The 230000-nt window shown below is 45.2% G+C and overlaps 3 protein-coding genes across 16 annotated transcripts; 1 reads left to right on the top strand and 2 right to left on the bottom strand.

Annotated features, from left to right (window-relative positions):
* Nucleotides 1–34886: 34886 nt before the first annotated feature.
* Nucleotides 34887–57390, bottom strand: LOC110526731 (mitochondrial inner membrane protease subunit 1). Its single transcript, XM_036981321.1, has 6 exons — nucleotides 56924–57390; nucleotides 43332–43444; nucleotides 43161–43249; nucleotides 42879–43005; nucleotides 36867–36977; nucleotides 34887–35024 (listed from the first exon to the last, which is right to left on the bottom strand). The coding sequence occupies exons 2-6, from the start codon at nucleotides 43434–43436 to the stop codon at nucleotides 34953–34955; spliced, it is 504 nt and encodes a 167-aa protein (XP_036837216.1). The 5' UTR covers nucleotides 43437–43444; nucleotides 56924–57390; the 3' UTR covers nucleotides 34887–34952.
* On the top strand, nucleotides 57061–179968 carry elp4 (elongator acetyltransferase complex subunit 4). The gene is made up of 10 exons (XM_036981322.1): nucleotides 57061–57247; nucleotides 57968–58003; nucleotides 65091–65212; nucleotides 70532–70663; nucleotides 71902–72056; nucleotides 74337–74421; nucleotides 82763–82951; nucleotides 97198–97315; nucleotides 100457–100554; nucleotides 177763–179968. Exons 1-10 carry the CDS (start codon nucleotides 57070–57072, stop codon nucleotides 177892–177894), a joined length of 1245 nt encoding a protein of 414 aa, XP_036837217.1. The 5' UTR covers nucleotides 57061–57069; the 3' UTR covers nucleotides 177895–179968.
* Nucleotides 179969–185903: 5935 nt separating this feature from the next.
* LOC110526726 (paired box protein Pax-6) lies at nucleotides 185904–210277 on the bottom strand. Of its 14 annotated transcripts, XM_036981315.1 has the most exons (15): nucleotides 210112–210276; nucleotides 203976–204134; nucleotides 201112–201166; nucleotides 200770–200823; nucleotides 199823–199846; nucleotides 197078–197208; nucleotides 196697–196738; nucleotides 196376–196606; nucleotides 195663–195828; nucleotides 191379–191537; nucleotides 191147–191229; nucleotides 190865–191015; nucleotides 190358–190470; nucleotides 189844–189979; nucleotides 185904–188601 (listed from the first exon to the last, which is right to left on the bottom strand). In XM_036981315.1, the coding sequence occupies exons 4-15, from the start codon at nucleotides 200780–200782 to the stop codon at nucleotides 188516–188518; spliced, it is 1335 nt and encodes a 444-aa protein (XP_036837210.1). In that variant the 5' UTR covers nucleotides 200783–200823; nucleotides 201112–201166; nucleotides 203976–204134; nucleotides 210112–210276; the 3' UTR covers nucleotides 185904–188515. The 14 variants fall into 14 exon arrangements, with proteins under 14 accessions (XP_036837210.1, XP_036837213.1, XP_036837203.1 ...); XM_036981318.1 differs by lacking the exon at nucleotides 199823–199846; XM_036981308.1 differs by lacking the exon at nucleotides 201112–201166.
* Nucleotides 210278–230000: the final 19723 nt, after the last annotated feature.

Raw genomic sequence — 230000 nt, 5'->3', positions numbered from 1 at the left:
TTGGGTAAACTCCCTCTTTACCTCTGTAGTCTGGTCTCCTTCCCCACCAGCAGGTAAACTCCCTCTTTACCTCTGTAGTCTGGTCTCCTTCACCACCAGCAGGTAAACTCCCTCTTTACCTCTGTAGTCTGGTCTCCTTCACCACCAACAGGTAAACTCCCTCTTTACCTCTGTAGTCTGGTCTCCTTCACCACCAACAGGTAAACTCCCTCTGTAGTCTGGTCTCCTTCCCCACCAGCAGGTAAACTCACTATTTACCTCTGTAGTCTGGTCTCCTTCCCCACCAGCAGGTAAACTCCCTCTTTACCTCTGTAGTCTGGTCTCCTTCCCCACCAGCAGGTAAACTCCCTCTTTACCTCTGTAGTCTGGTCTCCTTCCCCACCAGCAGGTAAACTCCCTCTTTACCTCTGTAGTCTGGTCTCCTTCACCACCAGCAGGTAAACTCCCTCTTTACCTCTGTAGTCTGGTCTCCTTCCCCACCAGCAGGTAAACTCCCTCTGTAGTCTGGTCTCCTTCCCCACCAGCAGGTAAACTCCCTCTGTAGTCTGGTCTCCTTCCCCACCAGCAGGTAAACTCCCTCTTTACCTCTGTAGTCTGGTCTCCTTCCCCACCAGCAGGTAAACTCACTATTTACCTCTGTAGTCTGGTATCCTTCACCACCAACAGGTAAACTCCCTCTTTACCTCTGTAGTCTGGTCTCCTTCACCACCAGCAGTTACCATACCCAGTCTGCTAGGTGTTACTACTTAAAGTCCCCAGGACATTCACAGTATTAGGCAAGACTGCCTTCTCTTCTTGTGCCCCAGACACATGGAATCATCTACAATCCATGCTTCATCTAGATATGTTAGTGCGTCTGCATTGTAGTGTCCTGGTCTGCCTCATTATAGTGCCCTGGTCTGCCTCATTATAGTGACCTGGTCTGTCTCATTATAGTATCCTGGTCTGCCTCATTATAGTGACCTGGTCTGCCTCATTATAGTGACCTGGTCTGCCTCATTATAGTGCCCTGGTCTGCCTCATTATAGTGCCCTGGTCTGCCTCAGTATAGTGCCCTGGTCTGCCTCATTATAGTGACCTGGTCTGCCTCATTATAGTGACCTGGTCTGCCTCATTATAGTGACCTGGTCTGCCTCATTATAGTGACCTGGTCTGCCTCATTATAGTGACCTGGTCTGGCTCATTATAGTGACCTGGTCTGCCTCATTATAGTGTCCTGGTCTGTCTCATTATAGTGTCCTGGTCTGCCTCATTGTAGTGTCCTGGTCTGTCCCATTGTAGTGTCCTGGTCTGTCCCATTGTAGTGTCCTGGTCTGTCCCATTGTAGTGTCCTGGTCTGTCCCATTGTAGTGCCCTGGTCTGTCCCATTGTAGTGTCCTCCTTCTGTCTCCATCTCCTCCCAGCCTCCTTCTGTCTCCCTCTCCTCCCAGCCTCCTCCTGTCTCCATCTCCTCCCAGCCTCCTTCTGTTTCCCTCTCCTCTCAGCCTCCTCCTGTCTCCCTCTCCTCCCAGCCTCCTTCTGTGTCCCTCTCCTCCCAGCTTCCTTCTGTCTCCCTCTCCTCCCAGCCTCATCCTGTCTCACTCTCCTCCCAGCCTCTTTCTGTCTCCCTCTCCTCCCAGCCTCCTTCTGTCTCCCTCTCCTCCCGGCCTCCGCCTGTCCCGCTCTCCTCCCAGCCTCCTTCTGTCTCCCTCTCCTCCCAGCCTCCTTCTGTCTCCATCTCCTCCCAGCCTCCTTCTGTTTCCCTCTCCTCCCAGCCTCCTTCTGTTTCCCTCTCCTCCCAGCCTCCTCCTGTCTCCCTCTCCTCCCAGCCTCCTTCTGTCTCCCTCTCCTCCCAGCCTCCTTCTGTCTCCATCTCCTCCCAGCCTCCTTCTGTTTCCCTCTCCTCCCAGCCTCCTTCTGTTTCCCTCTCCTCCCAGCCTCCTCCTGTCTCCCTCTCCTCCCAGCCTCCGCCTGTCTCCCTCTCCTCCCTGCCTCCACCTGTCTCTCTCCTCCCAGCCTCCTCCTGTCTCCCTCTCCTTCTGTCTCCCTCTCCTCCCAGCCTCCTTCTGTCTCCCTCTCCTCCCAGCCTCCGCCTGTCCCTCTCTCCTCCCAGCCTCCTTCTGTCTCCCTCTCCTCCCAGCCTCCACCTGTCTCCATCTCCTCCCAGCCTCCTTCTGTTTCCCTCTCCTCCCAGCCTCCTCCTGTCTCCCTCTCCTCCCAGCCTCCGCCTGTCCCTCTCTCCTCCTAGCCTCCTCCTGTCTCCCTCTCCTCCCGGCCTCCTTCTGTCTCCCTCTCCTCCCAGCCTCCGCCTGTCCCTCTCTCCTCCTAGCCTCCTTCTGTCTCCCTCTCCTCCCAGCCTCCTTCTGTCTCCATCTCCTCCCAGCCTCCTTCTGTTTCCCTCTCCTCCCAGCCTCCTCCTGTCTCCCTCTCCTCCCAGCCTCCGCCTGTCTCCCTCTCCTCCCTGCCTCCTCCTGTCTCCCTCTCCTCCCAGCCTTCTCCTGTCTCCCTCTCCTCCCAGCCTCTGCCTGTCTCTCTCTCCTCCCAGCTTCCGTCTGTCTCCCTCTCCTCCCAGCCTCCTCCTGGCTCCCTCTCCTCACAGCCTCCTTCTGTCTCCCTCTCCTCCTAGCCTTCTCCTGTCTCTCTCTCCTCCCAGCCTCCTCCTGTCTCCCTCTCCTCCCAGCCTCATTCTGTCTCCCTCTCCTCCCAGCCTTCTCCTGTCTCTCTCTCCTCCCAGCCTCCGCCTGTCTCCCTCTCCTCCCAGCCTCCGCCTGTCTCCCTCTGCTCCCAGCCTCCTCCTGGCTCCCTCTCCTCCCAGCCTCCTCCTGTCTCCCTTTCCTCCCAGCCTCCTCCGGTCTCCCTCTCCTCCCAGCCTCCGGTCTCCCTCTCCTCCCAGCCTCCCTGTGTGAAGGACTAGTGGGAGTGCCTGTATTACACTCCCCATAGAGCTCTACACTGGTAGCTAACAGTTCACTGTATCATCATGGTGTGTACTGATCGGCTTATCCTCTCATTTATCCCAGTTGAATTGGAACCAGCCTTGCTGGATTCAGCCAAGCGCGTAGACAGACACATCATTCTGCTGTTATTGAGCCTTCAGGAACAAGTTTGTGAAAACAGACAAGTACAAAGATTGTTGAAATCAAAGCTCAGTGTGAAATTGCCCATATCAGTTCACTAAAGCCCCACTGTAAGTTCAGTAACAGGATTGCATTGTACTGATGGTCGTCTGGGGTAACGGTGCAAGAGTCAAGAAGCAATTACAGGATTCAGGTATGTTTTGGCTGCACATAAAATTACACTATTTAGCTGACCTCAGACAATGCCAGCACATAAAACGACAGTATTTACACTGTAACTACATTCAGACAATGCCAACACAGGTGGTAGTTTGGTGACCATCACATTTCTACAATACATGCCCAAAGCCTAATGCCCATATCCAGGCTGGTTCCACCTGATTGGCTAAGCATTGCGCATGCCTTCACCAGATTGGCTAAGCATTGCACGTTCCCTCAGATCATCCAGACTATTAAGTATGGCTGTTTCCATACCATTAGATTTGTTTCTGAATTGCCTCTAATGCCTTTGGTGCTGTAAATGCTTTAAATTGCACTGACCACCAGTATGAATGGAGTGGTGTATACTGTAAATCTGTCTGTCCAGGCTGGTTTATAGTGTAAAGCTGTCTGTCCAGGCTGGTTTGTAGTGTAAAGCTGTCTGTCCAGGTTGGTATATAGTGTAAAGCTGTCTGTCCAGGCTGGTTTGTAGTGTAAATCTGTCTGTCCAGGCTGGTTTATAGTGTAAAGCTGTCTGTCCAGGCTGGTTTGTAGTGTAAAGCTGTCTGTCCAGGTTGGTATATAGTGTAAATCTGTCTGTCCAGGCTGGTTTGTAGTGTAAATCTGTCTGTCCAGGCTGGTTTGTAGTGTAAAGCTGTCTGTCCAGGCTGGTTTGTAGTGTAAATATGTCTGTCCAGGCTGGTTTGTAGTGTAAAGCTGTCTGTCCAGGCTGGTTTGTAGTGTAAAGCTGTCTGTCCAGGCAGGTTTGTAGTGTAAATCTGTCTGTCCAGGCTGGTTTGTAGTGTAAAGCTGTCTGTCCAGGCTGGTTTGTAGTGTAAAGCTGTTTGTAGTGTAAAGCTGTCTGTCCAGGTTGGTTTGTAGTGTAAATCTGTCTGTCCAGGCTGGTTTGTAGTGTAAAGCTGTTTGTAGTGTAAAGCTGTCTGTCCAGGCTGGTTTGTAGTGTAAAGCTGTCTGTCCAGGTTGGTATGTAGTGTAAAGCTGTCTGTCCATGTTGGTTTGTAGTGTAAATCTGTCTGTCCAGGCTGTTTTGTAGTGTAAAGCTGTCTGTCCAGGCTGGTTTGTAGTGTAAAGCTGTCTGTCCATGTTGGTTTGTAGTGTAAAGCTGTCTGTCCAGGCTGGTTTGTAGTGTAAAGCTGTCTGTCCAGGTTGGTTTGTAGTGTAAAGCTGTCTGTCCAGGCTGGTTTGTACACAACCCAGTACTGCTGTCCCCTGTCAAAGCTCATTTAGGTAAACAATGACTTCTGCCTGGCAGAGCAGAGTGACAGGCACATGACTGAGGTACTTAGAAGCAGCCCTTCTCAGCCACTCTCCCTTTCTGTCTCCCAATGATATTGTTGCTCCATACTGATATATTCTCTCTCTCTCTCTCTCTCTCTCTCTCTCTCTCTCTCTCTCTCTCTCTCTCTCTCTCTCTCTCTCTCTCTCTCTCTCTCTCTCTCTCTCTCTCTCTCTCTCTCTCTCTCTCTCTCTCTCTCTCTCTCTCTCTCTCTCTCTCTCTCTCTCTCTCTCTCTCTCTCTCTCTCTCTCTCTCTCTCCTCAATACTTGTGTACTGTATGCATGATGTGTGCATATTCTGTCTATCTCTCTCATAACCTACTCCAGCGGACAGAGCAACCCTTTGGTCATCAAAGAGTATGGGAGCCTCTTTTTAAAGCTGTGTCTCTCTCTCTTCTCCTCTTGAAGACTGCAGGACAGCACCAAAGCCTCTTTAAAGTGAGCGGTAAAAGACATGAAATATGCGTCCTCGTCATCTGCTCGGGCGAGTGGACTGAATCCGTATGAATGGCTAATGTGTTGCAGTGACAGCAAGCGCGCCAGATTGATCACTCATGATGATATCTGCTCCATTGGCCATTAACACCCGGGAGGAGCATATCCCCGGCCCCATCACACACCAGGAATCAATTGAGGGTGAAGAAGAAGTGTGGCTGAGAGAACGAGAGTGTGTGTTTCCAGGATCCACTTACAGTACAGCAACGATACATGGTCAGAAGAAGGGTATAGGGAGAGAAGAGAGCAAGAGAGAGATGCAGAGAGAGAGAGAGAGAGAGAGATTCAGCGAGAGAGAGAAAAATGTCCTCCTGTGTGCTACCTATATCCCCCCACTAGAATCCCCATACTTTAATGAAGACAGCTTCTCCATCCTAGAGGGGGAAATCAATCATTTCCAGGCCCAGGGACATGTACTAGTCTGTGGCGACCTAAATGCCAGAACTGGACAAGAACCCGACACCCTCAGCACACAGAGGGACAAACACCTGCCTGCAGGTGACAGTATTCCCTCCCCCATATGCCCCCCTAGGGCACAGCTATGACAACATAACATAATAACAACAAAGTGACAACAACATACAACAACAACAACAACATAACATAATGACAACAAAAACGGGTCACAATTCTTGCAGCTCTGTCGCACGTTGGGTATGTACATAGTCAATGGTAGGCTTCGAGGGGACTCCTATGGTAGGCACACCTATAGCTTATCTCTTGGCAGTAGTACTGTAGACTACTTTATCACTGACCTCAACCCAGCGTCTCTCAGAGCGTTCACAGTCAGCCCACTGACAACCCTATCAGATCACAGCAAAATCACAGTGTACTTGAACAGAGCAATACTTAATCACGAGGCATCAAAGCCAAAGGAACTGAGTAACATTAAGAAATGCTATAGATGGAAGAAATGCAGTTTGGAAACCTACCAAAAAACAATTAGGCAACAACAAATTCAATCTCTTTTAGACAATTACCTGGGTAAAATGTTCCACTGTAATAGTGAAGGTGTAAACTTGGCAGTAGAAAATCTTAACAGTATATTTGACCTCCCAGCTTCCTTATCAAATCTAAAAATCTCAAATAGAAAACTGAAGAAAATTAACAACAATGACAAATGGTTTGATGAAGAATGCAAAAATCTAAGAAAGAAATTGAGAAAACTGTCCACCCAAAAACATAGAGACACAGAAAATCTGAGTCTACGCCTTCACTATGGTGAATCACTAAAACAATACAGAAATACACTACGGAAAAAGAAGGAACAGCACATCAAGAATCCATAGACTCTAACCACTTCTGGGAAAATTGGAAAACACTAAACAAACAACAACACGAAGAATTATCTATCCAAAATGGAGATGTATGGATAAACCACTTCTCCAATCTTTTTGGCTCTATAACAAAGAGCAAAAACATATACATGATCAAATAGAAATCTTAGAATCAGCTATTAAAGACTACCAGAACCCACCGGATTCTCCAATTACATTGAATGAGTTACAGGACAAAATCTAAACCCTCCAACCCAAAAAGGCCTGTGGTGTTGATGGAATTCTCAATGAAATGATCAAATATACAGACAACCAATTCCAATTGGCTATACTAAAACTCTTCAACATCATCCTTAGCTCTGGCATCTTCCCCAATATTTGGAACCAAGGACTGATCACCCCAATCCACAAAAGTGGAGACAAATTTGACCCCAATAACAAACGTGGGATAACTAACGTGGGATATGCATCAACAGCAACCTTGGGAAAATCCTCTGCATTATCATTAACAGCAGACTTGTACATTTACTCAGTGAAAACAATGTACTGAGCAAATGTCAAATTGGCTTTTTACCAAATTACCGCACAACAGACCATGTATTCACCCTGCACACCCTAATTGACAAACAAACAAACCAAAACATAGGCAAAGTCTTGCTGTAGCGATCGTTGTTGGAAGGATGGTCGGACCAAGATGCAGCGTGGGGTAGGTTAATCCTTTTTATTTCTGATAACCAGCACAAAACAAGAAAGAGTAACAAACGAAACGTACAGCATTGTAGGGCTAAAAGCGACAATACAAAATCAAGATCCCACAAACAACAGGTGGGAAAAGGCTGCCTAAATATGATCCCCAATCAGAGACAACGATAGACTGTAGATGCCTCTGATTGGGAACCATACCAGGCCAACATAGAAAATAAAAACTAGACTACCCACCCTAGTCACACCCTGACCTAACCAAAATAGAGAAATAAAAGGTTCTCTAAGGTCAGGGCGTGACACTTGCTTTGTTGATTTCAAAAAAGCCTTCGACTCAATTTGGCATGAGGGTCTGCTACACAAATTGATGGAAAGTGGTGTTGGGGGTAAAACATACAACATTATAAAATCCATGTACACAAACAACAAGTGTGCGGTTAAAATAGGCAAAAGACACACAAATGTCTTCCCACAGGGCCGTGGGGTGAGACAGGGATGCAGCTTAAGCCCCACCCTCTTCAACATATATATCAACAAATTGGCGAGGGCACTAGAAGAGTCTGCAGCACCCGGCCTCACCTTACTAGAATCCGAAGTCAAATGTCTACTGTTAGCTGATGATCTGGTGCTTCTGTCACCAACCAAGGAGGGCCTACAGCAGCACCTAGACCTTCTGCACAGATTCTGTCATACCTGGGCCCTGACAGTAAATCTCAGTGAGACAAAATGAATGGTGTTCCAAAAAAGGTCCAGTCGCCAGGACCACAAATACAAACTCCATCTAGACACTTTTGCCCTAGAGCACACAAAAAACTATATATACCTTGGCCTAAACATCAGCACCACAGGTAACTTCCACAAAGCTGTGAACGGTCTGAGAGACAAGGCAAGAAGGGCATTCTATGCCATCAAAAGGAACATAAATTTCAACATACCAATTAAGATCTGGCTAAAAATACTTGAATCAGTCATAGAGCCCATTGCTCTTTATGGTTGTGAGGTCTGGGGTCCGCTCACCAACTAAGAATTCACAAAATGGGACAAACACCAAATTGAGACTCTGCATGCAGAATTCTGCAAAAAATATCCTCAGTGTACAACGTAGAACACCAAATAATGCATGCAGAACAGAATTAGGCCGATACCCACTAATTATCAAAATCCAGAAAAGAGACGTTAAATTCTACAACCACCTAAAAGGAAGTGATTCCCAAACCTTCCATAACAAAGCCATCACCTACAGAGAGATGAACCTGGAGAAGAGTCCCCTAAGCAAGCTGGTCCTGGGGCTCTGTTCGCAAACACAAACACACCCCACAGAGCCCCAGGACAACAGCACAATTAGACCCAACCAAATCATGAGAAAACAAAAAGATAATTACTTGACACAAGTAGCAAACTAGAATGCTATTTGGCCCTAAACAGAGAGTACACAGTGGCAGAATACCTGTCCACTGTGACTGACCCAAACTTAAGGAAAGCTTTGACTGTGTACAGACTTAGTGAGCATAGCGTTGCTATTGAGAAAGGCCGCCGTAGGCAGACATGGCTCTCAAGAGAAGACAGGCTATGTGCTCACTGCCCACAAAATGAGGTGGAAACTGAGCTGCACTTCCTAACCTCCTGTCCAACGTATGACCATATTAGAGACACATATTTCCCTCAGATTACACAGACCAACAAAGAAGTCGAAAACAAATCCAATTTTGATAAACTCCCATATCTACTGGGGGAAATTCCACAGTGTGCCATCACAGCAGCAAGATGTGACCTGTTGCCACAAGAAAAGGGCAACCAGTGAAGAACAAACACCATTGTAAATACTTTTTCCCTTGTGTACTTTAACTATTTGTACATTGTTACAACACTGTATGTATGTATATACAGTGCCTTGCGAAAGTATTCGGCCCCCTTGAACTTTGCGACCTGTTGCCACATTTCAGGCTTCAAACATAAAGATATAAAACTGTATTTTTTTGTGAAGAATCAACAACAAGTGGGACACAATCATGAAGTGGAACGACATTTATTGGATATTTCAAACTTTAACAAATCAAAAACTGAAAAATTGGGGGTGCAAAATTATTCAGCCCCCTTAAGTTAATACTTTGTAGCGCCACCTTTTGCTGCGATTACAGCTGTAAGTCGCTTGGGGTATGTCTCTATCAGTTTTGCACATCGAGAGACTGACATTTTTTCCCATTCCTCCTTGCAAAACAGCTCGAGCTCAGTGAGGTTGGATGGAGAGCATTTGTGAACAGCAGTTTTCAGTTCTTTCCACAGATTCTCGATTGGATTCAGGTCTGGACTTTGACTTGGCCATTCTAACACCTGGATATGTTTATTTTTGAACCATTCCATTGTAGATTTTGCTTTATGTTTTGGATCATTGTCTTGTTGGAAGACAAATCTCCGTCCCAGTCTCAGGTCTTTTGCAGACTCCATCAGGTTTTCTTCCAGAATGGTCCTGTATTTGGCTCCATCCATCTTCCCATCAATTTTAACCATCTTCCCTGTCCCTGCTGAAGAAAAGCAGGCCCAAACCATGATGCTGCCACCACCATGTTTGACAGTGGGGATGGTGTGTTCAGGCTGATGAGCTGTGTTGCTTTTACGCCAAACATAACATTTTGCATTGTTGCCAAAAAGTTCAATTTTGGTTTCATCTGACCAGAGCACCTTCTTCCACATGTTTGGTGTGTCTCCCAGGTGGCTTGTGGCAAACTTTAAACAACACTTTTTATGGATATCTTTAAGAAATGGCTTTCTTCTTGCCACTCTTCCATAAAGGCCAGATTTGTGCAATATACGACTGATTGTTGTCCTATGGACAGAGTCTCCCACCTCAGCTGTAGATCTCTGCAGTTCATCCAGAGTGATCATGGGCCTCTTGGCTGCATCTCTGATCAGTCTTCTCCTTGTATGAGCTGAAAGTTTAGAGGGACGGCCAGGTCTTGGTAGATTTGCAGTGGTCTGATACTCCTTCCATTTCAAGGTTATCGCTTGCACAGTGCTCCTTGGGATGTTTAAAGCTTGGGAAATCTTTTTGTATCCAAATCCGGCTTTAAACTTCTTCACAACAGTATCTCGGACCTGCCTGGTGTGTTCCTTGTTCTTCATGATGCTCTCTGCGCTTTTGACGGACCTCTGAGACCATCACAGTGCAGGTGCATTTATACGGAGACTTGATTACACACAGGTGGATTGTATTTATCATCATTAGTCATTTAGGTCAACATTGGATCATTCAGAGATCCTCACTGAACTTCTGGAGAGAGTTTGCTGCACTGAAAGTAAAGGGGCTGAATAATTTTGCACGCCCAATTTTTCAGTTTTTGATTTGTTAAAAAAGTTTGAAATATCCAATAATTGTCGTTCCACTTCATGATTGTGTCCCACTTGTTGTTGATTCTTCACAAAAAAATACAGTTTTATATCTTTATGTTTGAAGCCTGAAATGTGGCAAAAGGTCGCAAAGTTCAAGGGGGCCGAATACTTTCGCAAGGCACTGTATATATCTATATAATATGACATTTGTAATATCTTTATTGTTTTGAAACTTCTGTATGTGTAATGTTTACTGTTAATTTTTATTGTTTATTTCACTTTTGTATAATATCTACCTCACTTGCTTTGACAATGTTAACACGTTTCCCATGCCAATAAAGCCCCTTGAATTGAATTGAATTGAGAGAGAGAGAGAGAGATGCAGAGAGAGAGATGCTGAGAGAGATGCAGAGAGAGAAAGAGAGAGAGAGAGAGAGAGAGAGAGAGAGAGAGAGAGAGAGATAGAGAGAAAGAGAGAGCATGTTAAAGGTCCAGGTGTCTTGTATGTATGTAACCAGGTGAGAGCATCAGGGATACAGAGTCCTGCATTTATCACAGTGACTAAACACACAAAGACACAGTATGTCAGAACAGATCAAAGCCTCATTAACACAGATGGTTGTTGAATAGATGAAAGTGATATTATTAGATTTAGCCTGGTTTCTGGATGTTTTGACCAAACCAATGTTTAATGGATGGTCATAGTTCTGAGTTGGATCATCTCCCGCCCTGGATGCCCCGGCTCACAGCTGATCCACGGAGTGAATGAGACAAATGTAAACCCAAGAGCAAGTTAGGAGGTGTTTCTCTTCAAACGACAAACGCCTCAGGGCTTTTGAGGAGAGAGCAGAATTTAATAACCTGGCTTTGACACCTGACACACACACACACACACACACACACACACACACACACACACACACACATTCTCACATACTCACCCTTATTTACGCACACAGACACACGCAAGTGCACGCGAGCACATACACACCTGCCTCATGTGAGGGATTGATTGCCATTACCTACAGTCCATTAGACCTGTCAATCATCCGACAGTGCAGCTGTCTGTTTTTTGTGTGACCCGTCTGCATTCCTACAGAGATTAACTGTGGACCTCTCAGACAAAATGTTTTAAAACAAAGACAAAAGTCTGCAAATATGTTGTATTGTCACATACACCAGATAGGTGCAGTGAAATGTGTTGTTCTGCAGGGTCAGCCATAGTAGTACGGCACCCCTGGAGCAAATTAGGGTTAAGTGCCTTGCTCAAGGGCACATCAACAGATTTTTGACCTTGTCGGCTCAGGTATTCGAACCAGCGCCCTTTCTGTTACTGGCCCAACTCTCTAACTGCTAGGCTACCTGTTGCCCACTCCTGCCTAGGGCCATGGGCCTAAAGTTTTCCTGATGCTATGACCTGACGAGGAAAACCTCTGGGCCCTAGTCATTCCACATACAGCGATCAAAACTATTTTTAGGAGATGTACTAAACCAAAAGGTCAAAGGTCATAGCTAGCACCATGTTATAACCTCTGAGAGAGAGGAGAGCTCTTGAATTAATGAATTAATGAGGGGGGGGCTCACATTAACCAGCTCCATGCTCATAACGAAGCTCAAACCACTGCTGTCATACATGATGGGACTGCAATGAATGATGGGAATGTCTGTGCTTCCATTGCCGGTGTCTGTCTGGCTAATAGAGAAACACAACAGGATACAGGAGTTTCTCAACTGTCAGGGATAGAAAGAGCGATTAGAGACATGAACAGACATGTACACACATTCACAAATACATACAGCACACACACGTATGGGACACATTCAGACACACACACACTCACAGACAAGAAATCCAGAGTACTATTGTCCCACACCCTCTAGTCAGCGCTTCGATCACACACTGTCAGAACGTGTTAGCTCAGAGGTCATACACTGGAAAACTCAGAGTGACAGGTGACTCTCTCACAAATGCACGCGTGCGCGCACACACCACACACCACACCACACCACACACCACACCACACACCACACACCACACACCACACCACACCACACCACACACCACACACCACACACACCACACCACACACACCACACCACACACACCACACACACCACACACACCACACACCACACACCACCACACACCACACACACCACACCACACACCACACACACCCCACCACACACCACACCACACACCACACACATCATCACACCACACACCATCACACCACACCACACCACACCACACCACCATCACACCACACCACACCACACCACACACACCACATACACCACACCACACACCATCACACCACACCACACCACACCACACCACACCACACCACACACCATCACACCACGCCACACCACACCACACACACCACACACCATCACACCACACACACCACACCACACACCATCACACCACACCACACACCATCACACCACACCACACACACCACACCACACCACACCACACACCACCACACACCACACCACCTGGAGGATTTTTCAGCACCAGATTTCTCCAGGTTAAGCATGCTGATCTGGCAAAGTGTACTAGAGGGGACCGGTGGAGGTGCAGCCAACTTCCCCAGAGGACTGTAGCGTGGCAGTGCCCAAAGACCGGCCATGCGTGTTATCATGGAAACCAGGCCTCGTCGGTAGTAGTTCAAGTGGTCTGAGGAGAGAGTTGGAGCTCGGTGACAAAGGTCCTTAAATAACCATGAGGGCAGGATGGTACTACTGTAGGCCAAGGACCAAGACAAAAACACACACACACACACACACACACACAGACACACACACACACACACACACACACAGACACACACACACACACACACACACACACACACACACACACACACACACACACACACACACACACACACACACACACACACACACACAGACACACATATCACTCACATGCACTAACTAGATTAGACACTGAACTTTAAAAGACTTCTATGTTCGCGCTAGAATGAACTGTGTCTGAAAAAGAAGAAGAGGTGATCCTGCTTTTCCAGATTAGTAAAGGCTGTGAAGTGTCGTCTTTGTGGTGATGTCAGAGTTGACATGAGTCCTGTTTACTCTTCTCTGCTCTCTCCATGGTCTCTGTTTACACACACAGGCCTCATACAGGGCGAGGGGACCCCTATTCAACCCATCCCAAAGACCACTCTGATGGGATAGCCTCTTCCAGGGGAGAGAGGGGGCATAGTGTCTGCCAAGGTTGTGTGGAAGTCCTTGTGTAGATAATAGCAGTCGGCAGGGGAACAAAGTAACATTGGCACCATGCCAGACTGCTGTCACTCAGTCAGATCCTCTACTCTCCCCTGCATCCGTCTTCTCTCTTTTCTCTTACAACAGTTTCCTCTCCTCTTCGCTCTACTCCCTCTCTCTCTCTTCTTTCCAGTGCTGACCCTCTGCTCTCTCTCTCCCTCTATCCACAAATCTTATTTCCTAATTTCATGTCTTCTATCCACTCTTCCACTTCTAACCTCTGAACCCAGAATGGACCAGAATGGACTTGAATGGACCAGAATGGACTTGAATGGTGCAAATGGATTTGAGTGGACCAGAATGGACTTGAATGGTGCAAATGGATTTAAGGGGACCAGAATGGACTTGCGGTGACATTGTGTCTCCTCACAGTGGATTATGGCTCCAGTCATTATCTATGAGGGCGTATCTGTCTCTCTATAAACTTCAGCTGCATTCTGGAGTGAAAGACGACTAATGTGCAGTAAACGTGCTGGGGCACGAAACTCCAACAGGCATCGATTAAACCACAGTTGAAGATAAACATTAATTACAGCTCATTAGCGAAAAAATCTGTTTAAACGGGTCAACAGTCTCCTACTTGTAGGGTCATCTGGGATGAAATAATCAAATAAAACTAGGGTCAGAATGTTCCACCACATTCTACTCTCTCGTCTGTCCTCTCCACCTCTCCCCTTCCCACAATCCCACAACAAACAACTATTAACGATTGTTCATCTCTAATATCTAGTTAGTAATCACCAGAATGATAATTAAACCGCCGTGCAGTGGCATGAAACAAATGCCAGGAGGATAAACAACCACTTCCTCATCAGTTACATTTGTTCCCTTCAATCCGAATCATCCCTTTTAAAAAACAAAAACAAAAACAGATCACTTGGAAACAAGAACAGGAAGGAGATGAACGGGGTGACGTTTGATGGAAGGGTTGCGTCTTGTGCCAGCGTTGTGTCATCAGCATGCTCAACGTTCCTCAAACATTCAAAGAATTCCACGAGACTTTGAGGTTGAAACCTTTCGTTAGTATTGAAGGAACTTGAGTTATGAGGTTAAGAAGGTGACAAGTATTGAGTAGGAAGATGACAGGTATGGCATATTAAGGTGACAGGTATGGCATACGGATGACTGGAATGGATGGCACCAAGGAGAGTGTGTGCCAGTATGTTTCAGTCTATAATCGGATTACAACAAGGTCAACTGTTTTAAGAGAGAAGACTATGTACTGAATGTTTCTGGTTTGTAACACACATACAGTACCAGGTGTTACCATGAGGAAAGAGAGGCATTAGCAAGCAAAGACCCTTACATTATAATAATAATAATAATAATAATAATTTATCCAATTTGTATAGCACTTTTCATTACAGAAAATAATCTCAACACAAATAAAAATCAAAACAAACCAACAACCAATAGAAATTGAGATGGTTGAGATGGAGATTGAATGTCTATTTTTATATTTATTGATGTTTATATTTCATTGACCCTATAGTGACCATTATCAAACACCAACACATTTCACTATAATCTCTTTCATTACTTATCATAAAGTGAAAAGGGACTTAGCTGAACTTTAGACTGGATACCCAGAGCTCACTTTGGGAGACAGACAAACAGAACTCACTTTGGGAGACAGACAAACAGAGCTCACTTTGGGAGACAGACAAACTGAGCTCACTTTGGGAGACAGACAAACAGAGCTCACTTTGGGAGACAGACGAACAGAGCTCACTTTGGGAGACAGACAAACTCTCAGCTCTAAAACATCTGAGAGAAGCACCTCATTTCCTGTTCAACATTCCCTTCCAGCATCCTGGGCTGTTGAAACCCAGAGCTCACATTGGGAGACAGACAAACAGTCATCTCTGTAAATGCCAGCCAAGTTTAGATGGCGAGGCGCATTTGCTTGGGAGATGTCACCGTATCCCTGAGAGACTGGAGAGTAACACCACACATGTCCTTTAGACTAGCACTCTCCCATCACCACCGCCTGGTATGACAGCTACCAGGAGGCACCGTCTGTGTGTGAGCGTGTGGGTGTGCGCGTGTGTGTGTGCGCGCGTGTGTGTGTGTGTGTGTGTGTGTGTGTGCGTGTGCGTGTGCGTGTGCGTGTGCGTGTGCGTGCGTGCGTGCGTGCGTGCGTGCGTGCGTGCGTGCGTGTGCGTGTGTGTGTGTGTGCGTGCGTATAGAACCACTCATAGCTTTCAGCAAACTGTGAATAATGGACATTTCCAAGAAACACTCTTTAAATCATTCTAAATGTGTGATGGCTACTAAGCATCCAATTCCAGGAAAGAGACATGAAACACATTGACAGTATGATGGCTGAGAACAGCTAATGGGGCGGCAGGGTAGCCTAGTGGTTAGAGCGTTGGACTAGTAACCGGAAGGTTGCAAGTTCAAACCCCCGAGCTGACAAGGTACAAATCTGTCGTTCTGCCCCTGAACAGGCAATAATAACAATAATTTGTTCTTAACTGACTTGCCTAGTCAAATAAAGGTAAAATAAAAAATTAATTGATTTCACAAGAGAATGTAGCCTAGGTTAAGTAACAAAAGATGGTGGATAAATGAAGATAATTCATTCAGGCCGTTACCATATTTAAAAAAAAAAAATGTTTATGGTCAGTTCTGTTCTGCTCAACAGGGTGGTTCTCCCATAGACACCAGTGCAATAGCAGCTGGGTCTGGTCTACTTAGTTCATTTACATATATATGAACCAGAAAACACAGAGTGGGAAGCTTCCTCTTCCGTCTCTGAAGTAACTACACAAATATAAATATAAAGTTGCATGAGTCACCATGACAACCGTGGAATGTATTATGGGATGGATCAGTCCAATCAAAGGAGAACGTCACTGCTTTACATTACTTTGAAGTTTGTGTACACTGAGTGTACCTTTGGGCCCAGAACAGCCTGAATTCATTGGGGCATGCTCTACAAGGTGTCAAAAGCGTTCCACAGGGATGTTGGGCCATTGTTACCCCCTTTTCCCAGCAGTCTAGGGGGGAGGGAAACGAGACCCGTAACATATCTCATGCAAAACACAACAGTGAAAAGGAACAGTGAGAACAAAAAAAATCTTATTTTACCTTATTCATTCTCTGACACGTACACCACAGACAACCTAAACCTACTGTGAAACACGTTAGGTTTATTGTCAAACACACGGTAATGGGGTGTGGGGAAAAGGGGCTGAGCTGGACTCAAGGAAAGAAATGATAAATATCCAAAAACCCTAAGCCAGTCTTACTGGTTAAAGAACTAACCAATAAAATACAGTGGGTGGTCCGCCCAGTTCTAACCAGGGTATTTAGACTAAGTTTTCCTATGGGTAATGTATGCCCAAGGTCGACTTGGCTGGTGATCTCCTTTTCCCACCAACCAAACAATAATACACCACAGCAGTACACACTCACATGATAACAGACAATGTGAGATGGATCCGCACAAACACACTAAACTGTGGGGTATGAAAGATTATGTGGTTTTCAGCAAATCTAAAGAAAGAAAGAAAGAAAGAAAGAAAGAAAGAAAGAGAGAGAGAGTGTCTGGGAAATCAACTGACTGGGTTTGTTAAACCAAGGGAAAGGGGATGTGATTGGGTAAAGGAAACAGGAGGAGGTGTGTCTTCAGATTGATGCGACTGATGACTGCCACCTGTTACTAGGACAGAGGAGAAATAGAAATACCCCCAGGATACCTGTATCCGTAACACTCCCACCCTTAAAAAAAGAGCTAACCAATAAGGATTGCGATCAAAGTATTTACAACGAATACTAACAAGTTCAACAAGCAAAGGCAACCTAACGAGACATACAAAAATCATACATTTTTAAACACGAGACAAAACATCTGCCAATACATTTTCAGAACCCTTTTTGTTTCGCATCTCCAAATTATAATTCTGCACAATAAGCGGACAACGCATAAGGCGCTGGTTCTGGTTGTACATCCGGTGGCGAAACACTAAGGGGTTATGGTCAGTATAGACGATCACTGGTAGGACACTGGAACCAATATATACTTCAAAGTATTGCAGAGATAACAACAAAGCTAGAGCTTCTTGTTCGATGGTTGCATAGTTAGCCTGACATTTGTTAAGCTTTCGAGAAAAATAACAAACAGGATGATCCACTCCACTCTTGTCCTGCTGCAGTAGAACAGCACCAGCACCTCTGGCACTAGCATCTACCTCCAGTTTAAACGGTCGTTCAAAGTCCGGAACAGCAAATACAGGGGTATTACATAAGAGTGCTTTAGCAGTATCAAAAGGGACCACTCAAACGATCTAGCCAGACCGAGCAAATCGATCAATGGAGCAACTACCGCAGAGAAGTTTACAGGAACTAGGGTAGTAGCCAACCATCCCTAAAAAGCGGCGTAGCTCTCGTCTGGCGGTAGGTGCAGGGAATGCAGATATAGCCAAGACCTCGGCATCAACAGGGCGCACCTGTCCATGGCCGACCTCTTTGCTGAGATAGGAAACAGTGGCCTTCACAAACTCGCATAATGCCAAGTTCAGGGTTGACTCCAATGCTTCCCAAAGTTGTATCAAGTTGGCTGGATGTCCTTTTGGTGGTGGACCATTCTTGATACACGGGAAACTGTTGAGCGTGAAAAACCCAGAAGAGTTGCAGTTCTTGACACACTCAAACCAGTGCGCCTGGCACCTACGCTGTTCAAAGACACTTAAATGTTTTGTCTTGCCCATCCACCCTCTGAATGGCACACATACACATCCACGTCTCAATTGTCTCAAGGCTTAACAATCCTTCTTGTTAACTGGTCTCCTCCCCTCATCTACACTGATTGAAGTGGATTTAACAAGTGACATCAATAAGGGATCCTAGCTTCCACCTGGATGTACCTGGTCAGTCTGTCATGGAAAGAGCAGGTGTTGTTAATGTGTTGTACACTCAGTGTTATCCTCTGTGGCACTATATGTGAATACAGCAGCGTGTACGTGTCAGAGAGTGAATAAGGTAAAAGAACAAACCGCCAGACTCATGACATATACCACACACACACACACACACACACACACACACACACACACGTGTAGAGGTTAATGTCCACCTGTATAGGAGTTTCAGATTGGATGGGGTTTTTGTGCCTGAAATATGATGTGTGAAGAAACCTCTCAGGCCTTCCTTCGTTAATGAATTTCCCCATATTAGAGTGCATTGCAGGGAAGTTAGTATTTCTTTCTCTCTCTCTGTTTCATCCCTTCTCCTCTGTTGTCTTCCACTGTTTTTATTTCATATCATGTGGTGTGTACTATACTGGACCAGACTATACTGGACAAGACAATACTGGACCAGACTATACTGGACAAGACAATAGTGGACCAGACTATACTGGACAAGACAATACTGGACCAGACAATACTGGACCAGACTATACTGGACCAGACTATACTGGACCAGACTATACTGGACCAGACAATACTGGACAAGACAATACTGGACCAGACTATACTGGACAAGACAATACTGGACCAGACTATACTGGACAAGACTATACTGGACCAGACAATACTGGACCAGACTATACTGGACCAGACAATACTGGACCAGACTATACTGGACCAGACAATACTGGACAAGACAATACTGGACCAGACTATACTGGACAAGACTATACTGGACCAGACTATACTGGACAAGACAATACTGGACCAGACTATACTGGACCAGACTATACTGGACAAGACAATACTGGACCAGACTATACTGGACCAGACTATACTGGACCAGACTATACTGGACAAGACAATAGTGGACAAGACAATACTGGACCAGACTATACTGGACCAGACTATACTGGACCAGACTATACTGGACCAGACTATACTGGACAAGACAATACTGGACCAGACTATACTGGACCAGACAATACTGGACCAGACTATACTGGACCAGACTATACTGGACCAGACTATACTGGACCAGACAATACTGGACAAGACAATACTGGACAAGACAATACTGGACAAGACTATACTGGACCAGACTATACTGGACAAGACAATACTGGACAAGACTATACTGGACAAGACAATACTGGACCAGACTATACTGGACCAGACTATACTGGACAAGACAATACTGGACCAGACTATACTGGACCAGACAATACTGGACCAGACTATACTGGACCAGACTATACTGGACCAGATTATACTGGACCAGACTATACTGGACAAGACAATACTGGACCAGACTATACTGGACCAGACTATACTGGACCAGACAATACTGGACAAGACAATACTGGACAAGACAATACTGGACCAGACTATACTGGACCAGACTATACTGGACAAGACAATACTGGACCAGACTATACTGGACCAGACTATACTGGACAAGACAATACTGGACCAGACTATACTGGACCAGACAATACTGGACCAGACTATACTGGACCAGACTATACTGGACCAGACTATACTGGACCAGACGATACTGGACCAGACTATACTGGACCAGACTATACTGGACAAGACGATACTGGACCAGACTATACTGGACCAGACTATACTGGACAAGACAATACTGGACCAGACTATACTGGACCAGACAATACTGGACCAGACTATACTGGACCAGACTATACTGGACCAGACTATACTGGACCAGACAATACTGGACCAGACTATACTGGACAAGACAAAAGCTTTTAACATGGTCCAGGACTTCCAGCCAAAGGCATTAACTATATTCATCCCACAATGCACCTGTCTCAATCCAAATAGTTGGGAGTGGATGTAAATGTCTTTGAGGATGGTGTCCACTCTGACCCTTTCAGGTAAATTAAATCAATGGCCACCCGTTCATGTTGTGTTAAATGTGGCAGAAGATGCTTCAAGTAAGTTAGCTTGTTGTTGATTAAAGGGAGACCTAGAGGGGAAAAGCCTGAGAGAGTCTGAGGATGGTATTTTCTGTCCTCCTTGAGGTGCCCCTGTAAGCACCTTTCTAAACTCCTCTTTAACTTCACCATCCTCTTCCATGGTCATTCAGTTGTTTGGACTCTCTGCCTTCGGAAGCAATTTTAGCTGACACCCATTTCTAATAGAGCAGCAAAGCATCTACAGGAGGATAGAGCACCCTTTTTACAACAGCAGAAATGCCACCTGGGTCGGGTCCCAAGCCCAACAAGCCCCTGTATTGATTAAGTCTCTCAACCCAGGCATGGGGTTGATTTTTGGCTTGTACCGTGGCTGATATCTCCTCTACCCTCCCACTCCATCCTTTCAAGTCTACCCGTTTGACAAACTGAAAACAGCAACAAAAACACAAACAAAAACCTCCCCTCCAAAAGAGCAGGCACGCACAGCCAACCAAGACATTGTAATTCAGTTTTAAAGTAATTACTTGAAATGATTAGTAGAGTTGGGCCACTCTCCCCTGTTACCTCTGAATTGGAAATATAATTACGGCGGACAGTAATTGGCCAGGCCGAGACGGTTGGTTATTGTAGTCTGCTGAGGCCGACTGCATCATTACCCTGCCTTGGACATGGTTCAGCTTTTGAACTGCAGTGACCGAAGAGGAACACAAACACACACACGCAATGCTCTGCTTCCCTGTGCCAGCACTCCATCACCACTCAGCCCCATGCCCCGCTCTAAGGATCTAACTTGTTTTCCATCTCCTCCCTCACTCCTCCCCCCTCTCCCTGCCCTCTTCTAACCCAGGGGCAAATACAAGGCCTGTTGTGGGCCACAGCAGAGCACCTTTCTCTAATAGACGGAAGCACAACTCAAAGATTATGGAGGACAAATTAGAGAGAGAGCGAAGGAGAGAGCGATAGAAAGAGGAGGAAAGAGAGAAGGATAGAAAGAGAATGAAGGGGAGAGAGAGAGGGTGAGAAGGAGAATGAGATAGAGAGCGAGAGAGAGAAAATAGAGAGAGAAAGAGAGAGGGTGAGAAGGTGAGAGAGAGAGAGAGAGAGAGAGAGGGATGAGACAGTCCTCTTCGGGCCATTCCAGTATTGTCAATCAAACACTATCCATCCCCTCTTCTACACTGTTAACATCCTTACCATTGTCATGACGTTGGCCTGGGGGAAGGTTTATGACAGTCATAAATACCTCTTCCCCCCTTTTTCCTCTCTCTACCCTACTGAGGTTAAATTTGCAAAACCTTTGGTTAACATAGAGATTCTGGGAACATCAGAAGGTGGGGGGAAAGGAACTATATTCTGGTAATCCGACCAATTGAACATATGCGGTGGTACTTAATGAATATGATGTCAGTTCGGTTCTCATCTGAGACATTCTCATTAATGATAAGATGACATAAACTCTACAGTGGAAAGCCTACACATCAGTTATCGGATTCACATGGAATTGTTGTTCAATTTAAATGTTTGAATATGAAATTATTCGTGATGGGATGAAATGTGATTTTAGCTTCTAAAATGTGGGATTTGGCTTTTTATAATATAGGGCTCTGCTCAATTAGTGGCCCGCCCCTGTGAAGAGACATGGGCTATAAAACTTTTCAAACACGCCCTCCTCTCCCTTCCAAAACAGAGCAGAGAATACATGGCCAATCCTCCAAAACAGAGCAGAGAAAGAGAGAGAGAGATATAAAAGGTCCAGTCGCCAGGACCACAAATACAAATTCCATCTAGACACTGTTGCCTTAGAGCACACAAAAAACAATACATACCTTGGCCTAAACATCAGCGCCACAGGTAACTTCCACAAAGCTGTGAATGATCTGAGAGCCAAGGCAAGAAGGGCATTCTACGCCATCAAAAGGAACATAAATTTCAACATACCAATTAGGATCTGGCTAAAAATACTTGAATCAGTCATAGAGCCCATTGCCCTTTACGGTTGTGAGGTCTGGGGACTCTCCCCAAACAAGACTTGGGACAAACACCAAATTGAGACTCTGCATACAGAATTCTGCAAAAATATCCTCCGTGTACAACGTAAAACACCAAATAATGCATGCAGAGCAGAATTAGGCCGATACCCACTAATTATAAAAATCCAGAAAAGAGCTGTTAAATTCTACAACCACCTAAAAGGAAGCGATTCCCAAACCTTCCATAACAAAGCCATCACCTACAGAGAGATGAACCTGGAGAAGAGTCCCCTAAGCAAGCTGGTCCTGGGGCTCTGTTCACAAACACAAACACACCCCACAGAGCCAACAGCAGCACAATTAGACCCAACCAAATCTTGAGAAAACAAAAAGATAATTACTTGACACATTGGAAAGAATTAACAAAAAACAGAGCAAACTAGAATGCTATTTGGCCCTAAACAGAGAGTACACAGTGGCAGAATACCTGAACACTGTGACTGACCCAAACTTAAGGAAAGCTTTGACTATGTACAGACTCAGTGAGCATAGCCTTGCTATTGAGAAAGGCCGCCGTAGACAGACCTGGCTCTCCAGAGAAGACAGGCTATGTGCACACTGCCCACAAAATGAGGTGGAAACTGAGCTGCACTTCCTAACCTCCTGTCCAACGTATGACCATATTAGAGATACATATTTCCCTCAGATTACACAGATCCACAAAGAATTCGAAAACAAATCCAATTTTGATAAACTCCCATATCTACTGGGGGAAATTCCACAGTGTGCCATCACAGCAGCAAGATTTGTGACCTGTTGCCACAAGAAAAGGGCAACCAGTGAAGAACAAACACCATTGTAAATACAACCCATATTTATGCTTATTTATTTTCCCTTGTGTTCTTTAACCATTTGTACATTGTTGCAACACTGTATATATATATATATATATATATATGACATTTGTAATGTCTTTATTGTTTTGAAACTTCTGTATGTGTAATGTTTACTGTTCATTTTGATTGTTTATTTCACTTTTGTATTTCATCTACCTCACTTGCTTTGGCAATGTTAACACATGTTTCCCATGCCAATAAAGCCCCTTGAATTGAATTGATATATACATGGCCAATCCTCCAAACAGAGCAGAGAGAGAGAGAGTTATGTACAAGGCCAATCCTCCAAAACAGAGCAGAGAAAGAGAGAGAGAGATATATATACAAGGCCAATCCTCCAAAACAGAGCAGAGAAAGAGAGAGAGAGTTATATACAAGGCCAATCCTCCAAAACAGAGCAGAGAAAGAGAGAGATATATACAAGGCCAATCCTCCAAAACAGAGCAGAGAAAGAGAGAGAGTTATATACAAGGCCAATCCTCCAAAACAGAGCAGAGAAAGAGAGAGAGATATATATACAAGGCCAATCCTCCAAAACAGAGCAGAGAAAGAGAGAGAGAGATATATATACAAGGCCAATCCTCCAAAACAGAGCAGAGAAAGAGAGAGAGTTATATACAAGGCCAATCCTCCAAAACAGAGCAGAGAAAGAGAGAGAGAGATATACATGGCCAATCCTCCGAAACAGAGCAGAGAGAGAGAGTTATATACAAGGCCAATCCTCCGAAACAGAGCAGAGAGAGAGAGATATATACAAGGCCAATCCTCCGAAACAGAGCAGAGAGAGAGAGTTATATACAAGGCCAATCCTCTGAAACAGAGCAGAGAAAGAGAGAGAGTTATATACAAGGCCAATCCTCCGAAACAGAGCAGAGAGAGAGAGAGAGATATATACAAGGCCAATCCTCCAAAACAGAGCAGAGAGAGAGAGAGATATATACAAGGCCAATCCTCTGAAACAGAGCAGAGAGAGAGAGTTATATACAAGGCCAATCCTCCAAAACAGAGCAGAGAGAGAGAGAGAGAGAGAGATATATACAAGGCCAATCCTCTGAAACAGAGCAGAGAAAGAGAGAGAGAGTTATATACAAGGCCAATCCTCCGAAACAGAGCAGAGAGAGAGAGATATATACAAGGCCAATCCTCCGAAACAGAGCAGAGAGAGAGAGTTATATACAAGGCCAATCCTCCGAAACAGAGCAGAGAGAGAGAGTTATATACAAGGCCAATCCTCCAAAACAGAGCAGAGAGAGAGAGAGAGATATATACAAGGCCAATCCTCTGAAACAGAGCAGAGAAAGAGAGAGAGAGTTATATACAAGGCCAATCCTCCGAAACAGAGCAGAGAGAGAGAGATATATACAAGGCCAATCCTCCGAAACAGAGCAGAGAGAGAGAGTTATATACAAGGCCAATCCTCCGAAACAGAGCAGAGAGAGAGAGTTATATACAAGACCAATCCTCCGAAACAGAGAAAGAGAGAGAGAGTTATATACAAGGCCAATCCTCCGAAACAGAGCAGAGAGAGAGAGTTATATACAAGGCCAATCCTCCGAAACAGAGAAAGAGAGAGAGAGTTATATACAAGGCCAATCCTCCGAAACAGAGCAGAGAGAGAGAGTTATATACAAGGCCAATCCTCCGAAACAGAGAAAGAGAGAGAGAGTTATATACAAGGCCAATCCTCCAAAACAGAGCAGAGAAAGAGAGAGAGAGATATATACAAGGCCAATCCTCCAAAACAGAGCAGAGAAAGAGAGAGAGAGTTATATACAAGGCCAATCCTCCAAAACAGAGCAGAGAAAGAGAGAGAGAGATATATACAAGGCCAATCCTCCGAAACAGAGCAGAGAAAGAGAGAGAGAGTTATATACAAGGCCAATCCTCCAAAACAGAGCAGAGAAAGAGAGAGAGAGTTATATACAAGGCCAATCCTCCAAAACAGAGCAGAGAAAGAGAGAGAGAGTTATATACAAGGCCAATCCTCCAAAACAGAGCAGAGAAAGAGAGAGAGAGTTATATACAAGGCCAATCCTCCGAAACAGAGCAGAGAGAGAGAGTTATATACAAGACCAATCCTCCGAAACAGAGAAAGAGAGAGAGAGTTATATACAAGGCCAATCCTCCGAAACAGAGCAGAGAGAGAGAGTTATATACAAGGCCAATCCTCCGAAACAGAGAAAGAGAGAGAGAGTTATATACAAGGCCAATCCTCCGAAACAGAGCAGAGAGAGAGAGTTATATACAAGGCCAATCCTCCGAAACAGAGAAAGAGAGAGAGAGTTATATACAAGGCCAATCCTCCAAAACAGAGCAGAGAAAGAGAGAGAGAGATATATACAAGGCCAATCCTCCAAAACAGAGCAGAGAAAGAGAGAGAGAGTTATATACAAGGCCAATCCTCCAAAACAGAGCAGAGAAAGAGAGAGAGAGATATATACAAGGCCAATCCTCCGAAACAGAGCAGAGAGAAGAAGAAACCCTTAAAACAGGAGTGGTGTCCCAGATGAGAGGGTTGTATTCTTTCCCTCTACTACAGAAAACACTTTCTTAGCAAAGTGTGTGTGTATGTATGCGCATGAGATAGTGCATGTGTGTGTTCTAGTCAGTGTATGTGTGTGTGTGTGTGTGTGTGTGTGTTTTGTGTGAGTGGGGGTATATAGGTCAGGCATGTCAGACCATGGCTGCCATCGCCCACCCCCCTTCACCCCCCCTCCCCCCTTCATCCCTCCCCCCTTCATCCCTCCCCCCCATGCCCTGCAGATACAGGTCCCATAGCTTTCCATTAGGACTCTCTGTGAGAGTACAAGCCCCCCCTCACACACACACAGTACGTCCCAACATTAGGAGAAGTACAAATAGTGTTGACTGCCTTTAGGGGGGAAACACCAGCTGTGACAGGAACATGTACCATGCTGGATGGAAGACTACTACAGAGGAAAAGCTTCTGCATTAGATATTGCGTTAGGGAAATGATTAGCACCTATTGTCTCTCCATGTTATATGTCCAACTACTGTAGACCAGGGATGGGCAACTCCAGTCCTCGAGTGCCGGAGTGATGTCACACAGCTGATTAAACTAATTACATTCTAAACTGAAGATCTTGATTAGTTGATTATTGAAGTCAGGTGTGTTAGAAGGGGCTGGGGCAAAAGTGTGACACCAGTCAGGCCCCTGAGGACCAGAGTTTCGCATAGCTGCTATATAGACGCTCTCATCAGGCTCACTTTGTGGCTCACTTTGCCGACGTCCTATTGAAACAACAACAGACAGAAGAAGTTTGCATCATGTAGTTATTAAAATGCATATAAATAGAATGAATCTATTCTATGTTAAAACTATACTACATGACCCAACAGTAAGAGGACACCTGCTCCTCGAACATCTCATTCCAAAATCATGGACATTAATATTGGAGTTGGTTCCCCCCCTTTGCTGCTATAACAGCCTCCACTCTTCTGGGAAGGCTTTCCACTAGATGTTGGAACATTGCTGCGGGGACTTGCTTCCATTCAGCCACAAGAGCATTAGTGAGGTCTGGCACTGATGTTAGGCAGTTAGGCCTGGCTCGCAGTCGCCGTTCCAATTCATCACAAAAGTGTTCGATGGGGTTGAGGTCGGGGATCTGTGCAGGCCAGTCAATTTCTTCCACACCTATATCTCGCTTTGTGCACAAGGGCATTGTCATGCTGAAACAGGAAAGGGCCTTCCCCAAGCTGTTGCCACAAAGTTGGAAGCACAGAATCGTCTAGAATGTCACTGTATACTGTAGTGTTAAGATTTCCCTTCACCACCCGAACCATAAAAACAGCCCCAGACCACTATTCCTCCTCCACCAAACTTTACAGTTGGCACTATGCATTCGGACAGATAGCGTTCTCTTGGCATCTGACAAACCCAGATTAGTCCGTCAGACTGCCAGAGGGCGAAGCGTGATTCATCACTCCAGAGAACACGTTTCCACTGCTCCAGAGTCCAATGGTGGCGAGCTTTACACCCCTCCAGCCGACGCTTGGCATTGCACATGGTGATCTTGGGCTTGTGTGCCGCTGCTCAGCCATGGAAACCCATTTCAGGAAGATCCCAACGAACAGTTATTGTGCTGATGTTGCTTCCAGAGGCAGTTTGGAACTCGGTAGTCAGTGTTGCAACTGAGGACAGGCGGTTTTTGCGCGCTATGCTGTTAAGCACTCAGCGGTTCTGTGAGCTTATGTGGCCTACCACTTCACGGCTGAGCCGTTGTTGCTCCTAGATGTTTCCACTTCACAATAACAGCATTTACAGTTGACCAGGGCAGCTCTAGCAGGGCAGACGTTTTACAAACTGACTTGTTGGAAAAGTGGTATCCTGTGACGGTGCCAAAATGAAAGTCACTGAGCTCTTCGTACACCTGTCAGCGTCATGAAATAGCCGAATCCACTAATTTGAAGGGGTGTCCACATACACCATATTTACAAAAGTATTTGGAATGCTTTTCCTTGTGTTTCAGCATTTCAGCTTTTCATTACATTTCCCAACTTTATCTGTGCTTGATTAAGATAGTGTTTGTGTTGTGCTGCTGCTTTGATCAGTGGGCTGTGAGAAGACAACCTTGTGTGTGTCTGATCACAACAAACAGACATCCCACCCATCCCTGAGCACACCAATACCATCTGTCTGGTATGGATCTCTGGGGCTGCCTGAGTGTGTGTGTGTGTGTGTGTGTATGTGTGTGTGTGTGTGTGTGTGTGTGTGTGAGCAACTTCAAACTGACAACAGAAGTGTAACTCCTCTGTTCTGATGTTCGCCCCTCGACACAGGCGGGAACACGCACGCACACACACACACACACAGGCATGCACACGCACACACAGAGCTGAAATCTGCTGTGTTCAAACAGGACTGTGAAGTCTTAATTAAGAAGCTCTAACAGAAGAGTGATTAAAAGAAGAACCTGAAAGGATTCGTTAATGAAAGGAGTGATTCCCTCATCAGCTAAAGGAGAGTAGGGGAAGGAGAAGATAGGGATGAGAAAGAGGAGGGGTAACAGAGATGAGGGGTGGGATAGAGAGAAGGAAAGAGATAAAGAGGGAGAAAGGATGTGTAGACTGACTGGAGCAGTTGTCCCCTGTGTTGCTATAGGATCTGATATGGCCACAGGGTAAATAAGACTATTTACACAAAGAGCAATGTCTGATAGCTATTTGAAACAGATTGTACTATTGACCTCCCTCCTGGTTCTATTTGTTTGAGAGAGCGATATATTATGTCTCAGGGCTCTCCAACCCTGTTCCTGGAGATTTCTCTGGCTCTCTCTCTGGACCTCTCTCTCTGGACCTCTCTCTCTGGACCTTTCTCTCTCTCTGGATCTCTCTCTCTGGATCTCTCTCTCTCTCTGGATCTCTCTCTCTCTCTGGATCTCTCTCTCTCTCTCTGGACCTCTCTCTCTCTCTGGACCTCTCTCTCTGGACCTCTCTCTCTCTGGACCTCTCTCTCTCTGGACCTCTCTCTCGACCTCTCTCTCTGGACCTCTCTCTCTCTGGACCTCTCTCTCTGGACCTCTCTCTCTGGACCTCTCTCTCTCTGGACCTCTCTCTCTCTGGACCTCTCTCTCTGGACCTCTCTCTCTCTGGACCTCTCTCTCTCTGGACCTCTCTCCGGACCTCTCTCTGGACCTCTCTCTCTGGACCTCTCTCTCTCTGAACCTCTCTCTCTGGATCTCTCTCTCAACCTCTCTCTCTCTCAACCTCTCTCTCTCTGGACCTCTCCTCTCTGGACCTCTCTCTCTGGACCTCTCTCCGGACCTCTCTCTCTGGACCTCTCTCTCTCTCTGGACCTCTCTCTCTCTCTGGACATCTCTCTCTCTCTGGACCTCTCTCTCTCTCTGGACCTCTCTCTCTCTCTGGACCTCTCTCTCTCTCTGGATCTCTCTCTCTGGACCTCTCTCTCTCTGGACCTCTCTCTCTCTGGACCTCTCTCTCTGGACCTCTCTCTCTGGACCTCTCTCTCTGGACCTCTCTCTGGACCTCTCTCTCTCTCTGTACCTCTCTCTCTCTGGACCTCTCTCTCTGGACCTCTCTCTCTGGACCTCTCTCTCTGTGGACCTCTCTCTCTCTGGACCTCTCTCTCAACCTCTCTCTCGCTGGACCTCTCTCTCTCTGGACCTCTCTCCGGACCTCTCTCTCTGGACCTCTCTCTCTGGACCTCTCTCTCTGGACCTCTCTCTCTGGACCTCTCTCTCTGGACCTCTCTCTGGACCTCTCTCTGGACCTCTCTCTCTGGACCTCTCTCCTCTGGACCTCTCTCTCTGGACCTCTCTCTCTCTGGACCTCTCTCTCTCTGGACCTCTCTCTCTCTGGACCTCTCTCTCTCTCTCTGGACCTCTCTCTCTCTCTGGATCTCTCTCTCTGGACCTCTCTCTCTCTGGACCTCTCTCTCTCCCTGGACCTCTCTCTTTCTCTGGACCTCTCTCTCTCCGGAACTCTCTCTCTCTGGACCCCTCTCTCTCTGGATCTCTCTCTCTCTCTGGACCTCTCTCTGGACCTCTCTCTCTCTGGACCTCTCTCTCTCTGGACCTCTCTCTCTCTGGACCTCTCTCTGGACCTCTCTCCTCTGGACCTCTCTCTTTCATCTCTTCAATGATTATGTGAGGTACATCTCTTCCCCGTCATCTCTTCAGTGATTATGTGAGGTTGTACAGCTGTGTGGGTGGGTGTCATTGCTGGAATTCAACTTCATTAAATAAAGTGTGCATCTCCAAGGGTGACTTTGGGGTCAGTAGAACTGCCATTAAATAGAGATCAATTGTGGTTATCACTTTACAGTTCATATGGAATTGCACGTCTGTATTTCACGTGGTGGAATTCAATTTAAACTATTGAAGGTAGACAGGAATGATCTCCTAGTAGTAAATGAAGTGTTATATGCCTAGTTATATGCTCATCATGTATCTGTGGGAGCTAATCCCCAAATTAACAGTATCCACCATCTGTGGGAGCTAATCCCCAAGTTAATAGTATCCACCATCTGTGGGAGCTAATCCCCAAGTTAACAGTATCCACCATCTGTGGGAGCTAATCCCCAAGGTTACAGTTTCCACCATCTGTGGGAGCTAATCCCCAAGTTAACAGTATCCACCATCTGTGGGAGATAATCCCCAAGTTAACAGTACCCACCATCTGTGGGAGCTAATCCCCATGTTAACAGTACCCACCATCTGTGGGAGCTAATCCCCAAATTAACAGTATCCACCATCTGTGGGAGATAATCCCCAAATTAACAGTACCCACCATCTGTGGGAGATAATCCCCAAGTTAACAGTTTCCACCATCTGTGGGAGATAATCCCCAAGTTAACAGTTTCCACCATCTGTGGGAGCTAATCCCCAAGTTAACAGTTTCCACCATCTGTGGGAGCTAATCCCCATGTTAACAGTATCCACCATCTGTGGGAGATAATCCCCAAGTTAACAGTATCCACCATCTGTGGGAGCTAATCCCCAAGGTTACAGTATCCACCATCTGTGGGAGCTAATCCCCAAGTTAACAGTTTCCACCATCTGTGGGAGCTAATCCCCAAGGTTACAGTATCCACCATCTGTGGGAGCTAATCCCCAAGGTTACAGTTTCCACCATCTGTGGGAGCTAATCCCCAAGGTTACAGTATCCACCATCTGTGGGAGCTAATCCCCAAGGTTACAGTATCCACCATCTGTGGGAGCTAATCCCCAAGGTTACAGTATCCACCATCTGTGGGAGCTAATCCCCAAGGTTACAGTATCCACCATCTGTGGGAGCTAATCCCCAAGTTAACAGTTTCCACCATCTGTGGGAGCTAATCCCCAAGGTTACAGTATCCACCATCTGTGGGAGCTAATCCCCAAGGTTACAGTATCCACCATCTGTGGGAGCTAATCCCCAAGGTTACAGTATCCACCATCTGTGGGAGCTAATCCCCAAGGTTACAGTACCCACCATCTGTGGGAGCTAATCCCCAAGGTTACAGTATCCACCATCTGTGGGACCTAATCCCCAAGTTAACAGTATCCACCATCTGTGGGAGATAATCTCCATGTTAACAGTATCCACCATCTGTGGGAGCTAATCCCCAAGGTTACAGTTTCCACCATCTGTGGGAGCTAATCCCCATGTTAACAGTATCCACCATCTGTGGGAGCTAATCCCCAAGGTTACAGTTTCCACCATCTGTGGGAGCTAATCCCCAAGGTTACAGTATCCACCATCTGTGGGAGCTAATCCCCAAGTTAACAGTTTCCACCATCTGTGGGAGCTAATCCCCAAGGTTACAGTATCCACCATCTGTGGGAGCTAATCCCCAAGGTTACAGTATCCACCATCTGTGGGAGCTAATCCCCAAGGTTACAGTATCCACCATCTGTGGGAGCTAATCCCCAAGGTTACAGTATCCACCATCTGTGGGAGCTAATCCCCAAGGTTACAGTTTCCACCATCTGTGGGAGCTAATCCCCATGGTTACAGTATCCACCATCTGTGGGAGCTAATCCCCAAGGTTACAGTATCCACCATCTGTGGGACCTAATCCCCAAGTTAACAGTATCCACCATCTGTGGGAGCTAATCCCCAAGGTTACAGTATCCACCATCTGTGGGAGCTAATCCCCAAATTAACAGTTTCCACCATCTGTGGGAGCTAATCCCCAAGGTTACAGTATCCACCATCTGTGGGAGCTAATCCCCAAGGTTACAGTATCCACAATCTGTGGGAGATAATCCCCAAGTTAACAGTATCCACCATCTGTGGGAGCTAATCCCCAAGGTTACAGTATCCACCATCTGTGGGAGCTAATCCCCAAGGTTACAGTATCCACCATTGCTTGTGCAGCAGAACACAGTGCTATTCTCCCTCTAGTCCTCAAGCAGCAGAAGGACAGTGAGCTCCCTCTATGGGGCACTAGGTTATAAAAATATAAACAGACTCCCTGTGTCAGCATTTCACTTGGACACTGGCACTGTGTTGACACACAGCAGATGAAGTTAAAATAGGAAAAATAGATGTGCTTCAAGCCAAACCCTCTCCGCTACTGTAAATAAAACATGTATACACACACATATGCAAATGATGTCACGCACACAAACACACGAGCGGCCCTCCCAGGAGGCACGATCACACTCAAGCAGAGAATTCAGTGTCACAGAAAGCCAGTTCCTGACCCTACATCCCCGCCAGACAGATGAGGCAGCTGGACAGGGACGGGCAGCCGTCTGGCCCTCACAGCCCCTGGGGAACTGTGAGGAGGAGAGGCCCTCTCTCTTCTGGAGAGTGACCAGCTGAGCTGCTTTACTAGGTGTATGAGAACGCTGTCATGTCCTTAGGACAGGGCTGTCTAAGCAGGATACACAGTGGGCTCTGAACCACTGCTGAAGAAGGCCTTGTGGAGGAGCCAGCCCAGTAAGACAGTCTTTACACTGGTGTCATAAAGATCCTGCTTGACTGACAGTTGAGTTACATACAGTCCTAGTTCACCTCTCGACAAACCAAATCATTGTTGTTGAGGAAAATGTGTTTAATAATACATTTGGCTGCAGTATGTTAAATAGGTGCATTTGTACTGCAGAACACATAGTGCATTCGGAAAGTATTCAGACCCCTTGACGTTTTCCACATTTTGTTACGTTTACAGCCTTATTCTTAAACGGATAAAAAATAAAAACATAACTCATCAATCTACACACAATACCCCATTATGACAAAGCAAACAGGTTTAAAACATTTTTTTGCTAAATAATTTCAAATAAAAAAACTAATATCTCCATATACATATACCTTATTTACATAAGTATTCAGACCTTTTGCTGTGAGACTCAAAACTGAGCTCAGGTGCATCCTGTTTCCATTGATCATCCTTGAGATGTTTCTACAACTTGATTGGAGTCCACCTGTGGTAAATTCAATTGATTAAATGGGATTTGGAAAGGCACACATCTGTCTATATAAGGTCCCACACTTGACAGTGCTGTAGCATCATGCTGTGGGGATGTTTTTCAGTGGCAGGGACTGGGAGACTAGTCAGGATCGAGGGAAAGATGAATGGAGCAAAGTACAGAGAGATCCTTGATGAAAACCTGCTCCAGAGCGCTCAGGACTTCAGACTGGGTTGAAGGTTCACCTTCCAACAGGACAACAGCCCATAATATACAGCAGGAGTGGCTTTGGGACAAATCTCTGAATGTCCTTGAGTGGCCCAGCCAGAGCCCGGACTTGAACCCGATCAGACATCTCTCAAGAGACCTGAAAATATCTGTGCAGCGATGCTTCCCATCCAACCTGACAGAGCTTGAGAGGATCTACAGAGAAGAATGGGAGAAACTCCTCAAATACAGATGTGCCAAGCTTGTAGCGTCATAGCCAAGAATACCTGAGTCTGTAATCGCTGCCAAAAAGGTGCTTCAACAAAGTACTGAGTAAATGGTCTGAAAACGTACATAAATGTGATGTTAACATTTTTAATACATTTGCAAACATTTCTAAAAACCTGTTCTTGAGGAGGAAATACAACAATTTAATCAACTTTTTTGAATAAGGCTGTAACGTAACAAAATGTGGTAAAAGTGAAGGGTTCTGAGTACTTTCCGACTCCACTGTATGCAGTCCTATTTTCAGCGGCTGATGGAGCGCACGTTGTGGACTGCACATGTTACAGGTTTGATATTGAAAGATATTTTGTGTTATTTGCAGTTGACCCTGAAAACTTGTCACACAGATTGCAAAGCATTCCCAAAAAATGCCAAACATCTCTCTTCCTCCCCACATCAATAGAATAGTAGTGTAGAGTGTATACACTAACTATTCAGTTGTGAGCTTTGCCTTACTAAGTGCTTATAAATATTGGATGGCTAAATGGGAAATGTCAACATTTGTCCAATTGCCTTGTTGGCCCAATGAAATATGAATCACCAAGAAAGGCTTTTGTTTTACCACAACAGTGAGAAAAGGTAAACCTGAAACGAATTACACTTTTTTGTATTCCTTTGTAGATGTTGAGCTTCTTTGATCCTTCTTGACCCCCATTGTCCATGTCTGTCAGGGATGATACATACAGCACGCCCTGCATTGTGGGCCAGTCAATTATACACGTAGAGATTCTAAAAGTAGGCATCTCAGATCTACAGTGGCAGAAGACGTCAATTCCAGGACAATACAACGGATTTAAAATGAATGGCCTCTACCTCTTGGATGCTGGATTTCAGCTATTCACTGTAATCTGTTGAGTTAGCTGGGTCAGAGATGAGTTCTTCTGTTAGTCCAAAATCACACCTCCCCTCCTCTACCACTAGCAGCTCCAGAGAGGCACAGTTTAACTCCCTCCTCACGTGACGCTGTTCCTACAGAGCAGGGTGCTGCTCCTGCCAACACACTGGAAGCCCCAGATTACTATGCCTGGTACGTTATCAACCTGCAGATCCAACTATCCATGGATTTTCACATTTAACTCAAACACACCCTACAATTCAACCCAAATGAACTCAAATTGTCAGTCAAATTGAGAGGGACAACATTCTTCAAGATAAATATGCCTTTAATTAGAAAATATTACAAAATGATGCATGTACACAGATCAGTAGACTCAGTCACTCCTTCTTACGACTCGTCCTGTGGGACTTTGGTTGAGGGCACCAACATGATGTAGAGGCCAGAGCTGGAAAGAGAGAAAAACACCAAAACAAACAAAGGAGAAGGAGAAGACAGAAGACGTTGGGTTAAAAGGGTAATAGGGCTCTCATAAAAGAAGAACAAACAACATTTATCCATTACATAATGTGTTTATCATGACTATTCCAACATCCTCACTTCCTGGATACGCTTGGTAACGTGGATTTAAATGATGTATGCGACTTCATAAAACTGTCGTCAGGTCTCGTCATTGGGCCCCCAGTGTACGGCTGCGGTCCAGTCAAACAGACAGAAGGTTGTCTGACCTGTTTCCAGGGTCATGGTTGCTATGACATCCAGTGACATGACAACACAGCAGAATGGACAGCTAGACAATAGGTTGCCCAGGCCTTGGTCTACGAGACAGATCTGTCTTGAACTTCCAACTTGTTTGAGTGTTTGCATTTACTCAACTTGCCACAGAATGGGGAATAAGGAATATTTTGAATACAGGCAAAGCAACAGTAAACCTACAATCAATTTTAGTGCAAGGCATTTCATATTTAACCATGGCCATGGGCAAAGTCAAAAGGAGGCTGTGATATCGTAAACGTGGCACAGATTTCTCTCTATACAGACCAGAGCATTCTACTAACTCTTTACACAGACCAGAGGATTCTACTAACTATTTACACAGACCAGAGCATTCTACTAACTCTTTACACAGACCAGAGCATTCTACTAACTCTTTACACAGACCAGAGCATTCTACTAACTCTTTACAGAGACCAGAGCATTCTACTAACTCTTTACAGAGACCAGAGCATTCTACTAACTCTTTACACAGACCAGACCATTAAACTAACTCTTTATACAGACCATTCTACTAACTCTTTATACAGACCAAACCATTCAACTAACTCTTTACAGAGACCAGAGCATTCTACTAACTCTTTACAGAGACCAGATCATTCTACTAACTCTTTACACAGACCAGACCATTAAACTAACTCTTTATACAGACCATTCTACTAACTCTTTATACAGACCAAACCATTCAACTAACTCTTTACAGAGACCAGAGCATTCTACTAACTCTTTACAGAGACCAGACCATTATAATAGCTCTTTATACAGACCAGAGCATTCTACTAACTCTTTACAGAGACCAGAGCATTCTACTAACTCTTTACAGAGACCAGAGCATTCTACTAACTCTTTACAGAGACCAGAGCATTCTACTAACTCTTTACAGAGACCAGAGCATTCTACTAACTCTTTATACAGACCATTCTACTAACTCCTTATACAGACCAGAGCATTATACTAACTCTTTATACAGACCAGAGCATTATACTAACTCTTTATACAGACCAGACCATTCTACTAACTCCTTATACAGACCAAACATTTAAACTAACTCTTTAAACAGAACGGACCATTAAACTAACTCTTTATACAGACCAGACCATTACACTAACTCTTTACACAGACCAGAGCATTACACTAACTCTTTATACAGACCGGACCACTAAACTAACTCTTTATACAGACCAGACCATTATACTAACTCTTTACAGAGACCAGATCATTCTACTAACTCTTTAAACAGACCAGACCATTATACTAACTCTTTAAACAGACCAGACCATTATACTAACTCTTTATACAGACCAGACCATTATACGAACTCTTTATACAGACCAGACCATTATACTAACTCTTAATACAGACCAGACCATTATACTAACTCTTTACAGAGACCAGATCATTCTACTAACTCTTTATACAGACCAGAGCATTCTACTAACTCTTTATACAGACCATTATACTAACTCTAAAGGTTCAAATGAATGTGAGATGGGTCCGGCGATGTTCCCCTCCTTACCTTTAAGCAGACACGGCCTCGAATCAGGGCATAGGGAACTGGGCCGTAGCTCCTGGAGTCTGTGGAATTCCTAAGATTATCCCCTTCCAGCCACACGTGCCCTTTTGGAACCTAGACACACCCCCACGGCAGGACACACACCCACAGCAAGACACACACCCACAGCAAGACACACACCCACAGCAAGACACGGGAAAAAACACAACGATAGAAAATATTGAATTTGTTCCACGACGACTGCAACAGCCAGTTATACTGTAAACACCACCATTCTCTGACCTAGCTTTTAAACTTTGTTTACAGGAAGGAGTGAGACAATACAGCGCCAGCACCCACCACCCACCATTATGTAAAGAGAGCCCACCTCATCCGCCTCGCCCAACTGAACATCCCCCCCTACCTTCCCTCACCCCAACTTAACGTCAACCCCTCCTTTAGCCCCGGACGGTCATAGGAGCAAGGGGTCATGTGTAACGGGGGCAGGGTCAGGGGGACTTATTGGGACTTCAAAAGGGGCCATTAGGCTGTTGGCTGAGATCTAACCCCCTCTTACCAAGGGAGATCTAGAGGGGGAGAGAGAGAGAGGGGCCAGGGCTGAAGATTTTCAGTCAGAATCGTCCACTGGTCTCCACTAGTGAGGCCCGAGCTGCCAGTGGGGTGGCCAATCGGAGCGAGCGCTAATCCACAGTGACACCAATTATGATTCATCTCATCACTTTACTAGAGTAATCTTGTCAAGGCCCTAATTAAGTTCCTCGTCCCTCCTATATGTGAAGACAGGATGAACAACACATTATATTGTCATAATGGGCATCACAATCTGCAACTATGTTTGTGTTGCCTAACTTTTTAATGAACAAAGTCTTGGGGAGAAAAGGAGAGGGAGATGAAATCAGATGAGAACATTATCAGAGGGTGGGGGGGGGGGAGACGCAACCACTGATGTCTTGATTCCAATTGTGCGCGTCCATCGTATCGCAATCGTCCCAACATCCAGAATCATTATGCAGTATTAACCTATGCATTGTGTTGCGTTTCATATTCCATAGATGAGCCAGATGAGCTGACACTAATCGTGATGCAGTGACATATTGACCTAACACGAGGTAAACAACTCGGCCCCCGAGAACAACGACGACACAAACCAATGTCATTAAAGGAGTCATCTGAGAAGCATATGTCAGCCTGCCGCATTCCCACCATTACCCCTCAGTAGCATGGCAACATATGGCTGCTCCCAAGCACACGGGGACCAGAGAGGAACGCCGGCGCCATTTGTCATCTGCTGGACCATACGCCCTTGCTATGCTCCAGCCTCAGCCTCCATCTTAGACTGACTCACTGCCTTTGTCCTGCTCAGAAAGGTCAGGCGTGTGATATCATCAACACGACCCTGTCGGTAGGCACGCTCATCTATGTTTTAGGAGACACAAAAGGGCGGCTGCTTGAACACAGGTTCAGACTACTTCTGGGTTCAAAGCGGGTTCAAGTCTCCATAGAAACACATGACAATGTCGTTATTGAAAGTGCTTTTGAGGCTAGCAGAAGGTCTAATCAGAGTCCATTACACTGCCTCAGAGTTTCGCAAACACTAGGATAGGATACATTAGTGGTGGTTAAAGCTTAGGGCCCACGGAGTGAAGGTTTGAAGGAACTACCTAACTAATCCAACATCAAGGTATAGGTCAACTCTATTCAGGATCTAGACTCCATTCTGTCCACTACGAACAAGGTCAATCAATTTAGATCGATCTGCTGCGGGTCAATCAAGAGTGATCAACAAATACACAGACACACAAACACCAAAGCTCTGATTGATTCGGAGCATCAAACTAAATGACCCTGTAGAGAACATTCCACACGGAGTCTCTAGCCACAGACAGGGCATCGCAAAGTTACTCCTCTGAAATCTATAGTCAGATTTATTTACCACTAATGAACTGGTAATTCATTGGTTATTGTTAAAAGGCCTGTTAAAGTTGATCTGCCATGTATGGCTCAGTTGGTAGAGCATGGTGCTGGCACAGCCAGGGTTGTGGGTTCGATTCCCTGGGACACCCATACGTTAAAATGTATGAATGCCGCTTTTGGATAAAAGCGTCTGCTAAATGACATATATTATTATTGCAGTATGTTATGATGTGTTGAAAGACCGAGGGTTCACACATCACCTTGCAGGTTAACACATGTCAGAAACGTACACTTTATTATGACTGGGATGGTGTAAAGAGAGGCCAGACTCTATCATTTGTAGAAACGGATGTCCCTGACGTTCTCCTCTTTGAACCTTAACTTAACCAGAGGGTAGAACTAACCTCTCCTTTCATATTACCTGCACCGGATGTTCAACTGGATCTGGTTATTACCTCGGGGTATGATACTGGAGGTATCGTAACGAGGTAGACATGTTCAAATGGATCTGGTTATTACCTAGGGGTATGATACTGGAGGTATTGGAACTAGGTAGACATGTTCAAATTCTGTCCCCCGTCATAGTTGGTGGAACTCTTCTTCTCTGATTAAACACCTGCAAGCTCACCGCAGGCCATCATAACCACAGCAGTCTCTGAAAACTAATTTATGGATCACACACCAGTGTTGAGTGAAGGTAGAGAGGATGTCAAGGATAAGCACCTGCATGATTGACAGGCAGAGAAGCAAACACTCCTCCTGAACTGTTTACCTACTTCTCTATGACACTAAGCCCCGAGTCTGACATGCCCTCTCCCAACTCCCTACACTGAGTCACCAGAACAGAATGAGAGCGCTCAGCCAAACCATAATCAACAGACATTGTTACTTTCCACAACACACTTCCAGCCAGCCCAGTCATCCAGTCAGACTGTGTGCCCAGCTAGGGTTTAGGGTTGAGTGGCGTATCTCAGCTCAACCTGGCGGCTGTGTTGTGATGGGACTCAGAGGGAGTGATGGAACCTGTTCTGTGGTTGGGTGGTTGAAGGGGTGGGGGCGAGGCTATGTGTACCTGTCAGAGACGTGTCAAGGTGGGAAAGCTGAGCTCACCTGGATAGTGAAGTCTGCCGTTCAACAGCCTGGTATGGCCTCACCCTGAGTTGCTCATTAAGCTAACATGATTGAGGTAGAGTGCTGTTTAAGGCCTCACCCTGCTTCGCTCATTAAGCTAACATGATTGAGGTAGTGCTGTTTAAGGCCTCACCCTGCCTCATTAAGATAACATGATTGAGGTAGTGCTGTTTAAGGCCTCACCCTGCCTCATTAAGATAACATGATTGAGGTAGTGCTGTTTAAGGCCTCACCCTGCTTCGCTCATTAAGCTAACATGATTAAGGCCTCACCCTGCTTCGCTCATTAAGCTAACATGATTGAGGTAGTGCTGTTTAAGGCCTCACCCTGCTCTAATCATTAGACTAATATCATTGAGGTACAGTGTTTTGTCTAACATGGAGGGAATACCTTTAGACTCTGAAGGCTCTCTCTCCCCCTCTGTCTCTCTCAAAGACACCCACCATCACATCATGGATCAAATGTCTTTGTTGTGACAATGCAGCAGACATACTGTAGGAAAGACTCCTAAGAGGTGACAAGCCAATTTGTCCATCTCCTCATCATCAATGTGGGAGGAAAGAACCTGCCAGCCCGTCAGAAGAAAAAGGAGGTGAGGACAGGCTCTCGTATAGCACACAAACAAAAACATGCATGGTGGGATGCCTTATGTCACACAAGGCTTCTATTTCATTAACACCACAACCAACTGTGTTGACAGACATTTTGGTGTGTGTTTTGACGGGGGAAACCCTACAGAGATTGGTCTGGTCTTATTCATTGTTGACCTATGTCTTGCACTGAGACACATTTCAGAGGTACCGATCTGCCATCTTAATTTGACCAGTTTCTCACAGCAGGGAAATCATCCTGCAGTAACAGGAAATGTGGGTTATTATGTGGATTAAAATGCATGGACATTTTTGTATGGGCTGATACATTTTAAATAAGGGTAAATCAAGTCTGACATTTTAAAGTGTGAATAACAAACATTAGAATACGTTTTAAAACTTAAATACACAACATGTCTGCATTTTCTGCGCCAACAGAGTGATCCAATTAAGAGAGTACATCTGTAGGCTGAGACCTTTGACCAAGACATGTGTAGAGATTAAACCTGTTCTGCAGTAACCTGTTCAAAATAGCTTTACTGCCTGTGTGTAGAGATGAAACCTGTTCCCAGAGGAAAATTAGTTTCTTTCATTTCCTGGATGACACCAGCACATCCTGTGTGTGGTTACATTCACCTATACGTCCACTGTTCATGTGAGTGTGTGTGTACACACACACACACAACACAAACACCTCAGCCCACCCATCAACCTGTCCACTCGGTTGGCACTAACTCTAACAGGCTTCAGAGAGATTGGCAGGCTGAGCGGTGGCTGAGGGCGGCGTGGCCGGGGGAGAGCAGTAATAAGAATGCAATGACAGTGGTTCCACCACAACCACGGCTCTGAGGAAATGCAGTCGCTGTCAAAAGATGATATTTGGACTGACGACACAAGATGGATGTCCCTGGTCTGGAATCTAAACACCCAGAACACACTGGGATTGAGTTGAAGACACAGGGGTTTGGCTACTTATGAAGATGATTGACTGAAATGAGAGACTATCTGAAACACAACATGAAGTGTCTTGACAAGGCTTAATCGTTCATCCAGAATGTATTGCTTTACTGGCTCATTTCAAGCCCTCGTCAAAGTCTTCTCCAGGTTGTTGTTGTAAATGTGCTCTCAATACTCTTACCTGGTAAACTAAAGGTAGAATACTTTACATGTGGCTGAGAGTCCTGGAGCATGACTGTTGATGAATACTTTACATGTGGCTGAGAGTCCTGGGACATGACTGTTGATGAATACTTTACATGTGGCTGAGAGTCCTGGGGCATGACTGTTGATGAATACTTTACATGTGGCTGAGAGTCCTGGAGCATGACTGTTGATGAATACTTTACATGTGGCTGAGAGTCCTGGGACATGACTGTTGATGAATACTTTACATGTGGCTGAGAGTCCTGGAGCATGACTGTTGATGAATACTTTACATGTGGCTGAGAGTCCTGGAGCATGACTGTTGATGAATACTTTACATGTGGCTGAGAGTCCTGGGACATGACTGTTGATGAATACTTTACATGTGGCTGAAAGTCCTGGAGCATGACTGTTGATGAATACTTTACATGTGGCTGAGAGTCCTGGGGCATGACTGTTGATGAATACTGTACATGTGGCTGAGAGTTCTGGGGCATGACTGTTGATGAATACTTTACATGTGGCTGAGAGTCCTGGAGCATGACTGTTGATGAATACTTTACATGTGGCTGAGAGTTCTGGGGCATGACTGTTGATGAATACTTTACATGTGGCTGAGAGTCCTGGAGCATGACTGTTGATGAATACTTTACATGTGGCTGAGAGTCCTGGGGCATGACTGTTGATGAATACTTTACATGTGGCTGAGAGTTCTGGGGCATGACTGTTGATGAATACTTTACATGTGGCTGAGAGTCCTGGGGCATGACTGTTGATGAATACTTTACATGTGGCTGAGAGTCCTGGGGCATGACTGTTGATGAATACTTTACGTGTGGCTGAGAGTCCTGGGACATGACTGTTGATGAATACTTTACGTGTGGCTGAGAGTCCTGGGGCATGACTGTTGATGAATACTTTACATGTGGCTGAGAGTCCTGGGGCATGACTGTTGATGAATACTTTACATGTGGCTGAGAGTCCTGGGACATGACTGTTGATGAATACTTTACATGTGGCTGAGAGTCCTGGGACATGACTGTTGATGAATACTTTACATGTGGCTGAGAGTCCTGGGGCATGACTGTTGATGAATACTTTACGTGTGGCTGAGAGTCCTGGGACATGACTGTTGATGAATACTTTACGTGTGGCTGAGAGTCCTGGGGCATGACTGTTGATGAATACTTTACATGTGGCTGAGAGTCCTGGGACATGACTGTTGATGAATACTTACGTATTGGTGGGTCTTGAAGACATCCGAGGGGCCACTGGTGCAGACTTTGTCTCCCTCCAAACCGATGACTCTTTTACAGATGTTCATATGTGGATCAAATGGACTCTTAGCGATGACTATATCACCACTGCAGACAGAGAAGACAGGATCCATGGGGTGTGATGTCATTCACAGATATCAGGGAGAACATCAAGGGGTTACGGAGCAAAAAGACACCACTCAGGGTAAACTACGTTTTACTTTACCAACTTTGAGAAATTCAAGTTGAAAACTAAAACTCACTTCTCGATTCTGCAGAGATGGCGACTCAACCGTTCTGAGAAGACAACGTTGTGGCTTGTGATGGTGGGCTCCATAGAAGGACCAGAGCACTGTGGGTAAATTCACAGACATTGAAGTTGTTACTCGGGAGTTCACAGACCATGGCCACAGAGAGAAAAGTATCCTACACACCGCAACAAACTCTCCGATGTACTCAAAGGCACAGTGGGCGACGCAGCCGTACTGGATGGTGTATCCCACGAAGCCGAGGGTCTTCCCCAGCGCACTGCGGAACATCTCACCACCTACACAAACACAACACACATCATTACAGCGCTTCATTCAGGGGACAGACAGGTGAGGGGTGAGCTGTCACAGCAGCTAGTCTATTAGCAGCTCTAGGAGTAGTGTGCAGTGCAGACTAGTGTCACACTCCCTGGTGTTTCATTCTCAGGGGCTCTACAGCCCGTTGACACCACAGAACCAGCCTAACCTTTGACCCTGTGTGAGATTGGCCAATCGACACCTTGCAGGGGACGGACAAACATACCAGCCTAGCAGCTTCATACTAGCATCAGTCCCTAACACTGCCCTCCCTGCATCAACCATGCTGACCAGGGTCTTCAGTACAGCTTCATACCAGCATCAGTCCCTGTTACTGCATCAACCATGCTGACCAGGGTCTTCAGTACAGCTTCATACCAGCATCAGTCCCTAACACTGCATCAACCATGTTGACCAGGGTCTACAGTACAGCTTCATACTAGAATCAGTCCCTATCACTGCATCAGCCATGCTGACCAGGGTCTACAGTACAGCTTCATACCAGCATCAGTCCCTAACACTGCATCAGTCCCTAACACTGCACCAGGGTCTACAGTACAGCTTCATACCAGCATCAGTCCCTAACACTGCCCTCCCTGCATCAACCATGTTGACCAGGGTCTTCAGGACAGCTTCATACCAGCATCAGTCCCTAACACTGCCCTCCCTGCATCAACCATGTTGACCAGGGTCTTCAGGACAGCTTCATACCAGCATCAGTCCCTAACACTGCCCTCCCTGCATCAACCATGTTGACCAGGGTCTTCAGGACAGCTTCATACCAGCATCAGTCCCTAACACTGCCCTCCCTGCATCAACCATGTTGACCAGGGTCTTCAGGACAGCTTCATACCAGCATCAGTCCCTAACACTGCCCTCCCTGCATCAACCATGTTGACCAGGGTCTTCAGGACAGCTTCATACCAGCATCAGTCCCTAACACTGCCCTCCCTGCATCAACCATGTTGACCAGGGTCTACAGTACAGCTTCATACCAGCATCAGTCCCTAACACTGCATCAGTCCCTAACACTGCACCAGGGTCTACAGTACAGCTTCATACCAGCATCAGTCCCTAACACTGCATCAGTCCCTAACACTGCACCAGGGTCTACAGTACAGCTTCATACCAGCATCAGTCCCTAACACTACCCTCCTTGCATCAGCCATGCTGACCAGGGTCTTCAGGACAGTTATCCAGTTCTGTGGGAGCCATGGAAATGGAACGCGTAGTCTTTGTTGACTGCCACACACACACACACACACAGACAGAGATAACAGTGTGTCGTCTGAACAAACACCGCAGCACCACTCAGGGTATTGACTTTTACTCAGAACGCAACCTGCCGGATGGGGAGAGAGTGACTCAATCTTTACACACACGCAAAAAAAAACTGAAATAGCCTTTTATTCCAACGTAAGGGACATTTCAAAGGAAACAACAACTGCATGACAAAAGGTATGGTAGAGATAATCTAATGTTTCACCGATCTAGCCCTGGTGAGAATGACTTCCACATACCGTTCAACAGTCTGGGGTCGCTAAGAAATGTCCTTGTTTTTGAAAGAAAAGCACATTTCTTTCTATGCTGAAAGGCACAGATACTCAACTAGTCTAAAGAGGGCCAGTTTTATTGCTTCTTTAAATCAGAACAATAGTTTTCAGCTGTGCTAACAATTGCAAAATGGTTTTCTAATGTTCAATTATCCTTTTAAAATGATAAACCTGGGTTAGCTAACACAACATGCCATTGGAACACAGGAGTGATGGTTACTGATAATGGACCTCTGTACGCCTATGTAGATATTCCATAAAAAATCTGCTGTTTCCAGCTACAATAGTCATTTACAACATTAACAGTGTCTACACTGCATTTCTGATCAATTTGATGTTATTTTAATGGACAAAATTTTTTTGCTTTTCTTTCAATTACAAAACAAGGACATTTCTTAGTGACCCCAAACTGTTGAACAGTAGTGTTCATCCTGATGGAGGGATTACAAAGTAGGCTACACAGCCAGTAGACTATGTGTTCTGGGGAGGGTTTAGAGGTGTAGGCTACACAGCCAGTAGACTATGTGTTCTGGGGAGGGTTTAGAGGTGTAGGCTACACAGCCAGTAGACTATGTGTTCTGGGGAGGGTTTAGAGGTGTAGGCTACACAGCCAGTAGACTATGTGTTCTGGGGAGGGTTTAGAGGTGTAGGCTACACAGCCAGTAGACTATGTGTTCTGGGGAGGGTTTAGAGGTGTAGGCTACACAGCCAGTAGACTATGTGTTCTGGGGAGGGTTTAGAGGTGTAGGCTACACAGCCAGTAGACTATGTGTTCTGGGGAGGGTTTAGAGGTGTAGGCTACACAGCCAGTAGACTATGTGTTCTGGGGAGGGTTTAGAGATGTAGGCTACACAGCCAGTAGACTATGTGTTCTGGGGAGGGTTTAGAGATGTAGGCTACACAGCCAGTAGACTATGTGTTCTGGGGAGGGTTTAGAGGTGTAGGCTACACAGCCAGTAGACTATGTGTTCTGGGGAGGGTTTAGAGGTGTAGGCTACACAGCCAGTAGACTATGTGTTCTGGGGAGGGTTTAGAGGTGTAGGCTACACAGCCAGTAGACTATGTGTTCTGGGGAGGGTTTAGAGGTGTAGGCTACACAGCCAGTAGACTATGTGTTCTGGGGAGGGTTTAGAGGTGTAGGCTACACAGCCAGTAGACTATGTGTTCTGGGGAGGGTTTAGAGGTGTAGGCTACACAGCCAGTAGACTATGTGTTCTGGGGAGGGTTTAGAGGTGTATGTGTTCTGGGGAGGGTTTAGAGGTGTATGTGTTCTGGGGAGGGTTTAGAGGTGTATGTGTTCTGGGGAGGGTTTAGAGGTGTATGTGTTCTGGGGAGGGTTTAGAGATGTATGTGTTCTGGGGAGGGTTTAGAGGTGTATGTGTTCTGGGGAGGGTTTAGAGGTGTATGTGTTCTGGGGAGGGTTTAGAGGTGTATGTGTTCTGGGGAGGGTTTAGAGGTGTATGTGTTCTGGGGAGGGTTTAGAGGTGTATGTGTTCTGGGGAGGGTTTAGAGGTGTATGTGTTCTGGGGAGGGTTTAGAGGTGTATGTGTTCTGGGGAGGGTTTAGAGGTGTATGTGTTCTGGGGAGGGTTTAGAGGTGTATGTGTTCTGGGGAGGGTTTAGAGGTGTATGTGTTCTGGGGAGGGTTTAGAGGTGTATGTGTTCTGGGGAGGGTTTAGAGGTGTATGTGTTCTGGGGAGGGTTTAGAGGTGTATGTGTTCTGGGGAGGGTTTAGAGGTGTATGTGTTCTGGGGAGGGTTTAGAGGTGTATGTGTTCTGGGGAGGGTTTAGAGGTGTATGTGTTCTGGGGAGGGTTTAGAGGTGTATGTGTTCTGGGGAGGGTTTAGAGGTGTATGTGTTCTGGGGAGGGTTTAGAGGTGTATGTGTTCTGGGGAGGGTTTAGAGGTGTATGTGTTCTGGGGAGGGTTTAGAGGTGTATGTGTTCTGGGGAGGGTTTAGAGGTGTATGTGTTCTGGGGAGGGTTTAGAGGTGTATGTGTTCTGGGGAGGGTTTAGAGGTGTATGTGTTCTGGGGAGGGTTTAGAGGTGTATGTGTTCTGGGGAGGGTTTAGAGGTGTATGTGTTCTGGGGAGGGTTTAGAGGTGTATGTGTTCTGGGGAGGGTTTAGAGGTGTATGTGTTCTGGGGAGGGTTTAGAGGTGTATGTGTTCTGGGGAGGGTTTAGAGGTGTATGTGTTCTGGGGAGGGTTTAGAGGTGTATGTGTTCTGGGGAGGGTTTAGAGGTGTATGTGTTCTGGGGAGGGTTTAGAGGTGTATGTGTTCTGGGGAGGGTTTAGAGGTGTATGTGTTCTGGGGAGGGTTTAGAGGTGTATGTGTTCTGGGGAGGGTTTAGAGGTGTATGTGTTCTGGGGAGGGTTTAGAGGTGTATGTGTTCTGGGGAGGGTTTAGAGGTGTATGTGTTCTGGGGAGGGTTTAGAGGTGTATGTGTTCTGGGGAGTGTTTAGAGGTGTATGTGTTCTGGGGAGGGTTTAGAGGTGTATGTGTTCTGGAGAGGGTTTAGAGGTGTATGTGTTCTGGGGAGGGTTTAGAGGTGTATGTGTTCTGGGGAGGGTTTAGAGGTGTATGTGTTCTGGGGAGGTTTTAGAGGTGTATGTGTTCTGGGGAGTGTTTAGAGGTGTATGTGTTCTGGGGAGGGTTTAGAGGTGTATGTGTTCTGGAGAGGGTTTAGAGGTGTATGTGTTCTGGGGAGGGTTTAGAGGTGTATGTGTTCTGGGGAGGGTTTAGAGGTGTATGTGTTCTGGGGAGTGTTTAGAGGTGTATGTGTTCTGGGGAGTGTTTAGAGGTGTATGTGTTCTGGGGAGGGTTTAGAGGTGTAGGCTACATTATAGATCATATCACACCTGGCTATATTCAGACACCATGCTTTTAGCTTAGGACTCTGTCCTGCAAGACCACCACAGGGTAATGAATTCCTCTTTTTCCTCTCTATTCATCCCTCTTTCTCTCCATGTCTCACATCCCACCAATAACATTATTAACCAAAGCTAGCAGAGCGGAAACCAAAGCCCTAAATCCTCAGAGCTCTGGGAATGACTTCCCAAAGATGGACATGGATTAGACCCCCGCGTCCTGTACCCCGTCCCCCACAATCCCCAGGTCCCCAACAGACCGAGTGTCAGGTGGCTCTCCCTGCGCCCGCGAAAGGCGTTAACCCTAATCCCATTACCCCTGTCCCTTTCAACACACACACACGATACTCTTCTCCCACCTCTCACCCAAAATACAAACTGAATCCATATCCTGTTGCTGATATTGCTCCACCTTTCATGCCTACTGCATATACCCCTGCCTCTATCCCTACATCCTACTGCATATACCCCTGCCTCTATCCCTACATCCTACTGCATATACCCCTGCCTCTATCCCTACATCCTACTGCATATACCCCTGCCTCTATCGCTACATCCTGCTCATATACCCCTGCCTCTATCCCTACTAGAGGTCGACCGATTAATCGGAATGGCCGATTAATTAGGGCCGATTTCAAGTTTTCATAACAATCAGAAATCGGTATTTTTGGACGCCCGATTTGCCGATTTATTTTTAATATATATTTTTGTATACCTTTATTTAACTATGCAAGTCAGTTAAGAACACATTCTTATTTTCAATAACGGCCTAGGAACGGTGGGTTAACTGCCTTGTTCAGGGGCAGAATGACAGATTTTCACCATGTCAGCTCGGGGACCCAATCTCACAACCTTACAGTTAACTAGTCCAACGCAATAACGACCTGCCTCTCTCTCTTGTTGCACTCCACAAGGAGACTGCCTGTTACGCGAATGCAGTAAGCCAAGGTAAGTTGCTAGCTAGCATTAAACTTATCTTTATAAAAAACAATAAATCATAAATCACTAGTTAACTACACATGGTTGATGATATTACTACTATTATTATCTAGCGTGTCCTGCATTGCATATAATCTGACTGAGCATACAAGCATCTAAGTATCTGACTGAGCGGTGGTAGGCAGAAGCAGGCGCGTAAACATTCATTCAAACAGCACTTTCGTGCGTTTTGCCAGCAGCTCTTCGTTGTGCGTCAAGCATTGCGCTGTTTATGACTTCAAGCCTATCAACTCCCGAGATGAGGCTGGTGTAACCGAAGTGAAATGGCTAGCTAGTTAGCGCGCGCTAATAGCGTTTCAAACGTCACGCCCCCTGAGCCTTCTAGTAGTTGTTCCCCTTGCTCTGCATAGCTAACGTTGCTTCGATGGTGGCTGTTGTCGTTGTGTTGCTGGTTCGAGCCCAGGGTGGAGCGAGGAGAGGGACGGAAGCTATACTGTTACACTGGCAATACTAAAGTGCCTATAAGAACATCCAATAGTCAAAGGTTAAGGAAATACAAATGGTATGGAGAGAAATAGTCCTATAACAACTACAACCTAAAACTTCTTACCTTGGAATATTGAAGACTCATGTTAAAAGGAATCACTAGCTTTCATATGTTCTCATGTTCTGAGCAAGGAACTGAAACGTTAGCTTTCTTACATGGCACATATTGCACTTTTACTTTCTTCTCCAACACTTCGGTTTTGCATTATTTAAACCAAATTAAACATGTTTCATTATTTACTTGAGGCTAAGTATATTTTTTAAATGTATTTTATTAAGTTAAAATAAGTGTTCATTCAGTATTGATGTGATTGTCATTACTACAAATAAATAACAGTAAATCAAAAAAATTGGCCGATTAATCGGCATCGGCTTTTTTGGTCCTCCAATAATCGGTATCTGTGTTGAAAAATCATAATCAGTCGACCGCTAATCCCTACATCCTACTGCATATACCCCTGCCTCTATCCCTACATCCTACTGCATATACCCCTGCCTCTATCCCTACATCCTACTGCATATACCCCTGCCTCTATCCCTACATCCTACTGCATATACCACTGCCTCTATCGCTACATCCTGGTCATGTTTCATCCCTCCACCCTGCCATGTCTTTGCCTCTACACCAGGAGTCCTGGAATAATCTGTGGTGAATGTGTGTGATTGTCTCTCAATGTGTGTCACTGTGAAGATATTATCTTATTGGAGGAAAGAGAAAAAGGGTCTGACAAACAGCAGTGAACCCAGTTTGTGTGCACTTCTCTGATCATAGCAGCCCCCTGGTCCTACAGGTCAGTCCAGTCCTACCAGGAACCTAGAGTAGAACTGAATCCCACAGGTCAGTCGAGTCCTACCAGGAACCTAGAGTAGAACTGAATCCCACAGGTCAGTCGAGTCCTACCAGGAACCTAGAGTAGAAGTGAATCCAACAGGTCAGTCCAGTCCTACTAGGAACCTAGAATAGAAATGAATCCTACAGGTCAGTCCAGTCCTACTAGGAACCTAGAGTAGAACTGAGCCCTACAGGTCAGTCCAGTCCTACTAGGAACCTAGAGTAGAAGTGAATCCCACAGGTCACTCCAGTCCTACTAGGAACCTAGAGTAGAACTGAGTCCTACAGGTCAGTCCAGTCCTACTAGGAACCTAGAGTAGAACTGAGTCCTACAGGTCAGTCCAGTCCTACTAGGAACCTAGAATAGAACTGAATCCCACAGGTCAGTCCAGTCCTACCAGGGACCTAGAGTAGAACTGAATCCCACAGGTCAGTCCAGTCCTACTAGGAACCTAGAATAGAAATGAATCCCACAGGTCACTCCAGTCCTACTAGGAACCTAGAATAGAACTGTATCCCACAGGTCAGTCCAGTCCTACTAGGGACCTAGAGTAGAAGTGAATCCCACAGGTCAGTCCAGTCCTACTAGGGACCTAGAGTAGAACTGAATCCCACAGGTCAGTCCAGTCCTACTAGGGACCTAGAGTAGAACTGAATCCCACAGGTCAGTCCAGTCCTACTGGGGACCTAGAGTAGAACTGAATCCCACCAAAACAGACTAAATCAAGGGCCTGTACAGAGGGCCCTCTGAACACCTATCATGGAGTATCAAGGATCAGAGAACATTTAGGACTATCACAACCACTCAACATCACACAGCCATATCCCCCAAACCAGTGTACAATCCCCTATATCCTTCATTATCTCTCCATTTCATCCCTCCATTCCGGTGTGCATTCATCATAGGTAGGGATTATGGTCTTAACATAATAAGATCACACGGCCAGTGACTGATATCAAGAGAGAGGCCACATGCAGCCACCTGGTTTTATCTGGCAGTCTCTGTCACCCATGGGGTGTGTGTGTTACATTACACAAGGAACTCAAATTGGGATTGAGAATGAGTTGGGACACACCACCAGAGACATCTGATAGGATCTCTACCCCCCGATCCCCCTGGCTGTGGGTCTAGGACAAACCCCACTAGGCTATCTCCTCCATAATACCCTGCCTGTGTCTTTGGGGTAGCTGTTGACATTCAGCTGGACATTAAACTCTAAATCTCTGTCTGTTAATCCAGGATTACACACCAAATATGTTCCTGGAAAAACAAAGAGTGGTAGCAGCATCTGAGTGGAACCATCTGTGTCAGCTGGACTCCTACAGTCACATGGCTCCCAGAGCCGCCGCCCTCCTACAGTCACCCGCCGCCCTCCTACAGTCACCCGCCGCCCTCCTACAGTCACCCGCCGCCCTCCTACAGTCACAGGCCCCCAGAGCCGCCGACCTCCTACAGTCACAGGCCCTCAGAGCCACCGGCCTCCTACAGTCACCCGCCGGCCTCCTACAGTCACAGGCCCTCAGAGCCGCCAGCCTCCTACAGTCACCCGCCGGCCTCCTACCGTCACCCGCCGGCCTCCTACAGTCACCCGCCGGCCTCCTACAGTCACCCGCCGGCCTCCTACAGTCACCCGCCGGCCTCCTACAGTCACCCGCCGGCCTCCTACAGTCACCCGCCGGCCTCCTACAGTCACCCGCCGGCCTCCTACTGTCACCCGCCGGCCTCCTACAGTCACATGGCTCCCAGCGACAGCGGGTGCGCAACTACAGGGGATCCCAAATCCACCAGTGAATAGAAAAACCCCATTGGGTGTCTTTTACCTCTATGATCACTGACTGGGGGACAACATTCAGACAATAGTTCAGGAATCACAAGCAGCAGAATTTACATACAACTTAATTAAATTTGTCAACTGTATGACTGGATACAAGAGTCAACATGGAGCACAGTGTGACACTAATAACAATCATACAACCTAAACTAGGCCTAAATAGACCAAGGCCTATATCGTCATTACCAGTCAGTAAGAAGGGGGCTTCTAACAGAGAGAATAGGGATATCAGAACCAGCTGGCTGACATCTTTTGTCATTTAGCAGACGGTCTTCTGCAGAGCGACTTACAGTAGTGAGTACATAATACATTTTCCTACTGGTCCCCCGTGGGAATCGAACCCACAACCCTGTCGGTGCAAGCGCTATGCTCTACCAACTGATCCACAAGGGACTGCAGTAGGTTCCTCCTTGGAATCACCGCCCCTGGTCTCCAAAAGTTGTTTTATATAAAAGTCTGTAATGTCTATGTTAATGTTTTAAATGTATGTCAATTGTAAAGTATTTTTGTGTGTAATGTATTTTCGTTAGTCCTATGTGTCAGACCCCAGGAAGACTAGCTGTCTCTAATGGGGATCTAATAAAATCAGAGAAAAAGGTTTCACTCTACGAAGGCAGTCATTATCAAACATGACCAGTCTATTAGGAGCACAAAGGGAGTCCCAATTCAAACAGTCTACAAGGCCCTTGCTCTCTTTACAAGCCTACATTAGGAAAACATGGGCTGAAAGAGGGCTGGGCCACTGGAGGGCTAAGAGGCTTACAGACCCCATGTCAGAGATGGTGCTTCTCCCTGTGGACCCCAGATGGGGAGGGAATGAATCCCACCTCTGATGTCCCCTCTCTGGGCAGCAGAAGGCAGTGGAAGGGTGGGTGCTAAAGCTCGATTTGATCTTAATGTGAGTTTTAAAGGGGGACTGACTAGGGATCTGTGTGCAACTATCAGCACAATCAGAGCTAATCCTACTGTTTTAGAAACAGACACCTGTCTGGGACCGAGAGTGACAGATGCAAAACAAATCACAAGTCACAGCCTTACAATGTAGCCATCTAGCCCCCCTCTCCCCTGTTCCTGAACACAGAGATGATTGAACAGACTGATCTCCACATTGCTCTTTTCATTGTTGCTAGCAGCAACCCAGCCGCCAAACAGCTGAGCAGGGTGCCTATTTGAGGAGTCAGAGGCTTAGAGCCAGCAATCAATGGGTCAGCCCAGAGCAAATAACAGTCTAGTGATATGAATACGACTGCTTTGAATTGAACGGACGTGTCTGGGGCTGCTGGGCCCATGTCCCCATACAATGACACGGAATAGAATACTGGTGACTAATCTTTATTGTATTGGCCGCTGGCTGGTGTGTGCGGTGCTGGGTCGGTGTTGAGAGAGTGGACTGATCTTATCAGGGTCTTGCTTTCACAATTAGGTCAGTGTTCATGCCAATGACTCAGACACCTCAACAGAGCACCCCCCCCCCCCCCTCGCCACCAGCTAACGTCCCCCCCAACCCATTATGTCAGAAGAATAGGTCTATGCGCATCAGGCCATATTGTGAGCTGGACATGTACTGTATTTATAGACGCATGATTTGCAATATAGCCTAAACATTCACTAATATAGAACTAGTCATTATAAATGATTCACTCGGCAGCTGTTGAAAATTCAAAGAAAGCCAAAAATATAGACATTTTGAAAAAATTGCTATTGGAAAAAAGTCAAAAAATACAACGGCCTGAAGAAAAACCCTAGCCCCACTAATTGTCCATGTACCCTAAGAACATTACTTTCTTTTCAATGCTACTCAAACAAACATGGAGTACATTGATGGAGATCTGACTTCCCCTCTAGTCACAGCCATTCTATTCCCTCTCCCAGTGACACACAGCTAGCGCTATAGCGGAATAAGACTGGAGAAACCAGAACAATATACAGAGGAAGAGGCTGACATGTTATGACTGCCTGCATTATATGGCCCAATCAGATACACTGATGGATAAAACTGATATAATATAAATAATACACAGGGACGGATGACATTCAAAAAGGAGGGAAAGAGATGTTATTTTAGAAATACTGGCAGTCATGTTGATACTACTGCCACACATTGACCTGTAAGGCCACATACAGTAGGCCACATACAGTAGGCCACATACAGTAGGCCACCAGGTTAAATTGGGAATTTAGACGTGGTGGAATTATTCCCTTCAAAATGGGTTGATTTATGCCTCCCGAGTGGAGCAGCGGTCTAAGGCAATGCATCGCAGTGCTAGAGGCGTCACTACAGAAACGGGTTCGATTCCAGGCTGTATCACAACCGGCCGTGATCAGGAGTCCCATAGGGCGGCGCACAATTGGCCCAGTGTCGTCCGGGTTAGGGGAGGGTTTAGCCGGAGGGGGGCTTTACTTGGCTCATCGCGCTCTAGCGACTCCTTATGGCAGGCCGGGTGCCTGCAGGCTGACCTCAGTCGTCAGTTGAACTGTGTTTCCTCCGACACATTGGTGCGGCTGGCGGGCGGGTGTTAGGAAGCGCAGTTTGGCAGGTCATGTTTCGGAGGACACATGGCTCGACCTTGGCCTCCCGAGCCCGGTGGGGAGTTGCAGCGATGAGACAAGATAGAAAGGGGATAAAAAAAATAATAATAATAATAATAATAATAATAATAAGGGTTGATTTTCCCAGTGACATTGTCCTCTCCTAATATTCAATGGTGATGAAACTAAACACTATATCCTAACCCCGGGTAATACCCTTATTATTATACATTAAACAGTCAATTATTTTATCCTTTTCATTTTTAGATGTCTCTTAGATCTAGCCTACCTCTTGTGGGTCTTGCACAATGCCCTGTGTTGTCAGTAGAAGGCCTGGCTATATTCCCCGGGTCTCCTGTCAGCCCATGTTTACCTCAAAGCGCTGTCACAACAACAGGACTGCCTCTGCTAAGAGCATTTTGTAAAGTGAGCAGTTGGGCCATCACTTCTAGTCTAGAGCATAACAGCATCCTTACTGAGCTGTAAGTCTCTCTCATCTTAACCCACCACACATACAGCTCCCTATGAGAGGCACGCCTCTTCTCTTGCAGTGCTCATAGAGCGCTCTGGAGTAGGATGAAGTTTCCCATAGACACTGATCTAAAGTTTTAAGTTTTCCCTCATAATGGGTATGGTTACGATTTGGGAAGGTTAACTGATCCCAGATCGGTGTCTAAGGACAAATTCTACCAGGAGCTAATGTACCTCTGTTTTATAGTATTGGGTCTGTGTGACAGGTAAAGTTAGCTGAGACTCAGTCTGTAATCCCTCTGCAAGGGGTCAGACCCTGACCTGAGATGACTGGAGTCACAGTATGAGAGAGACAGAGGTTAACAAAGACTAGTCTCCTTCATCAGACTGTCCAACAGCTCCTTGTTTTGACAACACTGAGTCTAATTACGAAATCAGCCTGAGAGACAAAGACAAAGGCTAATTTGAAGACTAATGTTACAATCCCCAAAACTTCAGTTCAAACTGTGGCCGACTGGAAACATATAGCCACTCCTCCCAACCTCACCCCCGTCATGCTAGATTGAACCCCTTCCACCCACCCCACACCTGCTCAGCAAATTAGTGTCTTGTCACAGGCATGATTTTTTTATGTCATGTAGAATAGGAAATTGTGTCAGTTCTACACTTTAGGCTGCATTTATATGTGTAGACGTTACACCTCACTAATTAAGTCCTGGCATCGCCATGGCTCTGCCCCAAGGTCACATGACCAGAAACTTATCTCATTTGCTGGCTGATGTAGGCAGCAAGCAGAGGGCCACTACAGTATCTTTAAGTAGTAAAGTGGTTGTGAACATGATAAACATAATGTCCAATAGTTCAAATAATCACTTTAAGATGAATAAATTGCAGTATAAGGATGATTGTGATGTTACACATGCACACATTTAACTTCATGTAATTTTAGGTTCTTGACCAAATGGCTGTCCAGGCATCAGTGAGGGTAACCTTGCAAAGGTTGAGAAAATAAAAAATTAAAAAAGATAACTTTACTAGCTTATGTATCACAAAATACTAGTTGGCATGAGGTCTGAAAGGGGGGACTTTTGGTTTGAGGTTTTGAGCAGCCTCTTTAAAATATAGCCAAGATGAAAGATTGATGAAAGATGACAAAAGGGATTCTTTCTGATGATTAGAACAACATGATTGCAACATGCATTTGGCTGATTTCATAACAGATATGATAAAACATATATCTAAATCTTTGTTAGGCTGGATCAGGACTCTCCAACACTATTCCCGGAGAGCTACCCTCCTGTAGGTTTTTGTTTCAACCCCAGTTGCAACTAACCTGGTTTATTAAGCAGCCAACTATTAGAATCAGTTGGCTAAATTAGGGTTGGAGCGAAAACCTACAGGACGGAGTTCTCCCGAAACAGGGTTGGAGAGCTCTGGGCTATATGCAATATTTATGCAAATCAAATATTATAGATCTATAAAAGCCTACGTTTGAAGGTCATAGTCTGCTACTTTCTAGTCACGAATAGTCTACCTGTGTGTCATTTAAAAGCTAAGTGTCTATCCACATTGCAGACTGATGACCGTATTCTCTAGAATGCAAATAGGATGTCAGGCTGGGATATTGTATTTCAAATACATTAGTGTAACCCTAATCTAAAGATAAACAAAGCTGTAATCGTTTTGTAAGGTTGAAGACTGGGCAAAACAAAGGCAACTCACAAACAGAACCCCATCTGCATGTTCGAGTTTCCTAACCATCAGTTTGTAAATCAGAGTTATGTCTTTATTTCACACAATCGCAGCTTCTATTCAGCAAAATACGTTCACTAAATGGTAATAGACATTTAAAACATGTATTTGTCGGTAAACTGTCCGATAATCAACTCACCGCTATCCAGCGCCGACAGCTACGGAAGCTGCCCTCACACAGACACGCTACCTTACAACTGCTTCTGTGATTGGTAGCGACTGAGCAATCCCAGCTCTGATTGGGTTGATGTAATTCAAAACATCCGTCACCACGGGGGAAAAAACATGGCGGCCCCCAAGATGAGCGTGGGTAAACCCACCGTGGACCGTTTACCGTGCAATACCACCAGTTTTCAGAAGAAATCACGAAGCAAACTAGTTTCAATACCTGGCACAAGACCTTCGATTCAAAACGGGCAACTTATTGTTTCGACTGGTGTCACATCTCTCGACTACGTGATTGGTCAGTCTGCCACGAATGTGTTGACAGCTAGCTAACGCGAGTTTTGCTTTTTCTGATTGATTAAACTATCTAACATTTTTTTTTACATTTAGTTAGTTTTAAAGGAATGTTGTCACTATTCAACTGCATGTCTTCAACCACTGAGTCGCATGAAGGTAGCCGGCTAGCTTCACGTTATTTACTATAACGTTAATGTAACGTCAACAATAATTCGTGTGCCCCATTTGAAACAACCGGCACACCTTCACGCCATAGTAATGGTTGTCAGCTGGCTCTGGAGTATTCGTCAGTCATGGTACTGGGCACTCGTAACTTGTTTGCAGGTTTTTGTTCCAGTCCAACACTTATTCAACAATGAGCTTGATGAGTTAGAGCTGGCTCAAAAGCCTGCTCTCCCTGTGGGACCACAGAGCAAGCAGTAATTTTTGCTTTTTAAAGCCTACATATGAAACAGTTAACAGGCCTATGTAAGGACAAAATGTAAAATATGCAAATATTAGTTCTCTATATTTGACAAAACATATCTTAACAATCAGTCCTCCAAAGAACCATTCTATGGATGAAATGTTGTGAAAATCCCCCCAAATCATGGTCCCCCCCCTCCCGCTTTCTTGATGAATCACCTTGCATGTCAGGTCTATGCTACACTTGGTTATCTGTAAATTATATGATGTTGTCAAAAATCGACCTATTTGTAATATTTTTTTATTCTTGAACTAGGTGGTGGTTTAGCAGTTGGAACCCTTCTACTCATAGGTAAGTCTAATTCTACATGTTCCATTGTACATTTAGACCATTTATGAGTAGAGGTACTACTGTACCGTGTCCAAGATGTACTAGCCTAGGTAACCTACTCCTTTTAATATCCAATAACCTTATGTTCAGACATAAACTGACAGCCAAAACAGACAAATACTCTATCTAAACGGGAATCGATTCTCAATTGCGATACTGTTAAAGTCGTAACATTAACATTTTAATCGTGTTAAAAAGGTGTATAGTAATTTAATATTTCTCAATGATATGAGAGTAAAGTTCCAAAAGTTTCCAAAACATTGTAAAGTTCCAAGAGTCCAAGCTAAGAGTATTAATGTGTAGACAGAGCGTCGGGACTGTTATACACATTGGCCGCGCCGTCGTCAATGTTTCGAATGAGAACCCAGGGATTATTGCAGTCACTATCTCCATCTGAAAGTACCCGAGACTGGTGTAAGGCAATGCTATGGCATTAGATTGTCCTTATCACTTAGATTACCTTTCACCTGTGCTTCTCACTTGCTTTAGTGGGTTTAGCAGAGGGCACTGCTTGTTTTTGACCAACAAGCAGAAAGCTGTTTTGCCTGACACCTGCCATCCAAGTCCCTTAAAACAATACACCCTTGTAGATAAGTTGTTGATAACCGGTAGATAAGTTGTGTTCCTTCCGATCACCCAGAAAGCGAATGATCTGGCCCTCATTGGTTGAGGTGTGTGTAACCTAGCCTGGCAGTCAGATGTGTTTGTTCTAAGCCACACCCCCCATCATGTTTGGCATGACAAACAGTAGTGTAATGGAGGGTAAATGCATTTTACCCACCTTTTTTATTTTGTGTGATAATTTACCCCCCTTTTGCAGAGAAAAAAAACACACATTTTAGAGCAATTTAGAGTGGTGTATATAATATTACTGGTCTCAGGCTCCCTAGGTGTATATAATATTACTGGTCTCGTGCTCCCTAGGTGTATATAGTATTACTGGTCTCGGGCTCCCTAGGTGTATATAGTATTACTGGTCTCGGGCACCCTAGGTGTATATAGTATTACTGGTCTCGGGCACCCTAGGTGTATATAATATCACTGGTCTCGGGCTCCCTAGGTGTATATAGTATTACTGGTCTCGGGCACCCTAGGTGTATATAATATCACTGGACTCGGGCTCCCTAGGTGTATATAATATCACTGGTCTCGGGCTCCCTAGGTGTATATAATATCACTGGTCTCGGGCTCCCTAGGTGTATATAATATCACTGGTCTCGGGCTCCCTAGGTGTATATAATATCACTGGTCTCGGGCTCCCTAGGTGAATACAGTTGAAGTCAGAAGTTTACAAACACCTTAGCCAAATATATTTAAACTCAGTTTTTCCCAATTCCTGACATTTAATCCAAGTAAAAATGTAATGTTTTGGTGAGTTAGGATCACCACTTTATTTTAGGAATGTGAAATGTCAGAATAATAGTAGAGAGTGATTTATTTCAGCTTTTATTTCTTTCATCACATTTCCAGTGGGTCAGAAGTTTACATCCACTGAATTAGTATTTGGTAGCATTGCCTTTAAATTGAACTTGGGTCAAACATTTCAGGTAGCCTTCCACAAGCTTCCCACAATAAGTTGGGTGAATTTTGGCCCATTCCTCCTGACAGAGCTGGTGCAACTGAGTCAGGTTTGTAGGCTTCTTTGCTCGCACACGATTTTTCAGTTCTGCCCACAAATGTTCCATAGGATTGAGATCAGGGCTTTGTGATGGCCACTCCAATACCTTGACTTTGTTGTCCTTAAGCCATTTTGCCACAACTTTGGAAGTATGCTTGGGGTCATTGTCCATTTGGAAGACCCATTTGCGACCAAGCATTAACTTCCTGATGTCTTGAGATGTTTCTTCAATATGTCCATATAATTTCCCTACATCATGATGCCATCTATTTTGTGAAGTGCACCAGTCCCTCCTGCAGCAAAGCACCCCCACAACATGATGCTGCCACCCCCGTGCTTCACGGTTGGGATGGTGTTCTTCAGCATGCAAGCCTCCCCCTTTTCCCTCCAAACATAACAATGGTCATTATGGCCAAACGGTTCTATTTTTGTTTCATCAGACCAGAGGACATTTCTCCAAAAAGTACGATCTTTATCCCCATGTGCAGTTGCAAACCGTAGTCTGGCTTTTTTAATGGCGGTTTTGGAGCAGTGGCTCCTTCCTTGCTGAGCGGCCTTTCAGGTTATGTCAATATAGGATATAGATACTTTTGTACCTGTTTCCTCCAGCATCTTCACAAGGTCCTTTGCTGTTCTGGGATTGATTTGCACTTTTCACACCAAAGTACGTTCATCTCTAGGAGACAGAATGCGTCTCCTTCTTGTGACAGCTGCGTGGTCCCATGGTGTTTATACTTGCGTACTATTGTTTGTACAGATGAACGTGGTACCTTCAGGCATTTGTAAATTGCTCCCAAGGATGACTCAAACTTGTGGAGTTCTGCAATTTATTTTCTGAGGTCTTGGCTGATTTCTTTAGATTTTCCCATGATGTCAAGCAAAAAGGCACTGTGTTTGAAGGTAGGCCTTGAAATACATCCACAGGTACACCTCCAATTGACTCAAATGATGTAAATTACCCTATCAGAAGCTTCTAAAGCCATGACATCATTTTCTGGAATTTTCCAAGCTGTTTAAAGGTCAACTTAGTGTATGTAAACTTCTGACCCACTGGAATTTTGGTACAGTGAATTATAAGTGAAATAATCTGTCTGTAAACAATTGTTGGAAAAATTGCTTGTGTCATGCACAAAGTAGATGTCCTAACCGACTTGCCAAAATGTTTGTTTGTTAACAAGAAATTTGTGGAGTGGTTGAAAAACGAGTTTTAATGACTCCAACCTAAGTGTATGTAAACTTCTGACTTCAACTGTATAATATTACTTATCTCATGCTTCCATAAGCTTTGATATGAAATAATAACAATCTTGGAGATGGACTAATGAGCAGCTGGTTCCAGTCCCAGGTAGACAAACTGCCACTCTGCCGTAGAGCAAGCCACTGACCCTGACTTCATCTGGCTGTACCCCAGCTGCATTCATGGAAGTTGTGTTCAATTCAAAGCCATGTTGGTTGATTGGGATAACAGTTTTCTGCTGTATGTGTTATTGTTATCTAGCATTACAGGCTGTACAGTATTTTTGCTCACTGGTGAGGTGAAGTAGCCTGGCTGGTATCTCCTGTTGTATGTGTCGAACTGCTTTGCTTTATCTTGGCCAGGTTGCAATTGTAAATGAGAACTTGTTCTCAACTTGCCTACCTGGTTAAATAAAGGTGTTCTCAACTTGCCTACCTGCTTAAATAAAAGTGAAATTTAAACATTTCAAAAAGCTGTCATTTGTATGTATCAACTGATATTAGGCATATATTGCCTTCCCCTTCAATGTATCCCCCCCAATCGATGTGTGAGGCAGTGATTACAGTAGGTGTCCTGGAGGGTGGGTAGTTTGCCCCCGGTAATGTGTTGGGATGCCCGCACCACCCTCTGGAGAGCCTTGAAGTTGCGGGCGTTGCAGCTTCCGAATCAGGCAGTGATACAGCCCAACAGAATGCTTTCAATTGTGCATCTGTAAAAATGTGTGAGGGTTATAGGTGACAAGCCAAATTTCTTTAGCCTCTTGCGGTTGAAGAGGCTCTGTTGCGCCTTCTTCACCACACTCTGTGTGGGTGGTCCATTTCAGTTTGTCAGTGATGTGTATGCCAAGGAACTTGAAGCTTTCCACCTTCTCCACTGCGGTCCCGTCGATGTAGATAGGGGGGTGCACCCTCTGCTGTTTCCTGAAGTCCACAATCATCTCCTTTGTTTTGTTGGTGTTGAGTGAGAGGTTGTTTTCCAGGCACCACACTCCCAGAGCCCTCATCTCCTCTTGTAGGCTGTCTCGTCATTGTTGGGAATCAAGCCTACTACTGGTGTGTCATCTGCAAACTTGATGATTGATTTGGAGGCGTGCTTGGCCACGCAGTCGTGGGTGAACAGGGAGTACAGGAAGGGGCTGAGCACACACCCTTGTGGGATCCCAGTGTTAAGGATCACCACCTGGGGGCAGCCTGTCAGGAAGTCCAGGACCCAATTGCACGGTGCGGGGTTCAGACCCAGTGCCTCAAACTTAATGATGAGCTTGGTGGGTACTATGGTGTTGAATACTGAGCTATAGTCAATAAACAATGTTCTTACATAGGTACTCCTCTTGTCCAGATGGGATAGAGCAGTGTGCAGAGTAATGGTGATTGCATCGTCTGTTGATCTATTGGGGCGGTAAGCCAATTGAAGTGGGTATTGGGTGGCAGGTAAGGTAGAGGTTACATGATACTTGACTAGTCTCTCAAAGCACTTCATGATGACAGAGGTGAGTGCTACGGGGCGATATTTATTAAGTTCAGTTACCTTTGCCTTCTTGGGTACAGGAACAATGGTGGCCATCTTGAAGCATGTGGGGACAGCAGACTGGGATAGGGAGAGATTGAATATGCCTGTAAACACACCAGCCAGCTAGCTGGTATGCGCATGCTCTGAGGACGCAGCTAGGGATGCCGTCTGGTCCGGCAGCCTTGCGATGGTTAACACATTTAAATGTTTTACTCACGTCGGCCATGGAGGAGGAGAGCCCACAGTCCTTGGTAGTGGGCCGCGTCGGTGGCACTGTGTTATCCTCAAAGCTTGCAAATAATGTGTTTAGCCTGTCCAGAAGCAAGACGTCGATATAGGCGATGTGGCTGGTTTTCCTTTTGTAGTCCGTGATTGTCTGTATTCGCTGCCACATACGTCTCATGTCTGAGCCGTTGAATTGCGACTCCACTTTATCTCTATACTGACGTTTAGCTTGTTTGATTTCCCTGTGGAGTGAATAACTACACTGTTTATATTCTGCCATATAACCAGGCACCTTGCTCTGGTTAAATGCGGTGGTTCATGCTTTCAGTTTCGCGCGAATGCTACCATCTGTCCACGGTTTCTGGTTAGGGTAGGTTTGAATAGTCACAGTGGGTACTCCATCTCCTATAAACTTCCTTATGAACTCAGTCACCGTATCCGTGTATGCGTCTAGATTATTTTCGCAGGCTACCTGGAACATATCAGAGTGCACGTGATCAAAACAATCCTGAAGCGTGGCTAACCATCTCCACCCCCCCCTCCCCCACCATCTCCACTCCACCATTTCCACCCCCTTCAGATACGTGAGACAGGGCCATTCCATCTCCATGTTAAAAGCCAAATCCTAGAGGTCACTCCCCTTTAAGATCCCACATCAAAATGAGCAAAAAAAAGAGCACCAAAAAAGGAAAACCTGTTAAGACAAAAAGTAATTCCCCCTCTGACTGTTCAGAGAGTGACTGATCTGTCGTGGGGTCCTGTGGTCACAACCCACCAAGAGGTGACTCTACTGCTTCAACCCTCCAACCCGCCCCCCGTCACTCCCCACTCTCTCTCTTCTTTTCTCAACCCCCTCCTCCTCAGCAGCCTAATGACTCCCTCAGGTTCTATTTGGAAGGGCTCCCATAGAAAGGCAGGGCACAATGGGCCTCATCTGGAGAGGGCCCATCTGGGAGGCTTTGTGGGCCCTGCTGAAAGCCACAAAGGTCCTGCTGACCTAGAAAGCCATCAATAAGAGGACAGGGAGCCCCACCGACGACAAATTGAAGAGGCAGGGAATTTCCTGGGCCATCCCGGGAGCTGTCCCATCATGGGTGAGGAATGAGGAGACAGGCCAGGAATGTCGGGGGGGGGGGGGGGGGAGTACATTCCCCAGGTGTTCCTGGATGGCTCTGCGTTATTCCCGAGCTGTCGGATGTGATGTCAGCTTTATGGCTGTCACCTTTAACTGTCACTGTCCTTTGTGTGTGTGCCCACTGTCTGCCATTGTGTGCAGAGGCCAGAGACTGCTTTACAAAATGGTGGTTTGTGGCTGTGACAAGAAGCAGCAGTGGTATGTGGGGTTGTAGAATAAGGAAGTAGGAAGTGGGCCTACGTTGTGGTTGGGTGGTGGGTGCTTTGTGGTCTGAGGTAGCCATCTGTGGTAGAATGTGTCCCTCACTCACTAGTCACTAGTCCTCACTGTCACTCAGGACTTCAATACAGACGTAAATTAGACCAGAATGCAAGCTCTTCCAAGTGTTAGTCTCTTTTGTCCTGAAGCTGCAAACACAGCTCTCGGAGTTCCACTAGAATTAGGCCTGGTGTCTCACTGTTGTGTTGTGTTTGACATTTAGACTGCATGTCTTTTTGGATGTAAATGTCACCTGATGCCTTTTTCTACACACCTAAACCAGCGTTCACTTCTGAATTGAATAGTGTTCATATGAATTACACCAACAAACACAAGACCATCATCACCATCATAATCCTGAGAGAACAACAGTGAATTAAAGTGAGCTGTGTGTCAAGAAATTGTCTACCATTGAAATGAGTTGACTTGACTCACACATCAACAAAATAAACACACAACGGTCATTTCATTGGCATGAAGAAACACTCCCGACTCTGAATGCATGGTTGAGTTCCACATCTCTGTCATTTAGCTGACAGGGGGCTCATACCTCCATGAGAACTCTGGTGAATCCTCCACACAGGATGTCCTATCCCCTCTTCAAGATGGTGGAGGAGATTATGTGTGGCTCACCCCTTTCTGTGAGAGGTGTGGCTGTCGTCTCATATGATTGGGAGCTCTGGTTCAGGAGATGACACCTGTGTCCCTGTGTCGTGTCCATTCTCCCCACCTCCCTCACTAAGAGTGACTGGTCATTACATCCATTCCAGACAGGTAGTGTGACAGATCCCCATCTGTTGTGTTGTGATTAGGCTCATCCAGGTGTAAGGTGTTACCTTGGGAAACACTGTGGCTTTATGTGAACAGCGTCTTTTACTGTCAATGTAGATAGACATTTAAACTTCATCACCTCTATGCTGTGTACATGTGTTTATAATGTCATTTGTTTCTTCCCTTTTTGAGACTAAAGTGGCAGGGATCTGTGTCAATGATGCTGTTCTCTGTGTAGGTAGGAGGACACTATGACAGTGGGACCTAACGTTACGTTATGTGTGTTGTTTCTCAGAGGAGGACCGATATGACAGCTACTCTCGTATGCTGTTCAAGTACTTCCTGGCAGAGGGGGTGGTGTGTGGACATGAACTCTACGTGGCGTCTGCTCTGGACCACCCCAATGACATCCTACAGGTGTGTGTGTGTACTGTCAGTCTGTCCCACTGGGTGGACAGACTTCGAGGGTGGTGTGTGTTGGGGGGGACGGCATTGTTGAGATGTTTCCGGATACATCACTCTGAAGGGGAGCAGAGCTCCTAAAGCTGTTTCCCACTCGGCAACACAGGAGGAGGGGAACTCCCATACTGATTGATAGTGGGCGGGGTCACAACTTAACCCCCTCTTTACATATCAAAGGGTTAGAGGAGGAGAGTAAGAGAGGAGGGAGGCCTCTGGTCTGGCATAATCAAATCATATTGGTCCCCAATTCAATCAGTTGCAGAAAAGGAAAATTGCAGAGCCAGGAACTGTACGGCAGTTTCTTTCCTCTGCGATTGATTGAACTGCGACCCTAGAAAGATGGTGCCAATGGAGAAGTTCCAACCCAACTTTGCTATATAGTAACTTTTATTGTGTTTCTCGACTTTTTTGTACAGACAGTTTGTACAGACAATACTATTATCACATATGACCACCAAGTACTTCTGGACATCAGATCGACAGTTACTAACCTTGATTCCGACTTCAAATACGACTTCAACTCCGACTCAGCTGTTCTACTGATCATACTGGACCCTATTCCTTTGTTCCATGCGCTAACAAAACACCACAGGTGTAAACGCGGGAGATGCTGCAATGTTATGTCCTACTGAAACGAGGCTGGATGATGACGCTATGCACCTAGTACTGGGTGGATTCTCCATGCAGCGGCAGGATCGGAAGGAGGCTTCGGGGAGAACAAGAGGAGGCAGTGTGTTTTTTCCTAAATAACAACTGGTGTGCTGCTTCAAGTGTGAAGGACATCTGGAGCTTTTGCTCACCTGATATCGAATACCTAATGGTAAGCTGCAGACTCTTATCTACCAAGAGAGTTCTCATCTGTAATTATCACGGCTGTCTACATTCCTCCACAGGCCAACACCACTCTGGTACTCGACAAACTGTATGGGGCCATAAACAAACAAGAAACCGCTCATCCAGAGGCAGCGTTCCTGGTGGGTGAGACTTTAAGGCAGTGAGACTTAACCTCACTTCTACCAACAAGTCTCCTGCACCGCTAGGGGTGATAAAACTCTAGACCACTTTTATTCTACCAACAGAAATGCATTCGTTCAGCAGATCTAACCATGACTCCATTCTCCTGCTTCCTGTTTACAAACAAAAGATCAAACAGGAAGTACCAGTGACGCGCTCAATGTGGAAATGGTCGGACGAAGCAGATGCGAGGCTACAAGACTGTTTTGCTAGTACAGACTGGAATGTGTTGCTGTACAGACTGGGATGTGTTGTTGTACAGACTGGGATGTGTTGTTGTACAGACTGGGATGTGTTGCGGTACAGACTGGGATGTGTTGTGGGATTCATCGGATAACATTGAGGAGTTTACCACAACAGTCATGGAATTCATTAATAAGTGGATAGACGAATAGACGAATAGACGAATAGACGATTGTCCCCACAGTGACTATAAGAACATATCCCAAACAAAAACCATGGATTACAGGCAATATCCATGCTGGACTAAAGGCTAGAGCCACCGCTTACAATGAACAGGGCACGGACATGGACCCATACAAGAAATCCTGCTACGACCTGCGAGACATCAAACATGCAAAAGGCCAAGGATGAATGTGGAATCCTATTTAACCGACACTAAACCTCAACACGGAGGCCCCTCAGGGGTGTGTGCTTAGTCCCCTCCTGTACTCCCTGTACACACATGGCTGCGTGGTGCACACGACTCCAACACCATCATGTTTTCTGACAACACGACGGTGGTAAGCCTGATCACCAACGGTATTTTATAATATTGATATTCTTCAAGTAGCCCCCCTTTGCCTTGATGACAGCTATGCACACTCTTGGCATTCTCTCAACCAGCTTCATGAGGTAGTCACCTGGAATACATTTCAATTAACAGGTGTGACTTAAGTTCATTTATGGAATTTCTTTCTTTCCTTAATGCGTTTGTGAAAAGGTAGGGGTGGTATACAGAAGATGGACATATTTAGTAAAATACCAAGTCTGTATTATGGCAAGAACAGCTCAAATAAGCAAAGAGAAAAGACAGTCCATTGCTTTGACACAAAGGTCAGTCAATCCGGAGAATTTCAAGAACTTTAAAAGTTTCTTCAAGTGCAGTCGCAAAAAACATCAAGTGCTATGATGAAACTGGCTCTCATGAGGACTGCCATAGGAAAGGAAGACCCAGAGTTACCTCTGCTGCAGAGGATAAGTTCATTAGAGTTACCATGTTTCAGAGTTCATGTCACATCTCAACTGTTCAGAGGAGATTGTGTGAATCAGGCCTTCATTTTTTTATTTTTTTATTTCACCTTTATTTAACCAGGTAGGCAAGTTGAGAACACCTTTATTTAACCAGGTAGGCAAGTTGAGAACACCTTTATTTAACCAGGTAGGCTAGTTGAGAACACCTTTATTTAACCAGGTAGGCTAGTTGAGAACACCTTTATTTAACCAGGTAGGCAAGTTGAGAACACCTTTATTTAACCAGGTAGGCAAGTTGAGAACACCTTTATTTAACCAGGTAGGCAAGTTGAGAACACCTTTATTTAACCAGGTAGGCAAGTTGAGAACACCTTTATTTAACCAGGTAGGCTAGTTGAGAACACCTTTATTTAACCAGGTAGGCAAGTTGAGAACACCTTTATTTAACCAGGTAGGCAAGTTGAGAACACCTTTATTTAACCAGGTAGGCAAGTTGAGAACACCTTTATTTAACCAGGTAGGCAAGTTGAGAACACCTTTATTTAACCAGGTAGGCAAGTTGAGAACACCTTTATTTAACCAGGTAGGCAAGTTGAGAACACCTTTATTTAACCAGGTAGGCTAGTTGAGAACACCTTTATTTAACCAGGTAGGCAAGTTGAGAACACCTTTATTTAACCAGGTAGGCAAGTTGAGAACACCTTTATTTAACCAGGTAGGCAAGTTGAGAACACCTTTATTTAACCAGGTAGGCAAGTTGAGAACACCTTTATTTAACCAGGTAGGCAAGTTGAGAACACCTTTATTTAACCAGGTAGGCCAGTTGAGAACACCTTTATTTAACCAGGTAGGCCAGTTGAGAACACCTTTATTTAACCAGGTAGGCAAGTTGAGAACAAGTTCTCATTTACAATTGCAACCTGGCCAAGATAAAGAAAAGCAGTTCGACACATACAACGACACAGAGTTACACATGGAGTAAAACAAACATACAGTCAATAATACAGTATAAACAAGTCTATATACGATGTGAGCAAATGAGGTGATATAAGGGAGGTAAAAGGGGAAAAAAAATTGTAATTGTCGAGTTGCTGCAAAGAAACCACTACTAAAGGACACCAATAATAAGAAGAGACTTGCTCGGGCCAAGAAACATGAGCAATGGACATTAGACCGGTGGAAATCGGTCTGTTGGTCTGATGAGTCTAAACTTGACATTTTTGGTTCCAACTGCTGTGTCTTTGTGAGACGCAAAGTAGGTGAATGGATGATCTCTGCCTGTGTGGTTCCCACCGTGAAGCATGGAGGAGGAGGTGTGATGGTGTGGAAGTGCTTTGCTGGTGACACTCTGTGATTTTATTTAGAATTCATGTCACACTTAACCAGCATGGCTACCACAGCATTCTGCAACGATACACCATCCCATCTGGTTTGGGCTTATTGGGACTATCATTTGTTTTTCAACAGGACAATGACCCAACACACCTCCAGGCTGTGTACAGGCTATTTTACCAAGAAGGAGATTGATGGAGTGCTGCATCAGATGACCTGGCCACCACAATCACCCGACCTCAACCCAATTGAGATGGTTAGGGATGAGTTGGACCACGGAGTGAAGGACAATCAGCCAAAAGGTTCTCAGCATATGTGGGAACTCCTTCAAGACTTTTGGAAAACTTTTCTGGTGAAGCTTGTTGAGAGAATGCCAAGAGTGTGCAAAGCTGTCATCAAGGCAAAGGGTGGCTACTTTTGAAGAATCTCAAATATAAAATATATTTTGATTTGTTTAACGCCTTTTTGGTTCCACACGATTCTATATGTGTTATTTCATAGTTTCGATGTCTTCACTATTAAAATGGAATTTTATAGTAAGGCTGTAACATAACAAAATGTGGAAAAGGTGAGGGGTTTGAATGCTTTCTGAATGCACTGTAGGTCCATTCATGTGTATTTTATTTTATCCCTGTTACTGTTATGTTTTTTATTGTTTAATAACTCTGCATTGTTGGGAAAGGCTCGTAAGCATGCATTTCAATGTTAAGTCTACACCAGCTGTATTCGGCGCATGTGATGAATACAATTCTATTCGATTTAGATTTAGAAGCTTTGGTTTGAACTGGTCATATTGGTGGTGCTTTGCAACCCTACACCATGCTTCTGGGCTCAACGTTGTTTTGACCAGACTGTTGGTGTAGCCTACGTCATAGCTATGTGTCTGACGTGCGTGAGATGTGTATGAATGAAGGTCAAGCTGGTGTGTGTGTGTGTTACAGTGAAGTGCGTGTTAGAGGAGGTGTCTGAGGGGACTGTCTGCGTCTGAACTCTGAAGGGCAGGTTGCTCAGTCCTGTGTTTTCCATGTCAGTCTCTCTATCTAGCTCTCTCTCTGTCTCTGTCTCAATTCAACTTAAGGTCTTTATCGGCATGGTAAACATATTGTTTACGTTGCCAAAGCAGGTGAAATGGATCAACAAAAGTGAAATAAACAATGACAAAATGAACAGTAAACATTACACTCACACAAGTTCCAAAATAATAAAGAATTTCAAATGTCATTATGTTAAAAAAATGGGAAATAAATAAACATAAATATGGGTTGTATTCTCTCTCCTTCTTTCTCTATCTCTCGTTCTCTTTCGCAATCTCTTTCCATCTCTCTCTCTCCATTCCCCCCTCTCCGAGGCTTATTAAACCTGTCTACTCAGGTGTGTGTGTGTGTGTGTTAGACAGTCCCCCTCCTCTCAGGTTCCATCCCATTTGTAACAGACTCAGTCAGCTCTCTGAGAGATGTGCTCCGAGACCTGTCTAGTCAGTGTCTACTAATTGATTTAACCTCTGTGTCTCTGTCTGGAGGGACATGCCACTGTTAATGAGAAAACAACATGACACCTCATATACACTAGCTTCCTAGTCTACTACATGACAAGGACTCTTGTTTCACACAGTAACACAAAATGTATGTGTTGATTCATATTATTTGCCATCATGCTGAATTCCACACAATACAACCTGAAGACTGAATAAAATAGAATAGTGTGTAAACAATGCAATTGTGTTATTATCTGTAGGAACTCCCCGCCCCCATCCTGGATGACATCGCCAGCCCCAAAACAGTGGAGGACCAGGCAAAGTCATGTGACCCTGAGAGTCAGGACGCCATGAAGATCGCCTGGCGCTACCAGCACCTGCCAAAAGTACAGGTAAGCGTATGTGTGTAGGCAGTCAAGGCATGGGGTCACAGGTCTAGCTCTTGGTTCTATGGGGGTGATGATTGTCTTCACCTCTAAATCCATCAGCTCCTAAACTCCTAGCCTCTCCATTCAGAGCTGGTGGAGATTACTCACACTTAGCTGCTGCTAGGTGGGGCCTGTCGACACACACATACACACCCTGCCTAGCCTGGGAAACCAGGGTACCTGCAGCCTATCTAATGGCACGCCACCCGCCTTAACCCTCATAACCCAGATCTGTCCCTCTGTCCCCTCTTAAATCCCTGTCTATCCCCTTACCAGGGGCACTGGCAATACACTCTTTCTTCCACTCTAAGGAATGGTGACCCCCTCCATCCTCCTCTCCTCCCCTCTCTCCCCTGCCCAGGCTATAATCCACATCGCTATGTGGATTAACAGCACACAGCAAGTCCCTGGAGATCTCTCTTTCTCTGTCTCTCTTTGGAAACGTCTTTATCTCTGTGTCTTTCCCTCACCTCTCCCCCTTCCCCAGCCTCCCAAAACCAGACTTTACAAACCAAACTGTCAATAAGCCCCAGCCAGAGGATTTACATCCCAAATTCACTCCCTGAGTCCCCCTCCACCCCCATTCCCCCTACACACCTCTCCTGCCAACCCTCTCCGCGTTGCCCTGTCTAATGAAGACATCAGATCAAAGGTGAGGTGGCCGGGGCCGGCCTGGAACACTAAGCGGTTCTCCCCCCTGCTTACGAAGAGAAGATGAGCCACTGACCCCCCCCCCCCCCTGACTCGCCCATCCTGTCAGGAGAGGGGCACACCGGGGGCCCTAATCCAGATTAGTGGTAGATTTAAGAGCCCGTCTGACAATGGGGCCCCTGGTTGCTTTCACTGGGGAGAGCAGGGCTATAGAACTCTCCCTTTCACCCAGGAGAAAACATCCTTCTACTCTCCCTCAGACCGGCACGGCTGTTTTCACAGCCACAAGTGGACGGTTATGTGGAGACATGATTAACATGCTGGTTGTAGTAGTTTAACTTCTCTGCAAGTTTTAATTTGATCAAACAGGATTTTGAAACACTTGTATGAACTATGAGCAGGTCATTTATTTAAAGTTATCATACTCTACTTGTTGAAAGTGAGGACGTTTCACACTTACGAAGTAGGATTATCTACCCTAGTTGCAATGTGATCAACAGCAGTGTCAAATGGACACGGCTTTTCTCTCAACACTAACTGTTGACCCTCAGACGGCCCTGGCGTCCTCGTCGAGGTTCGGACACTACTACGACGTCTCCAAGACAATGGACCCTGAGATCTGCCAGGCGGCCAGGTGCCACGGCTTCTACCTTCCAGAACACTCCACCGCTGTGACATCACCCACCGCCACCACCTCCGGCCAGAGGTAACCCGGCAACCCCTGAACACTACCCCACCCTTATCTCTTCATGGTGCTCAGTATTATTTACACAATATATTGTGAGAACTTAGTCAAAACCTGAGAAGCTCACCCTACAACCTGAGGAGCCAACCGTACATTGACACATATCTAGTAGTACACGTATCACGTTTTGGAAGCATCTAAGAGACACTATTGTCATAATTTAGAGAAGCTTTTGGATTAGGTTGGGATTAACCTACAGTGTGAAGAGTAATTGTAGATGGGCAATGCTTAGACAGTTACTCTAACTAAACCCCCCCCCCATCAGATCAGGATGGTCTATTATGGTCAGTTTCTGATGTTTATAACCAGCTGGTTAAGCCTGTATAAAAACAGGGTCAGTCTCTAGGTAGGAAGGCTAGTTGGCTGAGATGAGACATTCAGCAGTGGTGAATGTAGAGGGACCGTTTGCTGTGAGTTTGTTTTGTTCATCGTTGAGTGTGCTTAGGGTTCAGAGGTCAGGCACACTATTTACATGAGAGAGAGCGGTGAGACACACACAAGCGCATATACACACACACACACACACACACACACAGTCAGATACCGAGTCAGACACGATTGGCAAACAGGCCAATCTGGAGCGGAGATGAGGTTTTATAGAACCCCTCTGCTTTCATGTCTGCAAACAGACACCCTTTAACTCTGGACCATGCAAACGCGAGTGAGTGTGTCTGGCCAATTTCAGTTGACTCATATTCACTATCACTGAGCAGTGTTGAGTAAATCATTGTCATAGGAAATCTTTTTTATTTTGTCCTTTACGTTGTTAGACAGAATCCATCCTTCTCCTGTCGTTCTGTGGGTTAGTAATTAAGTCTGACAGTGGCATTGCCATCATAGTGGCACTGCCCATCAGGTTCTCTGAATAGAACACTGATCTGCCAGACAACATGACAGCTGGTCAGCAGGACTATAGGCTATACCTGCACTGCTCACATAAACACACAGACAGACATACACACACAGACAGACAAACAGACATACACACATTCTCACTCCCTAGCCTCCCCTCTTGCACGTGGCCACCACCCCATGTTGCTACCCTAGCTGTTAAATTGCTCCGTTTCACTCGCTGGCATAATTGGCACAAATTGCTCTCTAGGTGATACAGCCCCTGTTGTTGAAGACCAAGCCTCCCCTCTCTCTCCTTTCTCCTTAGAGTGGAGGACGAGGGATGTAGCATTGAGCTAATGTGGCCTCCCTGAGTATGATACTAATTAGCACATGCGCTAGCCCCCGTGGCTAAGCACCTAGCCCTCAGCACCACCTGAATGGAGGGTGCCCAGTGGGGGCGGACGAAGCACAATGCCCTCAAACACAATGGCCACCAAGTGGAGGAAGCCAGCCCGGGGCTGCCTCTGACTCCAGGAGGAGGGAAGGAAAGCTGGTGGAATGGTTCTGCTATGAACCCCTGCAGGGTCAGAAGGCGCCATTGTTTTTGTTAATGATGAACAATCAGAGGCAATATGTTTGTTCTATGTGTAGCTATATGAGGAAGTGTGTACTGTGCCTGGTGTTTGTTTAGGCATATGTATATGTGCCTGCTGTCTGGCTGGTGTGTGTCTGTCTGTTCCCCTGTGGGTAAGAATGTTCTTTAGTTCTGTTAGCCTGTAATTGCTGGCTAGCGTAACGACCTACTGTAAGACTCAATGGACAGTGGTTGTTACTACAGCCAGCTGATCTTAAGGAAGGATTTCTGTGTAAAACTTTACCCTGGCCATGATGTTGGCACATGGTTGCCTTGGCAGGAGGTTATGTTAGGGTGGTTTGTGGTTATTAGGGAAAGGCAGAGATCTATTGTGAGTGACTTGTGTCCCTTGTCAATGGTGCACATCTTACCCTTCATTAACCATTCAAACACTGTGCCCATCCAATCGTAACCAGCAACCCATTAAAAAACCTTTCTCAGCTAGTGTGTGTGTGTGTGTCTGTGTGTGTCATTACACCTCCAATCGGACCCTCAGGGAGCTGACAGGCCACCACGTTTTAATTAGATTACCTGAATAAATGAATTGAATCTCTTGATAAGGCTCCTCCATTATATTCATCTGCTCTAGTGGTCATTGTAAAGCCCTGTCATGGGGGATAAGGAGCATTTGACTTCGTCTGTTGAGACTTGATACCTGTCCTGCAATAACCTCATGTTCTACTCCCTCCTTCCCTCTTTCTCCTCTCCTCCTCCATCCCTCTTTCTCCTTTCCTCTTCCCTCTCTTTACCCCTCCTCTCCGCCCTCTCTCCAGCCCTATGCCAGAGACCTACTCCTCTCTGCTGAACAATCTCCAGGAGGTCATCCACAGGGAAGGCTTTGATGGATCCGTCCCCCAGGTAGGTACGCTCACTCTCACACGTCCATAGTCCTGTCACTACCCCTATACTCCCAACCCATATTACAGCTATCCTCTATCCAAAGAGTTCCCCATATAGGGGTCCCAAAGACCTCCTGCCCCTTACAATGACCATATATACCAGTCCGCCCGGGCACACATTACTGCTAGCTATACTCTAACCTGCTCCTCTCTACTGTTAGCTATACTCTAACCTGCTCCTCTCTACTGTTAGCTATACTCTAACCTGCTCCTCTCTACTGTTAGCTATACTCTAACCTGCTCCTCTCTACTGTTAGCTCTTCTCTAACCTGCTCCTCTCTGCTGTTAGCTATACTCTAACCTGCTCCTTTCTACTGTTAGCTCTTCTCTAACCTGCTCCTCTCTACTGTTAGCTATACTATAACCTGCTCCTCTCTGCTGTTAGCTATACTCTAACCTGCTCCTCTTTGCTGTTAGCTATACTCTAACCTGCTCCTCTCTGCTGTTAGCTATACCCTAACCTGCTCCTCTCTGCTGTTAGCTATACTCTAACCTGCTCCTCTCTGCTGTTAGCTATACTCTAACCTGCTCCTCTCTGCTGTTAGCTATACTCTAACCTGCTCCTCTCTACTATTAGCTATACTCTAACCTGCTCTACTCTAACCTGCTCCTCTCTACTGTTAGCTATACTCTAACCTGCTCCTCTCTACTGTTAGCTATACTCTAACCTGCTCCTCTCTACTGTTAGCTATACTCTAACCTGCTCCTCTCTACTGTTAGCTATACTCTAACCTGCTCCTCTCTACTGTTAGCTATACTCTAACCTGCTCCTCTCTACTGTTAGCTATACTCTAACCTGCTCCTCTCTACTGTTAGCTATACTCTAACCTGCTCCTCTCTACTGTTAGCTATACTCTAACCTGCTCCTCTCTACTGTTAGCTATACTCTAACCTGCTCCTCTCTACTGTTAGCTATACTCTAACCTGCTCCTCTCTACTGTTAACTATACTCTAGCCTGCTCCTCTTTACTGTTAGCTATACTCTAACCTGCTCCTCTCTGCTGTTAGCTATACTCTAACCTGCTCCTCTCTACTGTTAGCTATACTCTAACCTGCTATACTCCAACCTGCTCCTCTCTACTGTTAGCTATACTCTAACCTGCTCCTCTCTACTGTTAACTATACTCTAGCCTGCTCCTCTTTACTGTTAGCTATACTCTAACCTGCTCCTCTCTGCTGTTAGCTATACTCTAACCTGCTCCTCTCTACTGTTAGCTATACTCTAACCTGCTCCTCTCTGCTGTTAGCTATACTCTAACCTGCTCCTCTCTGCTGTTAGCTCTACTCTAACCTGCTCCTCTCTACTGTTAGCTATACTCTAACCTGCTCCTCTCTACTGTTAGCTATACTCTAACCTGCTCCTCTCTACTGTTAGCTATACTCTAACCTGCTCCTCTCTGCTGTTAGCTATACTCTAACCTGCTCCTCTCTGCTGTTAGCTCTACTCTAACCTGCTCCTCTCTACTGTTAGCTATACTCTAACCTGCTCCTCTCTACTGTTAGCTATACTCTAACCTGCTCCTCTCTACTGTTAGCTATACTCTAACCTGCTCCTCTCTGCTGTTAGCTATACTATAACCTGCTCCTCTCTACTGTTAGCTATACTATAACCTGCTCCTCTCTACTGTTAGCTATACTCTAACCTGCTCCTCTCTGCTGTTAGCTCTACTCTAACCTGCTCCTCTCTACTGTTAGCTATACTCTAACCTGCTCCTCTCTGCTGTTAGCTATACTATAACCTGCTCCTCTCTACTGTTAGCTATACTATAACCTGCTCCTCTCTACTGTTAGCTATACTATAACTTGCTCCTCTCTACTGTTAGCTATACTATAACCTGCTCCTCTCTACTGTTAGCTATACTATAACCTGCTCCTCTCTACTGTTAGCTATACTCTAACCTGCTCCTCTCTGCTGTTAGCTATACCCTAACCTGCTCCTCTCTGCTGTTAGCTATACTCTAACCTGCTCCTCTCTGCTGTTAGCTATACTCTAACCTGCTCCTCTCTGCTGTTAGCTATACTCTAACCTGCTCCTCTCTACTGTTAGCTATACTCTAACCTGCTCCTCTCTACTGTTAGCTATACTCTAACCTGCTCCTCTCTACTGTTAGCTATACTCTAACCTGCTCCTCTCTACTGTTAGCTATACTCTAACCTGCTCCTCTCTACTGTTAGCTATACTCTAACCTGCTCCTCTCTACTGTTAGCTATACTCTAACCTGCTCCTCTCTACTGTTAGCTATACTCTAACCTGCTCCTCTCTACTGTTAGCTCTACTCTAACCTGCTCCTCTCTACTGTTAACTATACTCTAACCTGCTCCTCTCTGCTGTTAGCTATACTCTAACCTGCTCCTCTCTGCTGTTAGCTATACTATAACCTGCTCCTCTCTACTATTAGCTATACTCTAACCTGCTCTACTCTAACATGCTCCTCTCTACTGTTAGCTATACTCTAACCTGCTCCTCTCTACTGTTTGCTATACTCTAACCTGCTCCTCTCTACTGTTAGCTATACTCTAACCTGCTCCTCTCTACTGTTAGCTATACTCTAACCTGCTCCTCTCTGCTGTTAGCTATACTCTAACCTGCTCCTCTCTACTGTTAGCTATACTCTAACCTGCTCCTCTCTGCTGTTAGCTATACTCTAACCTGCTCCTCTCTGCTGTTAGCTATACTCTAAACATGCTCCTTTCTGCTGTTAGCTATACTATAACCTGCTCCTCTCTACTGTTAGCTATACTCTAACCTGCTCCTCTCTACTGTTAGCTATACTCTAACCTGCTCCTCTCTACTGTTAACTATACTCTAGCCTGCTCCTCTTTACTGTTAGCTATACTCTAACCTGCTCCTCTCTGCTGTTAGCTATACTCTAACCTGCTCCTCTCTACTGTTAGCTATACTCTAACCTGCTATACTCCAACCTGCTCCTCTCTACTGTTAGCTATACTCTAACCTGCTCCTCTCTACTGTTAACTATACTCTAGCCTGCTCCTCTTTACTGTTAGCTATTCTCTAACCTGCTCCTCTCTGCTGTTAGCTATACTATAACCTGCTCCTCTCTACTGTTAGCTATACTATAACCTGCTCCTCTCTACTGTTACCTATACTCTAACCTGCTCCTCTCTACTGTTAGCTATACTATAACCTGCTCCTCTCTACTGTTAGCTATACTATAACCTGCTCCTCTCTACTGTTAGCTATACTCTAACCTGCTCCTCTCTACTGTTAGCTATACTCTAACCTGCTCCTCTCTACTGTTAGCTCTTCTCTAACCTGCTCCTCTCTGCTGTTAGCTCTTCTCTAACCTGCTCCTCTCTGCTGTTAGCTCTACTCTAACCTGCTCCTCTCTGCTGTTAGCTCTACTCTAACCTGCTCCTCTCTGCTGTTAGCTATACTATAACCTGCTCCTCTCTACTGTTAGCTATACTATAACCTGCTCCTCTCTACTGTTAGCTATACTCTAACCTGCTCCTCTCTACTGTTAGCTATACTCTAACCTGCTCCTCTCTGCTGTTAGCTCTTCTCTAACCTGCTCCTCTCTGCTGTTAGCTATACTCTAACCTGCTCCTCTCTGCTGTTAGCTCTACTCTAACCTGCTCATCTCTACTGTTAGCTCTACTCTAACCTGCTCCTCTCTGCTGTTAGCTCTTCTCTAACCTGCTCCTCTCTGCTGTTAGCTCTACTCTAACCTGCTCCTCTCTGCTGTTAGCTCTTCTCTAACCTGCTCCTCTCTGCTGTTAGCTATACTCTAACCTGCTCCTCTCTGCTGTTAGCTCTACTCTAACCTGCTCCTCTCTACTGTTAGCTATACTCTAACCTGCTCCTCTCTGCTGTTAGCTATACTCTAACCTGCTCCTCTCTGCTGTTAGCTCTACTCTAACCTGCTCCTCTCTACTGTTAGCTATACTCTAACCTGCTCCTCTCTGCTGTTAGCTATACTCTCATCCATATCAAATAATTGCCCTTCCCAACACCCCTCTTCAAGTTACCATGTTAATTCCTCTCACCTGACTAGAATGACTTCATCAGTGTTATGTGATGCTTTCAGCAGAGCAGACAGCTGTGTGTGTGTGTGTGTGTGTGTGTGAGTGTGTGTGTGTGTGTGTGCCATCTTTGAAACATATCTTTGTTTTAATGATTATCAATCCTCTTCAGAATGTCAGAAATGCCATCTGTCTCTCTCTGTGTTTCTATTTTAGTTTTTCCACTGAGGTGTGTGGAGGGTGGGGGGGGGGGCGGGTCACTTAGATTCTGTGACCCCTCTGCTCCTCACCTGGAGCCTCCTCCCCCCTCTCCCCCTGTCACTCACACACAAGATTACACCCCTGACCCAGCGCTGTCAATCATTCATTAATTAAGCTCTGACATCATCAAAGCGCTTTTGGCAGAGCAGAGGAATGCAGACAGGCCCAGATGGACATGGGCACCATCACAAGAATTTCCAGTATAGGGAAGAATGTGTGTGTGTGTGTTTCCACCCCTGCTCATACTGTTTGTCTTGGATGTTGGCTACAGAAACCAGGCATAATATTATCACTTCATAATGCAGTCTCTTTGGGCCCTATATGTTACTCCTTCTTTGCTATAATTTGGTGTTTTCCGGCTTGACTGTCAGGTGTCTTTTGTTCTGGGGCAGTACGGTTTGGCTGTATGGTGGGGCTCTGGTTGGTGGGTTTGGGCTGTGTTTTGGCACTGTTCCCCGACTCTCTATAGGAGTACTAAACAGCTTCTCTCTATAGGAGTACTAAACACCTTCTCTCTATAGGAGTACTAAACACCTTCTCTCTATAGGAGTACTAAACACCTTCTCTCTATAGGAGTACTAAACAGCTTCTCTCTATAGGAGTACTAAACACCTTCTCCCTATAGGAGTACTAAACACCTTCTCTCTATAGGAGTACTAAACACCTTCTCTCTATAGGAGTACTAAACACCTTCTCTCTATAGGAGTACTAAACACTTTCTCTCTATAGGAGTACTAAACACCTTCTCTCTATAGGAGTACTAAACAGCTTCTCTCTATAGGAGTACTAAACACCTTCTCTCTATAGGAGTACTAAACACCTTCTCCCTATAGGAGTACTAAACACCTTCTCTCTATAGGAGTACTAAACACCTTCTCTCTATAGGAGTACTAAACAGCTTCTCCCTATAGGAGTACTAAACACCTTCTCTCTATAGGAGTACTAAACACCTTCTCTCTATAGGAGTACTAAACACCTTCTCTCTATAGGAGTACTAAACACCTTCTCCCTATAGGAGTACTAAACACCTTCTCTCTATAGGAGTACTAAACACTTTCTCTCTATAGGAGTACTAAACACCTTCTCTCTATAGGAGTACTAAACACTTTCTCTCTATAGGAGTACTAAACACTTTCTCCCTATAGGAGTACTAAACACCTTCTCTCTATAGGAGTACTAAACACTTTCTCTCTATAGGAGTACTAAACACTTTCTCTCTATAGGAGTACTAAACACCTTCTCTCTATAGGAGTACTAAACAGCTTCTCTCTATAGGAGTACTAAACACCTTCTCTCTATAGGAGTACTAAACACCTTCTCCCTATAGGAGTACTAAACACCTTCTCTCTATAGGAGTACTAAACACTTTCTCTCTATAGGAGTACTAAACACTTTCTCTCTATAGGAGTACTAAACACCTTCTCTCTATAGGAGTACTAAACACTTTCTCTCTATAGGAGTACTAAACACCTTCTCTCTATAGGAGTACTAAACACTTTCTCTCTATAGGAGTACTAAACACTTTCTCTCTATAGGAGTACTAAACACCTTCTCTCTATAGGAGTACTAAACACCTCTCTATAGGAGTACTAAACACCTCTCTATAGGAGTACTAAACACTTTCTCTCTATAGGAGTACTAAACACTTTCTCTCTATAGGAGTACTAAACACCTTCTCTCTATAGGAGTACTAAACACCTTCTCTCTATAGGAGTACTAAACACTTTCTCTCTATAGGAGTACTAAACACCTTCTCTCTATAGGAGTACTAAACACCTTCTCTCTATAGGAGTACTAAACACCTTCTCTCTATAGGAGTACTAAACACCTTCTCTCTATAGGAGTACTAAACACTTTCTCTCTATAGGAGTACTAAACACCTTCTCTCTATAGGAGTACTAAACACTTTCTCTCTATAGGAGTACTAAACACCTTCTCTCTATAGGAGTACTAAACACCTTCTCTCTATAGGAGTACTAAACACTTTCTCTCTATAGGAGTACTAAACACCTTCTCTCTATAGGAGTACTAAACACCTTCTCTCTATAGGAGTACTAAACACCTTCTCTCTATAGGAGTACTAAACACCTTCTCTCTATAGGAGTACTAAACACCTTCTCTCTATAGGAGTACTAAACACCTTCTCTCTATAGGAGTACTAAACACCTTCTCTCTATAGGAGTACTAAACACCTTCTCTCTATAGGAGTACTAAACACCTTCTCTCTATAGGAGTACTAAACAGCTTCTCTCTATAGGAGTACTAAACACCTTCTCTCTATAGGAGTACTAAACACCTTCTCTCTATAGGAGTACTAAACACTTTCTCTCTATAGGAGTACTAAACACCTTCTCTCTATAGGAGTACTAAACACCTTCTCTCTATAGGAGTACTAAACACCTTCTCTCTATAGGAGTACTAAACACCTTCTCCCTATAGGAGTACTAAACACCTTCTCTCTATAGGAGTACTAAACACCTTCTCTCTATAGGAGTACTAAACACTTTCTCTCTATAGGAGTACTAAACACCTTCTCTCTATAGGAGTACTAAACACTTTCTCTCTATAGGAGTACTAAACACCTTCTCTCTATAGGAGTACTAAACACTTTCTCCCTATAGGAGTACTAAACACCTTCTCTCTATAGGAGTACTAAACACCTTCTCTCTATAGGAGTACTAAACACCTTCTCTCTATAGGAGGAAACGTTGGCCTCTCTTCATGATGTTGCCACAGCAACAGGCATGTTACTACAGTTCCCTTCCCACTGGAGCCCAGGGGTCTGATAAACTGTGGTGGGATGTCTCTGACACACATACAAGCAGACAGGAAGTGAGTCAGGGATAAACGTTTGAGAGAATAGAAAAGGAGAAAGACAACAGGAATGACTGAGTGATTGAATAAGTTGGTCAGGAAGTGTAGGAGAAAGAGAGAGAGGGAGCGGGAAGAGGACAGAAGAGTGATACCCCTCCCTTGGGATTGTGCAAGGCCAACAGTGGAAACTCCTAGTAACAATGAGGTTTATTTATCTTAGATAGCACCAATGCTGAAAAAGGCCCTAGATCAATGGACGAGAGGAGAGAAAGAGAGATTGGAGAGGGCATAGAAAGAAGCAGGGTAAGAGGGATGAGAGAATAGAGAAAAGCATGCTGGGACATAAGGAAAAGCGAGAGACTGAGAAAAAGGGAAACACCAAAGCAGGGAGAAACTTTATTCTATAGTCTTAGGGTGTTTTGTGAGGGTGGGCAAGACTTTGAGGGTAACACTCTACCCCTCCGTCCACCACCCCTCCCCATGGCCCCCCTTGGCCGGCAAGGCTCGTTCTGGTGCCAAGAATGTGCCGGCATTTCTGGGTGGCAGCCATATTGGAATCCTGTCTGACAGGTCCATTGTGCCCCTGTCAGATGGCCCCTGTGATTGGGCAGTTGTGTCCAATCACGTTTGGCGGCTGTGTTCCGATGGTCTGTGCTGGTGAGCAGACTCTCCTGTCCTGTGGGGCTGCTAGTGTCTGTAAACTCTCCACTGTTTTGTTTACTACCACAACGTGAGGGGTTTTAATTACCAACATAAATATAATAAGTATTTTCTACGGTCATAGACACATGCCCAATATTTTAGCTAAAAATGCAATGATAATGTGTCATTTCAACAACATATGAGGCATGGAACTCCATGACAATTCCTTACATGCACTGTTTTTATCAAGAGTCTCAGTATCTTTCTCTCTCTCTCTTTCTCTCTGTTTCTCTCTCTGTGTTCTTCTCTCTCGCCCCCCCCGCTCTCTCTCTCTCTCTCTCTCTCTCTCTCTCTCTGTCTCTCTCTCTCTGTCTCTCTGTCTCTCTCTCTCTGTCTCTCTCTCTCTGTCTCTCTGTCTCTCTCTCTCTGTCTCTCTGTCTCTCTCTCTCTGTCTCTCTCTCTCTCTGTCTGTCTCTCTCTCTCTCTCTCTCTCTCTCTCTCTCTCTCTCTCTCTCTCTCTCTCTCTCTCTCTCTCTCTCTCTCTCTCTCTCTCTCTCTGTCTCTGTCTCTGTCTCTGTCTCTCTCTCTCTCTCACACAGACCAAGTCACGGAACATCCTACGGATCGGGCTGCACTCCCTCGGCTCCGCCCTGTGGGATGACGACCTGTGTTGCCGTGAAAACCCAAGCCACGGCCACGCCCTCACCACCTTCCTTTACGGCCTCCGGGCCATGCTGAGGTCATCGCTCTCTGTTGCCGTGGTTACCGTGCCCTCACACCTCATCCAGGTATGAGTATGTGCCGTTCACTAAGACTGTCACAAAGGGCACATAGGCGTGTCACATGCACCCCAGCATTTTCAATTCATGTTCATCGCCTTTCACATGTAACATTGTTCTATGGATTATCAGTAGTGTTGTTAACAGGAATCAACACCCTGGAGCGCAGTGTCACCAGGGTTAGACTACAGTATATGTATGGTCAACACCCTGGAGCACAGTGTCACCAGGGTTAGACTACAGTATGTGTATGGTCAACACCCTGGAGCACAGTGTCACCAGGGTTAGACTACAGTATATGTATGGTCAACACCCTGGAGCACAGTGTCACCAGGGTTAGACTACAGTATGTGTATGGTCAACACCCTGGAGCACAGTGTCACCAGGGTTAGACTACAGTATGTGTATAGGTCAACACCCTGGAGCACAGTGTCACCAGGGTTAGACTACAGTATATGTATGGTCAACACCCTGGAGCACAGTGTCACCAGGGTTAGACTACAGTATGTGTATAGGTCAACACCCTGGAGCACAGTGTCACCAGGGTTAGACTACAGTATATGTATGGTCAACACCCTGGAGCGCAGTGTCACCAGGGTTAGACTACAGTATATGTATGGTCAACACCCTGGAGCACAGTGTCACCAGGGTTAGACTACAGTATATGTATGGTCAACACCCTGGAGCACAGTGTCACCAGGGTTAGACTACAGTATATGTATGGTCAACACCCTGGAGCACAGTGTCACCAGGGTTAGACTACAGTATATGTATAGGTCAACACCCTGGAGCACAGTGTCACCAGGGTTAGACTACAGTATGTGTATAGGTCAATACCCTGGAGCACAGTGTCACCAGGGTTAGACTACAGTATATGTATGGTCAACACCCTGGAGCACAGTGTCACCAGGGTGGAGCGCAGTGTCACCAGGGTGGAGCGCAGTGTCACCAGGGTTAGACTACAGTATGTGTATGGTCAACACCCTGGAGCACAGTGTCACCAGGGTTAGACTACAGTATGTGTATAGGTCAACACCCTGGAGCACAGTGTCACCAGGGTTAGACTACAGTATGTGTATAGGTCAACACCCTGGAGCACAGTGTCACCAGGGTTAGACTACAGTATATGTATGGTCAACACCCTGGAGCGCAGTGTCACCAGGGTTAGACTACAGTATATGTATGGTCAACACCCTGGAGCACAGTGTCACCAGGGTTAGACTACAGTATATGTATGGTCAACACCCTGGAGCACAGTGTCACCAGGGTTAGACTACAGTATGTGTATGGTCAACACCCTGGAGCACAGTGTCACCAGGGTTAGACTACAGTATATGTATAGGTCAACACCCTGGAGCGCAGTGTCACCAGGGTTAGACTACAGTATATGTATAGGTCAACACCCTGGAGCACAGTGTCACCAGGGTTAGACTACAGTATGTGTATAGGTCAACACCCTGGAGCACAGTGTCACCAGGGTTAGACTACAGTATATGTATGGTCAACACCCTGGAGCACAGTGTCACCAGGGTGGAGCACAGTGTCACCAGGGTTAGACTACAGTATGTGTATAGGTCAACACCCTGGAGCACAGTGTCACCAGGGTTAGACTACAGTATGTGTATAGGTCAACACCCTGGAGCACAGTGTCACCAGGGTTAGACTACAGTATATGTATGGTCAACACCCTGGAGCACAGTGTCACCAGGGTTAGACTACAGTATATGTATGGTCAACACCCTGGAGCACAGTGTCACCAGGGTTAGACTACAGTATGTGGTCATATGAAGCCAGTGGGTCTCACTGTTTCAGAATTGAAAGAGGGGTCCACTTTGCTGTCTGTGTGTGTGTGCTGTCTGTGTGTGTGTGTGTGTGTGTGTGTGTGTGTGTGTGTGTGTGTGTGTGTGTGTGTGTGTGTGTGTGTGTGTGTGTGTATGCACACGTCCGTCCGTTTGTGTGTACACGTCCGTCCGTCCGCCCGTGTGTGTGTGTGTGTGTTGGGCCTACTGAAGGCTGCTCTGCTCTGTCCTCAGTGGGCTGCTACATTGCCCCCTTTTGTTTTGACTGTTTCCTCTCTAGGTTTCTTCCTAGGTTCTGACCTTTCTAGGGAGTTTTTCCTAGCCACCGTGCTTCTACACCTGCATTGCTTGCTGTTTGGAGTTTTAGGCTGGGTTTCTGTACAGCACTTTGAGATATCAGCTGATGTAAGAAGGGCTATATAAATACATTTGATTTGATTTTGATTTGGGCCTCTTGACATTATGGGCAGTGCCACCCAGTCTCTCAATGGGACAAGGCTCTATGTTGGCTTAGCCACCCAGTCTCTCAATGGGACAAGGCACTATGTTGGCTTAGCCACCCAGTCTCTCAATGGGACAAGGCTCTATGTTGGCTTAGCTACCCAGTCTCTCAATGGGACAAGGCACTATGTTGGCTTAGCCACCCAGTCTCTCAATGGGACAAGGCACTATGTTGGCTTAGCCACCCAGTCTCTCAATGGGACAAGGCTCTATGTTGGCTTAGCCACCCAGTCTCTCAATGGGACAAGGCACTATGTTGGCTTAGCCACCCAGTCTCTCAATGGGACAAGGCACTATGTTGGCTTAGCCACCCAGTCTCTCAATGGGACAAGGCTCTATGTTGGCTTAGCCACCCAGTCTCTCAATGGGACAAGGCACTATGTTGGCTTAGCCACCCAGTCTCTCAATGGGACAAGGCACTATGTTGGCTTAGCCACCCAGTCTCTCAATGGGACAAGGCTCGATGTTGGACTCTTATTCTGGGAGTCCTCAGCCATTCATCCATTAGACAAGCAGGGATGGCATGTGGCTTAGGCTCTAATGGACTGTTCAGTGCATTCAGAGGACTGTTTCACTGTTAGTCTACACCTGTTGTTTACGAAGCATGTGACATATACACATTTGATTTGAACGTCTTTGTTGGTTGTTGTTGTTGCAGTAATTACATGCATCTATACATATTCTGTGTGTTCTATTAGATTAGATTTATTAGGATCTCCATTAGCCGATGCCGATGGCGACAGCTATTCTTATATGGGGTCCGACACACAACGAAAAGACAAGAATTTACAATTGACATATATTTAAAACATTAACATGTAGTGTGTGTGTTCATCTGTCAGTTACACATGTCAGTACATACACACAACCAGTAGGTCACATGTCAGTACATACACACAACAAGTAGGTCACATGTCAGTACATACACACAACCAGTAGGTCACATGTCAGTACATACACACAACCAGTAGGTCACATGTCAGTACATACACACAACCAGTAGGTCACATGTCAGTACATACACACAACCAGTAGGTCACATGGGGGAGGGGCGTCGCCCCGTGAGGTGTTGCTTTATTTGTTTTTTGAAACCAGGTTTGCGGTTCACTTGCTCTATATGAGATAGGAGGTCCATGCACTCATGGCTCTGTATAATACTGTATATGAGATAGGAGGTCCATGCACTCATGGCTCTGTATAATACTGTAGATGAGATAGGAGGTCCATGCACTCATGGCTCTGTATAATACTGTATATGAGATAGGAGGTCCATGCACTCATGGCTCTGTATAATACTGTATATGAGATAGGAGGTCCATGCACTCATGGCTCTGTATAATACTGTATATGAGATAGGAGGTCCATGCACTCATGGCTCTGTATAATACTGTATATGAGATAGGAGGTCCATGCACTCATGGCTCTGTATAATACTGTATATGAGATAGGAGGTCCATGCACTCATGGCTCTGTATAATACTGTATATGAGATAGGAGGTCCATGCACTCATGGCTCTGTATAATACTGTATATGAGATAGGAGGTCCATGCACTCATGGCTCTGTATAATACTGTATATGAGATAGGAGATCCATTCACTCATGGCTCTGTATAATACTGTATATGAGATAGGAGGTCCATGCACTCATGGCTCTGTATAATACTGTACGTGTCTTTGAATTTGTTCTGGACTTGGGGACTGTGAAAAGACCCCTGCTTGCATGTCTAGTGGGGTAAATGTGTGTCAGTGCTGTGTGTAAATTGACTATTCAAATCATTTGGAACGTATAACACATTGTTTCTTATAAAAACAAGAAGTGATGCATTCAGTCTTTCCTCAACTCTTAGCCAAGACAGACTGTCAAGCACAGTATTAATATTAGATCTCTGATTAGAATGAAGAGCAAGACGTGATGCTCTGTTCTGGACCAGCTGCAGCTTAACTAGGTCCTTCTTTGCAGTACTTGACCACATGACTGGACAATAATCAACACATAACAATCATTTTTTCACCTCTCCCACATTTCAAACTTACAATGCTCATCTTTTATTATTCGTTTTTTTATACAATTGCTCTCTGTTCGTTGTTGGCATTTCCTGCCTAAGTTTGGCTACTTTATTCGTGTGTGTGTGTGTGTGTGTGTGTGTGTGTGTGTGTGTGTGTGTGTTCGTCCTTACTCTGGACCCTCAGTGTGGAGTAGATGGGGACATATGGCAGACGGTGGCTCTCTCCCAGAAACTCAGCCACAGAAACACACTCACTAGAACAGACATCCAGACCAGACCGATCTGATGTAGGGCTGGGCGAAATGGCCTAAAAATCATATCTTGATTTTTTTTAAAAATCTAATTTATGGATGATTTCATGATATACAGTATATATTTGTAATGTTTTCTCTAAATAAGCGTTGTTGCACAATTTCAGGTCAAATACACTGCATTTCAAACAGTCAGCAATAATCTAATGAATTCAGGGCTTATAAAATGATATCTAGGCTAAATATAAGCCTTCCGCATCCATAAGACCCAATAATAATTTAAATGTTTGTCAATATAGTTGAACCTTTATTGTATGCTATAGCTTGGAACATAAATACATGGGACTCTAGATGACATCATAATGAGGTTTTGTTTCCAACATTTCGTCTGTTTTCCTAAAGAAGTTAAATCCGCTACGTGTTTTGTTTCCTTGCCACAATACTAACAAGAATCGCGATACTGGTATGTTCCCGGGCCCTACCCTGTACCCCCTAACCCTGTCCTGAGAGGTAGTATGGACAACGATGCCTTCACTGATGGGAGTGACCACTGACTGTCCCTCTCTGGTCTGAATACTAAACCCTTCATATCTGATTCTCTACCCCCCTCCACCCTGTAACAACCACGTGATGTTGGAGGTCTAGCAACACGTGATGTTGGAGGTATAGCAACACGTGATGTTGGAGGTATAGCAACATGTGATGTTGGAGGTATAGCAACACGTGACTGTGATAGAGGAAGCTTTATTTAGCTAGTTGGTTAGTCTGGTCTCTCTCAGCCACAGACAGTCTAGACTGGCAGCAGTGGGGCTAGCTGGGCTATCCATTATTAAACACCCACACCCAAGGAGGAAGAGTGATGCACAGAAAGCCTCCTCACACCGCCCAGTGCCACAGTCCACTTGAAACTTTAATCAGGACCTCGGTCCCCTTGCTCATCACACACACCCATCATTCAGAGCCCCACTAGTTTTGATCCCTACCTTTTTAGCTAAAAATAATAATATATATTATTTTTTGAGGGATGCATGCTTTGCATGTAATGTTGACATTAATACGTGTCACACATCAGTTTGGAAACGATGTACATTTAAAAAAAAAAGATATATATTGAGTTAATAAAGCCACATACAAACTTGGTCTTTTTTTTGCTTTCTTGAGTAAGGCAGCTCCAAAATGCAGGTGTTTCAGCCTAGCTCAGTGCTTTCTGTGGTGGAGGGGCAGCCAGTGGAAAATACAGAACATAGGGGTTGGTAATGTTCTCTATTTGCGCCGTGAATGGCTCAGTGTTCTGTCACTCATGGGGACACTACGTCACCGCCAAATCTAAGGGTAGAGCTCGAAATTCAAGCCCCTTGGGTGCTGCCTTAGTTACATTAGTAGTGCCCATCCAAGAAGATTCAAGGTCATTGGCCACAGATAAAATTATGTCAAATCACATACAGTTGAAGTCGGAAATGTACATACACTTAGGTTGGAGTCATTAAAACTTGTTTTTCAACCACCACAAATTTCTTGTTAACAAACTATAGTTTTGGCAAGTCGGTTAGGACATCTACTTTGTGCATGACACAAGTACTTTTTCCAACAATTGTTTACAGACAGATTATTTCACTTATAATTCACTGTATCACAATTCCAGTGGGTCAGAAGTTTACATACACTAAGTTGACTGTGCCTTTAAACATCTTGGAAAAATGATGTCATGGCTTTAGAAGCTTCTTATTGACATTGTTTGAGTCAATTGGAGGTGTACCTGTGGATGTATTTCAAGGCCTACACAGTGCCTCTTCGCTTGACATCATGGGAAAATCAAAAAATATCAGCCAAGTCCTCAGAAAATAAAATGTAGACCTCCACAAGTCGGGTTCATCCTTGGGAGCAATTTCCAAACGCCTGAAGGTACCACGTTCATCTGTACAAACAATAGTACGCAAGTATGAACACCATGGGACCACGCAGCCGTCGTACTGCTCAGGAAGGTTCTATCCCCTAGAGATGAATGTACTTTGGTGCGAAAAGTGCAAATCAATCCCAGATCAACAGCAAAGGACCTTGTGAAGATGCTGGAGGAAACAGGTACAAAAGTATCTATATCCACAGTAAAACGAGTCCTATATTGACATAACCTGAAAGGCCGCTCAGCAAGGAAGAAGCCACTGCTCCAAAACCGCCATAAAAATGGCAGACTACGGTTTGCAACTGCACATGGGGACAAAGATTGTATGTTTTGGAGAAATGTCCTCTGGTCTGATGAAACAAAAATAGAACTGTTTGGCCATAATGACCATTGTTATGTTTGGAGGTAAAAGGGGGAGGCTTGCAAGCTGAATAACACCATCCCAACTGTGAAGCACGGGGGTGGCAGCATCATGTTGTGGGGGTGCTTTGCTGCAGGAGAGACTGGTGCACTTCACAAAATAGATGGCATCATGAGGTAGGAAAAGAATGTGGATATATTGAAGCAACATCTCAAGACATCAGTCAGGAAGTTAAAAGCTTGGTCGCAAATGGGTCTTCCAAATGGACAATGACCCCAAGCATACTTCCAAAGTTGTGGCAAAATGGCTTAAGGACAACAAAGTCAAGGTATTGGAGTGGCCATCACAAAGCCCTGATCTCAATCCTATAGAACATTTGTGGGCAGAACTGAAAAAAGCGTGTGCGAGCAAGGAGGCCTACAAACCTGACTCAGTTACACCAGCTCTGTCAGGAGGAATGGGCCAAAATTCACCCAACTTATTGTGGGAAGCTTGTGGAAGGCTACCCGAAACGTTTGACCCAAGTCAAACAATTTAAAGGCAATGCTACCAAATGCTAATTGAGCGTATGTTAACTTCTGACCCACTGGGAATGTGATGAAAGAAATAAAAGCTGAAATAAATCATTCTCTCTACTATTTTTCTGACATTTCACATTCTTATAGGGTTGCCATGGACCCAAATATATTTTGGGTCCATGGCCAGGAATTTCCCCAGACCTTAATCCCATTGAGAATTTGTGGTCAGTCCTCAAGAGGCGTGTGGACAAACAAAACCCCCCAAAATTCTGGCAAACTCCAAGCATTTATAATGCAAGGATGGGCTGCCATCAGTCAGGATGTGGCCCAGAAGTTAATTGACAGCATGCCAGGTTAGATTGCAGAGGTCTTGAAAAAGGAGAGTCAACACTGCAAATATTGACTCTTTGCATCAACTTCATGTAATTGTCAATAAAAGCCTTTGAAACTTATGAAATGCTTGTAATTATACTTCAGTATTCCATAGTAACATCTAACAAAAATATCTAAAGACACCGAAGCAGCAAACTTTGTGGAATTTAATATTTGTGTCATTCTCAAAACCTTTGTCCACGACTGCATATAGGGGAAAGGATAACTGCATTGAAGCGGCAAGACGTCAGCATTTGGTTTATTGATTGTGATATGTTGTCTGATGACCTACAGGTAACTGCCAAAATCAGGGAAACACTTGAGTAAATGAGGCATACATAGTATATTGAAAGCAGGTGCTTCCACACACATGTGGTTCTTGAGTTAATTAAGCAATTAACATCCCATCATGCTTAGGGTCATATATAAAAATTCCTAGTTGCCCGTTTTTTGGCTACCATGGCTAGAAGATCTCAGTGACTTTGAAAGAGAGGTCTCTATAAGGAGCATAGGGGGTTTAAAGGGTGTGTGCATCAGTCACCAGATCTCACCCCAATTGAACGCTTATGGGAGATTCTGGAGCGGCGCCTGAGACTGTATTTTCCATCACCAAAACACCAAATTATGAAATTGATCGTGAAAGAATGTTGTCACATCCCTCCAATAGACTTCCAGACACTTGTAGAATCTATGCCATGGCTCCTTGAAGCTGTTCTGGTGGCTCTTGGTGGCCCAACGCCCTATTAAGTTGGTGTTTCCTTTATTTTGGCAGTTACCCGTATGTGAAGGAGAAGCCACCAGACAGTGAGGGGACAGACAAATCATATTAAAGGTTATTTGTCACGTGCGCCGAATACAACAGGTGTAGTAGACCTTACAGTGAAATGCTTACTTACAGGCTCTAACCAATGGTGCGGAAAAAAAGGTGTGTGTGTGTAGGTAAGTAAAGAAATAAAACAACAGTAAAAAGACATTTGAAAAAAGAGTAGCAAGGCTATATACTGTTAGTCAGGCTTATTGAGGTAGTATGTACATGTAGGTATCGTTAAAGTGACTGTGCATGTATGATGAACAGAGAGTAGCAGAAGTGTAAAAAGAGGGGTTGGCGGGTGGTGGGACACAATGCAGATAGTCCAAGTAACCATTTGGTTACCTGTTCAGGAGACTTATGGCTTGGGGGTAAAAACTGTTGAGAAGCCTTTTTGTCCTAGACTTGGCACTTCGATACAGCTTGCCATGCGGTAGGAGAGAGAACAGTCTGATGGGTGGCTGGGCTCTTTGACAATTTTTAGGGCCTTCCTCTGACACCGCCTGGTGTAGAGGTCTTGGATGGCAGGGAGCTTTGCCGTACACACTACCCTCTGAAGTGCCTTGCGGTCAGAGGCCGAGCAATTGCCGCACCAGGCAGTGATGCAACCGGTCAGGATGCTCTCGATGTTGCAGCTGTAGAACCTTTTGAGGATCTCAGGGCCCATGCCAAATCTTTTTCATTTCCTGAGGGGGAATAGGCTTTGTTGTGCCCTCTTCACGACAATCTTGGTGTGTTTGGACCAATCTAGTTTGTTGATGTGGACACCAAGGAATTTGAAGCTCTCGACCTGCTCCACTACAGCCCCATCGATGAGAATGTGGGCGTGCTCAGTGCTCCTTTTCCTGTAGTCCACAATCATCTCCTTAGTCTTGGTTACGTTGAGGTATAGGTTGTTATTCTGGTACCACCCGGCCAGGTCTCTGACCTCCTCCCTATAGACTGTCTCGTCATTGTCGGTGATCAGGCCTACCACTGTTGTGTAGTCAGCAAACTTAATGATGGTGTTGGAGTCTTGCCTGGCCATGCAGTCGTGGGTGAACAGGGAGTACAGGAGGGGACTGAGCACGCACCCCTGGGGAGCTCCAGTGTTGAGGATCAGTGTGGCAGATGTGTTGCTACCTACCCTCGCCACCTGTCAGGAAGTCCAGGATCCAGTTGCAGAGGGAGGTGTTTAGTCCCAGGATCCTTAGCTTGGTGATGAGCTTTGAGGGTACTATGGTGTCGAACACTGAGCTGTTGTCAATGAACAACATTCTCACATAGGTGTTCCTTTTGTCCAGGTATGAAAGGGCAGTGTGGAGTGCAATAGAGATTGCATCATCTGTGGATCTGTTTGGGCTGTATGCAAATTGGAGTGGGTCTAGGGTTTCTGGGATAATGGTGTTATGTGAGCCATTACCAGCCTTTCAAAGCACTCCATGGCTATGGACGCTATGGAACAGCTGATGCTCTCATGCATGCCTCAGTGTTGCTTGCCTCGAAGCGAGCATAGAAGTGATTTAGCTCGTCTGGTAGGCTCGTATCACTGGGCAGCTCTTGGCTGTGCTTCCCTTTGTAGTCTGTAATAGTTTGCAAGTCCTGCCACATCCGACGAGCGTCTGAACCGGTGTAGTATGATTCAATCTTAGCCCTGTATTGACGCTTTGCCTGTTTGATGGTTCATCTCAGGGCATAGTGGGATTTCTTGTAAGCTTCCGGGTTAGAGTCTCGCACCTTGAAAGCGGCAGCTGTACCCTTTAGCTCAGTGCGAATGTTGCCTGTAATCCATGGCTTCTGGTTGGGGTATGTACGTACAGTCACTGTGGGGACGACGTCCTCAATGCACTTATTGATAAAGCCAGTGACTAATGTGGTGTATTCCTCAATGTCATCGGAAGAATCCCGGAACATGTTCCAGTCTGTGATAGCAAAACAGTCCTGTAGTTTAGCATCTGCTTCATCTGACCATTTTTTTATAGACCGAGTCACTGGTGCTTCCTACTTTAATTTTTGCTTGTAAGCAGGAATTAGGAGGATAGAGTTGTGTTCGGATTTACCAAATGGAGGGCGAGGGAGAGCTTTGTACGTGTCTTTGTGTGTGGAGTACAGGTGATCTATAATTTTTTTCCCTCTGGTTGCACATTTAACATGTTGATAGAGTTTTGTAGAACTGATTTAAGTTTCCCTGCATTAAAGTCTCCGGCCACTAGGAGCGCCGCCTCTGGGTGAGTGGTTTCCTGTTTTCTTATTTCCTTATACAGTTGACTGAGTGCGGTCTTAGTGCCAGCATCAGTCTGTGGTGGTAAATAAACAGCCACGAAAAGTATAGCTGAAAAGTATAGCTGAAAAGTATAGCTGAAAATTATAGACAGGATGTTCATTTAGTTGGCCATCCTAAAATCACAGACCACACACACACTATTGGTGGCCCACCCCTCTAAACAGTACAATTAAAATGTGTGCTAAGTAATTTCGCTCACCCGGGGTTTAATTTCTGTGTGTGACTGACCTCAGCCTCTAAGTGCTCTGAGGCATGACTGGGGGGACATGCATACTTTAACAGTAGAACACAAGTGTAAAGGATGGAGAACAAGAAAGGAAGATAAGACAGGAAGGCATGAAAACTGCATCAGGCAGGTGGCAGGCAGCCAACACAGAGAGGAGGACCTTAATGATTTAAGAGGCTGAGGAGATGAATAATAGAAAACTCCCACCATCCCTGCGTCCCTCTCTTCCTCTCTTACTGTGTTCCTCTCTCCCTCTCTTCCTGTTTTCCACTCTCCCTGCGTCCCTCTCTCCCTGCGTCCCTCTCTCCCTGCGTCCCGCTCTTCCTCTCTTGCTGTGTTCCTCTCTCCCTCTCTTCCTGTTTTCCACTCTCCCTGCGTCCCTCTCTCCCTGCGTCCCTCTCTTCCTCTCTTGCTGTGTTCCTCTCTCCCTCTCTTCCTGTTTTCCACTCTCCCTGCGTCCCTCTCTCCCTGCGTCCCTCTCTTCCTCTCTTGCTGTGTTCCTCTCTCCCTCTCTTCCTGTTTTCCACTCTCTCTGCGTCCCTCTCTCCCTGCGTCCCTCTCTTCCTCTCTTACTGTGTTCCTCTCTCCCTCTCTTCCTGTTTTCCACTCTCCCTGCGTCCCTCTCTCCCTGCGTCCCTCTCTTCCTCTCTTGCTGTGTTCCTCTCTCCCTGCATCCCTCTCTCCCTGCGTCCCTCTCTTCCTCTCTTGCTGTGTTTCTCTCTCCCTCTCGTCCTGTTTTCCACTCTCCCTGCGTCCCTCTCTCCCTGCGTCCCGCTCTTCCTCACTCACTGCGTCCCTCTCTTCCTCTCTCCCTCTTCCTTTCTCCCTCTCTCCCTGCGTCACTCTCTCCCTGCGTCCCTCTCTCCCTGCGTCCCTCTCTTCCTCCCTCCCTCTTCCTCTCTCCCTCTCTTCCTGTGTTCCTCTATCCCTCTCTTCCTGTGTTCCTCTTTCCCTCTCTTCCTGTTTTCCTCTCTCCCTCTCTTCCTGTTTTCCTCTCTCCCTCTCTTCCTGTTTTCCTCTCTCCCTCTCTTCCTGTTTTCCTCTCTCCCTCTCTTCCTCTCTCCCTCTCTTCCTGTTTTCCTCTCTCCCTCTCTCCCTGCGTCCCTCTCTCCCTGCGTCCCTCTCTCCCTGCATCCCTCTCTCCCTGCATCCCTCTCTCCCTGCGTCCCTCTCTCCCTGCGTCCCTCTCTCCCTGCGTCCCTGTCTCCCTGCGTCCCTCTCTCCCTGCGTCCCTCTCTCCCTCTCTCCCTGCGTCCCTCTCTCCCTGCGTCCCTCTCTCCCTGCGTCTCTCTCTCCCTGCGTCCCTCTCTCACTGCGTCCCTCTCTCCCTGCGTCCCTCTCTTCCTCTTTCCCTCTCTCCCTGCGTCCCTCTCTCCCTGCGTCCCTCTCTCCCTGCGTCCCTCTCTCCCTGCGTCCCTCTCTCCCTCTCTCCCTGCGTCCCTCTCTCCCTCTCTCCCTGCGTCCCTCTCTCCCTCTTCCTCTTTCCTTCTCTTCCTGCGTCCCTCTCTCCCTGCGTCCCTCTCTCCCTCTCTCTCTGCGTCCCTCTCTCCCTGCGTCCCTCTCTCCCTCTCTCCCTGCGTCCCTCTCTCCCTCTCTCCCTGCGTCCCTCTCTCCCTGCGTCCCTCTCTCCCTGAGTCCCTCTCTCCCTGCGTCCCTCTCTCCCTGCGTCCCTCTCTCCCTGAGTCCCTCTCTCCCTCTTCCTCTTTCCCTCTCTCCCTGCGTCCCTCTCTCCCTGCGTCCCTCTCTCACAACCTCCCTCCTCCCTCCCTGCGTTCCCCCACCCTCCCTCCCTCCCTCCCTCCCTCTATCACCCTGCATTCCTCTCTCTCCCTCTTCCTTGTTCTCTGCTGTCACAACAGAGGGAGATCTGACCAGCAGGGGGAGCCCTCCTCGAGCGATCCTCTCCCCTTCACTCCTTCAACTGTGTGTTTGTGTTCTTGTGTGCATGTTGCGTGTGTGTTTGTCTTTGTGCATGAGTGTACATATACACATCTCTCTACTTGTGTGTTATGTGGTACAAAGATATTATGCAGCATCTCCTCCTTGCTGCTCCTAATGTTTACCTTTAACCCCCAAGCCATTCTACATCTGACCTCAACAACTGTCCCCCCCCACACCATTCTACAACTGACCTCAACAACTGCCCCCCCACACTATTCTACATCTGACCTCAACAACTGCCCCCCCCCACACCATTCTACAACTGACCTCAACAACTGCCCCCCCCCACACCATTCTACAACTGACCTCAACAACTGCCCCCCCCACACCATTCTACATCTGACCTCAACAACTGCCCCCCCACACCATTCTACATCTGACCTCAACAACTGCCCCCCACACCATTCTACAACTGCCCCCCCCCCCACACCATTCTACAACTGCCCCCCCCACACCATTCTACATCTGACCTCAACAACTGCCCCCCCACACCATTCTACAACTGCCACCCCCACACCATTCTACATATAACCTCAACAACTGCCCCCCCACACCATTCTACATCTGACCTCAACAACTGCCCCCCCACACCATTCTACATCTGACCTCAACAACTGCCCCCCCACACCATTCTACATCTGACCTCAACAACTGCCCCCCCCACACCATTCTACATATAACCTCAACAACTGCCCCCCCACACCATTCTACATCTGACCTCAACAACTGCCCCCCACACCATTCTACAACTGCCCCCCCCCACACCATTCTACAACTGCCCCCCCCACACCATTCTACATCTGACCTCAACAACTGCCCCCCCACACCATTCTACAACTGCCCCCCCCACACCATTCTACATATAACCTCAACAACTGCCCCCCCACACCATTCTACATCTGACCTCAACAACTGCCCCCCCACACCATTCTACAACTGCCCCCCCCCACACCATTCTACAACTGCCCCCCACACCATTCTACATCTGACCTCAACAACTGCCCCCCCACACCATTCTACATCTGACCTCAACAACTGCCCCCCCACACCTTTCTCCATGTAACCTCAACAACTGCCCCCCCCACACCTTTCTCCATGTAACCTCAACAACTGCCCCCCCCCCACACCTTTCTCCATGTAACCTCAACAACTGCCCCCCCCCCCCCCCCCCTAATTTAATTTCAGCGCTGACGTCAGGAGGTTTTCAATTACCTGTGATCTCTCATCTTTCTCTCTCCCTTTTTGTCTCTTTCCCTCACCCTCACTCTCCATCTCTCTTTCTTCTCTCCATCTCTCTCTCTCCTACAGAACAGAGCTCTGATGGGCAATATAACCAGGTTGTGTGACACAGCCATCGCTCTAGAGTCCTTCAGAGGCTCAGAGAGAGAGACCAACCCCCTGTACAAAGATTACACAAGGTGTGTGTGTGTGTGTGTGTGTGTGTGTGTGTGTGAGAGAGAGATTGTGGAGGCTGGTCGGCTAGGCAGGCAGGCCCCTCACAGGGCAGCCCAGGCTGTCAGGGCCTGTTAGTGGGCTGCTGCTCAATCAGACGTGCTCCTCACTAGACAGGCCGGGGGGGATTCAGCTGCCACGCCGCACTCTCCCCCTCGCCCCTCTCACCCCCCAGCAGAGCTCCTCTCTCCTGTCCTCCCTCCACACACATACAACCCCAGTCCCATATACCCCTGAGGCCTGGTGTAGAGCAGAGTGGACCAATGCTGGGGAATCCATATTCTTCACCATCACTCTCTCCATCTTTTTCTCTGTCCACTCCTCTCTCCATAGATGGTTTAGTCTGCTCTGACATGGAGGATGACAGTCTGAGAGGGGGAAGAGGAAGGATATATATATATATATATATATATATATATATATATATATATATATATATATATATATATATAAGCATCCTCCTCTCTCCCTCTCTCATACACACATTCCCTCTCTCCATCACTCCCTCACTCTCTCTCTCCCTCCCTCTCTCATACACACATTCCCTCTCTCCATCACTCCCTCACACTCTCTCTCTCTCCCTCCCTCATACACACGTTCCCTCTCTCCATCACTCCCTCACTCTCTCTCTCCCACACATAAAGGTCAGTTTAAGAGATGGAGGTATTTTTAGTCATGCCTCTCTCTTTCTCTCTTGCTCTTTTCCTCTGGTTTATTCCCCATCTCCTCTCCTCCTTTCCTCTGGTTTATTCCCCCTCTCCTTTGATTTATTCCCCCTCTCCTCTGGTTTATTCTCCCTCTCCTCTCCCCCTTTCCTCTGGTTTATTCCCCCTCTCCTCTGGTTTATTCCCCTTCTCCTCTCCCCCTTTCCTCTGGTTTATTCCCCCTCTCCTCTGGTTTATTCCCCCTCTCCTCTGGTTTATTCCCCCTCTCCTCTGGTTTATTCCCCCTCTCCTCTGGTTTATTCCCCCTCTCCTCTGGTTTATTCCCCTTCTCCTCTCCTCTGGTTTATTCCCCCTCTCCTCTGGTTTATTCCCCCTCTCCTCTGGTTTATTCCCCCTCTCCTCTGGTTTATTCCCCCTCTCCTTTGATTTATTCCCCCTCTCCTCTGGTTTATTCCCCTTCTCCTCTCCTCTGGTTTATTCCCCCTCTCCTCTGGTTTATTCCCCCTCTCCTCTGGTTTATTCCCCCTCTCCTCTGGTTTATTCCCCCTCTCCTCTGTTTTATTCCCCTTCTCCTCTCCTCTGGTTTATTCCCCCTCTCCTCTGGTTTATTCCCCTTCTCCTCTCCTCTGTTTTATTCCCCCTCTCCTCTGGTTTATTCCCCTTCTCCTCTCCTCTGGTTTATTCCCCCTCTCCTCTGGTTTATTCCCCTTCTCCTCTCCTCTGGTTTATTCCCCTTCTCCTCTCCTCTGGTTTATTCCCCCTCTCCTCTGGTTTATCCCCCCTCTCCTCTGGTTTATTCCCCTTCTCCTCTCCTCTGGTTTATTCCCCTTCTCCTCTCCTCTGGTTTATTCCTAATTTCGTTTGGTTTATTCCTCCTTTCCTCTCAGCCTGGTTAGTCAGCCCTAGTTGAGACAGATGAAGAGTGATTAAATGGCATCTTTTAGTTTCTCTTCTAACACATTGTTTTATGTACATGCTGACATGTCCCACGTCCCTAACCTGTCCCACGTCCCTAACCTGTCCCACATCCCTAACCTGTCCCACATCCCTAACCTGTCCCACGTCCCTAACCTGTCCCACGTCCCTAACCTGTCCCACGTCCCTAACCTGTCCCACATCCCTAACCTGTCCCACGTCCCTAACCTGTCCCACGTCCCTAACCTGTCCCACGTCCCTAACCTGTCCCACGTCCCTAACCTGTCCCACATCCCTAACCTGTCCCACGTCCCTAACCTGTCCCACGTCCCTAACCTGTCCCACGTCCCTAACCTGTCCCACGTCCCTAACCTGTCCCACGTCCTTAACCTGTCCCACTGACCACTATTGTTTTGCTTTGTGTTCACCCACCACACAATGATACGGTTTAATATAATACACAGCTGAGGGTTGAATCTCTCTGTTAGAAAGATGTTGATCTGATATTTAACTATACTGGCACTATTTGACCTATATCAAAATATACATCCTCTGTTTAAGAATTTGCAAATGTGTGTTCATTGTGTGTTTTGTGTGTGTGCGTTTTGTAGCAGCAGTTCAGGGCTGCTCAAAGCATGCTGGGATGCCTGTCACAGCGAATCAGGCGATAGGAAATCACCCAAGTGCACGGAGGAGAGAACTCACCATCCCCCTCTCTTTCTCCATCTATTCCCCTCTCTCTCTCTCTCTCTCTCTCTCTCTCTCTTCTCTATCTTTTGTACCATCCCTGCTTCTGCTCTCCAGTTTTATGAAATGTCACTTTACGGAGGGAGGGAGAATTTCTTAAGGTCTCTTCCTATGAAAAGTGAACCTATTTATTCCTCTCACCCACCACCCCTCCCATCTACAACATATTATGTATAGCAAGCCCTACAGCACACACACACACACACACACACACACACACAGTCATTCCAGCCTGCCGGTCTTCCTTCCTGAAATAAGAACTCAATTAGTTTGTCCCCTGGAATAGAAGTCCCTGTTTATCTTGTTCTGCCTCATTACTTGAGTATAATCACAACATTTTGCCTGAGTGCTTCAAGTGCTGAATCTTGCAGCTCCTGATTGGAAGGGAGGATAGAGTGAGGGAAGGAGACAGGGAAACATGGAGGGCGAAGGAACCTGTCTCCTGAGCTCCCTCCTAATAGGAGGTCTATGAGAGCCTGGCACATAACTGGCGATTACAACTCCTTTGGTGCGTGAGGGGTGCATCTCAATAGTCTATAGTGACTTCCTCTTCCCATGTCCATGCCTTCATCTGATCTGAAAATATAAGATAGGTTTAAGGAAGGTGGTGAATGCCTTCCAGGTATAACCTGTTCACAATCCACTTTGTTTCCACATCAGTGTAGAGAAAGGAAAGGAGACAATTGAGGAAGCCACTTTGACTATTGAGATGCACCCATGGATGATGTGTACTTTGTCCTTTATCCAAATTGGTTTCCCTCTGTCCTCTTCTCTCCCAGGTCTGCTAGATGTACGTCAGCTGCCCTATCTGAACTGCCTGGTGTGTGATCTGCCCGACAACAAGGACCTGGCCTTCAAACTCAAGAGGAAGCAGTTCACCATTGAGGTAGGCCTCTGCCACCACAACAACCCGCTCGAGCCTGTGGTTACGTAATCTAGCAAACAAACACGTGTCATATCCTGTTATCTTTTCACACGCTTTCTCTCATACTCTTTCACACGCTGTCTTTCACACACTCTGTCTTTCACACACTCTGTCTTTCACACACGCTGTCTTTCACACACTCTGTCTTTCACACACTCTGTCTTTCACACACTCTGTCTTTCACACACTCTGTCTTTCACACACTCTGTCTTTCACACACTCTGTCTTTCACACACGCTGTCTTTCACACACGCTGTCTTTCACACACGCTGTCTTTCAGATATACACATTCAGGCACATACTCATACACGCAGAGAAAAAGCACATTATCTCAACAGCCAAATCATATTATCATTTTAATGGAAGCGTTAACTTATTACAGATCTCCATTGAGAACAGAAGTAATTATTTATTTAAAACCTTCTGCATTTAATTTCTTCTGCGTACTTCCTGTCCACAGCATGGCTCACAGTAAGTGCTGATGGTTATTTTGAATTGTCTCTGGCGTTAGCCTCGCTTCACTAGTCTCTGTTAAAACCTCTTGCGTGTAGGGGGCAGTATTTTGATGTTTGGATGAAAAACGTACCCAAATTCAACTGCCTATTTCTCAGGCTCAGAATCTAGTATATGCATATAATTGTCAGATTAGGATAGAAAACACTCTAAAGTTTCCAAAACTGTCAAAATATGGTCTGTGAGTATAACAGAACTGATATTGCAGGCGAAAACCTGAGGAAAATCAAACCAGGAAGTGGCCTCTATTTTGAAAGCGCCATGTTCCATAGCCTGCCTTCGCTCCATTTAAAGGGATATCAACCTGATTCCTTTCCCTATGGCTTCCCCATGGTGTGGACAGTCTTAAGACATAGTTTCAGGCTTTTATTTTGAAAAATGAGCGAGAAAGATCACATCGCGGCTGGGTGCCAGCAGCGTTTTGTATGCGCAACTGCTTGGAGTATCCATTTTCTCTCTCTCTGAAGAAGCTGCATTCCCGGTTGATATATTATCGATTATATATTGTAAAAACAACCTGAGGATTGATTATAAAAAACGTTTAACATGTTTCTCCGAACATTACGGATACTATTTGGAATTTTCATCTGCGATGTCGTGACCGCTCGAGCCTGTTGATTTCTGAACATAACGCACCAACCAAATGGAGATATTTTGGATATAAAAATAATCTTTATGGAACAAAAGGAACATTTATTGTGTAACTGGGAGTCTCGTGAGTGCAAACATCCGAAGATCATCAAAGGTAAGCGATTTAATTTATTGCTTTTCTGACTTTCGTGACCTATCTACTTGGCTGCTAGCTGTTTGTAATATTTTGTCTACTGAGAGAGGTGTTCTTACATAAACGCTTGGTATGCTTTCGCCGAAAAGCTTTATTGAAATCTGACACGCCAGGTGGATTAACAACAAGCTAAGCTCTGTTTTGCTATATTGCACTTGTGATTTCATGAAAATTAAATATTTTTAGTGCTTTAATTTGAATTTGGAGCTCTGCAATTCAGCGGTGGTTGACAAAGATGATCCCGCTAACGGGATGGGTGCATCAAGAAGTGTGAACTTTCTCCAGCTGTCGGTTGGCAATGAGAAAGGTGAAACTATAGAGACACCAGTGTTGTCACACCTACTGCCGAGCAACTTCAAAGGTACCAGAGAAGAAACAGCTCATGAACAGGAGATGAGGAAAGACTATTGTGTTCTGGAGTACTTTAGTTGCTATGGACTTTTATCACGCCCCTATGACACCTACTTCCTGTTATTGTTGAGTACTTTAGTTACTATGGGCCTTTATCACGCCCCTATGACACCTACTTCCTGTTATTGTTGAGTACTTTAGTTACTATGGACCTTTATCACGCCCCTATGACACCTACTTCCTGTTATTGTTGAGTACTTTAGCTACTATGGACCTTTATCACGCCCCTATGACACCTACTTCCTGTTATTGTTGAGAACTTTTGTTACTATGGACTTTTATCACGCCCCTATGACACCTACTTCCTGTTATTGTTGAGTACTTTAGTTACTATGGGCCTTTATCACGCCCCTATGACACCTACTTCCTGTTATTGTTGAGTACTTTAGTTACTATGGACTTTTATCACGCCCCTATGACACCTACTTCCTGTTATTGTTGAGTACTTTAGTTACTATGGGCCTTTATCACGCCCCTATGACACCTACTTCCTGTTATTGTTGAGAACTTTTGTTACTATAGTATGGAGTGTGTGGATAGTGCAGTGTATATGCCTGTACATCTGATGAGATAATTATGCCAGGGTCTGGCAGGTGTTAAGTTCAATCTTGGGACTGTCAAGCACTGCGATGGCTCTGTTTCCGCATTGGTACACACCCCCGTCACTAGACTGACTGACCTAGTACAGAATCTGTCATTTTCACTCTCTATTGTAGATATTCAGTGTGATATTCACTGAGTTCTCTGACATTAAAGGTTTGACTATGCTAATTCAACTCTTCCCTGACCCTCTGGCTTCTCTATCCAGCCCCTCCATTAAGGCCCTCTGTGTCCGTCTCCTCCCTCGCTTTTCTCCCTCCTCAGACTCCCCCAATCCAAGTACTCAAGTGCAGCTGCCCTCCCTTCTTGCCCTTGCCTTTATCCGTCGCACGCACGCACGCACACACACACACGCACACACACGCACACACACACACACACGCACAAACAGACACACATACACACACACAAATTCACTCTCCTTCACTGTAATCCATCTCTGTGGCTCTTCTCTCCAGATGAAGGGCCTCTCCTCTGTCAAACTCATCATTGTCCCTCATTACTGTATCATTATCTTATTATTAACTTATCATACTCTGGCCTTGTAGTAGTTAATCAGGGAGTTATACTTACCCTTTATCATCCCTCTACTCTTTATCACCCTCTATCCTCCCTCTCTCTCACCCCCTCTTCCTCCTTTCTCTCCTCCCTTTCCTCCTCTCCTCTTCTCCCTCTGAAAAGCTGTCTCCAGTGTAGATTTATAAGGTCCATAAAAGTCAAGGTGGTTATTCTGAACGGCCTTTTAATTCCCCTCCTTAGTGGATCTGTATGTCTGCTGGGCTCCTCCCTGAGCCTCGGTGGGACTGGGTGATGTTGTACTGCTGCCTACTGTCTGTGAGGGACAGGCTTTGTGTGGGGTTGTCTTGGGAATGACAGGCAGCACTCTTAATAAAAGTAAGACATGGAGTAGAAAAGAGAGGGAGAGGAAAGAGGTCAAGTCAAACTGGCTACAACACATGTTGACATAAGCGAGCACACGATATGAAATGCCAATCAAATTCCCTGGTGGTGATCTGTATTGTGTGTGTGTGTGGAGTGAATTTCCAGAGTATCTCTCATGACGTCACCAGTCGCCATCAAACCAATCAAACATTTATTTAACCTTTATTTAAATAGGCAAGTCAGTTAAGAACAAATTCTTATTTACAATGACGGCCTACACCGGCCAAACTCGTACGACACTGGGACAATTGTGCGCCGCCCTATGGGACTCCCAATCACAGCCGGTTGTGATGCAGCCTGGATCTCACATGCCAATCAGCAGTTGTTTCCCATTGTTACATAATGCTCTGCACTCTCTCAATGTTGTGATTGGCGCTTGGCATTCTGGGTAATGCATGGTGGGGGTGCGGCGGCCATTTCTGCTGAGTCACTGCCTCACCCCAGGTGTGTGCATGTCTCTGTTTACCTTTGCGTTCCGTCTGCGTGTCTCGGCGTGGCTGTGACCCGTTGGACAACTGTCCCAGAGGGATGTTGATTGGCATGTGAGATAGCGATGAGATTCCCTCCCAGCCCTGTGTGACGTCCCACACCAAGCCAACTAATCACTCCAGGACACGTCCGCCCCGGGCGGCAGCTCAGCCTCTTTCTCTACCTCTACCTGCATCTCTGGCTCTCTCTCCCTCTGTCACTCTCCTTCAACTATTCATCTGTCTATCTCTCTAGTGGTGTCTCTCCTTCTCCAACTTAAACTATTCACCTGTCTATCTCTCTAGTGGTGTCTCTCCTTCTCTACCTTCAACTATTCATCTGTCTATCTCTCTCTAGTGGTGTCTCTCCTTCTCTACCTTCAACTATTCATCTGTCTCTCTCTAGTGGTGTCTCTCCTTCACCACCTTCAACTATTCATATGTCTCTCTAGTGGTGTCTCTCCTTCTCCACCTTCAACTATTCATCTGTCTATCTCTAGTGGTGTCTCTCCTTCTCCACCTTCAACTATTCATCTGTCTCTCTCTAGTGGTGTCTCTCCTTCTCTACCTTCAACTATTCATCTGTCTCTCTCTAGTGGTGTCTCTCCTTCTCCACCTTCAACTATTCATCTGTCTCTCTCTAGTGGTGTCTCTCCTTCTCTACCTTCAACTATTCATCTGTCTCTCTCTAGTGGTGTCTCTCCTTCTCCACCTTCAACTATTCATCTCTCTCTCTCTAGTGGTGTCTCTCCTCCTCTACCTTCAACTATTCATCTGTTTGTTTTTCTAGTGGTGTCTCTCCTTCACCACCTTCAACTATTCATATGTCTCTCTAGTGGTGTCTCTCCTTCTCCACCTTCAACTATTCATCTGTCTCTCTCTAGTGGTGTCTCTCCTTCTTCACCTTCAACTATTCATCTGTCGATCTCTAGTGGTGTCTCTCCTTCTCCACCTTCAACTATTCATCTGTCGATCTCTCTAGTGGTGTCTCTCCTTCTCTACCTTCAACTATTCATCTGTCTATCTCTCTAGTGGTGTCTCTCCTTCTCCACCTTCAACTGTTCATCTGTCTCTCTCTAGTGGTGTCTCTTCTCCACCTTCAACTATTCATCTGCCTATCTCTCTAGTGGTGTCTCTTCTTCTCCACCTTCAACTATTCATCTGTCTATCTCTAGTGGTGTCTCTCCTTCTCTACCTTCAACTATTCATCTGTCTAGCTCTCTAGTGGTGTCTCTCCTTCTCCACCTTCAACTATTCATCTGTCTCTCTCTAGTGGTGTCTCTCCTTCTCTACCTTCAACTATTCATCTGTCTCTCTCTCTAGTGGTGTCTCTCCTTCTCCACCTTCAACTATTCATCTGTCTCTCTCTAGTGGTGTCTCTCCTTCTCTACCTTCAACTATTCATCTGTTTGTTTTTCTAGTGGTGTCTCTCCTTCTCCACTTTCAACTATTCATCTGTCGATCTCTAGTGGTGTCTCTCCTTCTCCACCTTCAACTATTCATCTGTCTATCTCTAGTGGTGTCTCTCCTTCTCTACCTTCAACTATTCATCTGTTTGTTTTTCTAGTGGTGTCTCTCCTTCTCCACTTTCAACTATTCATCTGTCGATCTCTAGTGGTATCTCTCCTTCTCCACCTTCAACTATTCATCTGTCTATCTCTAGTGGTGTCTCTCCTTCTCTACCTTCAACTATTTATCTGTCTATCTCTAGTGGTGTCTCTCCTTCTCCACGTTCAACTATTCATCTGTCTATCTCTAGTGGTGTCTCTCCTTCTCCACTTTCAACTATTCATCTGTCTATCTCTAGTGGTGTCTCTCCACTTTCAACTATTCATCTGTCTATCTCTAGTGGTGTCTCTCCACTTTCAACTATTCATCTGTCTCTCTAGTGGTGTCTCTCCACTTTAAACTATTCATCTGTCTCTCTAGTGGTGTCTCTCCACTTTCAACTATTCATCTGTCTCTCTAGTGGTGTCTCTCCTTCTCCACCTTCAACTATTCATCTCTCTCTCTCTAGTGGTGTCTCTCCTTCTCCACCTTCAACTATTCATCTGTTTGTTTTTCTAGTGGTGTCTCTCCTTCTCCACCTTCAACTATTCATCTCTCTCTCTCTAGTGGTGTCTCTCCTTCTCCACCTTCAACTATTCATCTCTCTCTCTCTAGTGGTGTCTCTCCTTCTCCACCTTCAACTATTCATCTCTCTCTCTCTAGTGGTGTCTCTCCTTCTCCACCTTCAACTATTCATCTCTCTCTCTCTAGTGGTGTCTCTCCTTCTCTACCTTCAACTATTCATCTGTCTCTCTCTAGTGGTGTCTCTCCTTCATCACCTTCAACTATTCATCTGTTTGTTTTTCTAGTGGTGTCTCTCCTTCTCCACCTTCAACTATTCATCTGTCTATCTCTAGTGGTGTCTCTCCACTTTCAACTATTCATCTGTCTATCTCTAGTGGTGTCTCTCCACTTTCAACTATTCATCTGTCTATCTCTAGTGGTGTCTCTCCACTTTCAACTATTCATCTCTCTCTCTCTAGTGGTGTCTCTCCACTTTCAACTATTCATCTGTCTCTCTAGTGGTGTCTCTCCTTCCCCACCTTCAACTATTCGTCTGTCTCTCTCTAGTGGTGTCTCTCCTTCTCTACCTTCAACTATTCATCTGTCTCTCTCTAGTGGTGTCTCTCCTTCTCCACCTTCAACTATTCATCTGTTTGTTTTTCTAGTGGTGTCTCTCCTTCTCCACTTTCAACTATTCATCTGTCTATCTCTAGTGGTGTCTCTCCTTCTCCACCTTCAACTATTCATCTGCCTATCTCTAGTGGTGTCTCTCCTTCTCCACCTTCAACTATTCATCTGTCTCTCTCTAGTGGTGTCTCTCCTTCTCCACCTTCAACTATTCATCTGTCGATCTCTCTAATGGTGTCTCTCCTTCTCCACCTTCAACTATTCATCTGTCTCTCTCTCTAGTGGTGTCTCTCCTTCTCCACTTTCAACTATTCATCTGTCTCTTTCTTGTGGTGTCTCTCCTTCTCTACTTTCAACTATTCATCTGTCTCTCTCTAGTGGTGTCTCTCCTTCTCCACCTTCAACTATTCATCTCTCTCTCTCTAGTGGTGTCTCTCCACTTTCAACTATTCATCTGTCTCTCTCTAGTGGTGTCTCTCCTTCTCCACCTTCAACTATTCATATGTTTGTTTTTCTAGTGGTGTCTCTCCTTCTCCACCTTCAACTATTCATCTGTCTCTCTCTAGTGGTGTCTCTCCTTCTTCACCAACTATTCATCTGTCGATCTCTAGTGGTGTCTCTCCTTCTCCACCTTCAACTATTCATCTGTCGATCTCTCTAGTGGTGTCTCTCCTTCTCTACCTTCAACTATTCATCTGTCTATCTCTCTAGTGGTGTCTCTCCTTCTCCACCTTCAACTGTTCATCTGTCTCTCTCTAGTGGTGTCTCTTCTCCACCTTCAACTATTCATCTGCCTATCTCTCTAGTGGTGTCTCTTCTTCTCCACCTTCAACTATTCATCTGTCTATCTCTAGTGGTGTCTCTCCTTCTCTACCTTCAACTATTCATCTGTCTAGCTCTCTAGTGGTGTCGCTCCTTCTCCACCTTCAACTATTCATCTGTCTCTCTCTAGTGGTGTCTCTCCTTCTCTACCTTCAACTATTCATCTGTCTCTCTCTCTAGTGGTGTCTCTCCTTCTCCACCTTCAACTATTCATCTGTCTCTCTCTAGTGGTGTCTCTTCTTCTCCACCTTCAACTATTCATCTGTCTCTCTCTAGTGGTGTCTCTCCTTCTCTACCTTCAACTATTCATCTGTTTGTTTTTCTAGTGGTGTCTCTCCTTCTCCACTTTCAACTATTCATCTGTCGATCTCTAGTGGTGTCTCTCCTTCTCCACCTTCAACTATTCATCTGTCTATCTCTAGTGGTGTCTCTCCTTCTCTACCTTCAACTATTCATCTGTTTGTTTTTCTAGTGGTGTCTCTCCTTCTCCACTTTCAACTATTCATCTGTCGATCTCTAGTGGTATCTCTCCTTCTCCACCTTCAACTATTCATCTGTCTATCTCTAGTGGTGTCTCTCCTTCTCTACCTTCAACTATTTATCTGTCTATCTCTAGTGGTGTCTCTCCTTCTCCACGTTCAACTATTCATCTGTCTATCTCTAGTGGTGTCTCTCCTTCTCCACTTTCAACTATTCATCTGTCTATCTCTAGTGGTGTCTCTCCACTTTCAACTATTCATCTGTCTATCTCTAGTGGTGTCTCTCCACTTTCAACTATTCATCTGTCTCTCTAGTGGTGTCTCTCCACTTTAAACTATTCATCTGTCTCTCTAGTGGTGTCTCTCCACTTTCAACTATTCATCTGTCTCTCTAGTGGTGTCTCTCCTTCTCCACCTTCAACTATTCATCTCTCTCTCTCTAGTGGTGTCTCTCCTTCTCCACCTTCAACTATTCATCTGTTTGTTTTTCTAGTGGTGTCTCTCCTTCTCCACCTTCAACTATTCATCTCTCTCTCTCTAGTGGTGTCTCTCCTTCTCCACCTTCAACTATTCATCTCTCTCTCTCTAGTGGTGTCTCTCCTTCTCCACCTTCAACTATTCATCTCTCTCTCTCTAGTGGTGTCTCTCCTTCTCCACCTTCAACTATTCATCTCTCTCTCTCTAGTGGTGTCTCTCCTTCTCTACCTTCAACTATTCATCTGTCTCTCTCTAGTGGTGTCTCTCCTTCATCACCTTCAACTATTCATCTGTTTGTTTTTCTAGTGGTGTCTCTCCTTCTCCACCTTCAACTATTCATCTGTCTATCTCTAGTGGTGTCTCTCCACTTTCAACTATTCATCTGTCTATCTCTAGTGGTGTCTCTCCTTCTCCACCTTCAACTATTCATCTCTCTCTCTCTAGTGGTGTCTCTCCTTCTCCACCTTCAACTATTCATCTCTCTCTCTCTAGTGGTGTCTCTCCTTCCCCACCTTCAACTATTCGTCTGTCTCTCTCTAGTGGTGTCTCTCCTTCTCTACCTTCAACTATTCATCTGTCTCTCTCTAGTGGTGTCTCTCCTTCTCCACCTTCAACTATTCATCTGTTTGTTTTTCTAGTGGTGTCTCTCCTTCTCCACTTTCAACTATTCATCTGTCTATCTCTAGTGGTGTCTCTCCTTCTCCACCTTCAACTATTCATCTGCCTATCTCTAGTGGTGTCTCTCCTTCTCCACCTTCAACTATTCATCTGTCTCTCTCTAGTGGTGTCTCTCCTTCTCCACCTTCAACTATTCATCTGTCGATCTCTCTAATGGTGTCTCTCCTTCTCCACCTTCAACTATTCATCTGTCTCTCTCTCTAGTGGTGTCTCTCCTTCTCCACTTTCAACTATTCATCTGTCTCTCTCTTGTGGTGTCTCTCCTTCTCTACTTTCAACTATTCATCTGTCTCTCTCTAGTGGTGTCTCTCCTTCTCCACCTTCAACTATTCATCTCTCTCTCTCTAGTGGTGTCTCTCCACTTTCAACTATTCATCTGTCTCTCTCTAGTGGTGTCTCTCCTTCTCCACCTTCAACTATTCATATGTTTGTTTTTCTAGTGGTGTCTCTCCTTCTCCACCTTCAACTATTCATCTCTCTCTCTCTAGTGGTGTCTCTCCACTTTCAACTATTCATCTCTCTCTCTCTAGTGGTGTCTCTCCACTTTCAACTATTCATATGTCTCTCTAGTGGTGTCTCTCCTTCTCCACCTTCAACTATTCATCTGTCTCTCTCTAGTGGTGTCTCTCCTTCTCCACCTTCAACTATTCATCTGTCTATCTCTAGTGGTGTCTCTCCTTCTCCACTTTCAACTATTCATCTGTCTATCTCTAGTGGTGTCTCTCCTTCACCACCAACTATTCATCTGTTTGTTTTTCTAGTGTTGTCTCTCCTTCTCCACCTTCAACTATTCATCTGTCTCTCTCTAGTGGTGTCTCTCCTTCTCCACCTTCAACTATTCATCTGTCTCTCTCTAGTGGTGTCTCTCCTTCATCACCTTCAACTATTCATCTGTCTCTCTCTAGTGGTGTCTCTCCTTCTCCACCTTCAACTATTCATCTGTCGATCTCTCTAATGTTGTCTCTCCTTCATCACCTTCAACTATTCATCTGTCTCTCTCTAGTGGTGTCTCTCCTTCATCACCTTCAACTATTCATCTGTCTCTCTCTTGTGGTGTCTCTCCTTCTCTACTTTCAACTATTCATCTGTCTATCTCTAGTGGTGTCTCTCCTTCTCTACCTCCAACTATTCATCTGTCTCTCTCTAGTGGTGTCTCCTTCTCTACCTTCAACTATTCATCTGTCTCGCTCTAGTGGTGTCTCTCCACTTTCAACTATTCATCTGTCTCTCTCTAGTGGTGTCTCTCCTTCTCCACCTTCAACTATTCATCTGTTTGTTTTTCTAGTGGTGTCTCTCCTTCTCCACCTTCAACTATTCATCTGTCTATCTCTAGTGGTGTCTCTCCACTTTCAACTATTCATCTGTCTATCTCTAGTGGTGTCTCTCCTTCTCCACCTTCAACTATTCATCTGTCTCTCTCTAGTGGTGTCTCTCCACTTTCAACTATTCATCTCTCTCTCTCTAGTGGTGTCTCTCCACTTTCAACTATTCATATGTCTCTCTAGTGGTGTCTCTCCTTCTCCACCTTCAACTATTCATCTGTCTATCTCTAGTGGTGTCTCTCCTTCTCCACCTTCAACTATTCATCTGTCTCTCTCTAGTGGTGTCTCTCCTTCACCACCAACTATTCATCTGTCTCTCTCTAGTGGTGTCTCTCCTTCTCCACCTTCAACTATTTATCTGTCTATCTCTAGTGGTGTCTCTCCTTCTCCACTTTCAACTATTCATCTGTATATCTCTAGTGGTGTCTCTCCTTCACCACCAACTATTCATCTGTTTGTTTTTCTAGTGGTGTCTCTCCTTCTCCACCTTCAACTATTCATCTGTCTCTCTCTAGTGGTGTCTCTCCTTCATCACCTTCAACTATTCATCTGTCGATCTCTAGTGGTGTCTCTCCACTTTCAACTATTCATCTGTCTCTCTCTAGTGGTGTCTCTCCTTCTCCACCTTCAACTATTCATATGTTTGTTTTTCTAGTGGTGTCTCTCCTTCTCCACCTTCAACTATTCATCTGTCTATCTCTAGTGGTGTCTCTCCACTTTCAACTATTCATCTCTCTCTCTCTAGTGGTGTCTCTCCACTTTCAACTATTCATATGTCTCTCTAGTGGTGTCTCCTTCTCCACCTTCAACTATTCATCTGTCTCTCTCTAGTGGTGTCTCTCCTTCTCCACCTTCAACTATTCATCTGTCTATCTCTAGTGGTGTCTCTCCTTCTCCACTTTCAACTATTCATCTGTCTATCTCTAGTGGTGTCTCTCCTTCACCACCAACTATTCATCTGTTTGTTTTTCTAGTGTTGTCTCTCCTTCTCCACCTTCAACTATTCATCTGTCTCTCTCTAGTGGTGTCTCTCCTTCTCCACCTTCAACTATTCATCTGTCTCTCTCTAGTGGTGTCTCTCCTTCATCACCTTCAACTATTCATCTGTCTCTCTCTAGTGGTGTCTCTCCTTCTCCACCTTCAACTATTCATCTGTCGATCTCTCTAATGTTGTCTCTCCTTCTCCACCTTCAACTATTCATCTGTCTCTCTCTAGTGGTGTCTCTCCTTCTCTACCTTCAACTATTCATCTGTCTCTCTCTAGTGGTGTCTCTCCTTCTCCACCTTCAACTATTCATCTGTCTCTCTCTAGTGGTGTCTCTCCTTCATCACCTTCAACTATTCATCTGTCTCTCTCTTGTGGTGTCTCTCCTTCTCTACTTTCAACTATTCATCTGTCTCTCTCTAGTGGTGTCTCTCCTTCTCCACCTTCAACTATTCATCTCTCTCTCTCTAGTGGTGTCTCTCCACTTTCAACTATTCATCTGTCTCTCTCTAGTGGTGTCTCTCCTTCTCCACCTTCAACTATTCATATGTTTGTTTTTCTAGTGGTGTCTCTCCTTCTCCACCTTCAACTATTCATCTGTCTATCTCTAGTGGTGTCTCTCCACTTTCAACTATTCATCTCTCTCTCTCTAGTGGTGTCTCTCCACTTTCAACTATTCATATGTCTCTCTAGTGGTGTCTCTCCTTCTCCACCTTCAACTATTCATCTGTCTCTCTCTAGTGGTGTCTCTCCTTCTCCACCTTCAACTATTCATCTGTCTATCTCTAGTGGTGTCTCTCCTTCTCCACTTTCAACTATTCATCTGTCTATCTCTAGTGGTGTCTCTCCTTCACCACCAACTATTCATCTGTTTGTTTTTCTAGTGTTGTCTCTCCTTCTCCACCTTCAACTATTCATCTGTCTCTCTCTAGTGGTGTCTCTCCTTCTCCACCTTCAACTATTCATCTGTCTCTCTCTAGTGGTGTCTCTCCTTCATCACCTTCAACTATTCATCTGTCTCTCTCTAGTGGTGTCTCTCCTTCTCCACCTTCAACTATTCATCTGTCGATCTCTCTAATGTTGTCTCTCCTTCATCACCTTCAACTATTCATCTGTCTCTCTCTAGTGGTGTCTCTCCTTCATCACCTTCAACTATTCATCTGTCTCTCTCTTGTGGTGTCTCTCCTTCTCTACTTTCAACTATTCATCTGTCTATCTCTAGTGGTGTCTCTCCTTCTCTACCTCCAACTATTCATCTGTCTCTCTCTAGTGGTGTCTCCTTCTCTACCTTCAACTATTCATCTGTCTCGCTCTAGTGGTGTCTCTCCACTTTCAACTATTCATCTGTCTCTCTCTAGTGGTGTCTCTCCTTCTCCACCTTCAACTATTCATCTGTTTGTTTTTCTAGTGGTGTCTCTCCTTCTCCACCTTCAACTATTCATCTGTCTATCTCTAGTGGTGTCTCTCCACTTTCAACTATTCATCTGTCTATCTCTAGTGGTGTCTCTCCTTCTCCACCTTCAACTATTCATCTGTCTCTCTCTAGTGGTGTCTCTCCACTTTCAACTATTCATCTCTCTCTCTCTAGTGGTGTCTCTCCACTTTCAACTATTCATATGTCTCTCTAGTGGTGTCTCTCCTTCTCCACCTTCAACTATTCATCTGTCTATCTCTAGTGGTGTCTCTCCTTCTCCACCTTCAACTATTCATCTGTCTCTCTCTAGTGGTGTCTCTCCTTCACCACCAACTATTCATCTGTCTCTCTCTAGTGGTGTCTCTCCTTCTCCACCTTCAACTATTTATCTGTCTATCTCTAGTGGTGTCTCTCCTTCTCCACTTTCAACTATTCATCTGTCTATCTCTAGTGGTGTCTCTCCTTCACCACCAACTATTCATCTGTTTGTTTTTCTAGTGGTGTCTCTCCTTCTCCACCTTCAACTATTCATCTGTCTCTCTCTAGTGGTGTCTCTCCTTCATCACCTTCAACTATTCATCTGTCGATCTCTAGTGGTGTCTCTCCACTTTCAACTATTCATCTGTCTCTCTCTAGTGGTGTCTCTCCTTCTCCACCTTCAACTATTCATATGTTTGTTTTTCTAGTGGTGTCTCTCCTTCTCCACCTTCAACTATTCATCTGTCTATCTCTAGTGGTGTCTCTCCACTTTCAACTATTCATCTCTCTCTCTCTAGTGGTGTCTCTCCACTTTCAACTATTCATATGTCTCTCTAGTGGTGTCTCTCCTTCTCCACCTTCAACTATTCATCTGTCTCTCTCTAGTGGTGTCTCTCCTTCTCCACCTTCAACTATTCATCTGTCTATCTCTAGTGGTGTCTCTCCTTCTCCACTTTCAACTATTCATCTGTCTATCTCTAGTGGTGTCTCTCCTTCACCACCAACTATTCATCTGTTTGTTTTTCTAGTGTTGTCTCTCCTTCTCCACCTTCAACTATTCATCTGTCTCTCTCTAGTGGTGTCTCTCCTTCTCCACCTTCAACTATTCATCTGTCTCTCTCTAGTGGTGTCTCTCCTTCATCACCTTCAACTATTCATCTGTCTCTCTCTAGTGGTGTCTCTCCTTCTCCACCTTCAACTATTCATCTGTCGATCTCTCTAATGTTGTCTCTCCTTCTCCACCTTCAACTATTCATCTGTCTCTCTCTAGTGGTGTCTCTCCTTCTCTACCTTCAACTATTCATCTGTCTCTCTCTAGTGGTGTCTCTCCTTCTCCATCTTCAACTATTCATCTGTCTCTCTCTAGTGGTGTCTCTCCTTCATCACCTTCAACTATTCATCTGTCTCTCTCTTGTGGTGTCTCTCCTTCTCTACTTTCAACTATTCATCTGTCTATCTCTAGTGGTGTCTCTCCTTCTCTACCTCCAACTATTCATCTGTCTCTCTCTAGTGGTGTCTCCTTCTCTACCTTCAACTATTCATCTGTCTCTCTCTAGTGGTGTCTCTCCACTTTCAACTATTCATCTGTCTCTCTCTAGTGGTGTCTCTCCTTCTCCACCTTCAACTATTCATCTGTTTGTTTTTCTAGTGGTGTCTCTCCTTCTCCACCTTCAACTATTCATCTGTCTATCTCTAGTGGTGTCTCTCCACTTTCAACTATTCATCTGTCTATCTCTAGTGGTGTCTCTCCTTCTCCACCTTCAACTATTCATCTGTCTCTCTCTAGTGGTGTCTCTCCACTTTCAACTATTCATCTCTCTCTCTCTAGTGGTGTCTCTCCACTTTCAACTATTCATATGTCTCTCTAGTGGTGTCTCTCCTTCTCCACCTTCAACTATTCATCTGTCTATCTCTAGTGGTGTCTCTCCTTCTCCACCTTCAACTATTCATCTGTCTCTCTCTAGTGGTGTCTCTCCTTCACCACCAACTATTCATCTGTCTCTCTCTAGTGGTGTCTCTCCTTCTCCACCTTCAACTATTCATCTGTCTATCTCTAGTGGTGTCTCTCCTTCACCACCAACTATTCATCTGTTTGTTTTTCTAGTGGTGTCTCTCCTTCTCCACCTTCAACTATTCATCTGTCTCTCTCTAGTGGTGTCTCTCCTTCATCACCTTCAACTATTCATCTGTCGATCTCTAGTGGTGTCTCTCCTTCTCCACCTTCAACTATTCATCTGTCTCTCTCTAGTGGTGTCTCTCCTTCTCTACCTTCAACTATTCATCTGTCTCTCTCTAGTGGTGTCTCTCCTTCTCTACCTTCAACTATTAATCTGTCTCTCTCTAGTGGTGTCTCTCCTTCATCACCTTCAACTATTCATCTGCCTATCTCTCTAGTGGTGTCTCTCCTTCTCCACTTTCAACTATTCATCTGTCTATCTCTCTAGTGGTGTCTCTCCTTCTCTACCTTCAACTATTAATCTGTCTCTCTCTAGTGGTGTCTCTCCTTCATCACCTTCAACTATTCATCTGCCTATCTCTCTAGTGGTGTCTCTCCTTCTCTACCTTCAACTATTAATCTGTCTCTCTCTAGTGGTGTCTCTCCTTCTCCACCTTCAACTATTAATATGTTTGTTTTTCTAGTGGTGTCTCTCGCTCATGCTGTCCTCTCTCTTTCCTTTCTATTTTTCTTGCGCTCTTAGTTTCTGTGGTTTTATGTTCACACAGAGAGAGAGTACACCACCATGCCAAACAATTATCCCTTTTATACCAAGACAAAATCCTGCATTCTTTACCATACCATTGTCTTTATGTGAGTGGACCTGCTAACCTCTGTGACTGGGCCTATACTTCCTAAACCCTATGTAGAGTTGGGATCAATTGCATTTCAATTCAGTAAGTTCAGGAAGTAAACTGGATTTTAGTTTACTACCTAAATTGACTGCATTGAAAGGAGTTGACCCCAGCCGTGATGTCTACCCTATAGCTGAACCCTATATAAACTGAAACATAACCCCTAGTCTGGACAGACTGACATACACTCGTTGTCATGGTGGTTTGACAGGTTCCGTGATAAGGTTGCCGTGGCTACCATTGTAGTCCTGAAAAGTTCAGGTGTCAGTTGACAGACGGGCATTACCCATAATGCCTTAGGGCAGAATTAACCCATGTCTGAGCAGGTAGATGGTTAGGTGTTAAGACCAGATTAACACACACTCACAGGGAAAACACACTCACAGGGACACACACACTCACACACACTTGTGGTGTGACATGCAGATACATATTTACGCACTGACACAGACAAAAACAAACACACCTACAAATAGTGTGCATTCTCGGTCATACTTTACTCATACTAGACACACGCTCACACACTTGTCAGTCATTCAGTTTCACAATGAAGGCTGCTCACCTCACCTGACGAAGCTCTGTAGAATGTGAGAATTACCCACTGAAGTCTCCTTACCCTGCTGTGACCCCTCAGACTGATGGATAACCCCCCCGGTGGGGTACTGGGGTGCCATGGCAGGGTAAGAGGTCAGGGGTCAGCTGTAGTATGAGACTAGGGGATGTGTGTCAAATTAGTCCCCTCTTAGAGAGGTGAGACAGGCCGATCCTCTGTGATGTCTGTCTGTCAGCTAGGTTTGGAGGAGTAACAGTGGAAGAGGGTTTTTTAGTTTTAGTTTGGTTATTTTCCAGATCATCTTTTGAGGACTAAAGAAGGAAGTGAGCGAGCAGAGAGGATAGGGGGAGATTAAGGGGAAACCAGAGGAGAAATTGAAGTTGCGAAAGAAGAGGATGAAAGAGGAGGAAGATGTGGGTTAATGTCCAGGAATGCAAGACGAGAGGGCAGAAAGGGATTAGGGCGGAAGACTAGAGCAGAGAGGACAGAAAGGGATGAGGGCGGAAGACTATAGCAGAGAGGACAGAAAGGGATGAGGGCGGAAGACTATAGCAGAGAGGACAGAAAGGGATGAGGGTGGAAGACTGGAGCAGAGAGGACAGAAAGGGATGAGGGTGGAAGACAGGAGCAGAGAGGACAGAAAGGGATGAGGGTGGAAGACAGGAGCAGAGAGGACAGAAAGGGATGAGGGTGGAAGACGAGAGCAGAGAGGACAGAAAGGGATGAGGGTGGAAGACTGGAGCAGAGAGGACAGAAAGAGATGAGGGTGGAAGACAAGAGCAGAGAGGACAGAAAGGGATGAGGGTGGAAGACGAGAGGACAGAAAGGGATGAGGGTGGAAGACGAGAGCAGAGAGGACAGAAAGGGATGAGGGTGGAAGACGAGAGCAGAGAGGACAGAAAGGGATGAGGGTGGAAGACGAGAGCAGAGAGGACAGAAAGGGATGAGGGTGGAAGACGAGAGCAGAGAGGACAGAAAGGGATGAGGGTGGAAGACGAGAGCAGAGAGGACTTTGCAAATGCTTCAAAATGTATTTATTTTGTAGGCTAAAGCCTTGAAATAATTGAAATAACATAGCCTAAATAATTCATTTTCGTTCCTTCGTAGACTTCATGTCTATAGGTCACATGTCATATTAAACAGCATATAAACACTCTAAATAGGTTACATGTCATATTAAACAGCATATAAACACTCTAAATAGGTTACATGTCATATTAAACAGCATATAAACACTCTAAATAGGTTACATGTCATATTAAACAGCATATAAACACTCTAAATAGGTTACATGTCATATTAAACAGCATATAAACACTCTAAATAGGTTACATGACATATTAAACAGCATATGAACACTATAAATAGGTTACATGTCATATTAAACAGCATATGAACACTCTAAATAGGTTACATGTCATATTAAACAGCATATAAACACTATAAATAGGTTACATGTCATATTAAACAGCATATGAACACTATACATAGGTTACATGTCATATTAAACAGCATATAAACACTCTAAATAGGTTACATGTCATATTAAACAGCATATAAACACTCTAAATAGGTCACATGTCATATTAAACAGCATATAAACACTATAAATAGGTTACATGTCATATTAAACAGCATATGAACACTCTAAATAGGTTACATGTCATATTAAACAGCATATAAACACTCTAAATAGGTTACATGTCATATTAAACAGCATATAAACACTCTAAATAGGTCACATGTCATATTAAACAGCATATAAACACTCTAAATAGGTTACATGTCATATTAAACAGCATATAAACACTCTAAATAGGTTACATGTCATATTAAACAGCATATAAACACTCTAAATAGGTTACATGACATATTAAACAGCATATAAACACTCTAAATAGGTTACATGTCATATTAAACAGCATATAAACACTCTAAATAGGTTACATGTCATATTAAACAGCATATAAACACTCTAAATAGGTTACATGTCATATTAAACAGCATATAAACACTCTAAATAGACTACATGTCATATTAAACAGCATATAAACACTCTAAATAGGTTACATGTCATATTAAACAGCATATAAACACTCTAAATAGGTTACATGTCATATTAAACAGCATATAAACACTCTAAATAGGTTACATGTCATATTAAACAGCATATAAACACTATAAATAGACTACATGTCATATTAAACAGCATATAAACACTCTAAATAGACTACATGTCATATTAAACAGCATATAAACACTCTAAATAGGTCACATGTCATATTAAACAGCATATAAACACTCTAAATAGGTTACATGTCATATTAAACAGCATATAAACACTCTAAATAGGTTACATGTCATATTAAACAGCATATAAACACTCTAAATAGACTACATGTCATATTAAACAGCATATAAACACTCTAAATAGGTTACATGTCATATTAAACAGCATATAAACACTCTAAATAGGTCACATGTCATATTAAACAGCATATAAACACTCTAAATAGGTCACATGTCATATTAAACAGCATATAAACACTCTAAATAGGTTACATGTCATATTAAACAGCATATAAACACTCTAAATAGGTTACATGACATATTAAACAGCATATGAACACTCTAAATAGGTTACATGTCATATTAAACAGCATATAAACACTATAAATAGGTTACATGTCATATTAAACAGCATATAAACACTATAAATAGGTTACATGTCATATTAAACAGCATATAAACACTCTAAATAGGTTACATGTCATATTAAACAGCATATGAACACTCTAAATAGGTTACATGCCATATTAAACAGCATATAAACACTATAAATAGGTTACATGTCATATTAAACAGCATATAAACACTCTAAATAGGTTACATGTCATATTAAACAGCATATAAACACTATAAATAGGTTACATGCCATATTAAACAGCATATAAACACTATAAATAGGTTACATGTCATATTAAACAGCATATAAACACTATAAATAGGTTACATGTCATATTAAACAGCATATAAACACTATAAATAGGTTACATGTCATATTAAACAGCATATAAACACTCTAAATAGGTTACATGCCATATTAAACAGCATATAAACACTATAAATAGGTTACATGCCATATTAAACAGCATATAAACACTATAAATAGGTTACATGTCATATTAAACAGCATATAAACACTCTAAATAGGTTACATGCCATATTAAACAGCATATAAACACTCTAAATAGGTTACATGCCATATTAAACAGCATATAAACACTCTAAATAGGTTACATGTCATATTAAACAGCATATAAACACTATAAATAGGTTACATGCCATATTAAACAGCATATAAACACTATAAATAGGTTACATGTCATATTAAACAGCATATAAACACTATAAATAGGTTACATGTCATATTAAACAGCATATAAACACTCTAAATAGGTTACATGCCATATTAAACAGCATATAAACACTATAAATAGGTTACATGCCATATTAAACAGCATATAAACACTATAAATAGGTTACATGTCATATTAAACAGCATATAAACACTCTAAATAGGTTACATGCCATATTAAACAGCATATAAACACTCTAAATAGGTTACATGCCATATTAAACAGCATATAAACACTCTAAATAGGTTACATGTCATATTAAACAGCATATAAACACTATAAATAGGTTACATGCCATATTAAACAGCATATAAACACTATAAATAGGTTACATGCCATATTAAACAGCATATAAACACTATAAATAGGTTACATGTCATATTAAACAGCATATAAACACTCTAAATAGGTTACATGCCATATTAAACAGTATATAAACACTCTAAATAGGTTACATGCCATATTAAACAGCATATAAACACTATAAATAGGTCTGGAGCCAGACATGAAGTCTACGAAGGAACGAAAATGAATTATTTAGGCTATGTTATTTCAATTATTTCAAGGCTTTAGCCTACAAAATAAATAAATAAATACATTTTGAAGCATTTGCAAGTGCGACACAATAGACTGGCAGGGACATTAAGCTCTCAACATTTAAACGTTTTGTTGTATTAAATCATTATAGTCTATAAATTGCCCATATAGGCTATGACTTACTTAAAATGAAATAGAAATTAAACAAAAAATATCTTATTTTGCTCAGTGCCTTGAATTTTTCGAGCAGGCAGCAGCTGAGAATCCCCTCTCCGTGCTCGCAGAGCCACTGGGGATGCTAAACACCCTTCACCCTTTTGGATGAGCCTTCAGATTCCACAATAATTCTTTAGTTGTGGACACTACATCACCACACTCCCTCTCTTGCTCTTGGTCCTCATCTTTGTAAGTTAACCTTGTTTTAGCACCTGTGTGTTTTATCAGTTTCTTAATGAAAATATTTAGTGAACTCCATGACAGTAGCTAAAGCAAGGGGCTGTAGCAGCACACAAGTAGACATCAAATGCATGCTGGGCCTGGGCATGCCTTGAGGTAGTGAGCACTAATGGCCAACGCTCCAGCCTTTGGGGGAACTCCCTCCACGCTCCAGTCAAATTGGGCACGCTCTGCTCCTTGCTCTGCTCCGCTCACATGCTCTGCCCCCTACCCCTCTACCCCCGCCCCCCTGTATAAGGCTGTGGGTGCCGAGGGAGGAGTGTTAATGGACATATGTGAAGAGCGGAGCTGAGCGATGGGGAAGGAGAAGAGGGGGGTGAGGTGGAAGCAGAGAGGAGCTGTTAAGTGATTTTGAGGTCAGGTCTAATTAAAATGAGGGCTCCTCAGAGGCTCTAAACAGAGAGAGGGAGGGAGACTTCGTGAATGTTTGAGTTTGTTTGTATTCCATGTCTGAGTCCCCATCTGTGTGTTTCTATGCATGGTGGTAGTAGTAAAGCTCCCATTGAGGAGAGCTGAGCCTGATAGACTGTACTGTAGAACTGGGTCATTCAATATTGACTCTAATAGAGTACACTCAGTATGACATTCACAGTAGAATGTAGTCCTGCCAAGACACAGGAAGTAAATAAAACACCAGCTAGGTTTCCATCCAATTGATGACACATTTTCATGCAGATATTCTAAAAATCTGCATAAAAACAATATGGGCCTTTTCCCACGAGATGTTTCCATCAAATGAGCTTGTTGCAGATAAAAGGCTGTGCAGGATGACGTAGTTTTCATCTACCGAGTAACAATCTAAAGTTCAATGCATTTCCATCCATTTTGAACTCTACGGATAGTTTTGTCACAAACTGTTGCGTTAAATAGCAATGTGCCCACTCTGGACTTGGCACAAGCCTCTAGCCAGCAGATACAGTAGGCTAGTCTACGTGATGAGATTATTCTGGATAATAGCGAGAATATTTGTATTTGTCAATCGGCAGTCAAGCATTGATCATCATGTCACCAGAATAAGACTCTTGATATGTATTGAAAAGGAGTATCAAGATCATCGTGCTCTTTCACCAGCCTGTGAAGTTCATCTGTAGCCTAATATAAACTGCATGGTTTCCCCAGTCGTAATGGGAGGACCACACACACCATATAATCGTGTGACTCCGTGTTTACTTCGATATGATGGTTATTGTATCAATATTTGCTCATAAAGGCGTTACCACCGCCATTCCTTGCACAAATAATTTTGCAGACACAAAAAGATCCCACCATGTCGAACGAACAAATTCTCTGTCTGCATTTATAAAACTGTACCGAAACTTCCTGTTTACATCACAGCTGTCGTGATTTGATTTTATATACGTGATGATTTTACATCAAATCTATCTAAAACTGCAATACCCTAACATGAAAACACAATGACTCGTCACATTTCCAATACATCTGCCAAAGGAACTATAGCTTGGGAGTCACAATCGGATCGGAACGGACTCCCTGAAAAAGAATCCACATAAATAATTCATACTCTTCCTCTACCTCGAAGCACACAGGCCCTGTTGTGTTTTGGGCGAGGTGTGTAGGTGAGTCCGTGGCACGCGACCGGTCCCCTCAGCTGAATACTTACCAATTGGCTGTATGTTGTGAATATTCCCCCATCTGCTTTTATGATGCAGTAGGTTTTTATATACAGTATTCTGATATACAGTGCATTCGAAAAGTATTCAGACCCCTTCCCTTTTTCCACATTTTGTTACGTTACAGCTTTTATTATAAAATGTATTAAATAACAAAATATTTAAATATCAATCTCCACACAATACCCCATAATGACAAAGCAAAAACAGTTTTTTTTTACATTTTTGCAAATGTATTAACAATAAAAAACAGATTTTATTTACCTTAGAGAATCTTGTTTCTCATGGTCAGAGTCCTTTAGGTGCCTTTTGGCAAAGTTGAACACTTTTTGTGGTTACTACATGATTCCATATGTGTTATTTCATAGTTTTGATGTCTTCACTATTATTCTACAATGTAGAAAAAAGTTGTTTTTTTAAAGACTTGAGTAGGTGTCCAAACTTTTGAATGGTACTGTACATCACTTACCGTCTTCCCCCGACAAGGGAGCAACAGTATTAGTGTTTGTAGTAGTTGTAATCTAGGCCAGTCAAACTCCAGAAAGAGGATGAGACAGGAATGTTGCCAGACATGCTACCCTACATCCAGTCTCCAACACAAAACAACCTTCTCACGAGCAGCAGATATGAAAACAAGATGGTGGGATAATAACTTAGTAAGACGTATGTGCTGCCCTCCTGCCAGACTGTGTAAGGCTGTGCTCTGCCTGAGCTGCCCTGGAAGTGAAGCTGTTTCAGTGGGGAGCAGTGAACCCTTAACAGGGCACGTATAGCGCTCACCATTCATTACATTACACTGGGCTGGCCCGGCCAGACGCGATTCAGACCAGATTAAACAATCATAGCGATCTTCAACTCGGATTAGGATGAGAGTACAAGTACAACAACCAGGGAGGGGTGGTTGGTTGATTGGGGTGGGGTTGTGTGTGTGTGTGGTGTAGTGATGCTGGGAGACAGGGGATGAGGCTATCTCATAAACACCCCTAAATTAGCATAATGGTAGTGACTAGTAGCTACTGTAGAACCCTGCTGGTGCTTTTAGATTGTGTCTATGTGTCTTTGGGATATGGAAAGGTTTATTACTTTTTTCTAAGGCTTAAAAAAAATAAAACACTTTTCTAGTTTTCAAATAGGCCCTTCTCTCTGTAACTCTTCCCTGGGTCATTAGTGTACAAGAGAAAGTAGTGCACTATGTTGTCAACCCTTCCCTGGGTCATTAGTGTACAAGAGAAAGTAGTGCACTATGTTGTCAACTCTTCCCTGGGTCATTAGTGTACAAGAGAAAGTAGTGCACTATGTTGTCAACTCTTCCCTGGGTCATTAGTGTACAAGAGAAGTAGTGCACTATGTTGTCAACTCTTCCCTGGGTCATTAGTGTACAAGAGAAGTAGTGCACTATGTTGTCAACTCTTCCCTGGGTCATTAGTGTACAAGAGAAAGTAGTGCACTATGTTGTCAACTCTTCCCTGGGTCATTAGTGTACAAGAGAAGTAGTGCACTATGTTGTCAACTCTTTCCTGGGTCATTAGTGTACAAGAGAAGTAGTGCACTATGTTGTCAACTCTTCCCAGGGTCATTAGTGTACAAGAGAAGTAGTGCACTATGTTGTCAACTCTTCCCTGGGTCATTAGTGTACAAGAGAAGTAGTGCACTATGTTGTCAACTCTTCCCTGGGTCATTAGTGTACAAGAGAAGTAGTGCACTATGTTGTCAACTCTTCCCTGGGTCATTAGTGTACAAGAGAAGTAGTGCACTATGTTGTCAACTCTTCCCTGGGTCATTAGTGTACAAGAGAAAGTAGTGCACTATGTTGTCAACTCTTCCCTGGGTCATTAGTGTACAAGAGAAGTAGTGCACTATGTTGTCAACTCTTCCCTGGGTCATTAGTGTACAAGAGAAAGTAGTGCACTATGTTGTCAACTCTTCCCTGGGTCATTAGTGTACAAGAGAAGTAGTGCACTATGTTGTCAACTCTTCCCTGGGTCATTAGTGTACAAGAGAAAGTAGTGCACTATGTTTTCTGTCAATATACCTGTTAAAATAACGGTTCATATGTTTTCCCCCCAAGTTCTGTTTATTTTCCATAATTATGTTTTCTCAGTTTTATTTTTCCTGGTTTTAGATTTGTTTGGTTTTTCACTTTCAAAATTACAATTGTTCATAGAGAAATAACTAAATGTGATGTTCTGAGTCCATGTGAATGATTACATCATATCTGAAGACCTTTATTATTTTTTAGGTCTGGAAGAAAACTAACATTTTTACTGTGTAATACCCCTTTAATCACACCTCTGGCCCTTTTAAAAGCGCATCTATAGAGTGAGGAATGTGAGTCTAATGTGATTGTTCTGTACTGCTGCTGCTCATTCCATGGCAAAGTTTACTTCCTCATGATCTACTTCTGCCAGGTAAGCCTGCTTTGCAGTTAACATTTAATTGAGACGGTTTTGGGGGAAGTATTTCTGTCAAACAACAAGATGGTTGTCACAACAACAGGCTACACACGGAGTGATGGACAAGCATGCGCACCACCCAGACAGACGGGCAATTTTTCTGGAAATTGATTGGCAAATATTGTTAGGTTTGGCTTTTTAAGCCAATAGTGGCTAACCAGGGGTGGATAATGCCATTGTTGCGTTGATTAGATAGTAGCTTGGAGCTTTTATTTATAACAATTTGCAGTGAAACATGTGAAAATTGCATGTACTTTGAGAATTGTTTGGTGAGCTACTCATATGTGGGCCACCTGTTGGGGTCCCCTGGTCTATGGTCTGCTGGGTAACGTGGGTCTGCTGGGTAACGTGGGCTGTTACGTCTCTTAGGGTCCCCTGGTCTATGGTCTGCTGGGTAACGTGGGCTGTTACGTCTCTTAGGGTCCCCTGGTCTATGGTCTGCTGGGTAACGTGGTCTGTTACGTCTCTTAGGGTCCCCTGGTCTATGGTCTGCTGGGTAACGTGGGCTGTTACGTCTCTTAGGGTCCCCTGGTCTATGGTCTGCTGGGTAACGTGGGCTGTTACGTCTCTTAGGGTCCCCTGGTCTATGGTCTGCTGGGTAACGTGGTCTGTTACGTCTCTTAGGGTCCCCTGGTCTATGGTCTGCTGGGTAACGTGGGCTGTTGCGTCTCTTAGGGTCCCCTGGTCTATGGTCTGCTGGATAACGTGGGCTGTTACGTCTCTTAGGGTCCCCTGGTCTATGGTCTGCTGGGTAACGTGGGCTGTTACGTCTCTTAGGGTCCCCTGGTCTATGGTCTGCTGGGTAACGTGGGCTGTTGCGTCTCTTAGGGTCCCCTGGTCTATGGTCTGCTGGGTAACGTGGGTCTGCTGGGTAACGTGGGTCTGCTGGGTAACGTGGGTCTGCTGGGTAACGTGGGTCTGCTGGGTAACGTGGGTCTGCTGGGTAACGTGGGTCACGTTAGCGGAGAGAAGGGAACTTGCCAAAAAGGTGACCCCCCCTCCACCCTTGTGCCCGCCCCCCTAAGAGGAAAGGAGAAATTGTCATCATAGGCACAAACGGCCGAAGCCGGAGCGGTTCAAAGGTGGAATGTTGATCTGGAGCAGGAGAGTCAAAGCCCAGGAACGTTCTCCGCTTCTGCCCTAGAAATAACTTTCCCACACTCTCACTGCTCCGTGTCCTGGGGGGGTCAGGTGTGTGTGTGTGTGTGCGTGTGCGTGCGTGCGTGTGTGAATACAGAGGTTTCTGTTTAGTTTGGTCGTATTCAGCCGGCCGGCAAAAATGTGGCTAAAATAACATCTAGTTTGGAAACTTCATAACAGAGCTTTGAGCCTGCTTTGTCTTTAGCTGACTGAAGGATTGGAGGACAGTGTGACCCATCTCCTCAGCCAAAGGAGAGCTGGCAGACACTACACTACTTTTAAAATCCTAAAATTGCTGAGCCTCTCACATTAAACGACCGTCTTTCCTGTAGTTTTTTTGTCTTGCCAACATAGTGGTGGGCACACTAAAGGATGTGGCACGGATGTGTCACACACTACAAGATTCGTCACTTCTCCACGAGCTGTGGCTCAAAGCAGCCTCATAAACGTTTTCAGTCAGACATTCACGCTTGCCATAAAGAGTTGAAATATCTAGCCAATACATTTTGAATTGAATAACATTGCGTGTAAAGAGCTTGTCAGAGCTGTAGCGATTTGACACTATGGCAAGTACAAACCCATTCTAGTAGTAGTCATCGCTCCTGCTCAAGAGTACACATTCTGGGTGATGCGATACTCACTGGCTTCTTCTCTGGCAAGCTCTCATTGGCTATTGCTGATCACCGTTCTCAAAACTTGCCGTGACACATCTCACACTACTGGAGCATTGTTTTGTGGCGACAAAATAAATCGTTTGAAATGATTGCGATGTCTGGGAGTGCTTAAAGACGGGATCGGTACCCCTCAGATTGAGTCTCTGTCCCGCTAACATGAAATGAGCGTCGGTGACTGCCGCGCACCCCGTGTCGGCAACGACATAGGGATGTTGTCTCTAATCTCAAAAACATGTCTGGGACTGCTAAATCAAGGCCCAAATCGTGTTGTGAACACCAGGTTTAACTCTCACACAAAAATAATAAATACTAGAGTAAAACTTTACCTCAGGAAATGTTGATAGCTACTATAAACAGTTATTATTATACTTCAATGTAAACATGTATAGTTTCAATGAGACAGATTGCATTCCATCCTGTATTGTATTGCATCATCAATACCTCAGTACTATCGCTATCCAATGAGGCCCAGTCAATACCACAATGTGCTGGCCTCATTGGCTAAAGAAACCCAGCTGGCCCATTGTTTCATTGTCTTCCAGAAAGAGAAGTGAAAGAGACCACAGAGACATTGCTGTCTGCTTAATCACGACATTCTCTTAACCCCTACCAGGCTCAATACGCTTGGCTGTAGGAAGGTCTATTTAGAAAGAACTTCTCTTAACATCTTACAGATGAGTTGGCTGTATAAAACAGTGCTCATTGACTGTGATTGAACAGGCAGACGGACTGTTGACCAGAACGTGTTAGTGGCTGTGAATTTTATGGCACTCTGTCTCCCCGTCTCCGAGGTCACAGGTGGCCATTGAAAGGGCCAGAGCAGATGATGGGGGACAGTTAGGACACCACTAGATGAGCCCTGAATGGACTTTAATTACAGACACTATATTATTCTGATAGAACGAGACAGCCCCCTAAACTTCAAAAGGAGAGGGGTGCAGTGATCTCCAATGTGTGTCCCTTAGACAAACTATCCTTTTGTCCCACATGAGAGTGAGTGATGATGAGTGACCGGATGTTAGTCCTGGGACGAGGGGAGCACAGTGTGCTGGAGTAGAGGACTGGAGCTTCACACACATGAACATCACAACCAGGTCAGTAGAGGACTGGAGCTTCACACACATGAACAGTACAACCAGGTCAGTAGAGGACTGGAGCTTCACACACATGAACATCACAACCAGGTCAGTAGAGGACTGGAGCTTCACACACATGAACAGCACAACCAGGTCAGTAGAGGACTGGAGCTTCACACACATGAACAGCACAACCAGGTCAGTAGAGGACTGGAGCTGCACACACATGAACAGCACAACCAGGTCAGTAGAGGACTGGAGCTGCACACACATGAACAGCACAACCAGGTCAGTAGAGGACTGGAGCTGCACACACATGAACAGCACAACCAGGTCAGTAGAGGACTGGAGCTGCACACACATGAACATCACAACCAGGTCAGTAGAGGACTGGAGCTGCACACACATGAACAGCACAACCAGGTCAGTAGAGGACTGTGTATTTCCTGGCGTAGTTTTATGATTCCTTTATAGAATCATTCATAATGATGACATTTAGGAATCAGGGAAAGGACCATCTGTAGTATATCTAGGCTGTGTGACGACATATGATTGACCTGATTGTCAGACTAGAGTATTATTATGATAGCCTGAAATCCAGAACCTGTTTTGTGACTACATTCCACTCCTTGTACTCTGTGAGGAATGATAGCTAAACAGACTGGTACCCAAGCTATTAGGAGGCCGTGGTTCTAAAATGAATATGTTCAACTTGTCAGGTAAAACACGCAGTTGTTCCTCCTCTGTTGTATTGTTTGAGTGGAGGTGGATGGCACCTTGAGGCGCACGGTGAACCCGGTGCGCAGGCATAGCCCGGTGCGTTACAGCGCAGCGCCTCGTATCGGCCGGGCTAGGTTGGGCATCGAGCCAGGTGCCATGAAGCCGGCTCAGCGCATCTGGTCTCCAGTGCGTCTCCTCGGGCCGGGGTACATGGCACCAGCCTTACGCATGGTGTCCCCAGTTCGCCTGCACAGCCCAGTGCGGGCTATTCCACCTCGCCGCACTGGCCTGGCTACGGGGAGCATTCAACCAGGTAAGGTTGGGCTGGCTCGGTGCTCAAGAGCTCCAGTGCGCATTAACGGTCCGGTCTATCCGGTGCCACCTCCACGCACCAGCCCTCCGGTGGCAGCGGTGGTGCTCCCGCCTGTCCAGTTCTGCCATAGTCTTCCTCCTGCCCACGGCTGTCAGAGTCTCCCGTCTGTCCTGAGCTGCCGGAGTCTCCCGTCTGTCCTGAGCTGCCGGAGTCTCCCGTCTGTCCTGAGCTGCCGGAGTCTCCCGTCTGCCCTGAGCTGCCGGAGTCTCCCGTCTGCCCTGAGCTGCCGGAGTCTCCCGTCTGCCCTGAGCTGCCGGAGTCTCCCGTCTGCCCTGAGCTGCCGGAGTCTCCCGTCTGCCCTGAGCTGCCCGGAGTCTCCCGTCTGCCCTGAGCTGCCCGGAGTCTCCCGTCTGCCCTGAGCTGCCGGAGTCTGCCGCCAGTCAGCCAGGAGCTGCCGGAGTCTGCCGCCAGTCAGCCAGGAGCTGCCGGAGTCTGCCGCCAGTCAGCCAGGAGCTGCCGGAGTCTGCCGCCAGTCAGCCAGGAGCTGCCGGAGTCTGCCGCCAGTCAGCCAGGAGCTGCCGGAGTCTGCCGCCAGTCAGCCAGGAGCTGCCGGAGTCTGCCGCCAGTCAGCCAGGAGCTGCCGGAGTCTGCCGCCAGTCAGCCAGGAGCTGCCGGAGTCTGCCAGTCAGCCAGGAGCTGCCGGAGTCTCCCGTCTGCCCTGAGCTGCCGGAGTCTCCCGTCTGCCCTGAGCTGCCGGAGTCTCCCGTTTGCCCTGAGCTGCCGGAGTCTGCCGCCAGTCAGCCAGGAGCTGCCGGAGTCTGCCGCCAGTCAGCCAGGAGCTGCCGGAGTCTGCCGCCAGTCAGCCAGGAGCTGCCGGAGTCTGCCGCCAGTCAGCCAGGAGCTGCCGGAGTCTGCCGCCAGTCAGCCAGGAGCTGCCGGAGTCTGCCAGTCAGCCAGGAGCTGCCGGAGTCTCCCGTCTGCCCTGAGCTGCCGGAGTCTCCCGTCTGCCCTGAGCTGCCGGAGTCTCCCGTTTGCCCTGAGCTGCCGGAGTCTGCCACCAGTCAGCCAGGAGCTGCCGGAGTCTGCCACCAGTCAGCCAGGAGCTGCCGGAGTCTGCCGCCAGTCAGCCAGGAGCTGTCAGAATCACCCTTCACTCCGGTGCTGCCGGAGTCTCCCCGGTGCTGCCGGAGTCTCCCGTCCGTCCGGTGCTGCCGGAGTCTCCCGTCCGTCCGGTGCTGCCGGAGTCTCCCGTCCGTCCGGTGCTTCCGGAATCGGGACCCTGGGCTTGTGTCCCCAGTCCGAGGTCGGCGGCGAGAGGCCACGGAGGCGAATAAAAAGGCGGAGAAAAAATATGGTGAAGTGCGGTCCACGTCCCGCGGCCGGAGTCCGCACCTTTGGGAGGGGTACTGTCACGTTTTGACCTTAGTTCCTTTGTTTTGTCTTTGTTTTAGTATGGTCAGGGTGTGAGTTGGGGTGGGCAGTCTGTTTGTTTTTCTATGCTGTAATTTTGTGTTTGGCCTGGTATGGTTCTCAATCAGAGGCAGGTGTCTCTGATTGAGAATTCTACTTAGGTAGCCTTTCCCCACCAGTGTTTCGTGGGTGATCTGTGTCTGTGTGTTTCACACGGAACTGTTTCGGTTTTCCTTTCTGTCTTTCTATTTGTTATTTTGTATTTTCGTGTTCAGTGATTTTGTTCATTAAACATGACGAACACGTACCACGCTGCACATTGGTCCGATCTCTCATACTCCTCGTCAGAGGAGGACGAATCCTGTTACAGCCTGTGTAGGAGGGTTGAACTGAATCTGGGTCTTTAGTACTCTGTGTGCATGTGTGATAGTGTACCACTGAGTTGAATAAGTAGGTGTGTCAGTGTAGGTTATGTTAGACCTCCAATACAACAGTTATGCATTATCTAAGCCTCCTCTAACCCTCCCCACATTCAACTTTAATCATCACAGCACTCTGTGTGGCTCTCGCCTACTGTTGGCAACACCTCTCCTAAACTATCCTCCCCTCCTCCTGTTCATTTCTACATCTTCCACATTCTGCTTCTCAGCCCTGCCACACACTTACACACACACACACACACATACACTCCTCCACACCAACCCTCTCACTTCCCTCACACACAACCCTTTGATACTATTAACAATTGCTGAGGAGGGAGTGTTTGTGTGTTAGCGTGCGAGCCAGTCCCTGGAGGCGTGAGGGTTCTGAGGCCTGGGGATGGGCTCTGGATGGCGGTTAGCGAGGATCCAGCTTTTCATCCCTCCCTCCCTCTCTCTCGGAGCGGCTGCGGTGATGCTAATGGTGGGTGACAGCTCACCTCTCCCTGCCATGCCTACAGTCCTCAGAGCGGACAGACCGCCCACACAGGCCCCAAGCCCCGGAAGGGGACCAACTTGGTACTACCAAGGTTACTTCATATCTTAGTCACAGGATTTTTTTTAGATTTGTAATGTTTTTGTGGTGTGGGGGGGGGGGTTTCTTGAGAGTGTGTGTGTTTTCACCATAGCCCTCTCATCCACTTTGTACCCTGGTTCTGTATTAGTTGTTTTGCTTCGTCGTCCTCTGTTTCCTGTTTCCTGACTATGGTGTGAAACCATCCCAGTGTCACATCTATTAAAGTCTTCATGTTTGGAGAGGACAGCCATCTGACGTTCTGCGGGGACGGCCATCTGACGTTCGGAGAGGACGGCCACCTGACGTTCTGCGGGGACGGCCATCTGACGTTCGGAGAGGACAGCCATCTGACGTTCGGAGAGGACAGCCGTCTGACGTTCTGCGGGGACGGCCATCTGACGTTCGGAGAGGACGGCCATCTGACGTTCTGCGGGGACGGCCATCTGACGTTCGGAGAGGACAGCCATCTGACGTTCGGAGAGGACGGCCGTCTGACGTTCTGCGGGGACGGCCATCTGACGTTCGGAGAGGACGGCCATCTGACGTTCGGAGAGGACGGCCACCTGACGTTCTGCGGGGACGGCCATCTGACGTTCGGAGAGGACGGCCATCTGACGTTCGGAGAGGACGGCCGTCTGACGTTCTGCGGGGACGGCCATCTGACGTTCGGAGAGGACGGCCATCTGACGTTCTGCGGGGACGGCCATCTGACGTTCGGAGAGGACAGCCATCTGACGTTCGGAGAGGACGGCCGTCTGACGTTCTGCGGGGACGGCCATCTGACGTTCGGAGAGGACGGCCACCTGACGTTCTGCGGGGACGGCCATCTGACGTTCGGAGAGGACGGCCATCTGACGTTCGGAGAGGACGGCCATCTGACGTTCGGAGAGGACGGCCGTCTGACGTTCGGAGAGGACGGCCACCTGACGTTCTGCGGGAACGGCCACCTGACGTTCTGCGGGGACGGCCATCTGACGTTTGGTGGGGACGACACATTAGTGTGCTTGTGCATGCATGAGTCTGTGCATACTAACGGTATGACCAGTGGTATTAGTCTCTGAAATGTAGCATATTTAAAGCTGCAATAGGTAACTTTTTGGGCGATCCATCATTCTCATTGAAAGCAAGTCTAAGAAGCCATAAATATGTTCTATGTGTGCTATTTCTTTGCTTCCCGTTCTTAACTTTAGTTTTTGTGTCTTTTACTTTGGGTTTTGTACCAGTTTCAAACAGCTGAAAATACAATACTTTTGCTTATGGAAAATATATTTCACAGCGGTTTAGATGGTATAATGATTCTCTACACTATACTTGCTTGTTTTTTCACATAAACAAAAATTAGGCAAACTATTAGAATTTTAGCAATCAGGAAATGGAGACATTTCTGCATAGTGCAGCTTTAAAGCACAGAAGAAAATACTTGCTTGGGCCAAGAAAGACGAGCAATGGACGTTAGACCGGTGGACATCTGTCCTTTGGTCTGATGAGTCCAAATTTGAGATTTTTGGTTCCAACCTCTGTGTCTTTGTGAGACGCAGAGTAGGTGAACAGATGATCTCTGCATGTGTGATTTCCACCGTGAAGCATGGAGGAGGAGGTGTGGGGGTGCTTTGCTGGTGACACTGTCATTGATTTATTTAGAATTCAAGGCACTCTTAACCAGCATGGCTACCACAGCATTCTGCAGTCATACGGTTGAGAGAATGCCAAGAGTGTGCAAAGCTGTCATCAAGGAAATGGGTGGCTACTTTGAAGAATTTTGTTTAACACTTTTTTGGTTACTACTTGATTCCAAATGTTATTTCATAGTTTTGATGTCTTCTTGATTATTCTACAATTTAGAAAATAGTAAAAATAAAGAAAAACACTTGAATGAGTAGGTGTATCCAAACTTTTGACTGGCACTGTGTGTATATATATTAATGTATAATTACTTTAAGACATGGAAGGTCATATGTGTATTGCCAAAGCACAAGTGTAATGCAACAAAAGTAAGTGTCGAAGTTAGATCAGATTGACTCTTAGTTAGATCAGAACGACTTAGTTGTGAACCGAGATTTTTCGTGTCAGATTGTATTCAAGGATTTTAACTCACAGCGTCAGAAATCAGACTTCTCTCCGAGTCTCTGTCTTTGAGATCTATGAGTCTTTGATGTCTTTTAGAGATCTCAGAGCCCAGCGTCCTTGTCTTCCACCATGGCATGCAAAGCTCTGAGGACATTGGAAGTTCAACAGCTTCCCTTAACACTTGGCTCTAAAACCTTTTTAAAACCACTGTCATATTCATTCATCCCTTGTCCTCTCAGCCGTTGTCGTCACCAGAAATATCACACAGAGAGTGAGTAGATTTGTAATGTACAAAGTTATGTTTAAATCAGTGAAGTGAGTTTCCTGTACCCCTCTGAAGACATGTCAGAGAGAGTGTGTGAGTGTGTTCATGCATGTAAGTTTACATACACTTATGTTGGAGTCATTAAAACTCATTTTTCAACCACTCTATAAATTTATTGTTAACAAACTATAGTTTTGGCAACTCGGTTAGGACATCTACTTTGTGCATGACACAAGTACTTTTTCCAACAATTGTTTACAGATAGATTATTTCACTTATAATTCACTGTATCACAATTCCAGTGGGTCAGAAGTTTACATACACTAAGTTGACTGTGCCTTTAAACAGCTTGGAGAATTCCAGAAAATGTCATGGCTTTAGAAGCTTCTGATTGATTCAAATTATGTCAATTAGCCTATTGGAGGTGTACCTGTGGATGTATTTCAAGGCATACCTTCAAACTCAGTGCCTCTTTGCTTGACATCATGGGAAAATCAAAAGAAATCAGCCAAGACCTCAGAAAAAATATTTTTGTCCTCCACAAGTCTGGTTCATCCTTGGGAGCAATTTCCAACCGCTTGAAGGTACCACGTTCATCTGTACAAACAATGGTACGCAAGTATAAACACCATGGGACCACGCAGTCGTCATACCGCTCGGGAAGGAGACGTGTTCTGTTTCCTAGAGATGAACGTACTTTGGCGCGAAAAGTGCACATCAATCCCAGAACAACAGCAAAGGACCTTGTGAAGATGCTGGAGGAAACAGGTACAAAAGTATCTACAGTGCCTTGCTGTAGATTCAGCCCCCTTAAGTTAATACTTTGTAGCGCCACCTTTTGCTGCGATTACAGCTGTAAGTCGCTTGGGGTATGTCTCTATCAGTTTTGCACATTGAGAGACTGAAATTTTTTCCCATTCCTCCTTGCAAAACAGCTCGAGCTCAGTGAGGTTGGATGGAGAGCATTTGTGAACAGCAGTTTTCAGTTCTTTCCACAGATTCTCGATTGGATTCAGGTCTGGACTTTGACTTGGCCATTCTAACACCTGGATATGTTTATTATTGAACCATTCCATTGTAGATTTTGCTTTATGTTTTGGATCATTGTCTTGTTGGAAGACAAATCTCCATCCCAGTCTCAGGTCTTTTGCAGACTCCATCAGGTTTTCTTCCAGAATGGTCCTGTATTTGGCTCCATCCATCTTCCATCTTGATCATGGGCCTCTTGGCTGCATCTCTGATCAGTCTTCTCCTTGTATGAGCTGAAAGTTTAGAGGGACGGCCAGGTCTTGGTAGATTTGCAGTGGTCTGATACTCCTTCCATTTCAATATTATCGCTTGCACAGTGCTCCTTGGGATGTTTAAAGCTTGGGAAATCTTTTTGTGTCCAAATCCGTCTTTAAACTTCTTCACAACAGTATCTCGGACCTGCCTGGTGTGTTCCTTGTTCTTCATGATGCTCTCTGCGCTTTTGACGGACCTCTGAGACTATCACAGTGCAGGTGCATTTATACGGAGACTTGATTACACACAGGTGGATTGTATTTATCATCATTAGTCATTTAGGTCAACATTGGATCATTCAGAGATCCTCACTGAACTTCTGGAGAGAGTTTGCTGCACTGAAAGTAAAGGGGCTGAATAATTTTGCACGCCCAATTTTTCAGTTTTTGATTTGTTAAAAAAGTTTGAAATATCCAATAAATGTCGTTCCACTTCATGATTGTGTCCCACTTGTTGTTGATTCTTCACAAAAAAATACAGTTTTATATCTTTATGTTTGAAGCCTGAAATGTGGCAAAAGGTCGCAAGGTTCAAGGGGGCCGAATACTTGCGCAAGGCACTGTATATCCACAGTAATACGAATCCTATATCTACATAACCTGAACGGCCGCTCAGCCAGGAAGAAGCCACTGCTCCAAAACCGCCATAAAAGCCAGACTACGGTTTGCAACTGCACATGGGGACAAAGATTGTACATTTTGGAAAAATGTCCTCTGGTCTGATAAAACACAAATAGAACTGTTTGGCCATAATGACCATCGTTATGTTTGGAGGAAAAAGGGGGCGGCTTGCAAGCCGAAGAACACCATCCCAAACGTGAAGCATGCGGGTGGCATCATCATGTTGTGGGGGTGCTTTGCTGCAGGAGGGACTGGTGCACTTCACAAAATAGATGGCATCATGAGGTAGGAAAGAATGTGGATATATTGAAGCAACATCTCAAGACATCAGTCAGGAAGTTAAAAGCTTGGTCGCAAATGGGTCTTCCAAATGGCAGTGACCCCAAGCATACTTCCAAAGTTGTGGAAAAATGGCATAAGGACAACAAAGTCAAGGTATTGGAGTGGCCATCACAAAGCCCTGACCTCAATCCTATAGAAAATGTGTGGGCAGAACTGAAAAAGCATGTGCGAGCAAGGAGGCCTACAAACCTGACAGTTACACCAGCTCTGTCAGGAGGAATGGGCCAAAATTATTGTGGGAAGCTTGTGGAAGGCTACCCAAAACATTTGACCCAAGTTAAACAATTTAAAGGCAATGCTACCAAATACTAAATGAGTGGATGTAAACTTCTGACCCACTGGGAATGTGATGAAAGAAATAAAAGCTGAAATAAATCCTTCTCTCTACTACTATTCTGACATTTTACATTCCTAGGATCACCACTTTACTTTAACTGACCTAAGACAGGGATTTTCTACTAGGATTAAATGTCAGGAATTGTGAAAAACTGAGTTTAAATGTACTTGGCTAAGGTGTATGTAAACTTCCGACTTCAACTGTATTTGCTTCTCTCTGTGTGGCTCAGAACTTTGTCTGGTGAGATTGTGTTATAAGTGTGTGAGAGAGTGGAAGGGGGCCTTGCATGCTTGGGCGAGCGAGGAGTGGAGGACTAAAGCATGTGTAGCAGTGAATATTAGAGAAGGCTGAGATTCAGCATGTTTCCTGTGTGTACAGGAGGGCTCTCTGCATTTCTCTCTTCTCCCCCCTTTCTCATTCTTCTCGCTCCATCTATCATTATAGTGAGCTTTTTTAAGTTGGCCTTTTGTCCTTCGTAAGAAATTATAGTAACAGTTTGTAACAAAATGTCTGTTCTCATTTGTTGTGACTGTAGTGTCAGGTTCAGCTAAACCATAATCATTCACATCCTACCTGACAAACAACAGTGGGTGTGTGCTTGGCTGGTTAGTGGAGACGAGTGCTGCTGATGTCACTGCTATGGGCATCAGAGAGGAGGGTGTGTCTAGCAGGTGCCAAAGGGGGTGTGTGCCTGGCCCTCTGCCCATACCCCTGCAGGGTATCCAGGGATCACCCTGCCCTGGCCTCTCCTTCCTGCCCCACCCCTCACATCACCCCATGAGGGGGGCGTGTTTGGGGAAACAACCTCCTCCTCACTCGCCCAACATCACCTCTCCTCTGTGTTTCCCCCTTCTCACTCCTCCCCTCTGTCTTTCCCCCTTTCTCTCTCCTCCCCTCTCTTTACCCCTTTCTCTCTCCTCTCCTCTCTTTCCCCCTTTCTCTCTCCTGCCCTCTGTCTTTCCCCCTTTCTCTCTCCTCCCCTCTCTTTCCCCCTTTCTCTCTCCTCCCCTCTCTTTCCCCCTTTCTCTCTCCTCCCCTCTCTTTCCCCCTTTCTCTCTCCTCCCCTCTCTTTCCCCCTTTCTCTCTCCTCCCCTCTCTTTCCCCCTTTCTCTCTCCTCCCCTCTCTTTCCCCCTTTCTCTCTCCTCCCCTCTCTTTCCCCCTTTCTCTCTCCTCCCCTCTCTTTACCCCTTTCTCTCTCCTCTCCTCTCTTTCCCCCTTTCTCTCTCCTGCCCTCTGTCTTTCCCCCTTTCTCTCTCCTCCCCTCTCTTTCCCCCTTTCTCTCTCCTCCCCTCTCTTTCCCCCTTTCTCTCTCCTGCCCTCTGTGTTTCCCCCTTCTCACTCCTCCCCTCTGTCTTTCCCCCCTTTCTCTCTCCTCCCCTCTCTTTCCCCCTTTCTCTCTCCTCCCCTCTCTTTCCCCCTTTCTCTCTCCTCCCCTCTGTCTTTCCCCCTTTCTCTCTCCTCCCCTCTGTCTTTCCCCCTTTCTCTCTCCTCCCCTCTGTCTTTCCCCCTTTCTCTCTCCTGCCCTCTGTCTTTCCCCCTTTCTCTCTCCTCCCCTCTCTTTCCCCCTTTCTCTCTCCTCCCCTCTCTTTCCCCCTTTCTCTCTCCTCCCCTTTGTCTTTCCCCCTTTCTCTCTCCTCCCCTTTGTCTTTCCCCCTTTCTCTCTCCTCCCCTCTCTTTCCCCCTTTCTCTCTCCTCCCCTCTGTCTTTCCCCCTTTCTCTCTCCTCCCCTCTGTCTTTCCCCATTTCTCTCTCCTCCCCTCTCTTTCCCCCTTTCTCTCTCCTCCCCTCTCTTTCCCCCTTTCTCTCTCCTCCTCTGTCTTTCCCCCTTTCTCTCTCCTCCCCTACTCACACACCCTCCACTGCAATATATTTGTCCCTTTCTTCTCTCTACAGTATTAGAACAGAAGTTTGAGTTGTGCATGTGTCCAAGGTTAGCTTTTAGTCCTGTAAATATAGTAGCTCTAGTACCTTCTACTCTCATCTTCTCCTCAGTAGATACACCCTCACCTCTAGTACCTTCTCCTCTTCTCCTCAGTAGATACACCCTCTCCTCTAGTACCTTCTCTTCCCTTCAGTAGATACACCCTCACCATTTCTCACCATTTCTGCCTTTTAATGTCATGCTGATTGGCTGACAGCCATGGTATATCAGACCGTATACCACAGGCATGACAAAACATGTATTTTTACTGCTCTAATTACGTTGGTAACCAGTTTATAATAGCAATAATGCACCTTGGGCGTTTGTGGTATGTAGTCTTACGGCTATGGGCTGTATCCAGGCACTCTTCATTGCGTTGTGCATAAAGAACAGCCCTTAGCCGTGGTATATTGGCCATATAACACAGACCCCCGTGCCTTACTGCTTAAATAATAGTCTGCTCCTATAGATCAAATGTGAAAGTTTTCTCTCTGAAGGGTAAAGAGCTGATTTGGCTATGAGGAAGGTGATGAAGAATCCATACCTCATTCAACCTCATGTCATAGTTCACACTGATCTGTGGAGGAGGAGAGGTAAAGGTGAAGGGAGAGTGTGAAAATGAATAATGTAAACTCCTCTGTTGCGTCTAGGCATTAAACAGTCTGTTTCCTCCCGGACTACATCATCAGCACTCAGATTGTTATCCCAGGAAGTGATGTCATAATTAGTGCCAGGATTTTTCCTGAGTTTACCTTAGGTGGGCCTTGACGAGGCTTTATGAGGGGTGTGGTGTGAGAGGTGCAGAGAAAGAGGAAGTTGGAGTAAGGAGATGTGTTTTAGGACTGATGAGAGTCTACAGGAAGCAGTCTGCAGGTCCTCTCGCTGTTTTTAAAGTCTATTCAACAACACCGTTGTGGTTTGGGTCTTTTAGCTGACATGGGCTGGTGGTTTGAGGTTTGGAACTGAACTCAGTCTGAAACCACAGAGGGAAGTGGGAGCCTTGGGCAGGTTCTCTCTGAACACTGGTTTATGAGGGGCACTTCTGGGTAGATTTGTCAATAATAATTTGTCATCTATTAACTTTCATCAACTTACCATGTTACCCTTTTTAGGCTGAAGAGCTTTGAAAGGAGATGGGTGAGCCAACAGCAGCCTGTCTCCATTTCTTTGACCCTTTTTCATTCCTCTATTCATACTACACATGAGTTGTTCTGATATCATCCACAAGACGCCAGTCAACGACATGCACCCCTTTAAGATGATCCTCTCATTATGAGTCTGAATATGACTAATTATGAGGCCATACGTGAGGGGAAGCTGGCATTTGATTGACAGTTGATAGACACTCCCGGTTCAAGTCACCGCATTTGAAATATGTTTATAATTTTTCTCCTTCCCATTTGGCACGTTATCCACGGGTGGCGGCTCACACCTTGTTGGTATTTAAGATATAATTAACGGTATATTACCGAATCATGCCGGTGGCTGGTTCCAGGGACGTCTCGCCGCCGGTACCGATGGCGGCAAGGAGTTGTCTGCCGCCGCATCAGCATCTGGATGAGGGAGCACAGCCGAGTCCTATCTCATTACCGTAGAAACGCCCTAACGTATCGCCAGACACACGGCTCGCCATGATTAAGATGTAAATCTCCCCTAATTGGTATGTAAATATGTACTTGTATATCAAATCAAACGTTATTTCTCACATACAACAAATGTAGATCTTACCGTGAAATACTTACTTACAAGCCCTTAACCAACAGTGCAGTTCAAGAAGAGTTAAGAAAATATTTACCAAATAGACAAAAGTAAAAAATAATAACACAATTAGAATAATACTAACAAGGCTATATACAGGGGGCACCGGTACCGAGTTAGTGTGGAGGGGTGCAGTCTAGTTGAGGTCATTTGTACATGTAGGTAGGGGTGAAGTGACTCTGCATAGGTAACAAACAAACAGCGAGTAGCAGCAGTGTACAAAAGGGAGAGGTGGGGCTGTCAATGTAAATAGTCTGGTGCGATTTGATTAATCGTTCAGCAGTCTTATGGCTTGAGGGTAGAAGCTGTTGAGGAGTCTTTTGGTCCTACACTTGGCGCTCCGGTACTGCCTGCCGTGTGGTAGCAGAGAAAACAGTCTATACTTGGGTGACTGGAGTCTCTGACAATTATATGGGCTTTCCTCTGACACTGCCTATTATATCAGTCCTGGATGGCAGGAAGCTTGGCCCCAGTGATGTACTGGGCTGTACGCACTACCCTCTGTGTAGCACCTTACGGTCAGATGCCGAGCAGTTGCCATACCAGGCGGTGATGCAACCGGTCAGGATGCTCTCGATGGTGCAGCTGTAGATCATTTTGAGGGTTTGGGGACCCTTGCCAAATCTTTTCAGTCTCCTGAGGGGGAATAGGTTTTGTCGTGCCCTCTTCATTACTGTCTTGGTATGTTTTCACCATGATAGTTTGTTGGTGATGTGGACGCCAAGGAACCCGCTCAACCCGCTCCACTACAGCCCCGTTGATGTTAATGGGGGCCTGTTCGGCCCGCCTTTTCCTGTACTCCACGATCAGCTCATTTGTCTTGTACACACTGTTGTCCTGGCACCACACTGCCAGTTCTCTGACCTCATCCCTATAGTCCGTCTCACCGTTGTCTGTGATCAGGCCTACCACTGTTGTGTCGTCAGCAAACTTAATGATGGTGTTGGAGTCATGTTTGGCCACGCAGTCGTGGGTGAACAGGGAGTACAGGAGTGGACTAAGTACACACCCCTGAGGGGCCCCAGTGTTAAGGATCAGCGTGACAGATGTGTTGTTGCCTACTCTTACCACCTGGGGGTGGCCCGTCAGGATGTCCAAAATCCAGTTGCAGAGGGAGGCGTTTAGTTCCAGAGTCCTTAGCTTAGTGATGAGCTTCGTGGGCACGATGGTGTTGAAAGCTGAGCTGTAGTCAATGAACAGCATTCTCACATAGGTGTTCCTTTTGAAAGGGCAGTGTGGAGTGTGATTGAGATTGCGTCCTCTGTGGATCTGTTTGGGCGGTATGCGAATTGGAGTGGGTCTAGGGTGTCCGGGAGGATGCTGTTGATGTGAGCCATGACCAGCCTTTCAAAGCACTTCATGGCTACCGACATGAGTGCCACGGGGCGGTAATTATTTAGGCAGTTTACCTTCGCTTCCTTAGGCACAGGGACTATGGTGGTCTGCTTGAAACATGTAGGTGTTACTGACTCGGTCAGGGAGAGGTTGAAATGTCAGTGAAGACACTTGACAGTTTGTCCGCACATGCTTTGAGTACACATCCTGGTATTCTGTCTGGCCCAGCGGCTTTGTGAATGTTGACCTGTTTTAAGGTTTTGTTCATATCAGCTACCGAGAGCGTTATCACACAGTCATCCAGAACAGCTGGTGCTCGCGTGCATGCTTCAGTGTTGCTTGCCTCGAAGCGAGCATAAAAGGCATTTAGCTCATCTGGTAGGCTCGCGTCACTGGGCAACTCGCGTCAGAGATTCCCTTTGTTGTCCATAATAGTTTTCAAGCCCTGCCACATCTGACGAGCATCAGAGCCGGTGTAGTAGAATTCAATCTTAATCCTGTATTGGTGCTTTGCTTGTTTGATGGTTTGTCTGAGGGCATAGCGGGATTTCTTATAAGCGTCCGGATTTTTCTCCTGCTCCTTGAAAGCAGAAGCTCTAGCCTTTAGCTCGATGCAGAAGTTGCCTGTAATCCATGGCTTCTGGTTGGAATATGTACGTACTGTCACTGTGGGGACGACATCGTCGATGCACTTATTGATGAAGCCAGTGACAGGTGGTAAACTCCTCAATGCCATTGGATGAATCCTGGAACATATTCCAGTCTGTGCTAGCAAAACAGTTCTGTAGTGTAGCATCCGCGTCATCTGACCACTTCCGTGTTTAGCGAGTCACTGGTACTTCCTGCTTTAGTTTTTGCTTGTACTCAGGAATCCGGAGGATAGAATTATGGTCAGATTTGCCAAATGGAGGGCGGGGGAGAGCTCTGTATGCATCTCTGTGTGTGGAGTAAAGGTGGTCTAGGAATTTGTTAACTCTGGTTGCACATATGACATGCTGGTAATAATTTGGTAAAACTGATTTAAGTTTGCCTGCATTAAAGTCCCTGGCCACTAGGAGCGCTGCTTCTGGGTGAGCATTTTCTTCTTTGCTTATGGCCTTATATAGTTGGTTGAGAGCGGTCTTAGTGCCAGCTTCGTTCTGTTGTGGTAAATAGACAGCTACGAATATTATAGATGAGAACTCTCTTGGTAGATAGTGTGGTCTACAGCTTAGCTACGAATATTATAGATGAGAACTCTCTTGGTAGATAGTGTGGTCTACAGCTTATCATAAGGTACTCTACCTCAGGCGAGCAACACCTCGAGACTTCTTTAATATTAGACATCGTGCACCAGCTGTTATTGACAAATAGAAATATCCCCACCCCTCGTCTTACCAGACGTAGCTTCTCTGATCTGCCACATCTCATTGAAACATAAGATATTTAAGTTTTTAATGTCCCGTTGGTAGGATAATCTTAATCGTAGGTCATACATTTTATTTTCCAATTATTGCACATTAGCAAGAAGAACGGATGTCAGTGGGAGTTTACTCGCGCGGCTATGGATTCTCAGCAGGCTGCCTGATCTGCGGCGTCTTTTCTTCAAGCAAATGACGGGGATCTGGGCTTGTTCCAGTGAAAGCAGGATATCCTTCTCGTCAGACTCGTTAAAGGAAAAAGTTTATTCCATTCCGCGGTGAGTAATCGCTGTTCTGATGTCCAGAAGTTATTTTCGGTCATAAGAGACGGTAGCAACATTATGTAAAAAAAATACGTTGCGCAACAAAACTAACAAATCAGCACAATTGGTTGAGAGAATGTAAAACGTCAGCCATGTTCTTCGGCGTCATCTTTTTCATATGAAGAGGTTTCTCAGATAGAGCCATGCTATGTCCTCTCTGTTTACCTGTCCCTGTCCTCTCTCTCATCTCCTTAACCCCTATAGGCTGACTCCTCTCTCTAATCTCCTTAACCCCTATAGGTTAACTCCTCTCTCTCTCATCTCCTTAACCCCTATAGGCTGACTCCTCTCTCTAATCTCCTTAACCCCTATAGGTCAACTCCTCTCTCTCTCTCTCATCTCCTTAACCCCTATAGGCTGACTCCTCTCTTTAATCTCCTTAACCCCTATAGGTTAACTCCTCTGTCTCTAATCTCCTTAACCCTTATAGGTTAACTCCTCTCTCTCTCATCTCCTTAACCCCTATAGGCTGACTCCTCTCTCTAATCTCCTTAACCCCTATAGGTTAACTCCTCTCTCTCTCTCATCTCCTTAACCCCTATAGGCTGACTCCTCTCTCTAATCTCCTTGACCCCTATAAGTTAACTCCTCTCTCTCTCATCTCCTTAACCCCTATAGGGTAACTCCTTCCTCTCATCTCCTTAACCCCTATAGGGTAACTCCTTCCTCTCATCTCCTTAACCCCTATAGGCTGACTCCTCTCTCTCGCGCTCTCATCTCTTTAACCCATATAGGCTGACTCCTCTCTTTCATTATTAAAGTCTGCTTTGTTAAATAACATCTATGAATCTTTCACTGCGTTATAACAACCTACAGACGAGTATAGGGTCCATTTTCATGTACAGTACGTTGTGTAAAATATTTTTTTTAAACAAATTTTATTTTTTTCTTCACTCTCTAGACATTGGTTCTCTGTATCTGTGTGGACTTGTATGAGTGATACATGCTTAGACAACTGAACCAGAAATGATGCCGGTTCATCCGTGGGTGTGTACTCTAATTTCTAGGATCTTACATATTCCCAGAACATTCCTTTTAAGGTTTAAATGTCTTCTATGTAACCTTGCGGGTCACGCAAACCATTCCACAGAGAAGGTTAACATTGCCAGAGTGCATTGCCAACATGTTTGGCTGTGTATTTTTCATTTTTCTGACACATTCTACACAGCGGGAACTCCCTGATTAAACTGAAGTCACCTACCTGTTGTTTTTCTGTACTGCTCCATATCTCTACACGTTCTCCCGTGGAACTCTGTAGCAGGCTGAGCTCGGACATCTCCCTCCCTTTCCCCTCTTGTCTTCTCAGTCGGGCGACCCCCCCCCCCCCCCCCCCCAGACATTTGGAACAGCACAAATAAATAATCATAACATTTAAAACTATAGAAACATATAAACAAAAATATAAGACTCATAAATATAAAAAAGAAGTAACAAAGACAAATAGAAACAAATTGTAGTATATAAAAGATAATATAATTATTACACTATTACCCTATTGCTAACAAAAAACACACAAATTAAACAAAATTGTACAAATACTATATCACACAAATAGACAAATGAAATAAGACACTTATAAAGATGAGAACCTGATTAATGCACTTCACACAAGAAACACACAAACTAAATGTCACCACTAATTGCATTAATAATTGCATTAGTACTGTACAAAGTTAGAGGTGCGCTATTTGATAGATCCCACCACTCCCCCTACCTCGGGCTTCTAGTGGGGAGACCTGAGGTTAACCTACCCCCTCCCCCTACCTCGGGCTTCCAGTGGGGAGACCTGAGGTCAACCTACCCCCACTCCCCCTACCTCGGGCTTCTAGTGGGGAGACCTGAGGTTAACCTACCCCCACTACCCCTACCTCGGGCTTCTAGTGGGGAGATCTGAGGTCAACCTACCCCCGCCCCCCTACCTCAGGCTTCTAGTGGGGAGATCTGAGGTCAACCTACCCCCGCCCCCCTACCTCGGGCTTCTAGTGGGGAGACCTGAGTCAACCTACCCCCACTACCCCTACCTCGGGCTTCTAGTGGGGAGACCTGAGGTCAACCTACCCCCGCCCCCCTACCTTGGGCTTCTAGTGGGGAGACCTGAGGTCAACCTACCCCCACTACCCCTACCTCGGGCTTCTAGTGGGGAGACCTGAGGTCAACCTACCCCCGCCCCCCTCCCCATCTCGTACTTCTGAGTAGCTCACAAACTAGAATCAGGGCGCCCATTCCAACAAGGTTAATTGACCCACAGTCCCACATGGTGACATGATATCATTGACATGACGTGCAAATGAGTGATAGAAAACTGATCGCGCAAATGTCACCATACGGACTATTTTACTTTTTTTAAATGTATTTTTGTATTTTTTTTATGGGTGGGGGGGGGGCCCTGCCGCCCCCGGCAAGATGCCCCCTGGGCCGCTGCCCATGTCACATATGCCTAAATCCGCCACTGGTGTCTGTCTATCTGTCTCTGTATGTCTTTGTATTTCATGCATAGGGATTTTTGGTCAGTGATGAGCACAGCACTGACTCCCAGGTGCCCTGATACCAACTCAAAACAGTACAGTAGACCGTAGCAGGAGTCTTGATTATGTTGACATGGCATGTCTGTGCTATTCCACCCACCCTACCATGACATGGCATAAAGGCCCTGCCCTCTTGTCCTCAATTACACCTCCATTAGAGAGGACTTCTGCCAAACCTGTTCCTATCGGGAGCCCCAAGGCACTGCATCTCAGTGCTAGAGGCATCACTTCAGACCCTGGTTCGATTCCAGGCTGTGATTGGGAGTCCCATAGGGCGGCGCACAATTGGCCCAGCATCGTCCGAGTTAGGGTTTGGCCTGGGTAGGCTGTCATTGTAAATAAGAATTTGTTCTTAACTGACGTGCCTAGTTAAGTAAAGGTTAAATAAAATAAATGAAAAATTCCATCCATCAACTACTGTGTTACCTGGAACCGACGGGGCAGAAAAGACAAACATTCCCAACCACAGTTTCCGTTAAACTGGAATCTGCCTCTGGTTAATCTAGGTGACTTTCTCAGGTGTTGTGGGTGTAGCCCATGTTGGGATGAGCAGATAGGAGTACAATTATGTTGGCCCTACATGCTGATGTAAGATCTGTTTAGTGTTTTTCTCCCTAATGGTGAAGGTTAGGAATTAAGGGTGGTAAGCTGATCCTAGATCTGTGCCGAAAGGCCGACTTCTAGCGTGATGCATCCTGATGATTTGCAGGGAGCCTATCAGGAGTCATGGCCTGACACATCAGTGCTCTGCCCCGCCGCATCACCTGATTGGCCAGGTGTCAAACAAGGAATGATTCATGAGAGCAGATATTAACACACACTCTCTCAAACATACACTACCGTTCAAAAGTTTGGGGTCACCTAGAAATGTCCTTGTTTTTGAAAGAAAAGCACATTTCTGTCCACTAAAATAACATCAAATTGGTCAGAAATACAGTGTAGACATTGTTAATGTTGTAAATGACTATTGTAGCTGGAAACGGTTGAATTTTTTGGGAATATCTACATAGGCGTACAGAGGCCTATTTTCAGCAACCATCACTCCTGTGTTCCAATGGCATGTTGTGTTAGCTAATCCAAGTTTATCATTTTAAAAGGCTAATTGATCATTAGAAAACCATTTTGCAATTATGTTAGCACAGCTGAAAACTGTTGTCCTGATTTAAAGAAGCAATAAAACTGGCCTTCAGACCAAATGAATTACTTAAAAATCATACAATGTGATTTTTGTTTTAGATTCCGTCTCTCACAGTTGAAGTGTACCTATGATAAAAAAAAATGACATACCTCTACATGCTTTGTAAGTAGGAACACCTGCAAAATCGGCAGTGTATCAGATACTTGTTCTCCCCACTGTATATATATAAAAATCGGCCGATTAATCAGGATCTATTTTTTTTGGTCCTCCAATAATCGGTATCGGCGTTGAAAAATCTAGTACTATTTAATGAAGCTGCCAGTTGAGGACAGTATATACAAATGATATGAGTATCATATCAAGATATTTAAACATTGTTTAAAGTGACAAGTGATCCATTTAATCTAGTGGCCAGATATTGGGTCTCAATGTAGTCAGCAGCCTACCTCTGAGTTAGTGATTGCTGTTTAGCAGTCGGATGGCCTTGAGATAGAAGCTGTTCTTCAGTCTCTTAGCCCAGCGTTGATGCACATGTGGGGCCCCAGTGTTGAGGGTCAGCAAGGTGGGGACGTTGTTTCCTGCCTTCACCACCTGCGGGGCAGAACCTCCAGGACCCAATTGCACAGGGCGTGGTTGAGACCCAGGGCCTCCAGCTTAATTATGAGCTTGGAGGGTACTATGGTGTTGGGTGCTGAACTGTAGTCAATGAACAGCATTCTTACATAGGCATTCCTGTTGTCCAGATGGGATAGGGCCGTGTGATGGCTATTGCATCGTCTGTGGACCTGTTGGGGCGATATGCAAACTGAAGTGGGTCTAGGGTGGCCGATAAGGTGGAGGTGATATGATCCTTGACTAGTCTCTCAAAGCACTTCATGATGACAGAAGTCATTTAGTAGTCATTTAGTTCAGTTATCTTTGCCTTCGTGGGTACAGGGACAATGGTGGCCATCTTGAAGCATGTGGGGACAGCAGACTTGGATAGGGAGCGATTGAATATGTCTGTAAACACACCAGCCAGCTGGTCTGCGCATGCACTGAGGATGCGAGTAGGGATGCTGTCTGGGCCAGCAGCCTTGCGAGGGTTAACACGTTTAAATGTTTTACTCTCGTCGGCCATGAAGAAGGAGAGGGGGGGCGCAGTCCTTGTTAACGGGCCGCAACGGTTACACTGTATTATCCTCAAAGCGGGCAAAGAAGGTGTTTAGTTTGTCTGGAAGCGTGATGTCGGTGTCCTTGACGTGGCTGGTTTTCTTTTTGTAGTCTGATTGTCTGTAGTCCCTGCCACATACGTCTCATGTATGAGCCGTTGAATTGCAACTCCACCATGTCCCTGTACTGGCATTTCACTTGTTTGATTGCCTTGCGGAGGGAATAGTTACAATGGTCAATGGTCATTATAGCCAAACAGTTCTATTTTTGTTTCATCAGACCAGAGGACATTTCTGCAAAAAGTACGATATTTGTCCCCATTTGCAGTTACAAACTGTAGTCTGGCTTATTAATGGCGGTTTTGGAGCAGTGGCTTCTTCCTTGCTCGTTTTACTGTGGATATAGATACGTTTGTACCTGTTTCCTCCAGCATCTTCACAAGGTCCTTTGCTGTTGTTCTGGGATTGATTTACACTTTTCGCGCCAAAGTACGTTCATCTCTAGGAGACAGAATGCGTCTCCTTCCTGAGCTGTATGACGGCTGCATGGTCTTGGCTTATTTATTTTTATTTTCCCATGATATCAAGCAAAGAGGCACTGAGTTTGAAGGTAGGCCTTGAAATACATCCACAGGTACACCTCCAATTGACTCAAATGATGTCAATTAGCCTATCAGAAGCTTCTAAAGCCATGACATCATTTTCTGGAATTTTCCAAACTGTTTAATAACTTCTTATGGCTGGGGGGCAGTATTGAGTAGCTTGGATGAATAAGTTGCCCAAAGTAAACAGCCTGCTCCTCAGTCTCAGTTGCTAAAATATGCATATTATTATTAGTATTGGATATAAAACACTCTAACGTTTCTAAAACTGTTTGAATGATGTCTGTGAGTATGACAGAACTCATATGGCAGGCAAAATCCTGAGGAGAAATCAAAACAGGAAGTGAGAAATCTGAGCTTTGTATGTATTCACCAGAGTCCCCAATGAAATCCCCTTGAGATATTAATGGTGTTGCACTGCCTAGGGGTTCCACTAGATGTCAACCATCAATGGAAATTTGAATGAGACTTCTACAGTGTTGTGGGAGTGAATGAGAGCAGAATCTATCAGGTCAGCAGCCATTTTCTGATCACGCTTATTCCTCATGGTACCCACTTGCGTTCCATTGCTCATGAAGACACGAAGGAATACTCCGGTTGGAACTTTATTGAAGCTATAAGTTAAAAACTTCCTAATGATTGATTCTGTACTTAGTTTGAAATGTTTCTTAGACCTGTAATATAACTTTTTGAAGTTTTTGTCCGATGTAACGCTGACCAGAATGAGCGTTTGGATATATGTACCAAACGCACTAACAAAAGAAGGTATTTGGACATAAATAATGGACATTATTGAACAAAACAAACATTTATTGTGGACCTGGGATTCCTGGAGTGCTTTCTGATGTAGATCATCAAAGGTAAGGGAATATTTATTGTGTAATTTCTTGTTTATGTTCATGCCATCATTGCGGCTATGGTGACGTTTACTTCTGAGCGCCGGCTCAGATTTTTGCATGGGTTTCTTTTTCCGTAAAGTTTTTTAAAAATCTGACACAGCGGTTGCATTAAGGAGAGGTATATCTATAATTCCATGTGTATAACTTGTATTATCATCTACATTTATGATGAGTATTTCTGTTGAATGATGTGGCTATGCAAAATCACTGGATGTTTTTGGAACTAGTGAATGTAACACGCTAATGTAAACTCATATTTTGATATATATGAACTTTATCAAACAAAACACACATGTATTGTGTAACATGAAGTCCTATGAGTGTCATCTGATGAAGATGATCAAAGGTTATTGATGAATTTTATCTCTATTTGTGATTTTTGTGACTCTGGCTGGAAAAAATGTCTGTGTTTTTCTGTGGCTATGTGGTGACCTAACATAATTGTTTGTGGTGCTTTTGCTGTAAAGCATATTTGAAATCGCACACTGTGGTGGGATTAACAACAAGATTAGCTTTAAAATGGTATGAGATACATGTATGTTTGAGGAATTTTAATTATGAGATTTTTGATGTTTTGAAATTGGCGCCCTGCACTTTCACTGGCTGTTGTCATATCGCTCCCGTTAACGGGATTGCAGCCATAGAAGTTTTAAAGGCACAGTCAACTTAGTGTATGTAAACTTCTGACCCGCTGGAATTGTTTACAGTGAATTATAAGTGAAATAATCTGTCTGTAAACAATTGTTGGAAAAATTGATTGTGCCATGTACAAAGTAGATGTCCTAACCGACTTGCCAAAACGATAGTTTATTAACAAGACATTTGTGGAGTGGTTGAAAAACAAGTTTTAATGACTCCAGCCTAAGTGTATGTAAATTTCCGACTTTAACTGTATTTCATTTGATTCACAATTGCCAGCTCTCCTTGCTGCCCTCTGAAAAGGGTTTCTCCTGATCCATTTCGTGCTACACGTTGCAATATAATGAATAGAACGGGCTTCCCCATTCAAGTCAATGATGGCATAATGGGTGGACTGGCGGCCATTGCGAGTGTACCCATATGAGCAAAGCAGGACGTAAAAGCAGGAAGTGTACCCATCAATCTGTGCTGTGATTTGTTGAATCAACTTTACAACTGACATTACAAAAAATGCATTCCATTGCATTTCCCCCTTCCCCTTTCCCTCTTCAAAAGGACCACAATGGAAATAAGCTGTTAAGCTTTATTGTGTTATCCTTGAGGATTTTCTTAAATTGTATGCAGAGGCGTCACCAGCTGGAGCTCCCTTATGTATGGATTTTACAAATGGTCAAATAAATTCAATCACATCAGTTAGCATCATTTGAATGAACATTCTACATCACCATGGAAATGATTGCATCACAATACCAGGCAGCCATTGCGAGTGTACCCATGAGTTAATAACCAATCAAATTGCCAGGGTGAGATGTTCCATGCCCCTTCTATTCATTCTATATCTATGGTCCCACACACCCCTCCTTCATATTTTGACACACTCTAAAACCACTCTGTGGCCCAGGGACAAACGGCTGTTCCTCTCGCCCCAAGCGGTCCGTCTTTCATGCTAATATAGAAGTCAGATCTGAAATTATCACAGTTTCAGTGTGTGGCGGTCAGATCTCATCATGGCTCCATGCGTAAGAACAATTAAACCTCCTCCCTCCTCGGCCCTCCTCCACCCACAACAATCACTCTAGGACGTGTGAGGTGAAATTGAGCAAGAAATTATCCGTTTTCTAAATCACTTCTCTCCTCTCACATAACATTCATTTCATTCTTTCTCTTTGTCCCTTTCCTCTTTTAGCTTCTACTTTAACAGGTCCCAACCAAATCCCTCGTTTCCTCTCTTTTCCTCCAGCCTATTTTCTCATCTCTCTCTCTCTCTCTCTGTCGTCATTCTTCCAACAGGACTTCTCTGTTGCGTGTGAATGCTCTCTGAACGGCCTGCTTTCTTCCCTTTCAGGCTGGATGGCATTGTTGCTGCCTACTGTGGGTTGGCTGTATTTATTTAGTGGTAATTGGTGTGTGGATGAGTGGAGTAATGAGGTGCATCCACACTTGGCTGCTCCCCTCTGAGAGAGACAGATTGGGGGATGGAGGAAGACTGCTGCAGGCCTGTACCACTCTGCTGTCTGTTCCAGTCCCAGACATCCAGGCTGATCAGAATGACTGTTTCATACCCAGGTGGACAAACCCAAAATCAAATCAAATCAGTTTATTTGTCACGTGCGCCGAATACAACAGGTGTGGACCTTACAGTGAAATGCTTACTTACAGGCTCTAACCAATAGTGCAAAAAAGGTATTAGGTGAACAATAGGTAAGTAAAGAAATAAAAACAACAGTAAAAAGACAGTGAAAAGTAACAGTAGCGAGGATGTATACAGTAGAGAGGCTATATACAGTAACGAGACTATATACAGTAACGAGACTATATAGAGACTATATACAGTAACGAGACTGTATACAGTAACGAGGCTGTATACAGTAGAGGCGCTGTGTACAGTAGAGGCGCTGTGTACAGTAGAGGCGCTGTGTACAGTAGAGGCGCTGTGTACAGTAGAGGCGCTGTGTACAGTAGAGGCGCTGTGTACAGTAGAGGCGCTGTGTACAGTAGAGGCGCTGTGTACAGTAGAGGCGATGTGTACAGTAGAGGCTATATACAGTAGAGGCTATATACAGTAGCGAGGCTATATACAGTAGAGGCTGTATACAGTAGCGAGGCTATATACAGTAGAGGCTGTATGCAGTAGCGAGGCTATATACAGTAGAGGCTGTATGCAGTAGCGAGGCTATATACAGTAGAGGCTGTATGCAGTAGCGAGGCTATATACAGTAGAGGCTGTATACTGTAGCGAGGCTATATACATTAGACAGGCTATATACAGTAGAGAGGCTGTATACAGTAGCGAGACTATATACAGTAGAGGCTATATACAGTAGCGAGGCTATATACAGTAAAGGCTATATACAGTAGAGAGGCTGTATACACTAGAGAGGCTATATACAGTAGCGAGGCTGTATACAGTAGAGAGGCTGTATACAGTAGAGAGGCTGTATACAGTAGAGGCTATATACAGTAGAGGCTGTATACAGTAGCGAGGCTGTATACAGTAGCGAGGCTATATACAGTAGAGGCTGTATATAGTAGAGAGGCTGTATACAGTAGAGAGGCTGTATACAGTAGAGAGGCGGTATACAGTAGCGAGGCTAAATACAGTAGAGAGGCTGTATACAGTAGCGAGGCTGTATACAGTAGCGAGGCTGTATACAGTAGCGAGGCTGTATACAGTAGCGAGGCTGTATACAGTAGCGAGGCTGTATACAGTAGCGAGGCTGTATACAGTAGCGAGGCTATGTACAGTAGAGAGGCTATGTACAGTAGAGGTATAGTATATGTTGCAATATAATGTACTGCTCAGCTGTACATACAGTACAGTCTGACAAACCCTCTTTGACAGCACCTGCAGTACCACCCCTCTGTCTAAACTACCCCCCCCCCCAGCCTGACACTGAACACCCCTCCAGCTCCTCTGACTTACTCTGACCTCTGATTCAGCTGAGAACACAGCTACCTGGAAGTGGGGCTACTGTAAAAGAACATCTGTTTGAGACCAAGGTCATTCACAGGGGATTACATGTACTCATAACCTCTGTATGAAGCCTCATAAGCAGGACAAAAAGACCTGTTCAGTTGTTATGGGATTATTCATCGCAAAACAGCCACACCCTTCAAATGGCCACCACATACAGCTACTGTAGGTGTCATGGTCAGAGAGGGTACCACATACAGCTACTGTAGGTGTCATGACCAGAGAGGGTACCACATACAGCTACTGTAGGTGTCATGACCAGAGAGGGTATCACATACAGCTACTGTAGGTGTCATGACCAGAGAGGGTATCACATACAGCTACTGTAGGTGTCATGACCAGAGAGGGTATCACATACAGCTACTGTAGGTGTCATGGCCAGAGAGGGTATCACATACAGCTACTGTAGGTGTCATGACCAGAGAGGGTACCACATACAGCTACTGTAGGTGTCATGGTCAGAGAGGGTACCACATACAGCTACTGTAGGTGTCATGGTCAGAGAGGGTATCACATACAGCTACTGTAGGTGTCATGACCAGAGAGGGTATCACATACAGCTACTGTAGGTGTCATGACCAGAGAGGGTACCACATACAGCTACTGTAGATGTCATGACCAGAGAGGGTACCACATACAGCTACTGTAGATGTCATGACCAGAGAGGGTACCACATACAGCTACTGTAGGTGTCATGGTCAGAGAGGGTACCACATACAGCTACTGTAGGTGTCATGACCAGAGAGGGTATCACATACAGCTACTGTAGGTGTCATGACCAGAGAGGGTATCACATACAGCTACTGTAGGTGTCATGACCAGAGAGGGTACCACATACAGCTACTGTAGGTGTCATGACCAGAGAGGGTATCACATACAGCTACTGTAGGTGTCATGGTCAGAGAGGGTACCACATACAGCTACTGTAGGTGTCATGGTCAGAGAGGGTATCACATACAGCTACTGTAGGTGTCATGACCAGAGAGGGTATCACATACAGCTACTGTAGGTGTCATGACCAGAGAGGGTACCACATACAGCTACTGTAGGTGTCATGACCAGAGAGGGTACCACATACAGCTACTGTAGGTGTCATGACCAGAGAGGGTACCACATACAGCTACTGTAGGTGTCATGGTCAGAGAGGGTATCACATACAGCTACTGTAGGTGTCATGGTCAGAGAGGGTACCACATACAGCTACTGTAGGTGTCATGGTCAGAGAGGGTACCACATACAGCTACTGTAGGTGTCATGGTCAGAGAGGGTATCACATACAGCTACTGTAGGTGTCATGGTCAGAGAGGGTATCACATACAGCTACTGTAGGTGTCATGACCAGAGAGGGTACCACATACAGCTACTGTAGGTGTCATGGTCAGAGAGGGTACCACATACAGCTACTGTAGGTGTCATGGTCAGAGAGGGTACCACATACAGCTACTGTAGGTGTCATGACCAGAGAGGGTACCACATACAGCTACTGTAGGTGTCATGACCAGAGAGGGTACCACATACAGCTACTGTAGGTGTCATGACCAGAGAGGGTATCACATACAGCTACTGTAGGTGTCATGACCAGAGAGGGTACCACATACAGCTACTGTAGGTGTCATGACCAGAGAGGGTACCACATACAGCTACTGTAGGTGTCATGACCAGAGAGGGTATCACATACAGCTACTGTAGGTGTCATGACCAGAGAGGGTATCACATACAGCTACTGTAGGTGTCATGACCAGAGAGGGTACCACATACAGCTACTGTAGGTGTCATGGTCAGAGAGGGTACCACATACAGCTACTGTAGGTGTCATGACCAGAGAGGGTATCACATACAGCTACTGTAGGTGTCATGACCAGAGAGGGTATCACATACAGCTACTGTAGGTGTCATGGCCAGAGAGGGTATCACATACAGCTACTGTAGGTGTCATGACCAGAGAGGGTATCACATACAGCTACTGTAGGTGTCATGGTCAGAGAGGGTACCACATACAGCTACTGTAGGTGTCATGGTCAGAGAGGGTACCACATACAGCTACTGTAGGTGTCATGACCAGAGAGGGTATCACATACAGCTACTGTAGGTGTCATGGTCAGAGAGGGTACCACATACAGCTACTGTAGGTGTCATGGTCAGAGAGGGTACCACATACAGCTACTGTAGGTGTCATGACCAGAGAGGGTATCACATACAGCTACTGTAGGTGTCATGGTCAGAGAGGGTACCACATACAGCTACTGTAGGTGTCATGACCAGAGAGGGTACCACATACAGCTACTGTAGGTGTCATGACCAGAGAGGGTACCACATACAGCTACTGTAGGTGTCATGACCAGAGAGGGTACCACATACAGCTACTGTAGGTGTCATGACCAGAGAGGGTATCACATACAGCTACTGTAGGTGTCATGACCAGAGAGGGTACCACATACAGCTACTGTAGGTGTCATGACCAGAGAGGGTATCACATACAGCTACTGTAGGTGTCATGGTCAGAGAGGGTATCACATACAGCTACTGTAGGTGTCATGACCAGAGAGGGTACCACATACAGCTACTGTAGGTGTCATGACCAGAGAGGGTACCACATACAGCTACTGTAGGTGTCATGACCAGAGAGGGTACCACATACAGCTACTGTAGGTGTCATGACCAGAGAGGGTACCACATACAGCTACTGTAGGTGTCATGGTCAGAGAGGGTATCACATACAGCTACTGTAGGTGTCATGGTCAGAGAGGGTACCACATACAGCTACTGTAGGTGTCATGACCAGAGAGGGTACCACATACAGCTACTGTAGGTGTCATGACCAGAGAGGGTACCACATACAGCTACTGTAGGTGTCATGGTCAGAGAGGGTACCACATACAGCTACTGTAGGTGTCATGACCAGAGAGGGTATCACATACAGCTACTGTAGGTGTCATGACCAGAGAGGGTATCACATACAGCTACTGTAGGTGTCATGGTCAGAGAGGGTACCACATACAGCTACTGTAGGTGTCATGGTCAGAGAGGGTATCACATACAGCTACTGTAGGTGTCATGACCAGAGAGGGTACCACATACAGCTACTGTAGGTGTCATGGTCAGAGAGGGTACCACATACAGCTACTGTAGATGTCATGGTCAGAGAGGGTATCACATACAGCTACTGTAGGTGTCATGACCAGAGAGGGTATCACATACAGCTACTGTAGGTGTCATGACCAGAGAGGGTACCACATACAGCTACTGTAGGTGTCATGACCAGAGAGGGTACCACATACAGCTACTGTAGGTGTCATGGTCAGAGAGGGTACCACATACAGCTACTGTAGGTGTCATGGTCAGAGAGGGTATCACATACAGCTACTGTAGGTGTCATGACCAGAGAGGGTATCACATACAGCTACTGTAGGTGTCATGACCAGAGAGGGTACCACATACAGCTACTGTAGGTGTCATGACCAGAGAGGGTATCACATACAGCTAGCTACTGTAGGTGTCATGGTCAGAGAGGGTACCACATACAGCTACTGTAGGTGTCATGACCAGAGAGGGTATCACATACAGCTACTGTAGGTGTCATGGTCAGAGAGGGTACCACATACAGCTACTGTAGGTGTCATGGTCAGAGAGGGTACCACATACAGCTACTGTAGGTGTCATGGTCAGAGAGGGTACCACATACAGCTACTGTAGGTGTCATGGTCAGAGAGGGTACCACATACAGCTACTGTAGGTGTCATGACCAGAGAGGGTATCACATACAGCTACTGTAGGTGTCATGGTCAGAGAGGGTATCACATACAGCTACTGTAGGTGTCATGACCAGAGAGGGTATCACATACAGCTACTGTAGGTGTCATGACCAGAGAGGGTATCACATACAGCTACTGTAGGTGTCATGACCAGAGAGGGTATCACATACAGCTACTGTAGGTGTCATGGTCAGAGAGGGTATCACATACAGCTACTGTAGGTGTCATGACCAGAGAGGGTACCACATACAGCTACTGTAGGTGTCATGACCAGAGAGGGTACCACATACAGCTACTGTAGGTGTCATGACCAGAGAGGGTATCACATACAGCTACTGTAGGTGTCATGACCAGAGAGGGTATCACATACAGCTACTGTAGGTGTCATGACCAGAGAGGGTACCACATACAGCTACTGTAGGTGTCATGACCAGAGAGGGTACCACATACAGCTACTGTAGGTGTCATGACCAGAGAGGGTACCACATACAGCTACTGTAGGTGTCATGACCAGAGAGGGTACCACATACAGCTACTGTAGGTGTCATGGTCAGAGAGGGTACCACATACAGCTACTGTAGGTGTCATGGTCAGAGAGGGTATCACATACAGCTACTGTAGGTGTCATGACCAGAGAGGGTATCACATACAGCTACTGTAGGTGTCATGACCAGAGAGGGTATCACATACAGCTACTGTAGGTGTCATGACCAGAGAGGGTATCACATACAGCTACTGTAGGTGTCATGGTCAGAGAGGGTATCACATACAGCTACTGTAGGTGTCATGGTCAGAGAGGGTACCACATACAGCTACTGTAGGTGTCATGACCAGAGAGGGTATCACATACAGCTACTGTAGGTGTCATGACCAGAGAGGGTATCACATACAGCTACTGTAGGTGTCATGGTCAGAGAGGGTATCACATACAGCTACTGTAGGTGTCATGACCAGAGAGGGTACCACATACAGCTACTGTAGGTGTCATGACCAGAGAGGGTACCACATACAGCTACTGTAGGTGTCATGACCAGAGAGGGTATCACATACAGCTACTGTAGGTGTCATGACCAGAGAGGGTACCACATACAGCTACTGTAGGTGTCATGACCAGAGAGGGTACCACATACAGCTACTGTAGGTGTCATGACCAGAGAGGGTACCACATACAGCTACTGTAGGTGTCATGACCAGAGAGGGTATCACATACAGCTACTGTAGGTGTCATGACCAGAGAGGGTATCACATACAGCTACTGTAGATGTCATGACCAGAGAGGGTATCACATACAGCTACTGTAGGTGTCATGACCAGAGAGGGTACCACATACAGCTACTGTAGGTGTCATGACCAGAGAGGGTATCACATACAGCTACTGTAGGTGTCATGGTCAGAGAGGGTACCACATACAGCTACTGTAGGTGTCATGGTCAGAGAGGGTACCACATACAGCTACTGTAGGTGTCATGGTCAGAGAGGGTACCACATACAGCTACTGTAGGTGTCATGGTCAGAGAGGGTACCACATACAGCTACTGTAGGTGTCATGGTCAGAGAGGGTACCACATACAGCTACTGTAGGTGTCATGACCAGAGAGGGTACCACATACAGCTACTGTAGGTGTCATGACCAGAGAGGGTACCACATACAGCTACTGTAGGTGTCATGACCAGAGAGGGTACCACATACAGCTACTGTAGGTGTCATGACCAGAGAGGGTACCACATACAGCTACTGTAGGTGTCATGACCAGAGAGGGTATCACATACAGCTACTGTAGGTGTCATGGTCAGAGAGGGTATCACATACAGCTACTGTAGGTGTCATGACCAGAGAGGGTACCACATACAGCTACTGTAGGTGTCATGACCAGAGAGGGTACCACATACAGCTACTGTAGGTGTCATGACCAGAGAGGGTATCACATACAGCTACTGTAGGTGTCATGACCAGAGAGGGTATCACATACAGTTACTGTAGGTGTCATGACCAGAGAGGGTACCACATACAGCTACTGTAGGTGTCATGGCCAGAGAGGGTACCACATACAGCTACTGTAGGTGTCATGGTCAGAGAGGGTACCACATACAGCTACTGTAGGTGTCATGGTCAGAGAGGGTATCACATACAGCTACTGTAGGTGTCATGACCAGAGAGGGTATTACATACAGCTACTGTAGGTGTCATGACCAGAGAGGGTATCACATACAGCTACTGTAGGTGTCATGGTCAGAGAGGGTACCACATACAGCTACTGTAGGTGTCATGGTCAGAGAGGGTATCACATACAGCTACTGTAGGTGTCATGGTCAGAGAGGGTATCACATACAGCTACTGTAGGTGTCATGACCAGAGAGGGTACCACATACAGCTACTGTAGGTGTCATGACCAGAGAGGGTACCACATACAGCTACTGTAGGTGTCATGACCAGAGAGGGTACCACATACAGCTACTGTAGGTGTCATGACCAGAGAGGGTACCACATACATTCAACACTGTCTGTCTGATTTAAACTTTAGTAAGTAGGTTACTTGCCCATGGCTCCGTCTCAATGTTTTAATTACCATAATAATGCTTCACAATTAACACCCAGCCAGTGCTGTGGGTCAGACAATAGCAGGTGTGTTTCAGGCTAAATGTGGGAACAGAAAAACACACAACGCCATGTATGGTGGTTTCAGGAGCTTGGGGGTGTGGCGAGAATGGAAGGCAGTGAATTTTTTGACAAGGTGGCCGAGGTGATGCCTCATTCCCTCTGACATCGTTGTACACCCTAAAGGTGACTGGATGTGTCCATCTACCCAGGGTGCACCTCTCCTAGCTGTGGCTAAATTTACACAGCCCAGCCACCTGCCCATAGGGAGGGAGGTAGAGAGGATGGATGGAGGAAGGGAGGTGTAGAGATGGAGCGATTGGAGGCTCAGGGGGAAGAGTAAATCAGGGTTATTCTGTCTGGTTCTGTCTGGTTTTCAGAATGTATTATTTTGTCTGGGAAGTGTTGTAGTTTACAGCAAGGTAAACCTCGTCTAGCTATTCCTATGTTAGGTGGAGCCTTGCTGTAAACAACAATTTCATGACTTAAATCTGGACTTCAATTATTCCATTTCCACATATGTATCATTGCACCTTTGGAACTATTTTCCATCTCTCTTTCTGCCTTAGTTTACACCCTGTAACTCCTCCCTGCGTTACTTTACACCCTGTAACTCCATCCTGCTTTAGTTTACACCCTGTAACTCCTCCCTGCATTACTTTACACCCTGTAACTCCGCCCTGCCTTAGTTTACACCCTGTAACTCCTCCCTGCATTACTTTACACCCTGTAACTCCTCCCTGCATTACTTTACACCCTGTAACTACGTCCTGCGTTAGTTTACACCCTGTAACTACGTCCTGCGTTAGTTTACACCCTGTAACTACGTCCTGCCTTAGTTTACACCCTGTAACTCCGCCCTGCCTTAGTTTACACCCTGTAACTACGTCCTGCCTTAGTTTACACCCTGTAACTCCGTCCTGCGTTAGTTTACACCCTGTAACTCCTCCCTGCATTACTTTACACCCTGTAACTCTGCCCTGCATTACTTTACACCCTGTAACTCCTCCCTGCGTTAGTTTACACCCTGTAACTCCTCCCTGCATTACTTTACACCCTGTAACTCCATCCTGCCTTAGTTTACACCCTGTAACTCCTCCCTGCATTACTTTACACCCTGTAACTCCTCCCTGCATTACTTTACACCCTGTAACTCCGCCCTGCCTTACTTTACACCCTGTAACTCCGTCCTGCCTTAGTTTACACCCTGTAACTACGTCCTGCGTTAGTTTACACCCTGTAACTCCGTCCTGTGTTAGTTTTACACCCTGTAACTCCGTCCTGCGTTAGTTTACACCCTGTAACTCCGTCCTGCGTTAGTTTACACCCTGTAACTCCGTCCTGCGTTAGTTTACACCCTGTAACTCCGCCCTGCCTTAGTTTACACCCTGTAACTCCGCCCTGCCTTAGTTTACACCCTGTAACTCCGCCCTGCCTTAGTTTACACCCTGTAACTCCGTCCTGCGTTAGTTTACACCCTGTAACTCGATCCTGCCTTAGTTTACACCCTGTAACTCCGTCCTGCGTTAGTTTACACCCTGTAACTCCATCCTGCGTTAGTTTACACCCTGTAACTCCTCCCTGCATTACTTTACACCCTGTAACTCCGCCCTGCCTTACTTTACACCCTGTAACGCCGTCCTACGTTAGTTTACACCCTGTAACTCCGTCCTGCGTTAGTTTACACCCTGTAACTCCATCCTGTGTGGAAGTGTGTTGATATCACTGACAGTAGTGATGGTAAATGGACTTGATGCCGTCACCCTAGCTGAGTGTGATCAGGGTTTAGTGGGTTAGTAGAGCACAGCAACCCCAGCTCCCAGTCATCCCAGTGGAACTCTACTACGAGACTAAGAGCTCTCTTCTCATAGCTCTCCTCTCTCCCACAGCTCGCTGTAACTGTAAAAGACATGACCTCCCCTTTCAGTGTCACTACCCAGAGGAGTAGGGTGGAGTCATACTCCAGGCACTCTGTGCTATGGAAGGTCCCACATGTGATGTCTGTCTCTCTTTTATGGTAACAGGGTTTCCCCTATCAACCGTTGTGTGTAATGTGTTTTGGCCATATGTGAACTGACTGAGTAGTACTGTAGCAGTATTAGCAGTAGTACACAGGCTGGATTACTGTAACTAACTACACATGAATGCATCATCCCATTACATGTATCATCACTTTATTTGTTGGGTCATAGCGTTGGGTACTGTAGCTGCATAGTTTAAGATACATCAGTAATTGTCATGTTCAATTCTTTCATGTCAAATCAAAAGATTGAATCTTCTAAGAAAGACACAGATGATCTGTGTTTCTAATACAACATATCCCATTTAGCAGACCATTTTATCCAAAGACACTTAGTCAGGTGGGCATACATTTTGTACTTATGGCTGGTCCCAGGAATCGAACAGACTGTCCTGGCATTGCAAGAGTCATGCACTACCAGCTGAGCTACTGAGCTACAGAGGACCGTGTTCTACTGACTGACAGCTACAGAGGACCAGATTCTACTAACTGAGCTACAGAGCACCGTGCTCTACTAACTGAGCTACAGAGCACCGTGCTCTACTAACTGAGCTACAGAGCACCAGGTTCTACTAACTGAGCTACAGAGGACCAGGTTCTACTAACTGAGCTACAGAGGACCAGGTTCTACTAACTGAGCTACAGAGGACCAGGTTCTACTAACTGAGCTACAGAGGACCAGGTTCTACTAACTGAGCCAGATTGATGTGGGTACAATACAGAGCCAGAGTTCACACTGACAGCCCGATAGCCTGAATGTCTTTCTTCAGAGCCAGAGTTCACACTGCCAGCTTGATAGCCTGTATGTCTTTCTTCAGAGCCAGAGTTCACACTGCCAGCCTGATAGCCTGAATGTCTTTCTTCAGAGCCAGAGTTCACACTGTCAGCCTGATAGCCTGAATGTCTTTCTTCAGATCCAGAGTTCACACTGCCAGCCTGATATCCTGAATGTCAATGTGTCTCTGTGGGCCGGCTGGTCTAAATACCACCCTGGTCGATGTGTCTCTGTGGGCCGGCTGGTCTAAATACCACCCTGGTCAATGTGTCTCTGTGGGCCGGCTGGTCTAAATACCACCCTGGTCGATGTGTCTCTGTGGGCCGGCTGGTCTAAATACCACCCTGGTCAATGTGTCTCTGTGGGCCGGCTGGTCTAAATACCACCCTGGTCAATGTGTCTCTGTGGGCCGGCTGGTCTAAATACCACCCTGGTCAATGTGTCTCTGGGCCGGCTGGTCTAAATACCACCCTGGTCAATGTGTCTCTGTGGGCCGGCTGGTCTAAATACCACCCTGGTCAATGTGTCTCTGTGGGCCTGCTGGTCTAAATACCACCCTGGTCAATGTGTCTCTGTGGGCCTACTGGTCTGAATACCACCCTGGTCAATGTGTCTCTGTGGGCCGGCTGGTCTAAATACCACCCTGGTCAATGTGTCTCTGTGGGCCGGCTGGTCTAAATACCACCCTGGTCAATGTTTCTCTGTGGGCCTGCTGGTCTAAATACCACCCTGGTCAATGTGTCTCTGTGGGCCGGCTGGTCTAAATACCACCCTGGTCAATGTGTCTCTGTGGGCCGGCTGGTCTAAATACCACCCTGGTCAATGTGTCTCTGTGGGCCGGCTGGTCTAAATACCACCCTGGTCAATGTGTCTCTGTGGGCCGGCTGGTCTAAATACCACCCTGGTCAATGTGTCTCTGTGGGCCTGCTGGTCTAAATACCACCCTGGTCAATGTGTCTCTGTGGGCCTACTGGTCTGAATACCACCCTGGTCAATGTGTCTCTGTGGGCCGGCTGGTCTAAATACCACCCTGGTCAATGTGTCTCTGTGGGCCGGCTGGTCTAAATACCACCCTGGTCAATGTTTCTCTGTGGGCCTGCTGGTCTAAATACCACCCTGGTCAATGTGTCTCTGTGGGCCGGCTGGTCTAAATACCACCCTGGTCAATGTGTCTCTGTGGGCCTACTGGTCTGAATACCACCCTGGTCAATGTGTCTCTGTGGGCCTACTGGTCTGAATACCACCCTGGTCAATGTGTCTCTGTGGGCCGGCTGGTCTAAATACCACCCTGGTCATTGTGTCTCTGTGGGCCGCCTGGTCCAAGTCAGCACCAATGACTGACCGTGGCCTGCATGCCTGTTGCTGTGAATGGGGTTGCTCTGGGCAACACCTTTTCAGCCAGTCCTATGAAGTCCCCAGTATGCTGGTCTTTGTCCCCACAAGGGCTGTCCTCTCAGCCAAAAGGGGCTCCTTTTTTATGGGGACTATCAACTGGTGATAGATTGCACCCAGCCATTTTTATTCACGCCACAGTCAATCACATAGACACGCACATACACAATGACCACATACACACTGACCACACACACACTGACCACACACACACTAACCACACACTTGGTCTTGGACATTCATCCCATAAACAGACAGACGGTAACACACACACACACACACACTCAAACCCTTTATATCCTGATCTCCTGCTCCTCCACATGTCTTCTACAGAAAGGAGCTGTCTGCTGTTCTCCACTACTTCTGTTCCTCCGGACCGGAACATTCCTTCTATTCCTCATCCCTCTTAGAACAACCTCTCTCTCCCGCCTCTGCCATCTTCCCCCCTCTTGTCCTCCACTTCCCCTCTTCCCCCTTTCCCACTCATTCTCCTCAGCCTTCTACCCCATCCCTTCATCTTTTCCTCCTCTCACCTCCTCATCCCCTCCTCCTCTGTTCCTCTCCTCCTCTGCTGTTGTCTAGACAGCTGAACTAGCTGCTGCCTCATTAGGCTGGTGATCACGCTTCTGAGCATGGATAAAGGATAGGAGTGTGGACTGCTACTTACACACACACACACACACACACACACACACACACACACACACACACACAAACAGAGAGCACTCAATGCCTTGGGATGCTCTCTGACAGCGGTTACCCTATGGATGAAATATCGTCCCTATGGATGAAATATCGTCTCTATGGATGAAATATCGTCTCTATGGATGAAATATCGTCTCTATGGATTAAATATAATCTCTATGGATGAAATATAATCTCTATGGATGAAATATCGTCTCTATGGATTAAATATCATCTTTATGGATGAAATATCATCTTGATGGATGAAATGTCATCTTGATGGATGAAATATCGTCTCATTGGATGAAATATCGTCTCTATGGATTAAATATAATCTCTATGGATGAAATATCGTCTCTATGGATGAAATATAATCTCTATGGATGAAATATCGTCTCTATGGATGAAGTATCATCTCTATGGATGAAATATCATCTCATTGGATGAAATATCGTCTCTATGGATTAAATATAATCTCTATGGATGAAATATCGTCTCTATGGATGAAATATCGTCTCTATGGATGAAATATAATCTCTATGGATGAAATATCGTCTCTATGGATGAAATATAATCTCTATGGATGAAATATCGTCTCTATGGATGAAGTATCATCTCTATGGATGAAATATCGTCTCTATGGATGAAATATAATCTCTATGGATGAAATATCGTCTCTATGGATGAAATATCATCTCTATGGATGAAATATCGTCTCTATGGATGAAGTATCATCTCTATGGATGAAATATCATCTCGATAGACGAAATATCGTCTCTATGGTTGAAATATTGTCTCTATGGATTAAATATCATCTTTATGGATGAAATATCATCTTGATGGATGAAATGTCATCTTGATGGATGAAATGTCATCTTGATGGATGAAATGGGATGAAATGTCATCTTGATGGATAAAATGTCGTCTCGATGGATGAAATATCGTCTCGATGGATGAAATATCGTCTCATTGGATGCCATATCAGCTCTATGGATGCAAATCAATTTGGAGTCAATGAGGGAAGGGGGTAGGGAACACACTTACTGTGGAAAACTAGCCTTTCTTCACACTCACCTTTCTGCACCTCTGCTCCCTTTCTCATCCTTTCCTCATCTCCCCTCTCATCCTTTCCTCATCTCCCCTCTCATCCTTTCCTCATCTCCCCTCTCATCCTTTCCTGCTCTCCCCTTCTCTTCCCTCGTTCTCTCCCCTTCTCTTCCCTCATTCTCTCCCCTTCTCTTCCCTCGTTCTCTCCCTCTCTCCTTCTCTTCCCTAATTCTCTCCCCTTCTTTTCCCCCTTTCTCTCCCTCTCCCCTTCTCTTCCCTCGTTCTCTCCCCTTCTCTTTCCTCGTTCTCTTCCTCTCCTCCTCTCCCCTTCTCTTCCCTCGGTCTCTCCCCTTCTCTTCCCTCGTTCTCTCCCTCTCTCCTCCTCTCCCCTTCTCTTCCCTCGTTCTCTCCCTCTCTCCTCTCCCCTTCTCTTCCCTCGTTCTCTCCCTCTCTCCTCCTCTCCCCTTCTCTTCCCTCGTTCTCTCCCTCTCTCCTCCTCTCCCCTTCTCTTCCCTCGTTCTCTCCCCTTCTCTTCCCTCGTTCTCTCCCCTCCTCTCCCCTTCTCTTCCCTTGTTCTCTCCCCTTCTCTTCCCTTGTTCTCTTCTTCTCTCCTCCTCTCCCCTTCTCTTCCCTCGTTCTCTCCTCCTCTCCCCTTCTCTTCCCTCGTTCTCTCCTTCTCTCCCCTTCTTTTCCCCCTTTCTCTCCCTCTCCCCTTCTCTTCCCTCGTTCTCTCCCCTTCTCTTCCCTCGTTCTCTTCCTCTCCTCCTCTCCCCTTCTCTTCCCTCGGTCTCTCCCCTTCTCTTCCCTCGTTCTCTCCTCCTCTCCCCTTCTCTTCCCTCGTTCTCTCCCTCTCTCCTCTCCCCTTCTCTTCCCTCGTTCTCTCCCTCTCTCCTCCTCTCCCCTTCTCTTCCCTCGTTCTCTCCCTCTCTCCTCCTCTCCCCTTCTCTTCCCTCGTTCTCTCCCCTTCTCTTCCCTCGTTCTCTCCCCTCCTCTCCCCTTCTCTTCCCTTGTTCTCTCCCCTTCTCTTCCCTTGTTCTCTTCTTCTCTCCTCCTCTCCCCTTCTCTTCCCTCGTTCTCTCCTCCTCTCCCCTTCTCTTCCCTCGTTCTCTCCTCCTCTCCCCTTCTCTTTCCCCCTTCCCTCATTCTCTCTCCTCTTCCCAGTCCTTAGTCAGCGCCACATAAGTGTTTTTCTGAGAGCCATCCTCTCCCCTTCTGAGGTGTCAACGTCTTACCCCATCTGACACAGTAAAGTCACTACCATCTTTTACTGTCAAACGTAATGCTTGTAAACTGTTTGTGAACCACAGAGGAGAGGAGAGGAGAGGAGAGGAGAGGAGAGGAGAGGAGAGGAGAGGAGAGGAGAGGAGAGGAGAGGAATTATGTTGTTTTTTTAGGAAGGCCAAGTTGCCTGAGTCAGCTCAGTGAATTCACATTGTAAATATCACTCTGTCACATCTGAGGTAAGTTTGTGTGTGTGCACTGAAAAGCATTAATAAGACATGATAAAACAGCCCTAGTAAATCTGCCCTGTATTTCATTTGTGGTAACTGATGCTGTGAGAGAGAATCAGAGGGCAGAGGCTTCCTGAACCCACAACCTGAGATGATGCATTGTGGGAGATTGAGTTCTATGGAATGTTAGCATGATCCATGTGAATTCACCTACAGGGCCAAAAGACTGTAACTGATAAGAGAGAAACTGGATAACAGTGTTTATGGTCCAACAGTGGTGTTTGAGATGAAGATATCCACAGGCTTGCTGACTGACCTGATGTGAAGGATAGACGAGGATGTCCAAGCTTTTTCAGTCCTCCCTTTATCCTTTTATACAGAGCCATTTTAAACCTTAGTACTGATTTCAGTATCTGACATTCCTAGACTACAGAGGGAAATATGTGCATACCAGATGTGTGTGTTACTCTTCATTGTTATACAGTACTATGGTATCAAAGTCATGGTTTGAGGGTTAAAATGTGTATTTGGGGCTAGAGGTCTCCCAGATATGCTGTCATAACCTATGCAGCCATGTAATCTGCTATGGGCCTATTGGAAGTGAAGGCAACACTTAAACGTGTTTGTACCCCGCGCCCTCTACCCCCTTCCACCCCGTCTTGCCCCGTCCCTGGGCTCCATGTCACCCCAGGGTCCAATGTCTGCCTGGCCACCCGCTGACTGTGCCCCAATCCATAACGCCAACGTCACCCCCTCCTCTTCCCCCACTGGGGTCATCATACTCTCACCCATTGCTCCCTAACACTATATTGCCCAAGGTCAAAGCTAGCACTGCCCTCTAAAAAGAAACGGAATGAAACTGAAAGCAGCTAAAAATGGCCCGACCCTGCGCTCCCCCTTAAAGCTACTGACTGAGCTAGCTACCTCAAGGCTACTGCCGGGGCTGGCCAGAGGAACCCAGAAGATAGTGTAGGGCAGGGATGGGTAACTTGGATGGGGGTGGGGGCCACAAAACATCTGAACTCATCATGGGGGGCTGCAGTTGCTTGCGGGTTTGCTTACTCACATACATAGAATTTCATGCAATTATTCTCATTTTGCCATAGGGGGGAGAGAAATGTTTGCAATTTTTAATATATCTGTGTGAGACTAAGAAAATCAATGGGGGCCCCCCGGCCGGTAATTCGACCATGATAACACGTTTAGATCAGTGGCCGCTAAACTAACTTAGCCCATGTCAGGTAACATTTTTAGATTGCTAACTGACTGACTTTTCAGTCTCTGGCTCAAGAAGAAAAACTGCTGATGTATAAACACCTTTCTGAATTACAGCTTGTGTATTCTACTACTGTCACTGGCAAGTAAGTTGAGACCCAAACTGAGATTGATTTGAGGGCCTTCAAAAGGGGGCCGCGGGCAGCCAGTTGTCCATCCATGGTGTCGGGGGAGATGGTGATGATGATGTTATTGTCTTCTGTTGTGCTTCGTCTGCCCTCTTGCACTAGTAGTTACCTCCTTTTATGCTGCTTCAGGCAGGTTTTACACACAACTGTGATGTTTAATGAATCTTATTTCAGGAACATGATCACCGTTTAGGACAAATGTGTCTAAATTTGCAACCGATGCAACTTTTTCATCTTCCATTTCAGAGGCATGGAGCGTGAGTGAGGTCTACTCAAGAGAAACACAAACATTCCATTTGAAATTAAAAACCCTCCAGAAATAATTGCATCTCATCAGTTTCCTGTTTTAACAAGTTGAATTCAATGGAATAGTTTGTTCAGAATTAGTCCCATCCCTTTCATTCCAATTTTGTGACTATAATTACCCCCAGAATATTCCTTGCTCATCCTCCTGCCTTGTCTGTCTGAAGCATTAGCCACTGAGCAGAAGAGGCGTGGCTCCTGCGTCTCCGTCTGTGTCTCTGTCTGTTGCTGTGTCTCCGTCTGTGTCTCTGTCTGTTGCTGTGTCTCCGTCTGTGTCTCTGTCTGTTGCTGCGTCTCTGTCTGTGTCTCTGTCTGTTGCTGCGTCTCCGTCTGTGTCTCTGTCTGTTGCTGTGTCTCCGTCTGTGTCTCTGTCTGTTGCTGTGTCTCCGTCTGTGTCTCTGTCTGTTGCTGTGTCTCCGTATGTGTCTCCGTCTGTGTCTCTGTCTGTTGCTGCGTCTCCGTCTGTCTCCCCGTCTGTGTCTCTGTCTGTTGCTGTGTCTCCGTCTGTGTCTCTGTCTGTTGCTGTGTCTCCGTCTGTGTCTCTGTCTGTTGCTGTGTCTCCGTCTGTGTCTCTGTCTGTTGCTGTGTCTCCGTCTGTGTCTCTGTCTGTTGCTGCGTCTCCGTCCGTGTCTCTGTCTGTTGCTGTGTCTCCGTCTGTGTCTCTGTCTGTTGCTGTGTCTCCGTCTGTGTCTCTGTCTGTTGCTGCGTCTCCGTCTGTCTCCCCGTCTGTGTCTCTGTCTGTTGGACCTGACAAAGACCCAGCTCAGATCCAAGTCTTGTCTACTTTTAAAGGTGCTACGAGTAACATAATGGACCTTTTTAGTTTGTTTCTCTCTGTAAGTATAATGTGATGTTTACGACAACATTGCTGTGTCCGTCTGTCTGTGACTGTCTCCAGGGATATCTTGGGTCACTCAGACAGGCTGGTGACGCAGATAATAGATGACATTCAGTTCAGTTAGAGAAAGGGTGTGGCATCTTCTCATGACTGAAACATGAGATCCATCCTAATTGTCCCCTCTGTTTCTTTCTCTGTCTCCACCTCCCAAAATATACCAATAGCTCATAGTTAGCTAGTCACTGTCATGTCCACCTCCTAAAATATACCAATAGCTCATAGTTAGTCACTGTCATGTCCACCTCCTAAAATATACCAATAGCTCATAGTTACCTAGTCACTGTCATGTCCACCTCCTAAAATATACCAATAGCTCATAGTTACCTAGTCACTGTCATGTCCACCTCCTAAAATATACCAATAGCTCATAGTTAGCTAGTCACTGTCATGTCCACCTCCTAAAATATACCAATAGCTCATAGCTAGTCACTGTCATGTCCACCTCCTAAAATATACCAATAGCTCATAGTTACCTAGTCACTGTCATGTCCACCTCCTAAAATATACCAATAGCTCATAGTTACCTAGTCACTGTCATGTCCACCTCCTAAAATATACCAATAGCTCATAGTTACCTAGTCACTGTCATGTCCACCTCCTAAAATATACCAATAGCTCATAGCTAGTCACTGTCATGTCCACCTCCGTTGCTGAACGGAGCATTTTACAACAGAAATAAAACAACAACAAATGTTTTTTTATTGACACACATTCTATTCATCTTAGAATTCCCAAACGCAGGTGGTTTCTGAGCCAAGCCACAGTGAGGTAAATGGTCCTCAGTCGTAGGGTTATTGTGAGGTCACGACCGGCCGGAGATCGTGTTACTCTCTCTCCCAGCACAAAAGAAGAGGAAGGCAGAGCTTCTCGTCAGCTTTTGTTATATCCAAGGTGGGCTAGAATTACCAACGTAATGGGATTTTATTTTAAAGCTACTTCTGCATTTTCTGTCTGGCCAGCGGAAGTATTCTCTGAAATTGCCATTGCAATGTGATGGCAGTTTGTCCCTCAAATAGAAAAGAACGTCACCTGATTTATGTGGGGCTTGAGTTAGTCTGAGTTAATACTAGTTCCTCTAACTTTGACAAATGCTTTCCCACACAAGGTAGTGTAACTCGATAGCAGTGGGGGATTAAGGTTTTGGGAGGTGATTTGGTGGTGTAGGCTGAATGAACAAGTCTGGTGACTGACTGGGACATTTCTACACGTTTTCAGCTGGCAGACTTTCTCTTTCGGTTTTGACCCTTGACCTAAAGGACAGATTGGGTTGTGGAATGGGAGGGATATTGGACTGGTGTCATGGACAGCCAATATTTTTACACTGGCTGCACTGCATCCCAATGTTGACAAGGAGAAGGGAATTGGTTTTGGATATATGATATGACCAGTGTGGTTTTTCATGAATACTGAACAAAGCTACACATACTGAAGGCTGATGTCCATCACCTCCATCTTGAATGTGGAATTACCCCACGAACACCACAAATATTCTAGAGTTGTTGGAATGTGTTTGGTTTGTTTATGTTATTGAGAATAATATTGTGTGTTTACGGTTTAATCTTAGTTCCTAACTCCAACTTTTCTGACTTCAATTGATGAACTGGTTAGTTTTAAGGCTGTTGATTGCATTTTCACATTAGTAATCATTTCAATGGCTGATTTAGGAACAGGATCAGCATGTTTCCTAGTGCTTTTTGCAAGTTGCAAGTGACACGAACGGTGCTAATATGTTCTTGGAAGTACAAACCAAACATTCTAAGTCCCTTAAGTTGTGTGTTCTCTTAAGTAGGTGTTTATGGTAAATATGTCATTTCCCTGAGCACGTTCCTACATTGGTCAAGCTGCTCCAATCAGATTAACCGATCTACCAATCGTCATGTGTTCCAACTAAGTGTTGGGTTTCCCAGACTTGTAAGCAGTACAGTGACACACACACACACACTGTACATTTGCTTATTCCATGTGTAAATCTGTGTTGTTGTTTTTGTGTCGCACTGCTTTGCTTTATCTTGGCCAGGTTGCAGTTGTAAATGAGAACTTGTTCTCAACTGGTCTACCTGGTTAAATAAAGGTGATCTGGCCTAACTGGTTAAAGGTGATCTGGCCTACCTGGTTAAATAAAGGTGATCTGGCCTACCTGGTTAAATAAAGGTGATCTGGCCCACCTGGTTAAATAAAGGTGATCTGGCCCACCTGGTTAAATAAAGGTGATCTGGCCCACCTGGTTAAATAAAGGTGATCTAGTCTACCTGGTTAAATAAAGGTGATCTGGCCCACCTGGTTAAATAAAGGTGAAATACATAAAAAATACAGGACCCTTTTAGAAGTGTGACTAAAATGAATGTGGACTAAATGACTTGTTAAATGATTACTTTGTACCACAGTCATTGGCAGCGAGTTTCCGCACGTGGAATGTCTTTGATAGAGGGCTGCTTTGTGAGAGCGGGTTGGTTCCCTCTAAGCTCTGTTTGGGGCAAATCAGATCTATATGGATCATGGAAATGTGCTCACATAAAGTGGTATAAACACACTTAGAACCCAAACAAGACCTTCTGTTGGAGAACTTTTCTTCCCCCTGCTTTCAATGCTAGCCCAGCTTCTTTTCACACGCAATCCCTGGGCCCACATTCACAAAGCATCTTAGAGTAGGAGTACTGATCTAGGATCCATATAGTCTCATTATAATCTAAAGGAAGCTAAACTGATCCTAGATCAGCACTCCTACTCTAAGATGCTTTGCTATGAGATTCTCTTCTACCCGCCATTTGTTATCTGAAGTGACCAGCTATGCCCACTGTCGAACGCTATCTCCCATCAGTAGCTGAGGCTTGAGGTGAGGCAGGGTGTAAGGAGGGGCGTAAATAAGCTGTGGGGGTTTGTCCATTGTGGGGGGATATTAGTAACCCTCTTAGGCAAAGCCAGTCTCTGGGCCTGACCCCGAGGGCTCATTTGAAGTGCTTAGCGCTCGTTTGGGGCTTTGTCGCACCCCTCGCCCCATTGGCAGTGTCGACCCCAGCCCAGCCAGCCCCTGTGGCTGTGGAGCAGCACCGAGCCACGGACCTTTACCCTTGCGTGCCACGGGGGAGTGGACACCCACGTCACACACACATGCACTATATTCACACACACACTATACACACATACCCTAGCTAACACACACTCGCATACATACACCAGCTAGCACACATACACACATTCTCTATCTAACACACACACACACATACACACACACACACACACACACAGAGTCCCTCGTTCCCCAACTCAGCCAATGGTCTTATTTCCCTCTGTCCACTCCCACCCCCCTCCCTCTGTTCCATTCTCTTTCTCCACCCCCTGAGGGTTGCCAGGCAACAGGAAAATACTTCACACACAACCTCACACATGCCCTATGTCTGAGAGGGCTTTCTGGATCATCATGGAGTGTGGCAGTCATAAACTGGCTCAGAGAGAGTCTGTCTGTCTGTCTCTGTCTCTGTCTGTCTGTGTGGGACACTCATCCAATGGCCAACATATCACCACATAGACTTCTCTTAATGGGAAGTTACATCACAGCTGTGAATTATATGAAACACTGTGCAATTCCACTGTCAATCTATACCAATACTGTATATAATACATACCAATGGGTATCAGCAATGTCTTTGTCACTGCCATGTGAATGCATGGATTTAGGGTCACTTCAACTTTTGATCAAGGAAGGTTTGTCACCTCTCTGATAGTCTGAGATGTCTTCTCAGACCTGCTGTCACAGAGGCCCCAGGGAGGGCTGTTGGTACTCTGCCTCTCCCTTTCTTGTCGCCATCGATTGCTCTGGTCTGCCCCTGAACTCAAACGTTCGGGGAGCTGAGCAGCTCTTCTGGATTGGTTTGACCTTCCTCTTCGCACATGCTCAGTGGGGGTCTGCGATCCCTGAGCCAAACACACACACACAGTACACACACACACACCAGGCAGGTAGCGAGGTCTGTAGGTGTCTGACAGCCAGACAACGGTGTGATGTGTTTTCTGTCCTCACCCACTGAGGAACGATGTATATGTCATTGATTGTCTCTCGACACAGTTTCCGCTGCTGTGCACTTAGCAGGGCTGACTCCTGGCCTGATCAATGCATTGTTTGTCTTTTTCAATCACACTCCACTGAGCTGGAGACACCAAAGGTCACACAGGCAAAGTTTTGGCAGGGGTGGAGGGGGCATGTGGAAGCCCTGTAGCATGATGTGGGTGTGTTGTAGGAATGTGCTTTTTATTTCCCACTGAAAAGAAAAGACAGGTCATCACTGATGTTTTTGACAACCTGTCATCTATCATGGTTGTGCTGTGATGCTTAGTCAAATCCAGCTAACTTCATCTAGTCTGTATCAAATGACCTGAATCACCAGGGGTTATGACCTGCACCCATTCCTGTAGACACTACCGGTAGGCATCGTCTGTCCTTACCCTCTCTCACCATTCCTGTAGACACTACCGGTAGGCATCGTCTGTCATTACCCTCTCTCACCATTCCTGTAGACACTACCGGTAAGCATCGTCTGTCCTTACCCTCTCTCACCATTCCTGTAGACACTACCGGTAGGCATCGTCTGTCCGTACCCTCTCTCACCATTCCTGTAGACACTACCGGTAAGCAACGTCTGTCCTTACCCTCTCTCACCATTCCTGTAGACACTACCGGTAGGCATCGTCTGTCCTTACCCCCTCTCACCATTCCTGTAGGCACTACCGTCTGTCCTTACCCTCTCTCACCATTCTTGTAGACACTACCGGTAGGCATCGTCTGTCCTTACCCTCTCTCACCATTCCTATAGACATTACCGGTAGGCATCGTCTGTCCTTACCCTCTCTCACCATTCCTGTAGGCACCTCCGGTAGGCATCGTCTGTCCTTACCCTCTCTCACCATTCCTGTAGACACTACCGGTAGGCATCGTCTGTCCGTACCCTCTCTCACCATTCCTGTAGGCACTACCGTCTGTCCTTACCCTCTCTCACCATTCCTGTAGGCACTACCGTCTGTCCTTACCCTCTCTCACCATTCCTGTAGGCACTACCGTCTGTCCTTACCCTCTCTCACCATTCTTGTAGACACTACCGGTAGGCATCGTCTGTCCTTACCCTCTCTCACCATTCCTATAGACATTACCGGTAGGCATCGTCTGTCCTTACCCTCTCTCACCATTCCTGTAGACACTACCGGTAGGCATCGTCTGTCCTTACCCTCTCTCACCATTCCTGTAGGCACCTCCGGTAGGCATCGTCTGTCCTTACCCTCTCTCACCATTCCTGTAGACACTACCGGTAGGCATCGTCTGTCCTTACCCTCTCTCACCATTCCTGTAGGCACCTCCGGTAGGCATCGTCTGTCCTTACCCTCTCTCACCATTCCTGTAGACATTACCAGTAGGCATCATCTGTCCTTACCCTCTCTCACCATTCCTGTAGACACTACCAGTAGGCATCTTCTGTCCTTACCCTCTCTCACCATTCCTGAAGGCACTACCGTCTGTCCTTACCTTCTCTCACCATTCCTGTAGACACTACCGGTAGGCATCGTCTGTCCTTACCCTCTCTCACCATTCCTATAGACATTACCGGTAGGCATCGTCTGTCCTTACCCTCTCTCACCATTCCTGTAGACACTACTTGTAGGCATTGTCTGTCCTTACCCTCTCTCACCATTCCTGTAGGCACTACCGTCTGTCCTTACCCTCTCTCACCATTCCTGTAGACACTACCGGTAGGCATCGGCTGTCCTTACCCTCTCTCACCATTCCTGTAGGCACTACCGGTAGGCATCGTCTGTCCTTACCCTCTCTCACCATTCCTGTAGACACTACCGGTAGGCATTGTCTGTCCTTACCCTCTCTCACCATTCCTGTAGACACTACCGGTAGGCATTGTCTGTCCTTACCCTCTCTCACCATTCCTGTAGGCACTACCGTCTGTCCTTACCTTCTCTCACCATTCCTGTAGACACTACCGGTAGGCATCGTCTGTCCTTACCCTCTCTCACCATTCCTGTAGGCACTACCGGTAGGCATCGTCTGTCCTTACCCTCTCTCATCATTCTTGTAGACACTACCGGTAGGCATCGTCTGTCCTTACCCTCTCTCACCATTCCTGTAGGCACTACCGGTAGGCATCGTCTGTCCTTACCCTCTCTCACCATTCCTGTAGACACTACCGGTAGGCATTGTCTGTCCTTACCCTCTCTCACCATTCCTGTAGACACTACCGGTAGGCATCGTCTGTCCTTACCCTCTCTCACCATTCCTGTAGACACTACCGGTAGGCATCGTCTGTCCTTACCCTCTGTCACCTTAGGTTAAGCATGGTCTTAACAACATCCTCTCTAGACTTTAGCATCTCCAGATGAACCTCTTGCTCCTCATCTACATTCTCCAGGCTCAACCAGGCTTTACCTGCCCATAGATCACCTCTGGGCTCTGATTCCTCCTGTTTCCTGCTGCTGCCTGTCAGACACGTAGGTCATTGGTATGGTGTATCTTTATGGTCTGACATACTTCACCCTGACAACACAGGGGAGACATGTTCACTGGACAGGAGAGGTTCAGTTGTCCATGTGACAGACTGACTGCTGACCTAGGAGCTGCTGGAGGGGCTTGAGAATCCCTTTAAATCCAATTTAATTCAAAACTGCATTTGGGAGATCTCAATACCCTTTACAATAGACATTTAGAAAGGAAATAAAACATTTCCGTACAAACTTTGTTGAATGCAACGGGAATGGTACCAGCTTGTTAGAAGTTCTATTAAAATGAGCCATATCAGATCAACTGTAAAGCCCCAATCTAGAAGCCCTGATAATGCTGTAGCCAAGTGGAATGTGCAGGTCCACCCCCAGAGGCTTTGTGGAGTGGGACGTCATCTCTTCATGTAGGGATGCTGTTATCCCTGTACCCAAACACATAGTCATTAGAGGACATATGAGGATATCTGGGAGGAGAGGGGCTCTCCTTAAGCTGCGTGGCTGGAGGGGGTGAGGGTCGGGCAGGCACAGGGGGTTAAGAGAGGTGGGTGGAGGTGTGGACCACTGGGTTTCGGATGTCTAGTAGATTCCACCTGAGGTAAATTATAGGGGTTTAGGTTCTACTAGGCAGAGCAGAACATTGCCATCCCACACATTTCCTCACCATACAGTACACACACTCATTTCCCCAATACACATCAACTCTGATAACACACACACACAATCTTAATTTAGAGAGATCCTCGCTTACAGCCCAGAGATACTCAGAAGCAGCCTCTGTCCGTAAACACTCCACCCCACATACACACACTGGGCCGACTCATCGCCTCCACTGGGCCAACTCATCGCCTCCTGAAGTGCCGTTAACGGCCACTCTTATGACCCCTCGGGAGGACCAGGGCAGCCCCTCTTAGCCTGTTGAGTTGTTAGCGTGTTAGCGTTGAGGCTTTACGTCAGTAGGCCACATTAGCCTAGCGTCTTTGTGTTGTTATGCCCCTCCGAGAGGACCAGGGCAGCCCCTCTTAGCCTGTTGAGTTGTTAGCGTGTTAGCGTTGAGGCTTTACGTCAGTAGGCCACATTAGCCTCGCGTCTTTGTGTTGTTATGACCCTCCGAGAGGACCAGGGCAGCCCCTCTTAGCCTGTTGAGTTGTTAGCGTGTTAGCGTTGAGGCTTTACGTCAGTAGCCTAGTGTCTTTGTGTTGTTATGTTGGCACAGAGCAGCTCCAGAGATTAGTCCTACTGGGGAACAAGTTACTCTTGCTGCTAAAGAGCTTGATTCTAATGACTCCGGTATTAGCCCTAGTCAAGTGTGTTACACACTCACACACACACACACTCTCCACACAAATTCTCAAACTCGTACAATCTCACGCATACACATTACTCTATGCACACCTTGACAAAGCACACACACACACCGTGTCCCCTCTGAGCTGTCACAGAGCTAAATCTCTCTGAGGTATTTAGCGACACGCTAGCAGGTTTCCTCCACACTGGCCGTGCTGAGCAGAAGGGAGTCCTAAAGCAGCTGAAACCACTTACACCAGAGCTCTCAACCCTGTTCCTGGAGAGATACCCTCCTGGAGCTTTTCTCTCCAACCAGCTAGTTATTAGAATCAGGTGTGCTAGATTAGGTTTGTAGAAACAACCTGCAGGACGGTAGCTCTCCAGGAACAGCGTTAGAGAGCTCTGATTTACACCCAACATGGGCTCTCTGTGACCACAACATCACTGGAGTGGAGAGTGCCACTGTTTATGTTGATGTGTTTCTGTCAACAAAGTAAATAATGTCTCTCCCTCTTTTTTCCCCCTCCATCTCCCCTCTCACTTTTTTGCGCTCTCTTTCTCTCCCCCCCCCTTTCCTCTTTCTCTCCCCCCTCCCCTCTCTCTCTCTCTCTCTCTCTCCCCTTGCCTCTTTCTCTCCCCACTCCTCTCTCTCTCTCTCTCCCCTTTTCTCTTTCTCTCCCCCCTCCTCTCTCTCTCTCTCTCTGTTTTCAGAGACTACATCTGCCTCCAGACCTGTCAGAGACAGTGAGTCGTGTGAGCCGGGGAGAGCTGACAGGGACAGCCATGGTGGGCTCCTCAGGCTGTGGCTCCGGCTCCACTGGCAACAGACATCTGGACTTCTAGAACCCCACTCACCATCATCGCCGCTGGCAACAAACATCTGGACTTCTAGAACCCCCTCACCATTATCACCGCTGGCAGCAAACATCTGGACTTCTAGAACCCCCTCACCATTATCACCGCTGGCAGCAAACATCTGGACTTCTAGAACCCCCTCACCATTATCACCGCTGGCAGCAAACATCTGGACTTCTAGAACCCCCTCACCATTATCACCGCTGGCAACCAACATCTGGATTTCCAGAACCCCCTCACCATTATCACCGCTGGCAACAAACATCTGGACTTCTAGAACCCCCCTCACCATTATCACCGCTGGCAACCAACATCTGGATTTCCAGAACCCCCTCACCATTATCACCGCTGGCAGCAAACATCTGGACTTCTAGAACCCCCTCACCATTATCACCGCTGGCAGCAAACATCTGGACTTCTAGAACCCCCTCACCATTATCACCGCTGGCAACCAACATCTGGATTTCCAGAACCCCCTCACCATTATCACCGCTGGCAACAAACATCTGGACTTCTAGAACCCCCCTCACCATTATCACCGCTGGCAACCAACATCTGGATTTCCAGAACCCCCTCACCATTATCACCGCTGGCAACCAACACCTGGACTTCTAGAACCCCCCTCACCATTATCACCGCTGGCAACCAACATCTGGATTTCCAGAACCCCCTCACCATTATCACCGCTGGCAACCAACACCTGGACTTCTAGAACCCCCTCACCATTATCACCGCTGGCAACAAAGACCTGGACTTCTAGAACCCCCTCACCATTATCACCGCTGGCAACAAACACCTGGACTTATAGAACCCCCTCACCATTATCACCGCTGGCAACAAACACCTGGACTTATAGAACCCCCTCACCATTATCACCGCTGGCAACAAACATCTGGACTTCTAGAACCCCCTCACCATTATCACAGCTGGCAACAAACACCTGGACTTCTAGAACCCCCTCACCATTATCACCGCTGGGCAACAAACATCTGGACTTCTAGAACCCCCTCACCATTATCACAGCTGGCAACAAACATCTGGACTTCTAGAACTGCTGGGACTCTTTCGCCATGGCAACCCATTACCCATGGTTACTCTGCAGACTGTTACACCACTGTCACATTGTCAACTGTTTCCCTGCCAACTGTTTTCACCCGCCAATCTTTTCCCTTCAACTGTCCAAGTGGCCTAGCAGCCTCCTTCCTTCCTTTCCTAGGACACTTTGACATTTGATATTTTAGTAAATGCTATTGTCTAGAGCGACTTACAATACCTGTATTGAAGTAAGGAGGCAGCGACACGCCATCCAAGCCCCTCTATGTAACTCTGTCATCTTGTTGTGACTGGGCCTGTCTCAGAGAGAGAGAGAAGGTGGGGGAATCATTTCAACGGGATATCTGTAATGAAACACAAGATACACCTTTCTGCTATTTCACCATCCTGCTATTTCACCATCCTGCTATTTCACCATCCTGCTATTTCACCATCCTGCTATTTCACCATCCTGCTATTTCACCATCCTGCTATTTCACCATCCTGCTATTTCACCATCCTGCTATTTCACCATCCTGCTATTTCACCATCCTGCTATTTCACCATCCTGCTATTTCACCATCCTGCTATTTCACCATCCTGCTATTTCACCATCCTGCTATTTCACCATCCTGCTATTTCACCATCCTGCTATTTCACCATCCTGCTATTTCACCATCCTGCTATTTCACCTTTCTGCTATTTCACCATCCTGCTATTTCACCATCCTGCTATTTCACCATCCTGCTATTTCACCATCCTGCTATTTCACCATCCTGCTATTTCACCATCCTGCTATTTCACCATCCTGCTATTTCACCATCCTGCTATTTCACCTTTCTGCTATTTCACCATCCTGCTATTTCACCATCCTGCTATTTCACCATCCTGCTATTTCACCATCCTGCTATTTCACCATCCTGCTATTTCACCATCCTGCTATTTCACCTTTCTGCTATTTCACCATTCAATCAAAGGCATGTTGAAAATGTGTTTTTTGATAAGTTGAATAAATGTGTATAAATCCATATCTCCATGTTTCATAGCCTGTTTTCTAGCTTATTTAGAACTCTGGAGGTTTCTATCGTAACACCCATATTCTCCACAGATCTTTTCTGTCTGGTTTGTTCCCTAGTAATGGTTGAGGTGAGCATTTGGATAGGGCAAGCTGATCTTAGATCTGTAGTTAGGAGCAACCAGGAGTAAAGGGTTGGATGTGGGCGCAGGCTTCACAGCTCATCAGGTCTGTTATCTGGATGGGCGGCTCTGCTATGACAAGACCAAAACAACAAATGAGGTCAGATGGTGACATGGAGAAAGACTGAATATACAGCATGTAAAATAAAACATGTCACTGTGTTTCTCTTCTGCGGTTGGTGTGGATGTGTTGCTTTATGAGGTGTGTGTGTGTGTGTGTGTGTGTGTGTGTGTGTGTGTGTGTGTGTGTGTGCATTTCCCCCAAGTAATTCACATTTACTGGTGTAAGGTCACTAGGTCATTCTTTAAAGATCAAGCTATGACTTCATACAAGGTGGTCAGAGATTTGTGACGCAATAAATATGATGTATGGCCTCTGGAGTGTTTGGTAAAAGTGATTTTGTAGATGTGAAGTTTTTTGAAAGGCTATCGATAGCAGCAATGGAACCCGGAGGCCTTCTATTGCAAGTAATCTAAAATATTAAACTAAGCTTGTTGTTTGGGTCTGTCTGTAACATGCACACATGTTGTCCCAGCTCATATTTCAGTTGACACAACCTTATTTGACTCCAGGGGAACTTGTATTGGTCATGTAGAAAGGGTGAGCCCTGCATTATGCATCCTAGGGGTTACGTAAATCTCCTTATGGAGGGGGGAGAGAGGCTGAAATCGTCTGGCTCTGCCTGCGTACATTTACTTTAATGCACGCAACTATAGTTCTCTGTGTGAAGTGACTACAGTGTCTCAATCTAGGTGCCCTACTTAAATCACATGACTGTGTTCCTGTACTGTAATCCCGGGGTGAGACTAACTACTTTAAAATGAATACAACCAAATGGAAAGTGTGGGAATGATCATGGACCTACATTCACACAGATTCTTGATTGTGTCCAGCTCACTAATAATCACCCAAATGAAAGCTAGACAGTCAGGCAGTATCAAACATTTAAGAAAAATATGGATAGAGGAATATTTTTGTGCCAATTTTGACAGCGAGGAAATATAACACATGTTCACTGTGGACCTCTGGACCTTGTGGACGACCAAATGGGAAATATAAGGTGTTAAAAAATATATATGTATTTCACCTTTATTTAACCAGGTAGGCCAGATCACCTTTATTTAACCAGGTAGGCCAGATCACCTTTATTTAACCAGGTAGGCCAGATCACCTTTATTTAACCAGGTAGGCCAGATCACCTTTATTTAACCAGGTAGGCCAGATCACCTTTATTTAACCAGGTAGGCCAGATCACCTTTATTTAACCAGGTAGACCAGATCACCTTTATTTAACCAGGTAGACCAGATCACCTTTATTTAACCAGGTAGGCCAGATCATCTTTATTTAACCAGGTAGGCCAGATCACCTTTATTTAACCAGGTAGGCCAGATCACCTTTATTTAACCAGGTAGACCAGATCACCTTTATTTAACCAGGTAGGCCAGATCACCTTTATTTAACCAGGTAGGCCAGATCACCTTTATTTAATCAGTATACCAAGTATAAGGTTGTTAAATATAAGGTGTTGTTAAGTATAAGGTGATGTTAAGTATAAGGTTGTTAAATATAAGGTGATGTTAAGTATAAGGTGATGTTAAGTATAAGGTGATGTTAAGTATAAGGTGTTGTTAAATATAAGGTGTTGTTAAATATAAGGTGATGTTAAATATAAGGTTGTTAAGTATAAGGTGATGTTAAATATAAGGTTGTTAAGTATAAGGTTGTTAAATATAAGGTTGTTAAGTATAAGGTTGTTAAATATAAGGTGATGTTAAATATAAGGTTGTTAAGTATAAGGTGATGTTAAATATAAGGTTGTTAAGTATAAGGTGATGTTAAGTATAAGGTGTTAAGTATAAGGTGATGTTAAGTATAAGGTGTTAAGTATAAGGTTGTTAAATATAAGGTGATGTTAAATATAAGGTGATCTAAATTGCCTTAAAATCTAAGAAATGTAAGCTGACGTGTAATGTAATGTTACCTGGTATCTCCTATCTGGGTGGAGTTCTAATGAACACATATACAGGCTTGTGTTGTGTTGTCCATTTCAGGTCGTCCAACCTTTCTCTTTGTTCACACAGTATCTTTCTCAAACAGGTCAAGTTGTGATTCATGCATCACCTCCTTGGATCCCCCTCCTCTTCCCTGTCGTCTTAATGGTCGAGACAGCTTTTCTTTTCTCTTTCTCACTTCAGTGTTTTCAACATGTCAACATGGTGTGTCCCCTCCTCGTCTGTCCTCTAGTCGACTACAACAAGTGTTGTTGACACGGTCCCTCTTCAGTTCCTTCTCCGTTGATAACTTTACAGGGTAACTTTGGAGGCTCATAGGGTGTTCAATTATATGGTGCTGCAGGATATGCAGGAGGCTCATAGGGTGTTAAATTATGTGGTGCTGCAGGATATGCAGGAGGCTCATAGGGGGTTAAATGATATGGCGCTGCAGGATATACCAGAGGCTCATAGGGGGTTAAATTATATGGCGCTGCAGGATATACCAGAGGCGAAATAGGGGGTTAAATGATATGGTGCAGCTGGATATACCAGAGGCTCATAGAGGGTTAAATGATATGGTGCTGCTGAATATGCAGGAGGCTCATAGGGGGTTAAATGATATGGTGCTGCTGAATATGCAGGAGGCTCATAGGGGGTTAAATGATATGGCGCTGCAGGATATACCAGAGGCTCATAGGGGGTTAAATGATATGGTGCTGCTGAATATGCAGGAGGCTCATAGGGGGTTAAATGATATGGCGCTGCAGGATATACCAGAGGCTCATAGGGGGTTAAATGATATGGCGCTGCAGGATATACCAGAGGCTCATAGGGGGTTAAATGATATGGTGCTGCTGAATATGCAGGAGGCTCATAGGGGGTTAAATGATATGGCGCTGCAGGATATACCAGAGGCTCATAGGGGGTTAAATTATATGGCGCTGCAGGATATACCAGAGGCTCATAGGGGGTTAAATGATATGGTGCTGCTGAATATGCAGGAGGCTCATAGGGGGTTAAATGATATGGCGCTGCAGGATATACCAGAGGCTCATAGGGGGTTAAATGATATGGCGCTGCAGGATATACCAGAGGCTCATAGGGGGTTAAATTATATGGCGCTGCTGGATATACCAGAGGCTCATAGGGGGTTAAATGATATGGCGCTGCAGGATATACCAGAGGCTCATAGGGGGTTAAATGATATGGCGCTGCAGGATATACCAGAGGCTCATAGGGGGTTAAATGATATGGCGCTGCAGGATATACCAGAGGCTCATAGGGGGTTAAATGATATGGCGCTGCAGGATATACCAGAGGCTCATAGGGGGTTAAATGATATGGCGCTGCAGGATATACCAGAGGCTCATAGGGGGTTAAATGATATGGCGCTGCAGGATATACCAGATGCTCATAGGGGGTTAAATGATATGGCGCTGCAGGATATACCAGAGGCTCATAGGGGGTTAAATGATATGGCGCTGCTGAATATGCAGGAGGCTCATAGGGGGTTTAATTATATTGTGCTGCTGAATATGCAGGAGGCTCATAGGCGGTTTAATTATATTGTGCTGCTGAATATGCAGGAGGCTCATAGGGGGTTTAATTATATGATGCTGCTGGATTTGCAGGAGGCTCATAGGGGGTTAAATGAAATAGTGCTAATGGACATATAGGGGGATAAATGAAATTGTGCTAATGAGAATGCATATGCTAGGTGCTCATGAATTAGATATTCATATGGTGTTCCTATATGCGATAGTGATGGGAAAACAATGGAGTGCTTTTATCATAGAATACTGTACAGAACACACTGCAGAGACGTCCAGCTTTCAGAGAGAGAGAGTCCTTAAGTCTGAGTGGTACTGCTCCATTGAAGGTGACTGATCCGGTTGACACCTCTGAATGGGTGAGAGTCTGCTTATGTTCGCCGTTGTGTGTGTGCAGACCAACTCCCTACAAACAAGCCACGATCGTTGTGTCACTGCTCAAACATAGATGGACCAAAGATGGCAGAGAAAAAGGTACATTTTATCACTTCTATCGCGACAAGAATTTTGCTATTCCCTCAATAACATCTGCTAAATATGTGTATGTGGCCAATAACATTTGATTTGATTTGATATTTGATTTGACTTGGCCCTGTTTGAATGGTGACTCACGCTCTTGCATGGACCATGTGACTGTTTATAATTTAGGCTTTTTTCTTTTTGCATGTTACTGTACCTGTATCGCTCCATCCTCATCCCTCTTGTCTGCTCTCTCTCTCTCTCTCCTGTAAATATGGATGTTTTTCTCTCTGTCAATGCATGTTACTGTACCTGTATCGCTCCATCCTCATCCCTCTTGTCTGCTCTCTCTCTCTCTCTCTCCTGTAAATATGGATGTTTTTCTCTCTGTCAATGCATGTTACTGTACCTGTATCGCTCCATCCTCATCCCTCTTGTCTGCTCTCTCTCTCTCTCTCCTGTAAATATTGATGTTTTTCTCTCTGTCATTGCAGCTGTCTAAACTGTTCTGTCTCCCTCCTTTCTCACGACATCCCTGCTCCAGCCTGGTGTTGAAGAGTGGCAAACGTATTGTGTTGTAATAGTTTGCATAAAGAACTGAACAATGGTTTGAATAGAGAGACCGTCTCCCCTTCCCCCCAAAAAACTCTGGTGTTAACAGTACCTTCATTTGCTTCTATTGGTCTTCAACAAGAGTTTGTTCTGAAATCACTGATGTGGTGTGTAATGTACAGATCTGCAGCAGGTAGCCTAGCGGTTAGAGCGATAGGCCAGTAACCGAAAGGTTGTTAGTTCGAATACCCGAGCCGACAAGGTGAAAAATCTGCCAATGTGCCCTTGAGCAAGGCACTTAATCCTAATTTGCTCCAAGGGCACCATGCAACTATGGGTGACCGTGTAAAACGACACATTTTCACTGCACCTACACCTAGAGTGTAAGTGACAATAAAAACAGTTTTATTTTCTTTAACAGTTTCTCACAGCAGGCGAATAATCCTGCAGCAACAGGAAATGTGAATTATTATGTGGATTATAATTAATGGACATTGTTGTCGGGGTTGATACATTTTAAATAAGGGAAAATGAAGTCTGACTTTTTACAGTGGAAATTACAAACTTGAAAAGCCTTTTAAAACTTGAATACACAAGTTTAATTTCCTGCGACAAATAGAGCACCTGCATGTCCTGTTAGTGTTAGAGCAAACACAACCCAACAATAACTCCCAGGTGATACCTGACCTAGCTCTCTCCAGGTCCCCCTCCCCCTCCAGCTATTCCCTCTCAACACACAGTCACACACAACCCCCTGCTGTGGCAGCAAGTGAAGCAAAATAACTCATTCTGCCATAACAATCTCTCCTCTGCCTCACTCTGAGTATTCCTAGTTTTCCTCCCTCTCTCCCTCTCCTCCTCTCTGTATCCCTCCTTTTCCCTACCATTGTTGCAACTCTATCAAAACAAGGGGTGTTGAATTGAGTGACCTTTTCCATTGTTGCGTGTTGTTAAACTGGGTGGTCTGTGTGTAGCCGGTGAGGGCCATGCATCACATAGGATAGGGCTGGGCTGTTTGGAAGACATATCAGGTTGGAACTGGCCCCACTTTGGTTTGTTTGTATGGAAATTCTCTATCAACTCATTTGTAGTTGAGTGGTACAACAAATACGCTTTGTACCATTCAAAACGGGCTGTGGTAATATGTTGTGTAGCTATTCTCACCTGGTGCATCGTTTTTGATGTTGGCTAAATAATTAATAACACGAAAAAAGCTTTCACTATATTTACTGTACAAAATTGTTTTTTTTTATAGTTTTCACAAAATACATTTAGAAAGCTCCATTTTAAATAAAATTAAATTGAAATATTTAAGAGACAGTTTAGACGTTTCATCTCAAAAGCATTTCTCAGACGTAGACCCTGTATACGTGTCCACGTTCTATGTACACATATTTGAAAAACAACGCAGAACTCAAAAAAGCATGACAGACGACGCTAGAAAACACCACACGTCTTCAATTATAAATAAGGACTGCTCGATTAGTCCACAGTCACCCATGGTCTTCAATTATAAATAAGGACTGCTCGATTAGTCCACAGTCACCCATGGTCTTCAATTATAAATAAGGACTGCTCGATTAGTCCACAGTCACCCATGGTCTTCAATTATAAATAAGGACTGCTCGATTAGTCCGCAGTCACCCATGGTCTTCAATTATAAATAAGGACTGCTCGATTAGTCCGCAGTCACCCATGGTCTTCAATTATAAATAAGGAATGCTCGATTAGTCCGCAGTCACCCATGGTCTTCAATTATAAATAAGGACTGCTCGATTAGTCCGCAGTCACCCATGGTCTTCAATTATAAATAAGGACTGCTCGATTAGTCCGCAGTCACCCATGGTCTTCAATTATAAATAAGGACTGCTCGATTAGTCCGCAGTCACCCATGGTCTTCAATTACAAATAAGGACTGCTCGATTAGTCCACAGTCACCCATGGTTTTCAATTATAAATAAGGACTGCTCGATTAGTCCACAGTCACCCATGGTCTTCAATTATAAATAAGGACTGCTCGATTAGTCCGCAGTCACCCATGGTCTTCAATTATAAATAAGGACTGCTCGATTAGTCCGCAGTCACCCATGGTCTTCAATTATAAATAAGGACTGCTCGATTAGTCCGCAGTCACCCATGGTCTTCAATTATAAATAAGGACTGCTCGATTAGTCCGCAGTCACCCATGGTCTTCAATTATAAATAAGGACTGCTCGATTAGTCCGCAGTCACCCATGGTCTTCAATTATAAATAAGGACTGCTCGATTAGTCCGCAGTCACCCATGGTCTTCAATTATAAATAAGGACTGCTCGATTAGTCCACAGTCACCCATGGTCTTCAATTATAAATAAGGACTGCTCGATTAGTCCGCAGTCTAACATACTCTAGGTCACTGTAATAGAACATCAAATGTTTACAAAATGATGCAACACAAGACTAATATCTTCAACAACAAAAAACATTGTGTAATAGATGAAATACAAAGGCTTTGGTCTGTTTTACAATCAACAATGATTAAATCTGATATGTACTTGTAAACAACTGCCAAACACTTATGTTTCAAACTTTGTCAAGCATGTTTAATCATAATTATAGGAATTAAATCTTTCTAGTTGCACAAAATGATTTGACAATAGGACACTATAATACAACTATACCTAAGAGACTAATTGTACCTGACCTAAAGAAATGTATTTTTATGATGCATGAAAATGTGTAGAAAACATTTATAGAATATTCTTGGGGGGATAAAAATGTAAATGTACTTTTATTGTAGAAATCTTTTGATTTCTAGGGAAGACATACTTACAATTTGACATGAACAAATTGGATTATATCGAAGACACAGTCTACCATTTAGCGATTCAACTGTTTTACTCCACAGCTCCTCTGCATCTATAGCTCTTCACTTGGACCGTTAATCAATCCATCCACCACAGCAGAGGTCCATGAACAAGTCTTGAACCTAGAATCAATCCATCCACCACAGCAGAAGTCCATGAACAAGTCTTGAACCTAGAATCAATCCATCCACCACAGCAGAAGTCCATGAACAAGTCTTGAATGTCCCACTGTCCTTGCAAACTGTTAATGGTGGTTGTCTGTACAATTCCTGTGATAATGTGGTCGTCTGTGACCACAGTGAAATATCCAGGCCTATACAGTTTGTGTGATATTGCAGGAGTCAAAGACCCAAGGCTGAGGTGGGTGGATTGACTGGAGGTCCTCCTCTGCTGACGTCCATTTTGAAGGAGTATGACCAATAAATAGGTTTAATAAACACACTGAGTCTATTCCCCACAGCTCTCCTCTCGGGTGATATGCAACAGTTTCGCATGAGTCCACAGACCGTGCAAAGTCTGGTAGAAAGTCTCGATGTAAGCAGATAAAAAAATAGTAATGGCAGAAATCTCTTGGGTTCTCCTTTACCTCAAAAACAAACACAAGACCAACATGGTTTTCTAGCAGTCCATCTATCAGTACTTGATCTGGGTTTTTCATCATAACATACACACGGCCATATACAAACACAAGAGACAGACAAAAAAAAAGAAACAATTACTTGAAAAGTGAGAAAAAAAAATGAAGTCTTTGTTCCATGAAAATGTTAAACACCGGGCACTTTACAGAGGTCCACGTTTTGTCTTCCTCATATGTGCCAAGACTACAGAACAACACACGGTCCCAGTGGAAACAACCACACCCTGTAGTCCTAGGGCACTCCCAGAGTCTCTCTCTCTCCTCCACTTCTCTCCATGTGTGTGTGAGCTCCCAGCGGAGGGCGGTGGGTGAACAGTTACAGGGAGAAGTAGCTCTTCTCTCTATTGTAGTCTTGACCAGTACTGAGACATGTCAGGCTCGCCGCCTGGGACTTGGACAGGGACAGACACTCCAGGAGAGATGAGTCCTGAGGAGAGAGGGAAGAGAGACACATATCAGTCCAAACGGCCCAGTGTCTCTGTACTGTACTGTGTTTGGTAAGGAGAGCTTGAGTTCAACATTTCTTTAGCCTGAGAAATTACCATCATGTTGAGAGACTAACCATTACGCAAAATAGGACATTGAGAGGTAAGTGCCGTAGCACATAGCATGCATCCGAGTTGATGAATGCTTTAGCACAGAGCCCACAGCCATAGAGGATAGGTCATTAGAAAGCTTAAAGGTATAATTCAGTCATTTTTATCTCAATATCAAATACTTTTCTGTGTAACAGTGAAGTCATTTACGGTGGTTGTTTTCAATTACAGTGTTCAAAAAGAAACAAAAATAGCAATTTCTCAAGCAAGAATGTTTCTAGGACTGTCTGGGAAAGAGGTTAGGAACTGTCTTTCTTATTGGTCTATTAACTCATTTACTGCCTGGTGATGTCACCAGGCAGGACAAAACTCCATCCCACAAAAACAGGTTGGAATTTCAGGCGGTCTAATCAAACAGTTTTTACACGAAAAGGACATTGTCATAATTTTCCCAATTTCACAGTATTATACCAACATAGTGTGTAAATATATATATAAAACACAGTAAATCACATGTTTGACTGCACTGGGCCTTTAAGCACAGAGGACTAAGCCTTTGAGTATTCAGCGATAAGAAGTTTAGAACACAGAACAGTAGCTTTATGAATCACATTGTTTAACACTTCAGGACATCAGTAATAAGTTAGCTAGATTGATTTAGGCCTCGCAGAGAGTACAACAGAAAATGAATCAAATGAATTAGCGATTTAGCTTAGAGGAAATGTGTCAATGGTCCATTAACCCTTCATGACAATGACCAGTATATATGGCCCTCCACAGCAACGTAATGGGTTGGAACTAAAACCTCCGTCTAGAGTGGTTTAAATGACATTATGACGTTGAGCTGGAATGGAATGGGGTGCGTTCATGCACTAAGATTAGAATGTCAGGAGATGGTGCGTAACGTAGAGGTACAGTATGTGTCTGTAGTCTGATCAAAGAGAAAAAAGAAAATGGCGGATTATGGGGAAATGTAGAGCATGAATTAAGAAAGAGAATGTGTGTATGGCTATGCAGCCTCCCCTATTTAAAGGTTGGGTGGCAGATGGTTAGTTAGCTAAGAGACTAAACGTGATTTGTTCATTTTCGCTAATGGCCAAACGTGTTTCGGAAACAATGGACTTTCTGCCTACCTGTTGAGGTGGTACCAGAAGTGGTCATTGATTGGCTGTTCATATGTGCCTGCATATGAGGGGGCGTATATGTGTCGTAGCTCCGCCCATTCACAGACGGACTGGTAGGCAGCATGCAGGAATAGGTCTGGCTGGGCTATAGATAGGGAGAGAATAACGTTTATATATTAGCTTAGCCAACTATATACCCTCTTCAGCTCAGCAGTCAGTCAGTCCTTACAGCAATGCCCAGCTAGGGATGCAGGCTATTATATTCCTTTAGGCATTTAGAAATGTTTATGACTACAGTTTGATTTCTCCTCAACCTGTTTTTAGGATTAGAAGAGAACATAATCATTGTACCTACGAAGGTTGACTACAACTAGCTTGGCGATAATGGTATTTGGCTTTTGAAATACAATTTTAACTGTACTATTTGCACATTTGAGACGAGAACACGACCTAGACATTTGTTGACACAGTTAACGAAGACAGAACAGGGTCAGGGTTAGTTAGTACCTGGCTGTGGACTTACTTGCATAGGCAGGTTGTTGGCCATGGTGAAGCTGGGCATGGGAGGCAGGGCGCTGTACGTGTTGGTGAGGGCCGTGTCAGGTCTGCCCAACATAGACCCAGATGTGAAGGACACTGAGGAAGAAGGGGAGAAATGTTTGGTTCAAATCTGTTTTAGTTCAGACATTCAGTGATGGCAGATAGGGAGCATAGTGTGAGTAAAGCCACGCCCTCCTTGACAGGTAGCTCAGGGGATTTTGTTTTTCATTGCTTACATGCATGATTAACCAATGAACCATTGAAAGTAGCCTAAATCAGCAAAAATTATTTCATCAACTGTCATTTGAAGCAGATGATGAGTTATTATTCAACTCAACTTTATATCAAAGAAAAATATCCCTTATACCTATTTTAGTCTTTAATTAAGTTGTCTGGCATTGAAATGAGTGGTGGACCTACTGAAATATTCCTAATATTGACAAGTGTCCTACTGTGGATGGATGGAATGTTATATGAGTGTCGTGCTTACCTGGTGTGGTGGGCTGAGGCATGGGCTGGTAGACGCTGGTGCTGAAGCTGCTGCTGATGGGGATGTGACTGGAGGAGTTGCTGGCCTGACGACGCTGGTTCCGGAGCTTCTCCTCCCGCCTCCACTTCGCTCTTCTGTTTGAGAACCACACCTGCACAGTACGTCAATCATACATTAGTCGGTATGTAGGCTCTTCATGGATTCTTGTGTCTTTTTCAGAACCAAGCAGCAAAATGTTAATGGAATGCAGTGCAATGCATATTTCAAAAGGTGTCCGCTCACCTGTATTCTTGCTTCAGGCAGATCTATTTTCGCTGCCAGTCTTTCCCTCGCGAAAACGTCAGGATAATGAGTCCTTTCAAATTCTGGAATACGATATGAAAACGTATCTTTAGTATGGGCTATGAAACATATTGTTGTAATTGAATTATGTGTAAGCTACTGGGGTGAATGTTGCTATTCGTTCAATTAGACGTTACATTAAAATATGAATTTCTTGTAAATTCAAATGCACCTTTTTCCAGTGCTTCAATCTGCTCTTGGGTGAACGACGTGCGGTTTCTCTGTAGTTTTCTCTTTAGTTGGAGTCGCATCTGCGTCTCGTCAGAATCCTCCCCATTCGAACTGATGGAGTTGGTGTTCTCTCCTGCACCGTCCTGTGGCTGGCAGCCATCTGTAAATAAATCAATGAACAAATATGAATTGGCCTGCCTACTACATCTCCAAAAAGCATGCGTGAATATATTGTTTATTTAATTTTATAGTTCTGAAAGTAAACTGCGAAAAATAACATGTCATCCTCGCAATAGCCCATAGGGAATACATTTATATAGTTCTATTATACTTATGTATGTTCCCGTTAAAAGCAACCTGTTAGAAGAATAACGAAAAGCTGTCATTGTAGGCCTAGTTGGCATAACACCGACTGAGGATGGACATTGAATGATGACGAATGAATGATCTAGCTAACATATTGATCTCTGCTTGTTTTCAGAGACATCAATAGCCATAAAAGACCGACTAGTTATTTGTAAAATATTGTGGGAAAAAGACCATTGCTCAGCAATGCTGCGTGAACTTAGATCCTTTATCACCTCTCAACAATGGCACATGTGCTCAAAGGGTTAAGAGAAATGTGACTAGATGTGGCGAACTCCTTTCAGGCCCAAACTCTCTCCCCCTTTTAGGAACGTTGCGATGCCTCAATGGCCGTCCCCATATGGGCTTTCGTATAGCCATTGAGGTGACCACCAATACTTGAATAGAAGGAGGTGCTTTTCACAATGAAACAATGCCGTTCGGGGTAAGGGAAACCATTAAACTCCGTGCACACAGCGAGGGCTGGCTACAGCGAACTCTTCGTGGGCAGAATATCACCAGAGGAAAATGGAGCAGCTCAATCGGACGAGGTGACAAAAGGATTCTCTCTGTGCTTTGGTGAACTATTGTGCGCACGAGGATCCCGGTCAACAGAGCTTTGAGTTCAGTGTGTTAACCCTTATCCACTAGCATCATTAATCACGTCCCCCGGCCAGCTAAACGCCAGTCAAAATGGATATCTTAAATTGGAAACAAATGAGTGAGGAGAGAGCATGCAACCCCCTGTACAAGCTGAATAGGACCTATCTCTTCACGGCTCCTGGTTGTCCGTGGTAGGCATATTGACTAATGCCTGTCTTGGTTTTGCACATCATTATCCCTTCGAGAAGATAATATGAAATGAAGCAATTAAGGGCTGCTTTTTGAGAATGTCGGTTTTTATGTGTGTGAAGCTGTTTGACCAGTCGTTTCGTGAGGTGCACCTGCATACAGCAAATGTTCTGAGTTTACCAGCTTGGGTAGTCTCGGACATGACACAGTACTTACACTGGAGTCACGACAGGCTACTCTTCTCTAACATATCCATAGGCCTGTTTAAACAAATGTATAGGATCGAATGTTTCCACTAGCCTGGGTACCAGTCTTTGTAGCTATCATTCCACTCTTTCCACTCCAGCCACGCTAAACATCTTTGGCATACGACACGGAGTACAAGGAGTGGAATGTTACCAAAACAGACCGGTACCATTGGCTAGTTTCCCCCTGGGAGATTCCATAAAACATTTGTTGTAATATTATTTGCATAACAACAGTTTAAATACGCACAAAATGACCATGACATTGCATGTTATGTAAGCAAATTCACCATAAGGCACCTGTCATATTTTAGGTTTAGGACAATAACATTGTGGTAGCCTAGACTAAATAGCCCATGAATTAGACATACTACCACAGACATCTAGCATGTGCTAAATTATAGCACATAATGATAATTGCCTGAATTTGTTTTCGGTTAACATTAATGTGTTAATAAGATTATGACTATTAAAATATTTATTTTTAAAATATCTTAATCGTTTTGAAATAAATTCACTTTTTTCTTCATACAGCCTGTTTCCGTCCACTCAGCGCTTTGTCTTTCTTCTCGAAGGATAATCCACAAAAAGGAGTGAATGTGCGGCCTATTTATCCCTCCGCCAGACCCACTGACGCTAGGTTTGGGATTTGTTTTCTTTTAAAAAAGCGCTGGGAAATAAACTCATTCTTTGGTATCCCTGTGTCTCGGGCAGTGGCACGGAGAAACAGCCGAAATAGATAACGGCACCTTTTAGCCAACAGAGACTGGATCAAAAATACTAAAGAAACCGATTAAACTGAAAGAGAAAGTGAGTGGTCTAAATTCTACAGACGGGATTTAGTATCATATCAGAACGAAATGAGAGAAAGAGAAAAAACAATTAATTGCCACAGAGTTTTATTCCGCCTCTCTAGATAGAGTGGTCTCCTTTCAAGCCCTGTCACACTCCTTGTAACCATTATTTTAGCACTGTTGCGTAGCTGTTGTTTGACAGGGACCATATTTCGTTCTCCTCAGAGACCTACCCTTTCCGTATGGTTTAGACCTTATGGGCCTCCTGAAATGAACTCCTGGAAACAATTACCAATTAAATTTGATGTAAATGCCTCTGTCATTTCATTTTCAATCGAAGAAACTGAAAAGCAATATTGCATTAAGGGCCTAAAAATATTGCATTAAAATACTTATAAAAATGTATTATTATTATTAGGCCTATTGTTATTATTATTAATAATATTGTTATTATATATTAATGTTATTAAGTATATATATATATTAATGATATATTGATATTGTTATTATTAATAGCCTAATATTATTAGTATCAATAATGACATTAAATCAAACAGAGTGTAAACATAGTGAATAACTATGTCTAGTTCTGGAAGTAAGCCAATAGTTTATTGTACATTATTTAAAAAAATACAAATAAAATAAACATGAAAAAATCATGTTTAGGTCCACATAAGACTAAATCAAAAGGCCTTTATGTTCAAAGCAAATTAAATTCTGTGCAGAAACATATCTTGATGCTTATCGAATTATAACACTGTTTCTCATATCCAGCCCTGAGCAGGTGCAATGACTTTATTTTATTTTCGGCTCTGTATTTCACAATAGTCTATTAGAGCACAAAAAAATAACTACAACATAAACATTTATCTTTGTAACGTTCATGTTTTCATGGCTAACCGCTCCGCCTGTCATCCCGTGTCCAGTGGTCTCCTGTGGAACATTTCTCCATCAGTCTCCCTCAACTAGACACTCCTGCATGTCACCATAACGAGAGACGAAGCTCTCTCTAATGAGCAATTACACATAGCAGGCCCGTTCCCATACCCAATCCTTGCGTGTGAAGGAAAACATTCCTTTGTACTGATATCCCGCACACGGATCCTCAGGCTTTTTTTCCCTGCCAGGAGAGGAGGGAAATGCGGGTTGTTGGACGGACACCTCCGCTGAAAGGCCAGGCCTCTGTCACGCATATCCCCACCGGAGACAGTGTGGGCATTGAGACTGCTGATTAATTGGCCGTTCACTAATCGACTACTCAATGATTCATTGGGAATTTTGTCCACCAAAGGCATCAAAACATGTTGACAATACCTGCTTGATATGCTGACCAATCATAAACGACATCCAATCATACTAAATGATTGATTGTTATAAGCAAATGCCCAAAACCCACTGACAACTATGGCTTGGGCCCCCGAGTGGCGCAGGGGTCTAAGGTACTGCATCTCAGTGTGAGAGGCGTCACTACAGACAGCCTGGTTCGAATCCAGGATCACAACCGGACGTGATTGGGAGTCCCATAGGGCAGCACACAATTGGCACAGCGCCGTACGGGTTTGGCCGGTGTAGGCCATCACTGTAAATAAGAATTTGTTCTTCACTGAGTTGTCTAGTTAAATAAATGTTAAATACAAATAATAATAATTTAAGATGTTTATTACGTAACATATTTGTAATTGTGACTTAGCTTAAGGTTTACCTACAAAGTTACACTACTCACTAATCAGTTACGTCATACTCGTCTAGCCAGAACCCATGCGTAAAGTGACCGTTTAGTCATGTATGAAAGAAGCGAAGATATACTGTGGGCCAGGGTATAGGCCTAACATTTACAATATAGCATTACATCCATTGTTCTTATGACAATAAAAACGCGTGTGATATTAATGTTTACATGGACCCTTAGGTCATTTCAACAATTTGGTTTATAAAAACCCTAATACTCCTTCTTCCAAAAGTCAAACGGAATGCATTGACAAATAATGGATTAATCTATTGGCCTACATTCGGATAATGGTGAGATAATGATATGATTTCACGAATAGCGCAAATGTAATTATATCTATAGGTTTCTTCATTGTCAAATTATTAGTGACTGAGGTTCACCTTGGTTGGGCTGCCCTGGCACTGAAGTTCCGGGGTACCAGCCGGGCCGTGTCCCCCAAGTTCCTGTCTGACCGTTGAGCATTCTCAGCTTGTCATACATGCCATCTGCGCCCATCTGTTGCTTCTCGCTAGCCAGGTTGCGGAGGACTCTGTTTATCGATGACACCTGAAAGACAAACAAAACGGAACGGTTTGATTAGCGCCTGCCATGATTGAAAAATGCGCGCCACCGCCGGTATAATGTGTAGGCATGCGAGCACTGTGAGCGTGCAAACCTTATTAATGTCTATGGTGCACACATTTACACATGCACGCACGCGCACACATACGTCACATCCTGACAAGTGAGCTGGAAGTAAAGATGTAAACAGAGCATTTCCAAATAATATTTGAGAAAATACATTTTAATAACTAGCCAAACATTGAAAATATGCCTGTTATAAACATCAACAATTGTCAATTGTATTTTACATGTAGGCCCTATGTGGTGCAAAATTAGCTAATTACGAATCAAATATAAATAATGAAATGTATGAATGTCTCTACAAGTTTAACTCATGCTAACCATTTGTTGGAAATACGTAATGCATGTCTTTCACATGTAACGCAGTCATGATCTCATGACTAAATGGTTGGCTGATAATCATGCATGCATGCTTTCCGTCTCTGAGAAATCATTTCAGGTGGTAAAAAAAATCATGCTCATAACTTACACTCACTGCACTTACACTGGGTATATTGTCGTTGGTGCAGACCCCCTCCGACAACAGTCTGTCGCGGATCTCCCAGGCGAAAATAGACGGGCACTCCCTCTTGTACTGCGCTATCTTCCCCACCACCTCTGGAGTGGCTACCCTCGGCTTGCTGCCTCCGATCGCTCTCGGTCTTATGGAGCCAGTCTCATAGTATCTGCCAAGGATCTTACTCACGCACCCGTTGGACACCTGGATAGAAAACAATAGACACAATTCACATACATTATTTAAGACTAGTTGCGAAATTTTGAAGATTACGTCAAACAATGATAAGCTTACGTTTTCATTTTCCAGCACTTGGACTTTTGAGTCATCATGGGTCTATAAACAAAAAAATATGCCTTAAATGGTATAGGATAACAGTGTGCACTTTCTAAAATGCAACTATTCTTAGGGGGGAAAGTGGTGGCCTACTTACGATATGTTACCCTTAATGTTATCTGAATAGGATATAGATTATAATGAGAAGCAATTAGGCGTTTGTCTGGCCTTCTTACAGCCAACAATTATCGAAAAACGTTTTTAAATGAATAAAAAGGCTACAGTAAGGAAAACTAAATCCCATTGTTATGTTTTATTTTGTGGTAGCTTCAAAAAATAAAATAAAAAACACTGAAAGCTAGGGTTTCCTGCACCAGACAGAAAGAATGCCCTGGTCACCTGCAGAATCCTGGAGATGTCGCACGGCCGCGCGCCACTATGAGCAAGTTCGACGATTTTCTGCCTGGTGGTGTCCGGTAGCGGTCTACCGTTAACAAACACACCGCCCAGCTGGTTCACACCGCTGTGACCTGGACAGAGACAAAGGGGAGCCCAATTATAGGCTACGGTTGCAATGTAACAACAAGGTTATGATCACAACAATATGTTATACAACAAAATAGCAGTGAGTCAGGTAATGCTTTTCCTTTCAGATGGTTAGCTTTCAGAGCAAAGGTGAAACAATAACGTTGAGGGGAGGCATTAATCTTGAACAAAACGCTACACTTAGAATGAAACAGGAAATGCAGATAGTCTAATAGTACAATTATCACCAAAATGAATATCTAATAGTTATTTATTGTTCTATTGTTATCAGCACTCTAGACAATAGTCACTGTAATGCAAAATCCTTGAATCAACACATGCACGGCAAGTGTCAACAGCATCCAATGATCTGGACCAAAACATCCCCATCCAACTGAGATTAAAACAGCTATTGAAAGGTGAAATCAGCTATTTAAAGGTGAAATCGGCTATCCAAAGGTGAATTCAGTCATACGCGAGTTGTCCAGCATTATTTCGCCAAGTGAGCAAGCCAACCCCAAATTCAGCGTCTTCAAATCCCCAAACTTCGATTAAATCCCCCAATCCTCCTCACCGCTATTCCAATGTGTTGTTACGCACAAGCATACCAATGTACCCTCAACACAAACACACCAATGTACCTTCAACACAAGCACACCAAAACACCAACAACCATTTAGGTAGCCTCAAATATAACAAACCTCAATAAATGTTATCGAAATATAAGTATTTTAAAACACTTAATTAAGAGGCGGTTTGTAGTCGATAAGGAGGTTGATTAAAGCATGGAAAGAGCCAGCAAACCTGAAGCCAAGTGGGACAGATGCCTCCCCGGAGTGCCTTACTGTGCTCCAGATCTCCGCTGCCTTCTCTTGCGCTGCCGCCTGCTGCATTGACTCCGGGAGCAGAGGCTCCTTAGCAATAAATAAGCTCCAGATATAGAAGAGGAGGGAATGTGATGAGGCTGGCTGACATTTGTCTTTAAAATAAAGCTAGCTGCACGTCAAGTTTGAGCTTAATTTCTGGAAATAGGCGGAAGTCGCCTCGGATCATGCATGGGAAGGCTAATTGAAAAGATCAGTTGGAGCACTTGTGGCAGGCATGTCACTTTATGACACTGCTCTGCTTTTGAAAAACGCATCGTCACGACAAATAGTAGCACGATAAAACGACCCTTTCTGTCTGGATTTGGATATCACTCAGACAAAATTGGACGCTACTCGTTTACCCTTCGAGGGAAGCTTCGTTTTAAGGTGACCAGGGGCGACGCGCGGGCACAACAACGAGGGCGCGCTTGGATTCTCAACATATTAAATCTGACATCTCGGTTTTTTTCTCTTGTTTGTATTTGGCAACAAATCCTCCCAGCCACTACAATCCTGTTGTGTGCAATCAGTGGGCGATCTGCTTGGGAATACGTTGTATGTGCGCTATAAATGGGAACAATACGCATTACGCACGTTTTGTGCCAATTAAAAGCCATGTTTTGAGTGAAAATAAATCTGTTTAACATAATTAAACACTGCTCTTAGGCTACTATGTGCAATGATCCTTATCCAACGTGGACCTGATTAATAGCAAATCCATTATCATCCCTCTGGCTCTTTGGTAATTCCAGGATTAAGTGGAATTAATAGACGTCTTACTCTCAAATTGGCCTACCCGCGCCAAACAGCGGTTCGCTGTGGGTTCACATGGTTGCACCGTCACCTCAACACATTTATAACCATCATATACATCCACAGGATCGATAAAGCCGTCAGATAAGGATATCACATGCCATTTCAGCTCTCCAAAGGTTAAGTCTTAATCATGTGCCCAATTCCCCACGGCGAGCAGCGTCGATCTCGCCCGCTGGCGCTGATTATGCGCCTTGTATTCTGTTACTAGTCGACTAATAGGAAAACATATGGTGTCAATTTGGACGCTCCCCTCCATATACACCCAGGAGTTGTTAGCACAAAAGCCACCGAGGCCGCGGCGACCTTTAAACAACACATAGAGCCGGGCCCAATGATATCTCCTCGGCCATTCGCACCAGAAATCACAAGCCAAGCCAGGGGAGCATCCCATTAACATCAATTTGGGGCAAAGCAGGAGCAGAGGGGGCTGTACATAGCTTTAACGACACCTCGTTTAAAACATAATCTCAATAAAGGAGAACTGGCAAGCAAACATCATCTGTGATTAAGCCATTTGTCAGCGCATAGAGCACTGGGTAATGCCAAGATGGCCTCTATGACGCATAATGGGCTTCCCATGTTGTTCAAAATTATATTCAATAGACGATGTATTTAGACGTTTAAAAAACTATGATACAAAATAAATAGTCTTCAATGAAATATTCCTGTATCAATTGTCCTACTTAATCTGACCTACATTCAAGCCTTTTGTTCTGTATGTTGTCATTTCCCTTATAGGGAACAATATCACATTCCCTACTTGCATTGCAAATATAACCTAGGCCTACAACAAGGTAACAAACAATATGCTCTACACGTGATCTAGCTATAGGTATATTGAATTCAGACAGGTTAAAATGTGACTATATAGGCAGGTGTTACAGCACAGGCACGTCATCAAGGTGAGGAGAATAGCAGAGGAAATCATTCCACACACCTTCATCACAGATGTCATAGACCTCTAGTCCAGCAGCAAGACAAGAGAGAAAATAACGTTACTTTTCATCCTTTATGGTTTAGTTCATTTCGCCAGTCAGCAACTCATATGGACCATTATGATAAACAATCCAGACAAGTAATAACACACTACAGACTAGAAAGCAATATAGGCCAACACACAGTCAATTTTCCTTTATGGCGCCCATGCAAGACAATATCATGTTTTATCATGTTGTTGTTTTTTGCCGTGAGTTTAGGCCAATATGTACAGTTCTACTCTGCTGTTATTGTAATGAAGGAATCTCCATTCTAACTCCGGCTCTGTTCATGAGGAGACTAGTCTACATTAGACAATCAATATTCGTCCTTTTTTCACGCAATGTCCTTCTTTCCCTTCCCATTCTCCGCCCCAGCTAATAGTGTACGCAGCCTGGCAGTCAGCTCTAAAGCTAATGCAGACGGCTGTGCAATTATTTAATACCAACTCAAGCAGAAAGAAAAATCTCCCCCTTCAACCCAACCCCCTCTACTCTCTCGCTCTCTCCCCTCTCCCCCTCTCTCCCTCTCTCTCTCTCGCACATAGCAGAAAACTAAAACAATCTGTGGAGATGAATGGAGGATATATAATTAGACTCTTAACTGTCAATGTTCAGTAACTCTGCGGTCTGGAAGGGGCCATATAACATGCATTACATATAAACACAAGGACACGGCTAAATTAACAACATCAAGAGCGACACACAATTTTAAATATTGAAACTAAAAACAAATCATAAACTGTGGAAAAAAATAATAAAATAAAGCTAATATGCTAAGGAGTATGTTATGGGTAAGTTATGTTAAGGGGACCATAAAGACAGAAGGGTAGTTGTGGCTGCATGCGTTCATATCTCCACTTGCGGTTAGTATCAAAGTGTAAAAACAAAAATATGCAAATCCACTTACTGTTCTGCATCATCGAGGCTACGCCAGACTCCCACGTGGCTTGGCTGTGGTATTCTATGCGTCATAAGGAAATAACAATGATAACAATGTTAGTATCAGCATAATTGCAATGTAATGGCTATTCAAAGTTAAGAATTACAATTCACAAATGTTCTCTCTTTTAAAATATATATATATTTCGTATTTTTTCCCTTTTAGTTACTTCGAATTCCAAGGCAATTAGGGCGGATACTTTGGTGCAAACCATTCTTAATGTTGCTCTGTAATTATAAATTCCACATAGCCATAATCCATGTGAATTGGCACATCCCCATTGCATATATATTTTAGCATTAAACTTGCCTGGAAAAAGAGTTGACTCTCGGCTTAAAACAATTTAGCCAATCTTAATGTCTCCCTAGGACAAAGCAAAACAGTATATTAGTACAGCCCTAGTACTAATAGTACAGCCCTAGTACTAATAGTACAGCCCTAGTACTAATAGTACAGCCCTAGGCCTAATAAAAATGATTATTGAATTAGAATTTTAATTAATAAATAGGCTACTGTCGATTTGGCGTGTTATTCATATGAGAGCATTTGTATTTCTGTATTTCTGTATTTATTTATTTTGGGCAGCCTGAAGTTCGAAGAAACTGGCACTTTAATAGGCCTAATTGAAGACGGTAAAATAAATCAATTACGTCGAGTTGCGATGGTTGCTATTCGTTGGCAAAACCATCGCTCTTCGTTGGCACGTGCATGGTTTGTTGATCACCTGTTTCTGATTCCTTGACATGTTTTTTTTGTTCTACTTGATGGCTTATAAACAGGCCTAAACATAAAGCAACGGCCACAGAGGGTGTTTCTAGTTATATAAAAATATAGACCCTATCGCCCAATGTGTACAGTGACACACGCTGTCTACCTCGCCTCAATGCTCTGCAAAAGTACCAACCAGGAGGGGGTAGAGGCCGGCATACAAAGCCTGCCGGAGTCCCAACAATACACCCCTTTCTACCACCATACCCAAACCCGGGGCCGCACAACTCGGCCTCCACAACTAGCAACACATCTTCCCACTAAACGTACCAACAACTCCAGAATACAAAGAACCGAAGGCATCCGCCCCCTCCGGGACCATACACACAACACCTTCTCACTGGCACAGCGGATGACCGCGACCTCGGGTCCCCGTAGCCCAATGTGGGATTTGTTTGTTACGTTTTGGGAAACGGAAAAGTAATTTCTTGTTCTAAATATCTGGAGGTAATGGTGTAGCTGGTGACGGTTGTAAAAGATACAACAGCTCAGTGGGGAGCTCAATCAGAAAAGACAAACGCAATAAAGAACCTATTCAAATGGACGGTTAAAAAGGGGGCCGGTGAAGGAATTGTCTGAAGTTTAATTTAGTCTCTTTACGCAAAAACAACCCTGTTGTGGGCATGTGTGTACTGCACCCGAACCTAGGATTTGGAAACATGAATTGGCTTGAGAAGAGAGACTTACAAGTACCTACTTTCTGGAGAAAGTAGCCTATTGCAAAAACAACGTGTTTCCAATGCCATTTTGCAATTTATCAGAACACTGTTAACAGTAACAATTGTTGTGTTGCAAACGGAGAAATAATTTTGTTAAGGAAATTTATCCAATATTTTTTCACGTTAGTCCTGTTCTTAGAAGTAGGCTGTCTGAAAACACCAAAAGTGGTTAAACACAACTCTTGAAAACAATGCATTTTATTTTTCACTCAACTCATTCATTTAGATTCCTCCACATTCATTACAATATTTTAATTGCGTAAAAGTACAAACCCACCAATGCAAAATAAATCTCTCAACAATACACACAACAACCCCGGAAGTGGCGAATGGTAAAATAATCCTCAATTCCTCTCTGCCTTGAAAACAATATTTCTGCTAAATATTTAGAGAACTGCGATTCAGCAGCGTCCCAGCAGTGTCCCGCATGTCTGTATAGACACCATCGGCCTAGTTAATCATTTACTTAGTGTCGAAAACTCTGTGGTTGTTGCTGAGGTTAACAAGGGTCTAATCTGAATTTATTTTCCTTTAGTAGTACCTAATCCGTAACAACAATCAACAACAATCGTCTTAATTAAACATGCTTATTCAGGCTGCTGGATCCCGAGTTCACAACATTCACATGCAGAAATACATTACGATCTCAAACAATAGCTCGGTAGGAAGTTGTGAGCACTATGCATTTACATGCACTAAGCATCTTAGTGTTATCTTTAATGTAATACTAGGTTATTAGCCCGTTTTTGTAAGGGGAAGTAGGTCTATGTTAATTTAACGACACAAATTAAACCATAACATTTTTGATCAGGCTATTAATGAAATATAGGCCTAACTTTCAGCTACTTTCGTTTGACAGCTGTATTTATTTAGAATCAGTGAACGTGACGCTATCTTAAAAATGTTTGAGTTGTGCATATATACTTTCTATGTTGATAAAAACATAAATATGACGATATTATAATAGGCTATGTATTTAGCCTTTTAGTATGAATTCTTTGTTTTATTGTATTCTAATTCTAAAACGTTTTGAAGTATTTTAGTAACTCGCAGGCGCGCTTAAATACCTGTAGTGATAATTGTAACTATTTCTGCACAATACTTCACTTGCTTAAAAGAAAAGTTCAATGTGAGGTATATTTTCTTTGGTACGCAAACAAGAGGAAAAATAAATAGGCCCACTGTGTACTTGGAGCATTTCAGAGAAGGCGCTTGGGTGACTCGGCTGTCTATGAATCAAACTGACACCATTCCTCAACGGGTCATTGCTCCCCATTCTCCACGATGATCACTGTCTCGGCCTAACGTGACTTTCTACTCTTTGCTGTCATAAATAAGCATTAAGCTATCCGTAAACACCAACACAACCGATCATTAAAGAGCACATAAAATAAACAGGAAAGCCAGCCCGAATGCCGCTTCAAATCGCACTCTACAACTCCAGAGTAGGAGTGCAATATAAGCAGCCTAGTAGGGGTTACACTTGCTACACAAACTCCAACCTAGTAGCGATACTAGTCTGCAGCCTGGGAGATGCATATTGCGCAATAATAATAATATATTCGTTTTCAATGATTGATTGTTCTGCATTTAATCTAACCTATTTTAAGTTATATATGTTTGCAGGGTTGCAGACTGGGTTGAAATGCACAGACAATTTTTTACTGGGAAGATATCCACTCTCACCTTTTTGAGGCATCCTGCGCCGCTGTCAAAAGTCCTTGTCAAATAGTTTTCCGTGCCACAGAAAGAGAACAAATGCAGGGCAGTCTTATTGGGGTGGTTTTTCAGTAAGAGGAAACAATAGTTTTCCAGTGATCTTCAGCGGAGACGGAAGGGATATCCCTGCGAAAGAGACAGAGATTGACAGTGAACTCAGATGTCAGGACCGCGGAGTGAGCGAGAATGTGCGCTCGTGTGAGTGAGCGAGATAGCGAATGAGAGAGTGGGGCAGAGAAGGAGAGAGGGAGAAGGGGAGGGAGGGAAAGAATGGGAGAAGAAGAGGGGGTTGGAGGCTAAGAGAGAACACACCTATGCTGATTGGTGATGGTACAAGTGTATTACTGTATGTGTTTCTGGTCTGCTGTGCTCTGTGCGTTGCCTCGACCTCTGTCATCATCGTACCCTACCGAAACACTTCCCCCTCCACCAAAGCGGGAAATGGGGCCGAGCGAGAGAGAAGTCTCCCCAACCCACTAATCAGCAGACACATGCAAATACCCCTCTTTCTCTCTCTTTCTCTCGCTCTCTCTCTTTCCCTCGCTATCTGAATATTGCCTGCCCTACTATGCAAAGAAACTGGATTGCCTCGGAGATCCCCATTGGATAGAAAGCAAAGGCCTGGTGGGTCTCAGCAGAGGCCGAGTTGGTTCCGTGGTGGTGGGAATCTCAGGCATGTTTTACAGCTAAACCCGAGGGCACGACGCTGGGAAAACGGAGGATGTGGACGCATTTTGAAGCAGTCAGCTCCATGAATGGATCATTCTTTCCACGGAGCTGATTTCAAATCGTTCTTGCGTTGTCGATCGCAGGCTATGCTATTTCTGTGGGAAATTGCCTACAGATAAATGTTTTCTTCTGTTTTAGGCGTATTGCTCTCGTGCAGCCTCTATTATTTTACGTATTAATTGTTCCAATGCAATTTTGGAACAAACTTCATATTTACTTTGAGTCTGCATGAAAACAAATAGTTTCTGAGTTTCTGTCAACAGCTCTGCATGGCTGTTTGCAATGGTTGTGAAGTGTCTCCCTGGAGTGCATAGTGAGTTGGCCCTTGGTGAGCAGGGCCACTACTAATGACAAACGAGCTGAGGAGGGCTCCCCATTGACAGCTGTGGCTTTTAAAGGGGAAACTGTTTACTTTGTGTATTAAGTACACTTGTAAATTACCACTAATGTCGCCTACTCGCTGAAAACAAACGCAAACTTTCCCCACGTGCCTTTGTTGACTGTTTGGTATCACCTTCACTGACTGCTCAGCCTGTCATGGACATTGTAAACACACAGACACACACACGGTTCCCCGCCATGCGTAAAGGGCCCCTGCTTTTAGGCAAGCTCTGCTGATTGTTATGGACGCATTTGCAAGGTAAGGCGACGTCACTCCTGACGGCGTAAATAAAGTGAAGCAAATGATTGGTCAGCAATGACCACACGCTCCCTAACTGCGCCGGTTTAATTATCGGCCATTACGACACACCTCAGCGCATCCGAAAGCAACCCCCTCCGAGCCCGTATTGAAGCTTACACTCGTAGCTTGCGAAGCACCAGTCTCAGTGCTGGGAGTCCCCGTCGCTTATTCCAAAGGACCAGGGCCGGTGGAGGAGGGGATGCGAGCTGTTTGGATGTGTGGAGCCAACCCAAAGCAAAATTGGGGTACAAAAAAGGGGGAGATGGAGAGACGGAGGAGGAGAGGGGGATGGGATGGGGCTCTTATTTGGAGAGTGCAGAGCATGAAATGAAGTAATGGAGGGAGGCCTACACTTGACTTCCTTTGACGTGAAAAAGTCAGAGCTCATCAATAAACTACCTCGGAGGTGAAAGAGGGCTCCCTGACAACCATCACATTCCTAACTACGGGTTCAATGAGGAGACAAACGAGGCTGCCTGAAGAGGGGGAGGGGGGGGGGGGGCTGAATGGGGCCCTCAGTGGGCGCGCGAGATAATGAGCCGCGAGGACCAGCACAAACTGTCACCCAGAGTCCTGCGGTGAGGAACAAGAACAACACTTCGGCCAGAACTTTCTTCCCAAACAAGCTGTAAACTAACCCACCATTTTGTCCCATTTCTCCTCCACTGTGTTTAGTCACTGAAGCTGGTGGCCTATTCGACTACATTATTTTTTTTGTTTCTAGTGTTTTACTTTGTTTTGGGGTCGTGTGTTTGTGTTTGTGTGTTTGTACATGGAGATTAGTCCTGATGGTCTAATGAGTATCTTGTTCAGGGAAACTTTATTCTGATAATAGAGGAATTGGCAGTTTATGATAAACCTAAAAGTGATTGTGCAGCCAGAAAGGTGAACAGAACAGTTTTATACTACAGCCACGTGCATGACATGCCAGCACACATGTTCACATAAATCGTCGTTGCAAGAACTTACGGTGTGGGAACTGTGCACAATGCAAAACAAATCAACTATATTGGTCAGATTCTCCACATTCACCACATTCGCCAAACTTTGCACCTGATACTTTCAGAATATAATGGAAATGTTGTACTTACAGCAGGCGCACACATTGTGCCAGTGCAAACACTTATAACCTAAATGCATGACAACATTGTTAAGCCTATTTAATTACAATATTTATTTTGATTTAATGAATGCACCTTTGCAAAATCCTGCACACACAATCGTGATTCGTGTTGTTGAAAGTGTAGCCTAATGTTTGTTTTTCAACGAATCATAACGAATAATGTTTTAACCGACTATGAATTATGTTGGTATATGAATTTAAATATGCTTAGGCTAATCTAACATTAAAAAGTGAATAACATCAAATTTATGCTAATTTACAGGCAAAATATAGGCCTCTACGAAGGACACTGCTAGTAGTGACATTTATATGTAACCACACCACATTGTAATTCTAATTTAATAGCCATCCCCTTGTAAGCAGTCTGCAGCTGACGAAAATTCACTACTAACCCGCTTTAGTGAAAGACAGAATCCCTGATGAGTGTGTCGAGTTGTTTTCTCTGCAGACAATAGCCTATACGTCCAATAGATTATTGATTTATTTGGGAAAGTAAATCCGCTCCGAGTGCTATATGCGTTGTTTCCATTCTTCTACTCACGAAACGTTAAGTTTTTCTTGACTCACTTAAAGTTCCGGATCAAATATAGCAATAAATAATAATTCCTTTTGAACGATCATGCTCGTTGAAGTGCAAATATATATATTTATCAAGGGAAAGCTTCTTCGGGGTAAGTGTGAAAATGTAGTAAAACGAGTAACTGTATACAGACTAGCAATTAGCCCAATTCGGATTAGCAGCAATGCCAAAGAACCTGAAAAGAAATCCTAATCTTGTCGCTATTTTCCCCTGAGGCAAAGTGGTCTTTGAGGCCCCTCTAAAAACTTTGGAGAAAAAAAATCATAGGAGGGAGGAGGGGTGAACACGGCTGACGTCATGCGAGAGAGAGCGAGCGAGAGAAGGAGGTCTATTAGAAAACATCAACAAAGCCGAGAGGGGCGCGCTGGCCTCCATTGATTTATCCAGATTCCAGATTTGAGGGACATGGGGACCGTTGAGCCATTGGGACCGACAGAGAGAGCTTTATCATCTAAATAATTATCTAATTGTAGAGCAGGCAGGCGGACGAGTCTTCCACGAGAGGGAGGGAGCTGTCATCATTCAGCGACTTCACATTCTCTGTGATTTTGCAGGACACTGACCCTTCCTTCTGTAGGCCTATTACAGTACAAAGTCTGGGCCAAGCAGACAAAATTGCACGAGCGTAGAATAAATGGAAAATTAATGCATTTGCCAATTGTTTCATATTTTTTCGAAAGTTAATAACTATCCTTGGTGGTTAAAATACATTTGATTAGAAAAATATAATAATAGGGATATTAATTAATATATTAATTATTTTATAGTTACTGCCTAATGACATTCAAATATAGCCTACATTGGCATTAACATTTGCACTGAATTAATATTATTGGAGATAACATTATTTAGACTAAGCTATATATTGTTATAACATACTTAGCCTATCTATAATAATGTGGTGTTGTTATAATAATTATTTTTAATATTTTTGTTTTAAGATTATTTAACATCGTTGTATGTTTTATTTCATAGAAAATACGACAAAACGAAATGTCTTCGAAGACACTCCACCAAATAAGATTTTAAAACGTATAATTCATTATAAAATATATTTTGCAAGTTAACAAATGTATTTGGCCTACACACCATTCTGTTTTAAACCAACAACAATTTTATTAACTCCAGGCTAATTCGGGTTTCTGCATGGCTCAAAGATATTCAGAAATGTACTTTTTGTGACATATTGTGCCGTGGAGCTCGTGCCGTCGGGAATGCAGCTGTCTTTTACTGTCAGGGCATAACTCTACCTCTTCGCACGTCACACTAACCAGCTGAATTCTGCAAACAAATACGTACAATACATTTTAGGATCAACCTAAAGTTTGTTGTTGAATAATGGTTTGTTCTCATCCCAAAACAATTATCTTACAAGCTGAGGGAACTGAATTGGACATTATAGGCTCTGGGCTGCAAGGGAAATGATGTCAACACGACATACAGTATGCCTATATATGTGTGCGTAAAAAGCATTTTATAAGCATTTCGCTGGACCCGCGATAACATCTGCGTATTGGACCAATATACTTTGATTCAAAATTGATTTTGCTCTATTAATATAATATGCTAACTTCTTTTAGCGACTTGGGAAGTATTGTGTTAGTGAAAATACCAGCCGTAGGCCTAAGATGCTTTGTACTCAACATTACAATTGCTTTCTCTGCGTAAAGTTAGCTATAGACTTGAACTCATCACTTCAATTTTGATAACAAACTTTCACTGAGTGAGGCATTTAAGTGAAAAGTCCTACAAGGTGATTTCGTAATCTCAGTTGTCTAATTTAGCTCATTGGTTGACGTCTGGCAGGGAATGTGGCGCGAGGACGCTAGAAGGCTGGAGTGTGGATGGACTGTGAAGCCCTCTCCTGGCAGAAGACGGTCTACTCGGAGGTGATGGTGTCACAGCGCTCCTCCGCGGCCTGGCAGCTGGAGAAACGCGGTCACCAATAACAACTAACACGAGCAGGTTGACCTTGGTACGCAGGGCTCGGTACTCCACTTATTAACGACCAGCTCGAACGAAATGGAAATTGCATGTTATAAAATGCACAAGAGCAAGCCTATAACTTCGGTTGAAGACGAGAACATGTCTGATATTTTGAAAACCCTATTTCAGTTAACGATCTAAAGCTTAGGCTATCTCATTTTCAAACAACGGTGAACAATTTTAAAGCTACATTATCGTTTTATTTGCCTTAATTATTCTTCAAAAGTTTCTATTTAAATTGGGTAACTTTCAAATAACTTACTTGAGCTAAAAGTAAGCATATAACGTAGACTATAACGTAGACTATAACGTAGACTCGTGATAATTATATAACGTAGTCTAATAATCAGGCTAAAATGTGTGTAGGTTTGTTAGGCTATTTGGTCATTTAAGAAATATGCACAATTATCATTTGGATGGTTTATATCACTCCTACTAAACTGTTGGAATTACAAAGCGTCAATCGCAGTGTAAGTAATATAAAATGTCAATATCGATGTCCAGCTCCGTGCGCGTTAAAGCTTATAACAAGACTTGTGTAAGCGCGTCTTACTTTCTACCTCAGTGAAGATCGCTAATTACACGCTACCCGAGTCATCAACTCCTGCGCTACGATACTAGCAAAAGCACAGTCGCATGACCCATCAAAAGACCATGCACAACTGTGTTTACACTACCTCCAGTAACACTGAGATTATCCACGTTAAACTCAGCCTTCTGTATAGCCACACGGATCCATCAAACACCTTCATAAACATCAGATGCATTCTAAAGTTTGTAAGCTTTGGCAACAACAAAAAAGCAGACCACTGATGTTACCATCTCGGGTGCGCACAGTATAGATAGAATACACAGCATAGCCAACGAAATCCTTTTATATATTTTGACAATCCAAAGCGAAGAAAGAACTCCGATGTGCAAAGCACTCAAAACATGCAGTAGGGTGATAAGGAATCCGATTGAAATGTGAGATGTAGAAATCACCTGATGCGGTGAAACTCACCTGATGTAGGTTGTAGAGGGCGCAGACCTCTGACCGATATCCTGCTGATACCAGCACTCGCTCCTTCACCCTCCAAATTGTCACTGGAACAAATCAAGATAAAGTTATGGGTCCAGATCACGTTCGGATCCGCCGCGGAGTTGAAATGTCAATGAGAGTGAAAAAAGACTGCCTCGCTTACCACCAACTTTCCCTTAGCATCAGCCTCAACTTGGCAGTGATTGGCTAGAGCGACGGTCCGACGTCACCTTCGGAGGCATGGAATGGGGGAAGTTCTATACCGAGCACATGCACCCGCCACAATTCGATCAACCCACCATCTTTATTGTCTTTAACTTTGACTGAAAGAAAGGCTAGATTTTTAAACATTTTAAATCTATTTGCAACTTGATTAGATGTTATATTGGTTGGAATTTTAACATAAAGTTTCAGAAAATTATTTGATAGGTTAAAATGGGAACATATGTGCAAAATAGAAGTAGGGCAATTTAGAATGTGGACTTTTATATTTACTAGTGCACCATTTACTAATGGACACATTAAGTCATTTATGGGAAATGGAATCCCATAGGCCTGTATAGCCTATGGGGTCGCAGCTTTCATGGATCAGATTATTATTATAAAACAGTACTTGCTAAAAGCTGACTTGCAGTACACCGCACAAAGACCTACAAGTAAACAAAAACAAGTCCGCATAGAGCTGAAGTATTGTTGGTGATCTAGGAGTTGAAGCATGTTGAATTGAGGGCGGAGGAAGCATCGGAGGGTCATGCATTAAACAACATGATTATGTGTTGGAAAATCATGTCCCGTCGATGTGGAAATATTTCCATTTTTTAAATATTTTCCTTTATCAACACATTAACCTACTTATTATTCTACAAGTTCAGGGCTTAGTGAAGGTATCACCTCTGTCATGCCTTGGCGTTCGGAGAAGAGGCTATAAAATAACATTTTAGAATTGTTTGTGAAGGGCAATGTATATATAGCAACCTGAAAATGATCCCTTTCCCTTTTACATGAGTCGTTTTATAAAGTGATCCTAAAACGGGTTTTTCTTCTTCTTTATGTGCACATGTTGATAAGTTTACAATCTTCACTGGCAGTGGCGCGGAGTTGATGTATTATTGGTCCATAACCCGTAATATGCCCCCAGTTTCCCTCTTCAGAAAGACAGGCTAAAAGCCTGCAGACACATGTCACAACCTCTGTCGTTTGTGTCAATTTGAACAGGAGGTCGGAGAGTAAATGGACAACAGCAGTGCCACGCGTCTCTCAGGAAGAGTCCGGGCGGCGCAGGTACGGGGCGGTCAGAACTACCTGTGTTTGGGCCTTTATTTGGAGTAACCACCATTAAGAGTTTGCGAAACCGTGCAACGCATCAGGGTTCTTGACATCCGTGCTGGAAACCGCACGGCTTGGCCCCGCTTATCAGGCTGTCAATAAAACGAGACGGGATGCTGTGGCTAGACCAGGTGCTCCCGTCCCCTGCCCACACGGCCCCGCTCTCCAGAAGCCGATCAGGCGTGAACGCAAATCTGTCCAGCCGGTCTTCCCTCTACCACCGTCACCCCGCTTCCTAATGCATACAGTACAACAGCACACACAGACTGCCACACCAGCCCCCCCCCCCCCCCTCTCTCTCTCTCCGTCTCTCTCTCTCTCTCTCCGTCTCTTTTTCTCTCTCTCTCCGTCTCTCTCTCTCTCTCTCTCTCCGTCTCCTTTTCTCTCTCTCTCCGTCTCTCTCTCTCTCTCTCCGTCTCTTTTTCTCTCTCTCTCCCTCTCTCTCTCTCTCTCTCTCTCTCTCTATCTCCGTCTCTTTTTTTCTCTCTCTCTCTCTCTCTCTCTCTCTCTCTCTCTCTCTCTCTCTCTCTCTCTCTCTCTCTCTCTCTCTCTCATAGGAAAGGTTGAGACGGCCAAACATTTTTTTATTGTGGATATTTTATTAATAATAAGCCTAATTTGATGTAAGAATTGTCTGCAAAAAAATATTTCAGGCAGCAAATACTTGTTGAAAGTATGTGTGTTGTTACAGTGTAAATACTGTAAAGTTATAGTACATTATTAATGTGGCAATAAAAGCGACAAAAACAATTCATCATAACAGTAGCAACAATAATAACCTAATTATTTCAATGTAGTATAGGCCTATTTACATTATTTTATATATAGGCCTAATATTTGTACTTTTGATTGTGAATAGCGAAGAGACAGAAATGCAAGGAATTCGATGGAGAGTTTGGGTCCAATTGAAACACGAGCTATCCAGGGAATGACAATCTCTTGTTCGCTCAGACTGATAAAATGTAAAACAAATCCCGTAATGTTCAGCCTCCCCTCTCCAGCCATGCAGAACATTATGCTGCTAAATACGCGTCACGAGCCGCCTGTTTACTGCCGCGGTTGCACACAGAGATAAAGGTCCTAACGAAAAGCGGAGAGATACAGGGAGAAAGTTGAAGACTTCTGAATGGAGGAGGATTTTCACGTCTTGGTTTGGATTGATTGCAATGGCAGCAAGGTACGTCTGAACACCAACGAGATGGTGTGGAGCGTTCACATTTGTTGTGTGTGTTCTCTATTGTGACGTTACAGTATTGAAGTTATTTGTATGGTTTATTATTTGTATTGAATAGATAGTTAAACGAACATCAACAAACAAGACAGTAAAATGAGATAAACGGCGCGTCATGAGAGAGCTCAACTCATGCTGCTGAAGGGAACGGAAAGCTACATGTTATTAATTGTGACATCCAATACATGCTTTAAGTTCAACGACGTTTTCAGAACTCGGAATGAATAAGAGATCAATTAGGTCATCTATAGCCTGTCACATCACGTCTTCCACCTCAGTTAGGCGACACCATTAGGCCACACCATTACGACTTAATATGCCCAAAATGCAATCCGTATGAATGTATTCGAATTGTGCATGTATAAGCCTACATAGGCCTATTAAGAGAACTGTTCACACGAATTACTTAATTAATGTGCCCCATATGTGTAATCAATCCCCTGTTCCCCTCTCCTCTCTATTCCCCCTCTCTCCATCTCTACTGCTCCTCTCTATTCCCTCTCTCTCCCTCTCCGCTGCTCCTCTCTATTCCTCCTCTCTCCCTCTCCACTGCTCCTCTCTATTCCCCCTCTCTCCCTCTCCACTGCTCCTCTCTATTCCCCCTCTCTCCCTCTCCACTGCTCCTCTCTATTCCTCCTCTCTCCCTCTCCACTGCTCCTCTCTATTCCCCTCTCTCCCTCTCCACTGCTCCTCTCTATTTCCCCTCTTTCCCTCTCCACTGCTCCTCTCTATTCCCCCTCTCTCTCTCCACTGCTCCTCTCTATTCCCCCTGTCTCCCTCTCCACTGCTCCTCTCTATTCCCCCCTCTCTCTCTCCACTGCTCCTCTCTATTCCCCCTATCTCCCTCTCCACTGCTCCTCTCTATTCCCCCTCTCTCCCTCTCCACTGCTCCTCTCTATTCCCCACTGCTCCTCTCTGTTCCACCTCTCTCCCTCTAGACTGCTCCTCTCTGTCCCCACTGCTCCTCTCTGTTCCACCTCACTCCCTCTAGACTGCTCCTCTCTGTCCCCACTGCTCCTCTCTATTCCCCCTCTCTCCCTCTCCACTGCTCCTCTCTATTCCCCCTCTCTCCTTCTCCACTGCTCCTCTCGATTCCCCCTCTCTCCCTCTCCACTGCTCCTCTCTGTCCCTCCTTTTCTGCTTCTCTCTCTCTCTCTAGCTCCCCATCACTCCATCTCTCTCTCTCTCATTCTCACTCTCTATCTCCCCATGTCTCTCTCCTTCTCTCTTGCTCTCTCTCCCCCTCTCTCTATTTCGCTCCCCTCCCTCTCTCTATCCCCCTCCCTCTCTCTCCATTTCTCCCCCCCCCCTCTCTCTCTCTCTCTCTCTCTCTCTCTCTCTCCCCCTCTCTCTATCTCGCTCCCCCCTCTCTCCCTATCCCTCTCTCGCTGTCTCTCCCCTCCCTCTCTCTCTATCATGTGTGAAATGTTTTAATAAGCCTCCGTCTCTGTGTGGAGGGAGGGTTTGATTTGTTTTCTCCCAGCTCCCTGGCCCTGGATCGAGCCATTATCCGAATTCCCCCGGGGTGATTGGATGCATTTTGTCCGGAGTAGACAGCCACGTCCTGGATGTTAGGAATTCACTTTGGCTCAACGTGACAAGGCTGACTTCGATCTACAATTGCATCTGAAAGCGCAGCTAGCTGAAAAACCCTCCGCCATTAAGCGCTGCTCTTCCCTATATAACAAGAGCCACCATTTGCACACAAATGCTCACACCTCACATCTCTGCTATATACAAATGAAAGGCCCACGTCTGTACAGTGGACGCTGTAATTGTGGTGGCGCTATCGGTCAGTCAGTCTAGCCTTCCACAGAGTCGAGAGGGAAAGTACTAACGAGGGGATTTGCTCTAAATCTCTGACCCTTGAAATTAGATTAAAGATTGACAGTGGCTTGAATTTTTTTTTTCAACTCGAGATTGACACCTGCCAAGCAGGCTCTCCCGTGATTGATTCTGATGCCTGATGCTGGCAACAATAATGCTGTGTCTCGTGAGGGGCTGGGCAGGCGCACTTCTCACTCACTAGCCAGGAGTGGCTGAAGTCAGTGTCCGTGTCGCACTGTGAGCTGACAGGGGAAAATGGGAGCTAACGAGGTTGTCAGATGTCCTGACAAGACAAATGAGAGCTCGTCACACCCTGCGCTTTAATAACGTTTAATGGAACCGTATTGCACCGTTCAAAATACAAACGTGTTGGGGCGCCTGAACCCCACAACGCAGCAGTTAATTACGCACGGCAAAATACTGTATGTATATTACACGTCTGTTAATAAAATGATGTTGGCCTGGATTCAGCGCCACGAAGGAGGCCCTTATCCAACATACATATGTTTAAATCATTTACCTATACGTTCCAGACCCAATGTTCACCTGGTGTTATTTAAGAGACTTTCAGTTATTTCAATAGGTATTCATCCAAGGCCTTGTCATAAAACAACAACCTGCAGTGGGTGATCCAAGGACCAACATCAGGGTTTCTCACAGAGCAGCTGAGGATGCAGACATTGATGTTGTATATAGACATATAGACTATTCTAGACGAATAGAGAGGAAGGAGCGAGACTGACGGGGCTCCACCGCTCTTCATGCGTTAAATGGCCCATCCATACTGCTTATTCTCTCACGGAATGCTTAGAGCTCCTTCCTGTCACATGTCTGGTGGAGATGTATTGGCTGTCGTATCATCTGAGGACGTGGCATCTACCCCTCTGTATCTCCCTGCAGTGTGAACGGTCCCCAACCTCACCTAAATGCCCTAGTTTCCCCCATATTCATAGTTTGAGCACAAGACTGAATGGAACATGAAAGGTATGAACACATATTCTTCAAATTTGAAGCTTTTGATAATTTCGTAGAAAACGTTCAATATCGACGTATTTATCAGACTTCCCCTTGCCACCTCCCCTTGGACGTTGCATTGTATAACATAAATTCCCATTGTATACACTGACGTAGACACAGAAGCACACGCATGGACACATGTATCCTCAAATACACACCCATACATACCCCGACAATTAGACAGCAAACACACAGTTAGACCTACTTGTAAACTGGTGTGTGTCGGAGTGGGAGGATGGCAATTACGGCAGATTTAGTTGAACTCTAATCTAGCGCAGTATCTTGATTTACTGTGGCTCCGTTCTGCTCTGGAGGAGCGGGCGAATCGAGGCGGTAGGGGGTACAAATAGACATGCTTTCAGTAATGAAATCACCTGCCCTTCGGTTCCTCTCACAGCCAGCACCTCCCTGTCTGCCTGTGTCACTGCAGGGCAAGCAGCAAACCACAGCACCTGGCGCACAGGAGAATTAGCCTGGATATGGATCCGACCGGACGCTTTGCAGGACGCAGTCAGAGGAAGGTAATTACACTTGTAGTGTGTTGGTACCTCAGGGACTAATAAGGCCAAGTTCACCCACAATGGTGTGTGTGCGTGCGTTCGTGCGTGTTTGTGTGCGTGTGTGCAGCAGGTAGCATAGCGGTTAAGAGCGTTGGGCCAGTAACCGAAAGGTCGCTGGTTCTAATCCAGAGCCGACTAGGTAAAAAATGTGTCCATATGCCCTTGAACAAAGAATTTAACCATAATTACTCCTGTAAATCGCTCTAGATACGTGTCTTCTAAATGATTCAAATGTAAAAATATATATATATTTAAAAAATAAAGGTGTGTGTTGAGGGGGAGGTGTTTGCATGTTTGTATGTTTTATGTATACAGATGTAGATCTTCGTTTGATTACCTTGTTGCTTTAAGGTTTAAAAATGCTCCTGAAGATTGTAATTTCTAAATACGAAACGTGTATTAACCCCTTCAAATCCACATGATAATTCACCGTTCTGCTGTAGCAAACAGGCTCAAATTAAGTTCCTACATCTGTATGGCGCCAGGGCCTCTATTGGAGACAGAACAGGAGAGTGAAAGGGCAAGGAGGAGAGAGAGAGAGAGAGAGAGAGAGAGAGAGAGAGAGAGAGAGAGAGAGAGAGAGAGAGAGAGAGAGAGAGAGAGAGAGTGCGCATAGGGACCATCAATAAACAATTCCTGAAACGTGGCAAAACAGAGCCGTCACAGAAATGTGCGCATTTTAAAAATGAAACGCGTGTATGGCGTTAGGTCATTAAGCTTTGCGCTACGTGGTCTCCTGTAGTTCCGGGCGAACCGGAGACGGAACATAAAACACCGAAAGTGACAAACTCAACCCGGGTCTCGGTGATATTTCTAAATGGCAACAAACAACAGTGGCGCTGCTTGTGAATCCATACAGATAACTGGGCTATGTAAAACAAAGCACACTAAATCAGGCAATAACGACGACAAACCGTCTGGAAAATGGACTCAGAGAGGCAAGAATGCATTTCTTCCGCCCTCTCTCAGTCTGCTTGACACATTTTATCCTGGAGTAAATATTCGGAGGATAATTTAACTGATTTTGATTTGTAAATTCCTCATTTCTGAATATGAAAGTGCGACGAGGAGAGCAGAAATAGTTCTGCCCGTGCGACATCCTATAATGACTTTGACCATTGGCAAGATATTATGCATAATGTGTGGGATTTTAACTTGCTAATAAGCTATTTTCTAGAATAGACTGTAACACCATGCATTATTGATGTGGCTTTTTCACAAATCACAAATGTGGGGAGCTGGGCCTGTCGAAGTTCATTGCATGAAAACACCATATATATATTATTCTATAAAATAAATGGGCCTATGAATCAATCTCATAACCTTTCAATATTTCATATGAATTTCATTATTTTAAATAACTTCGATGTAAAAAAAATAATAATCGAATTATTAAAGAAATGAGGGAAGAAAGCTACAGCATTTCAATACATTTTACAGGTTCTTCCCCCAATGCGGTGAGTTGTATGTTTGTGTAAATGAGTTCCTCTTTCCTCTACTTAATGGAAAAAACACTTGACCTATTTCAGGTCAGCTGTTCATTGTCGATTTTATGCAACTCTCGTATTGTTGTATTAGTACAGCTTTATGCATAGGCCTATGTTTGCCCACAGCAAAGCAACAACGTTTATTTGACGACCTGTACATACAATCCTTTATACTCCTTTCAAATCTATAAGAAGCTATAAGAATCAGAAATTAGTGCTAATCAGACGCGTAATTACAAGCAACTTTCAGTGCGCTGCTTTGACATCAACCGGTGGGGTGCATGAGCAGCATAGCAAAGCCAAGGCAGCGGCAGATAAAGTCCTCCAAAATGTTTATTGTTGTTTGAAACCCATCTGGTAATAGGCTTGTCTAAGATCTGTCTCCTTAATCAGGGTTTTAATTAAAGGTGGTTCAAGGCCACGGAGAACATGAAGAGCCGTAATTAATACTAGCCGACACCGGACCCCAGAACAGATGCAACGGTCCTTCTTCTGAGAGAAAATCCCATGGAAATCATGTACAGAAGTTTTTGTGTAGGCTGGGCTATAGAGGTTAATCCCGTCTTGAGAATAGGAGCACATTTCCAGTTCGGTGCGGGGAGTCGCGGCGGTCGGGAATTCAGTTCCCTGTCTTGCATGTTTTCATATTTCTTTGACATCTATTGATTTGAGGACAGCTGTACGGCTTTGTCGCAGGAGAGAGCCCCGGTCGCAATGCATTAGCGTGATGCGTGAGCACAAGCCCAACATCTGAGGAGCCAAACAGGCCCAGGGAACGCCTGACAAGCGGCACTTACAACATGATCATTACGGAACAACCCACACGTTTTATTAGGCGTAATGAATGACTCATCTTAATCAATGTAAATCTGTTGGAAACAGGAGGTTGTGTTACTTTATAACTTACTAAAAGCGTTTGCATTTATTAACAGGAACTAGCCTATCTCTTTTTGACCGAATGAGATAGGTCTATCATAAAATATTAATGCACATATAAAAACTCAGGTATTCGTTAAAACATGAAAATCTCTCTTAATGCAAGTAGTCTGTAATACAATTGCATGACTCACAGTACATACTTGTATAACCTTTATAATGTTAGAATTTGCCAGCCAATTCAATCAACCGACCAGTTATCGGCCTATATCTTCTAAGTGTATGTCTATAACATAATTTGGAGAAAATTCTTGCTAAAATGAATTTTAATGCAAATTATTTGAATGCAAATATATTGGGTCATTTAAATCCTCTCTCTCTCTCTCACACACACACACACACACACACACACACACACACACACACACACACACACACACACACACACACACACACACACACACACACACAGTGAGTAATATGCCGAAACACAGATTTTATGGGCTCAAACCATGGAGCGTTCTCTGTGTGTGTAATTGGCCACGTGCTCGGATGCCCTGAGTTCAGCCTTGGCATCAGTTTAGTATCGTGGAGGGAAACAAATATTCCAAATCATTTAAATTAAAGAAGGAATTGGGTTGATTAAGGGTACTGGGTCTCGTTTCTGCTCCAACGGTGATGACTAAAAACCTGCATTTTCATTTAAACAAAAACTAAATATTTCTGAACCAGGTCTACTTCACCAGGTTACAACTATATAGCACAGTGCTGCTGATGATGACCAACAGTCTTATTCATAATTATCATCATCATCATCATCATCATCATCATCATCATCATCATCATCATCATCATCATCATCTTCATCACCATTATTATCATCATCATCATCATCACATCTTCATCACCGTCTTCATCATCACCATTATCATCATCACCATCTTCATCATCATCTTCATCACCATCTTCATCATCATCTTCATCACCGTCTTCATCATCACCATTATCAACATCTTCGTCATCACCATCACCATTATCCTCATCATCACCATTATCACCATGTTCATCATCACCATTAGCATCATCATCACCATCACCATTACCACCATTATCACCATGTTCATCATCACCATTATCAACATCATCACCATCTTCATCAGCACCATTATCAACATCATACACATTTCATTTATGCGAATCACATGGGATTTTGTTTGGGCTGGGGATTTACCAATCCCCCTAATACTACCGGAGAATGGTGTTGAAAATGTTTACATCGTAGGCTGGCCCCATCTCAGATTGTTCTGGTCAGAGGAACAGATGGACCAATCCCCCGCAATCCCCCGCACATTGTCCTCCTGTCTGCCCACTCCGACTCCTAGTAAAGTACTGCTTTCAGTGGCATTTCAGCTTATCCAACCCCGACGCCCCGTTGTTGCGTTTTTTAACAAATCACCTCCTCACTCTTCCCCTTCACAATGAATCAAGATTTACAAAATGGGAGATCTCCTCCCTTGGCAGGGAAAAGTCCATTCCGGGCTTTGAGGCGGTGATTTACACGCAGGCTATCCCTCGCCTTTCCCCACCCCTTGACGGCTGCTCCGGGGCATCCACTGAGACCACCACTCCGGGGGCGAGGCCGGGGCTCCATGGAATCCGCGACTGTAATTTGTTACTCGGCTGCAGACTATGGAGAGTCACGCCACGCTGGAGATGTTGCAGAGCGCTTCCCAAAAGCCATAGAAGTTGGACACACACACACACACACACACACACACACACACACACACACACACACACACACACACACACACACACACACACACACACACACACACACACACACACACACACACACACACACACACACACACACACACAGTGACCCAACAACAATGATATGAATCCCCCCGGCCTCAGACTAACTTTTGGCCTAGTTTGTTCCTGCTGAGAGTTCCATGTCCTCCTCCCCCGGGGAGACATTTCCCTCCCTCTATACATATGTAAAGGAGACAAATAAATTTGGCTGAAGAAAAGGTGCAGAGCTAGTAAATCTTAAACAGACAATTGCCACCACTCGTGATTCCTTAATGCAGCTCAAATATGCGAGTTTACCAATGTGGTCTGCAGTCAACGCTGTTGGAAGATACATAGCTTTATGTGTATCTACTCTCACTACGTTTGAGAAAACTGCACAGTTTAACCACATCTTGCCATCCCACCAGTGCAGCTATAAGGTAGGCCTATGACGTGCTGAAAGCAGTGTTAACTCTCTCACAATCTGATCAATTATAGTGGCACTGATCCCAGTTATAATCTCCACCCGGCACAGCCAGAAGAGGACTGGCCACCCCTCATAGCCTGGTTCCTCTCTAGGTTTCTTCCTAGGTTCTGGCCTTTCTAGTGAGTTTTTCCTAGCCACCGTGCTTCTACACCTGCATTGCTTGCTGTTTGGGGTTTTAGGCTGGGTTTCTGTACACTTTGAGATATCAGCGGATGTACGAAGGGCTATATAAATACATTTGATTTGATTTGATTTGAGTACAGTAATATAACTTAATAACGTGGCGTCTTTTTCTCCAGAGGTGTCTTTAAGTATAGTAAAAGTAAAATGAGTTGTAACTTTACGCATGCCTTCTATGTAAAAGTGCAGGCAAGAAAAGAGAGTAAATATTGTGATTTGAGAACTCACTAACTGTTAGATTCTTAATAATTGAATATGATCATTGTTTATTGGAGATGATATGCAGTCGGCCTGGGAAGGCAGACTCGTTGGACACTGCACCTTGCAGAAGAAACTCAGCCCTGTGATTTCACCTTCCCCTTAGTTCTGCTTGTGGAGCGTGGCTGCCCCCTAGCGCTGAAATAGAGTCATAAGCGTTCTCACCTTCAACGAATGTTTCTGCACAAATAACAAAAACTCAGTGCTTCATGGTGACAGGTAACTTTGTGCCAGTGATGTTTTTCTTAATTACAGTGCTGTGCAAAGGTTAGTTATCACATAGGACAACAGCAAAAGTAGGCCTATCATTCGAAGGTTTTTGTCCACCTCAGCGTTCCGTGGATCCTTGTGGAATGTGACGTGGTGCTGAACGGACAGCTCCGAACCGGTGTCGCGACGAAATATATCGTTTTTTTGAGCTCACAAAACGAAGGATTTATTTGATTTCTTCAGTTTTATGAGTAGTCTATTTTCCGCGCTGATGAAGAACCTAAAACATAGATAAGATCATTAACTTAGTAGAGTCTCACATGGGCGCCAGACAATTTGGCTTTTCAAAGAAACAGCAAGGCTTCAGTGAGAAAAAAATAATACAAATCATTCAACAGTCGAACAACCAAAAGGAGCAAAAGTAGGATCCTGTAAATTACACTAATGCTAAAAGAAAGAGTATTATTTTCCCATTTGGTCTGGGAGAAGGAAATGTCAGAGCCATTGGAGAGGTTCATCTGTATTTTCTCCCCTAATGAGCACATCTGAGAGGTGGACACGGAAGACCGGACAGGCGCAGATACAGATACCCGGGACATATTAAAACACCGTTCATTGATTTACCCTCCTATGCTTTTGAGTTTATTTTTAGGTGTGGGCCTAATGGACTTTGTAATGACTAACTTCATTAAGTTTCCTATCAGATATCGACCTATTCATGCATGGCTGTGGATTTCTCATGCAAAATGGAATTAGTTACCAGTACTGAACTTTTGAATGTAAATTGCTGTCTTCATTATGGAGAAAATGTTACAGCTGCTAATAAACCATTATAATATACAATAATAGAATAACTTCCCATTGCCACCAATTACCTACAATCTAAAAAAGTTATTATTCTATACAAAGTAGGGCCTTTGTGATTTCAAGGTAGTCTCTCTCTCTCTGTCTCTCTCTCTGTCTCTCTCTCTCTCTCTCTCTCTCTCTCTCTCTCTCTCTCTCTCTCTCTCTCTCTCTCTCTCTCTCTCTCTGTCTCTGTCTCTGTCTCTGTCTCTGTCCTTGTCTCTCTCTCTCTCTCTCCATCTCCATCTCTCTCTCTCTCTCTCTCTCTCTCTCTCTCTCTCCATCTCCATCTCTCTCTCTCTCTCTCTCTCTCTCTCTCTCTCTCTCTCGCTCTCCATCTCTCTCTCTCTCTCTCTCTCTCTCTCTCTCTCTCTCCATCTCCATCTCCATCTCTCTCTCTCTCTCTCTCTCTCTCTATCTCTCTCTTTCTCTCCATCTCTCTCTGGGGAGGCTGGCATTTACTTGATGATTTCTGCCTTTAAGTGCATGCTTAAAGTGCAGTGTTTTTATCTACACCTAAAATAGCTGCGGACTGGGACAATTTAACAGGCAATTTAACTGACTGTGTGTTAGTCAGGCTGTCTGCCTCCCATACTCTGCCAAAGAGACATGGCATGATGGATGTGGGCAGTTTAAGAATGGTGAACACACACACACACACACACACACACATGCGTTTGACGTTTGTCAACAGCGGGCATGCTAACTTCAAGGCTTTGACTAATTGAGCAATAATTGAGATGTCTCTGGTCCTTGCTACTGTTGCCACACTTGTCATTGTTGTTTTGTCTGTGTGTTGAAGACAGCTGAGTGGAAAAAGACAGTCATCTAGACACAACATTGCAAAGACAGATTCTATGAAGTATTTGAAGTTGATCAAAGTGCAGAAGAGGATAAAACATTTGTCATCGATGGTCATGTGGTCTGTTGCATGGTCCAGTGTGTGTGTGTGTGTGGTAGTGTGTGTGTTGGGTTTGTGTGTGGTAGTGTGTGTGTTTATCAGAGACAGATGGGAGAGGTATGGTGCTGCCTGGCACGGATAAGAACAGGTACAGCTGTTTGTGCACACACACACACACACACACACACACACACACACACACACACACACACACACACACACACACACACACACACACACACACACTCACACTCACACTCACACACACGACTACACAGACACCCTGCCATATTTCCCAATACAAACACATATGGAGCCATCAGAGGCCAACACACTTTCATTAGAGTAACATCTTGTGCTGGAGGTTGGAGCAGCTCTGGGCTGGAGTCGGGTGGTCCAGACCCGTCAGTAGGAGGAAGCAGAGGCGTTTGTCATCCCCCTCTCAGGGCTCTGTCCTCCTGGAAGAGAGAGAGAGGGGACAGAGGGCTGGATGGCAGAGCATCTGGCTCTAGGATCTCCAGCTGCAAGGAGAGAGAGGGAGAGCAGTGTCTCTGCAGCCCAGGGGAGGGACTCCAACTCCTGCAGCCAAATCCACATCCACCACCCTGAATGGAGAGGAGATGGAGGACTGTGTGAGGATGAGGAACTTGTTTACACATACAGTATATAGATGATTTTGACTAATGATCAGTGTTACACAATAGCTCTGAAGAGGGTTCAGGGCCATGTATCATGGATAGGGAAGATTACATTACACAATGAACATGATCATGTCCTTGTGTTTCCGTGGGCATTTTAGGGAAGTGTTCACCCCTAAAAAAACAACCCCACAGCAGAGAGGGAAAAACCAACCCCACAGCAGAGAGGGAAAAACCAACCCCACAGCAGAGAGGGAAAAACCAACCCCACAGCAGAGAGAGAAAAACCAACCCCACAGCAGAGAGAGAAAAACCAACCCCACAGCAGAGAGGGAAAAACCAACCCCACAGCAGAGAGAGAAAAACCAACCCCACAGCAGAGAGAGAAAAACCAACCCCACAGCAGAGAGAGAAAAACCAACCCCACAGCAGAGAGGGAAAAACCAACCCCACAGCAGAGAGGGAAAAACCAACCCCACAGCAGAGAGGGAAAACCAACCCCACAGCAGAGAGAGAAAAACCAACCCCACAGCAGAGAGGGAAAAACCAACCCCACAGCAGAGAGAGAAAAACCAACCCCACAGCAGAGAGGGAAAAAACAACCCCACAGCAGAGAGGGAAAAACCAACCCCACAGCAGAGAGGGAAAACCAACCCCACAGCAGAGAGAGAAAAACCAACCCCACAGCAGAGAGGGAAAAACCAACCCCACAGCAGAGAGGGAAAAACCAACCCCACAGCAGAGAGGGAAAAACCATGTGTGTTATTGATTGGGTGTATGTACAGGAATGTACAAACATTTGGGCAACAGCGTGTGTGTCTTTGTCTTTGTGTGTGTGTGTGTGCGTGCGTGCGTGCGTCTGTCTGTCTGTCTGTCTGTCTGTCTGTCTGTCTGTCTGTCTGTCTGTCTGTGTGTGTGTGTGTGTGCACGTCAGTGGCGGTGCTTGTGTGTGTGGGCTCAGTACACAGACCCCAGAAAATGGCCGAGGTGTGAGGGACGTCTAGTAATGCCGAGTGACTGGAACAACGGACCAGAGGATAATGTCACCCACACCATGACCCACAAATCAGTGCAGCCACGAGGGACACAACTGCACAGCCACAGCCAGGGCCCCTGAGATAGCATTTAGCATCTAGCATACTAGCCCCTGGTTAGCATTTAGCACCAGGCAACTTTTCCTTTACGGTCATTTCATCATTTTAGGTCCGATCCATGGATGATTCAGAGCATGGAGAGGGCATTTAATATTAGCAATTAAATGCATACAATAAGGGTTTGTTCTTGGGCCATAGCTGGGCTGATTTATGATTGACTGTTTAGAAGAGGGGATGGAGAGATAGAGGAGGGGATGGAGGGATAGAGGAGGGGGTGGAGGGATAGAGGAGGGGATGGAGAGATAGAGGAGGGGGTGGAGGGATAGAGGGGGGATGGAGGGATAGAGGAGGGGGTGGAGGGATAGAGGAGGGGGTGGAGAGGTAGAGGAGGGGTGGAGGGATAAAGGGGGGATGGAGAGATAGAGGAGGGGGTGGAGGGATAGAGGAGGGGGTGGAGGGATAGAGGGGGGGATGGAGAGATAGAGGAGGGGGTGGAGGGATAGAGGAGGGAGATAGAGGGGGAGAGCGGGGATGGAGGGATGTAGGAGGGGGTGGAGGGATAGAGGGGGGATGGAGAGATAGAGGAGGGGATGGAGGGATAGAGGAGGGGATATAGGGATAGAGGGGGAGAGGGGGGATGGAGGTATAGAGGAGGGGATGGAGGGATAGAAGGGGAGAGGGGGGATGGAGGGATAGAGGAGGGGATGGAGGATAGAGGAGGGGATGGAGAGATAGAGGAGGGGATGGAGAAATAGAGGAGCGGATGGAGAGATAGAGGAGGGGATGGAGAGATAGAGGAGGGGATGGAGAGATAGAGGAGGGGATGGAGAGATAGAGGAGTGGATGGAGAGATAGAGGAGGGGATGGAGAGAGAGGAGGGGATGGAGAGATAGAGGAGCGGATGGAGAGATAGAGGAGCAGATGGAGAGATAGAGGAGGGGATGGAGAGATAGAGGAGCAGATGGAGAGATAGAGGAGGGGATGGAGAGATAGAGGAGCGGATGGAGAGATAGAGGAGGGGATGGAGAGATAGAGGAGGGGATGGAGAGATAGAGGAGCAGATGGAGAGATAGAGAAGGGGATGGAGAGATAGAGGAGGGGATGGAGAGATGGAGGAGGGGATGGAAGGGAGGGATAGACAAATTAAATGATCTCTTCCCTCGTTGTGAAGTGTGACCTTTGCTGAGGGAGGTGCCATAGGGCTGCAGTCACAGACCCTCTTCTAATCTGAGATAATAACTCCTCCAAGACTCAGTAGCCCCAATCTGCCATTAGCCCTCTGGGATTGTGGTCTGGGATTGAGATGAGTCCTGGAGGGTGGAGGATGGACAAGGGGTTTAGGGGTGGATGACATCAGCATCCCCTAACAGGATGTTTTCAGAGGGTATCAGAAGGTGTTTGGGTGGGAGAGATGCTGCCCTCCTCCATTCAGGGCCTGCTAGTATATTATGTTCTGTTTGCTGTGTCTTTTCCCACTCCGTTGTCTTACCTTGTTGTTGCTGCTGCAATGATTCATCAGTCATGTTTAGTAACTCTTCTTTTTGCAAAAGTGTCACAGACTGACACTTATCAGTTGATACTGGGCTGCACATTGTGACTGTGAGTGTTTTCCACTATGCACAAATTGAGGTTTGCTGTTCGACAGACCATGCAGGATATTCAAAACACGTGTGGACATGCAGCCGTTGACATAAAAACATACCCTTTTGAATCTGTGTCCCATTCCCCCTTACACACACACACACACACACACACACTCACACACACACACACGCACACACACACACACACACACACACACACACACACACACACACACACACACACACACACACACACACACACACACACACACACATACACATACACATACACACACACACACACACACACACATATACACACACACACATACAAACACACACACACACACACACACACACACACATACACATACACATACACACACACACACACACACACACACACATACACACACACACACACACACACACGCACATATACAGCCTTCCTGGCTGAAGCAGATGTGGTTGTTGGTATGGCAGGTAAACACAGGCCAGGAAATCAGCAGCTCTTCATGCCCATTGGCTCAGAGCATGTTGGTGGGGGGCTGTGTAGTGTGGTGGGTTGGGTGTATTCTCTTCATGCCCATTGGCTCAGAGCATGTTGGTGGGGGCTGTGTAGTGTGGTGGGTTGGGTGTATTCTCTTCATACCCATTGGCTCAGAGCATGTTGGTGGGGGGCTGTGTAGTGTGGTGGGTTGGGTGTATTCTCTTCATTCCCATTGGCTCAGAGCAGAGGGACACATGTTGGTGGGGGCTGTGCAGTGTGGTGGGTCGGGTGCATTCTCTTCATGCCCATTGGCTCAGAGCATGTTGGTGGGGGCCTGTGTAGTGTGGTGGGTTGGGTGTATTCTCTTCATTCCCATTGGCTCAGAGCAGAGGGACACATGTTGGTGGGGGCTGTGTAGTGTGGTGGGTTGGGTGTATTCTCTTCATACCCATTGGCTCAGAGCAGAGGGACACATGTTGGTGGGTGCTGTGTAGTGTGGTGGGTCGGGTGCATTCTCTTCATGCCCATTGGCTCAGAGCATGTTGGTGGGGGGCTGTGTAGTGTGGTGGGTTGGGTGTATTCTCTTCATTCCCATTGGCTCAGAGCAGAGTGACACATGTTGGTGGGGGCTGTGTAGTGTGGTGGGTTGGGTGTTTTCTCTTCATACCCATTGGCTCAGAGCATGTTGGTGGGGGCTGTGTAGTGTGGTGGGTTGGGTGTATTCTCTTCATACCCATTGGCTCAGAGCATGTTGGTGGGGGCTGTGTAGTGTGGTGGGTTGGGTGTATTCTCTTCATTCCCATTGGCTCAGAGCAGAGGGACACATGTTGGTGGGGGCTGTGTAGTGTGGTGGGTTGGGTGTATTCTCTTCATACCCATTGGCTCAGAGCAGAGGGACACATGTTGGTGGGTGCTGTGTAGTGTGGTGGGTCGGGTGCATTCTCTTCATGCCCATTGGCTCAGAGCATGTTGGTGGGGGGCTGTGTAGTGTGGTGGGTTGGGTGTATTCTCTTCATTCCCATTGGCTCAGAGCAGAGTGACACATGTTGGTGGGGGCTGTGTAGTGTGGTGGGTTGGGTGTTTTCTCTTCATACCCATTGGCTCAGAGCATGTTGGTGGGGGCTGTGTAGTGTGGTGGGTTGGGTGTATTCTCTTCATACCCATTGGCTCAGAGCATGTTGGTGGGGGCTGTGTAGTGTGGTGGGTTGGGTGTATTCTCTTCATACCCATTGGCTCTGAGCATGTTGGTGGGGGCGGTGTAGTGGGGTGGGTTGGGTGTTTTCTCTTCATACCCATTGGCTCAGAGCAGAGGGACACATGTTGGTGGGGGGCTGTGTAGTGTGGTGGGTCGGGTGTATTCTCTTCATGCCCATTGGCTCAGAGCAGAGTGACACATGTTGGTCCGGGCTGTCTAGTGTGGTGGTTGGGTGTATTCTCTTCATGCCCATTGGCTCAGAGCATGTTGGTGGGGGGCGGTGTAGTGGGGTGGGTTGGGTGTTTTCTCTTTATACCCATTGGCTCAGAGCAGAGGGACACATGTTGGTGGGGGCGGTGTAGTGTGGTGGCTTGGGTGTTTTCTCTTCATACCCATTGGCTCAGAGCAGAGGGACACATGTTGGTGGGGGCTGTGTAGTGTGGTGGGTTGGGTGTATTCTCTTCATGCCCATTGGCTCAGAGCATGTTGGTGGGGGCTGTGTAGTGTGGTGGGTTGGGTGTTTTCTCTTCATACCCATTGGCTCAGAGCATGTTGGTGGGGGGCGGTGTAGTGTGGTGGGTTGGGTGTTTTCTCTTCATACCCATTGGCTCAGAGCAGAGGGACACATGTTGGTGGGGGCTGTGTAGTGTGGTGGGTTGGGTGTTTTCTCTTCATGCCCATTGGCTCAGAGCATGTTGGTGGGGGCTGTGTAGTGTGGTGGGTTGGGTGTATTCTCTTCATACCCATTGGCTCAGAGCATGTTGGTGGGGGCGGTGTAGTGTGGTGGGTTGGGTGCATTCTCTTCATGCCCATTGGCTTGTGTCAATGTGTAGTTCATACATGCACAATCTATGAGCAGAATTACTGCCTCGCCTCAATTAGCCACGAAGTACCTAGTTTGAAGGCAACTTTTTTTCAGGAACCTGTGCTGCGCCATTTGCCATACATTTTCCACCACGTGGGCCAGCCCCCTAGCAATTCGAGTTCTAGCCAATGAGCGTCAGCCATTTGAGTGACAGCTAGCAAGATGCACACATAGCACAGAGGGAGCGAGAGAGCAATGATGCAGTGAACATATCTGCACGTATGTGACTTAGTATGCAATTTCCAGGGACCACTCTTACCTCATGAGCCCTACTTTCAGAACTACTGGTTAAAAGTATACAAAAGTACTGTAGAATCTCTTTAATGAATTGCCAGAAGGCTGCAAAGAAGAGAATGAACACTTCTTCCTAAAACTAGACAATGAATGCCAATCTGTATAATGGCTGAAGAAAGTCTAGGAGGTCCTGGTGAATTCCACTCCATTCTATTCTATGTTTAATGTTTGGATAATGTAGATCCTTGCTTGTCTTCTAACGAGTGTTACTAGACAGATGACAGTGAAATGAATGGGTGGTCTCCACTGTGTATAACAACAGTTACTCTTCTTTTCATGGTCTTCATAATGACCCCATTATAAACTGCAGATAAATTGCCACATTTATTGAAACTGCACTAAAACATGGTCCTACGGTTTTGCTCACTCATCAATCTCTTGCTTGAAGTGGTGCACACACACAGACACACACACACACACACACACACACACACACACACACACACACACACACACACACACACACACACACACACACACACACGAACACACACACACACCACACACACACACACACACACACACACACACACACACACACACACACACACACACACACACACACACACACACACACACGAACACACACCATTCCAGGGCCTCAATTTCCCCGTTAACATGCTTCCCCAGACATTATTTCCCATGTTGTTGACCCCCATTCAGAACCTATCTAATAGATGCTAGCTGTCCAGGTGCTGTAACATTGATTAAC

This window comes from Oncorhynchus mykiss, chromosome 6, assembly GCF_013265735.2.
Source record: "Oncorhynchus mykiss isolate Arlee chromosome 6, USDA_OmykA_1.1, whole genome shotgun sequence".
Classification (NCBI taxonomy): Eukaryota; Metazoa; Chordata; class Actinopteri; order Salmoniformes; family Salmonidae; genus Oncorhynchus; species Oncorhynchus mykiss.
Note: the sequence above shows the minus strand (reverse complement) of the source record. Positions and strands in the feature narration are given on the sequence as shown.

Coding starts and splice junctions, on each gene's coding strand:
- LOC110526726 (XM_036981308.1), bottom strand. Junction 196,739..197,077: donor ACATCTCCAGGATTCTGCAG/GTGACCAGGGCA, acceptor TTTTGTTTATAG/ACCCATGATGACTCAAAAGT. Junction 191,230..191,378: donor GATTGAAGCACTGGAAAAAG/GTGCATTTGAAT, acceptor ATCGTATTCCAG/AATTTGAAAGGACTCATTAT.
- elp4 (XM_036981322.1), top strand. CDS start 57,070: ATGGCGGCCCCCAAGATGAGCGTGGGTAAACCCACCGTGGACCGTTTA. Junction 58,004..65,090: donor TGGAACCCTTCTACTCATAG/GTAAGTCTAATT, acceptor GTTGTTTCTCAG/AGGAGGACCGATATGACAGC. Junction 65,213..70,531: donor ACCCCAATGACATCCTACAG/GTGTGTGTGTGT, acceptor TATTATCTGTAG/GAACTCCCCGCCCCCATCCT.
- LOC110526731 (XM_036981321.1), bottom strand. CDS start 43,436: ATGTTCCGCAGTGCGCTGGGGAAGACCCTCGGCTTCGTGGGATACACC. Junction 43,250..43,331: donor ACATCGGAGAGTTTGTTGCG/GTGTGTAGGATA, acceptor ATTTACCCACAG/TGCTCTGGTCCTTCTATGGA. Junction 43,006..43,160: donor CATCTCTGCAGAATCGAGAA/GTGAGTTTTAGT, acceptor CTCTGTCTGCAG/TGGTGATATAGTCATCGCTA.